This window comes from Lycorma delicatula, chromosome 2, assembly GCF_047948215.1.
Source record: "Lycorma delicatula isolate Av1 chromosome 2, ASM4794821v1, whole genome shotgun sequence".
Taxonomy (NCBI): Eukaryota; Metazoa; Arthropoda; class Insecta; order Hemiptera; family Fulgoridae; genus Lycorma; species Lycorma delicatula.
This window is the reverse complement of record NC_134456.1, coordinates 221,118,060-221,357,965: the sequence shown is the minus strand read 5'-3', so window position 1 is coordinate 221,357,965 and position 239,906 is coordinate 221,118,060. Positions and strand designations below refer to the sequence as shown.

The following is a 239,906-nucleotide window of genomic DNA, read 5'->3' as shown; positions in this document are numbered from 1 at the left end:
CACTACAGATCTTGTAATGAGTTTTTATTCACATAAGTTACACGTGACCTTTCTCTCTTATAAATAACTGAACATCTGTATTTTAATGACCTTACTATACCAATACACATTAATATGTTTGGCTCAGTGAAAAAGGCAACAGGAAACCACTTTATTCTTCAAGTGAGGAGTGTTCTCAATATGATTGGGAATACTTGTGCCTATTTCAAGACTGGCTTATATCTCATACCAGTGATAATACTTACCAGTGAGATAACCTTTTTTGCCATAACCTCTTTTGTTACGGCATTTAAAATTTTATATATTATATATATATATATATATATGTATAACTATACAACTTTATTTATTTTAATTCAGTTTTTACTTAAATTTCAGTACGTTATAATTTAGAATTATAATAAAGCAACACAATACTGATACTAATTGATATTTAAATATTAATTTTATCAAACGTGGCCTGTTGGTATGAGTATACAATTAATAATTAAAAAACCCACTTACCATCAATTCCTTTGTATATACATTCAAGCGCTTTCAGAATAAAATTCCGTCATCAGGAACTTAAAAAATGTATGTTATAATCTTAATAAAACTAAAACTTCTTCATCATGTAAATTTGTTTATGTAATGTAATATAATATAACAGAGGTTGTCAAATGTTTAAAATTATGTCGACCTAACGTCCTGTCATTATGAGTGTCTCCACTGTTATGTTATATACTACGCTTCAACATATATATAAAAGAATTGTTGGTAAGTGGGTTTTTTAATTATTAATTATTTAAATATTACTGACAGAAGTAATACTTTATGATATATAATTTAATATCGCTTTGTTATTTTGACTCTCTTAAATATCTTTATTTACTACAAGAAAAGGAAGAAAAAGGTTAGTAATTAGTAATTCTATGGCTCTACCCATTTTGGATTACTATCGTATAAATGTTGAATATGTCCTTTAGAGTGACAGATAAATAAATTAAATACATATACATTAAATGTAAGATTTTCATTTGACAGATTTTTTATACACTACTTAACATTTGTTTTTACAATTTCTCGACATGCATTTTTCATATAAACATATATTCAAATAAACTCCCCAGTTACTATTAAAGTTTTTCATTTTTAATACATTTTTATTTTCTACAATCCAATTTTATGTAGGTACTGCATATTTACTGTATAAACTAAATAGAATAACTATATTTAAATATAAATCACATCATATAGGTTACTCTTTATAGTTCCTGTATTTTTTTTTTTTGTTTTGTTTGATGATGATGATATCATCATATAAGCTTGAAGCTTGTGAGTGGGATGTGAAAATGGAATTTTGTAACATAAAAAATATCATGTGTGACTGGGATTCGAACCCAGTATTTATTATACATGAAAGTGGACCTCAATAGTTTTTTTTAAGTGGACTTAGTTGTTTTGAAATAAGTCAAATAAACTTATTCAGTTTATCCTCGTAATTATGTATTTAAATTAATCATAATATGTAATATGTGGAAAATAAATGCATATTAAAATTTCATATACACAAGAATACATTTTAAATTGAAAAGCACATTCGCTAAATGAGAATGAGCATTAATCTGTATAAAATATGTTGCCAAAAAAAAGTATAAAAATATTTTTTTTTTAATGTATAAAATATATATTTATACATTAATTTGTAATTTATACGTGTTTTTAATAAACTTAAAACATATAAATACAAAAAAAAAACATAGTTACCACATTTTAAGTAAAACAATTACCGATTTAATGGTTATCTTAGAAGATAGAAAGCATTCAGTAAAATCCAAAAGTAAATATTTTACTTACTTAATTCAGTAAGTACTAACCAACATTAACTAGCAAATTTACATTATATAATTTAATCCATCAGAAATAACTAGTCAATAATTTTTTACTATTACTGGCCTCCTCATGACAATGGACATGAGGAGGCCAGGACTCGTCCTGATCACCTATGTATATCCAAATTATAGATCACATGATGTTTTCTACCAGTGGAGGTATATTTCTCCTCTGAGACTTCTACTGAAAATAGTTGAAAATAGTTTTATATCTTAACTAAAGTTATGTACTTTTTATACAAACTTGAGTAATTTTTAATAAAACTTTAATTAATAATATAGTAGTAATCAATCTAAGAAATTATGAGTCCACAGTATGAAGTAGTAGATGAGTTAGTTTTTGAGATAGTCATTAATAGGTTTTAGGCAGAGCTTACCCAAAAAAAGAAGAAAATGATTCAGATTGTTGATGACAGAAAACATGTTCCTAATATGTTAGATTTTTTAGATTAATAATTGACAAAAATTTAAAGTTTTATATATCATTATCACACAATAAAATTGTTTTATAATGATAATGTAATACGGGAAAACATCTAATAAACTTAAATAATAAGTTAACTATAAGCTTATATAATATTACTTTTTTCCAATAAGCTGGAGATGTAATAAAAATTTTACAATATTGGTAAGTTAAAACAAATCTCACAAAAGCTTATTTAAAAAAAGAAGACATTTATAGTTTATTCTTGGTTTTAGGAGGAACCTTTAGTCTTCAGTGAAAATGTGTTCTCGCAGGATGCACAATTCATTACATTTAAGCAATGGAAAAACTGCTAGTGAAATAAATGCTGGTAGATAGTATATATAATAAGCATAGGCTATTATCCAGATGGCAGGATAGATGGCGAGAGGAGGGACCTGCCAAGAGAACAAAAGAGCTGATATCCCTGACCTGCAGGCCTGGCTTGGAAGGAGGCATGGTGAAATAGATTACTTCTACATGATACAGTATTATATGGGCCATGGTAATTTCAATAATTACCTGCATAAGATTGGGAAAAGATTAGAACCGGCGCTGTTGGTCAGCCGCACATGTCGCCGATTCTGATGGCATGCCATAACTTACGCACAGTTTCACAGTAGGCTTCTGCATTTATAGTTGTCCCACGCGGTATGAAATCAATCAGCAGTATGCCAAACTGATCCCCAAAAGACTGTGGCCATCATTTTGCATCCACACGGCTGGCTTTACCTTTGTCGGTCTGGTTGGTGATTGAGGATGACATCATTCACTAGACTGCCGTTTTCTCTTGAATATAACACAAAACTGTTTCATCGCTAGTAAGGATTGAATAAGGAACTTATAACCTATTTCTGTGTAGCGCATCAAAAATTCCAAAGCAGATCCCATTCCGATTTTTTTGTGACATTCTGTTAAGACCCGACGTGCACAAACCTTTCTGAAGACTAAATGGTCATGAAAAATGCGACCGATAACATCTCCTGAAACATCAGGAAAAGAAGGACCGGGTTAGAAATCGTTGAGTAACAATCTTTTCTCATTTCATCATTGACGCAGTTTAACAAATCCTTGGTGATTATGAAGGCCTCCTCAAACGTTCTTCATCGTGCACATTAATTCTGTTATTTCTAAACCTTTCACACCATTTTCTGATGTTTCTTTCATTCATTACATTGTCACCATACACAGCAACTGCCTATGAATTTCAGCCGGCTTAACGTTTTGATAGTTTAAAAAATGTATGACTGCACGTATTTCACAGTCGGTGGCAACATCTATTTTCCTATTCATTGTATAACGTAATGATTTTTATGTAATAAAAGTTACTACAATGCGACAACTTACAGACAATACAATGTGTATATTACTAGTTCCTTGCTGTATTCTTATTTGTCTGCTGTAAGAATCATAAGAATCATCATACATCTTTATTATGTTGAGAAATCCTTACATAACATTTCCCACACAATATCTCTGTCAATTTTCACAGTTTCAGTTTTCATTTGGTCACTGAGTTAGTGATTTTCTTAAACAATCTGACGAAGTTCTTCTATATTTTCTTCAGTTCTTGAAGTGAAAGATCGTCCAGAACATTTATAATCTTTGATACTGTGATGTACTTTGCTGAATCTTTTGTGGTGCTTAAAAATATGTGCATCAAACATGTAGTCTTCCTGTAAGCCTAAGTAATCATTTCCAAACATTCTGTTGGTGTTTTGTTCATTTTAGTAAATATTTTAACTAGCGAGTGTTGCTTCACTTTTAAATCTGCCATTATTCCAGAATATAACAGAAAGCATAGCAGCACTAAAAAACAAGTAACAATCAACTGAACAGATGAAAGTGTTGATATTTGTAATGAAGTTCAGACACGTCCTAGTCTCTGCCAAAGAGCTCTCAATCAGTTCCACTGTTTTCACTGAGATACAGAAGCACAGCCTCATTATTTATTAGATGACTTTGTATTTCTATGCAAAAATTCAAAAAATCAGTAGAAAACATGATAAAAAATAAAATCTAATCCCACATTCATTACTGCCTTTACTCACACCCGTTAAAAGTTTCTAATACGTTTTTCTGCATAACTATTCTTATAAGACACAATGGTTTCTTACTTTTCCATTTCTTGTAAGTAGATTTGATTTTGGAATCAAAAACGCTTTATAAAATCATATATTTACACGAATAACTCTGATATTCAAAAAAATAACATGTTTGTGAAATTAGCTATAAAATTATTTGATTTTTATAATATTTAATAAAAGTAATAATCTCAGAATAAAAAAAAAAACATATATACAAAATATTTTACTTTCTACAATATGCAAAACATTGTAATATATAACATTTGTTTTTTCTTGAGTTTAATTTGCCAGTTATTACAACAAATAAAAACATTTGTATAAATTTTCAGAAATTTACACTTTACTTTATGTAAAACACATGTAACTTCTGCGAAGATCTAAATGTTAGATCTAAGATCTACATGTTCTCCTTTCCGTATTTCAAAAATACTGATAGTTTATTAATGTTAAAAATTCTTATTTTCTTTGTTATAGTACTGAAGATGATTCCACTGGAATTGAAATAGCTATATAGTGAAACTTTATACAAGTATTTTTATTTATTGTAATATATATTTGATAATATATGTAAAAGAGTGCTAGTCTGTAATAAAGTGAATTTATTTTTTACTTCATTTTTTGAAAATCTCTGTTTTAGAACACTTTTTTAATAGACTACGTGCACTCTACATACTGATCAATGAATGTTATTAAAAATAATATTCTGTATAATGGAACCAAAATTTCACGTAGAGAGAGAAGCCATTTTCTGATTTCTTTTTTTAATAATAGTTCATCTAGCCAAAACAAAAAAAAAAACAAATTATTAAAGTATCTGATAGTAAAAATATCTTGCAATATAAACAAAGTACATATAGATATAAACATACATACCATTAATTCTAGGCTTTGTCGGTGTTCTTCAATTTCAGTATGTTTTTGAATTGCTTTTAAAAGAAGTGAATATTTGGTTAGTCGCTGCATTGGTTTTACAAGAATATCCATTAAACCAAGCCTGTTACAACCTTTTTGAGTTTCACACCACTGTAACATGTTGCAAATTATTACAATAAACATAATCATAACAGAGAGAAGCTTATTTAATTCTAACTCAGAAAATATTGCAGTAAAATTTGTCATAAATAAAACGTTTTGGTAAAAAAAAAATTATCTGTTTAAAGTATTATAAAAATGGATAAGAAAAATCTGTATCGATTACTTTAATATCTAATGTTTAATATTTAAGCATGAAAAAATAATAGAATGAACAATGAATTATTTCTTCTAGAAATAATATTTAAACTGTGGAGAAAAGATCATTTGTTGCAAACAGCTTCAGAAGAGGGCAACAGATAACAGTAGCTGATCTAAATTCTAAAGCTACAGTTCATCCAGTTCCAGTACGATGGTCTCTAGCCAATTTACCATATTTATTCGAGTACCCCACATTTTTTTTCTTGGAACTGGAGGGCGTAATTGAAACAGAGCCTTTGGCCACGATTATTTATGTAAAATAAACTTTTTCTTAGAAATATCTAAATTCAATCACATAATTATAGTTACGTTAGGCTATCGTTTATCAATACCAGATGTCGCTTATACAGAATACATCTTTAATTATTATCATCCTCCTCATTCTATCGTTGGGAACGAAGTTACGGTATTTTAGTAAAACTGACTCATGCTGTGTAACCTGCATCCGGTTCTAATGACACTACAGTTACAGTGTCAGTTACCGATCGTCATCTTGTCTATTCACCATAAGTCATTGTACTTTTTGTATATGTGGACGGTAATGTGCATTTTATCTGTTTAGTTTATCTTGTAAAGTTTAATACGGTGATTTATTTTAATTACGGCATTAAAATGAATACAAAAGAACAGCGTCTACGATCTTTTACAGTAAATGAAAAACTGCGCGTTATAGAAGGGGCTGAAAAACTTGGAAATCATAGGCAGGAAGAAAATTTGACGTAGATGAAAGCTGCATTCCAGACTGGCGTAAGAAGAAAAAACTTCTGGTGAAAGGCACTGGTAATAAAGGGCTTTTCGTGGCTTAAAACCAAAATATACAGACCTAGAAAAAACATTGTATGACTTTGTTATGGAAAAAAAGAAATGCGGTTATGTTGTCATGAAAGAAATGTGTCAATTATATGCTTGTGAAATTGCTAAATCGTTGAATAAAGTTGATTTTAAAGCAAGGCGTGGATGAATAACATGATTTTTTGCACGAAATGATTTGCCAATAAGACGAAAAATAACCATTTCTCAACGACTTCCAGACGCTTATGAACAAAAAGTATTACATTTTCACAAATACATAATAAATCTTAGAAAAGGCTATTAACCTTCTAAAATAGGAAATGCTGATCAAACCCCGTATATTTTGAAATGCCAATTGACAAACCATAAACAATAAAGGTGAAAAAAGTGTTACGATTCGCACTGGTGGTAATGAAAAACAAAGGTGTAGTGTTACGCTTTGCATTACTTCTAATGGATCAAAATTACCGCTGTACATAGTTTTTAAAATAAAAACTGTTCCTACCGTACAGGTAAATGGAGTTATTGTCAGAGCACAGGAATAAGGTTGGATGGACGAAAACTTAATTGTACATTAGATCAGGTGGGTGTGTATGGCAAAAGCGTATGGCAGAAAGTATGGCAAAAGTAAATCAGGAGATTTACTTAATAAAAAAAATACCAGTATACTAGTAATGGATAGTTATCAGCGGCATACGACTGATAAAGTGAAAGACATTTTAAAAAAGGGTATGACAGACCAAGTAATAATTCCAGGCGGATAGACATCTCTATTGCAACCACTAGATGTCTGCAGTAATACACCGTTGAAATCTGCATTAAAACAACGGTACAGTAAATGAATGGCAGATGAAAATTTATATCTCATGCCTACACGAAAAATCAAACTCGCAGATTTTAACCAGATTTGTGTTTGGAAAAAAGACGCTTGAGAAAGTATTTCCACGGAAGTAGGAAGTAAATGTTTTAAAACATGCGAAATATCTAATGAACTTGATGGTAGTAAAGATGATCACCTTTGGCAGAGCGACGTGGAGACTACCGGTAACTCTTCTACAGACATTGACAGTGACAGTGACTAATTAAAAATAAAATCCCATATTAAAAAGTGTATTGAAATGATCCTTTTCAACATGATACTTAGTTTTGGTTTTACTGGACTACTGATTCTGAACTAAACTAGAACATACGGTAATTAATTATTAATATAATATTAATATTGTAATTTAACTTTACATTTAATATTGAATTAAATGCTTTACTTTCTAAATATTTTCATATTTACATATTTTTTTATCATATCTGTTCTTATGTAAAATATCAGTATATACTCTATTTTTTTTTTTTTTTTTTAGATTTTCGGTCCAGAAAATCAAGGTGTGGGGCTTATTCAGTGGCGGGGGGTACTCGAATAAATACGATATATTAATATTGCAATTGTTTTTGCAAGTAATGGTATTGTCTAATAAGAACAATAAAAAATATAATTTGTCTACATAAATAAAATAGAAAAATAATTTAATTTAAAAAAATAATAAACATAAAAAACAAAAGAAACAAAAGAAAACTTATTTTTTTTAAAATTAAAAATAAAGAACACTTAAAGTAATCAAGAATAAATAACAATAAATTAGATCCTACAAGTAACTTCCACCCAAAAAATGAAGTGTGTGTGTGTGTGTGTATATATGTATATATATATATATAATTAATGAATCACTAAAAATGAGAGGCCCAAGCCAGTTTACAATGCGTTCTAAATAATAGTACAGTAAATGATGGAACATATTAAAAACTGTTTAGTAACCAAATATATACAGGCATGCATCCGAGGGAGAGAACTGACCTACTCTCAATAATTTTCTCCATTTTAGCAGCTCAAATAAAAGAAAAAAATGTCTACTTAAAAAAAAAAAAAAATTCTAAAGAAATTCAGGTTAGCGATAACACTTGACTTAATCTGTGTTTCTATTATGTATAGTTACAAGGATAAAATGGTATTACAGACTGAGTAACAGCACATGAAAGTTAAAGACACAGCACTACATCTTTAACCATTAAGGGATAGTAACTATTGGCTTACTCTATAGGCTACCTTATGTAAAAATTTGAGAAAGATTGATATAATAATTATTTAATAGCAAGCAATAAAAATCAAGCTACATGTTACAAGATCCAAAAAATGGTGTATTTTTTTGTTTTCACAGCAAAAACATATCTTAAATAAATACAGAAAAAAATTTTACTTAACCATTAAACATAGAATACAGTATAATACAGAATACTATGTAAATTTTAATGTTTTTTTTTTTTTTTTTTTTTTTTAATTTGGTAGACAGTTTGTTCTTTTATAACCCTTCAAAATGTGTATATATAAATTTCACTTCTGATAGTTCTATATGTATTCCTGTTCTTTTCCAACCTAGGATTCATATCAAAATAAAATCATACTATCCCTTTCAAAAACTGTCTCTAAAATTAACGTCAAAACTTTCTTGCTGTTAAAACAATCTTTTAAATATTGATCTAATTGTTTGATATTTAAGGATGTTCATTAAAGATGATGTGTGCAGTTGAATATGTGTGAATTAAAATATGTCTATGTTGAGTTACAAATATAAGCACATACACACATACACACACACGCGCATGGCTTCTTACATGTATGCACAATCAACAATACAAAAAAAAAAGTGTTACTGCAGGTACTCTTTTGACTGTGACAATTAATTTAACAAATGAAATCTCAAAATTTTAAAAACTATTATAAAAAATAAACTCACCACAAGGTACGTCGTGAACAGTTCATTTTCTTGGTGTTTTTCCCGACAATATTGCTGACATGAACTTTGTTCAGCACAATATTTTGTGTATGGACGAAAAATTTCTTCAAACTAAAAAAAAAAAACATAATTAATTATTTCTGTACATTAAAAAAAATATACAAATTACTAATTTGGACAGTTTAATATTAATTTATATTATTAAGGTATATTAATATTTAGTTCAATTTAGATCATTTAATTTAATTATTATTTATTTTGGTATTATTATTATTATTATTATGCTTTTACGGCCAACATGGGACCACTTAAGTCAATTTTAGTTGGATCTTTTCTGAGAAAAGCGTGTTATTTTACTCTTTCGAGCTGCCCAGTATTTCTTCATCCGTTCAGATCTTGCTTTCTTTTCTTCATCCGTAAACACCCTCTTCGTTGTATTTTGTTGTTTGTCTGTCTTTTGTTTAAATCTAATGCTTTTATCTTTTAGCTTTGTAATTTTTCCAGTTTTATTCTGTAGGTCAGTCAGGAAAATTCCCAATTCTTTCATATCTTCTCTAATTTCTTTGATCCATCCTACTTCTAGCTTTTGGAACCAGAGCTTTTCAATGATATTTCTTGACAGTCTTGTTTCCGGTGTCCTTATGAGATGACCGAAGAAAGAGATTCTTTTTTTCCGCATAGTATCAGTAACAGGCTCTATTTCTCGATACACCACCTCATTTGGCACAATCCACCATTGGCCTTCTTTTTGGTGTTTTTTATTGATACACGTTCTGACAATTCTCCTCTCTATTTTCAGAACTTTTTCAATTCGGTTTTTCTGAGTGATTTTGAAAAGGGTCTCGCTTCCGTATGTGACTTCTGGCTGTACTACAGTTTCATAATGTTTAAGTTTTGTTTTAGCCGAAAGGCATTTTTTGTTATATGTTGACCAAGTTAATTTTTGGGATTCATTTTATTTGTCCTGTTTTGCCATGTCACTTTTTCATTTAAATTATAAGTTATTATTTCCCCTAGATATTTAAATTGTTTTACTATTTTAATTTTCTGATTGTTTACCGTAATGTGCTCTATTACCAGAGGATCTATGGCCATTAGTTCAGTTTATTAATTCAGTGTATTGATATAGAAAGAGTATCTATATAAAAATTAACTTTTAATATTTATATGTGAAATGAAAGATAAGCTCACATAAATAATTATAATAATATGAAATACTATTGACCATCATCTTCATTCTATTTAACTCTGTGCATAATTATTTTTAATTTGCTTTTGTAAGTTAAAATTAAAATTGTTTCATTAACGTTTCAGTGTAATGATGTTGGCCTCTCTACTAATTTATTATAAATGGTAATGACCATAATAGTCAATGCTACATAAAATTTATTTTTTTAAAAAACATCCCATATAATTTTATACATTAGAATTCCTAAAAATATTGCTTACAGGAGATTAAATGAAGAGAATATAAGAAATCTTGGTGCACTGTTCATTCTTGAGTGTATTTTAATTGTCTAACACTCTAATTTATGATTATTATTGCCTTTCTTCTAATTTATGATTATTTATTTTTAGTTGATTTTATTAATTTACTTATAATAATAAAAAATTCAAGCATGCTTCTACACAAAGTACATAACAGAGATGAAATTATTAATAGAAAAAAAAAGGCAGATCCTTGCTAGGAATGAATCAGTTGATGTAGATAACAGCTTGCTAATCACTTCAACAACTGGCCAGCCTGCAACTAGACCTTTGAATTTTTAAAACTTATTAAAGATTCCTATGACACATGGATTGTGAACTAGCAAGCACTCAGTTTATGGTATGAATGATCACACCAAATAAAATAGAATGAATTGGTAAGTTCTGTAACACAGAGAAAATAATAATTTACTGAATATTTGTAATGAAATTATTTTAAGAAACTCTGGAAATGAGTATTAAATGGATGGATAATTGGAAAGTGTAATATAGTTTTTCAATAGTATTATTATATAATGAAGAATGTAAATATTTTGTGATTATAGGATTAGCACAGAATAATAAGAATAGAGAATAAAATCTAATGTAATGTCAAAAAAAAAAAAAAAATCAGCAGAACTAACCATTTAGGCATTTTCTTTGCAGCTGGAATAGTTGACAAATCATCTTTTAACATATATTGTCTTATTCCTCTCATATAAATATTCTTCCCAATTAATATCTTCAACATTAAATGGAAATATTTCTTTATCTTTTTGATCTAATGATTTCCACAGATCTTGAGTATTCTTGTTAGACAAATTCCATTGTCTTATACAGAAATATAATATTGACTATAAAACTTTGTCAATTTTTTCTGATACTTTTAGCAGCCTGTAAACATATCAATAAAAATAAAATGAGTTGAAGATTCATATTTTTAACATATTTTTTGTCATGAAAAATTTGTCAAAACTAATGTAAATATATATAGTTGTTTTATAACTTTATTAATAGAGAGTAATTTATTTGAAATATGAACAAAGTGTAAAGTGAAAGAACATTTGTAAGGGTTTACAGCGAAGTGATGTAATTACTGAAGTTTATTTATTCAGAAAGAAATAATCTTTAATATATTATAGAAATTATTCGTGTAAAGTGAACAATTCTTAAATTTTTGTGGGGAAATTATCATACTTTTATGCAAATAGTTTGTCTTTTTTTTTTAATAGTGTAGGTAATAATAATTAAACTTTCAAATTATAATTTTTAACTCCATCATTTTGTCAATCTTTATGACAAAATGGTAACATCTTGTGTGATGCCTTTTCTTAAGTGGATAATAGTAATATTAAAAAAGTTAATCGAGCAATAAACCCTGGCCATTCTTGGCTTAAATTTCCTGTGGTAAATTATTAGTAAAAACAAAATCTTACCTTTTTCCTTTACCAAAAATTGGTGCAATGGTATCTATGAGTAATGCCAGTAGATAATGTAGAAAGAACTTAAAAATACTCAATTTTATTTTGTCCGTTTCTAAAATGATGATGGAAATGGTGTAGGCAGATATATTAAACCATGTGACTGGATTTTGTGTATTTGAAACTTATAGTATATTAGTGGATATTCAATACTGTCCTTCTCTCTTCTGTAACAAATTTTTTTTTTTATTCTACAACAATACATGAAAATTAATATAAGATTAGCTTATTTGAGATAAAAGAATAGACCTCATTAGTGTTACAATAATTATTGCCCCTCAGGGTTCTTAATTTTTGCAATTGTAAGAAACAGTGAATCTGCAAAACATAATGTTTGTCAAGGAACCACAGCCTTTAGGGATTTCACAAATTGCTGTTCATAATTACATCTACAACACTACACATGAACAACTTGTGAAAGTCTTTGAGAACAAGAAGAAAGGTGTGCAAATTTGCATGGATATTCATTGAAATCATTTTCAACAATTACTATATACTTCATAACAACATAACAAATACACTGCATATAAATTCTTATGCACTTTACAACATAAGTATACTGAGATGAACAAAACAGTTTTTTCCTCAGTAAGCTAAACTTTAATGTCATCTAAATGAAGATCCTAATAAAGTTCTTGTTGATTTTTTTTCTAATTTGCACAGGCAGAATAAGTTGGGTGATTTTAAAATTAACATTTTTTTTTTAAATAGTACATTTCTTTTTAAATTCCTCATTTAATTTTCTGATCAGTCTTTGTTGTCTCCAGTTATTCAGAATTCCAAAATTCACAATTTTATACTGTCATTTACAGTAAAGTTAATGGTTTAAAAAATAACTTTATTGTAGCAAATTGGCAAATATAATATCTGCTACCTTGAGGAAAAAATTATAAAAATAGACCATAATTCACAAGCAACTTGATAATTTGTCTGAGCAAGAATGTTGAGGCACCTTCTCATTGAAATTAGGAAGAAACTGAACTGTTTTAGAAGCATTACAGCTGTTTTTGATTTTGACATTACCTTTATACTACGCTTTTTATTCTCTGAACATTGTCCAATTCTTTAATATAAGGAAATACTAGGAAATCCTACTAGGATTCCTATACTAAGAAATTTTAATACTGCGCACAGACTGTCAAATTTTAACAAGTGATAAGATGTGAATGGAAATAGAATAACAGGCACAGAGCAAGACTAGTAGTGAATAGTAAAATGAATTTTTTTAGGAGATTGCATTCAAAAAGTAACAATACACCAATCACACACTAGAATAACAATATGTAACAGTAGTTGTTGAAAATGATTTCCATGAATATCCAGGAAAATTTGCACACCTTTCTTCTTGTTCTCAAAGACTTTCACAAGTTGTTCATCTGTAGTGTTGTAGATGTAATTATGAACAGCAGTTTTAAGTCCCTGGAGGCTGTGTTTCCTTGACAAACATTATGTTTTGCGTAAAAAAATATGTAAAAATCTGGTGGATCTAAGTCCAATAGTAACTTCATGGACTGCCTGGCAGTAAGTGCCATCTTGTTGAATCCAAGCATTATTAATTTTGTCCTTGGTTAGCGTTCCCATCAACTGGTAAATGATTTCACAATGACAAGCTGAATTTATTGTTTCTCTGAAGAATATTGGGCTAACTATTTTTTCCTGGATACTACAATCCACACCCCAATCTTCTGGACAGGTAGTGAAATTTCATGTATAGTGTAATTTCATGCACATACTCTGATAAATAGAAGCATGTCTCATCGGTATAGAAAAAAATGTTCAAAATATGCATATCATCCACTAGAAATTGTTAAAACCATTCACAGTATTGAAGTAGTTTTTCGCAGTCTGTGATCAGTAACTTTTGAACTGCATTCATTTAATACAGAGTAAGACTGACCTTCTTATGATTTGTCTTGTGTGTAGTTGCTACATTCTTTTTCTGTTGTTCCCATGGACTTGGTGGCATAGCAGTCAATATGTTTGAAATTTTTCAGTGGGTACTGAAGGTCTATTACTTCTCTCATAGTTCTTTACCTATCATATCCCCCACATCCATGATAGAGCTCTTACACAACATGATCTGTTGAACTAATGGAAGACTGGTCTTTCACTGTTAATGTAAATTAATTGTGCTCTCAGAAGTGATATTCAATAAGAAATATTTGCTGCTCTAATGTTAACTCCATTCTGAGTGCACATAGAAAAGCACAGTCTCAACTGATCAACAAAAAACATACAATGAAAAACAAGAACCAAACTGCACACATGCAGAATTACCATCCTTTGGAGAAAAAATATCTTGCAGCACACAGAATACAATCCCTCAACATACGAGGGAAATAATTGTTTTTATGTAGATATATAGTTATTTTTCAAATGCAATGATGTTTTAAATTGTCAGGACATGCATACATATAATTTTCATTATTAAGATATGTAAAATAAAAATCTAAAAATAAAATCTAACCTAAAAAAATATGTTTAATAGTCATTCACTAACAAAATATAGATTACGTAATCTTATTTAGATTATATGAGATGTAAGAGTATAGTTTTATGCAGGTCCAACAATCAGTGGTAATTGGTAGGAATAACATCTAAAATAAGAGTCGCTCCATAACTGAAAAGATAGAAATGCTGCTAAAAGTGATAACTTTTTGTAAGAAATCTTCTTTAAAGTAATTATTCTGATTTGGTAGGCCAAATTATGTGTTTTGCTAAGAACATAAAACAATACTTAAAGATTCAGAAAAATAGGAGTATACAGAAAAACCTTTAGGCTGGATCTGCTTCTTAAATTTAAATGTAAAATAAAATCTATAACTAAGACTTTCAAGGTATTTTGTAACCTTTTGAAGAAAGTTAATTAAATTTAAGGTGCATTTAACTCTTAAACAAAAATTCTTTCATTACACATAGATTTTCATCATCCATGAACACTCTGTTTTAATTAACACAATGGCAAAAAAACTTTTAGGAAATTAAAATTGAAAAAAATATGTACCACTAGTTGATTAGCAGTGTGATAAGTAAAGGTGAAATTAGATCCAAAACACATATAAATATAAAAAATTTTCCATTGTATGTAATTAGCACTAACACTGCTGGATAAAGCATAAAGTTTAACTTTTTTAATTGAACCCAAGAGACTAATAATAATTAATAATTTTAATTATTAATTAATTAATTTTAATAATTTTTATTAAAATTTTAAAACTCATCTGCAATCTAAATTCCATGCTGAAGCAATTACTATGTTAGTTACCATATCAACTGGTATTATATCTGCTATAACATGAGGATCACATTCCATGACCCTTAAAACTCCAGTTGCATTTCCAACTAAAACTCCAGTAAGGCCATATACATTGTCAATCCAACCTGGGACAGGTTCTTTATTTGAAGCTGTGACTGAAAAATATAAAACGTTTTCATTTCGTCTTTATTCATTTGTTTTTTAAGAGTTCTTTACAGACTAATTTAAATTAAGCCACTTCCAATGATAACATTTAAGATATATATATTGGTGGTGTAACCAGTCTTGATGCTTGATGCTATGGCAGTGAAAGCTGCAATTCAAATCATTTTACTATCCTTTTAGCATAACATTTACGTCATTACTTCAATATCTGACCATTTTCTGCAAAAAAAAATTGTTACTATGCTTTTCACAAAATGGTAAACATGACAAGAATTACAGAAGCACTTACATGAGGCTGAGAATTGTAGAATAGTAGCCCAAAAATAAAAAAACATAAAATAACAAAACATGCAAATCTTTAAAATGTATTACCTTCATTGACTGCTGGTGTTACATTAATGTAACAGATATTCAAATGTTAATGCAATACGATTAAATACACTAAATAATAGGATAAAAAATTACAGTAGAAACTAATTATTTTAAATATAAAAACAAAACAAAAACTATTTTAATTAAAGAGAGTGAAGATCATTCACTTTGCAAGAAATATTAGAATTTCCGAGATTACTGTCATCAGAATCACCATCGTAATCATCATTGTCACTTTTACTATCTTATTTTAAAGAAATAATAAATGATTCCATATTATTGCCAATATTGTGCTCTTGTTGCATATATTCAGCTTCTGTTTTGGTAACCTATCACTTTACACCTTTCAACTTTTTTCATTCATTTCAGCCACTTTATTTCCCCATAGCTTTTGAACATCTTTGGTATCAAAAGTTTCAGTGTGATTTGTTATATATCCTTTAACTTCTGAACAAACCATCTTGATAAGATTTAATTCCGGGTGATATGCAGGTAATTGCAGAACGTCTTGCCCTTTTTTTTTAAAAAAATTCATCAAACACATAAACAGTAAACTTTTCCCTGATTGCTTTTATCAATTCATACAACTGTGATTTCAGCATCAAGGAAGAATGAGGAACAGAATGCTTCTGCAACCACTTTATCATATATTCTTTTCTTGAAGTGGAGATTGGTGGTTTTTAACATGGCATTGTGATAGGATGCGTTGTCAGAAATTATCACAGAATTATCAGGGAAATTTGGAATTAATATCCCTTCATTTAAAGTAATTTTCTGCTTTCATCTGATTTCTGTAATTGCCACTTTTTAATCTTGCTTGTGGAGTTAGTAAGGCGTTTGGTATAAAACCCATTTCTCCTTCAACCTGTACTTTGAAATAGGCTGCCTTTTGAAAAAGGAACTTTCAGCCTATCACCTAAATCACTACACCACAATCTATTTATAATGTGAGAAGACAATATATATGACTCGTCGAGGTACACCATCAGCCTATTTTCAGTTCTACATTTTTTTATGGCAGTCAGATATTGAATATTTAAAACTTATGTTGCTCTGTGAGAATCTTTCTGTTATTTTCAGATTTTCCCCATCTAGAGCCTAATTCTTTTAATATTTTTTCAAACTTGTCTTTTTTCCTGAATAACCAATGGCATCTTCAGGCACTAACATCTTTTTCATTGTTTACAAATTTTTGAAATTCGTGTATAGTTCATCTCACCACACACTTGTCGTTCATCTAGTCCCACTGCAGGAATTACATGGGGTTTGTATTTTTTTGGGGTAAGAAAGAAGTCTCTGCCGGATTTTTGGCTAATTTTTCTAACAACTGCTTTTTCTTGCTCTCTGGACTTTTTTCCTGTTTTAGCCTCCAGTAATTACAGTTCAGGTGACAATGTGTCACTAAATATGGCTCCAGTTTTCTATTACTTCACCAATAAAATTCATCGTGCTAATAAAAGCATATATAAACAAACCAGTTGTTTTGTTTCAAGCTAATCATTACACTCAGAAAAATATTACACACACACACACATTCTCATTGCCTTGATTTAGTATAGGAGGAAGGAGAGTTACTGGAAGCTGTGCTCATAAAATTTGTCTTAGAATGAAAGATGTTGATGGTTGCGTAGCCATTTCACTAGTTTGTATATTCCAAGTGACAAAGAGGTACGGAGATGTCGAGTGCAGAATTCAGAATTAATCTGAATTGTAATTGTTTACAAACTGCAAGCTACAACTCTTGACAGGGGAGTGATATATCTCAGCAAGAAAACATTTTTTACCAAGGGGCAGATTTATGTCACTCTTAGTCAAGTTAAAACTTTAGAGGATATCGCCTTGTCTGATTTGGTCTCAAATATATTATTAAATAGACCACATAATGAGAAAGCTGTGACAGAAATGGTTAGGTTGTGTAATCTATCCAATTTATAGGTTTCATTATTGCAATTAGACATTTAGACAAGGTTTGCGAGTACCCAGTTAAAAAAAGTGTTCATAATAACTATAGAATATTATTTATTGTGAAATTATAATATTTAACTCGATTCATACAGGGTGATGTCGGTTGGGAGCTTGTTGTATGACTACTTAATAATATTGCAAAATTAGAATTTATTATTGCGTAACATAAATTTAAATATTTATATTATAATTTTGGTGCTAGTGATAATAAACTTTTTCACCACTTTATATAAATATTAATTGTAGGTTTAATATTTTATATGGAGTTTAGAGGAAAGTATCCAAGAAAAAAAGGAATGATTGTTTAAGGAAGAAAAATAAAGAAAGAAATGCAATGAATATCTCCACAGAGACTAGACAACAATAATGTAGACTGTTATTAATATCCTAGTCATACAGAGAACAGAGGAACATGGTACTGGTGTGAGTGGTCAGCAGCTAAAGGTGTCTGGCCATTCGGTTTTTTTGGTATTTTTCCTGAGATGATCATTGGATTTGATTAAAATTTATATGGGACTGTTATGAAAGTATCTCTTTTGATTAAAATTTTTTTTTTAAAATCTGTTAACTAATGTCATAGTTATTATGTGACATAGATTAAAAAAAATACAAATTGATAATCTACTTTCTTGAAGTTGGTTAAAAAATTTATCAAAAAAATCAAGGATGTTACCATGACTCCACCTAATGAGTTCCTCAATTAACATTATTTTGTTTGCACCATTTTTTAAATATGTCTACCAAACCATAAAAAATTCACGATCAGTAATAAAACCACCTGATGCCCATGAGAACAGCAAAAAGAGTCACAGAAGATAGCTACACTAGTAATTGAATGTATTAAGAAGCAGATTTTTAAAAATTCAGTATTTAATTAATTTAGTTTGGATCAAAATCTTAAAAAAGTAACAATTTAAAAAAATTATTGATTTTGGGCCATCTCTCAAAAAAAAGAAAAAAAATGTTTTTTTGTAAATTTATACATATTAATGTTATCTTAAAGATGTTTTCTAAACACTTCAATGCTTAGGCCACAATAATACTAACCACCTACAACTGATTTTTTTTTTATCAGCATCAGGAGCAATATAAAAAACAGAGCCATGCAATAGCTCCAAAAATCGTTTCTGGAGTACACATTTTAAAAACAAAGTTGTTTTTTAAACCATATTATCTTTCAAAAGTTTAATGATATTTTGTTAGCTTAATCGAAGATGCCAAGGTATTTTTAGTAGTGCACAGGAGCAAGGGGAGGGGGTAAAAAAATCTGCACACTTCAAATACCTCTTACCATGTGTTTATATTAATTAAGAAGTTTAATATTAACAGATTTGTTATAAAGTATGATTTATTTAAAAAAACAAAACAGTTTTCTAGATTATGTGATGAATACTAAATTAAAAATCTTAAAAAAATAATAATGTTCTTTTATCATCAGTAGATTTCAAACATTTTCGCTTAACTATTCGATTACTGAATGCTGGGAAAGTGCTTCCAAAAAAATTTCTCAAGTGATAACATACAAAGGCAAAATGAAAGTAAAGGAATGTGAGGGGATCTTTTACCAAAGTAAAGTCAATGCAGGTGTTAAAAATTCACTGAACCAAAAATCCGATTACGAAAAAGTACATTATGAGCAGATTTAGGAAAAAGAAAAACATTCACAAACTAGACAAAAGTAATAAATACAGAAATTTAAAATATCCTATAGATTCTGCAATCTGTAAAATACCACCAATTCTGCATACTAGTTTAAATTGGTGTTGCAAATATACACACTCTAGGAGAATTTTAAGAAACAACTGTTTGATAATTGAATCTAGAGAGGATATTGAGGCTTTACTGGATGACATGCAAAATCAGTTTATTAATCTAGTTTGTCCCAAGTGCAAATAACAAGGAATGACCTACTTCATCTTGCAATGATTATTTTCTCAGCAATAAAATAATAATAAGAGAAAAATAATAACTTTAAAAAAGTAAATGATAAAAATTGAAGTATTAATGGCTTTTATCCTGCACACTGCAAGGTCATATCATCTCTAAAAAAAACCATTACAACCCATAAAAAAAAATATTGAAAATTCTATCAATCCTGATTGAGATAAAGGCTTTTAATAATAAATTTTTCAAGATATTTATGTTTGTACACTAAAATTAACAAAAAGTATTTCAAAATCTCGTTAATGTGGATTGACCAGTATGCCTAGAAGATATGTGAAGCTACATTTATAGATTTTTGTGGATATATAAATTCATAGGATAACTGAAATCTTACCCCTTAATCATAACAAAGACAACTGCCACTTCTATATACATACTTAAATTGAAAACAAAGTAAATCATTATACAACTGTAAAATGTAAACCATTGTTTTAATCATTTCCACATAATCATTGAATAACATTACTCAACAATTTTTATTCTAATGGAAAAACAATCAGTAAGATCACCATCATCATCCTAAAAGTATAATTTATTAATGTTGAGGCTAAAAAAAAACCACGATATTAATAAATAAAAATAAATTGGAAAAGTTTGCTGAAAAGATAAATGTTCATAAAATTAATTCTGCTAGGAATGCATCATTTTTTTTTTTTTTTTTTAATTATAAAAACAATATTGTTATTTGTTCTTATTGACCTAGCTTTAACTGATTGGTACTTCAGCCATAAAACTTATTAGACAGAAGCAAGGAACACAGTTCCTGTATAATCCACTGATACCCTCCCCTACCAAATACCAAGTCTACCAAATGATCTGGCTCTTTAGGTCCTGACATCCTCAAAATGAAGAACTTAGCATGTCAAACCTGTACCCAGAGAACTGATAATGGCGAAGAAGGAATATGGATAATAATAATAATAATAATGGGTGAGTGGTGAAAAAATACAATCTATCCATCAGGGAAGATTTAGACTTACCCAGAATCTGGAAGAACACTAAGGGGAAATATAAAAATTAAAAGTTACATGTCAGTTTAGTTATAAAAGAATATAAATAAATAAATAATAAATTGAATGCATTTATAAATTATGTATTACAATTATAATACACAATTATATATTATATATATTGTAAACTATATATTAATATATATTAAATTTAATGCACAAGAGTGGAAAAACTTGAGAATAAATAAGTCAACATGATGATGTAGTATGATTGTGCATTCATTGTAATAGCTTTATTAATGTAAAGGGGGTTCTTGCAAGTAGTCAGTGAAATTATATATTAGTTTTCTATACCTGGTACATTTCTTTGGTGAAGGAATTTGGCAAAATCTTTATTGTTTTTTTATTAGAATTCCCTGACTCTTTTATCTAAAATAGAAACAAAAGGCAGTTTAATATTATATAATTATGATAAAATTTTACATACAAACATATTAATGAAACTACTGTACAAAGTCTTAATAAATAAGCACACCAAAACAGAGAAATAATATAATATATGAAAATAAGAAAAGACTAGAAGGAAAAAATGAAAACTAGCCCAAGAAATGAGAAGTTACAGTAAGGGTTCAAAAGAATTTTCTTTTTGGGAATGTTAAAAAATAGATCAAATAAAAATAGACTACTTGTATAACATCATCATGAAATGAATGGTTTAGTTCTTTTACTATGCATTAATTAAAATAGCTATTTTATTAAAATCAGTGTGTATTATTCTATGACATAAAATTAGAAACTGGTAGCGGAGGCATGAAGGAAAATGATGTACAATAAACAATTATCATAGAATACAAAAATAAGTTGTTGTCATAAATAAAATAATAGTTTATAATGAAAATGTAATCAAAAATAATATAGATTGAAACAAACATTGTAAAAATTCCTGTTAATACAGATATATAAATTTGTAAATATATACTGTATATAATGTGTACATTTTGCTTTCTAGGTAAATAGAAATATGCTTCCAGAAGGTCTTTTTAATGAACAACTGTTCTTTACTTTTATTAGTGATGTTACAGATGGTGTTGTTGATTTAGTATATTGTGTTTATTAAATTATGTTTGTAAAATTTTTATTGTTTGGGTTTGCATATCTGAATTTTATGTAAACAATATTTACAAAATTTGTTGTTTTTTGTGTATTCAGTTTTACGAGTTAAATCGTAAAGCTTGATTCTATTGTGTAGTGTGCTTACATGTTCCCTACACCTATGGGATCTGGTCTGTCCAATGTAAAATTGAGTACATTAATTCTGTTAAATTAGTAAAATTTAATTACCAGCCAGTATTTAAAAAAAATACAATGCAAGTATCTTCTTTTTTAGCCCACTTGTGCAAAATTAGGTAAATAGTTAGCACAGCATCCTTTATTTATAGTATCTGGAAGATAACTTACCTGATTCCTTGCTAATTAAAACAAAAATATTTATTTAGGTAATGTGATCAAATTCTATTTTAGACAAAGGAAATTGGTCTTACACCAGAAGACACCACAGATAAGATAAAATTAATCAAGGGAATCAAGAACACACAACATGAACATTTTACACATTAGAAAGGGCTCAAAGATCGCAATATATGAAAAAGTACTGGGAGGACTGCAAGGCCCAAACAGTCCCATTGAAGAGACTTGGTTAATGGACTGACTAAAGTGATTTTATGTGGTCATAAAAGATAATAATTTTCAATAGATAATTTTTTAGGAGGAAAAAAGAACAGAAATGTATTTGCCAAATTATTGACCGGTAATAAAAAAAAAGAAAATGGTTTTCATATGCACAATTTTTGATGAAAAAGATCACAAAATGGTTTAAAATAAATTGACTACTTGCTGAATGGTTCCATAGTTTTCTATGATAATATCTGGAAGTCTTGCTTCAGCATTTTTGGTCAGAGGCACTGGTTATACCTGGTAAAGATAAATCTTGCCTCGCAAGTTATCGTCCTATCTCCTTGACCAGTACCCTATGCAAGGTGATGGAATGAATGGTAAACTGTCATGTAATGTGGTACCCAGAGAAAACTGCCCTAATTGCCCTAGAACAATGTGGTTTCCACCAGGGCATATCGTTTATTGATGATGTAGTTGCCCTGGAAGCTGCTATTCAAAACAGCTTTTTATTTCAACACCTGGTTGCTGTATTTTTTTATTTACAAAAAGCGGCATAAAAGAGAGAAATCCTAAATACACTTCATGAATGGGGTGTACAAGATAATCTCCTCACATTTATCAGGGAGTTTTCTCAGTAGATGGTCCTTCTGAGTTCGACTTTGAATGATGGTATCTGAAAGTTTCACACTGGAGAACAGAGTATCTCAGAATACCTAAGTGTTACTTTGTTTGCCATAGCCATAAATAGTATAATAAATTGCATGCAAAAACCGGTTATGTGTTTCTTTATTTGTAGATGATTTTTCTATTTACATAGTATGTAGAATTAGTTACAGGTGAGAGGCTGGTTCAAAACACAGTAACCCGCTTAGAATCATGGTGTAAATCTACTGGGTTCACATTTTCTCTGGAAAAAATGAACTGCATTTAGTTTTCCCGGTTGAGGGAACATGTTAACCATCAACTGTATTTACATGTGAACCAGTTGAGTCATGCACGCAAGTTAGATCTCTAGGAATGTGGTTAGATCAACGAAAAATGTGGGTAACATATTTGAAGGAGCTGAAGGTAAAATGTCTAAAAAATGTTAGACGTGCTGAGGGTTCTATCTAATACCCAAAGGGGAGCCGATCGTATATGCATGTTGGGCTTCTACTGAGCTTTAGTAAATTCCCAATTAGACTATGGCTGCTTGGTTATTTGTTGGCGCAGGCCATTGTTCTATAGAGTTTGGTGTAGTTCATCATATCATTCATTCATCTGTATTGCCACAGCTGCTTTTCGCTCAAGTCCCATGGTAAGTCTGCTGAACAAACTCATCCAACCTTTTATCTGGTATTCTCAAAGCAGCATGTTAATCGATACTAGGAACATCCTAAATCTACTCCTCTGCTAGGCATCAGAGCTCAGTGCCTTTTCTCAGCTCTAAATATAAAATTACCTCCAGCCCTTACTGTTTCTCCATGTTATTACCCCTCTTGGCAGCCTTCTCTCGTTAATTACTGCCTTGATCTTTGTCAGCATAAAAAAGGAGATAAATCCAGTCATCTTACAAAAAAATTTTATAATATTATAAATAGCATGAATTCTGATGTTACAATTTATATTGATGGGTCTAGAAACATTAATTCTGTTGGTTGTGGCTTTATGGTTAGCAAAAGAACAAACATGCACAGCCTTCCCAGCATCATCAGTATTTTCATTGCAGAACTATATGCCATTAATAAGGCCTTACATTTAATTAGCTCAAAATATTGACATGCTCTTGTCTGTTCAGATTTTATGAGTGCCTGTAAGGCACTCATAGAATCAATTAATGACATTTACTCCAGACATCCTATTGTCTGTGAGATTCATTGTGTCATTTTGCAAATGAATTACTGTAATACAACAGTGAGCTTCTGCTGGATCCCCAGCCTTATAGGAATTTCAGGCAATGTGTGTGCAGGTAGTTCAGCAAAAGAGACTTGATTTCAGCCTACTTTTACCAATCACATTGCTTCTAACAATGTGATTTTTGTCTCTCCCCTGAAGAGAGTAGTTCACGATGAATGGCAATGTGAATGGGAGAATACCATGTACAATAAATTTTGTCCAATTAAGAACACTGTTTCACCATGGATCTCCTCATGCAGAAAAAACTGTTGAGAGGAAGTTATATCTGCCATTTAAGAATAGGGCACACTAAGCTCACTCATGTATATTTGATGACACAAACACATGCACTTTTTGTCCTCACTGGCCTGCCAACTATCAGTGCACCACATCTTTGTGGATTGTATCTGTTATAAGGCATTGCATCACCAGTTCATCTAGGGGCTAACATGTGAACTATTCTAGGAGATAATGAAATGTTACTATCTTTATGTTTTATGATTTCTTAGGGCCGTCCATTTATATTCAAGTATTTAAATTACTGTAGTGTGTTTCAACTATTCATGCCAATTGCTGTAAAGTGGATGGTTTTTTTTACAGTAATTGAGATGTATAATGTGATATATCATTGTTTATTACAAGTATATTGTGCCCAGACAATGATAATATGAAAGTGTTTTTCGTCCAGAAAGCATCCCCTAAAACAATAAAAAATAAATAAAATAAATACAGCTTTATTGTTGACTTTATCCACTGTGTTACTTTCCTGAAATTATTGTCTGTGAAAAGGATTTGTGAACTGTTGAAACTCACAAGTGTGTTTATAAAAGAATGAAAAGTAATTTTGTAGTCATGGATTCACCCATCACTACAAATATAAATGCGTTTTTGCATAATGGCACTTCCTTATGATTCCAGTAAGATTACGTAAAGTAAAGATATTTCTTATATTTTTCATAGTTTATGTCTTAAGGTTTTTCATAAAATGAAGTTTGTATTAATTTTGAAAACAGTACTCATTGAACAGAAGTAAAACAGTTAATGGTTCAGTTAAGAAAAAAAATTTCATTACTAATTTAATTTCATTCTTTTGCACTTGGGAGGCACAACCAGATCTTCAGAGTCAAAATCACTTGACTCTCTAATAATACATTTACAAAAGGTCAGAAATAATACATATGGGTGTACATATCACCCCTAATACAGTAAAACTAGATTCTGTAATAACAAAAATGCTCCCCTTTATACATGCAAAACCAAAAAAACTTTGGATTTTAATATTGTCATTATAAATTAGAAAATAATGCGTATTTTTCATTACATTATTTAAACATTTATTTATTTGTTTTATTGCAGTTTAAATTTGGAGCTGAAAATTGTACCTTCTGATAATAATTTGCCCGCCACTTGCGGATCAGTTGTGACACATTCAAATAGTGAACTATCACTTTTACCTGATCTTTTCTTTAAACCTTCTTCAAACTTGCAAGATGAAAATAATGAAACAGTTTTATTACTTCAAGAACAAAATAATGTACTAGATGAAAGCAAATATTTTTTACAAACATTTTAACTGTTATTTTTAATCATTTCATTTCATTAAATACAAAAATGTGTTCAAAGTATTTTACTTTTTTTACTCAGTCTTTAACTCAAGCTTGTTCTATAACCATTGAAATTTAGTTTTAATGAAAATATGTTTAATTGTTCAAAAAAAAAAGTGTTCCATGGGTAATAAACACATAAATTTTGTTGTACCCAATATCTCTTCATTAATAATTAAACTGAAAGGTTTGCTTCTGAAATAAGAAAACATTTTTGTTAATTGCCTAACAAAATCAAACTTCTTTGAAGATTGTAAATGATAAAATGATCCATCACTGCTAGTGGCTGTCTGTACATGAATAGTTTAACTTGTATGTAATACTAGTATTTATGAATATTTTAATTCAGGTCACTAGTTTTTTTTCTTAATTTTTAAATATCTAATTATTTATCTTTACCTTTATATATATATATATATATATATATATATATATATATATATATATATATATATATATATATATACACATCCATTGTTTATTTATTTAATTAAAATATTAATTAAAAATCTTCCTTAGCTTAGACACCACTTATTTTCATAAAATGTCAGTCTTTTTCATAAGATAAAATGGTCTATCACTAAAAAATATTTCTAACTTTGTCATAATTTTAATGAAAATCAATTAAATATAAAAAAATAAAAAATAAAATGAATAAATATCACAATAATGTTGATAATTAGCAATCGTTATTTGGGTCCAGTTATATAATAAACAAAACACCAGAAGATTAAAATTATCCCAAGGAAGTAATAGTAACATTCTTGAGGCTTGCAAAGGCTTTCCAAAATTAAATTAAATACCATCTAACAAAAAGTGATTGGAATGTATTAAAAAAATAAAACTGCAATTTTGATATAAAATAATACAGTTAATTAGGGTCAGTAATAGAAAATAATTGTATTAAAGTTATATGCAGGAAAGCTTGCAAAATTAAATTGGAACTTTGAAATTAAAAACTTGATTATTCAATTTTAACTTTTTAAAGTTAAATTTAAAATTACCTATCAACTTCAACTAAAAAATTATGTAAAGTTAAATTTAGGCTAAATGTAAACATATTATATAAACCTAAGATATCAATCTAGTCCTTTGTATAATTTGTTCATATGCCTAATTGCAATCTTTTTGTGCTCCTACCCAAAAGAGAATCCACATTTGCTGAATAATTTGTAGTTGACAAAACTTCTGGGAAGTACAAATTACATAAGTATAAGAAAAGAAAAAATAATAGCTTAAAAAAGAATTTGGCTTAAATAAGTGTTAAATTAACTTCTGTTATATATACAGGAGATTAATACCTACAAAAGACCATATAACTCCAATTATGTACTACATCATGGTATTCAGTACCAATTCCAATAAAAATTAAATTTAGCTAAAATTACATAGGTAGTTGCCCTTTGACGTTAGTGAATATATCTATAGCTTATTACATCAATAGAGATGTGTTGATAATTAAAAACAAATTACAGAATGGTGTCTGGGAGATATTACATAAGGGAACAAAAGCTAGAATGTAAATATGATTGAGCCTCACATCAGTTGCATTTTAATCAGTTCACATCCTCCTATTCCAACGTCAAACATTATTAATTTTTATTTTTAGATAGTAACAGCAGGAATATTATTTTAACAAAGTAAATAAATACATAAAAATTACAATACAGTTTACTTCAAAATAAATTCTAGACACATAATATATATATGAATAGTAAAGCTGGCATGTAGTATATATATAAAAATACACTTATAAAAAGAAAAAAAAAACCGTTTTAAACCATATAATATAGGAATGATTAAATAAACAAAATTTATTTTAAAATAAAAGTGAATAATATGAAAGCCCAAGGTTTAATATTACGATTATATACATTACTTTAGTCCATCATGCAATTACGAAAATAAGAAAATCAGATTTATACATTAACATACTATGATAACATTTTTTTACTATAAAGTTTTTCCTCCAAAAATGAGCTCAGTTGGTAGATATACTGGTAATAAAAACAAAATGCCTTATTTATACTTGATCAAGGAATTTGTTCATAATTATGCATTTATTCCAAATAAGATTTAAATTTAATTTATGTTAACAAAGATATTAAATCTAAATTACAATGATGTTTTAACTGTTTAAGAATACAGATAAAAAAATTCTGCCCTGATCTCTGCTCCAAGATTAAAAGTAACACTATTAAGTTACACTGGAATTCTTAAAATTTAGGTAAAGTTGATGAAATTGGTGGTTTCATTCAGTTTTTGATCAGAAAAACTAAATAAAACAAGTTCCAGTAAAACACAAAAAGTTGATGTCATAAAACACAATATGTTATTTTTGATGTTCAATAACTTTGTTAAATTGTCAGTAAACAAATAAAATGTAACAAACATTTATACAGAATCTAATTTTGAAAAAATGTGTGATAGTAACATTAACTTAAGATTTTATGAAATTTTACTTTTATTGTAAACAACGTACAGCAAAATGTGGAGAAAAGCATTTCATTATAGCTTTAAGCCGAAACTAGACTCATTCTAATATTAGAGATTAATTTAACTTAACCTACATACAACCATACAATTATTTTACATTTCACCAAAATTCAAGGAAAGTTATCTATTCTAAAGAATAGATGTAAAAACTTTTGTAGTTGTCAAACTGAATTTCATTACAGCAACTTGACATACGGTACAAGTTTCAGCAGTAGGTTAACTTCAAGATAAAGAATATTTTGATGTTACATATAACATTGTTCAAAGTGAACAATAGTATAGAATTAATATAAAGATAAATAACATAAAGAAATAATAATATTTTATATTAACATTGTTCAAAGTGAACAATAATATAGAATTAACATAAAGATAAATAACATAAAAGATATAATTAGTTTTAACATTGAACTATTGAAATGTGAATTAAAAAATACTTTGAATTGTAAATTTTCTATTCTTTAACGTACTTTGAGAAGATAACTATTGACTGATTGTCAAATATAAGGAACTATAATTATCATTTTTGTTTGAAGTATTAAAAAATACTTATACAGGTACAATCTAAAGAAAATACTCTTATTTATTTTATGTGATTGCATTCTACTGTATTTTACATTTAGCATAAATGATTTTCCAAAACATAAATGGATAAAAATCAAATTCAGAATAATTAAAATTCTAAATATATAAATTATCAGTTGTTTTGGAAACTAATTTTTTCATACAACAACACAGTGTATTAATGTTGAACTGAAATAATACTGGCCAGTTCTGATCATTGTAAACTGGAGACAAACTAAAAATTAAGTTATTATTTTTCTGCCATATATTACCTGATGTTAGTATGACATTTGCACTGTTCTAGAAGTTGTCTTCTAAAATATTTGTGATTAGTTTTTAACCAGCCAACATCAATTATTAGTGTTACATAAATATTACAGAAAGTGTAGATTGTACTTATTTATAGAACACAAAATAAGAAAGAAATAATATAATGTGGTAGGTCCTGGGGAAGGCAGTAAACTTATCTGGTGGTTCTACAACATGGGGATATTTCAATGATCCTTGAAGTTGAAGGTTAAAATTTGAAAAGTAATGATGAAATACGAAGATTCAGAGCTACATTTAAAAATTGGTTCCCATATTTCAGCAAAGTTAAAAAATGGCAGGTAGAGTGTCATTCTATGCTGTTAACATTTTATTGATAGGTAAACAAGTTATATTGAATGTCAATTAATATTTATAAATTTAGAAAATACCTTTAAATTTGTATATAATATGTTGGAAAAAATGTACGATTTATCGCCAATTTAACAACGTTATTGTACGTCAAACGTAAAAAAAAAGTTTTTTGACCCTATTTTTGGCGTTTTACATGGGATATCTTAGAAACTAAGAAAGATACAGTTCTCGGACCTATGTTTATCGATTTCCCAGCTCAAAAACCGTAAGAAACAATTGAATTTGCCCCTAAATTGACCTTCCCAGAATTTCAGAAAGCCTTAATTTACTCGGAGGAACTGAAATTCGGGCGAAATCTTTCACTCTTTATAACTAGTTAACAAAGCGTTTTCAGACCTATGTTTACATGAACATTTTTCTTATTTTTAGCCTCTAGAATGAGCTGTCAAAGTATTGCCCTATCCTCCTGAATTACTCTGTATATACTTATATTTAGTTAATGTAAGTCACACATTCTTATTATTAATGAAATGAAATAAGTCATAATAAATTCATATCGATAACAAAGTATAAGTTCATATTGAATACACTAATATTGACAATACAAAACATTATAATTTACTTTATAAACAAAAATAATTACTAAAAAAATAATGTAAAATGTAAAACTATATGTAGGTTACTCTTATAAGAGAACAACTGATAATAAATAATTTACAAAAAAAAAAGTAAAATGAAATTTAAGATATTAAAATGTCAATGCCTTACGTTGTAAAAATACTTTAAATAAGATGTACAAATGTACATATCCACTGCAAAAAAATTAGCGCACAGTTTTAAATATAATGTCCCTATCATCGATATCAAATTTGAACTACAGATATGTTTTAGTAAAAAATTTCTAACGTTAAATAAATTCTTATTGAAATAAAGAATACAAACTAAAAAAGTAACAAAATATATTGAAAAATAACTTAAAACTTAAACAAATTTTCGTTCTAGGCGTAGTGCAAATCTATATTCTTTAAACATCTTAAAGCCATAGAATTCTTTAATCTTAAATAACGCCATAGAAATTTGCAATTTATAACTTTTCTGTAATTTGGATCACTTGCCGAGAAGTGAATTAAAAAGAAAATACATGTTTCAGTCTCTATTATAAATAATTACGTCCACTGCAATAAATAGAAGGTATACTTACGTTCTGTCATCTACAGATACAGATTCAAACTTAAAAAATTGAGAATTTTAATGTAAATTTTCATCATAAAACAGAATTTTAAAGAATCTATATTATATTAAATTTTAAAAAAATTTGTATTGGCCAAAAGCCAATATTTTTAAATAAATTAATAAAGTTTTTAAAATAAAATTTAATTTAACCCTATATTATTTTGTGAACATATTTTTATAACTGCCGTGGAAAACCAGGAAATAATTTGTTTACAGGTGAAGATATATAAATTTTTATCCTTCATCTTCACCAGTAAACAAATTATCAAAAAAGAATTCAATTTAATTATAAAATTTAATCTTTAAAGATTTGCAAATAGATTTTGACAAAATTTCCTGATCAAAACCGCGCTAAAGAATGGGGAATCCAAGTATAATTACAACTTTTGGTTGATTTATTAAGAAGTATGTATATAAAGATATTTAAGAATTAAAAACCAGAGAGGAATTACTAGAAAAGGAATAAATTCAATCAAGTAGTTTAACAGGTACGACGCTTCAACAATATTATACTATATGTTGTCTGTCATTGTAAAAAAAGAAACTACTATTAGTAATACTGATCTGTAAAGCGGATCGTTTCTAAACTTCTGTTTGCAAATCAAAAAATTATAATTTAAAAAACAAAGGATGAATAATCTTCGCATAAATTAAGTGGATCTGAGAAGGTATACACATGAAGATATCAGAAGAAAAAACCAAAGTTACTCATCTTATAGAACTAATAACTATAATGTTATTATAGTTAGAATGCACAATTAATTCATAACTAGTTTTTTTTGTGATAATACCATTTTAATAAATACATGATATTGCAGTATACGAGAAAGAATCTTATATTCGTTTAATTTATAACAGAGCTATTGCACATACGTGTGTATGTATGCATTGTATTTCATTATTTTAATGAAAATATAGCTTGCAATATGATAGAGTGTGGGGCGAGGTATTTTTATTTATAAAATACTACTAGTATAGCGGCGACAGTGTGATGTTACATCTCATTTTTTTACAGGTATGCCTGCAACTGCTCAGTCTTCAGATCAAAGACCGATCATTTTGATTGAAGAAAAACAGGTAAACTACAACCGCACCTACAGTTTTTCTAATTTACCATTACATATTTATTTAAAGTATAATAATTTTAAAGTTGTATTTAGGTTATCCAATTTAAAGAAGTTACTTATAAATTTTAAGTAGCACCTTTACAATGTCATACAAATTATAAAAATTGAAGTTTAATGTTAATAAATCAGTTGTCTACAATAATGAAGCATAAGTAATGCTGGTAAGATGCGTACTAAACTTAAAGAGTTTTTTCAGATAAAAATCTGTATTCAGTAAAAAAAAAAAAAAACATTAGCAGAGTTTGATACAGTAGTAGTAGTAGTTGTTCATAAAGTAGTTGTAACAGAATCAGGGAATACTGCTGCGGTTATTGAAAATGCAGCCACAAGCACAGCCATTGAACCTAATGATTCTGATATAATATAAATGCATTACGATCATTAGTTGTGCATAAACAAACAAATGAGAAAAATAAAAATTATAAATACGGCTTCTTTTATTCATATCCTTGACAATCTAAACTTAAATATAATAAAAAAATCCCTTTCAGCACGCCGGAAGACTGAGGTAGTTTAACTAGTGCAAAGTAGGGGATAAAAAAATTTCTACCCTAAAGTTACAACAATGATTGCATCTTCTTACAATTCCAGCAACATCCCCTTCATTTTGGCCATCCCTTACCATAAGGGTTGGTCATATCAAAAATTGCTTAAAAGATTTTATGTAACGTTTAGAGGAATAACGACAACTTTAAACAGATTCGATACTGTGCCTTTTAAGGGAGATGATTTTTTGGTCTTTGAAACCCCCATTTTTTCCATCCCCTGGGCCGATGGTCAGGAATATCAAAAAACTTTAGATAAGTTTTAGGCCCTTATCCAAAGAATAGTAGGAACTTTAATGAATTTGATATTTTACTTAATAAGAAAGTTATAGCGATATTGGTTTTTTTTCCGAGAAAGCCCCGCCCATTTTCACCTTCATCTGATTTAGCCCATGTTCACAAAAAGTGAAATACATAGATATAGATATGCTAAAGGCAAAAATATAAACCAACAGAATTCAATAATGCTTCTTACCTTATGATTATTGTTTTTTTGTAATAGTGCTTTCAAGGATTTCCCTCATCTTCTGTTATAAAATTAAAAAAAAATTGTTATGCAACTAGCTACACATATGGTACTGTACTCAATTTTTTTTAAATTTTATAATATTTAATATGACAACATATTTTTACACGTTTACAATTTTATTCTGAATTTAATGTGCGATTGTTTAAAAGAAAAAGTTTAACTGATGATGAGGGGAACCCTTGAAAGCGCTAATATGAAAAAAACAGTAAGCATAAGGTAAGAAGCATTATTGAATTCTGTACTGTTGGTGGTAAACGTTTTTTATACTATTGTCTTTGGTGTAATTAGTACAGGAGAAAATATGGACAAATACAATAACAAAACAATTGGTTTTGCTAATATATATATATATATATACACACACATTTTTTGAACTTTTACCATTACAATAGGTAGCTTTCTTATGAAATATACCTAAAAATAAGTTTTTCAGATAATAAAACTTTTTCCAACTACTTGTCCCGTTTAAACAATATTAGACTATTTTTTAATAGTGTTGTATTCTACATGAATAGTAGACCTTGATCGTTTTGTATTGAACTTAACTGAACTCTTAAACAAAATTTAATTAATAAAGTGAAAATTGAATTTAAAAAAATTGTTTAATTCAATGTTTTTCACTCACTGAAAAAAAATAAAAAAATTATAACTTTTTTAAACCGATATAAACAGACAACCCCTTGTGTCTTTCTGCATAATTTACAGCCAAAAACACCTGGTAAGAATCTTTATTGGTTACTGAGAAAACTAAAAATGTACATTACACATAACGCAAGTTGCATACATTACATGTACGCAAACTAACCGTATTTTTAGATTTAAAGGTAAAAGTTATTTCAAGTGTAAACTCTGTCTTTATAAACCTTTACAAAACCCCTTTACAGAGTTTACACTTGAAATAAACAAAGAAAAATTTCTCTCAATAAAAGTGAAATTTCCCGACTCTACAAAGAAATATTTTTGAACTAAAAAAGTTGCAAAAAACAAAATAATTACAAAAAAAATTGACAAATGCTTCCAATGAAAACATTTCTTCAAAAAATTTTCTAGTCAACACATTTTGTAAGAAATAGGATAATAAACAAAATGACAAAAAAGTAATTAATTTACTCCACCATATAGAAACTAAACTTAAGAGTAATTAAAAATGGAGTTTACTATTGAGATGTAGTAGATGCGACTCCACTCTATACAGTTAGCAATTTATGTAGCCGCTTAAATAAAATTATGATTTACCGCAATATTTTAACAAAACCTTCCAAACCGCTGAAACTTAACGTAACAATGGAAATTAAGAAAACAAAGACATTCATTAGCAGAAATCAGCTAAAATAAAAAATAAGATCATACAACCGATTAAAAATCTATAACAATTGATAACACGAAAAGTGAGAATACAAACTGAAAATCTAGAAATATTTGAAATAACACAAGGTGTAAGGCAAGGATGCACACTTATTTATAATGTGCTTTATAATTCTTTAAGACGTTCAATTATTACAATCTTGATGCGTTTTATATTCAAATTAAATTCAGCCTCAACTATAAGTGTACATTTGTAATTTAAACATTTTCAACGGCTGTCATCAGACAACATATTTTTTCAAGTTTTTACATTTTTGTAAAAGTGTAATAATTTTTAATTGTTTGTTTACAATTCAATTATTTAGTACATCAAACACCATTAATAATTGCAATCTGAACGATTCAAGGAAGGTGTGCTAACAGTTTTTGGTCCTCCAAACCTGATACTAAATGTAAAACCTAATAAGACTAATAGGAGATTGTGTTAATTTTTGTACATGCGAGCATTAGACAATAGCTATGTAATTGGATGTCAGACTCAACGTTGTCGAGTGTCAGCAGTTTAGTTAATGTCGCATAACATCCATATCAACATATCAAAAATTATACACCTCAATAAAGATCAGTGTTCAACTGTATACCTGCAGGGTTCTCCTTGACACTGATACAGTGTCTAATTAAAAAACACTGAGGATAGAATGTACAAAAAAAACTCTGCATGATGTTTTGAAAGCAAATTAAAATACTTTAAAAAAAGATAAATTTCTAGTGCGAGGTGCAGAAAATGAACTCAAATGTATACCGCATAAAATGGTCAAATATATAAAATCCTTTAATTTAAAACTGTGGCATGAGACTAATAAAAAAAAAATTTGGAATTTTTGGAAGAAACTTCTACTTATATAATAAAGAAAGAATAAAATTATATATTAATATTAACATCATGTTTCGATATTTTATTTCTTCTGTACTTTAGAATCCTTATTATAACTACTGAATCAAGTTTCCAAACAACAAAAGTATATTAAATGTAAAACACACCATAAATTATTTTATGTAATCAAATTGTTTTAATTGGAATATACATTTTTTTACATAAATTTTATGTTTTTTTTTTTAAATTTGAGATTCAATTGTCATATTTAGCTTCAGAAAATTTGCTGTCATATGCTTCTTCAGTACTGAAATTAAAAAAAAAAAAAAATTAAATTAAAATAATTAAATTATTTTTCATTTAAAATTTTTATAAGAATATACAAAATAATGAACTGAATACAGATGACTGCACAGCATCGAACATATTAATTTTTGTGTATTCCTAGTTATTAATAACTGTCTTGTTGTTTAAATCATAACAATTCTTGCCGTTGCATTGATTAATTAATTAATTAAAAGGGACACTACCATGTCAGTCACAAAATATTTCAGTACCTGTTTTCCTTAAAAGGAGCTGTGATAGTAGCTAGCTACACTGTGATTGAAATTCTTTATAGAATTTACTACAAAACAATCACAAACCCTAACCCATCATATTACGATATTATTAATATTCAATATATCATATATTACATCATATTCAATAAAAAAAAATCAATAATAGTGTTTGTTATCTTGGCATCCCAACCCTGTAGAGGGAAGACACCAAAAACCTTGTGACGTTACCAGTCGCCACACCAAACCCTCCGTTCCTAGCCCTGAGGGGCTTTACTGGATGTCGTCTTTTTAGACCCTCTGATTACATCATCTCACCGTAATCAGCCAGGCCTCAGTCAGGATGCCACCGATGTAAAAGCCCCAAATCGAATCAAACAATACCAATATAACCGTGGCACGATGCCAATATGCCTACCTCCAACCAATCCATGCCTAGGCCGGAACCCTAGCCACCCGGGATCCTGCTGTGATCAAATACCTCGACTAAACTCCATCTGCAGACCTACAAAACTAACCGTCTGTTGACTATGGTGTCTGAATGTGTGTGAGGATGTATTCCCCTTCCAAAAGTAATACACACCAACTGTATCAAGAAGGGTGGGTAAGCCAGGGGTGGTTTAATCTGTAGTGTGCAGGAACACATACGCATTTAATATCTTGCAAAACCTCAGGTGCTCGTAAATTGGGGTTCTCTTTCACCACTAAAAAAAAACCATACTGAAAAAAAAACTAAGAAAATGGCTCAAAGAAAACTCAGCTACTACAGAACACTCCTCGCGGATCATCCAGTTAATATGGAGATCCAGAAAGGAATGTATTCTCTCAAGTTCCCTAATAGCTCGTGAATGTTCAACCTCGTATTGAGACAAACATACTGGAAGTGCTCCACTGTATCATCAGTCCCAAAATCCAGGCATTGACTCGAATCCACCAAATGAAACCTAGCCAAACTATCCCGAAAGGCACAATGCCCAGAGAGAAATCTTGTGATATACTGATTGGGGGGAAACCCATCTAATCGCACCTACAACAGACACTATAGGAAATATACCATTCGTGTAGCAACCTGTGTGGGATTCGTCCCATCTGACCTGCCAAGACACAAGACCTCAGGTCTTCCATCTCCTACTTTTATTCTGATGTCAATGGGTTATTTACCTTGGAAATGCAGTGTTCCTTACGCTCATTAGCCAAGATATCTTGGTTTGACTCCGGCTATAACAGCCTGCAACAGCCAGAAAGAGGAGTCGCTGGGCCCATAGCAAAATGTCTGCATAATACCTAAAAGCCAAGCGGTGAGCACAAACAGGTGCAGCATATAGGACTTTGCCTCACCGACACCACACCTTTGTAAAGGATACACACAGTATGGTAATTCAACCCCCAATCGGGATGAATGACTTGATTCTATAAAAAGCATAGGCATTTTTTGTTACATACTGTAACATTCCTTGAACCGAAAATTCTTATCAAGGATCACACCCAGGTACTTTTGAGTCTTAACATACTGAACTGGGGAGACGAGTCATCTCAACCCTGTTATCTGAGAGAACAACACCAGTAGTAACCAAAAATGATCAAAAATGGTACTGTTTAGAAATACATTACTATAATTGCACTATTTATAAAATGCTGCCTGGTTTGTTTTAAATTTATAGTAATATTCATTTCTATTGCCACTTGACAAAAAACGCATATTGAAATTACAAATAACATTGTTTTTTCTTTAATTATGTTTTATGCTTGTCAGTGAAATAATTTCATACTTGTTTCTAGTCTTTCCTTGTGCATAACAGATAAAATTACATACCATATTCTGGTTTTCTAATCCTGAAGAGATTTGTATTATTTATGCCCTCTTTTTTTAAATTGATAGATTTGTGTGTGAATTTATAATAATCGATCTAACAAGAGAATAGATAAGTATGAAAGCAAAGAATAGGTATTATTATTAGTACTTTTGTAAATAATAAATTATCATGAGAAAAAGTTGATTACTAATGAAATTTTGTTGATACCGCAAAAAATTATAATGTTCTATCTTGTTATAAAAACAAAATGCAATTTCACTAACCTGATTTTTTTTTCAAATGAAACACTTCATTTTTCACCTCTGAATTTAAATTTTGTTTCACTAAGGAGAATAATAAATAAAGTTTCTTACACCCAAGTTGCTTAAATATTGATACATTTTTATGCCTGTAAACACAAAGAAAAGTTAAATTAGAATGATTGGATATTAAAAATAAAATAACCTTAAATGCTAAATATATTTATCTATTTTAATCAAGCAAATTAATCCCAATGCTGATGTTATTTAACAAAAAATTAAATATGTTGATACAAAATCATATGATTTTATATCAGTAACTTAAGTTTTAAGTTACATTTTATAACAGAATTGAAATCACTTTAAATAAATTTACTTTTAACATCTTTTTAAGAACTGATTTACTTTACATCCAATAAGAAAATGTCCTGGTGAACCTGGTGTCCTAGAGAGCCAGTGGTCTCTATGATCAGTGGAAATAGCAAAAGTAGGGCGAGAATTAAGACAAACCTAAATCTGTATCAACACTGTATAAAATTTCTCTCCATGTTGAAAATTGTTTTTCCTATTACACTACGTATGATATTTGACACTTGACTGCACTTTCCCACAAACCACTAAAATGAGGAGATGGAGGAGGAATAAATGACCAACTAATTCCTGGTGATGTAGAAAAGATTTGAATATTTTGTTTTAAATTTGTCTTGATCTTACAACATAATGAAAGTTAGCAGAGTTATTAGAAAATATATTAGGTATACCTCTTATGTGAAATGAATCTTTTGAAGGTGGAAAAAAATGATTGTAAAGTCAAATCAGAAACTAACTCTTAAATGAATAGCCTTAGTGGCTGCTAAACATATAAAAAGCGGTATGCAAGCCTTATTCAATGTTTTAGATCTTTGCCTACCATGACGAATTATAATTGGGCCACTATAATCTAATGTACAAGAGAATTTTCAGGAAGGAATCACTCTACCAGGCGTTAATTGACAAAGCTGTTGGAATTGAGTTTTGCATCACATCTAAAGCAAATTAAACACATGAAAGATTGACGAAATGATTCTTTTAGCATTATAATCCAGTATCTCTGTCGCAACGAATGATACACTACAGTGTAAGAGTTGACAAGTGTTCAGAGTTGAACACTTAAGTGTTCAAGTGTTGACAATTTCAGAATTTTCACTCAGATGTTAACGATAGGATGTTTAACGTGATTGTAGGAGAGAACGTTAAAGTCTGCCTCATACACAGATTAGACCTAAATCATCCAAAAATGGATCTAGTGAACTAAGCTTTGTTTATCAATGACCTGGTTCGTTATCTCATTGAAATACATGGACTGTGATTGATAACTCCTTAGTAGTTAAAAGTACTAAAATTACATTCTCAGACAGTTTAGAATTAATATGGTGAATGAATCAATCAGAAACTAAATGTTCGTAACAAAGTATGTAAAGATGAAAATCTTTGTGTTCAATCATATAAGATGAGATATACATGAAGTTAATATAGTTTTTACGCCTTTCTAATAAGCATTCAGGATTTAAATTATCATCATTAAACGTAATATTACAATCTGAATAATAATCCTAATAATCATATTATAAAATATATGAGGAATAATAATAACAATAAAAATGATAGATTTGATTTAAGGGGAATGTATATAATGAAATGTAATAAGATTTTTTGGTAAAACTAACAATCTTTTTAAAAATAATTATGGAATGATAAATGCTTAGAGAAACAGAAAGAGAGGTTGTTATTTGGGTTGTACAATACATACATTAAGAAAAACATATAAAACAAGAGAAAGTAAGATCAATTACAAAAGGACACGATATGAGGGAATGTGATGGGAAAAACAAGCTGAGAAAATTAGGGAATTACTAGTATGGAAAAGTTGGAAAAAGAGAATCTGTAGAAGCAAATAATTTGAAGTGATCAAAGAAAATGATAAGACTGTAGGAATAATGGTGGCAAGAATACGAGCAAAAAAAAAACTCTGGAGATGATGGATAATTAAGATGCACAGGATGTATGCAAGAAATGTGAAGTGGTGAGTAACAAGGAGGAATGGAAGCAGGAGACATTAAAATGGGGAGATATGTAATTCAACACCTAATCCATGACCTGGAATAAAGGATTAACATGAAGAAGAAAGTGCATAGTAAAATATTAGTAGCTATTTAATAACACTAATAAATATATGTAGCTTTTTTTTAAATTAAAACAAGTTAAAAAAGTAAGACATAAAAAGTTGTTTTCTATAATCAAAACAACTTCCCAATTAATTGGAAAATCATTTAAACAAAAAAAAAAAAAAATCATTTAGAAAAGTAAATTCCATTAGTCTTCTAAAATATCTTTATGATTAGAGAATTGATAAAATTAAAAATTAAGAGAATTTAAGGAAATTTCAAGAAACAAGCTAACAATATATTTGCGTAAACAGTATATCACAATTCTTGTTTAAATTGATTTCTAACATCATTCATGGAATTACAATGTGTCTTATATTTTCATTATTTTCTTTTTCCTTAAAGTAAAATTATTACAGAATAATAATAGTTTTTATTAAAATAATTCATATCCCCATTATAAAGGTATGATAAAGGAATAAAGAACCTAAAGTTGAAGAGAAAGCATTGAATCCAATTTTAAAATGAAGTGAAGAAAGAAATCAGATACACTAGAATGAAAAAAATATTGGGAAGAAAGAAAAACGAAACATCAGAAAAATAAACTGTTAATTGCAAGCTTATGCGTAGTCAAAAGAGACTAGAATGCATTAAAAACACTTCATTGCAATTAAGGGGCAAAGGTTACAAAAAATGGTTCTGGCATTGTAAAAAATGAATGAAATGTGGAGGTTTGAAAGTTGATCATAATCATATTTCTAAAATTTCCTAACCAAACAACCAACAAGTTGAGAAAATTATTTTGATATTTTCATAATGTTTCAACATGTTTATTAATGTCTATCATTTTGGAGGTCTTACTTTTGTGGCAATCAGTAGTAGCACATGTTCCACATGGTGAGTTATAGGAGGCAAGTAGAGGCAGCTTGTAGGGAGGACCGGACTTTAGATTTTACATACACTATAGTTTTTAATACAGAAGTTTTATATTTTTCGGTTCTTTCTTAATTACTGATGTAGAAATTTTCAAATATTTAGTTAAGAATATATATATATATATATATATATATATATAGGAAATTATCTTTTTAAGGTAAGAAAATATACATATATGAAATTATATTTTTAAATTAAGAACAATTGATGGAAATTATTATTATAGTTGATATAATGTAATCTTTTTGTATTGCTTCAAGAAAATTGATTGAATCATTGTACCTGATGTTTAGATATAACTAAATATACATAAAGAATTGCATATACACACTTATATGCTCAATTAAACATCCACTAACATTTTTGCAGGTTTTATATATCAATTTTGAGCTGGTTTTAAATATGGCAGTCTGTATGTATATATATTAATTATATCCAATAACATACAGTGCCAGAATTAAATAATATACTTCATAAGTACCATATTTAAATATGAAATATATATTTCTAATAAATTACAAATATATTAACATTTTAAAATAAGTATTAAATTGGTACTTTATTTATTTCCAAAATAAATTTTTGTTTAAATTTGTCAAAATCTTTATTAATTCAATATTCATTCCTTAGTAGATTGAAATTCATGACTGAAAAATTTAGAAAAATATAAACTTAATAGTCTTGATCGTGATTCCTAGACTTTATTAACAGTTCAGGAAAAAGAAACACAATGCATTTAAAAATTAACTACACGAACAAGGTGAAATAGACCATATCTATAAAAGTTGAGATAATGAAAAAATAAAAAAAGATATAACTGTGTTGCATTAACATTTAAAATAATATTTTGTTAATTTCTTTTTATTTTTTCAAATTGTCACTTGGTCCTTTAATTATAAAATATCAGATTAGTAAATATTCTCTAATTTGAATTACAATAAAAAATTAACAATTCACAAAAATAGCAATTCATACATATGAATATAACATTTTGTGGTAGAGTATCAGTAATCTGAATGATAAATATCTAAATATGATAAAAAAGTGTGACCTGATTTGAAAATAAACTTTAAAGAAAACCTTAAAAACTTTTAATTTTTATTAATGATAACAGTGAAATTACTTTTTTTAATCCTCAATAATCACACATACTTCCAATTTGAGTAAAAAATAACACTTAATTACACATAGTCAGAAACTGTGTGTTTTTTATGGCATAAAACATTCTCTGAAAGATGAGAGAAGATTGAAAATGAGTGCCATCATCAAGAAGGTGTCTGATAAACGAGAACATTGTTGCAATTTGTTACCATTTGATGACTGACAATTGCTTCATCACTGATGAAATTGCTGCTTAACTTGAGATCATTATGGCAGTATGCAAAAAAATCATTCATGATGAGCTTGGGTACAGCTAAGTGTCAACTTGTTGGGTTCTGCTCCTTCTCTCAAGGAACCAAAGAAATGATGCTTGTCTCTTGACATCTGCCAATGACTACTGAATTAATATGAGATCAAGGAGAACCTTTTTCTAACCATTTATTTATAACCATTTTCGTAACAGTAAAATTCAGATTATGACAATCAGGGAGCAGCTAGTTTTACAGATGCTCAACATAGTCGACTAAGATAAATATGGAAAGCCGTTGCTGAACAAAATATTCCAAATGAACAGGATGTCAAGAAGCATATGTTAGAAGCCATTTCAGTAAGAAATCAACAAAATTGGAAAATTTAATGATGATATGCGCATTGGTATGTAGATACTGCAAATGTTTGGGGATGAACTATAGCACAAATGTAAAACTTATATCTACAATGTGTAATAATGAATTAAAAAGTTTATGTGCTTACCGTACTTTACTAAACATCACTGACAGTGAAATCAGATTTTGGAATAAAAGGACTAGTGCTAATTTTGTACTATAATTTTATTATTTTTGATTACTTAGAAAACTTATATGTACATTAACATTAACAATGAATTTAATTTAATTAGAAGATATTAATTGGGAGAGTAATGCCAATGATACTGACAACACATAAATGATATGTGCATCATTATGAGGCGAGGAGTAGCACTAGTGCACTCACTTTTTTTTATTTGAGGTTAGTATTAAATTTTAACTATATATACATATAAAAACATGCTTTAAAAATTAAAAACAGTTATAATTTGTTATGGTCTGACAGACAGGTTTTCCCTTGTGCACTGTGGCACCAGAACTACTTCCTATACACTAGGCCAGCCAACATATTAAAAAATATAGGTAATATTTGATATGTTCTTAAAATTAATGTGAACCATTTGTTTTCATAATTATTTTAGTTTATCATCAAATATTTTCTGAAAAAGTATTTGTATCTCATAAGATCCACTGTGTAGTACATACTTGAATTTTAGTTGAGGTTATGTTTGATCGCTTACAAAACTGTATGCATTTATATTTACATTTACAGCATGTTTTCTGCTGTCATTCTGAAATTTATTCATAATCTTTGCTTTTTGAATTTTATAAATTTCATTAATTATATTTCTTGAACAGCTTTGTTATAAAATATTAAATTTCTACCAGATGACATTACTGCCATGGTAAACATACCTTTGGCAATATCATTAAATAGTGATGATGAACTGGAAACTGTTTTCTAAAACAGTTTATGCCTGCAAAGCCACATAGATGGGGATACAAAATATTCATTCTTGCTGGAATAAGGGGCTTTGCAAACAAAGTAGAATGAGACTTAGGACCAAGTGCAAATATAATTGTAAGATTCTCGAATGATTTCGAGAACTATCACTATAAGCTATATTTTGATAATTATTACATAACTCTTCCTCTTCTTGTGGAACTGGAAAAGAGGCAGATTCATGGTCCGAGTACCTTCTGCAGAAATCGATTTCTCGGCATTAAACTTTGTAATGAATAGTATATGAGCAAAATGCCTTGTGGGTACTCTGAAAAGTGCACTACTTCAATTGAAGTAGTAGAGATATCAGCAGTAGGAAAAGATAACAGAACTGTTATCTTGGCCTCAAAATTTGTAGAAGAACCTAAAACATCAGTAAAAAGGTATGATAGAAAAGAACGCAAAACAATTAATGTCGAATGTCCCCAAATAGTTACTATATACAATAAACATATGGGAGGAGTTGACTTATCAAACAGCATGATAGGTATAGGAATAGTTTAAGAAGCAAAAAATGGTATTTTAGGTTGTTTTACCATTTACTAGGCTTGGTAATTGTAAATTCCTGGTTGCTGTATAAAAGGGGTTGTTCGGAAGGAGGTGAAAAAACTAAATTAAGGCTTGCTCAGTTTCTCACAGAAATCGGAGTAGCCTTATGCAAGTACGGGGAACCCATCACTCCATCAAAAGGTCAGACACGAAATGAAGTTGAAGAACAGATACGACTAAACAACAAAAAGGTCCAGCTGCTATAGCACCACCAAGATATGTGAGACTGGATCAAACATCATACTGTCTCCTCTTTTGTGATACATGTCCCGCTTAGATCCAAACCAATTTTTGGGACATGGAAGTAAAGCAACGTGGGGAAACATTTGATAAATAATTTTTCTATTATTTAGGATGCATTCTGCGTGTAATATAAATTTTTTCATCACAAATAAAAAAGTTATGCAGTAAGGGTTATTATGTCTGGAAAGTGATAAAATACAAGAATTTTCTTCACAAATAACTCGTTTAAGTAACATTATTTAAGTTTTTTGTTTCATATTACTGACACTCTACGTTACCTTTTAAAAATTTTTCATTTTAATCATACTAAGGTTTTACTACGACAACTATTATTTCTTTCTAATTCTATAATATTAATATATATAAACTTATATAGCACACACTTGATAATTTGTATTTTTGTATACATTATAAATGTATACAGGTTTAGCAGTAATATATTTCTAACTAATAAGTATTATTATACAATTACAACAATGTTTGCATATCAAAAAACAAAATAACATGTATTGCCTTCTTTTTACTTACAGTTAAATAATATAATAATAATATATATTAAAAAATTAACAAATCTATAAAATAAGATTTAAATTATATTTTCTGTATTAACAAAAATGTTTTTCATGTACAAATAAAAATATTATAGGTGAAATATTATTATATGGCCATCAATTAATACATTTTTTTTATTGGAATATATAAAAATTGATTAGCAATCTTTTTTATCATTTGAAATATACTGACAGTATATATTGTCTTGCAAAAATTTTGAAATAATTCAGAATTAGCTTGAAATGCTATAATAATTATAAAACTCATATAGCATTGCCATTCTATTAGATATTTTCTGAATTTATTTTAATTTTTAAATATTAATAAACAAAATTATTGATGTTTTTATTAAAAAAAAATCAAGAATTACTGTTTATAGAATGTGCATATCAGAGCACAATCTGCTAGATAATTGATTAATTGTTATAGAGTATCAATTTTTAAATACTCACCCAATATAAGCATGATTATATTAAATATTACAGAATAACATTTACCTGGTAAAAAATCAATGTGATTTATGACTTTCTTATTTTAAGGATACCTAATTTTTATACACCTCGAGATTTGTTAACTTGTAAGAAATATACAGTTGTCTAAGAAAAAAACATAAAATACCCGTTCATTATTAAAAAATTTCAATTTCTTTTTTCTAAATAATAAAAATAGTTTGATCAATTTCTGATTTATTTTTTATGAATTAAATGAAAATATTCATTCATTTAAATATTTCTATTATTACTGTAATAAAAATAAATTAACAATTTTGATCTTTAAAAAGTAGCTGAATATCAAAGGCTATAGTATTTTTCGGACTATTTTCTGGGGTTTTATTGTTTTCTTTCAGAAAAAGACAGAAAGGTGTGATTTTTAACAATTTATGTTCCTGTTTCTTTCAAAACCAGACATCTACGAGAAGTCTATTTCAAACACGGACATCTGTCCAATGAGTCAATGGCAGATTAGAATTCCTATTGACAAAACTTCATTTCATAAAATCGAAATTATCTTTTTAAAAAAATAATATCCAAAAATTAAGTTTTTAATTTTTATAATTGAAATAGTTTAATTAATGGTCTTTATTCACAAAATTATACAATAGAGAAACTCAAACTTTTTGACTTTCAGGAACAATGTAAAAACACATTTAACAGGTTGACTGCTTTGAGATTTGATTCTGGATCTTAAGTAATATTTGCAGCTGGCTATGAGGCCCATTTTGATGTCTCAGTCCAATAGTGATTTCAAACTGTTGTTTCTAGTGCACGAAAAAACATCATACTGTCATAGAGCAAATCATGATCATTCAAACAGTGGGATGCCGATTTTCATGAGGTCCAACTACTTGAACTGTTTACATATCCATATTAGGTAATTTAAAAAAAATGCTTCTTAAAAAATCTAAAATAATATTATTCTTGTATATTAATTGTTTTATTTTGCTTGACTAACTCACCACATAAGCTTGAAATTGTACATGAGAGGTGGAAATGGGATTTTGTAGCGTATGAAAAATATTATGCCTGACTGAAATTTGAACCCAGACCCTCCAGATTAAAGGCTGAGAATCTACCACTCCAACATCGAGCCTGGCAATATTTCAAATAAATTTTAATAAAGTTTTGCTTCAACAGGAATTGTATTTTTATCAATCTTTGTTCTTTTGAGTTTTAAACTAACTTTTTTTGTAATTTGTTTAGCCACAAAACATATGTAAACTTAGGTCTATATTAAACTAAAAAATCAAAACAAATCAAAACAAAACATCTGAAAATAGTGAAGAAAACACATTTACTGGTAGGCAAGAATATGATATAATGACTTATTGCTAGGATTGTCAAGGTTGCCAAATGAAAAACCTCATTAATGACTACATCATTATGAATGGTTGGAGGAATAAAAAGTATGTAATTCTATACAGATTCTTTGATTAAAACAATTATATGGTCTTGCGCTCATAAACAAAAATCAACATTATAGCAAGTAGAGATTGCAGATCTTTTTTTAAGACGAAATAGTTTTTAAAGGTATATTTCTGATTAATGACTAAGTTTTATTCTATTAAACAAACTGTAATTTTTTCAATTTTTTTATAATTTTTAAGAAAGTATATTTTTATGATGCATAGTAATTTAACTAAATTACTCTTCAATATGTTTTTTTTTTGAAAGCTTTATAGATATGTTTTGCAGGAAAAGAATGTGAAATAAATATTACACATATGCTCACATTAATAAATATGATTTTACAAAAATATTCATGAAATGAAAATTTTAAGCTGTTATAATGTACATGGATGATTCAAATTCCTTTTCTTCATCTCATTATTGGAGCAATGGTGAATTATATTAACCTCCTACATGAAAGTAAATGAGAAAGAATAGGTGTGAAATACTACTTGGTATGCTCCACTATGCAAAACAGCTCGAGCTGATGACAGGCTTTATAATGTACAAGAGGTGATTGATGCTATTTTAGCAAATTATAGAATGATATAGTTCTAGAAATCAGTGTTTATAAATGAAAGCATGGTACTATTTTTAAGTTGAATTTTCTTCAGATAATATTTAAAAAGCAAATGCTATATTTATAGCATAAAAGTTTTTAAATTTTGTGTTAAGGATTTACTTCATTTTACTTCAATATAAAGTATATTGAAGTAAAAAAAAAAATGTCAAAGACAGTTTTGAAAAAGTAATTCTAATACTAGCGGAATCTTATCTTGGTTATGATCAAATTCTACATACCAACAATTGATACTGAAGTGTTCAATTTGCTAAACATCTATTAAATCGTAGAACACATTTAGCTGACACGATAAGAATAAATAAAAAATCTAATCCACCAGATGTCACAGAATGGAAACTGATATTGGATGACTGTGTTGCAGAGAAAAATGAAAACAATGTTATAATTCTCAAGCGGTAAGGTAAAATAGATATCCTCGTAATCATACAGTTCAAGAAATTTCCTCACGTAACCGATAAAATGGTCACAAATCAAATTTGACGAAAATGCTGAAATTTTGGCAGAAACCTTTAATAGACTCCTCAACTGTGACGACCCCCCAGAGCTTTTTGAGATTGACACTGAAACTACAGTTAAAACTTCACCGGTAAATATCAACCCACCAACAATTCAAGAAGTTCTCGCAGCCTTAAATGAAATAAAAAACTACAAAGCAAGCGGAGAAGACCAGCTTTTCGCAGAACTCTGGAAACACTCATCAGTTTATTCAGTCAAAACTTCCCTACATCTATGCCTCGTGAAAATATGGAATGAAGAAAAACTTCCAGAACACTGGACCACAGTCCTCATCCATCCATTACATAAAAAAGGGGATAAAACTAATCCGGAAAACTACAGAGGCGCATATCTCTCCTGGATTGCACATACAAAATCCTGTCGAGAATCATATACAACCGATGCAAAGACCAACTTGAACTGGAACTTGGGGAATACCAAGGGGGATTTAGGCCATGGAGAGGTTGCCCGGAGCAAATAATATCCCTAAAACTTATGATGGACTTATATAAAAGACGGAAAAAACAACTAATAATCACCTTCGTCGACTTTAAAAGGGCCTATGATTGTATACACCGACCATCCATGCTGAATATTCTGAGAAACCTGGGCCTTCACCCTAAACTCGTAAACATGATAAAATTAACTTTAACCAATACCCAGTCCAGAGTGAAATTCAGAGGTGAACTCTCTCAACCCTTCTACATAAAAACTGGATTGAGGCAAGGAGACGGCCTCTCACCACTCCTTTTTAACTGCGCCCTCGAATTTGTCATGAGAAAATGGTATGAAATAAATCCCAAAAATATAAAAATGGGTACTAAGAAAAACTCCATCACACTAAATTGCCTAGGATTTGCAGATGACCTCGCTCTTTTAGCAAATAATATTCAAGAAGCCAAAACACAAATATGAGCCTTCAAAACCTAGCACAAAAGATAGGGCTTCATATCTCTTTCGAAAAAACTGAACTAATGGCCATAGATCCTCTGGTAATAGAGCACATTACGGTAAACAATCAGAAAATTAAAATAGTAAAACAATTTAAATATCTAGGGGAAATAATAACTTATAATTTAAATGAAAAAGTGACATGGCAAAACAGAACAAATAAAATGATTAAATCCCAAAAATTAACTTGGTCAACATATAACAAAAAATGCCTTTCTGCTAAAACAAAACTTAAACATTATAAAACTGTAGTACAGCCAGAAGTCACCTACGGAAGCGAGACCCTTTTCAAAATCACTCAGAAAAACCGAATTGAAAAAATTCTGAAAATAGAGAGGAGAATTGTCAGAACGTGTATCAATAAAAAAACACCAAAAAGAAGGCCAATGGTGGATTGTGCCAAATGAGGTGGTGTATTGAGAAATAGAGCCTGTTACTGATACTATGCAGAAAAAAAGAATCTCTTTCTTCGGTCATCTCATAAGGACACCGGAAACAAGACTGTCAAGAAATCATTGAAAAGCTCTGGTTCCAAAAACTAGAAGTAGGATGGATCAAAGAAATTAGAGAAGATATGAAAGAATTGGGAATTTCCCTGACTGACCTACAGAATAAAACTGGAAAAATTACAAAGCTAAAAGATAAAAGCATTAGATTTAAACAAAAGACAGACAAACGACAAAATACAACGAAGAGGGTGTTTACGGATGAAGAAAAGAAAGCAAGATCTGAACGGATGAAGAAATACTGGGCAGCTCGAAAGAGTAAAATAACACGCTTTTCTCAGAAAAGATCCAACTAAAATTGACTTAAGTGGTCCCATGTTGGCCGTAAAAGCATAATAATAATAAAAATGTTATTTAAAAACTGTTATGGACAACTCCATCTTCAACTCTATGCAAAAAAATTAAATCAATGCACATCCCATCAAGTATTTTTCAAGATTTATTAATTATTTATACTGAACACTGTTCATGGATACAGTGTTTTTCAAAACAGAAATTTTTCTCCATATTTATTTTTAAAATTAGTGATAATTTTTTTTTTTTACAAAGAAAAATTATTTAGGAGCAAGTATGACTATTTACATGAAACTCTACAGATTCCAACTTCAACTCTATGAAAAAAATGAAATCTAAACACATTTTGTCAAGTTTAAACTTTCATTCAATAATCTTCTTACTACATGAGGTTTCTTTTACATTTCAGTATATGACATGTTTTTTGCAAACCATTTATATACACTAGATCTCAACAAAAGAAATGTAATGAAAAACTGTATCACAACTTATTTTTAAATAAGTTGTTTAAATAGTTGTATGAGTGAACATTGTGCAATATATATTTATTTATGCTTGTGTATAAAATGTTGAGGCTCAAAAATCTCCTACTACATCAGTTTCATTAAAATGTAGATATGAACGTTAAAATTTGATGTAAATGGTTGAGTCGTAGGAGTCATTCTTTACTGATCAGTATCATCAGCTGGACCACTTCTGAAGACTGAATATTTTGATAGTAGTTAATAAGAATGCTAACAGAAAAACTGTTTTGCGCATATGATTGCATTTTTATTCAGGACTCTTAAACACAATCTTTCATAAGACATCACTCTTACTTATTTAATAAAATGTATTTGAATGTACGGAAGAAGTCGAAAAACCCTATTTTAAGGATTATAGAGGTAGCATCACCGCCTCTCTGTCAAGAAGAAGGGCTAGCAACACCCTTCTAACTTTTTCTTGCATAACCTATTAAAAATCTGTTTTACAAAAAATTTATCATTCAACCAATCACAGAATTGTGACATTTGGATTAATAAACAATTTTTTTTTGTTTAATTATGGCAATAATATTTTTCAATAATGAATTTTAATAACACAGTAAGAAAAAAAGAAGACGATTAAAACATCTCTGAATTTTTGAAAACCAAAAGGTATTCCACCTTCAACAATGTAATTTACAAAATAACAGAAATGACATTACTGGAATTAAATGAATAATCTCTTGAAAACCAAAAAGTGAATAGTAACTAGAGAATCATATTTTTAATGCGAATTTTAAGCATCGCTGGCTACTATGGTGATTAGCTATGAATAAATGTTAACAGCATACAATGAAACAGTGTCCACGAGCATTTATTACTTTCTATTTACATTTTAAGTGTAATCTTGCAACATGAAAGAACTTAGCAAGTAAAAGGTGCTTGATGTCTTTAATGGTTTGGTTTCATGGAAGCGTGCACGTAGAAAAAAAAAACTAGTATATCTTGTTTGAATTTGTTGTGTTTTATTGAAGTGATTATCATTAAAAAATCTTTCTTTTACACTTTAGCTACATATTTATAAAATAATACACTATTCTGTATAATAGTTCACGTAAGACAAAATTTTGTTACAATATTACAAAAGATTCTATCCTAAATTAGAAGTCTTGAATCGTGAAAAAGTTCTGGAAACTACATGAAAGAATCAATTAAGATATAATAAAACAAAACAACAATTGTCCACATTGGCTTCAATGAAAGATGGTACTCAACCACTGCCTCCTGGTTCATATGGATTTTTTTTCATTTTGGATTGAGTACAGTCCTTCTAATAATTTCTTTACTTCAAAGCTCTCAATAAAATTTATTTTACACAATTAGTAACAGTTTCTCTGAAATGTTATTAAAAATTTTTAAATTTTCATTATATAAGCGCTGAAGAAAAATCCTGTTTTTTAAGTTTAATAGCTGATTGATGGCAAAAATAACATCACATATTAGTTATTTATTCTTTATGAAAAAATGGCTTAAACAGGTAAGAAAGATAATTGTATTTTTCAATACAACTTTCTTTGGTAATTAACTAAAATCTGGCAAATGAAAAGAGGTACCTGTATTTTAAGTAGTTATAACTTCTAAACAAACAGTTAAAAACAGATTATGTCAAATTAAAGCCTGTTCTATTTTAAGTTGTACTTATTTTACTGAGACCTTATTTAACACTCTTAGCGCTACGCCTAAATCAGTAAAACTTCACCCCAGGCCAGACATTTTTTATTTATTTATTAAGACCATTACGTGTGCATCAAAATTATACACATGGCCGTTTTGACATTGCTAAAAATGTATCAGATTGATACACATGGCGCTAAGAGTGTTAAACAGCATGAAAAGAATCATTTACATTTTCCATTATTTTATTGGTATGTGCGATTTCCAAGCTCTGTAACTTTTTTTTTAACTAAACATCTGTAAAATATTTAGTTGACATTACAAAATATGGACTTATTCTTAATGAAATCTTTTTTTCTTTATGAAATCTTTTTTTTCTTTATGAAATCTTTATGACATCTTTTTCCTAATCAAATTTCAAGTTGTTTTGTAATTACTGGGATGGCAGTGTGTTTCGTTTATGTTAAGTGGATTTAAATAAAACAAATACCGATTCGAATTAACAATTGTATATTAACATATTCATGATTTAATTAAATTTGTATTACATTGTTGAAAAATATATATAATTTAATGAATATATACATGTCTACTATATGATGGGTAAATTTTGACTGAAGAAAATGAGTCTTCAAATGACAGATTGAGACTAGACTAGATTGCCAGATTCTAGTGCGGAGCCAACTTATACAGAGTAGATGGAGCCGAGTGAATCGTCAGGAGCTGGGTGAAGCATACGAAGCCGAGTGAATCATCAGGAGAGGAGTGAATGATATGGAACTGTGTCTCAACATATTGCCCACCATAATTTAACAATTATCTTACAATAATATACTATAAGTGAATCCAACAAGCTTGGCGACTAGGCCGTATCATATGGTTGTGTTATGCATTTGATAAACAATTAATGAATACAACCACATGTTAAATAAAATAGAAACAATTATGTTGAAAAGAAAGTAAAACTAATATTTAACATCACATTTGGTGTCAGACAGCACTGCTGCCTGAACATAGTAAACATGTTTAATGAAATTTATTACCATAAATGTTTTTTTTTTCATTTCAGACATAAGACAACTTGAAAACTAACAATGAAAGTGAGATTTTAACATTAGTGAACAAATATTAAGAAATGGATTTAAAATGTCAAAATGGATAATAATTTCCAGGTTAAAGAAAAAATCTTAACATATATTGTAATATTAAAAAGTGTATGCAAGACTGAATACACTGATAGAGAAAAAAACATTTTTAATGTTTCTCTCAGTGTGATACTATTTCTTGAATTGCTTTTTTGTGTGCATTACAGATCTGTAAATACAATTTTTCTATCACCCTTAGTTTTAAATAAATAATGCTTCAAAAAGAATTACGGAAAAATATAGTTCAAATCTGTAAAATTTATCATTTTGTACGGCCATATCTGGGTTAGAATGATTTTGCCGGTGCTTTTATTTTATAAATAGTCTCAGGCACATCCCAAATTAATGTTCAACAGTAATTGGCTAGCACGTTAGTATTCCACTTGCCTTTATAGCGGCTTTCCATCACCAAAATGTCTTGGTAGAAACGTTCACCATGGTTCGTCATTTACATCTCCAAGGTTGTCCGGGAAAAAATCCAGATGTGAGTGGAGGAGATGTATTTTCGAAGACATATTACATCCCATTGCTCTGTATGAAATAGGAAGTTGATTAACAATATCGTGGTAGTTGTCGGATTTTTGTTTGCTGAGAAACATTTTTACAAACGCCTTTAAATGAAGCCCAAGCTTCACTTTCTACATTATTTAACATCGAGTTAAATACATCATCTTTGACCAACTCTATTATTTGAGGACCAACAAATATTCCTTCTTTAATTTTTCCTTCACTTACATTTGGAAATTTCTGCCTGTTGTACAAAAATCCGGGACTCTCCTTCATTGCTTTTACAAAATTTTTCGTTGGTCCTAGCTTGATATTGAGAGGGGGTAAACATATTTTATTGGGTTCAACTAAGTGCTCGTGAATAATATTTTTCGCATTTGGAGTTAAATTGTCTCACTTCTTCCATTCTTTGGTAACATAATGTTTATCCCTAGCTCGGCTGTCCCATTTGCAAACACATATACTTAGTACAGCCTAACTACATGCCTACCAAAATAGCTATAACTTTCAAATCACCACATATGTTTCAGCTATGTTTTTATAATTTATTTTTTCAAGAATGTCTTTCATTACATCATATGTCTCTTTCAAATTAATACCATAAGCGATTGGTATCGAAGGATATTTGTTACCGTTATGTACTAGAACCACTTTTAAACTATACTTGGACGAATCTATGAAAAGGTGCCAGTCCACAGGTTTATGAACTTGTCCTAGGTGCAAAATAACCTCATCAATATTTGTACAATAAACCAAATTATTTTCATCAATAAAGTACTGAGAAAGTTCTTTTTGTCGGCTTCAAAAGCCCAAAATTTCCGAATTATTTGAAGAAATTCCAAACTTGCAGTCTTGATCCTAACGGTTCAGCTTGATTTTTTGATAAATTTAAATCCCTAACCAAGTCATTTAATTCACTTTGTGATATAAGATGTGGCTTATTGGAAGATAATTCAAAATCAAAATCATTACTGTCTTCTTCAGTAGTGCCTGTTTCTTCATCGCTGCTTTCGAAACATACATTCACAGGTGGCTGAAATTATTCAATTTCATGAGGTACAGACCTGATTGCAGATTGCAATGAAGGATATTTTACAGTATGTTTAGATTTTTTAGAAATTCAAAACACACTTGTTAAACAAAAGTAACAATCTGCTACATGATCCTTTGGTTCACGCCAAACCATAGGTACATATGTCATAATATGTAATTATGACATGATTTAATTGTTTGTCTAGTACACATGACAATTTTTATAAATAAAAATAAATTTATAACTTACAAATGATGTTAACAAAGTTAAACATAAAAAATGAGCTAACAAAATAAAATTCAGGAGTTTAAAAGGTTGAAAAATATGTTGAAAATGAAAAAAAATTCTTTAATAAAAATTTAAAGTTTTTCAAAAATGGTGGGCGATAGAAAGATTCTGAGTTCATATTCGTTTTCAGCATTAAAAAACAGATTAAAATAATGCATCACATGTTAGGAAACAAAAATTATATTTATCAGTGATATTTTTGCAATTTCAGTTTTTATCTTGTGAAAAATGTTTTAACATACATTAATCAAAATCACTGGTACTGCACAGATTTCTGTGTACTACCAGTGAATTTAACAAGGTGATACACAACTAGGCACAATACAAAAATACAAAATTTTATACTGTAATACAAAATTATTAGTACAAGAGATATTATTAGCAGTAGTATTTACTTATTATTAATAAAATGTATCAGGGGTGCTCAAACCTTTTTTGATGTATTATAATACAAAAGTATTTCATCATTGTACTTCTTTTCCCCTTAAATTGAGGAAATTATTTATGAATAGCAACAATAAGAATATCAGCTGTTCGAACAGCAAGAACAAACACTGACAGTTCTTACATACCACAGTGCATATGTAACAATTTGTCTGTCCAACATGCATCATGTTGCACATATAAAAAAAATTCTTAATGGCTATTATAAAAGGATTACCATACTTTCCTCCAGCAGTTAAGTGAATTGATCATGATAATCCTACACATGGACGGATGTAGCTGCTTCCATTGTTTTACAAACTCTCTGATTTGAAAATATTGTAATTGTGTTACTTTTTCATTTGATAAAACTAGCGTCCTAGAAGTCCTAGTGTTGGCATACGTATCTTGAAACCACCTTTTTTCTTATATACTTTCTTATTTATGTGCTTTGCTTGAATTAATTTGGTTTAATTTAATTAACATAATTAGTTAAAGTTGATAAAATATAAATCAATATAGAAAAGGGGCTTAATAGAGCAATGACAAACAAAACAACACCAGACAAAAAACTTGTATCAATGAGCTCTACTTCAGAATCAGAATTTGCAGTAAGGCAAGATCATTCTCCTATTAAAATATGAATATTTATAAGAAAATATGATCCTGGGGACATTAATATTGTATTTACTGTGACGGATGTATAAAATGAATCAGCTTTCTTAAAACAGATTCAAAATCTGCTTTCTGACCAAAGTATGAAACCTTCAATATTGAAACACTACCTTACCACTAAACATTCAACATTAGAAACAAAAATGACTTTGTTCAAAAATTGTCAGAGATAAAATGCACAAAGAAAATTATGTCGTCTTTTTACAGGCAGTACTCAAAGAGCAGTTGAGGCACATCTTTCTAACAACTGGTGAAAAACTGTTGTTACCTGCTGCAAAAGATATGGTAACTTGAATGTTAGGTGAATTGTCCACTAAACAACTACATACAGTACCACCGTGCACTAAACTAAACTGAAAGCATTGCATTAAACATAAAAGAAAACATAATAACTCAAGTAAAAAATAGTAATTTTTTTTGCTGTACAATTCAATGAGTGCATATGGAAGAAACTAAGTTCAAAAAACAATGTAAAGCAAGTAATTTTAGCTACATTCAGAGATGCAGATGTTCCTAATGGATACAGACTTTGAATTGTATGATTGATTGACAGATGAGCTGTTGACTTTTCTTTCCTTTTCCTGTTGTAGCCTCCGGTAACTACCGTTTAGATAATACTTCAGGGGATGAATGAGGATGATATGTATGAGTGTAAATGAAGTGTAGTCCTGTACCGTCTCAGTTTGACCATTCCTGAGATGTGTGGTTAATTGAACCCCAACCACCAAAGAACACCGGTATCCACGATCTAGTATTCAAGTCCGTGTAAAAATAGCTGGCTTTACTAGGACTTGAACGCTGTAACTCTCAACTTTCCAAACCAGCTGATTTGGGAAGACGCGTTCACCACTAGACCAACCCGGTGGGTAGATGAGCTGTTGACTAACACTAGTCTACTTAACAGATATTTTCAATTGCTTCAAGACTTAAATTCAAATTTGTAAAGTGAAACAACGATCAATTTTCAGTAGACAAAATAAAGGAATTTATCAAAAAAAATGTCAAATAATGAATAACAGGGTTTCAAATGAAAACCTCCTGCATTTTCCAAATCTGGAAAAATTTGTGACAGTACACAAAATTGAAATAAAAAGGATAATCAAATCAAATAATATAAAATTCCATTGCATAATCCTTACTGAAACTTTTGAAATTTCCAAGTTATGTTAATATTTCAAAAAATACTTTGAATTCCTATGATTAGAAACCCTTTTCATACTGGATATTATTCCTGGAATCCTAACTAGTAACAAAACAAAATCTTTGATGGAATTATTTTGTGATTGAGGCTTAAAAATGGAATTTACTAAATCAGAGTTATGAGAATTTTGGCAAAAGTTTAAAAATAAATATCCATCACTGTTGAGAAAACCACTATTTTTAATTCTATTTTCTAACACATATCTTTGAGAAACTAGATTTTCTGCTGTTGGGACGGTAAAAGTTAAATTTTGTAATACTGGAACTTGAACCAAATATCTACTTATTATTAGGTTCAGCTAAACCAAAGACATCTCTTTACTTTTTCAAATACAGAGTACCACCCCTCCTCAATGAATTTTTAGTCTTCAAGAATATTGTTATCAATAATGTTAATAACTGTATAATGTAACATTTCTTTATAAAGTAAATAAATGTTTTTGTAACAAATGATTAAAAAACTTTTACACAATTTTTAATTTTTACCAGGTTCGAGTCCCAGTCAGACGTCTTTTTTTATATACAACAAAACTTTTGGTTCATATTCCCATGCACAAGCTTCAAACCTTATATCGTGAATTAATCACAAAAAAAATTGTAATAAATGATTATTTTCAAAATAATTGGTTACTTTCAAAAATAATTATAATTTTTTATTGCTTTACCATTCAGAGTTATAACTGTTGTTACCTTAATGACATATTTAATACCTCAGTGGCACACTACTGATCTGTAATTCACGTAAGTATACGTAAAAAAAAAGTTTGTGAACTACTGCTCTAGTACTTAACTTCTCACTAACATAATACAAAATTTTTCAGTTGTGATATATTCAAAATGAACAGGAGGTTTATTAATTATGAATTAATTATAACAAAAAGGATTGTTAATTTTAGGTTAGTTTATTTATTTCATAAAGAAATTTAAACCTTTGGCAAGGAATTTAGCTTAATTAAGTTACAAAGTAAATCCAACCTTACATTACTATATAACTTAACCTTAAATATGTAAAGGTGAGCTTCATAAATATAAAAAACAAAATATAATAAATGAGATAATTAATATTGTTTGTGAAAGATATATTAAAAATAAACATTAAACAGCTGAAAAATATTAACAAACCCCAAAAGTCATTTGTATTTATATTTTAAATGTATCTTTACTTAATTATTTTCACAATTAATTTAAGTTAAAACAATACTGACACTAAAATGAAAGGTAATATGTATATTTTATCTCAATTCATTAAAAGCAATTCATGCAAAACATAATGTAACATTATTTATTTATATAAATAATATATGTTAAAGGAATAATAAAATTGACTTTTACTATAATAATCTGTCTGGAAGTAGATTGCTAACAGAAAGCCTGAATTTGCAAGTATAGAGTAGGTGGAAATTAATTAATTTGAAGAATATATATGAAAACGTGCAAAAATAGAAAAACTAATAAATGTCTTTCTATAAATTCCAATCTCATTTGAAATATTAGAAATTACAAATGCCAAATTAAAAAAAAACTTATATGTTTGTACTTAGTAGGTCATAACTGTAAAATTAGGAGACCTCATGAATTTTTAGTTGATGGGACTGAATGAATAAATTAGACATATCAAAATAGATACAATAAAAAAACCTTTAAAATTAAACTGAAATCAAATACAGTGTACACAAAATAAAATCAGTTTTATTTATGCTAAAGAATAAAATATCCTAATAATTACAAAAGAAAATACTTTTTTAACACGATGTAGTTAATGAAATATTCAGAGTGATGAAGTCAATACAGTATATGGTCTGCTTTTGTTACTGGATAAATTGTTCAATAATCAACAGAACTTTACTTAAATTATGTATTTAATTAACTGAATGCCTTTTATGTATGAAAGTAAGAACTGAGTGGTAAATAATTTGTTGCCAGAATAAAGCCTTAGCAAATACAGAAACAAAGAATGTATAAGTAATAACAAGCTATACTGTATATGATAAAACTTCAATACTTTTAAAAACTTTCATATTCATAAAAAATACAAAAATCAACTCCATATTTTCATGCAATGACTGGTCAAGAAGTCCAGCATGAACTGATAAAACAGAAGTAAAAACCCTACTATATGAACTAACTTGTTTAACTCAATTCAGGTTCTACAACCCATTGCAAAAATAATCGTTTGTTTATTATCAACAGTTGTTAATTGCTAATTATTACTTAGTATTTGTTCTTAATACCTTTGAGAATTCATTAATGTCACACTCAATTACAAAACCTTATAGTATAACATTCAAAGCAAGACAATGAAATAAAAATCAAACTTAAAAAAAATTTCAATCCTATGAGAATAAATGTTGAGTATTTTTAACCCTTTCCAATCCATAAATTTAAAACTTTATTACTTTACTTTCTTCATAAAAAAGTCAACAAATCAAAGAAAACAAACAAACTTAAATAAACAACTGTTAAGATTAATAGTAATGAATAGTACATTTCATGGATATTACTGGTGCCAGGGCCTCCCTTAGTACGTTTTATTATAAGACAACTAGTATTTATGTATTTAAAGTAGCCAAATTTACCAAAACAGTGATCATTTATTGAGAATATCTGGCAGCAAAACATTTTCAACAATTTGTTTCAGCAAGTCTATGAAGAGAATGGGCAAAATGTGCATCGTGTAATTTGAAAAATTGTACTTTCTAATGCATTATCCTGTATATCTTGTTCAAAAACAGAATGTTCTTTTTTTGTTTAACCTCCGAGACCACCATTAGGCATTGCTTCAGAGGATGAGGTGAATGAATTGTAGCGTGTGTAAAAATGCCATGCTTGATCAGAATTCGAACCCAAGACCTACGGATGAAAGGCCGAGACGCTACCACTCACGCCACAGAGGCCAGCAAGCAGAATGTTCTGTAACAATTATAATATTACTGCCTTTGAGTTACAGCACAAATGCTAGGTCAAAATAATACCATGTAACCAATGTAATGAGCAAAATTAGAAGTTCTGAAAATAATACTACTATTAAATTATATCTAAAATACTAAAGTGGATATGACTGAGTAATTGTACAGAATCTCCCCACTAAATACTTAGAAACTGATTTAACAATATTACAAGAAACATGCATGGCATTAAAACATATCAAACTCTATAAACAGCAATGAAGGAAAATATTTTTTCAAGAAATGAACTATAGCAATTGTAATCTATGGGAGAGATTTAATCAACTGAAATCTCCAGGTCATAAAAAATATAAAATCAATAACTTAGCATGCACTTAATACAGTTTCTAACCACTTATTTGTTTTTTTTTATTCAAATACAACAAAGCAACAGTAAAAGGTAAGATGGTAATAGCAATTTAATATACAACAGTAGATTAATAACAGCAACAGAATATTTCATATTTATGTAAAAAGTAAACACAAAAAATACTTATAAAAGGTTAAATTTCTAGAATAAATAATTAAATAAACTTTTGCTACAATAAACTGTAAGTAAATTGCTAATATAAAGTAACTGTATTTGTTATGTATAGAGTAGGTGAAAATTACATAATTGAAGAATACAAATGAAAAATGTTCTCCTATCATCTAAGAACAATAAAAACTGTATTGAGTGCACATCGGTAAAAAGGTTAAAAACACAAAAAGAAAACTCATATAGTATTATGCAATAATCATTCGATGTGAACATAAGCACGACATGGAGAAATGGATAGGCGAATATTTTTTTGGGAACACTAGCACTGTGTGTACTGTTATAGTCATAACACAGGTAAAAGCTACTTGTTCAAACAAATGACCACTGGAACCCCCAAATTAAAAACAATACACGAGATAACAATCATCATACTTCATTAAAATAATTAATAAAAACAAAAATTCGCGTCCTTCCGTAATGCAGAACTTACACCCAAGCAAATCATGCAGTTCGTTCTATCGTTTATGTTAGAATGATGACTAGTCATTCCCAAAATTTACAACTGGAAAGGAAAGGGTTAATACTACATACGTTCCATCTTGCCTGTATGCGAACAACTTGCAACCGTGAGACCAAATCCACATACAGCAAACAGAAATTTAAGCCATACGTAACCAGATTCATAACGTTTACTGTCGTCTTCATAATTGTCATCGATGGCACTGTAAGGAGTTAAACTGATATAACTTCGTTTGTAAACTAGTAATATTCTCGAGGTTTGTAAACAATAATTAAATTTGTGATGTTCATACAAACGAGTACAATACTGACTATAACATAACCTCCTTACACTCGGAAAAGTATTGTTTTCTTTAGATAGAGAAAAACATCGAGAGCGATAAGTACAAATAAATCTTCTAAAACTAACTGCCATTATGAAATAGAAACAATACTACATAATTACTTAATATTTAACAAATTCAGTAACGTCCCAAACACTAGCGAAATCAAACTCATTGCATCATTAAAATTTGCGTTTGCTTCACAGCCTTTTTGATTACAATACACTTAACCTTCCGTTTAAGGACCGCGCAAGATTTGTTCTTTATATACAAACACATAATTTTCATACGCGCTGAATACACCCACTGAAAATTGCACAGTACACCCTAATTATATAAAAACTTGTATTACAAACTTAACGGTATTAATTATAATAGTACATAGGTTGTAGCCTAGCTAGAATAATTATTTTCTACAGTAGGTCTTTTAATTTGAAGTTAGCTAGTACAAAGGCGTGGGTATTTGTTGATTGTACCAAAGGGTCTGCGTATCGGTTGACTATGTACCCGTACTAGATATGGTGTTTGCATTGTCTTGTAATACCACAATTGGATTATTTTTCTCGAAAGGCCATCAACCAGAATAGTTTACGCTATCTTTCAAAAAAATGTCATACAATCTCTCATTTTCAGAAAACGCTTGGTAATGCTTACACAAAAATCTAATTAATCTCTTATAAAAAAAAATTCCGCACAATATTTGTTCTCTGTAAATCTAAATAATTTTTCTTTATTGTGAACAGATGAATATTGTCATAAAACATCTGACAATGTTTGAATCTAACTATGGATTTCAAGATATCACATAAGCTTGGCTTTTTAAGAAGTGTATCTATGTACACTTTAAAAGGTAATGTGCCATTCCTCTGCAACATTTGATTCTCTTTTATCAGTGGTGCTTTTAAAAAGCGCATGGCTTTCCTGTAAGAATTTATTTTGTGCCAGTAAGCATATTTGGTATCATGGTTCTCACCAGCAGTTTTTTCAATTACTATATATCCACAACCAGCCAATTAAATAGTTTGTTGGCTACTAGATCAATTGGTTGCAATTAACAATATATTGCCATTTTTTCATGTAATATTTTTATGGAATTTTTCAAACAAGTTTAAAATTGGAATTTTTTGTACAACACAAAGCTATGCTGTTGATTCTTGCTGTAATTTTATACATTTTGGTTTAGTTGCTGTTTTGACCCGTGTTACTTCAGAATAATTTCAGATATTATAAGCATCTAACCCTTCTTTCTTCATATTTCTAGAGAAAGGTTGTAAAAATCTCTTTAATAAGAGAATAAATACTGTGTAAACTCTGCTGCACACTTAGTACAGGTGGCCAGGAAGTCACTGTACATCCCTAAAGTTAGAACCAAAAATTTATAATGAGTTATAAATAAAAATGCAATATAACAATGAATTATTTAATTTACTCACACATAGTATTAATTTTAATGGTCTAGTGGATCTGTGTTCACCTTCATTTCATATGCACAATTCTACACTTCCTCTGCGACATATAATGGAGCATTTCTGGTGTTATATTACAGAAGACATCCCTCACAGCATCATATAATTCTACATTTGTGGTGTAGCGATGTACAGATACATGTACCTTGGTAATTTCCCCATAATGAATTGTCTGGTATGGTGAGATCAGGATTTTGTGGTGGCTATAATAACACAGCTGGTATACCATGGTCAATTCAACATCTGGGAAATTTTTAATTTAGAAACAAGCAGACTGAAGAGTGAAATGTGCAGGTGTGCTCAATCCTGCTGCAATCATACCATGAGATGGTACACATTCCATGAGATCCTTCTCTTGAAGGTGTGGGATTTGTTTTCTTTGACCTTTAGCTTAATGTAATCATATCCTGTCATCATTTGAATAGCAGAAAGGCTACTAGAATAGATGGAATTACTGCGCAGTGCAGGTGAGGAAGCAATTGATAAATTTACAAACTGGTGTGTAATATTTACGAAAAACAGCAGGTTGCATCAGACTTTTTTAAAGTCTGATGCATTTTATGCATATGCCTGAGGCTTAAGAGAGCACAGAAATAAATAACTACTGGCAGTCAACATAAATTACACAGAATTTAAAAAATTAAAAATAAGTTTGCTTAAATTATATTTATAAAATAAATAAAAATATTTATTAAAATTAATAAAGAGACCGTTTTGAATCTATGTTAAACTCTATATTTATGGCCCATTTTCCAAGGGCCATAAATCAAACGAATGTCCTCTAATAACAAACACTGTGCTACAGTTGAATCAAGCTTGGAAAAATTAATGCAAGTGTTAACATTTTATGACGGTATCTTATACTCCACAACAATCTACAGTAGCTGAGAGAGAAAACAGAATCATTTGTGATGTGGCAAGATACTGGTTGCATTCTGCACTCAACTTACCCAAGTTGCTTAGAGGTGAAGTAATGCTTTCTTTCCTTTCTGCTACACATACAATAAATAGAACAACACCAACAAAAGTGAAAGGAAGGACCTGTGTTTAGTGATTTCTGAAAAGGGAAGTGAATATCAATCATCTCAGAATTTTTTGAACTGAATGTTTTGCTTGGATCCTGGACAACAAAAAATGAATATCTGATGCAAAATCATTAAAGGTTGGATCTGCATAGTGCAGTTACAGATTTTATTTTCCAGACAAGTAAAAAGTTGTCTGCACGGATCTTAAATTCAGACCGGAAACATTACAAGAATCTAAAATTCATAATTTTTCTTACATAGCAAGTAAAGACTTTACTGATATACGTACAAATCAACACATGAAAATTTAATTCCTCATGCATAAGCAACAGAACAATGAGGACAGATACCAAGAGGAAGAATATTTTTTCTTCACCTACCACCTTCAAATTATCAAGAGACTATGCAGAGTGACAAGAGCTTCTGAATGGAAGACGGTGATAGATGAAAAATAAATTTTCTTCATCAGAATCAAATGTGACATCTAGAGAAGAAGCCTCCAGATTGTGGAGTGGTGGATAACTAAGAGGTATGTGCTGTCAAGACTGATTCAGATGACATCATAAAGTGTAAAGCAAGACTAATTGCTATGAGCTACAGTGAACATCCACAGTTAAATTATTTTAACAATTTCAGCCCTGTTTCCCACTTAAAGACAAGTCAGGACAACTTTAGCTATTCACGATGTAGACTGCTTTCTTCAATAGACAACTAAACAAGAATGTGTTCATACGATAACCTCAAGGAAATGATGTGGAACACAAAAAGTGTACAAATTATTAAAACATTTGTATGGCCTTAAACAAGTTTTTAAGAGTTTGTATAAATGTCTAACACACTTCTTATAGCAGTGTGGTCTAGAGGAAGGCAACGTAGATCACATACACCACAGCAAAAAAATTGTGGTGTTTTTTTCATCTGATGGCAGTTCTTTAATGATCATGGGCCTATCACAAAGTTAAATTGTTGATTTAAATTAAAATCAAATTAAGTGGAAAATTTACAAAGATAGACCAGTCACTATATGCAAAGATAATTCTACAAAAATATGGGTTTAGCAACAGTAAACCTTAATCTTTCCAATTGAATTTAGCTGGAAACTCTCTTCTAATCTCCACCGGTGAACATTACAGGTAAATGGTTGGAATCTTAAATTACTTAGTTTGACAAAACATCAGATTTTAAGTTTTTCCTTGAATATTGCATCTGGAGCACAGATTCAACCAATAAAGTCTCGTTTTAATTTGGTAAAAAGAGATTTCAGATATTTGTAATCTATTCCTGATGATTGTATCAGATGCAGTAAAACAACCAGTAGATAAATTGAGCCACACAGTGATGCCAATTATATTGACAAAGTCACTCAAAGATCAACTAGTGTAACTCTCCTTAAATACTGTGGTAGATCAGTTGTGTAGATAAATAAATTGCAGAAATTTGAATCATTCTCTTCTATGGAAGATCCAGGTATAATACTGCTACAATAGAAGCAAGCAAATGGTTGGTTCGGCTTGACATCTACTTAAAGGAAGTTGGTATACTTGATGTCAATCCAAAGCCAACTCTCTTAATAGATAATCAGAGTGCCATTAAACTTAAAAATAAAGCGATGTTCAACAATAAATCAATACTAGATGCCATTATGTGAGGAAGAATGGTGAAAGAAGGAACCATTCAAACTGAAAAACAAGCAACCAATATATTTACAAAAGAAGTTATCATCTACTTAAACACCCATGTGTATGAAAATTCAATGTGAATTATCGACTTCTGAGAGCTTCAATAAGGTTTAGGAATTAGTTTTATTTATTTGTTTCATAAATTATTTAAAATTCTTATTATTGTGAGATGTTAATTTTTGAGACTTTTTAATATAATCGACACTTTGCAAAATTATTAAGTAGGTATATGTACTTAATTGTGAATATGGTTTTCTTCCTTTGTTCAGTGTCGCAATAGTTCTTTTAAACCTATCACCGTTTATTTTTGCAAGTTCTACCTGAGGGTAATAAAACGAATGACATTTGCTAGGAGTTACGATGAAACTGATCTGTTTTCCATTAATTATAATATAATTGAAAGCTTCAACAGTCTATTACAAAACAGTGAACTATCAACTGTTCTTTTTTATTAGTATCTGAGAATAATGGATAAGGGAATAAGTATTATAATTTCCAATAAATAGAAAGAAAATTACGGCACTTATGCAGTTTGTTCCATCCCAACGTTTTTAATATCGTATACGTCATTACTGTTAATGTTTTGAATATTTAAATAATATATCCAGTAATTGCAATAATTTATTTAAATAATATAAGTTTTCTGTTGATTAGTCGAGGTTGGCGAGCGTAGGTTAAGTTTGGTTAATTTATATCTATAATTAAAAGCAGCAAACGTTTGGGTTTTTGTTAATATCCAAACTTTTTTTTGTTAATAATTTAACCAAACTTAACCTATGCTCGCTAACTTTGATTAATTAACACGGTTAATGTTTTAAGAAATGACTATACATTGTAGAGCAAATTTAACATCTTCGTAATCACGTATACTATAAAAAATGTTAGGGGGGAACAAACTGCATAAGTGCCAAAATTACTATTTAAAAACGACAAATAATAATAATAATATGCACACGATATATGAATTTTTTTTAAATGTTGCTTAAATAAACGATTTACAATGAACTCAAATGAATTTTCATATAGGTTAAAACCACACTACCAATTTATCGATAGAAAAAATTCAAATTTAAATTCTATTAATTTATATAAGAATCGTATAAAATTACTTACTTGGTCAGATAAACAAAAGTGAACACGAACAAATAATAATAATAATATCAGAATATAATTCTCTTAAAAACAACACTTTTAGACAAATGGTCACACGATTATTGATCAATGATGCCAATACAAGCAATTGTATACTTCAATACCTATATCTTTTCTTTTTTTTAAACCTCAGGGACCACCGTTATATATTGCTTCGTGTATATATATATATATATATATACACACACGATAATTGTATAACCGACTTATTAAATAATTTTTCATTCAGTTACAGTTAAACTGGTTTAGTATAAAAATTAAATTCTTAAAAGTGATTCATTTCTCTTTCCACTATTGAACACTTTTCTTTATTCTACTCTTCTTTCGCTAGTTTGCACTTTTTGAACATTCATAAAATAGACGGAGCATTCAGGAAAGTTAAAGAAAATTTTGGGGTACATAAATTAAAATCTAATAATGTGTTAAACATTCGAGTCCGACAAGGATGTTCCCTATCCCCGTTACTTTTTAATATTTACATAGAACTAGCAGTTAATGATGTTAAAGAATAATTTAGATCCGGAGTAATAGCGCAAGGTGAAAAGATAAAGACGCTACGATTTGCTGGCGATATAGATCTGGAGTGTCGCTTTATATGGAAGTGAAACTTGGATTAGAAGCTTTTGAAATGTGGTGCTACAGGGGAATGTTAAAAATCAGATGGGTGGATAAAGTGACAAATGAAGAGGTGTTGCGGCAAATAGATGAAGGAAGAAGCATTTTGAAAAGATATAGCTAAAAGAAGAGCCACATACTAAGGCATCCTGGAATAGTCGCTTTAATATTCGAAGGATAGGTAGAAGGACAAAATTGTGTAGCAGGTCACGTTTGGAATATGTAAAACAAATTGTTAGGGATGTAGGATGTAGGGGGTATACCGAAATGACTAGCACTAGATAGGAAATCTTGGAGAGCTGCATCAAACCAGTCAAATGACCGAAGAAAAAAGAAAATGGTAATTCTAGCTGAGAGTAAAAAAGATTTAGAAGGAACAATGAACGGCATGGATGAAGTTATACGCAAGAACTACGGCAAGAAAATACACAAGAACAAAACCAAAGTAATGAAATGCAGTAGAAATAATGAAGATGGACCACTCAATGTAAAAATAGGAAGAGAAAAGATTATGGAGGTAGAAGAATGATTGTACGCGAATATTAGGTTCAGTATAATTTGTACATTGGCGTTTTTTTGCCACTGGAGTTTCAACGTTCTGCCAACTGACATTTTCGTTTTGTATGCGCAATAGTGGTAGAGCTTGGCTAGGAGGGTTTGCATCTAAAATCCGTAATATCACTTTCACTCTGCTCAAGAAAAGTCACTCATGTTACCGATAATGTCGACTCTAATCAACTTACGCCGCGCTGATTTCCGAGGATCCCTGTCAGAACACTTTCGAAGCCCACATTTTCTATTACCTTGTAGGTTAGGGTTTACGTGAGACTGTAGGTTACTGTTAACAAGCGATGATTCGCCGTTGCTAGCGCATATCCTAACGGCGGAGGCCAGGGATGTTTAACAAACATATAAAGGAGTAACAGCTTGTAGCTGGACCATAAGCAACGCGGTATGGAAGGTTATGTCGCTTATTTAAAAACGACACCGAATAAAATATTCCTTCTCTAGACAATACTAAGATAAAATTTGAGAAAAAAATTTATAAGGGTTGAAATTGGACTGAATGAATGAAATATACATTTTATTTTTTTTAAATTAAGATAAAACTATATATTTTTAAAATATGAACTATCAAAACAATTATTAGTGTGCGATTTGTGGATAATCGGGAGTTGGTGATTACATATCGGAAAAATCCCGCCGAAATTGGGACACCTTTCCTTTCTTTTTCCTGTTTAGCCTCCGGTAACTACTGTTTAGATAATTCTTCAGAGGACGATATGTAATGAGTGTAAATGAAGTGTAGTCTTGTACATTCTCAGTTCGACCATTCCTGAGATGTGTGGTTAATTGAAACCCAACCACCAAAGAACACCGGTATCCACGATCTATTATTCAAATCCGTGTAAAAATGACTGGCTTTACTAGGACTTGAACGCTGGAACTCTCGGCTTCCAAATCAGTTGATTTGGGAAGGCGCGTTCACCACTAGACCAACCCGGTGGGTTAAATTGGGACACCTGGTAACATGCTAAGATATGCGAATGTTTCACATAATCTAATGTTATCACTGTAATCACGACTATTACTGTTAATTGTATCTAGAATATAATTTGGATCAGTGTCAAACTGTGATGGGCCTGGAAGATTATTTCCCGACAAAGTGAATTGTCATCTACTTGGTATTCAGGTTTTCTCAGAAAACTGGTTAACGTTGTTTGCCATTTTCGGAATAGATCTCTCTTAGGTCAACCTCTTTTTCTTTTTGCTTCTTCCCTTTTCGAGGCCCAGATTCATAAATTCTCTTAATGTCCCTGTGATATTGATAAAGTCAAATAATGTACAATTAGTCATTTAAATTTTGAATTGCAAGGTGCAAACATATAAGTTACAATATGTAAAAAGTTTAGAGAGAAATTTACAAATACATAACTTTTTTTTATTTGAAAACACCACTTTATTAATTTGACTCTATTCAAAATGTTGTTTCAATTTTGGAACCTGCATAAAAAACAGATAAAATTAGTACTTTTTAATAATTATACATTTTTAATACCAATTGATGCAAGAAAGGTTAGGTATTAAAATCCAAAACAGCTTGACCAACTACTTTGATCACTGTAATAATATTGTAAAAAATGCTCTCCAAATCAAAAAAATTAAATATATTCATTAATTTTTTTTTTAGATAACATTGAGTAAAGAAAATTTAAAATAACTTTTTTTCAACAAAACCAAATTAGTGATTGTATGTGTAACGTCAAACAAATGAAGTGCTTACAACACAGTATTATAATTTTCTCAAATTAGAGTTTGAGTTTTTTTTTTGAGGAATTTTTTTATGAAAAAAAAAAAACATAGAATTTGGATCTTGTTTCGTGTTCAGGGACCAGTTTTGCTTGGGGCCCCAGGCATTTGCTAAAGTTGCCCATAGGATAACGCGCCACAGTGGTTTACCAGTTGGCCAAATTTTCTCCTGAAAACACAGTTGCTGCTGCTACCATGAGACACTTTTTACAAAAATTAATTCAGTTTTATTTGTAATTTGTTTACGTATATGACTTGCATGAAAATTACTATTGTGTGTTGTTTAAATGCAGAAATTCAAATTGTATCATTGAATTCATTGTACAACTCTGAGGCATAGGACAAATTTTACTATACATTAGTATTTCAAAAGCTCTTTTGCCAGTATTGTTACATAAAATAACATTATTAAAAACACAATAAGCAAAACTCCTCTGTTATTTATTATAGTTATATAATGTATAATGTGATAACTGATATGCAGTTGAGATGTAATAAATCTTATTTTAACATACTAATTTCATCATTATTTTTTAAATAATAAAATGTGAGATTTGAACTGATTAAAGTACAAATCATGATATTTTATTTCATATTAAATAAAAAACTAAAAATTTAATAATATCGACGATACCTGCTGATGAACTGGTCTCCTAATATACATAATTGTATTCCTTCCCAATGAAAACGCTGCAAGAGCTTCTTTGTTACAGCTGCAGTGTGCGGCCGAGAGGCATTGCCATGGAGAAAGGTAATGCCTGATGATGACATTCCTCTCCGCTTATTCTGAATTGCCTTTCATAGACGTTGAAGATACCTTTTCAAACTGAAATACAATTAATTTGTTTTTATGAAAAGAATGGTGTACACTTTAAATAAAAATCAACCTGTTTTCTGTGGAACATTGTTTATTAGATTAAAAAAATTAAATAACTTAGACTGAAAATTAACTGATAATACTAATGTTTAAGTGGATGTTACTTAAAATGTCATTTATTAACATCATAATTGGTATTTAACATTTTTCTAAAACTGAAATTCAAATCAATTGCACTTTTTATTACAATAAAATAGTCTATTTCACAAAAAGTTATTTTCTAAAAAATTAAGAAAAGTATTTTTAAATATAACAGTCATATAACTAGAGGTAGTAAAATATTAATAAATTATTTTTTGAGAACTATTAAAACCGCAAAAAACCCAAAGAAAAGCTATACTGTTGGAACCAGTAACTAAACTAGAAAACTCAAGTCCCCCCGATAAATAAGAAGTAAAGAAATCAGATCTCCCATAATAAAGCATACGTTGGGGACTCGATGCAAATTTTAAAATTACGATGAATATTTTTAGGACATTTGGAAGACAGAAAAAATTTCACATGAATGGCAGTCTACCCTAATTCATCCTTTATACAAAAAAGGACACAAAACAGAAGCTGATAATTACAGAGGAATTTCTCTTCTTTTAGTTACCTTTAAAATTTTATAAAAGTTGTAGAGAATATATTAGGGTTGTATAGAAAGGGAAGACCCTTGGCGGAACAAATAGCTTGTGAAAAATTAATAATCAGTTAGAATGGTGAAATAAAAGAATTATACAGATAAATTTTTAAAAAGGTATACGATTCTGTTGGGAAATAGAAATAAATGATAAATTTTTTAAAGTTATATCAATATCCATTGCCTTTTCTAAAGTTAAATTTATTTGGAATTGTCGAAACGATTAAAATCATAAAAGGCATAAGGTTAATGAGACTGTTGACTGATTGCTTTTAATGGTGTTCTAGATAGTCATAAAAGAATGAAGGAAAACATAGAAACAATGCGGTACAAACAAAAAGTTACAAAAAGGACAATCTAGGAATAGGCTGTTTTGTTTTTATGGAAAATCGGGCAATAATTACAAACAATTTTGAAGTAGCAAAAATTCTGATAGAAATGTTAAATGTAATCGCATAAAAAACAGGATTATATATTTCCTATGAAAAAACAAATGTTTGACAAATATTAAAAATAAAACAAAATCTCTAAAAACTGTCATAATAGAATTAAATGAATAAACTCATTAGCCAAAAAAAAATCTTAAATATAAATCTCTTAAAATATACAACAAAATTTCTTAAAGAAATAAAGTTTTTTTTAAATTCTTAATTTTTTGGGAGGTTTTTGCCTTTTAAAGTAAAAACGTTTTGGTAGAATTTACAAACGATTTTTCTCTTTTGTAAGAATTTTAATATGTGACTTTTTAAAGTGTCTATGATTAAATAAATGACTTTTGACAAAAGTTAGAAATAATTTTTTCCTTGGTATATTTACATGTAATGTTAAAGCATAATTTTGTTTAAAAGACTTTTGACAAAAGTTACAAATCTAACTTTTCTCTTTTGTATGAATATTTATTAATATTCATATTTAAATTGTTTTTAAAATGAAATGATTTTTGACAAAAGTTACAAATACAATTTTTCTCTTTTGTATGAATATTTGAAAGTGATTTTAAATTAGAGTGTTGATTGAAAGTCTTCTGACAACAGTTGCAAACATAATTTTTATCTTTTGCATGAGTATTAATATGTATCTTTAAAATCTTTTTATGATTAAATGATTTTTACAAAATTTAATTTTTTTTTCCTTTGAATAAATATGTCTCTTTAAACTGTTTTTAGAATTAAATAACTTCTGACAAAAGTTACAAATATAATTTTTCTCTTTTCTATGAATATTAAGATGTGTCTTTAAACTAGAAGAACAACTGAAAACCTTTTGGCAGAAGTTACAAACATAATTTTTCTCTTTTGTATGAATATAAATATGCGTCTTAAAACTGGTTCTATGATTAAATGACTTTTGACAAAAGTTACAAATATAATTTTTTTTCCTTGGTATGAAATTAAATTTAATTTTGAAGCAGAACTTTGATTAAAAATCTTCTGACAAAAGGTACAAACATATTTTTCTCTTTTGTATGAATGAATATTAAGATGCCTCCTTAAATTATGGTTTTGATTAAATGACTTTTGACAAAAGTGACAAATATGTTTTTCCTTTGTATGAATATTTAAATGTAATTTTAAAGTAGAACTAACATTAAAAGATTTCTGACAAAAGTTACAAATATAATTATTTTCCTTGGTATGAATATTTAAGTGTAATTTTAAAGCAGAACTTTATTAAAAATCTTCTGACAAAAGGTACAAACATAATTTTTCTCTTTTGTATGAATATTAAGATGCCTCCTAAAATTATGGTTTTGATTAAATGACTTTTGACAAAAGTGACAAATATAATGTTTTTCCTTTGTATGAATATTTAAATGTAATTTTAAAGTAGAACTAAGATTAAAAGATTTCTGACAAAAGCTACAAATATAATTTTTCTCTTTTCTATGAATATTAAGATGTATCTTTAAACTAGAAGAACAACTGAAAACCTTTTGGCAGAAGTTACAATTTTTCTCTTTTGTATGAATATTAATATGTCTCTTTAAACTGCTTTTACAATTAAATGACCTTTGACAAAAGTTACAAATATAATTTTTCTCTTCATTATGTGCAATACACTGGTTTTTTAAATCATTATCATGAATAAGAGACTTTTGACAAAAGTTTTTTTTTTTTGTTTTTACCATGAAAGTTAATATGTCTCTTTAAATAAAATTTACAACCGAATCTTTCATCGCAATATTCACAAACAGATTTCTTTCCTTTCTGGATAGGTAATGTGTTTTCACTTTTTTATTCTCCGCCAAATTTGCTTCTGTCGTTACATCACCATATACACACTTACATTCACTGGATTTTTTTTTATAATTCCATCATTCACAGAATTATTTATGTATTTCTTGCAAGTAATACAATGCTTGGTACTTCCCTTGATGGTTCCTTTATTAATAGTAATCTGTAAAATTAAAAATAACTAATAATTACAAACAATCACAAATGAATGGGACAAACCAAAAGTCAATGTCTGATTATGATGGAACAAAAATGGTACATTCAGTCTGTTTTTTCATGAAGCCCACTGTTACAAGACAAACTTACCTCGACTGCTTGAAAACTTTGTTGTTCCTTGGATTTCTGCAGGATATAGTTTCAAACAAGATTGTACTCCACCACACTTTTATCGAGATGTTATGTTCCTGAACAATGGTTCTCCATATGTTGAATCAGAGAAGAGATCCAATTGCATAGACACCTATAGATCTTCCAGATCACACTTTTGGAATTTTATGCTTGGGGTTTATGTAGTTGTAACAGAAAAATTTGAGATTTGTAAAACAAAAAAAAAAAAAAAATTTGCTGAAGGACCATATAAGTAGTACAGAAACCTAGGGTTCAACCGCCATTTTGCTCTCTATGAAAGTAATGATTCTTTGGCGATTGAACCAGATGGTATGTTTTTTAGATGAACATGTGTTTCTAGTTAAATTTACAAGCTGAAAGAGTGGATTTACTGCAAAATATATAGCAAAACACAGACTTGAGATGAATTATTTTTATTCAAATACATTATTGGTTATGTGGATCGATGTTTAAATACAATCTAATTAATTTCAGTTATAATCTGTAAACAATAAACTATCCAGTACTGATAATGTAATTTTGTTCACAAAATTTATTTGTTTTTTCATTGCAAGTTTTTTGTAACATAATTTGTTTTTTTATGTCTTATTTCAACTTTTCTGTGTTTTTTTTTGCAGATTATATTTCCATATTTACATTTATCTGTATCCACTGATTTGTATTTATTAAATTTAAAAAAAAACATGTATAATTGTATAAAAACGCTATTATTTGAATAAAAACGACTAAATTGCACATCTAAAAATTAAATACGATTTACTGTAATACTGTCATATGGAAGACAAACTTTTACGATATCTATGATATACTTCAAGTCTTTCATTCCAAGAATATTCATGTAAAGGAATTTGATTTAACACTAATAAATTGAAAACAATAATACTGTTATCATTTTGATTTTTATATACGACCAATTTAAAATTATTATTTTGCCTTAAATGAAAACATAATTGATATTTTGATGAATAAACATCAATTGTACCTATACAGATTGCTGTCTTTGTAAATAATGAAATATCATTGGGGTTTATACTATCATTTATATTTTATATACATGTATATTTAAAAATTTGTCTAGAAGCAGTTTGTAATCTTTAACAGATTAATTAGAGATAAAAATATTTTTTCTCAGCATATTTCAGAAATTTGCATACAAATTACAGTCAATAAATGTTTTATTACAACACGCTCTGCACTGTTTTCCATTTGGTGTTTAATATGCAAGATTACACTTTCAAGATCTAAACCTAATAAAACATTTAAATATAAAGATGTCATAATTCATAACTGTCTTTTAGTTACGCTTATTGTTTTGATAGATATTCTTTATATAAATTTTCTTTGATAGGTATTATATGGTTAGAACTGTAAATTTCTTTATACAAATTTGGATATATGAATATAATTGTTTATAATCTAATATATAAAGAATATTTATTATAAAAAAGTTTATTATAGGTTTTAAATTTTTATATAATTCAACTACCATTTCATACATACAATCATTTTGATTTACATTAAACATAAACTTCTTTTTAAAAGAGGATTTCTTTCGTTTTCTAAATTTTCTTTCTGATATACCAATTCAAAAGCAATATTATGCAATATATTTGACGCTGTGTTTTTATATTGAAAATTACGTATAGTAAACTTGGACAATTTTTACATATGTTCTATATAATTTATATTTAGTTTTATTTTTACATTTAAGTTTATAATCAATAACATTTACAGTTCCGTGTAATTTTGAATATAACAATTTAAGATATTCAGATATATTGTATCTAGAATCATCATATTTTTCTAAAATATCTGCAATCTGTAAACATGAGATCATTTTAATATATAATTACGGTACTTACGTATTAACGCCACCGCAGCTACAGCTTTATTTAAAAACAAAGTAGTCAATCAGATTTCGGTGGAAAATGGGCTGAAACAGATTCAAAACAGAATATAAATGGTTATTTATATTTATTTATTTTATAAATATAATTTAACCAAACTTAACCTACGCTCGCTAACCTTGACTTAATTAACACCGTAATTTTTTTAATAAATTCAGTAATTACAATTATTTATTATTTAAATAATCAAATTGCAATAATTACTGAATTTATTAAATAAATACTCAAAAAATTACGGTGTTAATTAGTCAAGGTTAGCGAGCGTAGATTAAGTTTGATTAAATTATATTTATAAAATAAATATTTATTTATGTTAAACTCTATTTTCGGCCCATTTTCCACCGAAATCTGATTGACTACTTTGTTTTTAAATAAAGCTATAGCTGTGGTGGTATTAATACTAAGTACCTATAATTACTGTTGTAATAAGTAAATTACAAAATCATTTTTGAACTATAAATGAGGTTTATAAATAATTTATGTTTTACATACAGTTGAAATTACAATAAAATAGTTCATATTAAACAATGAATGGTAATAAATATTTGTTGCATATATCATGACATGAATGGAACTACAACACTGATCTCAGCCGGAATTCCGGCTGCTGTGGAAATGTCTAGTCACTGGTCAAAGTGTGAAATCATAAGAGGAATGTAATAAGAGAATGTCTTATGAATGTCATAAAAGGTTTGTGATAATTTAATACTATCAATAGCTTCCTGGATTTCCCCAAGTTTTATATAAATGTAATAAAATTTAATAGATTTTTTCATCAAAAACTTTAAGTTATATCAAGATGCATATAACCAAGTGTAACACTCGGTTACAAGCAAAATTAAAAGAACTTGAAAATATCGAGGATTGATTACATCAAATTGAAAAAGAAAACAACTGTGCGTGAAAATTCAAATCATATGTTTGAAAATGATAGATTAAACAATAAAGCAGAGACATAAAACTATGGCAGTACCATTTACACACGATAATGAAGATAATTGTATTGTAATTATAGATACAACCGGATGATTGTATATTATTCCATGATTCTTTTAAATTAAAAAAAAAGATCCCGATTATGAAATCCTATATCGAAAAGTAAAAGAGCCAAACAGTATTAAATTTTTCAATTATGCATGCCATGATCTTAAATTTAAAAGGACATTGATAGTTTAAAACAAGAATTAGATGATGTAATATAGTATTATTTTTAGAAGGGAAATGTCCATTAAAGCTGATTTCATTCAAAAGAATTAATTGAATTTTATAATAGAAAAGCCACAATCAGGATTCCGCAATCGATTATTATTCAGAAACTTTGGCTACTCAGAATTCTGATGAGTCAAACACTATATATGAAGTTAGTCTAAAATGTAATAAAAATCAATTAGATTTACTAATTTCTGGTACATATAAAAGTTAGATGTTATATGAAAAAAAAAAAAAGTTTAATAAGTTGCAAATCACAGCAACAGTAAAAGAAGAATGTTAAGGTGAGTCAATCTAAAGAACTATTATTACATTAAATCTCATCGGCCCTTTTTTTAGTGCGACAAAGTTATATCATCATGAAGGGAAACAGTTTGATAATTTGTTACAAAATAAACAATCTAAAGAATTAAATGAATCCTGGATCGGCTTTTTATGAGATTACGGGTGATAATAAAATGAAACTAGCAGCTATTGTTCCAGGAAGTTGGAAAGTACCCAATCAATTAACCCATTCAAAATCGTGTTAGAATTGGCCTAGGACACACCATTTTCGAGATAAGGAACTAACAATGATTTTGAAGTTTAAACTGACATTATAGACATTAAATAATGATTATTGTTTACATTAAATAATAATCAATGATATATTACACAATCGCTGAAAGTAATGATGACCAAATATCATAATAAAATTTTCACTTAATCATGGTGATTGCAGTTAAATTTCACATGAAAGATTGGATTCGATGAGAATATAATAATAATACAGTGGTTCCCTTTATAATTGAGAAATCATTATTAATAGAGACGGGGGAATCCCCATGACAGCATCAAACTATTCAATGAATAAAATAATTGTTTTACTATGAATTTTTTTTCAATAAATTAACTGTTTTAACATGTAAATTTAACGTGAACACACATTCATCAATGTGAGTAGGCGTTCTTTAATGTATCGAATAAACCCGTGAAAAGAGACCCTCAGGTTGAAACTTCATTTAATTGTTGGTTATTTGCTGTAATTTTGGGGGACATCTCAAATCCACGTTTGGCTATATATTATAGAGTAAATCCACTCTTTCAGCTCATAAATTTAACTACAAACACATGTTCATCTAAAAAACATGACATCGGGTTCAATTCCAAATAATCACTACTTTCATAGAAAGCAAAATGACAGTTGAACCCGAGGTTTCTATACTACTCATATGTCTAATAATGCCGCAGATGCTCCTAAACATCTGCCAAGAGTTAGATTATTGTTCTAGACATCTGCCAAGCTACAAAAGGTGCATACATTGAAGTTGAATAACCTACAATAAAACAGGGAGAGTTGTTTGTTCTCTTAATATACGCTGTACACTTTAACACTGTACAATTAGATACTTTTAAACCAGACACAAATGTAAATTCAGCTTAATGAATCTGCAGACAGAATTCACTAGGGATATTCTTATAAATATTATTTAAGTTGGTAATTTATAATGTATGAGGAATTTCATATAAATTAGATAATCAGTACAGTAATATATTAACATAAAATCGCATATTAAAGTAAATTTTAATAACATTTAAATTTTTATTGACTGAACAAAGTTTAACATATGTTACCTATGTGTAAATTCAGTAAACATTACTGAAGACAGGCTTATGCCCGAAACCCACCGGGTTGGTCTAGTGGTTAACGCGTCTTCCCAAATCATCTGATTTTGAAGTCGAGAGTTACAGCGTTCAAGTCCTAGTAAAGCCAGTTTCTTTCACACGGATTTGAATACTAGATCGTGGATACCAGTGTTCTTTGGTGGTTGGGTTTCAATTAACCACACATCTCAGGTATGAGAATGTACAAGACTACACTTCATTTACACTCATACATATCATCCTCATTCATCCTCTGAAGAATTATCTAAACGGTAGTTGCCAGAGGCTAAACAGGAAAAAGAAAAGAAAGAAAAAAAAAGGCTTATGCCCGAAAGTGCTTTAATGTGAAAAAAGTAAGTTCTGTACTTTGTGGAGTGGGTGAATAAGTTGTAATTAATAAAGTTACCACAACAACTGAAGGAAAGCTGAAATCAAACAGTGGCTTTAAGAAAAAGTAGTTGCTTGCAACTGTTTTTACATATTTTTTTTTTAAATTTCAGCATTAAAATAAATTGTACAATGTTTACTGATATGATTTTAATGTCTTTAAATTTGTTATTCTTTTTACACAGATGAGTCTTTGGCAGAAATATTGCGAATAATAATGATGATGATGATGATAACAATAATAATAATGTGATAATGATAATAATAATAATAATGTCAACGAAGTATAAAGTAGTCTGATAAAATTGTATGAAAGGCGTTATTAAACCATGACTGTGTGTCGCTGGTTATTATAACAAACAGGATACATGCAAACTACTAGTTGCGGCTGTACCTTTGGAAGAATATTTTTATAACTTTCTGACCTCAATAAAAAGCTTAATATTAAATACTTTATTTTCAAAATATAATCATCTTGTTCAAATTGTTTTAATGATTACAACGATGTGTTTTCCCAAAAAATATTCCTTTTGTACAAACAGAATTTCCTATGTTAAAACTGATAATTTTATTTCTAAGTCTATTTATGCTAGATGTGGAGTAAGACAAGGCATGCACTTGGGTTCTTTAATTTTCATAGTATTTATAAATGACAGTTTATTCATAAGCTATTCACATCTTTCTTTTTTTAGTTTTTTTTTCTTTTAGTATTTCTTTTAAATTACAAAAAGAAAATTGATTTCATACTCAATTTTGAAGGTTTGCAAATGCCGATATATTGTGCAACTGAATAATACAAAATCATACTGCAATACAAAAGGTATCTTCTATTAAAGACTTAGCTGTATGATTTGATAGAAAGTTACCCTTCAGTGAATACACTGGTTATACTGTACCTAAGTCACTAAACATGGTCAATTTTATGAAGAGATTCTCGACAAATTTTAGAAATATTAACTCTGCAGAATTTTAGGTCATGCATTTATACAGTACTAAATTACGGCTCTGTTGTCTGGCGACCTTTTGCTGACTTGCAATTAAAATACTGGAAATACCACATAAAAACCTTCTTATACTGGCTATAACATCTGTGATTCTATGCACTTCACCAATCATAATTTTATTTATATTTTAAATTTGTTAAAAATATCAAGAATTGAATCATCTCTGATGAGAACAGATTTAATATTTGCTAATAAAATTTTTAGTAGTTATTTTGACTATCCTAATTTATTGCAGCTTCAACTTATTAATGACTAGATTGCGTAGGCATAATTTTCATACTATATAAAGTACACTTAACACCTTATCAAGAGCTATTCTAACTTAAGAATGATAATTTTATGTAATTTCTTTTTAATATGATTTTAAATTTAAGGGTTTACCAAATATGGAACACCCAGCCTTAGTTTTAGGGTAAAAATAGAAAATTAGGCCAGAACAGACAACAGCAAAATTCCAGCAAGTACTTTGAAAAAGTATTAAAATACCAAGAACCTAAGGTAAGATTACAATTCCAAAATCTATAAAACACGAACTAAAAAATCCAAACATAATTAAATGAAAATAGACATTATCATCCAGAAATTAAATTAAAAAGTAGCAGGCGATAGCTTGACTGCAGTAGAATTACAGAATCATGAAAACAACCAAGAAAAATCTGAAGAACTTGCGAGAAGATATATGGAAAACTGAGAGAATACCCATTAAGATTACAAAAAATGAATTAACACATCCACTACATAAATAAGAAGATGAAACAGAAGTAAATAACCATAAACAGATTTCCCTCTTACATTTAACAAACAAAATCCTTTGAAAAGCACTTCAAAATAGAATTGAATAAATCATAGACTTAGCAACTGAAAGAATAAGAAGAAGGATTCAGAAAAGTAAGATCATATGTGCACAACAAATCACAAACCTTAAAACAATAAGGGAAAAATGGCAAGACATAAAAATAAGTAATTGTCTTCATAGATCTAAAAAGGCATACAACTCAATCTATAGAACTTCCTTATTTAATGTTCTAGTATTTAGTAAGGATCTCAACATAATTAACATTACTAAACAGACAGACTATTCTAAACACAAAATCAGATGTAAAATTGTCAGAAGAATTAGAAATTAAAACAGAACTAAGACAAAGGAGTGGTTCAGCATCAATTACTTTTATCTGTGTACTAAAGAAAGTAATAAAAATGGGGAAAGGTGAAAACATTGCAACACACCGTTAAATAAAATTGAGTCTCAAACTGAAAGGAATTGGTAAGTGCTTAGCCCATGCTGACAACATTACAATTTTCTTGGAGAACCTCAAAAAGGCAGCTGAACAAGTAAAATACTTAAAATAATTTGAAGGGAAAATAAGGCGTAAAGATTTCTTTGAAAAAGGCAGAATTCACAACCAACCAAGATACCCCAAGTCCCTAAAAATGAAATATGCAAAAACCAATAAAGTTAACAAATTTAAATATGCGGAAGAAATAATACAAATTAATGATTTAGATAAAAAAACCAATGAAACAAGAAAGAATAAAAGAAAATTAGCTTACCGACTAACAAAAGATATTTTCAACAAAAAGGACATTCTCAGCAGATGCCAAAATCAGGCACTAAAATACAGTAATCAAATCAGAGGACCTGTTTGAATCAGATGTATCTTCAATTTGAAATCAGATTAAATAAATCCAATACAAAAATAGAGTAAAAACTTGAGAAAGATTCTAAAATCAATAAGAATACAAGAAGAAAATGAATGCAAATTTAGAAGTAATAAAGACATTTACAAATACAATGAAACCGATAAAATGTCAATTTCATCAGTAAATGAAGAGTCAAATCTCACAAAACAGATTTTCAACCACATTTACAGAGAAAAGGATGAATATCAATAGATTTCAGTGGTTGTAAATGAAATGAAAATATTTGAAGGAGATAGTACAACGTTCAGAAAACCAGTAAAAATTTCAAAGAAAAGTAAAAAAAAAACAACATTTGGTCAGAGGAGAGAAGGCAAAAATAAAGCAAAATAATGAACTATTGGAAAACCAGGAAAAAATGCACAGAAGAAAGAGAAATGAATGTTAAGTAAAATATTGCCTCAAATGTAAAAAAAAAAATTCCATGTGATGTTATCAGTTTCAGTCATGTGATGTGGTAACAAAAAACATATTTCTGCTAAATTATCCTGTTAAATCTCTAATTTAATATTTTTATTTAAGAGGTAGAACTGCACTACTCAAAGTATTATTTACAGGCCCATTCATCATCTATAAAAATGAAACAAAAAAAATAATAACACACCCATAATAAAAAAAAATATGTATGTATAAAAATATTGTTGTGTGTTTTACTCTTCTCATAAACAGCTCTCTTATAATCCTTAATGATTTGATTTTTGATTATGCTTTATGGTGGCTTGAATGAGGTTATATTTTATACTGATGCAAGCTTTCTCAATGAAAAAGATAAGAACACAATAACAGGCAAATAATATTAATACATAATGCCAATAGTATAGAAACCTCAACTCCTGCATCAGTCCGACCAGTCCTGAGCACGAGCCACTGACGCAAAAGTTAGGTTTATTTTTCGCAAGAGCGACCCCCTCTTTTTCACCACGAAAGCCTGTATTTACTACAAAAAGCACAGCAAAACACAACTAGTAAGCACAATTCTGCATCCTTCATAAAACAATACTCATTAATTACAAAAGAATAAAAAGAACACGTGATGTCATGGGAAATACCCATTTTAATTAGTATATATACATTTATATATATATATATATATATATATATATATATGAGAGAGAGAGAGGAGAGACAAGAGTGAATGTTAACATCAATAACGCATCATTATTAAAATTATTTAAATTGTAATAAGAATACAAAAAACCATGAATTTTGAACGAATTGATGATGCTAGTAAATTAGTATTTTGTTATAAAAATCTGTCTGACAAGAATGATTTAAAAATATTTTTAGATAATATAAATGGTGATATTGAACAATTATATAAAAAAATACACTTCTAATCCATTTACTTATAGAATTAATTTGTGAATATATTAAAGATGTTTTTATTTCACACGGAAAAACTCTTTATAAATCAAACAAATTAGAAAAAATAAAACTTTACGTGGAAAATAAATTGTCTATTGATAGCGCTTTGATGATTTAATTGAATATTATTTTGAATGGAAACAAACTAAATAAAGAAATATCTGTTTCTGAACTGATGTTGCATATTCAAATACCAGATACAAAACAAGCATTGGGTGGTTCTTTAATAAACACTCATGGAATGTTAGTGATATGAAAGATAGGGTATTTAACGCTAAAAGATTACAAGTTGAAAAATAGGAATAGTTGTAAACAAGGAAAGGTTCAGAGAATTAGAATGCCAAATGAATGGATTGGCAAAGGAGAGAATCATAGACGAGGTAATATAGTATCTTTTAAAGACTATTCTTCAACATTACGCGTGCCTTTTGTTATATATGCAGATTTCGTATCGTTTATCATTCCAAATCAAATTGCAAACACTGAACCAGACACTAGTAATACTACAAAAACACATACTCATAAACCATCTGGATACTGTTATGATTTTGAATTACAGAGCTACTATAGATGATGATAAAAGGTAGTTGAAAAGTTTCATTGATTTATAAAAATATTATCGCAAAACAATTTTTGAAAGAAATTGCTTTTAATAATCTAATTTACACGGGAAATGAGATATTACTTATTTTTTTTACGGATACCAAAATGAATATTACTTTATAATACTGAAATAAAAATAAAATAAAAAGTTGTTGTTAAGTGAAAAATAATTTTATATTCAATAACGATATTTTTCTAACGAGTCAAATGAAATGCAAGTCAAATGCATTTTCTAGGTAAACCATTTTAAACCGCATGCAATAAAGAGAACAATTGTTCTGCATTCAGGTTTGATATCTTAATCCACAAACCATCAAAAGTATGAGTGTTAAGTACAGTTTGCAGCTGTTTCAATCGAGAAGAATTTTTAAACTATTTTTCAACAGTTAAAACAGTGAGTTGAGGTAAGGGAATATGCTTTAAAGCAGGCGAACACTGCTCATCAGGAGTAAAGGTGATGGCTACTTATGCCAGAATCCTAATTGACTTTCTGAGAAGAGTAAAATGGCAACTGTGCAATATTATGCATCTTTGATGGATCATATATACGAGTAAAAAAAATACATTTGATGAAAAAGAAGGTTCTTACCAGACTTAGTAATTTAACACTTTCAAACTATTATCCGTTTCCAAATACGAAAAAGTGGCTTGCTGGCAAGAGATTTACAAAAAAATGATGATGTTATTGCCAATATATCTGTCGATTTTGAAGACTGTCATACTATAAGATGGGATCAAAAAACTTACCTTTAATGTAGTAGGTGTGTAGATTATTATTTCAAAGATTGTTAAATAAAATTATTTTCCTAAAAACTGAGTATTGTTGCATGAACTTTATCAATCGCCCCTTGCAATAACCCAAAGTTGTAATATATTTATATACATACTGCTTATAAGAAATAAAACTACTTTGCTTCCTCTAAAAATTATTTTCTTCATTTACTTACCTATTTTAATTTAATTAATTATTACTTTAATTAATGACTCCTTTTATAGAAGTATTTAATAATAATTTTACTTTGTATAAACTTGTACCCAGACAGTAACTACTAATTAACGTGTGGCGTCTGCTAAGTTTTAATTTTCTTTATTACTTAAATATATTTAAATATTAGATTAACATTTTACTTTTTTTTATATTCTGACAAGTTTTGGATAAATAAATGACGGGTGAAAAACAATTATGAACTAATTAAACTCGATTGAAAATAAACAGTAATTAATTGAAATGGCTGTAATCAATCTTGGATCTAAAAAATCAAAATTTTTAAATGCGCTATATATATATATATATATATATATATATATATATATATATATATATTTTTAAGTTACAATCAATAATAAAATTATTAACATACAATAACTTTGATGTTGTGAGATGATTAGCACATGTTCAAGTCAACGTAATTTTTCAAACGATAGTTTGGCGGTTAAAAAAAAAATTCTTAATTTAAAACGCATAAAAACTTTTAAAAAGTGCATTGAAACCTTTCAATACTACACAAGTTTAACTTATGCCTAATTCTTAATGAAATATTACTGTGTTGTTCGCATGTTGTTTCTCTTCTATATTATACTTCAAAGCTTCACGAATAAATAATGACAACTAAAAATAACGATAATAATTTTAAAAAATATATATATATTTAACATAGCAAGACAAACAGAGTTAATTTTTCAGCGTAGAAATGATGCGCAATTAGATTTTTTTTCATTTAATGTTTTGATGAACCGAAGACGCTAATATTCTGGATAAAAAAAGGCAAAATCAATTCCATTTTTAAAACTAACTTTTTTTTAACTAGAAAAATTATTTTATATATAAGCCTAACAAGTACGTAAATGAACTCGTATTCTACAACCTTATTTCTAATAACCGTAATCATTTCAAGACAAGATACTTTGAATGTCTTGGCCTTTCATCCGGAGGTCCTGGGTTTGAATCCTGATCAGGCGCATTTTAAACGCTGAAAAATTTGTTCGTATTCCACACGCACAAACTTTGAGCTTATGGTGATTTAATCGTAAAAACCAAATAAACTTCGTTTTAGCAGATGCGATTATACAAAGTTAGCTCCATTACATATTTTGTAGTACTTAGGGGCAATCCTTTTATAAACAATTTTAAGTATTACTTAATCGACGATTTTATCATTACAACTTCATTATAAGCTTGTTCATTTTTTTAACGTCTAAAATGTTCGTTACCTAATTAAGATCTTTCAGGTACATTCAATCCTATGTTTATGTTGTAGTAAAAAGTTATCTAAATAAGACGGTATAGAAGAATTAAGTTAACAGATTACCAGTTTACATTATTAAGGTGTAAAGATCAACAGTATCTTTAAATAATACACTTTTAATAATAAAAAAATTCTACCGGTTAAAAGTAACAAACTCCTACTTCAATAAAAAAAATTACCTAGTAATAAAAAAAAACCAACATTTTTATATTTCATATATTAAACACACAACACACACACACAAAAGTAGTATAATATTACCGGTTTTGGACCACACCCCCTTATTTCAAATTAAGAGCACTTTTTTGAAAACACTACCCTCTTATTTCAAAATAAGACCCGGTTTAAAAACCATACTTATTTTAAGCATATCTATTTCTAATTAGAAAGTCTTTACATGGAACTAGCAGTTAATGATGTTAAAGAACAATTTAGATTCGGAGTAACAGTACAAGGTGAAAAGATAAAGATGCTACGATTTGCTGATGATATAGTAATTCTAGCCGAGAGTAAAAAGGATTTAGAAGTAACAATGAACGGCATAGATGAAGTCCTACGCAAGAACTATGGCGTGAAAATAAACAAGAACAAAACAAAAGTAATGAAATGTATTAGAAATAACAAAGATGGACCACTGAATGTGAAAATAGGAGGAGAAAAGATTATGGAAGTAGAAGAATTTTGTTATTTGGGAAGTAAAATTACTAAAGATGGACGAAGCAGGAGCGATATAAAATGCCGAATAGCACAAGCTAAACGAGCCCTCAGTAAGAAATATAATTTGTTTACATCAAAAATTAATTTAAATGTCAGGAAAAGATTTTTGAAAGTGTATGTTTGGAGTGTCGCTTTATATGGAAGTGAAACTTGGACAATCGGAGTATCTGAGAAGAAAAGATTAGAAGCTTTTGAAATGCGGTGCTATAGGAGAATGTTAAAAATCAGATGGGTGGATAAAGTGACAAATGAAGAGGTATTGCGGCAAATAGATGAAGAAAGAAGCATTTGGAAAAATATAGTTAAAAGAAGAGACAGACTTATAGGCCACATACTAAGGCATCCTGGAATAGTCGCTTTAATATTGGAAGGACAGGTAGAAGGGAAAAATTGTGTAGGCAGGCCACGTTTGGAGTATGTAAAACAAATTGTTGGGGATGTAGGATGTAGAGGGTATACTGAAATGAAACGACTAGCACTAGATAGGGAATCTTGGAGAGCTGCATCAAACCAGTCAAATGACTGAAGACAAAAAAAAAAATTAGAAACGTACGACCGCCCCCTTATTTCAAAATAAGAGGTAATACCTTATTTCAAAATAAGTAAACACCTGCTGCAAACAATTTTAACGGGCTGAAGCCCATTAAAATCGATTTAGCTTAAACAATACTATAATGACCATAAGGTAAAGCGCTAATACAATCTTCCAGTATAAATCTTTTATCATTAAACGGTGAGAGAGCTTTCTTGTTCGCTTCAATTGTAAACACAACTGTGGTGATAACTTCTATTAAATTTAAATATTAAGTGATAACTTCTGATTAAATTCATGCGCTTAATTTTTTCGACCGTCTTAAATAAACATTCTTTATAATCTTCAAATGAAATACCATTCTCAACTACATTTTTCTTAACACCTTTTGACTTCTTTACGGCCAATTTCTTCTCTCTTTCTTCAGTCGCGTACACTTTTGATCGAAGACCAATAAATTCTGTCGTAATTTCACCGTTCATTTCAAGGGTGCAGAAAAAGCCTATCCTATTTGAGTTCGGCGATGTGAATAATTTTTTACGGGAAACAAGAGAAAATTACAAAATATTTTCGACGAAACGACTATTATTTAGAATTAACAGCGTTATGGATTATTTTATAGTAGCGCAAACATTTTCGGCGAAAAAAATTAAACGGTTGTTAAAAAAATTTTCGTATCTAATAAAAACATGCGGCTTAAAAATATTATTAATGAATCTTTTAGGGAATCGGTGATTCCGGCGATGGAAATTAGAGAGGTTTTACGACAAGAATATTATTTAAAGAAATTTAGAGAAAATAGGAAGAATCCGGGCGCGGTTATTTTGGATCTTTACGAAAAACGAAAATTACGAGAGTATTGCGTAAAAACGGAAAACCAGAGAAAACGGTATACCAAACAACAGTTAAGGATTTACCGGGAAAAACCATCGCAGGTGGTGAGTTGATTTTAAGAACTTTTTGTCTGGAAAATATTGACAGATTAATTACGGACTTCGGCAAAATAAATTACACCGGGAATAGCGGCGTAGGGAAAACCAAAGAAAAATTATTCCGGCCGTTAACAGAAATGTTTTGCGATAATATTATGTTAATAAAAATTTTACCACCAAAGAGCACGGACGAAAATAACGACCGATTAGTGAAGAAAAATTTGTGTGGCGTTAACGATTCTTTATTACGTAGCATTTTCCATAAATATAATTTAGTTAGACGCGGAGTAAAAGCAAAAATGTCGACAAAAATTATAGAAAAAAATATCCAATTTCACCGAGAAAAATACCGGGCGATAATTCCACAGCGATCTTTATCCAAAGAAATTTGTCTCTCTGCCTTATAAGATAGAACTAGCAGACGAAAAATTATCCGATATTTTGAGGGATTTACCAGAGATTTTACAACAGCTGGAAAAAAACGATATTTTTATGACAGACATCGATATTACCCAGGATTTTACAGGAATTTTTAATAAGAGAAACGGAACAATATTTTAACAGAAAATTTCGACTTTTGTTTTCCTTGTACAGACTACAATGACAGACGCTCGAATATTATTGTACAAAACGATAATACTGTTAGATCGGACTGCTTAACTTGGTCGCACAAGAATATAAGAGAAAAAATCTACAATAAATTTGTATGCAGAATGACATCTCCAGGCGTAAACAAGGATATAGGATACCGCATTGCAAATTTTGTTAATCGTCCAGACAAACGATCAAGAGAAACTTTTACAAGCCCAGCCTCACAGAAACACGGGATGACGCGCCTGGAAGCTACGTTTTACGTGTATAACAAAAATAACGAAGAGGGATTTAGCTTAAAAATACCACGACGAATGTACTAGAAAAGTACAAAAAAATATTTACGAATGCACCGTTCTATTCTGCGTCTGTTACGAAACAACGGGGAAAAATCTGTAGAGTGTTAAAATATACCCGCTGCGTTGTTTATAAAGATTTACTGTATTATTGTTTACGGGCAAATTCTCTTACTAAAAAACTAATCGGATACAAGATAAAACTCGATAAAGACAAGCAAAAAAGAAAAAAAATTAATACGCTACATTTTAAACGGATTTAGCTTTAATATGCTGCCGATAAATTTGTTGGAAACGGAAGAGAAAAACAACAAATTAAATATTTTCTACTCCGCTTACGTAAAAATAGGAGAAACTTTTTTTTCCGGTTATAATTTTCTATTTAGCGCAAAATGTGTTAATTTAAATACCGGAAAAACGGGCTTAATACAAGATATTGTAAACCACGATTTCCAGAGAAACAATCGTCCCTTAAAAACAACTTAAATTTCTACAACATCCAGCAAATCGTGCCGACTACAGGTTGTGTTGTTTACGGCGTAAAATTGTTGGAGGAATTATCCAAGAAACAAGAAAGAATTGCGAACAAGCTGAAAAATCTCTAGATATCGCCAGCGCATTAGAAGTATTGAAAATAAAGAATAACGAGCAAAAATATAGCGCTGAATTTTATAAAAATTTACACAAAGGTAACCGGATCGAATTACCTGTAAATTCTAGCGTAGAAGTGTTTGGTTTTATAGTAATAACAACAGAGAAATTCCCTATTGTTGCGATTTACTGTTGAAAGCTAGGAGAAAAAACTTTAGAATTTACTGTTAAGGGACAATTTAAGCGTAGATTAATAGAATTTAATAAAATCGCAAAACAAGAGGGATTTATACAGATGTCTTATAAAAACAATTATTTCCACTACTGGCCTAAAGAAACACCATTTTTCAAAATACAATCTAAAGAACATATGTGTACCACAAAGGTTTTAAGTATGTGGATATTTCTGTTACTAGTCCCTTCGAAAGCTTAACGATCGAGGAAAAAGAAAATATACAGAAAAAAGGAGAGAAAGTAAAAATATCTAAAGAAATAGTAGAAAAAATGCTGTGCAGACATTTTACTTAAGCGCTAATTTTACTGTATCTAAATGTAAAAAATAGAGGATTTAGAAGAGGGCGTTTATACTATTAATTCTATAACAACAGATTTTAGAGAAAAAACACGTTATGCCTTTACTTTAAAAGAGAAAGGGACCGTAGAATACGTTTCCAATTCCTTTATGGAGAAAGAACCAGACTTTAATTTTAGGTTTAAAATAAAAGCAGATATACTAAAACGTGGAGAAAACAGGGAAAAAATCGTGTTATTTTCGTCTTGCGATGAAAATCTAATCGAAAATTATTTTTAAGAGAAGTTCTTTTAAAAATACAAAAAATAAATAAATTTTACATAACTTCTACAGGAAACCACCAGTGGTGTCCTTTGTGCCACTTACATTCGCACAAAACAGTTCATTTTTATCTATTTAAAAACCGATCGGTTAATTACGTGTTTCCACCTTTTGCTTGCATACCTCGCATTTAATCCATCCCCAGAAACAATGTAAAAAAGTAAGGTGATCTAGGTAGCGTCCACTTCATTTATCGGTAAATTTTTTATCTAAGAATTGTCTTGGTGTATCACGAATGAATTAAGACAATTCTTAGATGAAATATTTACCGGTAAACGGATTGAACGTAGCCGTGAATATGTTGTTGTTCCGTCAAGTCGATCGATTTCAGTTCGTTTTATCGATTAGAAATTTTCAAGGGCTTTATGTTTAAAACTTGTTTAAAAATTCCGGATAATTTCTACTTTTTGTTTTAATATGAAAGGGCCTATTAACCGGTTGTCGATCGTGCCGCACCAAACGTTGTCCGAAAGCGGTCGCTGGAAATTTAATTCGACTACAGCATGCGGGTTTTCTTCAGAACACCGATAAGTATTCGGTACGTTGTTTACGCCATTAAGAGGAAAAGTAGCTTCGTCCGAAAATAGAATAAATGGAATTAAGCGGTAATAATTATTAACCCGTTGATAAAATTGCAGTCGTCTGGTATTGTCACCGAGCCGGAAGGGTTGAACTTTTTGTACATAAGGAGTCATAATGCCGTAATGACTTCCATACACGATTTTGAGGAATATTACGTCGTGTAGAAATTCTTGGCGTGCTCGTAGTAGGATTAAGCTGTTAGCCGGTTTTAGCACCTGATGAATGTTTTCTGTTGCATCACTGTTTATCGGTTGACGTTCAGATGAAACATGTGCTCTGGGAAGTGTTATTTTCACGAAGATTATTAAAAATTCCTCAAAAATACTTTACTAACCGTCCAGGATACCTACGTCGGTATTCTTCCGCTGAAGCCGGACCATTTCTATCGCAAAAAGCCGTACACAAAAATCATATCGGCATATTCTACGTGACTGAAGAGACGCCGTATTTTTTCAAAACAAAAAATTCCAAACAGAATTTCACTTGTTTAAATACAATATCAATTGGAAAAATGTAGGTACAGTTTAGAGTACAATAAACAAAAATACTACATAATATGATTTTCAAAAATAATTTAACGTAATCAAAATTTTGTCAAAAACAACTAAATCGCTAGGAATTTATATATATATATATATATATATATATATATATATATGTGTGTGTGTGTGTGTGTGTGTGTGTGTGTGTGTGTGTGTGTGTGTGCATGTCAGAATATCGTATTTAGCGTATGTAAGCACTATTCCGGTTTGTATTACTGGATTAGTTCAGGGAAATGTACCGATTGCTAGGCAGGGGGTCGCAATTATCATTATCAAACAAACAGTTGTGTACAACAATCCTAAATCCAATTTGGAATGGTAAAATCCTGCTGTGAAGTACTACAAGTGAGAGTAACGTTGACGTCGTTCAGCGATATCGGAATAAGTTACTGAGAATTATAACAGAGGCTCCGTGGTTTACAAGAAACTCTAAGATACACGGTTATCTGAGAGTTCGGAGCGTTCGAGAGGAAATAAAACGATTCATTAACAAGCACAAAATGAGACTGAACATCATACGAGCTAATTCGCAGTTCGAGTAATAGCGACAAAATTCGACATTTAAAAAGACTGCATTTATTGGAGTAGTAAGGTTCTTCGAAATTTGGATTAATCTACTACACTTACTTTGTCAAAATATCTCGTTTTGTTTCGCCGTTTCATTTTGTTTTCATCATTTATTATTTTTTTTTTTATTTCCTTGTACGAAGTAAAGGATCGCGAAAAATGTTCGGTTTTCAGATCTCAATAGAAATATGCATTTTGACCATCCGCGAATCCATTTTGACTAGTTTCGGCGTGACGTCTGTGCAAACGTATGTACCTTTTTTTTTAAAGAGGTGGAGGACCCCGTTTACGGGCGCCTAAGCAATGTCGGCCAGTTATAACAAAGGGCGTATGTATACCTGCGCAGTACCGACTAAACCTCCATCCCTGGCTTCCCCCTTCCTGGGACTGCTTACGTATGTACCTCGCATATCTCAAAAGGTTAGCTATAGGATGTTGAAATTTTTAATTTAGGATTGTTGTAACATCTAGTTGTGCAACGTCACTTTTGATTGCGATCGACCGAATCAAAAACGTCCAAAAAAGCACAAAATCCCCAAAACCGCAGGTCTCAGTGAGACCCTTTCAGCGATATATCATAAGCGGTACTTATTTTCACCGGTTCCAGACTTATAGCCAAACAAAATGTTCATCGATGAATTATTGGGATGTTACAAGAGGAAGGCACATCGGTTCGAATCGGACTTCATCTCCTTTTCCATTTTTTAACATGTTTTTTTTTTTAAATTTAATTAAATATATTAATTTATTAATAATTATTAACCCGTGATTGTAAAAAGAATTTTACAATAAATAATTATTCAATAAAAAATAAAATAAAATTCTATGTACTTTTAAAAATGTGTGTATATAATACAGATGGTGAAACATCTGATTATTTAATAATAACTGAAAATTATAATTTATCTTGTATTTTTATAAATCATCTACAGTTATTAAGAAATGGTCCGCAACCGAAAAAAAAAATATTTTAATGAAAAAAACAGAGAAAAGATTAAAGAAATAATTATGTTGATTTTTAAATAATTCAAATGGAGTGAATATATCTTTAAAGAAATGTTATTCTATTTATTAGAAAGAATACGACTGATTTAGTACATTAACAAAAAGCAACTGCAGACTAGAGTAGTATAAAACATTACCGTTAAAAAAAAGCGATACCGCAAGAGAACTAAGACATAAATCATCTCTCTTATAAGATAAAATGACAGCTGTCTAGTAAAAAAAAAACTCAAGGGTGAGGTTTTGTGTCTCATGTACGTGTTCATCCGTTTTAATGTGTGTATATATATATATATATATATACATACTGCAGAGAGAGAGAAAGATATAATAAGTGAGTCAGCATGCTCTGTAATATAAACGATTTATTATAACTAACTAACAAATCTCTTCATATTCTCTCTTTTGGTTTTTGTGACTGTGATGTAAGTGTGCGTCCATTATGTTTCATTACATACACACACACACACTCACGCATAGGCAAAGCAAATAAAATGTTTCGACTGCAGAATTAAAGGAAAGAACTATTATAATATATTAACGTAAAATTATCTGGCTTACATTTTGGAATAAATATTTCATTGTCGTATTTTAAAATAATTACAAGAAAAATATTTTTAAAATTGTATTTTTTATTTAATAAAAGTTTTACAACAAAAAGAGGAATTTCTAACAAAATTTGACGATTCAAAAACAAAATGTTAAATTTTTCCGAACAAAACCTATTCGTATTCGATTTATTCAGTGATAAAAAGATTACTTATTTAACGACCTTCTGGCGGTGTTTAAAATCTGTATACATAGTTATGTATCATAAATATACGTAATTCAAAGCGGTATTTATGATAAAATAAAAATACTTACACAAATGAGTTATGAGGAGGGCTTCTAACAAATAAATTATTATCCACATCTCTTTATGGAATATTCTATTATGTTGAAGTTATAATCACAACTATTCTTCGTACAAGCCTATCTCCCTCTATCTTTCTCTTTTTCTCTCTCTCGATCTCTCTCACTCTCTCTCTCTCTCTGTGCGCGCGCGTGCGCGCGTGTAAAATTCATAAATCTAATGGTTGATAAATTCATTTATATAATGGTATCTCACATGACACGACTCACAAGTCGCTTCTGAAAACAACGCAGCCAACTTAAGAATAACAAGTTCTCATGCTAGGCTTATAAGGAAAAGTGAAGACTGGAAATAAATGGTTTCACTTCCCCTTATTTACCGAACCGACTATACGATTGCAAATCGACATAAGAAGCCCACCAATATGCAGATAATATTCATCCGTGTAAAAGCTTCATATAGTGAACATTATTACTTTCAGAGAAAACAGTTCTGACCGTTACATTTAGTATCTGAGGTATTTTAGATGTATTGCAACTACAGTAAAATCTGGGGCAGATATAACAGCAAATTAATGTGGCCGTTGTAAAACAAGGCGATGTAATATTGCTGTTTTAAACCGATTTTACCTATTTATTTAAAAAAAGCTTGCCAAACTGGGATATATTGTTAATGGAACTCGACAACAGAATAATGCCGGTCACTTTTGAGGAGTCATCGGACGATAAAATGTAACCGATTCAGCAAAATAACATCCGAGTGTTAATATTTTATATTCATAGAAATACACATTTTTGTAATTTTTTCCGAGCTGTTAGTGAATAAATACTGAAGTAAAAAAAATAAATAAATAAACATCCATAGTTGTAATACCGTTTAAATTGTCTCACTCCCCTTTCACTAGTATTGCATACTAATACACTCTCTCTCGCCGCTAGATTATTCTCTCTCCTCTCTCTCACTCTCTCTCTCTCTCTCTCTCTGTCTCTTACATAGCCAAGCACGATTTGTAGTATCAGGTAATAAAAAAAACTATTAGATAATTTAAGTAAAAATAAAAAAAAAAAATATTTATAATCTGTACTTAATAAATTTATATTCATACGAACAATGACCACGCTTTACTCCTAAAAAAATGAATATACGATTACGTTACCGCTCGGATCACCGTGCTACAAAAAATTAAATGATACAATTACTATAACACTTAGTTATTTTACTAATCCGATTCTCAATTACCCGGACTTCCGTGTTTAATTTATCCGTAAAATATGCATAGTTTTATTGTGCAATTCGATTGTTATATGAATTAATTATGAATAAAAGCTAAACAAAAATGTCCTTCGTTGGAAAACGGAAGAAATAAATCTATTCAAAATAAATATATTCTACGATTGACTTATATCAAAATCTCGATTATCCGACCTCTATTCTCAAAAACTTACATCAAGTAATTCAAAATGTATAATTATAGATAGCATATAATCTGCTGAACCCGATGGTAGATAACGAATTTTGAGAATAGCAACCCGCCTTATCTTTCTCTTCCATTACTGAAGAAGAGACTAATTACAATTGAATCGTTGCGACTGTCATTAAGGAAGGAAATATATTTACGGATTCTAACCTGCAACTTTTGGATTAGGCGATAAATGCTCTACTGTTCTACCACTGAGCTATCTTCACAAAATTTCTCCCAATCACTCTCTCTTTCTCTCTCTCTCTCTCGCATATACATATATATATATATATATATATATATATATCACGCACGTAGCTAGCGAGGGGATAAGGAGGCTATAGCCACCGCCGAAATTGTCGGGCGTTGGGGGCTGCAGCTCCCATCGCCCGACAATTATTAAACTTTATCATTCAGGGGTTAAATCTAGTAATTTGGGTACAAAAAAAATGTTTAGCATTTTACATTTAAGTAATGTACAACATCTCAAAAGTATTTTCACAAAATTTGAGATAAATCGACACATAATCATCTATCTGCCTTGTCATTAATCCCCTCCTATATACCTTATTATATTATATCCTATATACCTATTTATTTTTTATACTCGTTCTGAAGATTATTTCGATTGGAATTATTGAAAAGATCGTTGTCAATAACAATTTTTATTGTTAATTACAATATTCGATTTTTTTAAATTTCTGCTTTAAATTAAAATAAAAAATATTTAGTAAAAAAAAAAAAAATATATAAAACCGCGCACCACGAATGTAATTTTATATAAATGTGCAATCGTCACGTTTATGTGCGCGGTTGTAATTATATATATTAATTGAATATTAGGTAAAATTAAATAATTGAAAGCCTCATTCATCATTACCCTTTTATGTACCGTTAGCTATGTTCTTTAGCTAACACGAACAAGTGAATTTGAAAAGTTGTATTCATTTATTACGTTGTTCAATTCACGGTTAATAAAAAATAAAAATGAAAAAAAAAATTAGAACAAAACTTTTGGCTAAATTTTTGTCAAAAAAAGTTAATAATAAGTCTGACCATCTAACATAAAACCGACCTTCTGCTTTGATCTGCAGAACATAATGAAACTTTCAAGAAAAGTGAGAAAATATTTGTAAAGTATTTCATACTAAACAACAAAGGCAATTTATCTTTCTAAAATAGATATTAATCACCAAATGTAGACACAGGCAAAAGGTTTTGTTATTAACAGAAATCTAAACAAAAAAACAGAACTTCAAACAAAAAAACTAGAATATTGATACCCGAAATAATTAATAAGTAAGCACATTTAAATAGAAATACGTAAATAAAACGTTTAGTCTACAAAATATTCAGCAAAATCCCTGTTCTAGTGTATCGGAACTTACTTGAAAGCAAATTATTTTAGTTACATATTTTTATAAAGTAATCTGTACTTAATTTTAATTAAAATAACAAGAAAATATGCAAATTAGTTCATTAAATTCCCATAAGTTAACCAATAATCACATTATTTGTGTACAATTTTTCTTATTACAAAATATTATTATTTGAAAGAACTTACCTAGTTTACACGTAGAATTATTTTCTAAACGGTTTTCTAGCTTCACATAAAATACATCTAATATACTGAATACGATAAATACAAATAATCAAATAAACAAAATTTGATACGATTTTTAAAACAATAACACACTTACAGAAAAGAAATAAAGCATTATTTACTGTATGACAACGTTATTCGTTAACAACTCTTTTAATAGATTAATAAATTATCAGAAAGAAAATGTAAGCTAATATTATTATTATGTAAGATTGTTTATTTTTTCTACATCGCTGAATGTAATGGAAGGAGCTAATATTATAAACAAATAAAATTTTTCATCAACGTATTACACATTTTGACATACGCAGTTTGATGAATTTCGACACGAAGCAAGAGAACGAAGTCATACGAGGGGGGAGAGTCTCTGCACTCTCCCCCTCCCCAACACTCTTAATATACGGAGAATCTTAATAAGAAATAGATCAACATTAGTAATAGACAGGTGCCATGTTGCCAATTAAGCTGATTTTTACTTTCCTCTTGGCCCCTTGCCAGCCAAGATCGGCATCAGCTAATTTACTGTGTTGCGTATTTGACTTATTCACATTTACATAGAATAAACCTTCCTATGTATATGCTATAACCGGTAAGAAATGAAAAAAAAAAAAAAAAATTTTAAGTTTTACGGAAAAATTTTTAATTTATTTTTTTAATTTCATTAACGAATCAGTATATTATAATTTTACTATTATTTATAAAAAAAAAAAAAAAAATTCCTAAAATATTTGAAATCGATGTTATATTCTCCATTTGACAGTACTATTAATGAACTTTATGATATTTCTCGTTTTATGTAATAGTATCAAAACTAAAAAATCATACTTAATAACTTTTTTATTTTTACGTTGTATAATACAGTTAGTAAAATAATCACTGATTTTATACAACCGAACTCTGGTTAACCGGACTTACATATTTTATTTATCCGTAAAATTTACATAAATTATTGCTTGTTATAGTATTCGAATTATTTGAGAGATTTTCGTGTTAGAAGATAGAGATTAAATATAATCTGAGATTACTGTTTATTAAAACGTCGATTATTCGGACCTCCATATCTCAAACATTATGTGACAAAAGCGGTGACAAATCTAAGAGAAAAATAATTATTAAAATGCTGAAAAAAATCGCTTGTTGAACCATTTATAAACAAAATTTACATTAGAAAAATTGAACTTTGTAACGATCAAATCGAGTCTAAATTTACTTATTTTTTTATAAGGACTAGCGTGCAATTAGTAACATCTCTAAGTGTTATTGCGCTTATTTGTATTACAGATGTGCTGGGCTGTACTGTGAAATACGGTAGTCGACTTGATATGAGGTAAATTTGGAAATAATCGTTTTATATCGTAATCCCCATGTATTAAAAAAATATTCATTAATATTTTTTTATCATATGTATTAAAAGAAATGATCCTGTTGTGTTTTTCTGATTGGTTATTCAAGAGGATACGGTCTAATTGTGTTGCAACTATAAAGTATGCGTAAATTAGTGTAAATTATTTAAGTAAATTGAATACTAGTAAAAAGAAATAATTGAAAACCTTACTACCGTTTGGATTCCTTGGTTACGTTCCTTTGTTAACGTGTATATACGATTTAAAATTTGGTTTCAATTATTTTTTATGATTATAAGTTATCAAATGTTTAAAAAAATTAATATTAAACTGTCGGTCGGTGGCTTGTTCTGAGAGAAGTGCATTGTGGGAAGAACAGTTTAGATGGAGTGGTTATTTTCACAATTTAGTTCTGGCGGTTGAAGAAATTAGTTGTTGAGGGGAAGGTTGTAGGGGTGGGGACAGACTTGAATTACGTGCGTGCTGAGAATGAACCGTATGGATCCAGCGGCCATCTTGGGTTGATTGCACAGTCGTTTAGATTCTCATGTCTGTGGTCAGACTTAACTATTAATATTATATCTTATACGTTTATTTTAGATAACCCTCGTTGTTGGTCGAGGTAAGCATTTTTTATATATATTATTTTAATGTAGATTAAAATAAGGGTCATTATTTTTGTTTGGCTATTGTATCCAAACTTATCACGTAGTGAATTTTAAAATACAATTTGCACTCCTATTTTTACAATATAAATTAACTATTTCGTATACGCAACCGTTTCTGACTTTGTTTTCTATTTATAATACCGGCGAAATAATATCTCAAAAATAAACAAATTACGCGACTGGTTATAAATTTTTAGGCTAATCGAGCAATAAAATAATTAACCGAGGAAATAAAATTATTTCACGATCTAAACGTACTGAACTTACTTATTAAAATGAATATGAAGCAGCAAATTTATTATGTACCTTACTGAGGTATTACACCAAAACAGGTTAGATTAATTAACATATTTTGGTCCTCTGACCAGGGATATATTGAAGGTTCTACAATTCAATACTTAATTCATAATTAATACCAGGGAAAGGATAGTGGTAATATTGCAACAATTCATATCAAAAGCAATTGCTATACAAAGAGGGTACTTTCATTAACTTAATTTAATTGTGGAATAATTTCTTCAGCTATCTAAAATTGTTTAAACTGGGATAGTGAGCACAATCATGTTTTTGGTATTTGAAGGTAGTTGAAACAAGTTTTACAAATTCCATTGGTTTCAAGATATTATGGAGATTTGAATGTCTTCTATTCATTAACAATAAACAGAAATTAAATTTACAAATACCTTTTTATGATGAAATATTATTTTTATTATCAAATATTAATGTAAGGTTTTTATTGAATTTACCATTTTGTTTCAATTAATCATTTTCAACCTGTTATGAAGAATGATAGAAACATCAAAGAAAATAATTTCATCAATATTGGTCTGCTTATTTATTTAGAAAACAATAAAGAAAAAACATTCTTTGGAAATTCAATATGGGCAAAGAACAGTTAATAATGAATTAAGTTTATAAGGTCAACAATTAAGTATAAACCTGATCTACTATTCATTTATACACCAGTATGCCAAATAATTTATTAAAAGTTGAATATCATTCATTTTATGGGTTACAGAGCGATGACCTAACAACGAATATTCTAATGCATATAAGAGTTTGGTACTTAAACGTATTAACGCCACCGCAGCTACAGCTGCTGTTTAGGTTATCTTGACTTTGTGTACTGACAAATCGTACGTATATCAAAATAACCTAACTAAATATAACCTTCGCTCGCCAACCTCTTGTAATTAACATTAGATATGCATAATATATACAACTTATTAATAATATAACCTTAATGTTATAGCACCGAAATTCAATTAATGTTAATCCACCGAAATCCAATTGACTACTTTGTTTTTAAATAAAGCTGTGACGTAGGTGGTGTAGGTTATATTTAGTTAGGTTATTTTGATATACGTATGATTTGCCAGTACACGAAGTCAACATAACCTAAAGCAGCTGTAGCTGCGATGGCGTTAATACGTAAGTACCAAGATTTTTGACAGGTTATTTTCAGTGTTCAATAAAGATCTCAAATGACTATGAAAAGGTAAAGTAAAGAGATGTTCACATCAATCTAGGATTTAAAATATGAAATAGGTGCTGTGTTGCAAGACATTGTTGCAACACAGCTTGAATTGAAATTCTATTTCAAATGGAGTATCTTCTATTAGATTAAGTTAAAACAAAGAAAGCAGTTTATTTAAATTTATCAATTATATCTGTTCATCTATTAAGCAGTGTAAATTTAATTGCAGTTTGATCATAAGCAATCTCTTAATGATACATCATTTGCTGTTATTAGAAATTATGATATGCTTCATAGATTTCTTAATGTGGATTCTAGTTATGACATGTATTATAAATTTGACATTATAATTAATAATTTGTGACTAATTATAATTTATAAAATTAATTTATAATTTTTGACATTATTAATGATTAAGTTTTATTAGTATCGTGTCAAAGATTTATTGATTATATTAACAGGACATCACATAATTGTAGATTTTAGATTAGAGTGATCAAACAATCTTTAATAGTACAGAGATGATCTGATTATAATTGAATGTTATTTTGGTAAATTTGGAAGTTTGCTAGGTACTTTCAATAATGAATCTTTTGATTTCTTATTTATAAATAATACTGTGATTCAGTCTGTGAAATTTTGAAATTCTTCTTGGCATGCAGAAAATCAATTGGCATGCATGTTTAAAATCCTGATCAATTCTTGTCATGCTTTTTGTGTTTCACTACTAAGGCTTATCTCAAGCTTTGTCTTTCTAACAAAGCTATCCATCTGGAATTACTATCTGATTTTACTTCAGTTATTTATTGCAACCTTTAAATTGATTCATATCAATTAGCAGTATACCTACTCAAGTCTTTTCTCACAACAGTTCTGACAAAATTTATTGTTCATAATATAATTATTGATCATTATCATTGAAACTGTTTGTATACAGCTATTCCAGCTGCGGTGTAATACGTTGGTTGTGGTAATAGCATACACTAATTGCCAGATAAATTATGGATAATTTACTTAATTGGTCGTTGGTTTGACTGGTTTGATCCAGCTCTCCAAGATTCCCTATCTAGTGCTAGTCGTTTCATTTCAGTAAACCCCCTACATCCTACATCCCTAACAATTTGTTTTACATATTCCAAACGTGGCCTGCCTACACAATTTTTTCCTTCTACCTGTCCTTCCAATATTAAAGCGACTATTCCAGGATGCCTTAGTATGTGGCCTATAAGTCTGTCTCTTCTTTTAACTATATTTTTCCAAATGTTTTTTTCTTCATCTATTTGCCGCAATACCTCCTCATTTGTCACTATCCACCCATCTGATTTTTAACATTGTCCTATAGCACCACATTTCAAAAGCTTCTAATCTTTTCTTTTCAGATACTCCGATTGTCCAAGCTTCACTTCCATATAAAGCGACGCTCCAAACATACACTTTCAAAAATTTTTTCCTGACATTTAAATTAATTTTTGATGTTAACAAATTATATTTCTGACTGAAGGCTTGTTTCGCTTGTGCTATTCGGCATTTTATATCGCTCCTCCTTCGTCCATCTTTAGTAATTCTACTTCCCAAATAACAAAATTCTTTACCTCCATAATCTTTTCTCCTCCTATTTTCACATTCATTGGTCCATCTTAGTTATTTCTAAAACATTTCATTACTTTTGTTTTGTATTTGTTTATTTTCATGCAATAGTTCTTGCGTAGGACTTCATCTATGCCATTCATTGTTTCTTTACATCCTTTTTGCTCTCAGCTAGAATTACTATATCATCAGCAAATCGTAGCATCTTTATCTTTTCACCTTGTACTGTTACTCCGAATCTAAATTGTTCTTTAACATCATTAACTGCTAGTTCCATGTAAAGATTAAAAAGTAACGGGGATAGGGAACATCCTTGTCGGACTCCCTTTCTTATTACAGCTTCTTTCTTGTTCTTCGATTATTACTGTTACTGTTTGGTTCCTGTACATGTTAGCAATTGTTCTTCTATCTCTGAATTTGAACCCTAATTTTTTTTAAATGCTGAACATTTTATTCCAGTCTACGTTATCGAATGCCTTTTCTAGATCTATAAACACCAAGTATGTTGGTTTATTTTTCTTTAATCTTTCTTCTACTATTAATCTGAGGCCTAAAATCACTCTCCTCTCAATTCTTCTGTATAGAATTCTAGTTGATGCATGACTTCAGTTTTTGATGCATGACTAGTTAAACTAATTGTTCTGTATTCTTCACATTTATCTGCCCCTGCTTTCTTTGGTATCTTGACTATAACACTTTTTTTGAAGTTTGACGGAACTTCCCCTTTTTCATAAATATTACACACCAGCATAATCTATCAATCGGTTCCTCACCTGCACTGCGCAGTAATTCTACAGGTATTTCGTCTATTCCAGGAGCCTTTCTGCCATTTAAATCTTTTAATGCTCTCTTAAATTCAGATCTCAGTATTTTTTCTCCCATTTCATCCTCCTCAACTTCCTCTTCTTCCTCTATAACACCATTTTCTAATTCATTTCCGCCATATAACTCTTCAATATATTCCACCCATCTATCGGCTTTACCTTTTATATTACATATTGGAGTACCATCTTTGTTTAACACATTATTAGATTTTAATTTACATACCACAAAATTTTCCTTAACTTTCCTGTATGCTCTGTCTATTTTACCAATGTTCATTTCTCTTTCCACTTCTGAACACTTTTCTTAAATCCACTCTTCTTTTGCTAGTTTGCACTTCCTGTTTATAGCATTTCTTAATTCGGTGGTTCCTTTTACTTTCTTCATCACTAGCATTCTTATATTTTCTACGTTCATCCATCAGCTGCAATATACCTTATCATTTTTACTCAGACCTCTTGCGATGTCCTCCTCAAAAATCTTCTTTACCTCCTCTTCCTCAAGCTTCTCTAAATTCCACCGATTCATCTGACACCTTTTCTTCAGGTTTTTAAATCCCAATTTACATTTCATTATCACCAAATTATGATCGCTATCAATGTCTGCTCCAGGGTAAGTTTTGCAGTCAACAAGTTGATTCCTAAATCTTTGCTTAACCATGATATAATCTGTCTGATACCTTGCAGTATCGCCTGGCTTTTTCCAAGTGTATATTCTTCTATTATGATTTTTAAATTGGGTGTTGGCAATTACTAAATTATACTTTGTGTCAAACTCGAGTCTGTCCTCTCTTTCATTCCTTTTGCCCAGCCCGTATTCACCTACTATATTTTCTTCCTTGCCCTTTCCAATGCTTGCATTCCAATCTCCAATTATTATTAAATTTTCATCTCCTTTTAAGTGTTTAATTGCTTCATCAATCTCTTCGTATACACACTCTACCTCATCATGATCATGGGTGCTTGTAGGCATGATCATGACGTTAACAATCGTCGGTTTAGGTTTTGATTTTATCCTTATTACAATGATTATATTGCTATGCGTTTTGAAATATTCTACTCTCTTCCCTATCTTGTTCATTATGAAACCTACTCCTGCCTGCCTATTATTATTATTTGTATCAACATAAAGTTAATTTTTTATTAAATATCTGCATTGGGATTAATTTGCTTGCAACCTAGGAAAACTTTTAACTCTTTTAATGTTAACTCCTTCCAATCCGTTCGAGATCTTCCCTTTATCCCTGGTTAGCAAAAAACTTACACAGCGTATTCATTTATCTCATGGACAACAGTTTGCAAAAAATTATCGTGAAAGATTAACTCGAAAGAATCTAGGGGTATGCCGTCGCCTGGAAATGGAACCAATAAATTCTGTTATTTCGTACATGTAAATTTTTTCAACATACCTGTATCACTCCATACACTACTTCAATTTACATTGATATCAATTGGTGAAACCATATCGGGTGAGACATCGTTGTAACCTCATGTTCGTTTTCAGTGCTGGAACTTGATAGATCAATGTCACTATCAGGAAAACTATCGTCACTTATATCACTGTTTTCCAAATAATGAATTAGTTGATAATTAGATAACTGATTACGTTTTTTAAAATCACCTGATTTTTTTTATGAACAGTCCTGAAGGTCCTGGTTTATCTGCCATTTTGTATGTTGTTGTCAGAAAAAAAATGCAGAACCGGTACGCGTACCGTATAAAAATACTGTTTTAAAAGGACGCCAAGACAATAACACAAATTTCAATAATGCCGAACTCACAATGAAGCTGTACAATGAACTAAGTACTCCCACACTGATCGGAGTAGGCGGCACTCTCGAAGGAAGCCGAAATACTCCGATCAGAGTGGTCGACAGTCAACATGTTAATGGCTGTGGTTGTTATATTTATATATGTTCATTATACTCCAACCATGTAATTACACTTATACTCTGATTCCATCATAGCATGGACATTGTTGTATTCATGGACATTCTTTGAATTGGAAAGTATTTATAGGTAATAGTTTCTGACATTCAACGAAACACTTCAATTAACAATTGGTATTACATCAAATTCTCTGATAATACAGAATCTTCTGAATTGAATGAGGATTTCAGGATTTTAGGTTGGAATCTTCTGAACACAATTCTGCAGCGTCTATATACATATATTTGTAAAGAGTTTAATTTCCAGCACAAAGTAAAATAAAATTGCATTAAAACAAAAAGTATGTGTAATATCAACCAAACTTTTTCATTACTCTGTGTTCAAAAAACAGTCTTTTAAGTTTTTTATAACTGAAGTCCTGTTGCGTTTTAAACTAGAAATTTTTTGAAATAATTTTATTCTTTTGTTGTGTATTATCGCATAGAATCATCCCCCCTCATGAACTACCTTTTCCTTCATGAAATAATTTAAATTGAGAAAGCTGCTCTCCCCTTCCGTTTTGAGCTGGATACATCCCTCGACTAGAGTTTCATAACTTGGATGAATATTTATTAGAATGCATCCTTTCTGCAGAATATGTAAAATGTTACTTTTTCACTTTTAAACAATTTCGTTGCTATTGTTAAATCTGCTCAAGTATGAGAATATTGTGTGTGTGATCGTGTTATAAACAACTTTTTTTTAATTTATACAAAGGGTCAAATAATTTAAATCATTTTTTCCAAGCATATTATCATTTTAAAATTTTAATTAATTAATCTGTAGTATTTACTTATACTGGGCGATTCAAAATAGACTTCACAACTTTGAGCATATAAAAATTTATTTTGATAAGATTCGGTTGAGGTCTCACACTTCATAGCAAAACACATCAAGTTTTGACTTGAATTCATTAGTACTGAATTTGACCACCAACATTGTCACCAGTGTTGCTAAAAACGGATACATTTACCGGTGCAGAACATGTTTTCTGTGTGTTTTGGTGTTGCGATTTGCAGTGTTCAATGAAATTTTTGTACGGTAGGGAACCTCCATAGTAGGCGTAAAATTTACTTTTGGCACCAAACCTTTGTCGAGACAGGTTCTGTTAAACATAGAAAATCACCAGGATACCCGTGCGTCCCTGAAGCTGCTTAGAACAACTTGAGAAAGCTTTGCATGTAGTCTGAAGAAATCAACTTGACGTGCATCGTGTGAAACTAGCATTCCACAACAACTGTTTGACGCATATTATGCTTGCGCTTTTTTTCCTATTTAGCCTCTGAGAATGTAGCCTCGAGGATGATACGTATTAGTGTAAGTGAAGTGTAGTTTTGTACGGTTTCAGGTCGACCGTTTCTAAGATGAGATGTGTGGTTAATTGAAACCCGACCTCCAAAGAACACCGGTATCCACGATATAGTATTCAAATCCGTATAAAAGTAACTGCCTTTAGTAGGATTTGAATGTTGGAACTCTCGACTTCAAAATCAGCTGACTTGCAAAGATGCGTTCACCACTAGAACAAGTCGATGGGTTATTATTATTAGTTCAACGCATTACAGATGACTACAAAGTTGCTCGGCTGCAGCATTGTTTGGAATCGATAGATAGAATTGCAGGTGATACATTCTTTGATCGTGTAATTTTTTGCGATCGGTGTTTCACATCGCGCGGCAAGTTTAACACCGATAACTGCCAAATATGGGGTTGCGAAAACCCTCGTGTAACTGTGCAGCACATTTGTGATGGCCCTAACGTTAATGGTTTGTTTTTTTGCCTTTCTAGGAGGCGACTGTAAACGGTACAGTTTATCTGAACGTGCTTCAAAATTTTCTAATTCCTCAGTTAGATGATGATGATCAGAATGGACACCATTACTATCGGCAAGACTGGGCACCGCCTCACTACCGTCTGAGATTTTCTAGATTCCTAGGTCGGTGTGGTCATGAAGGTTGAATTGCATGGCCGCCTTGCTTCCCAGATTTGACCCCGCTAGATTTTTTGTTGTAGGGTTTTATTAAAGATGGATTAATGTACCGCATTTGCTTGCTGATCTTGAGCTAAGATTAAACTAACACTGCAGCCGCATAGGTAACACTGATTACAGTCTGGAATGAAATCGACTTAAGATGGGATGTATGTCGCATACAAACAGGAGCCATATAGAACCAAAGTAAATATTAGGCGACTTGGTGTGTTTTTGTATGAAATTATACTCGATTGAATCTGTAAGTTATCTCAATTTTTATATGCTTTTATATGTGAAGTCCTTTTTGAATCGTTCGGTATTGGATAAATGAAAGAAAAGAATGCTCTACTAATTTAGAAAAACAGCCTGGTCAGGTTTAATAAAAATATGATTGATTCATACTTATTTACTCTATTTTTCTCCCCTCTCATATCCACAAAAAAGAAATAGTACAGGATTATGGAAAATTAGTGATATTAAATTTCATCTCTGTCCTAACTATGACATAATAATAATGAATGAAAGTTATTATGAGGTTTGGTTTCGTTTTTCAAATGTAGGAAGTTAGTTTTAGCATTTATATAATGTATACTTTTTTCTGCAATTTACTTTTCCAGCTGTATTCTTTAATATATCATATATTCATGAAAATATTATTTGATGTATCTTTGGAGCTAATAGAAATCATTCTAAAATTTGAAATATGTTATTCCCAAATCTACAGTAAAATTTTTTTAAATTTACATCATTAAGTTTTTACTCATCTTTGTAACCTTTGTCAGCGATTGGCATTCTTCTTACTGGTGTCAGGTGATTTTATTGCAGCTGGTGTTTTTAGAATTAGGTAGATAGTATGATCAAAAAGTAGTATGTTGCAATTGAATTGTCTATTTCATTTAATTAATATGTGGAATTTTTATAAGTTTATATATTTTATAATATTCAGTCTATTAAAATTGGTTCTTTTTTGAGATTTTTTTGACAAAGTTGTTCCCAGTATTGGTGGTTTGATTTGGGATTTGTATTTATGAAATTGTTGACTGTTACTACGGAGAGCTTTTTAAGTGTTCATTTACACAGTGTGCCAAATAAGTAATGAGACTGATTCTGGAATACTTTAAAGAAACGCACCAAATGTGGTAACCATCTTACCCGCTAGATGGTGCTGAACACACAGATGCTTTGATTGTGTCGTGTCGATGACAGCCAGTGTGTGCACAGCAGTCGTGAATATAATGTGTAAGTAGCGGTGGTCAAACATAGCATTATGGATCAAAAGAGTTGTGATAAAATTTTATTGTAAATTAGAAAATTGTACATCAGAAGTTAACAAAGTTTACAAAGGTGTCAGATGGAACAGTGTCACCGAGGCAGAAGAAATTCAGGTTGTAGAAATCACAAATCAAAACATGTTGATTGTTTTTTTGATTCTTCTGGAGTGATCCATTGTGAATTTCTCCCTGAGGGCACATCTGTGACCAAACAGTATTACTTAAGAGTCATGCAACATCTCTTTGCTTGCATGTGTCGTGTCAGGACGCATCTGTTCCAAAGCAAGAGTTGGGTTCTTCTGCATGACAGTGCACCAGCTCACTGCACACTACCCATGAAACAGTTTTTAGTATCAAAACAGATCCGTATGCTTGAACACACCCACCCTGTTCGCCTGATTTGGCACCTGCAGACATTTTTCTATTTCTGAAAATTAAATGCTCTTTAAAAGAAGAATGTTTCAGTGACATTGAGGACGTCCAAGGTGCTGTGACAGACAGACTGAAGGAGGTATACAATCAGGATTTCCAGCATTCTTTCAACAACTTGTATGATCGATGTAATCTAGTGTGGAGGTGCAAGGGGATTATTTTGAATCCTTGTAACTGCAAAATTAAAAAGTTCTTAGTTTCAATGTGATGGTAGTTGCCTCATTACTTATTTGACACGCTGTGTATGTTTGTTTGAAACTGTTCCTTTCTGTTCATTGTTAAACATTTGTAGTCAGAACAGTTTTGTTACATGTTCTAGGGGTGTAAGATTTTTGTTTGTTTGCTGATTGTGTTGTGTGTAATGAAACGATTTCTGTATCCACTGATGTTTTGAAGGCTACATACGTAAAATTTTTTTTAATTTGCAACTTCTCACAGTCTTTTTATGTTAGTGTTGTAATTTTCTTTCGCGTTATATTTGTTTTTGGTTTTTTCTTAATGTTGTGGAATGTGTGGTGTTATATCCATTTACGTACGGTAGATATTTTACAGTGTAAAGACCTATGATGTGGTATTTACATGAGTAAATTTGTTGGGAGTGGTACATATTTCTGAAAGTATTGGCGTTGTTAGTTTTCTATGTACTTTTTAGAAGAATGTTTTTTTTTTAGAAAGAACTTTTTTTATTGTTCAGTCCAATCTAATTTCTAGGTTGTAGTGAAGCTTCCAGCCCAATCCTTTTCTTTTTGTCTTATTAAATTTTATTGCATTACAAGTACATTATCTTTTTAACTTAAAATTTCTTAGAACTAAATATTTTTGGACTCAAAATTATACAGAGTATTAAATGGAGTCAGAAAGTTAATGAATAAGGTATGATAACTAATAATTTCTTTTTTATGTTGCTTGCAGGCAGGTTTCTCCTTTTTTTGTCACTGGATGTCTGAGGTGTTGTGTACTTGTACTGATAAGCCTGTTTAAGAATGTCTAAACTGTTTTCTTGTGAACGTGTATTATGTTTCCAGAAAAGAACTGTTTCAGTATTTTAATTCGTTTAAATTTATAGTATGTCTGTTTATAGATATGTCTAGTAAAAGTGTTTTATTTACTGTAAACATATATTATTTTTGGTTTTAATATATTGAAGAATAATAGAGCTGTTGGATCTTTTCATTTTAAGCAGGTGTCACGTGGAGTAATCTAGAACTGTGTATTATGAGAAAATTGTGATTTTAAAGTATTCCAAACTGATTGTAATAAGTTATCATAACAAAATCAATATGAATTATTTAATTTCAGTTATCAAGTTCATTGGTTGTGTATCCTGTGATAACAATTTTCTTTTTGTATTTTGTTATAGATCATGTGTGGCATTCAGCGACAGAAATTGAATATTAGGTGTTGCAGCCAAAAATCAGATGGTAACCAATATTGACAACACAATTCATGGATTTAAAAGGTTGTTAGGTCGTAGTTACAATGATCTGGCTGTTCAACAGGAGTTAAGAGATCTACCTTATAAAGTGGTCAAACAAAACAATGGTTCTATTGGAATTAAGGTATAGTGTAATATTCGTGTTTTACTATTGTCTTCAGTTTTGCCATTTGGTAGATTGATAATGTGTGATATTGTGATTGATAACTCTTTTTCTTCACATGAGGCATACTTTGTTTATAAATAATTTTTTGAATTGTTTTTTAACAATCTGAAATTATGTTTTTTTTTGTCAAAGTGTAATTTGTTCACTCTCAATGTGTTGTACTTTCTAGTCAAATTATCAGTTAACTCTTTATAAGCTAATCTGAACTTATGAATAATCAGATATTTGTATTGTTTTGTGTAAAACAATATATATTCTAAAACATTTGAACAGTGCAAAATTAATCTAAATTTGTTAATAGAGTATAGTGTTTTCAGCTTATTATCTGTTGGTGCACTTCCTATACCAGGTAATTCAAAAAGGACTTCACAACTTTAAAAGCATATAAAGATTTATCGAGATAACTTACAGAGTTGATTAAGTTTGTCACCCGACATTCACTTTAGGTCAATACGGCTTCCATTAGTTATGCCACTTCACCTGAAATCTGTATCATTCCAGAGACTGTAGCCAGAAAATCGGCATTATGTCTGCAGCTGCGATGTTAATTCAAAGTTTTAGCTCAAAAAGAGCAGCAAAGGTTGTACGTAAACCTGATGTGTAATGAAACTCTACAAAAAGAAATGTAGCAGGATCAAATCTGGGGAGCAAGGTGACCAATGCAGTTGGACCTACACAGCCAATCCACTGACCTGGGAATAGAGTATCAAGAGATCTCACTTCTAGGTAGTAGTGAAGTGATGCGCCCTGTCTTATTGATACTAATGGCGTCCATCTTGATCATCATCATCTAATTGAGTAAATAGAAAATTTTGAAGCACGTCCAGATAAACAATACCATTTACAATTGCCTCCTGGAAGAAGAACTGGTTGTACAGTCTTTGTTTGCTTAGGGCACATAAAACATTGATCCTAGGGCTATCACGAATATGCTGTAAGCTTTCATGAGGGTTTTTGCCTAAACCCTATATTCGGCAGATTTCAGTGTTCACCTTGCCAGTGATGTGAAATGTCTCTTCATTAAAAATTACATTGTGTGCAATTCTATCCTTCATTTCCCACACAAAACTACAGCTGAGCGACTTTGTAGTCATCTGTATCGAGTTCCACAGTTAGTTGGTTTGGCTTCGAGAGCAGTTGTTTACATACGTGCCAAACAATTGTTGTGGAATGCCAGTCTAACATGACACACATTGAGTTGATTTCTTTGGACTATGTGAAAAGCTTTCTCTGAGTTGTTCCACAGCAGCTTCAGGAATGCATGGGTGTCCTGGTAATTTTGTGTTTAACAGAACACACTTTTGTGTTGACAGAATCTGTCTCAACAAAGACAGGTTATCCCTACCTGTGCTTTATGAAAATTATGTTGAACTGCAGTTGCTGACTGCAAATTGCGAAACCATAATGCACAGGGAGTATGTTCCTTGCCAATAAATGTATCCATTTTTAATAATATTGGTGATAGTGCTGGTGGCCGAATTCAGTACTGATGAAATTCATAAGTCAAAACTAGACTGTGAAATGAGATATCTACTGATTCTGTAAGTTATCTGAATAAATTTTTATACGCTTTTAAACTTGTGAAGTCTCTTTTTGAATAATCCGTTATTTGCTAGTAAGTAAGTTCATGTAATGCTTGTATCGCTTTTTGTGAGTTGCTGTTTCAAAGTGAATTTAAAATCTTTTTGTTTGTGTAGGTCAACTTTTTGGGCGAGACGCATATATTTTCTCCAGAACAGATAACAGCAATGTTTTTTACCAAACTTAAAGAAACATCAGAAATCGCATTGAAAACAAAAGTCAATGATTGTGTCATCTCTGTAAGTGTTATGTTAAATACTTGACTGTGTATGTGTTATCACTTTGTATTAAGGTTTTAATATGCGTTAAAGAAAAGTGAATTTTTTTCTCATTTTATGATTACAACTGTTTTTATGGTAATAAAACATATCGGTACCAGGAAATAAAAATTAGATTCTTAACACAAATAATATCGGTAGGGGAAAGTGTTCTTTGTTTGTTACTATGGTGTTTAATGAATCTGAAATATTGATTTTCAGTACATTGATACAGTAGCAGTAAAATTTATATTGAAATTGATAATTTAAAATATTTTATTCTACAAAAGTTTTTCAACACTTCTAAAATACTTGTTAAATTTGTTAAAACAACTTGCAACTATCAGCTTTAAGATTAACTGCCAAATATTGCCCTGGGGTATTAATGAATAATTACTGAATATCACAGTACCCAAAAGTGCACTAAAGCTAATGTCCACTTTTGGAAAGTAATTATAATTTGATGGCAGTCATTATTCACAGATGTCCCTCTACTTCTCTGGTAGTTTTTACATGCATTTAAAATATTTAATATTTAAACAATTTAATTTAATAATTTTAATTAAGGAAAAAAGTTTTTCATAGCTGTAAACCCAAACATTGGGAATTAAAACTTATTTTATACTAATAAGTTTTAAGTTTTAAAAATTTAACTTTCATTGCAGCATAAATCACTAAAGAAAAAACATGCCTTGGAAGAGTTGATCATACAACTCATTAAATGTTAACTGTGTAATGAAAAAATAAAGTTTTACAGTTTTTTTATTTGCTCTTTTGTATTATTTTTTATTTAGGAATTAACAGGAAAATGCCGATACATAAAGTACCCTGTTTTTTTTTTTTGCCTTTTTCACTCATAGTGAAAAAGTTGTACTTATTTATTTTTAAATGATGAATTACACAAAAGCTTTAAAGCTTGTATTTGGAATATGGAAAGGAATTTTGTAGTAGCGTATGAAAAATATTGTCATGCCTGATCTGGATTTGAAACTGAAATCTCTGGATGAAAGGCAGAAATGCTACCACTCCACCATGGAGATTGGCGATGCATTTGTAATTAAATTTATCAGTGTTCCATAATATATAAAAAATGGTGTTATAATTATGTTGAAGAAGAAAATTTTATTTGTTTTAAGTCATTTTTTATGTTTTTGCCGATTCAGTTTTCTGAAATATTGTTTTTTTTTTTGGACCAAACTATGTTATAATATTATATGGTTATATAATTCAAATTTAAAATAGGTTGGAGAAATGATTAGAAAAATATATTGTTGTATTCATTAAGTAGAATTTTTTGATCAGGTTTTAAAGTCAATTCATTATTAGAAATATTTAACACACTCACACTCATTAAAAAAAATCACATTATTATATTTAAATAGTTAAAAACTATAACACTACTCTACTATAACTAACAACAGACAGTGAAATAAAGAAAAATGATAAATACAAAATTGAATAAAAATCTTTATTAATTTAATGGGAGATTGTATTCTACTATTTTTTTTATTATGGATTTGTTTTCTTTAAATCTAAAAAAAAAAAATAATAGTAAAACTTGATAGTAATGATTTTACTTTTTATATAATTTATATTTGTGAGATGCATCTTCAGTGTCTGTATTCCTTTCAAGATTTTCTTGTTAGTGGGTGTGCCTTTACAACACTACTTTATTTTGTGCACAAGTAAGAATTTCTTTGATAAAGATAGAATTTCTTTTTTGTAGTAGAATTTTGAAACTACCTCTGGTGTTTTCTCTTGCTAACCCTTCTGATAGTCTGAATAATCGTTAAGTACTGGTTTTCTTATTTTCAAATGTAAACTGCATTTGTATAAAATTGTACCGCTGATGGTGTATACAAAAGTTTGGCAAAACGAAAACTCAGAACAATAAATATTTTCAATTCCATTGAAAACAAATATCAATTACAAAAAGAAATTTTTAACAAATCGTTTGGATTAGAAATAAACATGATTTTTTAGCAAATCTTGTTAATCAAACCATCATATCTATTAAAAGTGTCTGATGATTTATAGGTATATAAGTAGTAATAGGTATTATTATTTTTTTGCAATATTACTATTAATAAAAAATTGGTGAAAATCCCCTCCATCAATATTTCTTGAAAAGTATAAATTGCAATCAGAAATAAGGTAGAGTATATTTTTAAAGTCCATGTAAATTATTCAGTCGTTACTTTTGCTTGTGACTAATCAAGATAGTCATGTAATAGCCTTAGATTTTAGTGAAATTTAAGTTGACAGAGGTATTTTGAAAGATTCCTTTGCAAAGAAGTGTTTCACCCGTTCCACTGCCTATGAAAAGTTTTGGATGATTACAATTGTTTTTAAATGTAGTAAGTATAATCGGTAGTATTTATGATGTATTCACATAGTAAAACAAGTTATTCAAATTTAATTACTAATTTCTTTACTATTTTTTAGTAATGTTGTCTTATTTATGTTTGTGCAGGTTTAGAATTAACCGTAGGTTTAGTAGCGCCAAAAAAAAAAATTAATAAATTGGTGTAGTACCCAGAGATTTTTATACTTAAAAAAGGTTGATTTTGATTGATTGACTGATGTCACCTTGTTGTAGGTACCATCATTCTTTACAAATGGAGAAAGGAAAGCTTTATTGGATGCAGCAGCAATTGCAGGTTTGAATGTATTACGATTAATGAATGAAACAACAGCTACTACACTGGCATATGGTATCTATAAGGAAGATCTTCCAACACCTGAGGAAAAACCTCGCAATGTTATATTTGTTGATTGTGGTCATTCATCATTGCAGGTGTCTGCTTGTGCCTTTCATAAAGGCAAATTAAAGGTAACTTTAATAGTATTGTCTATCGTTTGAAGCCGGTTAAGTAATGTAGTCAGAAAAAAGTAGGAATGTAGTATCATTCTTTGATAGAATATGTAATGTTATATCTGTTGTGATGTTTTATGTTTAACTAAAACTTATCTTTATAGATAATTTAAATATGATTAATTAAGAAAGATTTCCTCCTGACTTCAGGTCCTTTATGCCATTGCGCTGTCTGCATTAATTTCTGCCCCAAGCCTTCTCTATTGTCCCTTGGTATTTTTTGCTTCACCTCATCTATTAACATAATCCTTTTTCTTCCTTGTTTCCTTTCTCCTTCCGATGCAGTTGTCAAGATTCGATTTCCTCTAACCGCATGTCTGTTTTCCTTCTTTTGCTTACTTCCCGCAAGTGTTGATTCCTTTTTAATCCTGTTCATTATGTCTTCATTTCTAGCATTATCCATCCATCTTCTTTTCTTTATCCTTTTACAGATCCACATCTCAAAAGCCTCAATCCAGTCCTTCCTCTTCGTCTACGCTTCATTCCCATACAAGACCCTCCATACGTAGGATTTGGCTACCTTCTTCTTTATTGTTAAAGGCAAGACTTTTACTACACAGTAATTCCCTTTTCTTACTGAAGATTTCCTCTGCCATTGCTATCCTTCCTTTTATTTCCATTGCACTCTTCCAGTCCTATCACCGTAATGCCCAAATACCTGTAAATTTTTATTTTTCTATTCTCTCTTCATTTGGTCTTATCACTAAATACTCTGCTTACTTCCATTACTTAATTTTTCCTATATTTTCATTCAATATTCTTTCATTCCTTTCTCCAGAACTGTTAAGCTTTGAGTGTGTGTGTGTGTGTTTCACTTTTTAATATTGGTCTTTTATCCTCCTTAGCTACTTCACATTACTCTTGTCTATTTCTCTCTTGTCATACACAGGTCCTCCATGAATTCCTTCCACTTGTTCTTTATCTTTCTCCTTGTGTAGTATTTTAGTGTGCTTATCATTATTCTTATCACTCTTCTTCTATTTTTCATGTAACACTCTTCACCTTTTGCTATACATCATATTGTACTGCACTTTCTTCACTAGATCCTCCATGTCAATGTGCATTCTTCCTTCAACTGTCTTTCCGTAGCTGTTTGTGTTTCCCACCTTAACTTATTTAATCTGTGATCCATCTCTCTTTAATTTTTTCCTGTCGTAATTCTTATGTCTTCTTCTTCCATTTTTTAAGCATTTCTGTTGTTACCCGTGGTTTTTTGTATCTGTTTTCCTCATAATAGCCTACTTCTTCCTCTGCTGTTTTTACTAGGCCTTTTTTATTTTCTTCCATGCCCCACTGTTTTCATTTCCTTTTTTACTTTCTTTAATTACCTTAACTAGTTTTTCTCGTACTTTTTCTTCATCCAGTGTTTTAACCATTCTCTTAACTATCTTTTATTTCTCTACATTCTTTAAGCTATTCTCATCAAAATAACACAGTAACATAAGAACATCATTGACTTGTAATCCATTGGCTTTAACAGCATTTCTATATCTTTCATCTACTAAGATATGATCTGTCTGATAGCACGGTTTGCTACCAGGGATTACTCACATTTCCTCCTTTTATGGTTTTTTGAATCAAATGTTCGTTATAAATAATTGTTATTAATAATAATTATTCTCTGACAGAGAATTCCTTTTGAATTTTATTACATCCTCAGTATGCTGCATATTGATGTTGGCATATGTACTGTACTTCTACTATGGTACAAGTAAACTCTTTTGGTAACATCCCAATCCTTAACAACATGAGTTTTTTATACTGGGAATAACTCATTAGCTACTTCTATTTACTAGAGTAATTGTTAATATATTGCATACTCTCTTTATCGTGGTGAGAGAATCAGGATTTTCTTGTCAGATTCTGAATTACTACTTTTAGAGAACTAGTACAAGGATGTTTTAGTTCATTTTACAATAGTTAATTTTTTTTTTCTATGAATCTTTATGATTTTAGAGTTCTTTTGAGAAAAGTGTAGTTTTTTCTGACATTTTATTTAATTTTAATGTTTATTAATAATATAAGATTGATTTTTGTATTTTCTGTACAACTTTTTACTGAAATTTATTAAAATCATTTCTCGCTTTTTTCATTATCACACTCTTTTGCTGTCTGTTGTACTGTATTCACTGTAATGTGGGTTAAAATCATCGCAGTTATTACTGATTTTTTTATTGTTATATAAGTAAATTAGTTTCCCTAAATCTGCAATAATTTCAGTTTTACATTTTTATAGTAATGTATAGTATTGTATTATTTTTCTAAAATTAAAAAAAAATTAATAATGTTATGCAACTTTTATTTTAACAAATATTTTCAGATCTGATATTTTCGATGTTAAGATATTTCAGTAATTTGTTAGTTATTATTGATTTTACACACACATTCACAAAAAAAAATTGTTTTATGTAATGAATCTTTAAGAATTTTTATTATTTCTCTATACTGGTAAATTATATTTAAATTCTGTTTTAAAAAAAAGTACAAACAAGTATTTTCTTGAGATCTCATATCCTCAGAATGATTGAAATAATTCTGTTATTGCGTAATAAAAAAAAAATAAATATATAACATATTTATACTACTGTATTTTTTTGCATGTAAGTGAAAATAATGTAGTTTATAAGCATTTTGATGTAGTTTACAGGCCATTGAGGAAAATATAGATGATAAAGGTTTTTTTTCATGAATAGATGACACGCATACAATTCTCATGATCTCTTTTTTTAGAAGTTGAAAAAATAAGTTTTAGGTTGGTGGATTAAATTAATAGAAAAATCACTGTAATAAGTGTATCGATATGCTAATATGGAATACTGTCTTTTCAGATGCTGGCAAGTGCTTCAGATCCTAATTTTGGAGGACGTGATATAGATTTGATTCTTTGTGATGAATTCAATAAGGAATTTCAGAAGAAGTACAATGTAGATGCTAGATCAAACCCACGCGCCTTCTTACGGCTGATAAATAAAATAGAAAAATTTTAAAAACAAATGTCAGCTAATTCTACTAGATTATCATTGTTTATCGATTATTTTATTGATGATAAAGATGTTACTGGAGATATGAAACGTTCTGAAATGGAAGAATTATGCCAACATTTGTTACAGCGTGTGGAGAAAACACTTAGAAAATGTCTTGAAGAATCTAAATTACGATTAGATGAGGTATATGCTGTAGAAGTTGTTGGGGGATCAACTCGTATTCCAGCTCTTAAACCAGGATGAAGCAGTAGCACGTGGATGTGCTCTTCAGTGTGCCATGTTGTCACCTGCGGTTAGAGTGAGAGAGTTCAGTGTTACTGATATCCAAAACTATCCTGTAAAGCTTGTTTGGGATGCAACTATGGGAGAAGATGGGTATGTTGTAATTTATTTTATTTATACATCTATTTTCCAGTTAATCATTCATTTTTATATTAAATGAACATTTGAAATTCTTTGTTTTATAAAAATAAAAATGTTAATTTTATTTTATAAAAGTATTCTTATTGAAATGAGAAATAATTCCAAATTTAGATACTACGCATACTGTAATAGCAGTTTCTCTTGCTATTGCATGTACAGCATATAGTAAAATCTGTGCAGTTCATCACCTACAGAACGGGGGGGGGGGGTGGTAATGTAACTGGAAAAATAATAAACTGCGTATTATAGTTGTAACATATTATACAATTATAGCAATTGGGGAAACGCACTATTAATTACCTAAATAATGTAATATTAATGTAACCTAACTATAAATTTACAAATATAGAATTTTCTGTAATGTTTTTTGTTTATATAAAAGGAAGTTATTAATATGTAAACATATTAATGAAAGAAACTAAAAATATATATCCATCCACACAATGCAGTAAAAAAGTCTATTAATTTAATTCTTTTTTATCAGTTATATTTGTGAGATTTTTGTGATGGTAAAAAGAGAGCTAGCTCGATGGTAAGCTGATAAAAATATACAAATACTAAATCACCAGTTTGCTTCCTTCTATCTTGATCATCAGTTCATTCCATGGGAGCATTTCATTTACTTGCCTATATATTCAGTAAAAACTTTCTCTTTCTCTGCAGTTACATCAGTAAGTGAAGTATTTGTTTAAAAACTGGTGACTAATCCTTATTCACTTAAAAATTATAAGGCTGAAGTGCCCATCATTTCTCATGTGATAAATCTTCATGCGTTTTCAGTCCCATTAATATTCTAACATAAGTTGCGTTGTAAAATGTATCAATTGGAGTTGTGATCTCTGTTACACTGATATGGGGAAAACAGTTTTTTCTTTGTAAGAAGCTTCTATTTTAGTAGTTCAATACTGAATTTACTAGTTAGTTTTATTCTTATTGTTATTTCTTTCTTCAACAGTTAATTCTTATTGACTTGTTATGATGAGTAGATTAGTTTTGAATGACTTCAGATGTGTTGACATTACAAGTTTTGTATCCAAAGCTTCGTGTTAAGAATTTTGATTTTAATATTTAGTTAGTATTGTTAATTGTGATAAATGAAAGCAGTATTTTAAAGGTTATACTGATTTAGTATGTTTGAAGATTATCAAAATTTAATTAGTGTGTCATTCATTTATTGTTACTTTAATTAATGTTGTTCAGATTTTTTTGTAGTCCACAAAAAAATTGTATTTTTGCAGAGAAATGGAAGTATTTACAAAGCATCATCTTGTGCCATTCAGTAAAATGTTGACATTCTACTGCAAAGAGCCATTCTCTATTAAAGCATTCTATTCTGGACCAATACCATATCCAGACAATTACATAGGTAAGTTATCATGATGCCATGGTGTTACACTTGTCATATAGCAATATAAAATTGAATTGAAAAGTTTCCTTTTCTTATTAGCCTGTTAAGGACCAAATATTTTTTAACAACTTTAGCATCCTGTTAAAAAATAATTTTAAATAAATTACACACGTTTTATTAATTTTTTTTTACACCAGCTTAGGTCTATTTTCACAAACATAGTAATAAAGGGAAAGTATAGTAATTGGCAAATATTTCGGGTATCGGGATTATACAAATGTTAACTTAGTCCAAAAAAAAAAATTGCTGCCCTGTAAAAAATAAAATAAATTAGTGTTGCCTCCATGTAAAAAAAGTTTCTATGTGGACCATTGGTGGTATTAAATTTTTGGCAGATTAAAAAAGTGGGAGGGGTAGTTTTCACAAAAACGTTTTGGTACTTACCTGTCCGCCATGTACAATCATAGTTTAAATCAATTTCTTAATCAAACTGGCTGCTAGTTTACTACTATAATCCATTGGAACTTACCTCACATATTTTTTTGCAGGCAGCTAAGTGAGCATTAACTTTCCCTCATTGACTAGCAAGCGTAGGTTAAGTTTGGTTAGACTATATTTATAAATTTATCTATAATAATATTTATATATTATCTTATTTCAATATAGCGTTTCAGTGGCGCCATCTGCTAACTACTGTGTGAACCTGTAGGAACAGAAAAATATGTGCAGACAGATAAACTGATAAGCACAAACTTTTTTTTTTATAGTGGTTGTAGAAAATCGAGTTTTAATAAGCTGAAAGTACTTAATTAAAATATTAAGTTTTAAGTTAGATTTAGAGGTGGGGTGAATAAGTGTTATTTCTAAACTGTTTACTTCATGTCTCAGAATCTCAATGACCAAAAAGTTGAAATTTGAATAAATATATATTTAAATTGTTTTAAATCGCTTATTGAGAAGGCATATTTTACTTTAATTTTTCATGTGGAATGGATCCCGCATCCTCAGTCATTGAAATAATTTCATTTTTGCGTAATAAAAATAAAAAATTGAATTCTATTCATGAAAAATTAGGTAAGATGTCTTATCTCAATAATTTGTACTAGATGGTTTCTTCTAGTACATATAATTTTGCTGTTCAGAGAAATAACATGAATCTTAAAAAAATAATTTCAGTAAAGTAAATATATATAATTAGCTTTGACCTTATTTTCCATGCTATTGGTCAAGGGGCATATGGTACTTGTATTTTTTCCCAGGACAATAGCTACACAGATGTTCCTGGCGAGGTTGGTCAAACTTGTGACAGATTCAGGAAGCTAAAATAAAGTTCACGGGACAAGTGTCTATTTCACTTAACTTTTCGGCTGTTATTTCAAATAAAATTTACATCTCATGAATTGAGATATTTAAATGAAATTACATGTATATATGTACCCAGTAACTTATTCAAAATAAGTAATTTTGAAAATGTTACCTTTAAAAGTTTCAAAATGGCTGCCAGTGATATTTATTCATTAGTAACTCTGTAAATGTTAGTTTTCGTAATGTTTTATTTGATGAAATGTTAAGCTTTTTGTTTTGAAAAAATAACACTTCATTTATTCAAATAATAAAAGCTCATATATGTATGGCTGGAGTTAAAGTAGACAATTAAAATTAAACAGGCACTATTTCAAACTCTTTCAACTCTTCTTCCTCTATAGCACCAGTTTCTAAATCCATTTCCTCTGTGTAACTCAATATATTTCACCCACCTGTCAATGTTTTTTCAAATTATAAATCTGTACCATTTTTATTTAACTTTCCTGTATATTCATTCTATTTTACCAACGATCATTTCTCTTTCCACTTCTGAAAACTTTTTTTTAATCCACTCATCTTTTGCTAATTTGCGTTTCCTGTTTATAGTGTTTCTTAATTGTTGATAGTTCCTTTTATCTTCATCACTAGCATTCTTACACTTCCTACATTCATCCATCAGCTGCAATATATGTCTGGTTTCTATCAATCTTTTTTGTTCCGCCTAAGTTCGCTTCTGCTGATTTAAGAATTTCCTTTTTAACATTCTCCCATTCTTCTATATTTTCTACCTTAGTTTTTACTCAGACCTCTTGCATATCCTCCCCAAAACTCTTGCTTACCTCTTCACTTCTCTAAATTCCACAGTTTCATCTGACACCCTTTCTTCAGGTTTATAAACTTCAATGTACAGTTCATTATCACAATTATGGTCGCTACCAATGTCTGCTCCAGGATATGCTTTGCAGTCGAGAAGTTTATTTCTAAATCTTTGTTTAAACATTATATAATCTACCTGATATCTTGCAGTATCACAGGCTTTTTCCATGTGTTTATTCTTCTGTTATGATTTTTAAACTGAGTTTGTCCACTCTTTCATTCCATTTGTCCAGCCTGTATTCATCCACAATATTTTTTCCTTACCTTTTCTGATGCTTGCATTCCAATCTCCAACTATTATTAAATTTTCATTCCCTTTTAAGTGTTTGTTTGATCAGTTTCTTTGTACACACACTACCTCATCATCATCATCATGGGCACTTGTAGGCATATAAACATTATGTTATCCTTATTACAATGATTCTATCGCTAAGCTTTTTAAAATACTTTATTACTCTCTTCCCTATTTTCTTGTTCATTATGAAACCTACTCTTTTTTTCTGTTTAGCCTCTGGGAATCACAGTCAGGTATTACTTAAGAGGATGATATGTATGAGTGTAAGTTTAGTGTAGTCTCTTGTACAGTCTCAGGTTGACCATTTCTGAGATATGTGGTTAATTGAAACCCAACCACTGAAGAACACCGGTATCCACAATCTAGTATTCAAATCTGTATAAAAGTAACTGTCTTTTTTAGGATTTGAAAGTTAGAACTCTTGACTTTGAAATCAGATGATTTGTGAAGATTCATTCACCACTAGACCAACTTGGTGGTTTATGAAACCTGTTTCTGCCTGTCCTTTATTTGATGCTGAGTTAATTATTTTAAAATCACCTGACCAGAAGTTGTTTTCCTCTTCCCACCAAATCTCTTTAATTCCTACTATGTCTTTATTTAACCTGTCTATTTCCCTCTTTAAATTTTCTAACCTACCAACTTTTGTTAGACGTCCTCTTTACCAACAGACACCTCTCCAGTATGGTTGCACCTTCGGTCCAGCTACTCTGTAACTGTGAACTCTATATGTATAAAATTTACTATAATGAGCATATAAAATCAATTAACTGAAAATCGATATTGATGAATAAATGAAAACTAAACTATTTTTTAGAAAAGATTTGCTTTTTTTTTTAATTAAACTACATACTCTGTATTGTACAGTTTAAATTATAAGCATGAAACAAAAATATTATTACTGCATTGTAGTTCTAGGAATTTCACTTCCCACTGAATTAGTAAATATGATATTTCTCCATTACCTACCTATCTATCCTCTTGTGTTAGGCCACAAAGCAGCAAAATAATTATATACTCCTTGCATACTTCTGTCCAGTATTTTGAAATTTCAGTGGTCTTTTTCTAATTTTACAAAAACTTTACGATATCTGATTTTCTTAACAATAAACCAGCAATTTAATATTCTTAATGTGAAGTAATAAATTATGATTAGTAGGAATAAGATTTAGCATCAAAGCTTTATTAAACTTTCGATTAACAATGAAATCAAAATGATAAAAATTTCTGATGAAATTAAGGAATTCTTGATATCACCAGGAATAAGCCTGATGAAGGCTTTTTTCTTAATTTAACATAAGTTTTGTGGATTTATTATTTCCATTGATGAGAAAATTTAATGAAGAGCTAAAAAATGAAGAGATCTTTATTAATTTCAAGACAAAAGATGATGTTAATGGAAAGTCAAGTGGCAGAACTACCTTAAATTAAGATTTAAAACAAAACGAAGAAGACTAAAATTAGAAGAACTAAAAAACAAGTTACTTAAGGTTACTTACTACAAACCAAAAATGGGGTTTTTCCCATTGAATTGTTAAGAGATAGATGTCTTCTCTTCTTGCCTTTAGGAATTGCAGTTTATATTAACTGCTTGTCAATCATTTGGAAGATTGTGAACTGTCTGTTAATATTTAAATGAAATATATGTAGTCACAAGCATGGTGATAATTCAGTGATCAATCGATTTGTATTTGTACTCCCTCACAACAATGATATCTTTTAAATTAAAATGCATGTTTGATTGATATTTGGAATATTAGTAACAGAGAATTTCAGAACAAGTTAATTATGTAATTTATCATTTACAGGACAGTTTGTAGTGAAGGATGTGAAGCCAAATGCAGATGGTGAAAGTGCTAAGGTCAAGGTTAAGGTACGAATAAATCTTCATGGCATTCTGTCTGTAACAAGTGCACGAAGAGAAGCATTGGTAGAAAATGATCAACAGCAGACACCATCTGAGGAACAGAATGCCCATCAACCAGAACCAATGGAAGCAAGTCCCAACCCGGCACAAGATAATGAAACCACAGCAGAGAATGCAGCAATAAATGCTGAGGTATGAATACCGTTTCTAAGTTTGAAGTGTGTGATAGAATTTACAGTTGGTTCTTAAAACATTTTGCGTTTCATAGGATTAATCCTGGAGTCCTTGTAAGGTCAAATACCTTAAGGTATTTTTGTACTTTAAGGTATTTACACATGAGAAACTATATTTAAGAATATAATGATGTAATATATTAGTTTAACTTGAAAACATAGCAACTTAAATAAAACTGACATTTTTACTTGTGTACCTAAAGGTGACATGTACACAAGCAGAGAATCGATTTAAAAACATGCTAAAAAAGTTATGATAAAACTGTTTTAACAAAATAGCTTTCTCAGCAAAAGTACAGTTATACCTTCTGCCAGCATAAAAATAAAGGAATTTCCATGAAATGAATTTTAATGATTTTCCCCTCCATTTGAATTTGCTGTATTCATTTTGACTTGTAAGTTGATTTTGTTCATTTTTTTAATCCACTTTAGGCAACAAAGAGATTCACTCAACTGTTAATTATTAATAACACTGGCTTTTTAATAGATTGTTTATTAACTTGATTAAATTTATATAATGAATTTATATAATTGAATTATCATATAATGATAATTCAGTTCTGTGAAACAATGTTATAAATATATTAAAAATTCTGAATATATCGGTAACTTTAAAAAAATTCTTTTTGGAGTAATATTTTTTATCTAATAAAAGAGTAAAAATTACTGTCTGAAGATTTGATTAAAAAAGTTTGGTTAATTATATACCACATTAACAAATTTTAATGATGCTAATGTATTGTAGGTGGAATAAAATAAATTTTCTTGGCATCTACTATATCATAGTTTAGGTATTGAACTATAAGTTTGGATTTGATTCAATAAAAATTATCAAATGTGGTTGGTAGGTATAATGCATTCTTACAACCAGTAATGCAGTTTTATTTTTTTTTAAAATAATGGCTAGCAAAGGTTCTTAAAAAGATTATAGTTATACCATTATAAAATGCATATGTATTGTAGCCTCCTACCACTATCTTCCTATGTAAAATATGATTTAGTTTAGAGGTTAGTCTTTTACACAGCTAGCTCAGTTGTGTGTTATTTATCTTACATCAGTTGGACTAAGAAGGTTGTTAAAGTTTATTATGCTGTCAGTAAACTGACTTAATAGGATGTATTAATTTTACAATTAATAGATAATAATAAATGCACATTGATGAATTGTTTCAACATTCAGTAATAACTCTATTTTAAACTACTCCTTTACCTTTTAATCAATTATTGAAGCAGTGGCCTGCAGACACAATAACAAAAAATATTATTTACTGTATTGTCCTAAATAATTAATTAGCCTTAACTTGAATTTTAATTCTCAAAAAAATATAATAGAGTAAAAATAGAATTGTTTGAAAATACAAATTACAACTGAACTTAAAATTTAAAATTATTAAGTCAACATGTACACTGCAATTATTGTCAGTTGGCAAACACTGTAAACACATGCTGTCTGTTAAGTCAGCAGGTATTGAAATGCCAACTTTTAACTATTTGATAATTTGCTGCTAATTAACAAATTTAACTGCAATAAATTTATTTTTAAAAATTGGATCATCCTTTAATTTGATATGGTGTTTAGTTGATGACAAAAAAAAACAGTTTTATTAAATGACAAAGATATTTTAGACAATAACTATAATAAGCCATTTTTTTATCCTGCCATAGATGTCACTAGATCTGTCAAGTTATTAGGAGATGCTTTTAAAAATTGTTTTTACAGCTAACTCAAAATTTTAACTTTGGTCATAATAATATAATTTTTATAGTAATTATTTTTTATGTAGGACTAATTTTACAGGACTAATTAAAAAAAAAGTTGAATGTTGTTTGCATCTACTAAAAAATTGTGAACATATTGTGCAGTTTAAGGCAAATAAGTATTTTAGCTGTCTAATTTATTTAATCGTTTTATTATTTTGCTGTAAATTAATCTTGTTTTAAAAAGCTATTGCTGTAACTGCTGCTGCAGCAAGTTAGCAAATGATGTAAAGTTTTAAAGAAAGAACAATTTCTATTCAGACAACTGAAGTGGGAATTAAAGGAGCAGTGTTCACAGACGTTCACATGAGGGTTTTATGTGGGAATTGTTAATATTTTATACGTAGCACATGTATGTAAAATGGTTAATAATCAATAAATATGTGTATTTGAATCCAATTAATTGAACCTACGTTAGTTCACAATGCATTTTCCTTTGTAAGACCCGAATAAGTAGAGTAGTATTATTCATCAATGGAGTCAACTAATATTTACTTTGAAGAGTAAAAAGGAAGAACATATAAAAGATAATGCACTTTTAAGGAATCTGAATTTTATGTAATAATTAAACTGCAAATGCTCATCCTATTTTATTAATATGGGTTAAGGAATAGTAAAATTTTGATCGCATCAAATATGATTATGAATAAATTAAGAAGATTAACTGTTAGAGTAATATCATCAGCATCATCATCATCATATGGATAAATAGCAGTTTTAAGTTACTGCTCAATAGTATAATTTTTTTATTATAATTATGATATTAAAATTATTCTAAAGCAAAACAATTATATAAAAAATCTCAGAATGAAAAATAAACCAAATGAGATCAGCTTGTTAAAAATTTAAAATTAAAATCAGAAGAATGTAATCTACTAGAGAAGCACAAGGTGTTTCAATACCCCACACCCCATGGTAACTGTTCTACTGGAAGAAAAGCATTTTGGAAATCAAGATATCTTTCATAGCTCACTGGTAATGTTAAATAAATAGATCAATGAATTACTTTCTTCATATGTGTTACTAAAATATCCTTTAATATTTCCTTTTGGAGATTATGGATATTCAAAAGATATCCATCAAGATATTAATTTCTAATGGTGTTCTGTGTCATGTTATATTCTTACAGATTGAGATGACTCCTTCCTTCAATCAGATACAAAATTTCAGAAATCTTATAAATCTGTTCATTTTTTATGAAATGGAGTTTATATTAAACTACACTAAAAATAAAATAAGACTGAACTATATGAAATTTAATCAGATGAAGTTAATAATAAATAGTTATACCATCCAAAAGACTGGTAATTCTCAAAATTTCAGAGGATACAGGGTAAAAGGTAATTTTACCAGACTACATTTGTTAGGGATCCAAAAAAAACATACGCATGAAAAAACTTTTGTTGCTGCTATCTGTTATGTTCAGAAGTGTGGTTTGCCATACTTTATTACATTTATGTGCAATCCTAATTGGCAGAGATAAAAAATTATTTAAAAATCTGACTACCTGAGATTGGCATAGTCAAGCACTTTGTACATGGTCTGTTCAAACTTTTCTGTTGAAAATAGTTATCTGCTTTATTGTAGAAAATCTGAAAAAGATGTGGTTTTTTAATTAAGTAAAAGGTTGGGAAATTACTCGTGTAAGAGTTTTTGAAAAAAAGAAAGGAAAAAAGTACATGAAGGAAGAAAGGAAGAGTTTCTGTAAAGTTTACTGCACAAGGGTGCTACTATACAGGAAGTCTTTGTTATTCTTCCTGACAACTCTTGGTTTAAAAACAGTTACTAGTGTTTAAAAACATGGTGACCTGGTTTTGCTACAATATTGTTATGACGGATATTTGCCTCTGTGAGTAAACAGTTCATAGATCCCCTTACTATCAACTGAAATTTCCTATCAAAAAATAAATGGCCTCAATATGAAGACGATCTATCAGAACTATCAAAGAAAATTAGTAAAACTGTCGCAGAAATAAAGAATTTTTCTGTTTAACCTCATATAGTATTGCTGAGCTTAATGATTATGTTAAAACTTATGAATCAGTCTTAACCAAAAAGCATTTAATACACGACATATTTATCTGTTAAGCAAGATTTATCTGTTATGTGCCAAGATTTAATTAATGTCCTCTTTTCAAAAGTTTGATCTAAAAAATATTGGAAGTGTCATTTCTAATGTTCATCGATGAATATACGGTGCCCCACAAAAAGTTTTGAAACTCTTGACTGTATGTTGTGGGATATGCGCTACCAGGTAATGGGAAGAGGGATAACCAAATTGTGTTATCCCATGATTTGGTTATCCCGCATCTTCATCAACATCCTACCAGTCATTCCAAGAAGAACAAAACCTGATGAGATTGAAGCTTCCTGTGTCTGGCCTCTCTTAGATTAAAATATTTTCCTTTAAAACAAATATGAGGATAATAAAATCTTATTTTGAAGATAAATAAAATTTTCCTTAATTTCTGCTCTCTGAAAAGTTATAAAAATTAACTAGTTGAGCAAAATTAACTGCAGTGAGCAGAAGATAGTTAAAAAACAGTTATAATAAATTATTGATTGTTATTTGAAGGATTTTTTAGTCAATGTATTTTCAGTGCTCTCCCCCCCCCCCCCTTTAACTCTTACCAGTTTTGAATAAATAACTTGTCATTAACTAACTTGATAAAATTGCCTTTGATGAAATAACTAATCCACATTTTTGCTGAAAAATGTCTGGTTACATTTTTACTGTAATTTAATGGTGAAGTGCTACTAGCATATCTGTTCTCTATTCTGTATGTCATGTTTTGAACAGCTGTTAACCATCATTTGTTTTTGTTGTGATCGTTCCTTAAGTTGCGTATGTGTTTATCATTTTCATAATTTTACTGTCTTCATGTAATTTTCAGTCGTGTTTTTATTTCCAACTGTTTGTCTGTGGATGTTTTATGTAACCTAATTTTAGTAATTTTTTTATGCGAGTTTAAATTTATTTTAATTAAAAATTATAAGAGATATTTATTAGTACAAAAAAGCATGAACATCACGTGTAAATGATAGCAATATAATTTAACTTTTAAATAATATTTTTTACATTGCACAATAAGAAGAATATATAAATAGTTCCTTATATTAGTTTTTCTGTCATATTTAATTGCATAAATCAAAAATATAATTAAATTTGGTGAAAAAAAGGGCATAATATGATTTTTCACTATAAAGAACAGTGTTATAAAAAAAGTAAAAAAAAAAAAAAAAAAAAAAAATGAGTCCAGAAAATCTTTGATGTTTGTGTAAAAGTCTTTTTGCCTCTTGTTTGTGCTATAGTGTTTCACCCCATTTTGAACTTTGTCTGCTGCAATGAATAACTACATTAACTGTATTCTTTGTAGTATATCATATTACGTTAGTCCTTGAAACCTAAGTTCTAAGTCCTGGTAGTGTGTATAGGTTTTCAAATATTATCTGCTTATATTTTATTTTATTTCCATATTTATTGATTGAAATTCATATTTCTTAACTTGAAATGACTTAAAATCTAATTTTGTATATTGGATTATATCTTAAATGAATCGTTTCTCAGATACTTATATTATATACTGTTAATGAATATATTTGAACAATAATTAAAACTTTCCATGATTTGATGTGGCGTTGATGAAATTTTCGGTGCAGTGGAGTGAATCGCAGGGAAAAATGAGGGATGAAAATAATGATGAAATTGAATCTACATCTTTGTTTGACACCTTCCTCCAGTGCTGTCGATCTGACCGTTCCGCTGCCAGTTCTAGAAAGAAGATGAGACGTGAATATTGTATTATGCAACAACAGCATCAACACAATCTCCAAATCATGCTAGAGGAAGATGTAAGCAATATGATGACGGATTGCTAAATATGCAGTGCTAATTAACAGTTCTTAACAGCTCGCTACAATCATACCATCAAACCGTATTGCTGCATTCTGACAAATTCATTTTATACTTAATGATGTGTGACAATAATGTTCCCAAGAATTTTAATATCTGTAACATTTTCATTGTAACATCTGATTGTTGATCTAGTAAGATTGTGATTTATGTTGTATTATTTGTTTACAATTCTTTGTTTATCGATTAAAGATTTTTTAATAATTTCTATTAACATAATACTTTTAATGAAAATAATTTTGGGTATTGATGTTAGACAGAATAGTATGGGCTACTGTATTGTCAAGGAAAGCCTTTTAAGTGGGCATTTTGTCTCTGTGGTTTTATGAAGTAGTTGGTCCAATTGTATTTTATAAAAATGAAAAGAATCATGTTGTAGAAAGTCAAGAATAGTTAATATATTATATTTTGAGCATTTCATATATAAGATGTTAATGGTTAATGGTAATGATTACTTATATCCTTTTTTTTTAACAAACAAATCCGAGAAAGGTATTTTATCTGTGGATGGCTTATGATTAGAAGAGTACTTTTGAATTGATCTTTTTTTTCAAAGGTATTGATTGGCTTGTCAATTCATACAAATATTTTTTGTAAAATTGGTTATTTAATAATAGTGCAGTCTGTTCTCATAATGATTTCAAATTAATTATTATTGATTTATATAATTTTGCATATAAATCTTTCTCCCAGTTTTGGACAGTCTCTTTGCTAAAAATCAACCTTATAGTGTTTGTGTATAATGCTTTGTATTTCAGATACCATTGCAGTTTAAATTTAGCTTTCATAATATTGTTGATTGAACCCATTGATCATATATGATCAGTAATGTGGACATCATCATACATTTACAGTCTACAAATGTTGAATAGTTGTAATTGGGTATTTCTGATAATAAATCGGAGATTGATTGATAGCCAACTCATCTGTTTGTGTCAACTGAAGCAAAAAATCAAATGATTTTTAATGATACATAACTTACTGTAACAGATATAACAAGGAGGTGCTACTCATAGTAAAGATAAAAAATACCTTTCCTCATAGTGAGATCTCATTCTGTTAGCTATTGATCCAGTCAGTAAAATAATTAAACTTTTTAAAAACCTTTATCTATATTTTTTTAATGTTTTGATCGCTAAAGTAATAATTTTTAATTTCTGTTATCGATTGAGTTTTGGGTTATTTAATAATGTTTAAGTTAATCAGCAAGAGTTAGATTTCCCCTTTATTTAAGATGAATTTTAGGAGACAAGTATTCTTTTACTCTTGCTATTAGTTAAACATTACTTAAAAAACATTTTGTTACAGTGCTGGCTATGAAAATGAGAGTTTGTTTTAGTAGTTGGACTGCAAGTGGAAAAAAGGAATTTTTGCAAATTTCAATTTTTTTTATTTTGACAACTGAGCTGTTCGCAGTTATTTATAAAATAAGAAATCTTGTGAACTCAAGTGAAGATTAAGGATATTTTAAATATATATTACAATGTATTAATAAAGTAATAATTCATGTAATAAAGTAATAAAAGATTCATGCATACAAATCAGATTTGAGAAAGAGTTTGAAAAAAAAATAGTGGCAAGGTGTTTATTGGGTAAAACTGGGCCTCCTAAAATCTAAAATTTAAAAATTTATTTTGATTGTGTCGGCTAGTTAAACTGTTACAAAGAAATATAATTTCATGTAGCTATTTTAATGCTTAAAATGTTAATTTATCACATACCTTGATTTACATCAGTAAAATCCTGTTAGTGTCAGATGACAGGAAATAAAATAAGACAAAAATCAAGCCTGAGAATTAAGAATTTACAGCCATTTTGAAGTAAAATAACATACCATTCTAGCCTTGCCAAGGACTGTGAGAATTTGAGTGGTTTTCTATTGACTTCATCAAACACACATTATTGCAGATCACTATGTTGTAAAATACCTGATACCTTACCATAATATGAAAAGTAATGTTTTCTAGGAACTTATTGTCACACGTGTTGTATATAATAGTTTTAACATTACGTATTTGCAATAGGATGTAGGTTAACAGTGACAAATTTATTGTATCCAAACTAGTGAGAATGAACTTTATAACAGTATGTGAATATTTAATCTGGTGAGTGTTCCAATAATTACTACAAGCTTTTTCCATATGGAACTAACAAGACATTAAGACTATCTAACTATATTTTTTAGTGTATCATGTTGATGTTTAATTATACTATTCATTTTTTTCTAATTTGTTTTTTTTTTGAAAGATCAATGGATGTATCAATTTGTTCAGTTTTTTTGTCTTTAATTTATTCTAGTTTCTCGTATTGCAAAAAAGCATATTTATTAGAGTAAGGATGATGTGTATCCAAAAATAGAACTCTAGTAAATTGAATCTAAACATTGATTTATCAGTGTTGCAACAGTCAATCAGATTTATTGGACTTTTTCATTTGTTTACAATAACCTTAGTTTTTGTTATTTGTCTACAGGAAGAAGCGGAGAAAAAGGAAGCCAAAAAAGCTGGAAAGAAGATAACTGTGACAGAACTTCCAATTGAGGCCTTTACACATGGATATTCACAAGTTGAACTTAACAACTACATTGAACAAGAAGTAAGTATCAGCATTTTCATAGTTGTAATTTTCTTATATTTATACTGGATTATGTGAAGGCTTTTTTCTAGACAATGTGCTGGATTAAACCGATCAATATGTTAAATAGGTTAGGGCTTATAATGTGAACGGTGTGGTCAGGTTTGTTGTTGGGTTCTTCTGTACCACTCATAAGTTGTGTGTACAACATATTACACCATTAAGGCTGTAGAAAAATAAAGAATTGGAGGTTTTTAGCTTCTGTAGCTTTTTTCCTACAACATTTTTTTAGAGATCTTTTATTTTCTAAAATGATGTATTTCTATTGTATTCAGATTTTAATTTATAAGATGCTAGGTATGTTTTTCAGTAACATATAAAAAATAAAATTTTAAATGTGTTAATATTGGACAAAATTCCTTCATCTTATAAAAACTTATAAATTCAGATCTTGTAAGATCTTCACCATCAGAAATCCTATTAATGCTCTTATTGAACCCATTCTTTCTTCTGCCAGTCAATCAATTCAAGTGTTACTGGGTTATAAATAAACAGCAGAAAATATTACAACAACTCTGCATGGCTGGGAGATACCCCCTACAGTAAGCAGATCTTTGTTATTGATACTCAACAAACTGTATAGAGCAAGGCTCTGTTAGTTTAAAACTAGCCTTCTTTCACAAAAATAGATTTGTCTTTTTTCAGTGTTTTTACTATATATTTTTTCTTTTATGTATTTCAGGATTAATAACTCTGTGCATAAACTTGGAACGTTACATGGAAATATGTTGTAGAAACTTATAATTTGTTTCATGAAAGCGTGCAGAAAACCAAAACATAACAGTATGATGATCCTAATTTAATTTAGCGCAATTTTTCTGGGGAAAAAACACTTCTCTTTACTTTTAATATTAAAATGAAGTAAAAAAAAACTTATAATAAAAAAAAATAGAAAATTGTCATGAAAGTACATTACCGCTATATTAAAGTAAATCGGAAAAAATATTTTTTACTGCGCTGTATTTATTCAGTATCTGATAAGCTGCTGTCTGTTAAACTTGGTCATAATTTCCCAAATTTATCACTATCTTCTATAATATTTTCATACAAACTGTGTGCTTTTATTTTTTTAGTTAAAATGTTGAATACAGTTTTTTCAAGCATTTGAATCTATTATTAATCTGTCAAAAGATTTTTTTATTTTATTATAATTAATATTAATTTTTAGAAAAAAATTAGTTCCGATTGTTAAATATTTATAAATTTACTTGTGTTACAGTGCAAGATGATTGCTAGTGATAGGCAGGAAAAGGAAAGAGTCGATACTAGAAATGCTTTGGAAGAGTACATTTATGAATTACGTGGAGAATTAAGTACAGAGCCTTGTACAGAACTGAGTGGAAGACCAGCTTTATGTCAGTTTGTTAAAGAGCCCGACCATAAATCTCTAATACAACAATTAGATCAGTTAGAAAATTGGTTGTATGAGGATGGTGACAACTGTAATAGACATACTTATGCTGAAAAACTAGCCGCTTTGAAGAATGTGGGTGAACCTATTAAAATGAGGCAACAAGAGTTTGAACAACGACCTACAGCATTTAATGAACTGGCACAAAGCATTCAACAGGCACAAACTGTTGTTGAACAATATAAGGCTGGGTCTAAATTTTACAGTCACCTCGCCGATTCGGATATTGCGAAAGTGCAACAGTCTGTAGATTTAGCCCTGAAATGGCTTGAAGATAAAAGACAAGAACTTGCTGCTTGTCCATTAACTGAAAATCCTCCAGTTGTTGCAGCACAGATTCGTCAGGAGAAAATTGTAAGTAGTTTGTATATGTTTTTATTTATGATGTAGAATCTGTTTTAAATAGCTGTTTAAAATATGATAGTTTTATATCATAATACTTTAACTATGGTAATATTATTATAGTTCAAAAATATTTTTATATTCTTTTTTGATGTTATAATTTTGTTGAAAATTTTCTGGTCTAGTTTCTATTTTGGTACATTTTTTTATGGCAAAAAACAATTCTGCGAACACAGGTAATGATGTTTATGTGCCAGATATTACAAGTGGCACTAAAGTAAGATGGTGGTGCCATTCATTTTGAGAAGGGTGAATGAATGATGAATGTAGCTCCTGGCCATTGAATGCTAACTGGCATACACAAGGAAAAACATCTTGCAGTGCATGAATATTTGCAGCGTTAAGAAAATGAACATGTTGAAGTACATTGTTAACCCCAGATGAGACCTGGATTTCTTATTTGATGAACATTGAGACAAAGCAGTGGTTGACGTGATGATCGCTTCATTTATCTCCTACATTGAAGAAGTTCAAACAAGAACATTTAGTATAAAAAGCTTCTGTGAATGCTGATGTGTATTGTGAAACATTAAAATTTTTAGAAGAGCTATAAAAAATGACATGAGGATGCACTGTCATGGATTTTGTTTTTGCATGACAATGCCTGACCAGCAAATCAAGGTAGTGAGACGATTGGAAAATATTCAGTCATTCATCATATAGGTCTTGTCTTCCCAGCAATTATTTTCTTTTTCTTCACCAGTGGCTTGCATTCCAAATGTTTGACGATGATGACGAATTGAAAAATGACAGTTTTGGTTTAAGTTACCGGCAGTGGAAATTCTTGAGGGAATGAAGAGGCTTGTGAAATGCTATGAAAATGTGTTGAAGTTGAAAGCAGCTATGTAGGAAAGTAGTGTATAAATGTAGTTTTTATGCATAAGTAATAAAGTTGGTACATAGAGTTCAGTTTATTTCAGAACTGACCTTAATTTAAAAAACAGGCTTCATAGTTAGTTTTAAAAATAGATTTTTCTGAAAAAAGAAGATAAGTATCTAGAATACAGAATTTTATATTTCTGGTAGTTATTCAAACATGTTGAATGTTAGAAATACATTTTTGGAATCAAATTTTATTTTGAAAACTGTAGTTAATAAAATTGCAAAATATAACACTAAAATGAAAGTAACACTTTAGAAGAGTTCGTGTGTGACATTAAATATTATAATATATGTATATATATATATATATATATATATATTACAATAATTAATCACGAAGTTCTCCTTGGACTTTCATAACCTATTCTGCTTATGAAAATAATGGAAAAGGTTTATAATAAACATTCATCCTAAAATGCTTCGTTAGAGAGTTATAGCTAGTGATATATTTTGCTAGGATTTCAGTTATCCTGGTGAAACGAGGTAATAAAATTTTTAGGATGTTAACCTAAGGGCCAGTGATTTCTTATGGTTTTTGACCTGAAATATTGAATGAAATAGGACCCAGAATCGTATCTGGAAAGTCGTATCGGGAAATTGGGAGTGAAAACTAATAAATTAGGTTAAAAAAACCCTGTTTTTTGTGTTAAATGAATAATAAACACATAAAACTTTAAACAAAACTTGTAGAGAATTTAATCCTAAACAAAGTTGTGTAAGATAAGCTGAATGAAACAAAGAAAAGTTAGAAAAAATTTGAAACGAAAACCAAATACTTTTTTGTGATGTGAAAAATTTGTAAAAAGAAAATTTACTGTTAAAGATGAAAAAAACTGGAAATTACACAATTGTAAAATAAAAATAAATAATAAAAGATTGCTTAGATAATTTTTTTTATTAAGGTCAGAAATACAATAAATGAATTTGAAAAATTATTATTTCAAAGTTGTCAATAACAGCTGATCAGCAGTGCGCAATACTATATTAATGTACCTTACAGAATGATTTAAACACTAAGTATTCAAAATAAGTTTTTCGAATCGCAAGATTTCACAACACGCTTGAAGTTTTACAATCTTTGGGAAACAAGTTCTACATAGTATTCATATCAGCTATAAACGGTCTGTCCAACACGACACTGTTATTGATGAAATTATTATTGATGCAGTTCAGCCGCAGTCCAAGTGTTGGAACACCTGGTGTGTTCCAACACCTGGACTGAGTTTTGCATTTGATGGTTTGGAGGACGCTTAAAAAACAAGATTTATCCTTGTCATAAACAGCTAGTTGCAGAACTCCACTTCGCAAGAAGCAGTGGAATGCAAATTGACAATTCTACAACAAGTATGTTTTGTTTATTGTCAAGGCGCTTGTGCAATGAGCATACATGCACAGAAGTAAGTCCTAATGAAACTGTGGAAGGTAATTTTCCATACAGATTTAGCATCAATGTATAGGTGTGGCCTTCTTTACAATCAGCTGTTTGGATCGTTAATTTTACGTGGCTGCTTAAATGCTGAGGTATATATACACTTCCTTTAAGAATTACTACAGCTTCTTGAAGTTTCTCTAGTGATGAATGTGAAATATACTTCCAGCACAACGGTGCATCTCCTCACTTGTGCTGTTTCTACTCACTTAAATCATCATCATTTCCCTGAAAAATGTTTGGGTTGTGGAGGTCCATATTCCTGGCCACCAAGATAACCTGATCTAATGACTTTAGATTTGTGTGTGTGTGGTTGGATGAAAAATATTGTATAAAAAACAAAAATATATTCTTGTGAGTGAATTAATTGTCCACATTATGGATGCACTGAGCAACTTGAGCCCTAAAGAACTAAAAAGAGCGACAAAAGCAGTACCAAAGGGTGCCAAGAAAGTTATTGAGAAATAGCAGGTTGATTATTGAATATTTTATTATAAACTGGTATATATAATACACTTAGGTCTCGTCTACTTGTAAATAAAATTTGTATTGTTCTGACTTTCTGCGTTTTATTTAACTTTTCTTACACAATTTCATTTTGTTTAGGATTAAATTCTACAAGTTTTGTTTAAAAGTTTTATCTGTTTATTATACCCATTTAACAAAATTATTGTACGTCAAACATAAAAAACAGGGGTTTTTTATCCCAATTTATTGGTTCCCCCCAGATTTCTCAAAAATGCTGCATATACGGTTTTATCTTATTTGAACCTATTTATACAGGCCCTATTTTATTTGCAATTTTAAGATGATAAACCATAAGAAATCACTAATTCAGCCCCTTAATTATTTTCCTAAAAATTTCATTAACTCATTTCACTGGGGTAGCTGAAATCAGAGTGAAATCTTTCATTAGCCATAACTTAGCATTTTAGGATATATGTTTACATGAACTTTTTCCATTATTTTCATGAGTAGAAAGATTCTGAAAGTCCCAGGAGAGAGCTTCATGGTATATTCTGTATATATGGGGTATTTGAATCATAATGGTGTCAGTCCACTGCCATTTGTCATAAAATAGTATTTTGCATTTGCTGCCCTAAAAAACTCAACACAACTTGAGCCCATGTTATAAAAAATTACATTAATTTTTTTTTTAATTTCTAAAAGCGATTAAATTAATTTTGACAGTTACAACAGTATATTTCTAAATATTTACTTGAGAAAATAAATAGTACATTCAGATTTTTAGAAACTTAAATTTTTTATTAATTACTATTATATTACATTCAGTTAAAGAAGTTAATTTTTGTTTAAATATATAGTAGATTAATTTACAAAATATATATAAAAATATATAGTAAACTATTGTTTAATTAAAAAAATATGTAGTAAAAAATATAAAAATCATTTCAATATTAAGCAAAAAAGTAACATAATTGTTGACCAGTTTCAAACTTCCTTTACAAGCTTCTGATCCCCTTGAAGAAGAGTGGTTGAATGGTGGAATATATTTCAATTAATATTTCTTTCTGGTAGTTTATCACGCATGGACCATTGTAATGATTTTCTTGTTTAATGTTTGCCAAACTTTTTGATTGACCATCTTTGTTGAATTTAATATTGAACTTGCTCGAAGGGTTGGGAGTGTCTTCATCTAATGTCTATTTATAGAAGATTGAGAGAGCGGGTTCTCTTGTTTATAACTGTCATTTTATTTTTAACCAATTTACAGCTTTTATGAAGTTGTCTTCCTGCATTTTCAAAGAAGTGTGTTTGTTGTCTCCTGGGGATCTGAATTATGTTATACTAACAATTTGGAATATAGATAATTTTATGTCGAGAAGCTTCCTCATTTAGGCCAAAGTCTGAATCATTCAAAAGATAAGTGGCCAGTTACCATAAACTTATGGTCAATTATTTCTATTGTAGTTGACTTTTTTTTGTTATTAGTGTTGCAAAGAAATGCCATTTACATACCCCCCACAAGTGGGGGAGTGTCGGACTTGCACGCGTTCGGCTAGATGTTATTTAGAGCCTATGTGTCCCTGCATCCTACAGATTATAACACTGTTTCTCCCCACCTGAGGTCCGGTTAAGCATAGCACAACCTCGGGGGTGCCTTCGAGCTTGGGAGGCAAGAGTCCCAGTACCTCATTACCATCACCCATCTGCAGAAGTGCAGATGAACGATGGCTCTGCAGAGGGCTGTCTTTCAACCCTTTGCTGTCTGGTCCAAATCTTCACCTGGTCCCAGGATGTTTTTCATGTCTTATCTCATCCTAATTCTCCCTTGGGGTCTTCGGTCACTCATAAGAACATTCCACCTCAGTGAGCTGTCCCCTCCCTATCGATGCTACCTGTGATGTTCCCTCCTACCTGCCGCTATCCTTGTGCTGAAATATTTTATCACTAATAATCATGTCGCCGCCCCTCCTTGTTCTTAGCTTGTAGCAATAGTTTTTTTAATGCCTTCCAGTTATTTTCAGTGGCCAGAATAAATGACACTAGGCCTTCCAGACTTAACGTCTATACCAGATTGCATACGCCAGGGGTGCCATTCTTTGAACATGGAAATTGTGTGCTCAGTGTCCACCCGCTGCAAAACATACAGCAGGGGGAATCACACCTGCCAAATCTGTGGAGATAAAATTCAAAGGTGCCATGTCCAGTGAGCATCTGTGTAACAAAGTAGTTAATCTCTCTATGCTTAATCTTAATCTCTCGTTAATCTCTTCCTCCAGGTATCTCTAACAATTGCATCAACCTCAGACTTTTCCATGCCCTTGAAGTGAAGTGTTCACTCTTGGATTTGTAAATCGACAGGCAAAACAGAGGTCAGCACACATGCTGCCTCATGTGATAATGTGCAGTAACTAGAAACAACACCCAACAACATTTGCTGCCACATCCCAAACTGGGGCGGTGAAAAGTAGGGCAGACATGACCATTGACATAATCGGTCTGCACTTGGATGCCCTTAAGGCTGTCCGGGTCGACATCAGCATATTTAGCATCTTCAGTTTTTCTCTGAGCTTTGGTATCTGTCCACAACAGGCTAAACTTACAGGCCATGTTTATCTGCACACCCAGATTATGTCTTTACCCTGAAGAGGCTGTCCACCGACCCTAACATTAATTCTACTAGCTTTCTGTCTACTAGTGAGAATAATGTACACACACTTCTGTGGTGCTAATTCTAGACAATAATCTTGCATCCATGTTGCAATCGCAGCTAAGGCAGTATTGTTGTCTCCTCCAAATCAGCCTTTGTTCTGCTGCTCACCAGTACAGCAAGATCGTCTGCAAAAGCCACAGTTTGTTTCTGGTGGTAACTGAAGGCTAGGACACAGTCATAGACCAGTAACCATAACAAAGGTCCCAGGACTGATCCTTGGGAGGGACGCCTCTGAAAACCTGGAACTTAGTACTCTGCCCTGTGTTTCTGCCGCTATCCATCTCTCTGACAAGTATTCTGCTATTTGCCTCCGGAGATAAGCACTTATGCCCTTAGTCATCAATGCTGACATAATCGCATCTCAAGTACAAATGTCCAGCAATATCATCATGGGCATTCTCCTTGTCTGCTGCGTCCCTTGCTTAGCAGAGATGGCCCAAGTCACAACTTTCTGCAAAGTTTGCAGCGTTGACCTGCCTTGCTAAAACCCATATTCCACCACCCGCTTCTTCTACAGTTATAAGTTGTTATATAATAGGGGATGCAAACATTCTTTTGATCGCCTTACCCATATTATTTATGTGATAAAGTGGCCGGTAATCGATGTTGGCTTCATTTTCTGTATGTTTTGGTAAAAATACCTATCTCTAGTCTTTCCAACATCTTGGAATACATTTATGCTCTAGCTCGTAGTTAGTGATGTCAGTCATTTCCCACGGAACTTTCTTAACAAGACTTTCCTAAGGAAAGTGTCTTGATACCCTGGCAAGCGCCTGACAAGCCTTTTTGTGATTATTTGATAAGCCTGTTCCCATGGATCAATGTCTAACTTGCTACATAACTCCTTCCATTTATTGATCTTGGCCTGTTTTATCTTGTAGTTGAGCTTTTGTCGAGCAGCGATGTATCTACTTGCAGCTTTGTCTTACTCGGCGCTGTTGGCTCTTCTCATTCTCACTCTGGAGGTTCTGCTTCATCTGTGCTATTGCATCTGACCACCAGTAAACCAAATAAAACCTACCAGCAGGTCTTGGCAACAATGCTATCTATCTCCTGGAGTATAAGGTCTTGTAGAGTTCCGGCAATGTCTGCCTTCCATCACTAATTTTTCTGACCACATTTGAAACAACTGCTGACACCTGCTTTTGAGTCAGTCGCAGCGATTTAATACAGCCGGCCATCTTGAGCAAGGATGAATCATCTACCTCAAGCAGAGTTACCAGGTGATCACTAGCGATTCCCTCCTATACGACCCTCCAGCTGCACCTGGAGCGATCCCACTTGTTGCCCAAGATTGTTAGTTCAAGCACTGACCTGAGCCCTCTGGCTTCATACATTGGCGTGTTGTTGTTTAAACAGAAAAGACCTGCTGTCATCATAAATTCCACGAGGCTGTCACAGCATCTATTAGTATATGAGCTGCCCGCTACGATGACCTTACTATTTATGTTGCCCACCAAGATAACCTTCTTGTCCGACCTGGCAACAATGCCATGAAGTCTTCCCATATAAGCCTCAAACTCCGGCAAATTACAATTGGAGCTAACATATGCCCCTGTCAAAAGAAACCCAGACAACTCGACTGCTAGTATTCCTTCACCTATGTAGAACAACTGCCATCCCCACATGCCACTAACGTTCTGGATGGCCACATTTCCTATAGCATCTGCACACCACTCGCTCTTAGGAGTGGTGTATCTATTGGGCTCAATGGTGACCAAAATATCAACAAGACCCTCAACAAGACCCCCTTGACAGCTCCCCCATTAAATCATGGGAGAGTATACTACGGTTTGCGTTTGACAGGATTATCCTAATCATGTCTGCCTTTGCCGCACATCATGCCTCCGGTGCGGTGTTTGAAACTGTTGCAATCTTAGCATTTATTCCCTCTTGACATTCTCTTATGTGATGATCTTTGCTGTCACAGTCGTAGCATAAATCTAATCTGTTTGGACCCCGGCACTCGAAGCTCCTGTGGCTCCAGTCCCAACATATATAACATTTGTTGCTATCTACTGTGATATAGGCTCGACAATGGACCCACCCATTCTTTAGAGAATTCAAGAGTAGTTTACTTTCTCTTTTTTTTAACAGATAGCATATTCATAAATATAAACACAGGGATAAGTTGACATATTCAATTTTATAAATATCAGTCAACGTGATTCATACATATGGGCACAAGACAACGATATGACAACCCATATTTGTATCTTGAAAACTCGTTCTGTTTTTGAGGGAATGGGAATATATATATGAGCACAATAAATACAGGATGTACAAAAAAGAATATTGGGATTTTAAACCTATTTAATATCTGTTAACTTTGACTTACAGTAATGAGTCGCAAATAAAATGAAAGAGTAACTCAAACAGTTTTTCCTACCAGTCTTCAATGTGAGATCTTTCACCACATGGGCCATACCTAACCAGTTGGAGAGTTTGTCCCATTCTTTGACCAACATGTATGGAGTATGGAGTAATGAAATTAATAGCTGCTTCATTCCTCTGCTTCAAGTCGAATAGATCAGAAGGTAGACATTAGACCTTTATAAAGCCACAAAGGAAAAAATCACATAGGGGTCAGATTAAGTTTAAATTGCTGTCAGGACATTGCACAGAAAACATTTAATTTTGGGGAGTCCCTTTTGCATTGTAAGAATTCATGGGGATTTGAACCCCCCCAGATAAGGACATTATGAGTGTTAAGTTTTCACTGAACATAAAACAATGAGGAAAAAATGTCATCATTTCAATTGTAAAGTCGGTACAGCCAGTTTAGTCTATTGACCTCAAAGCCTGTTACAGCTGTAAATAGTATGGACACACATGTAAGAGATTCCTTAAAACATTCCACACTGTCATCATCAGCATTGCTAGTTCATGGCTGGGCTTTATAACAGATGTTTTAAGACCATGCAAAAATAACCCTGACACATGGAACATTTTTTTTCAGACACCTTTGGTCATCCTATACTCTTCCATTTATACAGATATCTGGTCATTCCAAACTGATTATGCCATCAATGAATGTTATTGTCACTTGGAGAATCAATTAGACTTTCTTGGGAGTACATGTTGAACTGTAACCGTAGATTCACATTTAGTAAACTGTAAAACGCCAAAGGCTTTCTGTTCATTAGTTGCCATCTTTGCTTGTAGTGCTGTCAAGCAGAAAGGTGGGGAATCAATTTTTGGCCAAGCACACAACTATAACTGTCCATTTTGCTCTTTAATTCTAGCCTTAATCAACATACTACACCTTATCCAAGAGATACTATTACAAATTAAAAACTCAATATTATTTTTTTCTATATTCAGTATTTATTTGAGAATTCTACCCATGTGAATAGCAATGTTACATCTACCTGAGAAGCAGAATGCAATGATTTTATTCATATTTAAATTTATATGATTACAATCCATCCAGTGAATAATTTTTTGGAGTGCTGTCTTACAATTTTCAATTCCTTTTATATAATTATCCTCATATATGATCGTGTCATCTGTGAAAATGAAGTGAATGAATATAATAATAGAAGATTTTGAGCCAAATAATTAATAAAGAACAAGGAAATCAAGGGACATGGGCACTTCCTGTGGCACTCAGTTCTAAATCTTGAAGTGAGAACCTAAATTCTATATGTGTATTCTTTACAAAAAATGAAATTTCAACTATCTTGAATTTACAGTTGGTAAGGAATGACTGTGACTAACCAATTTTAAGCAGCTTCTCTGATACCTTACCTACTAAGTTATCATCAGTAAGAAATGTGAAACTAAATTAAATGCTTTTCTGATCACAAAAAATTGAAAATGGGATCTTTTTGTTGCCTAACCAATTTAAAATATTTTCCAAAAACCATAAAATGACTATGTTAGTCTACTTTTTTTTTTTTTCAAAAAACCATTCTGAAATCTTATCAAAAGTTTCACATTTTAATAAATATTAAAAGTCTTTTTTTTTTAATTTTTCGTAATTCTTTAGAAAATGTGGACAGTAACAAAATTGATCCATAATTTTGTAAGTTAAGTATCGAACCTTTTTTTTTAAAGAAGGAAATAATACAGAAATCTTAAGACAGCTGGAAAATACACCGATCTGTAAATATTTAGTAATGATATATTTGTAAGTGGGACAATAATAATATCTACAACTTCTTTTAAAATATTGGGAGTATTTATAATTATATTTCCAGCTGAAATATAACATTATGTCTTGGGCCTACTTTTAAAAAATGTAGAAATAAGTTTGCAGAATATAAAAATTGACTGTCAGATCTTTATTTGGTGTTGATAAATGTGAATATTAAGTTTTTAGTAAATTAAAAATTCTGCCACTGTTTATATTTTAATCATAATCAATTTATTCTCAAAAAAGTAAATAAGAATATTTTTTACCTGTATATCAAACCAGACAACTATTTTTGTATTAATACTTTCCATTCAAGAAAGGACCCTATTTTAGTTCAGTTAAATTACCTAACTTAACTGCTGTTAGTTATTTTTTCGCATTCCTTTCACCAAGTTTGGGAATCCTTACTAATTTGTTTTTTAGTTTTTCTTTGATTTAATTCTCATAGAATGTGTAGGCTATTTGAAATTTTATGTAATTTTTTTTCTTTTTTTACAGTTTATTGGCTGGAAAACAAAATTCATTGTTTCATTATGTTCAATTGGATAAATTAGAAGGTGTTATGCTTTGTCCACCAGTTGGTCGGGAGACAAATCAGCCATTATTAAATCTGGTTCTAGAGAAATTTCGTTCTTCAGCTCAAACTATACACTCACTGCTACAAAATACTGTACAGTTTAAGGTACGTGACCTACTTTAATATTATATTTTTGTATAATAATTATATAGATTTTATTCTCTAGTGAGAAGAAGCTGTGTATGCATGTTTGTGTGTGTTTTCTCTAAAATGAGTGTATTATGATTTCTTGATGTACACAGTCTGTTCTACTCATTCTCATGTCTCTTGTACATTTGATTCACTTCAGATACAAAAAGGCATCAGTCAGAGTTGCTTTATTCGTTATAGTCAGTCTCTATTGTAAATAGTGTGAATACTCATTTGCAGAGTATATAATCTGCATTTCATACCAATGTGAAAACAATGTACATTGTGTACTAATGTACTGCACTTGATTCTGTGAAAAGGTAACAGAAAACCATCTTTTACTGCTCACTTTCTCTTGGAAGGCTGGCATGGAATGCTTGTTATCTTAAGAATACGTTTGGCATTTTTTTAGTGTGATATATCTATGTTAGAGCACCTTCAATCATGCACCTAGCAAGACTGGTGGATCTTTTTCATTTTTATAAATTTTGCATCAATTTGATTTCTTTATAATAACACTAACGCAACAGTTTACGTAACTTTTATTTTATTGCTTTTTGTTATTCTCTGTAGTTTTTTTTTATTACAATATTTGTAAAAGACAAAATCTTTTATCTATTTGTTAATCCTTTGTTAATGACCCTATTCCCATATGTTCATAAATATTATAGGTTAATAATTTTTATAATCAACTAAAAAAAATCAGCAGATGTGAGATTCATATAGTTTTTTTTTTTTAGATTCCTGTAAATATTATTATAAATACATTTTTTTTAAAATGTCTCCTTTATTGAGTCTATGTAAAAAAAAATAAAAGCCAAAAAAAATGAACACTTATAAAAAAGTAGTTTATAAAAACTAAGACCTCTCAATGATAAGATTTAAATGATCACTACAATGGTTTGTCACAACTGTTGTGATGGCACATAATACAATAAATTACTTGAACCATTCAAAAATCTTTAAATGGAGTTTTTTTTTTCAGAAATTTGAGGCAAGTTGGAAGCTACCATTCTTGAATTAAAGTAGGGACTCTCCTTCAAGCATCCTGATGAGGACATCAATATACTCTGTTATAAACTGCCCTTGTGAAAAGAAAGCTTACTTTAAACATCTCAGAAATTGTAGTATATATTTTTATATAACAATTTACAGCCTGATGATGGTTGTATAATTCCTCATGAGGTAGCATTTTGTAATGTTGTGAAAGAAAAAGAAAATTCCAATGCAAGAATAAAATTCCAATGTCCTGTTTAATAAATCAGTGCCCATAGGTTACTATTGAAATTAATCATTGTGGGTGCAGTTTTATTCCATAATTTACATATATATTAGTGACTAATAAATGTAACAGGTTTATACCATTTAAATGTAAAAAAGTAAGTTCTTGAAATAAAAATAATACATAGCATTTATCTATGTATTTTATGTATTAATTCTAATAATTTTCAATTATTTTTTTAATTTCTTTTAGAAGTTAAATGCTCAAGAAGTTCATGAATCCCTAATTAATAAGTCATTAGTTGCAATTAAAGAATATGGAGTATTATTTGAAGCAGAATTAGAACAAGGCAAGAAATCATCTGTGGTTTCATTAAATTTTTGGGTTGTTGGGTAAGTTATGTTAAAATTAGCTAAAAAGTAAATGTACATGTGATTGCTGTTAGATTGTATTACGTATTCATAAGAATTTATATATAAAATTATAATAAAGAAATAAATATGAATTCTCATAAAAGAATACATAAAAATTAATTGTTTGCATCAGTATGTAACTCTACACATTTTATGATAATGAATACCTGGTGTAAATTAGTTATATCAGGGATGGCAACTCTTTGCTGTGGTTCTAACGTCCTGTAATTCAGGACAAATCGAAATACAGGGTTGTCATAGACGCTTGTTGACACAGTGGGCATACTGCTGATTCAGTGACTCTAATGCAGTGGAGGTGGCTCTGGAGATAGTCGTGCCCTGTCTTCATTCGAAACTGAGTAACTGCTTCACCCCTTGGAAGATCTACTGGCACTCATACCTTTTCGTCAAGTAATGATGCCCATTGCTTTTCCTTTAACTCTAGCCACCATTTCTGCTCTAACTCTCCCATGATTGATGATTTGATTAATTTGCTTGCCGTCACAAAAGGTGTTAGCTTATCAGGCTTTTACTTTCTGGCACAGCCAGAAGAGTTCCCAAAGGAACTCTTCTGGAATATTCTCTTTATTAATATTTAGAAGTTAATTAATATTCTCTTTTATTCACATTATGCTCAATATCTGCAAGTTGAAAAATCATTTTCAACTTGAACAAAGCAACATCAAAAAATTACCTAATTAATTATAAAAAAAGATGTGATAGAATCTGTTTACTTATTAAGATGCAATATGTTAAGTGTTATGATATACTTATAAAAAATAATTAAAAAACAAATCATAATTCTGAAGGCACTGATAAAAATTATATTTATGAACACTTTGAATAGAGATGTAGAAAATTCAGCCTTTTTAAATGTTTTTTAAGTTATTATTAAAAAAAAAATTAACAGTAAATTGCTTTTAGAAAATCTTTTAATTTTACTTTAATAAACTGGTGGGAAGATTTTTTTTAAATGGTTTAGTAACTTCTTATTTATTTATTTATCATACTATATATAGAAGTGCTGTGTCTAAAATATTATAACTAAATATTTAAACAGTTATAATAGCAGAGTATTTATATATTTATGTAGATATGATTACAAATTTAGTGTAGCAGATTGACATCCAATTTTTAAAATTGGTTACAGAAACATAATCGACCATTTTCTCATAAACCAAAGTATCTTGAGTTACATGAAAGCAGTTCTATACTTTTGTTTTAGAGATATGTAATTTTTTTTAAGTATAAGTGGCTTTCTTTTAAACAAAGAATGCGTTTTTATAAATTTAACTGCGTAGATAAGTTAATATGTTTAATTTTCTAAATGTTGGACTACATAAGTATAAATTATTATACTTATGTCAACCAAATAGTGATTTGAACAGCCCAATTTTATATCTTGAATGACCTAAGTGAATAAGCTGGCTTTTCTAATTATAAAAATCAAATTTTTAACCAGAAACTGTCTCTTGCTGAGCAAACTTGGTATATTGCTGTAATGGATTATCCACATGTCAAGTCATACTTCATATATTTTCCTCTCAACAGACCCTCTTTATCTTTTCATTACCCTCTAATTACATACTTGTCTAGATGTTATGAAATTTCACACTTAGTTCAAATTTGTATACAATGTGGGGTTTTTTGGCTTCTGGGGGTCTTTTTTCATATCCTTTGCCCATTTTTGAATTTCTGTGCTACTCAAAGACAATTGACTTATCAGACAATCTGCACCATATCCCATTTTGACCAGAATAACAATGTTTCAGCTGATCTTCACACAAAATTTTATGTTACCTCCACTACTGTAAATTTTAATTACTCATTTTTATACCAAAGTCTACATGCAAAGCCTTATTGTTTTTACAATAGCCAATTAATAGCTACATAATTCACAGTAGCTACACTACATTCATCAAAAACTACATACAGTAGTAATCTATTATAACAACATTAGCTACATTAATAACCAATCTATAGGCTTTATTAGTTTAGATCTATGGACATATTAATTAAAACATATGCAAACACCATTGTTCAAGTGTTTCCAATCAAATCACTGCAAAAATAACACTACTTAGCTGTTTCAAAAATTAAATAATTATACCTTTGTACAACATGCTCACCAAAGGTAATATATTTTCTAAAGTTGGTAAAACATGGTGTACATAAATTTTTACTAACCATTCATTCTTTATTAAATACCTTTTAGCTTCTAGTACTCTTCAGGCAAAGAAGAATACTAGAAGTTTGCTCCATACAATAAAAGGGCTTAATCTTTTTCTTTCATCGAGTTAAGCATAGAATTAAAAAAAAAGATGTTCTTGTAGACTTATGTGTTGATAGTAATTTAAAAAAATATCAAATCAATGATACACAACCAGATATAGCTCAACTTGTAACTTTTTCATCTAAGAGTGACAGTTACTGTACAAAATGAGATTTCTTCACTGTTTTGTATACATCTTTTACAAACTTACATTTTTAAAGAAATAAGGCAATCTCTCATTGCTCATAATATACTGGAATCAGTCTAATAGCCCTGTACAATGTGACTTAAGACTTGATTTAGTAATTTATTTACTTTTGTTATTTAATCGCCTCATTTACTTGTACAACCTGTAGATCATAGGCCTTGAAATGTAGACTCCTTAGAACATATCAGTATTGATTCTGATGATGTACACCTCTAACAATTAACATGTGTATTCCTTTGAAATTTGTGTGTTTTTTGGCTAAAGATCTTAGTATTTTCCAGTATGTAAACTAAACTGCAGGAGGTATATGCTTTAGGTTATGTGTAAAACTTCTAAAATACCATTAGCTCTCTGGTTATGATGGTTTATCCCCCAATGGTTTTAATTTTTATTATTGAATCTGCTATCATATATACTTACATTTTCATGTCATTTTTTTCTGTCAATTATTATCATCTTCATGGTGCAGTACAGCACTGTTCATTGAACAGTGTTCAGTGAACGGATTCAGTTCAATCCGTTAAGTGAGGATGATGAGAAGTATAAGAAATCCTGATCAGAAAAAGTTGACTAAAGAAAGATAACTCGCCAAGAGGGAGACATTAATAGTATTTCATTTATTACATTCCAAGTTATCAGAATATCACAGTGACACATGCAAACATGAGATTGATACTTTTTCATGTGCCACTCTGTGTTACCTCTGCCCATTGTGAGTAGATTGTTATGGTTGCTTTTAACTTTTTAGCTGTTACAAAACTCATTCTGACATAATGCACATTATTGATTTATCTTTATCTTTACATAAAATATTTGTCCTAATATTAATAATTTATATTTCAGGCGTCTGTTCTTCATGCCTAATGCAAAAGAAGTTTATGTTTGTTATGAAGAGTCAGCTCCACAAAATATGGTTGAAATTGCATTCAGGCTTGCTCTAAGTGCTTCGGGTTAATTGTTTTATTGTATTTTAACTAATTTCTGCTGCTTTATAATTGAAGTGTAAGGTGTATTAAGAAATTTGTTATTTTTTTATTATCATAATTTCCTTGCTTTATTGCTTTAAACTATTCTTCATTACTGAAATTAAGATTTTAAGTAATCTTTTATTATTTAATTTTAATTTCAAGATTTGAGATCTCATAATATACTTCAAGACCATTTATAGTTAGTTGGTCTTTTACATAAGATAACAGCCCCTTACTGAATAGATGCAATATATTAGCGATTATATATAAGGGATGCAGTATATAATGTACCGTTTCACAACTGAAAAGTTACATTAGCTTGGTGGCTATGTATCCATTTTTCTTAATGGCGGTGATAAATGTAAAGCACCTGAGGAACTACAGTCAGAAGCTTTCTCTGTGAGTATTACAGTTGGTCACTGCAATGAACAGATTATCTGAACCGCTTGTAAAACTGAATTTCAACCAATTTTCAGTTTGCTTGATATATTTATGCAGAAAACTACTTTTGTCTCATTGAAGAAGATATTTGAAAACACTTCACACTTTCCCTTCTATGTATGGTGTGGGATGCTTGTTATTCTTTAATATGAGTAGGCCACCTTCAGTTGCATTTTCAATCTTGGGTCACCCCTCCTGTTCACATTGTCACCTCAACTGTGAAAACACCTGAAAGATTGACAGTTATCTTGACAAGTCTCATCTCAGACAATCAGTTCCGTTATAGTAGCCTTTCCATTTTTCTAGGTTTAGTCTAGAATTGAAGATTCTTGAAATTGTGCCTTATAAAGATTGTAAGAGTATGTTTCTTTTTTTATCCTACTTATATTCAAGTATAAAATGTATATTCCTATGTACATTTTAGTAAGTGCCTCAGTTTACAAATAAATAAAAATTATTTGTGTTATTTAAATTAAGACCGATCAAAACGGATAAATATCTGATATCCCTGTTGAATAATTCCAGCTTTAATGATTGTCTCGTTGTTAAAGATTAGAAATTGTTTTTTTTGTTACTTTTTTGGGGGTCTTACATGAGCACCATTTTTAATGTTTTTGTTATTTAATAACAAATGATTTTACTTACCTCTTTAGCTGTATTTGAAAGTCAGGACTGTATTTTACAATGTTATTGAAGATGGCATTAAACAGATCATCATCTCTGATGGCTTATTCCTTAATTAACTGAGACAAATAACTTATAACATACCTAGTATCCTGCAGTGCAATTTATTGTGACATTTCAATGATTCCTAAAAGCTTCCCATCATCTTCCAGATCTACAAAATGGTAAGTACCATACACCTTAAAATGTTTGAAATCATTTGCCTCCAAAAATATAGTTTGATATGTGTGCCAAGAGCTGGTATATAATGTAGCGCCCAGTGTTTCTCAACCTGAGGGCATGAGCATATCGAAAAGAAAATATTGTTAAAAAAATTTATTAATTTTCCTGAAAGGAAAGCAAAACAAAACACATTCTGTCATAATAAATAAAAATACACATTTACACTGATATAATACACTTATAAATAGGATTGTATCAGAACTACACAATGTATTAATAATTAACTTAATGATTCCCTTCGGCTTGTCTTGCAGAGCAAAGTTTTTTGAAGGAACAAAGGAAGGAAGGAAGGACACTCTGACTTCTTTTTCTACATTTAGCTTAAATCTATATTATGTCTTCAAAGCAGCCATCACAGAAAATCTGATTTTGCAAAGGAAGGATGTTGAAAATGGTAATAGTATTCGAAATGCTCTTGTTTTCAATACAGAAAACTGATCATCCACCTCTGCCCAAAATTCAAAGGATGATTTATTACTGTCTTTTGATTTCACCACCTGCTGTGAACTCTATGAAGATTTCTTCTTTGGTAATTGAGAACCCTTTGGGAGTATTTTGAAATGGATCCCTAACCCACTCATAACTTGCTACCAAGTTGTCAGCAAAAACCTTTTTAAAATTCTTTGCCAGCATGGCTAATTGATTTTCAGTGGTTACAAAAACAACTTTCACTTGTTCTTCAACCTTGTAATTTTTAAAATACTCATCCACGTTTGCAAACATTTCTAGGTTTTTTTGCTTTAAATTTCTGCTCCATAATTCCAATTTTCTACAAAAAGCATTAACTTTACCACTCGTATCGAACACATGTCTATTTGCTTGTTGGAGTTGAAGATGTAAAGTATTTAATTTCTTGAATATGTCCTCCAAGTCCTATTTCATCACAAATAAACCACCTTGAAACTTCTCAGCTTCCAGTCTGTTTTCCTCTTAATTCATTATCACTTAATAATTCATAAACCATTGCAAAGATTTCCCACGTGATAACCATCTTGCCTCACAATAAAATAGTAACGGTGAATGTATTGCACCCATGTCTTTACAAAGTGCAAAAAAGATTTTTGATTTTTGATTTTAGGGGTCTCATTTTTGTATAATTTACTATGGTTACAACCATCGTTAGCACAATATTCAGACCGGGACTCATTTCTTTAGAAGCCATAGCTTCTCTGTGGATCATGCAATTTGTCCTTACATACTGTATTTATTTTTGTTTCATAAATGCTTGTATACTTAGGAATCTTCCAGACATTAAATGAGCACCATTTGTGCATATTCCAACACAATTTTTCCATTCTGTTTGCCTCATTTATAAAATTATTTAAGATAGAAAATAATGCAAATGCTGTTGCTTTGAGTTCTTTAGATTTCCTCAAAACTACTTCTTCTACTATTGACATACAAACATAAGCAAAATCCAAACATAAGCAATGAAATAAACATCTTTATTGCTATCTGTTGCCTCATAAAGCTGAATTGAAAACAATTTGTTATGCAACTACCCGAAAAACTGATGCTGAACATCTTCAGCTACATTACCAGTTCAACAAGTAACAGTATCATTTGTTAGAGGTATGGACTGCAATTGTTTGGTAAAATTATCTCCAATCATAGTTTCTACAATCTCATTTGCAGCTGGTAAATAAAATAAGCTCTTCACCAATGGTGAGGCTTTTTACATCTGACTATTTTATATGAAACTTTGTAAGAGGCAATTAAAGCTTTTTCATTCACCGACAAAGTTTTTTTTATAAAAATTATGTTTGCTTTTCATATGATTTTAATTTTAATTCAAAGAATTCGTAGGGTTTGTGATGTATTTACTATGATACGTTTACAAATGTCATTAAGTTTATTAGGTTCCATAATATCTGCTGCCAAAATTTTTGAGCAAATGACACACAGGAGCCTTTCTTCTTTATTTACTTCAAGTATTCTTGACAATATTTTTTTGATTTAGTTTTCGGACCATGCTCATCTGTGTACTTGTTGATGACACACTATCATCTAGTGCTTACTTATGCCCACTTAAAAATTTATCCATGATTCTGTGTAAATCTACCACCATTAATATTTTATACCATGAATTGCAATTATCACGCAAATTACAATATACGCATTCATGATAGATTCGATAGTAATAGAAGGGTCGACTCGACTGAGACTGCCTGGAATTGAACTAGGTGCAGCGTTTATACACGTTTGCACAGACATTCTAGAATGTTTGAGACAAATCAGAACTTCTCACAAAGCCGTAAGTATGTCCAATATGGTGGACATAAGACAGAGAGCAATAGAGAGGCATCAATTCTGGTTTTGTCAATGCAGCAGATCGGTGTTGCGAAGTATCAATAAATTTACTTATACTTGGTAATTTTTAAGCTTTTAATTAAGGCCATAGTGTTGTTTTAGCATAAAAATTCATACATTGTTATTGTATGATAAAAATTAGGTCACAAGTACTGAAAGGTTGAGAAACGCTGATGTAGTCCCTTTTACATGCTTTATGATTTCTGACCTTAAAGGTTCAAATGATCAGTCAGGGACTTCAACAAGAATTCATTCACCAGTTTGCCAACAAAAACAGCCGAACAACTAGTACGGCAGGTAAATGTGACCGCAATGATTTTTGCTTTATGAAAATAGTGTCTCACAAATTTCCACACCGCTAATTTCATTTTTCAATTATTTGCATATTCAACTTGATCAGTGCAAATTTCCGTGTATAATTGCTGTAGTCAATTACAATGTTGAACAACATAGGTAGCTATAATTATATCTTGCAAACCCATGAATAAATAAAATTATTATGGTCATGAAAGAAATTAGGAACTGGTCAGACAATTACTGACTCACATATCCTCTTTCATCAGGATGTCGTCCATTTGTTGCAATATCATACAACTCCTTTGTTGTAATATAATGAAATTATGTGGTTATCTTTACTAAAATCATTCCAAAGGGAAAATACCTTTATTCTGAAGAAATACAACTGCTTCTTCCTCATTCCCTGTCAAGCTTCTGATTTTCATTGTACCATTGGTGTAAACCATTCAGTAGCTCAAGCACAAATAAAATCATTTTACAGGACTCAAACGCTAACGTGATACACAATCATCAGTGTAAAACATTAGAGTGGCAGCCATACACAATGTAAGACTTTTTTGCCATAAATTCAGGCAAATGTGTGCATTTCGTTCTCTTCAGAGTCTGTTCACTTTGTTTATGTTTACTCAGATTCAGGAATATAATCTGACTAGATTTTTTAAAAAAATTATATTTTCTTTTTTGTTAGATCACTCTCGTATTTGCCCACCTCTATGTGGGTGGAATGAATTCCATGTGGATGGCAATCTGGCATATATCGATTTCCATCATCCTTGGAAAGAGTCAAAAGATTTGGAAAGCTGTTGTCGTAATATAGCATTTAGAATGACTTTTAGCATATTGACTCAAAATTACTATAACAGGAGTCAGAATTATATCTTTGTTAATATTTTCTGAGATATTCAAGAAAGATTGAGAAAAATGTTTCAAAATGAAAATTTCAGATTAGATGCATATGGTAAGTGTAATCTAATATCTTAAAAATAGTAAAAATTGAGCTCCTTAAAGTTAAAACTATTTCAAACTGCTGAAGTCTGATATTATATAATATTATATTATATTATTTTTATATTGTTAATTTTAAAGTATTTTAGTTAAATAAAAAATTATGTTTTCTATTTTTTTTAGCTTTCAGTTCTGATCCTAGAACTATGTTTGTCATTCTTGTTTTGTAAATTTTATTTATACAAACTCATAATTTCAGAATTATGTTCACACTGAATTTCTTATTAAAAATATTGCTTTGAGACTTTCAATTAAAAATTACAAAAATAGTCTTTAAAAAAGTGTTTATAAAAAGTATTTTAATTCTTCCAAATTAACTTAAAAATCATTAATTACATTTGTAACCTATTGTTTAATACTTAACAACTGGAATATGTATCGAATAATAATAACATTAAAATTAATTTTAATTATAATGTATGGTAATTTATATTACAATATCTAACTGAGAAAAAATTATACAATAATAAATAGGGTTTTTTTTGCTTATTGCTTGAATTTTTTTTAGGATGTCATTTTTATATAGTTTTTAATGAATGTAAAAAATGTATTTTTCTTTGTTTCATGGAAGAATTCCTTAAATTGTATCACTGTAGATAACTTAAAATGTTAAATTCCAAAGTAAGTATGTCTGAGGATATACAAAATATTATGAATTAAAAATTTAATTTTTTTATCATTGTATATGTAGTCCATGAAATTTAATTGAGCTGAGTTCATATTTTTAAAGAGGTAAGCTTAATAACACAGTTAATACTCAACAATTTGCATAAATTTAGGCTTTATGACATTGAATTTTATTTTGAATTATTCAATAGTGACAATATATATATATATATATTATATATATATATATAGTTATACCTGTTATAATTTGCTTGTTCCTGACTTTACTTTGTTTTCTATTATATCTCCTGTAACAAAGTCTGTTAGATCATGTTTTCTTAGGTGGTCTTACATAATGATGGATAAAACCCCGCAAGATAACTATTTTAATATATTGAATATTATTGATTCTTCAGCTCAAATTAGTTCCATTTATGGATATATAACTCTGTTTTTAAACTTAAAAGTTTTGTTAATTGATTGGTAATATCACTTTCTTTAAGTTGTTTATAAGAACAGTTGTGTAATGTATGTATTATATAGTACATTTTTTTTTAGAGAAGGGATAAACTTATGTTACTATATAAAATGGGAATTGTTATCTACTTAACCTTATTTTTTAAATTTGTAATTGTTATAAAGAAAATATTTTGATAGGTTTTGTAATATTTATGTTTATTGTGTTAAGAGTAATTGTATGTTATCTACTTACGGTTTAGATGTCATGTAAAACCACAAAGTTATATTTTATTGGCTAATTTGTAAGTTTTAAAGTACAAGGGGTAGTTGATAAGTAATGCACAGTCATACTTTATAGGAGAACAAATAATGTAGAGCGGTACATCCTCCATCTTACAGCTGTATTCTCTACTACAAATTACAGTTTCATTGAATTCCATTCTCTTGTTCTTTAACAGGAATTCATTCTGTTATCAAAAAATATGAATGTCCCTCCAATGTATAAAAAAACATGCAGTGATTGACTTTTAACAGTCGTAAAAAAGTATATATGATATTTATTGTTATTTACAAGTTGTTGTAAACAAAAATGGATAAAATACGTAATAAAAGTGCTGGTCAAACAACTATGAATACATGGAAAGTAAAGTTTTGTCCCTCAGAAGCTGATAAAGTGAAGAAACTTCTCTTAACAGTTTTATGGGATGCAAAAACATGTTTATGTGGTAGAGTACCAGAAAGCTGGGACAATTGTGAATTCTGAGCAGTACATAAACGTTAAAATATTTCAGAAAATGCGTGTATTAAATTCAAAAGTTTATTGAGTCATCTTGATTTATTTCTACAGAACATAATAATATGATTTTTATCGAGATATTTTTATTTTATTTTCTTGAATTTATTTTTTTTTTAATTCATAACCTGTTAGTAATTTATAATACATTTTTCAAACATGGCATCGTCAGTAAAATATTATAAATATAATATTAAAAACAGGTTACCAATATATATAATAAAGTATTTTCAGCTATTCTGACATCTTCAACAGGAATTTATAATAATTTAGAATTAAAAAATATAAAATTCGCTCGACAGAATTAGAGACAACAATTTATCATTATAAGAAAAAAATTTTCAAAATGTTAAAGTCGTAAGTTAAATTAATTATGCCCGTTTTGTAAGATTGTCGCAATTATTATAATGCAATGTATCTGATACATAATGTATTATACTTGTCACAGATAATAATAAAAATAAATAAAATGTGTTATGATTCTGAATATGTTCATTAACCATGACATCAAATAAGCTGCTGGTATATAACATGTTTGAAAATGTTATCATTAAAATTACTACCATTTAAAATTTTCTTTTATTCATTTTAGTACTGGTATATTTCAGTATTGGTAACTTCAGTATATTATATTAACCCTTTTAACCAAATGCAAGTGCTAAAACATATCCGAAAATTTTATTTTGTTTTTATAAACATACAGCGAAAATTTTTAGTTCTGATTATATTATGTGTAAAAATGTTGAATGGATGAAATATGTCACAAAAAATTCTAGAATTTAAAAAAAAAATTATCATATTTATCTACTTGATACAAATATATTCTAAGATTTAAACAATTACATTAATTTCAATGTTTACATTGTATTAAATATTATTGTTTTATTTATTTTTAACGTTTTTTTTTTTACATATGATAGGTGTTTTGATTAGTCTCTACAAAAATGAAAAAAAATATATAAATTTTTGGGAAAAATTTTTTTATTCTATAATATAATCTTTCAAGTCTATATACTTAGTCCAATGATGCTCTCATTGTTTACTCTATCCTTATAGAACAATTTATCTAACTCTTCAAAACAAATGTTTCTGCAAAACTTAATATAACTTAAAAATCTTTCCATTTAGCCGCTTCATATTTGGAAACTGTTAGTAATTCTAAGGTGCTAAGTCTGATAAGTAGGCAGATATAGAAGAATTTTGCAGCATAATTATAACAATTTTGCTATCAAAGTTGCAGAAGAGAGGCTGCATTATGGGTGCTCTCTCTTGCACACTCTCTCCCTCCCTCCCTCCATCCCTCTCTCGCCACCCCTAGAAGAGAGGCTGCAATCATATGGATGAATTGTAAAAACTGCTTCACTTTTGTGAAATTTGGTAGCTTTCTCGTTATGTTCTTATTTAAATTAATCAACAAAGATGCATAATGTTCTTATTTAGATCAATCAATAAAGATGCATAATATTGCCCATTTATCATTTTACCCTTTTCCCAGAGTCAGTGAAGATTGTGCCACAAGAATCCCAAAAGACAGTGGGATGTTCCATATCATTTTCTACTGGTGGAACAATCTTCACCTACTTTGGTACTGCGCAACCCACTGTTTTGACTGACTTTTCTAGTTTGTATACAGTAATTATCAAATGTTATAAAAGATTACGTTTTTTAAAAAAAGCTACAAACTGCGCTTAGAAATGGTTACTTGTTCCCACTTTCGGTCAACCATGAGCAAACATGGCACTCGTCTTACAAATAATTTTCACTTATAGAAATGTTTGTGTAAAATATAATGCACCCTTATATTTGTGATGCCTATAATCTTACCAATTTCACACTCTTTCAGTTTTCTAATCTCCATCAGTATAACAAGGATTTTTTTCAATATTTTCTAGTTGTAAACTTAGCTGACCATCAAGAATGTTCAACATTCTTTGTGCTCATGTGATCACTCTGAAAATAACCAAAACATTCTAATGAATTGAGCTGACTCGCCATAATATTTATTCAGCTCAGCTTTAGTTTCCTGTGCCATTCTGCATTTAAAAAAGTAATCTTTAATTACCACATGTAATTCTATTTCATCCATTTTTCACAAACCAAAATACTTAATTGACTGAAACGTTTGTCAACAACAGAACTATGCATTTATGTTTGATTGAAACTTGGTGTATGCTCCTACTGGAAACTAAGAATGACCTCAATTGTGTACTATGAGTGCTATCTTTTACTTTAATTTCAACAAATAATTTAAACAGATTAAAATAAAATTCTGATGAATATAATTTATCTACAAGCTTGTAATTTGTACTTTTTTGTTTTATAATTTGATTTTTGTTTTAACAGAAACTGATACTATAAATATTATTATAGTTTCAAATAAGTAATAAATAGTTAAATAAATTTGTATTGAATATTTAGTGATGTCGTCCAATAATAAATAAGTTAATATGTAAAAATAGGCAGGATTGTATAGTCCTTTCAGGTGACTTGGTAGACATTTTATTTTTTATAGTTTGCTTTGAGCAGTTATCCAGTGATTAATAAAAAATTTATGCCAGATGATTTTATATATTTATTAGTATTATAATCAGTATTATTATTTTATGAGCTGGTATATTTTAAGTTTTTCTATATAGATTTAAGAGGTTTTTTTCTTCTATATATTTTATTAAAAAAAAGTTTATTTATTTCTTATTAATTTGCAACAGTATTATTTTATTAACAAAAGTAATAAATTTTTTCTTTATGTTGATGTTGATTTTTTATATTAAAATTATTTTGTATATTAATTTTATAAACACTATTTATCTTGTTTTTTGTTTCTACACAATACTTTTATATTTTACTGCAGTTTAACACTTAAACAATATACCAATCATCATGTATTCTGCCCATTACCAGGTTCCTGACACCACTGACACCTCCAGTTTTTTTTATTCCTAGCCAGCTCTTTGGTATCTTTGTGACTTCCATTCTTGATATCATCTTCAATCTTTTCTTTCTCTTCTCCTTTTCCCATTCAAAATACCTTCAATCATGGTTGTTAATATAACCTTTTCCTCTTAATATATAAGACCAGTATATTAAGGGCAATATATAAATATGATATGATACATATGTAATGTGATAATATATATCATATAATATGGTGTATATATATATATATATATATATATATATAAAAGGGCAATATATTGCCCTTTTTTTTAATTGTTTCCAACAGTGTTTTTTCTTACCCTTTTCAATACATTCTCGTTACTAACTCTTTCTAGCCACTTAATCTTCTCCATTCTCCTTTACACCCGCATCTCCATGCTTGTATCTTATCCTTATCTCTCTTACCCACAGTCCACGCTTCCCATCCATATAAAAGCACGCTTCCATACATAATCTAAGTCTATTTTGCTACAAAGCAGTTTCTTCTTCTCATTAAAGGCCTCCTTTACCATGGCTATTCTTGACTTAACTTCTGTATACAGAAGAAGTTATACAGAAGTTATATACAGAAGAAGTTATGGAGAAGTTATAACTTCTCCAATTATCATTTAACATGCTTCCCAAATATCTGTATTACAATTTACTGTAAGGAAAAATGATTGTAAAGGTCTGCAAATTTAATTAAAAATAATAATAATCATAATTATTATTATATGATGCAATAGCCCTTAATTTGTATAAGTTGTGACAGATATGTAGAGAGAACACTGGTTACATTCTCATCTGTCCTCCAATTATGCATATCCTCACCTGCACTTCTTTTGAAGTAAGATTCATCAGTAACCAATAAACGACTAAGGAAATTGGGATTGTTTATAAAATAACTGACCAGAAATTTATCTGTGTATTTGCAATATGAAGGTAATATGTCTTGTACATTTCCATTATGACAATGGTATAATTAATTGTTGCTCCCATAATGTTCACCAAATGCTTGGTTATAAAACATTTAAATGACATGACAACTTTCTGGTATTTGTAGTAGTAGGTAATTTTGCTTTTTTTTTTGTCTTCAGTCATTTGACTGGTTTGATGTAGCTCTCCAAGATTCCCTATCTAGTGCTAGTCGTTTCATTTCAGTATACCCTCTACATCCTACATCCCTAACAATTTGTTTTACATATTACAAATGTGGCCTGCCTACACAATTTTTCCCTTCTACCTGTCCTTCCAATATTAAAGCGACTATTCCAGGATGCCTTAGTATGTGGCCTATAAGTCTGTCTTTTCTTTTAACTATATTTTTCCAAATGCTTCTTTCTTCATCTATTTGCCGCAATGCCAAATACCAATATCCACCCATCTGATTTTTAACATTCTCCTATAGCACCGCATTTCAAAAGCTTCTAATCTTTTCTTCTCAGATACTCTGATCGTCCAAGTTTCACTTCCATATAAAGCGACACTCCAAACATACACTTTCAAAAATCTTTTCCTGACATTTTAATTAATTTTTGATGTAAACAAATTATATTTCTTACTGAAGGCTCGTTTAGCTTGTGCTATTCGGCATTTTATATCGATTCTGCTTCATCCATCTTTAATAATTCTACTTTCCAAATAACAAAATTCTTCTACCTCCATAATCTTTTCTCCTCCTATTTTCACATTCAGTGGTCCATCTTTGTTATTTGTACTACATTTCATTACTTTTGTTTTGTTCTTGTTTATTTTCACGCGATAGTTCTTGCGTAGGACTTCATCTATGCCGTTCATTGTTTCTTCTAAATCCTTTTTACTCTCGGCTAGAATTACTATATCATCAGCAAATCGTAGCATCTTTATCTTTTCACCTTGTACTGTTACTCCGAATCTAAATTGTTCTTTAACATCATTAACTGCTAGTTCCATGTAAAGATTAAAAAGTAATGGAGATAGGGAACATCCTTGTCGGACTCCCTTTCTTATTACGGCTTCATTCTTATGCTCTTCAATTGTTACTGTTGCTGTTTGGTTCCTGTACATGTTAGCAATTGTTCTTCTATCTCTGTATTTGAACCCTAATTTTTTTAAAATGCTGAACATTTTATTCTAGTCTACATTATTGAATGCCTTTTCTAGGTCTATAAACGCCAAGTATGTTGGTTTGTTTTTCTTTAATCTTCCTTCTACTATTAATCTGAGGCCTAAAATTGCTTCCCTTGTCCCTATACTTTTCCTGAAATCAAATTGGTCTTCTCCTAACACTTCCTCCACTGTCCTCTCAATTCTTCTGTATAGTAATTATGCAACATAATTAAATGGTAATTTAATAAAAATGGTTTTTTTTTAATATAAATGGTAATTTTGCAACAGTGAATATTTACAATTCTTATGAATCACTGGTGAACGTAAACAGTATCTATTACTTTTGATTTCAGCAAAACTGTATATCTTAGAAGTATCTCTACAGCTTCAAATGTTTTATGTTATGGCATTCTTTGATTTAGATGTTGTCACAGTATTCTTGAATGCCACACGGTTATTACTTATTTTACAATAAATTAATAATATATTTGTTAATTTTCCCAAAAATACAAATTTTTGTTATCTCATGTTATGAATAATAGTAGTTAAAACTACTTTTAAAATTTTTAACAGCATTACAATATTATTTATACAAAAACCTTTGCATCTTCCAAACTATCCTTGGTTTTGTAAAATATTTTTCGGGTGAAAGCATGCTGTTGACTACTCCACTTCTCCATTTGACTGATCACCTTGTTCAATACACAAGATTTTATTGTTAATCAGCTTTTATGTAAGATATTTAATTTGTTTTAGAAGTTATTTTTACTTATTTATTTTAGATCACAAAGATTTTTGTTCTGTTTAAAGTTATGTTTTTTCTAACATAATTTAAATCAAATTTTTTTTAATTTAAAAATTGACAACTTTTATAATCATAGGATATGATGACACCATGTAGTGACCATGCATTCAATTTCACCAGTTATTATTGGTGTAGTGAATGCCATGAAAGTTGATTCATGTGCTTATTAAGAAATATAAAACTTCAGTAGATATATTCCTGTAAATTTTGTTTAAAACTTTAAAGTAATCTTAATATATCATTCTTACTTGAATTATTTCTTGTGTGGAAAGTAGGTTTTTAAGAGTATTTTGAAAATGTTAACTTTCGTCATTTACTAAATAAAAATGGTTCAGTTAAGAATGTATGATTTGTGCATACATTAATGCACAATTTTCTATAGTATTCTCCTTAAATGATAGTTAGGGTGCAGCAACTTGCAGCGTCACCACTTAATTGCTGGGGTTTAACTGACAAACTTACATGAATCCAACTGACTGGACAAAGGCCCATGAAACTGGAAGACTAGTGAAAAATATGAATATGAATTTGAAAAAGAATTACATTGTACTGTTCAGAAAATAACTGAACTTTATTTTTTAATTTCTATTATTAAATTTACCGATTATTGGTCCTTGTCACCTTCGAAGTACTACCATCCCCTACTCACACACTTTTTCCAGCAGTGTTTCCACTTCGCAAAGCAGTCCTGAATAGCCTCATTTGAAATGGTCTTTTAGGTCTGTGATGAATTTGCTTTAATGGCGTCCTTTCATCACAGATTTTAATTTTAGGAGTCAGGTCTGGCGAATAGTGAGGCTGAGGGAGGACAGTCATCTGCTTTTTGGTACAAAACTGAAGAATTGACAAAGCTGAGTGTGCAGGCGCATTGTAATGAAGGAACTATGAGTTGTCTCGCCACATCTCTGGTCTCTTTTTGCAGATTTTTTCACATAACTACCTGATAACAAATGCCTTCATATTAGGCACAGTTCACTGTTCCACCTTGAGGCAAGAATTCAAAATCCACAATTCCATTAAAATCAAAAAAAACAGAGACCATCACTTTCACATTTGATCGAGGCAGATGTGCTTTCTTAGGGCATAAACCCAGCTTTCATCTCCTATTATGATCCTTTGCATGAATGTTCCAACATCATTGGCTTGTTAAAAAAGTTGCTAACAAACATCCACTCGAAGATCTTTCTGCTGTTCGGTCATCAAACAAAGAACAAACTTTGCTTCAACTCTATGTATGTTCAATTTTTCAGTCAAGATGTCATGGTAGATCCAATTAAGATGCTAAACCTCTTCTGCAAGTTCCCTGACAGTCAATCAGCGATTTGCACACACCAGATTGTTCATTTTCTGAACACTGGTGTCATCAGTTAAAGTCAAAGGCCTTCCTGGTCGAAGGTCATCTTTAATTGACTGACGACCACTTTTAAATCATGAAAACCATTTGTAACATTGCATACCACCCAGAGCATCATCTCCATAAGCTTGTTTCAAGCGTTTAAATGTTTTTGTGTAAGTTTTCCCGTTTCACGCAAAATTTTAAATTGTATCGTTGCTCCTGATAATCGCACATTATAAAAATTGTTACTAACACTTAAACATGTTACACTCAAATAACAATAACACGAAAACTAAATGAGATATCAACAACCAAAGAACATGTGGTTACAAATGAGGTTATGCGAAACACAATGCTGCCAATCCCATGTCACTAAACATCTCCGTTGATGTGTAATTAAAAATGTTTAGTTATTTTCTGAACAAACGTAGTATATTTAGTAGTAGGGAAGAAATAAATGTACTAAACTTTTAGGGAAATTGTTCTTTTTTATAGTGTAATATGTTTAATAGTGGTGGATCAAGATTAAATTTAATAATAATAATAGTAAGTATAAAATATAATTCTTATTGATGATTCAGAAACCCAGCATATAGGACTTTATGGATGCTGTCCTCCAGTAATGATCTAAATATTGATATGAAAATAAGAATACACAAATTAAAAAGGTTAAAATTACATTTTAAAAACTGTACCAGAAATTTCTAAAAACAATAAAATTTGAATGATGAAAATGACCCAGAATTTACTGAAACATTTGGATTTGAAAATTATAATTAAATTTTAATTACAAGAAAAGGATATAAACTCATATAAAGAAACATATTTATAGCAAGGAAAGTTAGCAGTTAAATGAATCATTATTTCTTTATTTCTAAACAAAAAATGAAAAGCCCAAAAAAATGACAAAATTATACATTTTACTGCATAATGAGCAATTACTTAAACACCTCCTTGTTAGCTACAGCAAACTTGAATTTGAAAATCAGTCCAAGGGTTCAGCAGTTATTAACATTTAAACTTTTAATAGAAACAACGAAGTATTTGATCTAATAAGTTCTTCATTATAAAAAAAAATATTTTAAAATTATCAATTTTAAGTCATAATACAAATAGTTATTTATGTTTAGAGTAAGAATTTTGAATGTATAGACCTCATACAGCTAAAAAATCATAAAAAAATGTGTTAGCTTTCCTTCTTTATGCTCTCCTGTAAAATAAGCTAACGAATTATGTTCTGAGCCAACAATACCCTCTTTTGTTAGCTAATTAGTGTTAATCATCTTTATCAATCTTCCATACCAAAATAAAAAATAATTTATTATTATTTAAGTCAATACTCATTGATTGACAAAGTAAGAAAAAAGGATTACAAAATTACAATATCTTAGAAAAAAAAACAATATAGTAATATAATAAAACAAATATTAGTTTTCATGACTGCTTCAAAATAAAATTTTCCAGTTTGAAAATGGTCAATTATTTTATCTATAAAGCTGTATTTAAAAACACATTTGATCACAATTTCAAACGGCCTGTACAAAATTTGAATTTTTTGCAACTTCCTCTTTTATTTAATATTAGAACGATAGGGAAAATGATCAATACTTATTAGTTGAAGACACCATTTCGTTTCGTTACGGGTATCAACAAATTTTTGTCATTATAATAAAATTATCTATTTCTTAATACTCATTCATTAAAACTATATAAATCAAAATTGTCTGTTTTTATAGTTTGACTAGATTCTTACAAAATTTTTGTTGGAGACAGTTATTCTATCTCATGGTATTGCTTTAAGAGGAAGTTCTGCAGAAAGTAAAAGTGTTTTAAAGTCAGAAAAAGTAAAGGGACATTCTTATTTGCCTCACAGTAGTTACTGGTCTGCTATAATTCATACCTCATAACATCTGTTCACCAAAGGTAAAATTGTTTCATTATTAGCTGTTTGTGGTTGTATTTAAAAGTCAATTTAAAATGATCGTTCTATTAAATTGCATAAAGGATAAAATGCAAGCAATGATAAATTTTCTCAATATCAAATTATACGAAATCAATATTATTTACAAAATGCAGCAAAAATACTGAAAGAGTTGTTCGAGTGAGTACAAGAACTACAAAAAAACTTATCGCTTTAAAAAAGGTAAGTTTTTTGTCTGTAATGAATAATGGAAAGTGTGCACATTCCACTTCATCTCTGAAGCACCTAATAACCACTGATGAACACAGTACCATAACTGAACCTGAGAGCAACAGATAAGTTCAGTCTAGATACACTCATCTCTGATAAAAAAGATTCAAAATCACACCTGCAAGAAAGTAGATAATATTCTGGGATACATAAGGACCAGTTTCTATTCACCTGACTTTCTTTGAATGCTGAGAATAATAAGAATCAAGGGAAAAATTAAATCGTAAAAGCACGGTAAGCTTTCAAAAGGTATGATTTTGCTTCAGGATAACAACTGGCCTCATTGATATCGATTTTGAGCTGCTGGACCAACCACCATATAATCTTGACTTACTCCAAGCAATTTTTTTTTTTTGCTCACTGAAAGAAAAGCTATGAGGAAGTTTTCTTCATTCTGGTGATATTATGTAAATAACACAAAATTGCCTAAATTAGATAAAAAAGCTTTTTTCTATAAGGTGGTCAAAAAGCTTGTTAAAAGTTGGAACAAGTGAAATTGTACACAGAAGTAGGGGCAAAATATTTAATTTATGTAAATAAAAACAATGGGTTTTAAATCTAACTTTCCTTCTTGACGTATTCTTATACAATATATAATTTGTAATAAAATTATTAAAACTGCAGTTTTTATTTTTATCAAGTTTTTCATGATATTTTTGTTTCAATGCATTATGATTTTAATAGTTTATTGTGCAAGAGATAAATAAATAAGGAGAAAATACAGATTGTTAATCATGAAGTTCTTATTTTAAGAATATGTCATTTCAAAACAGGCTCTATGCTCAGTTACAAGTTAGCAATATATCTTCATGTTGAGTGAACCAGTTTTGAACAGTGCATGGTCATTCAAATATGATTAAAGGACTTAAGAAGATAAGCTATCTTATAACAAGACAAAGCTAAGATGACAATGGTACCTAGTATACATTTATTTCACTGAATTTTTTTACAAAAATCTTAATTTTTTGTTTCAATTTATTCAGTGTTGGTGTTGTACATAATTATGTTATCAGTAAAGCCAAAGTATATAAATAAAAAAATTAAATTACAGATTTTAGTGAGAAAAAGATTATACAAAAAAAAGTTAAAACAATAAATTATTAGAAATAATTGCTACATTTCTAAATATGTTTTGCTAGTGAAAGATCTCTTAATTTTCCACAGATTAAAAAATATATTTTTTTTTTTTTTTTTTACCACCAGAGGATTCATCTGCCAGCTCCGTATTTTCAGGTAATTAGGAACAATTTTTTAAAATAAAAAGTTATTCAGATGACGTTTTTGTCATCATTACTTAATATTGGATTGTCAAAGTATGATACTAAAATATCCTGATGTACAGTGTTTATTATTGAATGAAAATCAAGAAAGTTAACTGAAAACAGCATAAAACAAGTAAAACATATATGGCAATCCAGAGAGCTTTAGCTCTTGCAAGGTATACTAGGCCAGCCAATCTATGAGCTTGTGACACCACAAGCAGACTGCATATATTATACTCTGCCTGAAAACATCAACTCCGCGTATAAAATCAAAATATTACTTATTATCATATTGTACATGGTAATAACTATCATATTTACATTTACTAATTATAAATAATACGTAATTAATTCTTTTATAGCTTTTATTTGTACTAAATTATTAATATTTAATAATAAACAAAAGCTTACTTGAATTTTCTTCATGCATCTAATTCAAGCGTCCAGCAAGTTCTTCATCCTCGCTATACAAATCACTATTACTGTTATTTTCACTATCTAAGTCTACACAAATAATATAATGTTTTGTCATTTCATCTATCAGTTTTTCATATTTTTTCAAATTTTTTTCTTTTTCACTATAGGGGTTCCAGTCATCTTTATTCGTGAAATTACTTTTCTCTGCAGTTAATTTTTCAACATTTGAGAAGGAAAATGTTGTTATGACTCGCCACATGTATTTTTACAGCTCACCATACCATCTTGATCAGATTCAAATCAGGATGGTACGGTGGGAGTCTAAGAACATGATGTCCATGGTTTTTAAAAAATTTAAAGTGATATTTTTGTACTTTTGTTTTATGTAACAACTATTTCATATAACTATGGTTTCAGCATTTTTGAACTATACAGTATATGAGTTTTCTCCAGCCAATCGGTGATATCTTTTCTTCTGAAATTAGAATTTGGTACTTTATCAATACTTGTATTGTGATAAGGGGCATTATCAACAACTACTACTGACACTGATGAAAGATCAGTTTTTTACACCAATTTCATGAATTTGTCTGTATTCATGTTGTCATGGTAGTCGCCACTTTTCAAGCTGGCATTTCCAAGTTAGTAATGCATTCGGAATAACTTGTAATTACGCTTACAAACTGATAAACTGTAATTATATAAACATTCTAAATTGCTGAATGTCCTGAGTGAATTGCGAACACACTACAATATTTTAATCAAATAGTACATCATAACCGTAATGTCTGGAGATGACCTGAAATGAATTAAGTAACCCCTGGCTATCGCAAAGGCATCATTATGAATAACAAGCGTACCATACCGGGCTTAAAAATGAAGATGAAGAGCAGTCTGTCGTTACCTTCTTCGTGGAGCCAAATATATGATTGTATATTGATATGCCTAACCGCTGGAATGCTAATAATATTCAACCCTTTGAGTAGCACTTTCGTTCTACATCGACACACGAGATTGTCCGAAAAACGAACGGCATTACTTTCAGAGAAAGCGACTCATATCGGTGCCCATTTTACCTCAAGTCCTTTATTATGTATCACTGTAATTAGAAAGATCGAAACGAGTAATGTAAATTTAAAATTTCATGTATACCTTTCTGTAAACGTAACATTATTTAATTAAAATTATTTTAACTTTAGTTTAACAGAACTAATGATTCCATGCGGTCATTTAGGATCGATTAATAGAATATAAAAATTTTATTAGAACTATCGACTCGAGGTGATTTCTTTAAAAATTTGAGTTATTCTAAAATTGGCCTAATTACTGTTAATAATTTAATTTATTATAAGTATATAGATATTATTTAAATGCTGTATATACTCGTATATATAAAAATGAATTATTTGTTTGTGTTCCTGTACGATTGCGATGATACTTGAGTTGTGCGCATGCCCGCGAAAATTTCTGAATTAGTTTAGACCTGCTAAGTGGCGCTGGGATCGTGATGTTTAGAAAAAATGTATTTATGGACCGATTTGGCTCATATTCAGGATGTACATTAGTTACGTGAAAAGAAACATTTTTGCAAAAACTATCCCGCTAGCTGGCGCCGGTGTCGAGATATTTACAGAACAAACAAATATACAGACTTTCTTCTTCTACATATATATATATATATATATATATAAAAGGCAACGTTCGTATGTGTTCGCTATAGACTTAAAAACTACTGGACCGATTTTTGCAAATGGTCCGCGGAGAAGGTTTAGAGCTATTGAAATACTCGATCTGACCACGAACTAATTGGAGACAGTCATCGGCGAAAGCCTGGGCCGTGACCCCTTCTGGGAATGTCAAACCCAGAAATCCTTCAAAAACCAGGTTCCAGAGCAGAGGGCCGATTACGGAACCCTGCGGGCTTCCTCTGGTGGCGGACCTTGTTACAACTAGGTGCGCATCTTTATACAGAGCCGAAAGATTAGATTGTCACTTACTACGGCCTGCAGGGCTACGGGAAAATTGCGGCGTTCCCTCATAGAGGACAGAACTCCAACACAAGGAACGAAATGCTGCCTCTATGTCAATAAAAATTAAATTGATCGATGACAATGTCGTTAAATTTTCTTCTTTAATTATTATAGTCCCGCTGTTAGTATGTGACGGCACACCTACCGTCCAATATTTATATATATATATATTTGAATGTCAATGTGCGAGTGTATGTGAATAAAAATTTAGACGTACGTCGAGAATGTTCCTGGTCGTCGTGACGTATACACCGGGAGGCGCTACCCGCCACTCCAGGATCCCGACTTGGGTCGTGCACCAGGAGACGGCGTATGCGCATGTGTTGGCGTGCGTGCGTTGACGGAGTGGCACGGAGATGTTTAGCGTTCGAAGAAGATCTGAAGATCGACCGACCGTCGCGGAGGTACCTCGAGGATGACCCTGGTCGTCGTGGCGTTTGCACCGGGAGGCGACGATTGCGAAATTTTTTTTTAAAGATTCCACCATTTTGTCAACCAGAGTGTGCGATGACTGGGTGTGATTGCGCGCGCACCCTCATCCATTCTGTAAAAGAAAGAAAACCGTTAAATTTTACGCGCAAAAACTACCGCACCCAAATAAATGCATATATGTGTTAAACACTCTCCTCACCGTTCACGAGTGTAATTTGATAACAGATGGTGAATCTGACGTCGGATTACACCGCAGTCCTTGGAACCTTCATCCAGTAATGCCGATCGACAAAATTTTATTTCTAAAAAAATAGTCTTACACTACTGTATGGGGTTTAGACTGTTGTTGCATTTCCATACCACCCAAGAGGTAGCAACCGGAACGGCGCGTTGAGATTTTTTTTCGAGTGAAATCTCACCTCAGTAGGCCTACAAAACACTCGTACGAAGAACAAATGATTTAAAATATAAGCTTAAAATTAAGTATTTTAAGATTATTAAATTATTATTTATCGTACACATTTTTTTTACAATCGGAGGTTAATAATTATTATTAATAAATCAATATATTTCAATAAAAAAAAGGAAGAAAATGAAATCGGATTCGAACCGATGTGCCTTCTTCCTGTAAGATACAAAAATTTCATTGCCTATAACTGTGGAACCGATGAAAATAAGTACCACTTATGATATATCGTTAAAAAGCTCTCGATGAGGGCTTATTTCTGCAGTTAAGGGAAAGTCTAAATGTTTTGGATTTTGGGCTTTTTTGAACATTTTTGATCGAGTCGATCGCAATCAAAAAGAAAGGTGCACAACTAGATGTTACAGCACTCCTAAATCCAAAATTTCAACATTCTACGGGTAATCGTTTTTGATCACTGGCGGCTGGTGTATAGGAACTGTGTAACTGCAGCACTCCCATTTCCACTTGATATTATCGATTACATTTGATATAATGCGTCCTTGTTTCTTTAATTGTTTTTTGTACTTGAACAACATAATCCTTAAGTTTAATGTCAGTAGCCATCCCCCAGTTTATGAAAAAGATATAGAAATATTTGTATAGAAGTGTGCGCTTCACAGTTCCAGCGACGTGACAACAGTTATATTTTTTGAAAGCGAAAACAGTCACCCCAATAAAAGGTAAGTTAGGCTATTTTTCGTAGGTCTGCAGGAAAAGGAAAAACCTTTTGCACAGGAGCTGCCAAGTTTAATTGCGATCGAATAAGCTTTAATGTCAAATACCGCAGCGGAGACCCAAGTGAGATGAAAACAAAAAAAAAATATTATAAAAGATCGAATTGACAGTGAACAAGACAAAGTCAGTACCTCTAAAGGAAACGCCAAAATATGCAAGGGGCGTACATTATTTCATCAACTGTTTTGCAAAAAAAAACCCCAAAAAAACGATTTTTTTATGCCAAATTATTTTAACATTTAAGCAAATAAATCAAGAAAACCAGACCACAATTTGACTAGAAAGAATATTCAATTCCTCAAGAAATCATGTGGTGTCCATATCAGATATTTTCAGTATTGAGGCAAGTACATCAAGGAGGTTTCATGAAAGACAATGGAAAGAGTATCGTAACTTAGAGGAATACAAGAAAACTACTTTGAAGTTAAAAAAATATTTAATTAAATCTCTAAACTGGGGGAGTTGGGGGATCGCCGTCCATCTATTTGGGTCGCCAACTTCTTTGGTCCATCTATTCAGGCTTATAACCTTCTTTTTCTTTTTCACTGGAAACTTAGATTTTCATATCGGTTTTCGAAATTTATCTCTGTCTTTACATAAATCGTTAGAAATGTTTAATATTTTTAGATCTGTTTCTATTTCTTTAAATCGGGTCGTGTTTGAGGCTCTTTAGTTCAGTGGGGCTCGTAACTAAAATTAGTGGGGATTCCGTTCCAGACATTTTTTCAGGGCTTTTTCATTGCCAAGGTTTTTAAGTTTTCTGTAAAATAAAAGAACCGAAAAAATGAATCAAATAGAATAGCTGGAAGCAGGAAAATAATCTAATTCTACACTTTATCGCATTCAAGAATATAGTACACGGTTTTCAAGCGTATTGTCCTTAAAACCCGTATTCGGATTAACCGAATAAATAATAAAACGTCAATTCAAATAATATTTTTTAGTATTATTAGATAATAACTTAATAAAATGTCCTCTTAAAAACACCACAGTCCAACGGTGCTTAATTTAAATTTCTATGTACACAGAAACAAATACATAATTAGTTTTTTCTAATAACCTTCTATTTCGCCCTTCCAGCGCGTTTTCGGACAGATTTGGAGATCAAAGAGCCCTTGCTTTTCGCCATCTTTTGATCGCTACTGAAAAAACAGTTAAACCGCTTTCATATTCCTTCCACTAAAAATAGAAATAGGAACGTTCCACACGCACGCAAAGTAAAAAAAAAAACCTTCTCCTAGTACGCCGGAATCGTCACTGCGGGAACAACAGTGCTATCTCATTCTCGTAGCCTCACATTCGTAAGTGCGCATGCGCACAACGACCAAACACCACGCCGCTGGAACTGTGAATTGCACAGTTCCATACAAAGATTTCATAAGCTGGGGGATGGCTACTGTCATTAAACTTGAGGATTGTATACTGTACAAGTATAAAAAAAGAATTTAAAAAAAGACTCATTGTATTATGTTATCGATAATATCAAGCGGAAATACGAGGTGCTGCAGTTCCACAATGCTTATACGCGAGCCGCCACTGAGCGCGTTGTTAATGAATATTTTGGTCGCGTAGTTTTCATTTATATCCATCAGGATTTACAAGAGATGTTTTTTGTGAATCGGTCACCTGAACACTCATATTCGCAGTTTTTTTGCTTGAACTCTATAAGCTAACTGAATAAGACCTAGATGAAAAGAACTTGTAACATCGAAATAAATTAACGACGAAAATTTACTTCATTTTTAACGTAATTCAATATAATTGGGTCAAGAATGCATAATTGTTGGGAAAATTGAAATAAAACCTCTTTTTAGAAGTTAAAATTATTTTATCGTATCACAAGGCATTTACTTTTCGCTGTACAAAAATAATAACAAAACAAACTGTAGTAAATCAAAAGTATGCCCTGTTGCCGTAGAAATAATAATAATATGATTCGACCCCCCTCAATTTATTTTGTATATATTCGTATAATTGAGGGTAAAAATTAAAATAAAGGCTTTTATAAATTTTCTAACCGATTCGAAATATACAAGAAATTTTACAGTGAAATAAATTCATTAAATGAAAAGTTGAACCTTAAATTCACGTCTTTAATTTTTTCTTTCGTTATTGGTATTTTTATTAAAATATTCCTTTGTTGATTGCCCTTTGCTTAAATTGTTTGTATTACAGACCTATCATTACAGTGCACATAGTGATATAAAATTGACGTTGTATGTACCTAAAATTTATTTAAGTAAAGTTTTTTGATATCACCAACCACTGACCCAGGGGATGGAAGGAATGGAGTTCGAAGACAAAAATCATTCCTTCCGTAATAGGCACAGTATCGAATCGGTTTAAAGTGGTCGTTAGTTCTCCAAACGTTACGTAAAACGTTTTGATATGACCAACCCTTACGGCAAGGGATGACCAAAATATTGCTGAAATTGTAAGAAGATGGGGCTTGTCGTATGCTCAACACGTGAAACTTTTTTCACATGCAACCATTGTCGTATTGAGCAAATTTGAAGTTTTTCTTAAGTTTAAGGGGGAAATCTTATTATCTCCTACTTAGCACCGGTAAAATCTACTTCGGGATTGCCGAAAGGGAATTTTTTGGTTATGTTGACGGCTTTAACCGTTATCAAGTACTGTGATCTCTGTTCAAACAATCTATAATCGAGCTTATCTAGGTCGATGTTTTAGATAAATGAAAGTTTTTTAAATCGTTATTATATGTATTCAATTTCGAAACCGAGTATCTTTAATCGATTAAAGATCGAGCAGTAACATTTATTGTTTACTCTATGCTGTCGTAGTAAAGAGCATTTGTATGTGGGTTTATGTGTCCCGCTTATCTGACCGAAAATACCGATCACTAGCGGAAAACCCCGATTCGTTAGTACTTGTCTCGTGGTGGTCAGGTGTATACTTGCTATATTATATATATGTCGATATATGCGGTATATCGATGTATGCGGTATATCGATATACCGCATATATCGACGTTTTGGAAAAATTTAGTACTTTTTAACCGGATCCGAATTTTCGGACGAAAATCGCAAATATCTCAAAAACGGTCGGTCCTAGCGCTCTGAAAAATTTTCTCAACCCCCCTGGACGCCAACCCCATCGGCTTCCAGTGGTTCCCGACAGACGATAATATTTTCAAGTGCCCCTGGGGCGCCGTTCGGAAATTGGGGAGGGGGTGCATGGGGTGCCATCGTAATATCTCGGCAACCGCTAGTCCGATTTTTATGATTCAAACGGCGTAAATATCAGTAGATCGAGCGCTAACTGTTTAACTCATCGGGTACACTCTTGATCGACCGGATCTTGGTTATCCGGAAATTAATTCGTATAGCCCTATGTTTTGATTGCACTCACCCGACGTAAAACGTACTGATCCGATGTTTCGCTAAATACGCTCAAACATGTGCGCTAGCGAAGCTGTAAAGTATAAACTTATAAAGACTAAAAATTAGAAAATAAAAAAAATATTTTTAACCAACATTTTAGATTAAACGCACTAAAAGGACGCTATCTCAGAATGGATTTGACAACAAGGTTTGATGGTGATATGCAAGATTATGTGAAAGTCATAGCTTCAGATTCAAAATTTGATGTTTTTGACAATTTTTTTCTTATGCGTGATAAATGGCCTAAAGAGTGGGGTTGAAACACGCATAAGAAAAGATTGGCAAAAACATCAAATTTTTAATTGGAAGCTATGATTTCACATAATCTTAGATATCAGCATCAAGTCTTGTAGTCAAATTCATTCTGAGATACCGTCTTTTTAGTGCGTTTAATTTAAGAGTGGTGTTTTTTTAACATTTTTTTTTACATACTTTTTATTTATTTATTTATGTGATTATTTATGTTCATAAAGTAATGAACTCTAACCAAAATGTAGGCACCAGAATGTACCGATCACTAGCGGAAAATCCTGATTCGTTAGTATCAATTTCTAGAGTTAAATTTCTTATTTAACTTTCATTATATCAATATTCATCATTCAAAAAAAATGTTTTTACACAAGAGGTAATCAATTTTGGACACCTAATAATCCAGTTCCGAGACGCCGTCCGCCAGGGCAACCCGTTTGGAGGGTCTAAATATGTAGGGCGTGCCGTAGGCACGCCTCTGCATCTAGTATATTCGCTGAATTGGGGCGACGGAAGCGAAGAAGAAATATAAACACCGAATCCTTATTAAAAAAACATGTGTAAATATATTATAGTTCGAAAAAAAGCGTGTGCGCACGCACGCACACACGTATAGATTAATATACGTTTCCTGTACAAGATTGAAAGAGCATTTGAAATGCAGTTATAATTGTTATATACAGAGTTATATTTAAGTATGGAAATAGCTTTATACTGCATACCTGAGAGGTCTTTGGAGAAAGAAAGAAATGGGTTCATCACAGTTAAAAAAATCGGCATTATGGTGGGTTTTTGATTTTTTCCGCCGTATTGAATCAAACTAATTTTTGCAATAGGAAGGTTGATGTATGATATATGATTTCGGTTTAAAATTTTACAAGAAAAACGCCGTTTTTCTGTTAACGCCTTCATTATCGAGTTTAAGGCACTCAAATTTGGAAAATGGAAAAATGGCACTCATGATGGAAAAATGGCGTTAATAAAACGCCATAAAATTTTATTGCATTTTCCATTCATAAGTCAAGGTGCAATGCTATAATATTGGTAATAATAAACAATAAATAATAATCAACAATGAAACAAAAAATTATATCAACTGATATCATTTTCTCATTAAATTTTTTCATTATTTAAATAATAAATAATTGTCATAATTACTGAATTTATTATTTAAATACTCAAAACATTACTGTGTTAATTAGACAAGTTTAGCGAGCGAAGCGAGCGTAGGTTAAGTTTGATTAAATTATATTTATAAAATAAATAAATTAATATAAATTGTTATATTGAGTGAGTTACTAGATGTTCAAACTTGATTAGCGAGGAAAAATAATTTTTTTTCATTTTAAAATTATTTTTATGCTCAAAATCAAGGAAATATAATGATTGTTCAGGAGGGTTTGGGAGGGGGAGGGCATAGCCACTCCGATTGTTACAATATACGATCTAAATGTAAAATTATAATTTTACGTTCCGATAATTTAAAAAAAATATATAGAAAAAATCGAAAAAATTTGTTGAAAAAATTGTTTCCATTTTTTTTCGACTTAAAATTGGTTTTTAACATGATAATTATTTTTGAGTGATTTGGGAAAGAATTTTTGGGTGGCATATAACGAAAGTACCGAACATAATCGCCAGGTATAAATGCAATGTTCATCATTTTAAAAAAGTTTACGGTTGAAGTGTAGAGATAAAAGAACAATTGCTGACATTTACAGGAACCAAACTGCAACAATAATAATTGAAGAACATAAGAAAGAAGCCGTAATAAAAAAGGGAGTCCGACAAGGATGTTCCCTATCCCCGTTACTTTTTAATCTTTACATGGAACTAGCACTTAATGATGTTAAAGAACGATTTAGATCCGGAGTAACAGTGCAAAAGAAAAAGATAAAGAAAAAGATGCTACGATTTGCTGATGATATAGTAATTCTAGCCGAGAGTAACAAATATTAGAAGAAACAATGAACAGCGTGGATGAAGTCCTACGCAAGAAAATAAAAAAGAACAAAGCGAAAATAATGAAATGTAGTAGAAATAACGAAGATGGGACCACTGAATTTAAAAAATAGGAAGAGAAAAGATTACGGAGGTAGAAGAATTCTGTTATTTGGGAAGTAGAATTACTAAAGATGGATGAAGCAGGAGCGATATAAAATACCGAATAGCGCAGACGAAACGAGCTTTCAGTCAGAAACGACAGTCATTTCAGAATCTGTCGTTAGTAAAACGCTGAAGGTCAAGGTGCATCAGAAATGTACAAGGAGGCCTCGAGTCATTGTCTGTGATAAGGTATTGACCTAACTTCCAAATACGGATCAGAGCAAAGAGAGAAGGGTATGTTTTTATCAGACGCTTACTAAGCGTCTTTACTTTGTAAGTCTGTTTCGAGGACTCTGAGTAAATTAAACTGTAGGACAAAACCGAGGTTGTTGCAGGCAACACTTGTTTTGTTGGCATGAGGATAGTATTTTTGGCGTTTAAAGACACAATCAAAAATGATTTGAGTGCATCGTCTAATTGAAGTTAGGTATAGGAATAATTTTTGTGTGAAACCTTTGCTGTTAGCAAAGGCGGGACCAAATATATCCCATTTAATAAAAAATATTATGTCTGGAAATTATAACAAAATTCATTTTATATTTAGCAATTTTCGCTGATAGTAATTAACAAATTAACAGCTTATTCTGTCTTGGAGAACATAATATTACCAATTTTTTTCTTAACTGAAAAAAATATATCGGTGCAAAAAACAAAAGTTCAGTTCTGTTGTAAATTACTATTGAAAAAAAATGTCTGTTAATTTTCGACTACATCGGCAATTGTGATGACGTAATTTGTTTTTATTAAGTAATATTTTAATACAGGTAAAAGTAAAAAAAAAAACGTTTTGAAATTGCTTCCTTCTTTTATTTTAAATTCAAATATATATTTTAAAGCGATTATATATATATTGAAGATTACTAAGTTACGTCAGGAGGGATACATTAGAACAATTAAACAACTGTAATACAATTGACCAATCAGAGACACAGAAAAGTAATTAACTTGTTTTTCAATTCTTATAACAAACAAAGTTGTTTGTCAAAATGTTAACGTTGGACGGATAAGATATGTCACGAGGGAGTCGCTCGGGTCTGTAACGAAACACTCCGATATGATTGACCAATCAGAGACGCAGAACATAATTTAGTTGTTTTTCAATATCTTGTAACCTCATACGAAGTAAAAGGCAGTATCGCCGAAATCGTTGGACTGTGTACATCTGTGGTAAATTGAACAATCTTCTAGACTAGATAACCACATAATTTAGGACATTATTTTAAAGTGAGGGACATTTATTTTATTGCATACAACATAGTTTTATTTTTTTTTAATATATCGGTTTTAAATTAAATTTTTTTTCTTAATTACAGTTTAATGAAAATTAAAATTTAACGTAGATTTTTTTAAAGCACGTTGCTACTGTAGCAACGTGCTACATCGATGCAAGATCATCATTTAAACTGTTTAAATGATGATCTTTTTTACGAAAAAAGATTTTCTTTTTTTATGAAATTTTTTTAAAAAATTTAAAATCTATTCTAGATAAATAATAATCTTCCATTTTACAAAATTTGTTTTATTCAAAAAAAAAGAGGGGTGATGTAATCTTTTTTTGAAATGGATTCATCAACATGGCAAAATTTTTATAAAATTAATTACCGATGAATTTTGTGTAGGAACTAAAATGAATTTTATTCAAGAAAATGCTATAAAATGTATGAATATTTTCAATAATTTTATAGAAATTGCCTAATTTTTATATTACATCTGGATACATTACTTGTATAAATAATTAAGTGTAATTTATATGTACTGAATAGGCATGTTTTTTCTTGCGCTTGGCTACCTTTAATGTCTACTGAAAAGAAGTACAATACCTTAGTACGATGAATATCTTGCAGGAACTATCAAATTTTATTGTTTGATGTATCGAACACTTTAATTATTAGGAAATATTTTTTAGAAACTGTATTAAGATAAGATTGTAGTTTGAATTAAAAAACAATAATGTGCAGTTATGTATCATATTTAAAATACTCTTATTCTTTTTTAGTTTTTTCAGATCATAATAATTGTGTTATTTCCCCACTTGAACAATCTTAATTTTCTTTCATACAAAATCATTGAACCAAATCTTATTGGACATCCTCACATTTTCACATCTATGTTGTTCAATTTCTTTTTTCTGTAATTCTCTAGAAAATTCTAGAAATAAAAGCCAATTATCACTTGTACAAATATTTCCCATTATTGCAGAGGTATTCTTCCTTTATTTATCAAGAGTTTATAATAATAAGAAATTATCTTTTATCTTGATTAAAGATAATTTAAAATTTATTTTTGTTTCCCATATTTCTAAATTTTTCCTGGACGTCAGTTGTAGTTAACTGCATTCATTCCTGGGTCTCTTGATTGTAACCTGAAAAAGAAATCTTTTGTAAAGCTGTTTTATTGCGTAATCAACCAAACCTGTTTAAGCTAAATTTATTTTAATTTTTTTCAGCTCACTAATAAATAAAAACAGAATATTCAAATCCAAGTAATACTTATTCTAATCCATTTTCAATATTTTCATTTGATCCATTATCATTTGTAGTGAATTGCCAACCAGCACACAAATTTCTGAATACTGTAATACAATCAAAAAGGTTTTATCGTATTTTTTAATTATTTTCAAGCAGGTGCAATTTTTTTATTTATTCTGATTATACAGATGACTAGGTAGAAAAAAAAAAAAAGGACATAATTTTTTTAATTACTCATTTTTCTTCTAAATGAATGTTAGTCTACGCTTTAATATATTTTTTATGTAATTAACTTTGTTTGATTAGGTACTTTGGTGGTTAATCCTATACCTCCTTTGTCACTACATTCATATCAAAAAGTTAGCCAATTATTTCAAATAATTTCTTCATTGAAATCATTTACAATTTTTTACTCTGCTTTTTCTTTTCAGTTACAATTACTTTACTGAATTTAATTATATATAGCCGTTTGTAAAACTTCATACAGGAAGAAAAATGCAATCCCAGTTTATATGCATACCTTTAAGAAAATAGTGAAATGACCATGTACTGTAAAGGTTCCATTTATTTTCATAATAACAAGTAGTACACTATAATCTTGTTCTTTATGTGAATTCTCTGTTTTTTAATGTAATGCAAACAATACAATTTTTTCAAAAATATTAATAAGCATTAGTTTCCTAACCTTTTAATTAAATATTTAAATTTAACCTCTTTGGAGAGAGATAAATGTTTTTACTATGTATATTTTGTAATATACAAATTATGTTTACACGGTTTTGTTGGCTCAAATACAGTAATTTTAATAATATACATAAAATAATTAGGTAGCTTGTAATTGCATGTACTTGTTATGTAGCTAGTAATTTCATGTGGCTTGTAATTGCAGGTTCTTTTTATGTAGCTTAGAAATATAACTGTTTTATCATAAAAAATTGTTTTACTAACATTGAATAACTTACTAACATTAATCACACTAATTTAAGTTTAGTTTATGGGTATTTTATGTATATCATTCATTCTGCTGCATTTGAGTTGAATATCTAAATTTAAATGTAATATAAATCGATTATCAATTATTAAATTATAACTGTGTCTTCAAAGAGGTTAAATTATAATATAATTGATTTTAAGGAATAGGATACATAAACCACTTAAAGGCTGTTTATACAATTTCTCCAGTTTTGTTTAAATTTATTATTTTTAAATAAGGAGAAATTTGTGATTTACTAATTCATAGTATTGGCTTTTTTCAATCATATTTGATCTGTTTGTGTAAAATAGCCTCGCATCTTATTTTCTTAAATAAGTAATTTCTTAAATAAATACCCATATTTAACAAAAAAATTAATTCTAAAATGTCCCTTTGATTATCTATATGTAAACAAATTTAAGAATACAACACATCAGTTTTTTGGCATTAATTTAAAAAAACTTTTCACCCTAACCATCTAACATTTCATAAATCTATTTTTGACACCATCAAACAGTATTTGAAAGTATACTGACTGGACTTCTGCAGAGAACCATCAAGGAACTATTACAGTATATCCATTAGGAATCAGTCAGTGTTACCTTTGATAATTTTTACAACCTAAAAATACACTATATTAAACCTTTCGTATGAGCAAACTATATATATAAACCCCCTGGTTTTAGTCTTCTAGAGTAGTATATGCCATATGCTGCCTGGTGGTTATCCACTGAAATTATTAGTTTATTTCTATAAATGTATATTTTTTATAAACCATTTTCCAAAACCATGTAACACTGAAATTGAGCACATTCTCTTTCTTATACGAGATTAGAATTTGTAATTTAATCGGTACCTGTCGCCTGCTATTAATCATTATGCACCTCCCACTGTTCACATATAGAATTTCTTTGTAATTATATTTCATATTTTTGATGAAAAAAGACCTCCTTATGGATTACTGAATAATAAAATTTAATTTTTTTCTTTCATCCGACAGATAAAGGTAGCTTCAATATTACATTTAGTATTTGCATTATATGATACCCCCTTTTCACTTGCATTGTCATCAATCACAACTTGATTCCATTTGCTATCATTAGCAACTTACCTTTTTTTCAATAATATAAATTATAGACTTTTTTTAATTCCAGCCAGGATTGGCCATATTATGCTGTGAAAATGCAATCTTAAGAGAATCTAAAAAGGGGTAATTAAGAGGTCTGGATAGTAATGCATACACCTGCCAAGTACAAAAGGGAAAAAAAGAAATGTGTAAAATACAAGTAAATTCATTATTATTAAATACTCTCTAACTGATTTCTTTGAAAATTCTTCTATTTTTAATATTGAAAAAATAGAAAAATCCCTTAAGTTATGTTTCTTCAAATCCATAACATTTTTCTATTAAAATTATAAAACAAACATCTTCTGATTAATATTTCCCTAGTTCAATCTTCTAATTCGGTTTCATTTTTAGAAATACAGCTTCAAATAATGTAACTGTAAAACACATATATTAGACTGTATTATACAGACAGAAAATTTTATATTCTCTGACACAGTTCAAGGTGTATCATTTTAGATTTTTTATCAACACAGCAAATCTGATATGCTCTGAAACAGTTCAGGGTGTATTATTTTAGATTTTTATCAACACAGCAAATCTGATATGCTCTGAAACAGTTCAGGGTGTATTATTTTAGATTTTTGCTCAACAGATAGCAAATCTGATATGCTCTGAAACAGTTCAGGGTGTATTATTTTAGATTTTTTATCAACACATAGCAAGTCTGATATGCTCTGAAACAGTTCAGGGTGTATCATTTTAGATTTTTTATCAACACATAGCAAGTCTGATATGCTCTGAAACAGTTCAGGGTGTATTATTTTAGACTTTTGCTCCACAGATGGCAAATCTTATATGCTCTGAAACAGTTCAGGGTGTATTATTTTAGATTTTTGCTCAACAGATAGCAAATCTGATATGCTCTGAAACAGTTCAGGGTGTATTATTTTAGATTTTTTATCAACACATAGCAAGTCTGATATGCTCTGAAACAGTTCAGGGTGTATTATTTTAGACTTTTGCTCCACAGATGGCAAATCTTATATGCTCTGAAACAGTTCAGGGTGTATTATTTTAGATTTTTTATCAACACATAGCAAGTCTGATATGCTCTGAAACAGTTCAGGGTGTATCATTTTAGATTTTTTATCAACACATAGCAAGTCTGATATGCTCTGAAACAGTTCAGGGTGTATTATTTTAGACTTTTGCTCCACAGATGGCAAATCTTATATGCTCTGAAACAGTTCAGGGTGTATTATTTTAGATTTTTTAAAATAATATAGTTTCAGAGCATATCATAGCAAGTCTGATATGCTCTGAAACAGTTCAGGGTGTATCATTTTAGATTTTTTATCAACACATAGCAAGTCTGATATGCTCTGAAACAGTTCAGGGTGTATTATTTTAGACTTTTGCTCAACATATAGCAAATCTGATATGCTCTGAAACAGTTCAGGGTGTATCATTTTAGATTTTTTATCAACACATGGCAAGTCTGATATGCTCTGAAACAGTTCAGGGTGTATTATTTTAGACTTTTGCTCAACATATAGCAAATCTGATATGCTCTGAAACAGTTCAGGGTGTATTATTTTAGACTTTTGCTCCACAGATGGCAAATCTTATATGCTCTGAAACAGTTCAGGGTGTATTATTTTAGATTTTTTATCAACACATAGCAAGTCTGATATGCTCTGAAACAGTAGGGTGTATTATTTTAGACTTTTGCTCAACAGATGGCAAATCTGATATGCTCTGAAAAAGTTCAGGGTGTATTATTTTAGATTTTTTATCAACACAGCAAATCTGATATGCTCTGAAACAGTTCAGGGTGTATTATTTTAGACTTTTGCTCAACATATAGCAAATCTTATATGCTCTGAAACAGTTCAGGGTGTATTATTTTAGATTTTTGCTCAACATATAGCAAATCTTATATGCTCTGAAACAGTTCAGGGTGTATTATTTTAGATTTTTGCTCCACAGATGGCAAATCTGATATGCTCTGAAACAGTTCAGGGTGTATTATTTTAGACTTTTGCTCAACATATAGCAAATCTGATATGCTCTGAAACAGTTCAGGGTGTATTATTTTAGACTTTTGCTCAACATATAGCAAATCTGATATGCTCTGAAACAGTTCAGGGTGTATTATTTTAGACTTTTGCTCAACAGATGGCAAATCTGATATGCTCTGAAACAGTTCAGGGTTTATTATTTTAGATTTTTGCTTCACAAAATGCAAATTGCTGTGACACAGTTCACGGTATATTACAACTTTTTCCTTAACGGATAGTAAATTCGATGTGCTCACAGATCAGGGTGTATTATTCACATCTTAGCTTATTAGGTACCAAACATGATGCACAATTATTTTTAATATAGTTCTTGATTACATATTGAAATTGTAAATATCTATGTTGTATGCAATGAATAGTTTTCGCGATGCTTTGTACATAAAGCATTCGTACCGCGTCAACCGCGTCGCGACCGTATTTCATCAACCCGATATCGTTGATCGGGTTCCGGTTGGGGGTTGCTGTGTATATAAATGTGTCTATATATTGTGGGGGTGTGATATATAGATATATTAATGTTAGAAATATTTTTTTCATAATATTTATAATTATTGTATGTTTATTATGTTTCTTTGTCTTTTCAGCTCATCACTTCGCTACCAGTGGCTGAAGTCCTCCTTCTAAATCAATTTAAAGTCATAAAAAATTAAATTTTATAATTTAAATTTATATTTTAATTTTAAATTTAATCACATAAAAATTCCTTTGTGTAGTTTAAATTGCTTTATAAAATTTTATTTGAAATATTAATGAGTGAGTTTTTAAATTCCCTTTCTTATAAATTATTTAAATTTTATTCATTTAATTGACAAAATTAATCATTTAAATAAGTTCATGAAATTAAAAAAATAAGTAAATATGTAGAGACCATTTCTTAATTAAATTCAGCTTTTAAATCTGTTTCATGTAGGATATAATATGTTTATTTTTAAAAATATATTTTTTTTATTTGATATTTATTATTTTACATAAGCTTTTTCTTAAATTTTTTTTGGTAGGTGTTTAATTGAAGGTTAGAGCATTTTTATATATATCTCCAGTTTTAAAAATTTTATTTTTTTCTTTTATTTGAAATATTTTAAATTTTGAATACCCCTTTGCTTTTCCCAATCAGCGTTCAGCCACCTGCTTCAAAGAAGATGCATGCTTGCATGGTAGTTTAATTTTTTCAAACCAGGGTCAGCTGATTTTAGAGGTGCCATAATAAATTATTTCATTTTATTCGCTAATTTTTTACTTACTTGCAAAATTAACCATTTTTTGTGGTAAAATCCTAAGTAGAATGTGAAAAAATCCATCTAGCATAACACAGAAATCCAAATTACTTCAAAATTTAATAATTTTTATATGTAATATATTTGCCTTGCATATTAAAAAGACATGGAACTGACCCTGGTTTTTAGTGTGTAATTATTTTATCTTTTTACATATTTTTGAAATTGTGGGGGAAATAAGTGATTGGTGTAAATAAAGTGTGAAATTGAAGTGCGATCAAGATCAAAGTGTAAAATTAACATTATCTTCCTCACTACACAAATTTACAAACTATAAATATAAAAATGAGACTAGAAATAATACAGATTACCAGATTACATTCCACATCTCATCAACTCTTCACTTCATCCAGCATCCTATTTCTTCAGACTACCAGATCGACCGATCCTTTCAGCTGCTCGATGGATTTGATCTTTGGATTAGCTGTGGCGATAAATGTAAAGCTGTGTTGCCAAATGGTAAAATATTAAGGTACTACTAATTCTTTACTACATCATATAATTTCATGATAATACTAGTATTTATTAAGACTATAGTCTAGTGGTTAACTCATAATTGCAAGTCAAGAGTTCTAAGGTACAAATCCTATTAAAGACGTTTAAATGGATTTGAATACTAGATTGTGGATATTAGTTTTCTTTCATGGTAGGGTTGTTTCGATTAACCACACACTTCAGGAATGGTCGACGTGAGACTGAACAAAACTACACTTAATTTGCATTCATACATACCATCCTCTGAAGTAATACCTCATGGTGGTTCCAGAGGCTAAACAGAAAAAGAGAGGGTCAGGGCCATTAGTTTAGACTCCAGTTTACATCATTGATAGGTAACTTTCTCTTTTGATACTGCAGTTACTTTTATTTCTAAATTTTTTAAAAATTTTAGGTAGATCTGGCATTAAATGTCATGCGAAACAAAGAAATTTTGTGTGGCAAATTAAGGATAAATGCAATAAAGGAAACAACAGTATAATAAAGAAAAGAAACTTAATTGCGTTACATATCAAGAAATGCCAGTGTCTGGTCAATGCCTAATTTGTCTCTGATAAATATTTTATTTGAAATATAAACCACCAAAACACAGAAATTAGATAAGTTAAACTTGCCATATTAATTTCCACCGACTGTTTTTTGCAGTACCCTGCATCTCCAGTATGTATTAAATTCTATTTTTATTACATTAAAACTTATTCTTTTTAATGATATCTCTTTTTTTATGATAAATTATAATGTTATCTATTGTGAAATTTTAAATGATATGAACATAAATAGGTACAACGTATACCGAAATGAAACGACTAGCACTAGATAGGGAATCTTTGAGAGCTGCATTAAACTAGTCAAATGACCGAAGACAAAAAAATGAACATAAATGCACTTGTGAAAAAATTTATAATTTACACAAAAATAATAAAAATAAATTATAAAGAATAAGATAGAATTTAATAGCAACTGAAGGTGTAAGATACTGCACAAACCGGTTATTGGAAATAAATAAGGTAAGTATAAATAATCTAATTACTATGTTTAGGTGGTTTATATTTCATATATACAAATTTTTATGAATTTTGTTACTTACAGCAATGAAACTTCATAATATTATTATGTGCATTTCTTGGCTTATATTTCAATGCAACATGTACTTATTATTTAACTCAATTATTCTTTTATAATGTAAAGAATAGCCATGAAAGGCAAATGATTTTGTTTGATTTCATTGTGTAAAATAAATTAAATAAGAATCAAATTATTGTAGTGATAGTCATCTTTTCATTTAGATACCCCCAAACGTTTAATGATAATAAAAATGAATTTTGTGTATGTTTACAGATAGAGATGGGTTTTGATAGATGAAACAAAGCAATATCTTCATTTAACGTATTATTTTAATAGAAGATATACTGTGTGAAAATTTAGAAGTGGTTTCACAAGTTTTTTCTTTTTTGACATGTAAATTTTGTTTGGTCCTTTATTGTTTTGCTTGCTTTGGCAATGAATCTCTTGCCAGACAGTTTGAAAATTTAATGAAACCATGCTTGCACCTCTTTGTCAAAATTTGTAGAATATACTTACAAAGTAGATTGTACATAAATATTTCAAGAATTTTAAATACCAGAGCAATCAAAGCAAGTGGAAACCTATATAAAATTGTAAAAAATAATAAGAAAATAAATGATGCATTTCATTCTATAAAAATATTAAGTATGATTTTAAAAAAAAGAATTATAAAAATTAGTAAAAGCATCAGGTGGTATACAGATATCCTGTATCGATTTTTGTTACAATTATTCTTAGCTGAAAATTTTAGCTCGGCCAAGTAAGTTCACATAACACACATTCCTGGATGCAATATAGATCTGTTACCATCTATATCAGTGAACCTTATTTCAAAATAATTTTTTGCTTCTATTCTTGGTAAAGCACTCTGATCTTGTATGAGAGGAATCCTTGCTGCCTTAAAAGGGGCTTAGAATTTTTTTGAGCGAGTTGTCTTGTTTAGCAATCTTCTGTGGATTACTCCTTTCTAACCTCCACTTTTTTCCTTTATTTTCTTCCACCTTGATCTGCTAAATGGGTGTTTTTCAATGATATCTTGCTGGATATCTAATGATGTGGGGGACGTAAAAAATTCAGTGTTCTTGGTATCTATCTAGTCTGGAGGAGGGTATAGCTTTTCTTATGTACCTACCTAGCCAGCGACTCTATTTCTGTAAAAAATGTCTATATAAATAGTTCGTCAGGTTAATATTTACAGACCACCTAATGATTCCTAATAAATATTTTTGTTAGAAAAAGTTCAATGCTATCATAAATGAAATGAATTTAATAACTAAAACAAAACAAACTATATTAATTTCACAACCGTTAATTGAATCTGTCTTATTTTCTTTTGTTTCAGGTAACTCAACGGTTCATTTAATATTCTAAGGGAGAGCTGCCATGTAAGTGGCCCTCCTTACATTGTGGTACTCCCTTTTATTGTAGGATAATTTTCTACTAAAGGTACTTACTTTTGTTATTATTGTTTAATATTATAAATTTGCATGTTAAAAATAAGTTGTGTAGTTTTTAAGTTGATAATATAATATTCTGATAAAATCGCGGTAGGTCCCTAGTCCCAGTAGGGTCCCCTGATAGGAACTTTCCTGTAGGAAATTTTTTATGTCTACTTTTGTGTATGTTTCTGTTTCAGGTTCAACATAAATTTTATATTAAAATTACTTAGATAAGCAGTGTAAATTAAGTTTTATGAAAATAGATTTAAATTTTGTATATGCTGTGTATGTTTTTTCAGGTACAACGTAGATATTATTATTAGTTAAGTCGCGTCTGCGATCCCAATGCCTAGTCCCACTAGGGTCCCCTGATAGGAACTTTCCTGTAGGGAATTTTTATGTCTATTTTTGTGTATGTTTCTGTTTCAGGTTAAATGTAAATTTTACATTAAAATTACTTAGATAAGCAGTGTAAATTAAGTTTTATGAAAATAGATTTAAATTTTGTATATGCTGTGTATTTTTTTTTTCAGGTACAACGTAGATATTATTTTATTATTAGCTAGTTAAGTCGCGTCCGCGATCCCAATCCCTAATAGGGTTCTCCTCCCTAAGGGGGAGGTTTTTAGTCGGTGAGAGCCCGACACTACCGTCTGTTGCGGGCGCAGACGGTGGCTGGTAGAGCTTTTCCTCCTCCTACGCAAAACAAAAAAAAAAAAAAAAAAAAAAAAATTAACAGTTCATATTAAGTGCATTACTAATCTTTTTGCCAAGTGATTTTGAGTTGTAGGTGCTGTACCGGGAGAGTACGTTTAAATTCATGGAAGCTGTGACAAAAAAAAATGGTTACTGATTCTCAAATGTAATATTGAAAGCGGAAAATGATTATGGAAGATAAAGAAAATTTTAGTTAAAGTGACTATAAACTGTAGTTTCAAATCTGGATTGAATAAAAAGTAAGTATTGTAAATGTCTAATAGAATTTTTAAAACGCAGCAAAATATAAAAAAACACATCTAGAATTGGGCATGATGATTTTAACAAATATTGGGTGCTGAATTAAAAACTTACAAAATTTTGTGTAATACATTGCATTTTTAGATACATACGATTTATTTACCAATAAATGGATAATCAGTGTCATACCAATATTTCAAAAAAAATATTATTTATGTGTATTCATTTATAATTTGTTTAAATCAGCTAAGTTTTCGTTATTCAAATACAGATGAATTGAAATACATTCAATACAGTTTTTAAACTATTAAATCATTGGAATTAAATTTTTAAAATAAGCTGACAAATGTTTTCTCGCTTGTATGATGTTTTATCAGTTTCTCTAAATAAAAATCAACAACAGCCATCGGTGGGACCAGATTACAGTGAGGAAAGTTGTGTAACATGTTAGATACAAATTTTGCATTGACAGTGTTATTTCAACATTTGACAATATGTTTAAATTTAAACAATGTTTTATTTAAATTTTATAAAACATTTAATTATTTAAAACAAATAATTATAATTAACTATTTTACATCTGCAGTGATAGTAGATCATAAGAATTAATTACATTGTTAGTAAGTAGAAGCAAAGTATATAATGTGCTAACACCAATCGGCTACGCATAATCTAATTACATGTTCATTCACTTCATTCGATTTAATGCTGGTAAAAGAGTAATCGATGCTACTGTTCCCATCTGTGAGGAATGTTTAGCGATTCATTCTCTGTGACCTAGCAGAAGTTGTATCTTAAGTGGTTTAATTACATAATCTGTCGCAATCATAATGCGTAGATGCAAATAAGCACAACAGATGCAAGAGATAACAATTGCTTTCGCTTTCATTAAGAATATTGATTTACATACGCGACCAGTCCCAGTGTTGAACAGAGTGAAGATGTCGCTTGAACAGGTGAAAGATTTCCTGTGTTTTAGTGGGCTTGGCCTACTCTGGGTAGAAGACAATGGGTAATTGCTTCAGCCCTCGTTTTCCTTATTAAGCCCGGCATGAAATGCTTTTTTCTTGAGAACGGCAGTGCTGTTTTGTGGGACTTGTGTCTCATATCTTGTCGCATTCAATACTTTGTTTATCGCAAATGACATATATAAATGTCATAATTATTTTATTGACTTTTTTCAAACTACAATTTCTTCCTAGGTAAGTAGAAATAAAAAAAAATTACCGTAATAGCTGTGGTGCCTCTATCATGTTCTAAAATAAATATCTAAACTTCAATCAGATTTAATTTCTTAATTACAAAAAATTGTTCAGATCTCCTTATGCAATGTTAGGACAAATGGACAAAAACTGGCAAGTTTTACATTAGTAAAAATCTAAAGCTATTGTGAAAAGTGCATTCTCCACAATGTATAGACAAATATGGCTTTTACATGAATTCTGGTAAGAAAAAAAAACAGTGTAAATATTTTGTTATTTGTATCGCTGTATCTTAAAAACATATCTGCACTAGAGTTGCTCTAGTCGATTTCCACTCTCGGGCACTTGCACCAAAATACCAACTTTTGTAGAAATGATTTTTAAAATCCACCACCCATCCATTTCTGAGCCCCTTATTAGTTTCATTATACCGATTAACAGACAAATCTATCTTAATAAAGAGAAGGTATTCAAGCAGTATCCAAACAATAGGAGTAACAATAAAAATCTCCATCGTGAACCAACAACTAAAGCCTTTGAGTGGCTTAAAGTGTAAGGTTATGCATTTTCATTCAGAAGAGTAACAGCCATTGAGAGCAGCCTGCACAGTTTGAGTTGTCTAACATACTTCAGTTCATAATAAGACTGATATGGCTGCAGTCCCAAGCTCCATCAATTCTGCTAGTAGATTCTTTTGTTCCCAAAATGTTGTGACAATCATTTTTCAGTTCAATAATATCATCCGAATCTGTATGGCTCACTTCTCTCTGATTTTCTGGCATCATGACTATGTCGCTCGTAATATTAGTATAAACATGAGATTATCATCTACAGATTTTAGTTTCACTGTACGCTTGCTCACAAAAAGTGAATTACAAAACACAGAATTACAAGTTGGAAACAGCAATATCATCATGTCTTTCATCAATTGCTGCTTTACCAGCACTAAACCGAATGAAGAAGTGGTTGAACAAGTGATTACATTATAAATTCCTGATCTGTGACTTCTGTGTTATACAAGTCACACAAGATACAAGTGATACCATATAAAGTTGATTTCTTTACATTTATTATGACACAATATAACCATTCAATGTGATGAACAGAGTAAAAGGACCAATTTCAGGGCTGAATATCGGCTACAGTTTAGTCAACATTGTTCTGGTATGCAATAATTTTGAGGCAACAGCATCAGAAAAACAATTGAAATATCCATTTTCCTCAGCAAGCCTAACTCGTGATGTTGAGTTTTTATTAAGACTGGCTCAGCGTTTTTTTGGGAATAGATATGTGTCATGTCAGGTTATCTGTTAAGTTGTGATACCTTCAGAGACATACAAATATTAATTATTATTATTGTGAATTAGACTTCTTGAGTCGATTGGAATCCCTTCTCCTCAAATAGATTCCGTGAATATCAATTACATTTTTGAGCTTTGTCCTTGATATAATTCTGGATTTATCTCTTAGACTGAGGCAATAGCTACTTTCTTAATTTCCCCTTAACAGAGTGATATCTGTCTGCTTATGAAACTTATTTCCCAGGAAAATTATTATACTGAAAGCACAACATACTAGACTTTGATATCTTGATGAATTAATTTACATTTCTTATAATTTAATTCACCGAATTTCTTCATAACAGAAAGCATAAAGATAAATTTTATATAATTTATTTGTGGATTGACTTATGCGTGAACTGTATGTCATTAAACAAATAATTATACTAGTACAACTTGTAGATTTGTTTGTTAATTATTTGCAATAATTCAATAATAACTAAACAGGTAAGTTTTCTTTTTCAGCAATGTCAGAAGTAGTACTGATATGGAGGACTTTTATCCCAGAATTTAATCAGAAATAGAATCTTCATTTTCACTAAATTAGATTGGTGAAGAAACAGCAAATCTGTGAGTTTTTAATTTAATTATTATAATATATAAAATGTGCAATGCAAAAAGTAAAAACCTTTAAAAAGTTTATGTAGAAAAGTGGTAACATCAACGTACATTAAGTGTCTGGAAAGACAGTTGTAACAAAAGATTAGATGGGCTCTTAAGAAAAACAAATATTCCACAGGTTTTTTAAGTTCAGAGGAAACATTTAAAAGGATTACGAAAACTTGAGATTAACTCATCGCTTCTTGATTCTATAAATCTTTGTTTATTTTATTATAATATTTAAAGGTTTTGCTCTATATTGAAGCTTATGAATGTAATTAAATTACAATATATGAAAAATAATTTGTCTTGAAGATCAATACAATATTAGTAATGAAGCGATTAATTTGGATAACATCGAAAGTTCAAAGTCTTTTAGATTAGTTCATATAAGAGATGAAGCATATCCTGGCGGGTTTCAATGTATCTACCAAAGAGAGAAACAAACGATCTGCTTAATTTTAAAGGGAAAATTTTTAAGTTTTTTGGGATAAGAGTGACATTTACACTTTCACTGTTGGGAAATTATATTTATAACCACCGATATTCTTTAACAGAATTTACAAAATTTGCTGGAATATTATAATTTTCAAACTAAAACTAAAAAATCACTTATATTTTTTTGAATAAGTGTTAAGAGAATAAAGCTTGTCAAATGAAAACACCTTTAAATCATTAATTCACTTTCAGGCATGAATTTTATTTGTAACCTGTAAATTATGGTAGTAAATAATTTGCATTGTTATCCACTAAAAATTTCTGTACCTGCCTTAATTAAAAATTTTTTTTTTTTTTTTTGTCTTCAGTCATTTGACTGGTTTGATGCAGCTCTCCAAGATTCCCTATCTAGTGCTAGTCGTTTCATTTCAGTATACCCTCTACATCCTACATCCCCAACAATTTGTTTTACATACTCCAAACGTGGCCTGCCTACACAATTTTTCCCTTCTACCTGTCCTTCCAATATTAAAGCGACTATTCCAGGATGCCTTAGTATGTGGCCTATAAGTCTGTCTCTTCTTTTAACTATATTTTTCCAAATGCTTCTTTCTTCATCTATTTGCCGCAATACCTCTTCATTTGTCACTTTATCCACCCATCTGATTTTTAACATTCTCCTATAGCACCACATTTCAAAAGCTTCTAATCTTTTCTTCTCAGATACTCCGATTGTCCAAGTTTCACTTCCATATAAAGCGACACTCCAAACATACACTTTCAAAAATCTTTTCCTGACATTTAAATTAATTTTTGATGTAAACAAATTATATTTCTTACTGAAGGCTCGTTTAGCTTGTGCTATTCGGCATTTTATATCGCTCCTGCTTCGTCCATCTTTAGTAATTTTACTTCCCAAATAACAAAATTCTTCTACCTCCATAATCTTTTCTCCTCCTATTTTCACATTCAGTGGTCCATCTTTGTTATTTCTACTACATTTCATTACTTTTGTTTTGTTCTTGTTTATTTTCATGCGATAGTTCTTGCGTAGGACTTCATCTATGCCATTCATTGTTTCTTCTAAATCCTTTTTACTCTCGGCTAGAATTACTATATCATCAGCAAATCGTAGCATCTTTATCTTTTCACCTTGTACTGTTACTTCGAATCTAAATTGTTCTTTAACATCATTAACTGCTAGTTCCATGTAAAGATTAAAAAGTAACGGAGATAGGGAACATCCTTGTCGGACTCCCTTTCTTATTAGGGCTTCTTTCTTATGTTCTTCAATTGTTATTGTTGCTGTTTGGTTCCTGTACATGTTAGCAATTGTTCTTCTATCTCTGTATTTGAACCCTAATTTTTTTAAAATGCTGAACATTTTATTCCAATCTACGTTATCGAAAGCCTTTTCTAGGTCTATAAACGCCAAGTATGTTGGTTTATTTTTCTTTAATCTTCCTTCTACTATTAATCTGAGGCCTAAAATTGCTTCCCTTGTCCCTATACTTTTCCTGAAACCAAATTGGTCTTCTCCTAACACTTCTTCCACTCTCCTCTCAATTCTTCTGTATAAAATTCTAGTTAAGATTTTTGATGCATGACTAGTTAAACTAATTGTTCTATATTCTTCACATTTATCTGCCCCTGCTTTCTTTGGTATCATAACTATAACACTTTTTTTGAAGTCTGACGGAAATTCCCCTTTTTCATAAATATTACACACCAGTTTGTATAATCTATCAATCGCTTCCTCACCTGCACTGCGCAGTAATTCTATAGGTATTCCGTCTATTCCAGGAGCCTTTCTGCCATTTAAATCTTTTAATGCTCTCTTAAATTCAGATCTCAGTATTGTTTCTCCCATTTCATCCTCCTCAACTTCCTCTTCTTCCTCTATAAAACCATTTTCTAATTCATTTCCTCTGTATAACTCTTCAATATATTCCACCCATCTGTCGACTTTACCTTTCGTATTATATATTGGTGTACCATCTTTGTTTAACACATTATTAGATTTTAATTTATGTACCCCAAAATTTTCCTTAACTTTCCTGTATGCTCCGTCTATTTTACCAATGTTCATTTCTCTTTCCACTTCTGAACACTTTTCTTTAATCCACTCTTCTTTCGCCAGTTTGCACTTCCTATTTATAGCATTTCTTAATTGCCGATAGTTCCTTTTACTTTCTTCATCATTAGCATTCTTATATTTTCTACGTTCATCCATCAGCTGCAATATATCGTCTGAAACCCAAGGTTTTCTACCAGTTCTCTTTATTCTGCCTAAGTTTGCTTCTGCTGATTTAAGAATTTCCTTTTTAACATTCTCCCATTCTTCTTCTACATTTTCTACCTTATCTTTTTTACTCAGACCTCTTGCGATGTCCTCCTCAAAAATCTTCTTTACCTCCTCTTCCTCAAGCTTCGCTAAATTCCACTGATTCATCCGACAACTTTTCTTCAGGTTTTTAAACCCCAATCTACATTTCATTATCACCAAATTATGGTCGCTATCAATGTCTGCTCCAGGGTAAGTTTTGCAGTCAACGAGTTGATTTCTAAATCTTTGCTTAACCATGATATAATCTATCTGATACCTTGCAGTATCGCCTGGCTTTTTCCAAGTGTATATTCTTCTATTAAGATTTTTAAATTGGGTGTTGGCAATTACTAAATTATACTTCGTGCAAAACTCTATAAGTCGGTCCCCTCTTTCATTCCTTCTGCCCAGCCCGTATTCACCCACTATATTTCCTTCCTTGCCTTTTCCAATGCTTGCATTCCAATCTCCAACTATTATTAAATTTTCATCTTCTTGTACGTGTTTAATTGCTTCATCAATCTCTTCGTATACACACTCTACCTCATCATCATCATGGGCGCTTGTAGGCATATAAACGTTAACAATCGTTGTCGGTTTAGGTTTTGATTTTATCCTTATTACAATGATTCTATCGCTATGCATTTTGAAATACTCCACTCTCCTCCCTATCTTCTTGTTCATCACGAAACCTACTCCTGCCTGCCCATTATTTGACGCTGAGTTAATTACTCTAAAATCACCTGACCAAAAGTCACCTTCCTCTTCCCACCTAACCTCACTAATTCCTACTATATCCACATTCACCCTATCCATTTCCCTTTTTAAATTTTCTAGCCTACCAACCTTTTTTAAGCTTCTAACATTCCACGCTCCGACTCGTAGAATGTTATTTTTTAATTTTCTGGTGACCCCTTCCTTAGTAGTCCCCACCCGGAGATCCGAACGGGGGACTATTTTACCTCCGGAATATTTTACCAAGGAAGGCGCCTCCATTATTGCTATGTGAAAACGCAGAGAGCCACATTTTCTTGGAAAAAAGCAGCTGTAGTTTTCCATTGCTTTCAGCTGCGCAGTACTCAGAGGACTGAGTGATGTTGATACGGCCGTTTAAGTCATTGTGACTCACGCCCCTAACAACTACTGAAAGAGCTGCTGCCCTCTTTCAGGAATCATTCCTTAGTCTGGCTCTCAACAGATACCTCTCCGATATGGTTGCACCTTCGGTCCAGCTACTCTGTATCCCTGAGCACTCAAGCCCCCTCACCAACGGCAAGGTCTCATGATTCATAGAGGAGGAATTTAAAATTATATTTTAATAAATGATGTCATTCTGTCATTAGAGAATTTTTAACAGTTAAGCCCAAAAATATAATTTTAATAGAACATATGAGATGAAGAGGTAATAATGATTTGAAAATTAACGTAATCATCACAGTTTACTTATTAACTAGTAAAGAAAAATTCAATTTTAAACCAAACATTTGGCATTTTGTAATGTTGTTCAGGAGAGGTACAGTGGTGGGAAAGTTTCTGTTATTATACCATAATTTCTAAAAAAAAATAAACTCGCCTTACAGCAGCTGTTGATGTAGCCTACCATCGACATGTCACTGCCAATCTATTATCAGCAATATTTAGAAAATACACTTTCATGATTTGTTACACCTTCAAATGTAACATTTGTCTTTGAGATCATTCTGTTATAATACAGCATTACATTGTTCTTAGTACTACATTAAATCCCTAATCTTATAAATTTATTATTTTTCATACCTATAAATATCTTTTGTGAACAAAACCAAAAAAATGGGGATATAGTGGTTGTTATTTTTAAAATATTGTTACTATAAATTTATATGTAAATTATAATACTATCGCAAACTATAATCCCATTTTACACTTTATAATTTTCATTGTACTTATTCTATCTCTTTTTAGAGCTTATTTATTTTTAAATTTACTACAAAATGAAGCTGTATTTGTCATAGATCTACTAGTTCATCAAATGTAACAAGTACATCACATATTATCAAGATACCTCAGAACTTACTAATGAGAAATAAATTTTTAAAAATCAAAAAAAAGAAGAGAAAAAATTCATTGATAGATAGAGCAGTTGATTGTAATAAATGGACTTTTACTCTGTTTTTCATACACAGAATCTGTTCTTACAGTGTTCTGCATTACCTATCCAAATGCTACTTGATCAGAGTAAGATGTGTATTATAACGTATTTAAAATATCATACTCAAATCCATGATAATTAAAAGAAAGTGTATACTTATATTACTATGTTTATTCTGGATAGATATTACTGTGCAGTGTACTGACAGGACAGCTTAACAGCAAGTGTACTATTATATTTATAAGGTAATTTAATTTTTATATTAGCAAACACGTCTAACAAGACGTCGCCATTTCCCAGTTTCTGGAAAATGTTTTAAATTCTTTAAGATAAAAAATTTCATTTTCTATTTTCTAGAATATTTCTAAAACATTTAGTTATACCGATAAAACAACTTAGTAGCTGTGGTATCAATCAGTATCTGAAAAGAAACTTGCTTTTCAAGCCGTACTTCACAAATTGTAGAAATTTTATCATTTGCCAAGAATACACGTGTAAATTTAGGTCCTCGCTTCAAGATGTAGAGTATGCTGGTGCGCCTCGGGGAAAATTTTTTGCTTTCTTTATTGTTTATTAATGATCTGAGCAAAATCTTGATCTTCATTACAACTCTTTTCACAGATGATACCGCTGTAATCATTTCTAAAGATAATTACAAAAATGGATAGAAACTTTCACAATTGCAGCTTTAAAAATTTTTCACTAAACTCATAATTAATTTATTTACCTTAATGTGATTTCATGTGTTTGATTAAATAATTAATATGAACTTTAAATACATCTATTTCGTTTTACAAATTTTATACTCTGTTCCGATCAGAAAAACCATTTATTTATAAAGTAGGAAGTTAGGTTAAATAATCTGTTACAAAAATCTACCTTACCAACAGTTTATATTAAATCCCAAACGCTTTGGATCATTTGACTATCCACAGTAGAGAGATTGTTTTGTAATCTAAAACTTAAAACGTAAATAAGAAATTATATATTAACACAACAGGTCTTCTTGGCAGTACAGAATTTAATTGAGTTAGACAACTTGAAAATGATTAATTTAAATAGAAAATCATTTTATATATAAATTTTTTTTGTTGAGATTCCTGGTTTTATAAAAATTGTTGGAAAATCTAATATTTAAATGAAATTATCCGGGCTGTAATTATGTTTATTTTATAAAATGTGTTTAGCATAATTAGATTTATCGAAACAGCCTTTCTTTATACTATTATTATGTTGTTTAGCTCTAATAGAAACAGAACGGTTGGTCATAACAATATATTTTAGACGGCAGTTTTCGCGTTTTAAACTATACCCATCTTGTCTATCTATGATATTTATTTCATTATTTTAGTAGAATCGCTATTGTGTATAAAATTTATATGTTTTTAAAAAGTTAACTTAAAAAGTAACACAACTTTAAATACAACTATTTATGTTATTTTTTTTCTTTAAATTGAGATTATACCAACCGGGTTGGTAGTATTGAACGTGTCTGCAAATCAGCTGATTTCGTAGTCGCGAGTTACAACTTTCAGAGCCTATTAGTATGATTTGTATTAGTTTGTATTGATATTATTTCAGAAGTAATACCCTCGGTGATTCACGGAGACTACAGAAAAAAAAAATAGAAATTGAGATCACGTTATATAGATTGTATATATCAAAGTTTTTTCCGTGATTTGCTTAACCTATTCTGCTTCGTTTGTAACTAACGGTTAATTATAGATTTCGCTCGGGTTCAGCAACCCCGGTGAAAGAGGTGGTACTGAAAATTTATAGGACAATAATTAAGGGGCAAAATTGTGATTTCTGTGGGTTTTTTACCTTTAAAATTGAATAAAATAGCTACCAAAACAGTATCTGCAGTAGTTTTTAAGAAATCTGGGATGAAAATCAATAATTTAGATTAAAAAACCCGTTATTATGTTTGATCTACAATAACTTTGTTAAATGGGTAATAAACATGTAAAACCTTTAAATAAGACTTTTAGAGAATATAATTCTGAACATAATTGTGCAAGATAAGTCGAATAAACCAAAGAAAGTTTAGAAAAATTAGAATTCAGTTTAGAAACAATACAGTAAATTGTACCTACCAGTTTATAATAAATATTCAAAACCAAGCCCACTAGTTTCATAACTTCCCTTCTGTACTGCTTTTGTAGCTCTTTATACTACTTCAGGGCTATCCTTAAGTTTCTCAGCAGCATCCGTAATGCAAACAATTAATTTCTCATGAGAATGTATTTTTGTCTTATATACAATATTTTTCACGCGTCCCAGTTGGAAAAATCTAAAGGTATTCTTGGTGGCCAGAAAGGTGGACCTCCACGACTGATCCATTTCTCAGGGAAATGATGGTAAATGTGAGCCAAAAAAATACAGTAACAGTAATTTCATTGGTTTGTTAAACAATGTCAGTAGTATTTAATCAGGTTTATGTCAGTGTGTGCAGGTTATAATAAATAACAAACCAGTAAACAATTTTATACTACTACAGTGGTCGGCCTAGCCTTGTGACTCATGAACTGACGATGAAAATCAACGATAAAATTTGTGAAAATCGCCGCATTACAGTTACAGAACTCTTGCTGCATTTCCCCCAGACTTGCATGAAATTGTATCAGGGAAGCTTGGTTATCACAAGTTACGTGCAAGGTGGGTGCCAAAAATCTAAGGCGGCAGATTTCTACAGAGAAGGAATTGAAAAGCTTGTGCTTTTCAAAACATAAGTTACTTTCTGGACAGCCCTCGTATATATATATATAATATCTACCACCTGCCAAAATAGTGGTAGTATAGTACAAGTTCCTATTTCTACAAGCATGTAATCCACTGACAATAATTTCTCATAAATAATAACCAAAAAATGCCTTGGAAGATAAAAAAAGGATATATATATTGTATTTTTTATAATCAAAAACCAACTTGAACAAGTCGAGTACAGAATTACAAAGTAAATTAAATGACACTTACCTTATTTTTCTTTTCTTTATTTCAATAGCTCTTTCACAGGATCCTGCATATCAGTTGTATATAAAATTATAATCAAAACAACAATTTTTTTAGAAAAAATCAATATTAAAATTATTATCATATACAGAAAACATTAAGTCAATAAAATAAATATTACATACATTTAAATATGACATTAATTAAGAATAAAAATTTTAAATTAACTTTAAAAATAAAATAATTATAAGATTCATACCATGTAACCTAAGACTACATAAGGTAACATTGACTGGTCAGGTTACATGGTATAAATCTTGTAATTATTCTATTGACTTCATGTTTTCTATATATGATAGTAATTTCAATTTTAATTTTTTCTAAAAAAATTGTTATGTTTTGATATGTAATTTTATATAATTTATAAATACAACTGATGTTGCAGGATCCCACAAAAGTGCTATTGGAATAAGGAAAAGAAAAATAAGGTAAATGTCATTTTGTTTACTTTGTAATTTTGTACTTGGGTTGTTCAAATTGGTTTTTGATTATAAAAAATACAATATATTGGTACAGAGGAATATGGGTCTTGTAAGTATTGACTTTATAAAAATTATATATATATCTGTGTGTGTGTGTGTGTGTGTGTGTGTGTGAGTGCACACACACACACACACAGAGTGAGAGAGGGACAGACAGACAGAGAGCGAGAGGAAAAACTATTTTATTAAGCATTAGACAAAATTTAAATCAAATTAATAAAATGGAATTGAAAAAAAACAATTATATAGATCAAAATATTAATTTAATATTACAATATTTTAGATAAAATGTATCTATCCATCCATAACATAATGCATTAACCATAAAATATAAAACAAATAGTAATATTATAAATAAGTTATACAGCATTCTGTGGTTGACTTAAATTATTTTAATTACACTACTGCACTACACCTTTCAACAAAATAACTTCTGCCCACAAAATTTTTTTAAATCACTATTTTTTTAAACTTTTTGCATCACAAATTTTATTTATTTTTTTGTATTTATTAATAACTAATAAGTATTACATTTCATAATTTGTTTTCTTCTTTAATTTTTAATGACCTCTGATATCTGTAATAAAAAATTATATTAATTTTATAAAAAAGTAAATAAATAGTTTTATCTAAGTATTTTTCAACACAATACTAATCACTAAGCAAATGTTTTTCTCTGAAGGTTACATCTGTAAAACATTATGAATTCTATATATTTCATACCGAAATGAAAGTTGTTCCTACTGTTATTGTTATTAAGTATTAAAATTTACTGAAGAAAATCTCCACAAAATGCAGAAATTATACAAAAGGGTACCTTGCTTTTCTTCATTATTATAATTGAAATGTTCTATAACTTTCTTTAGAGGTTTTAATACAAGAAGTAACACTTCAGAATTAAAATTATTATAATAAAAACAAAAATTATTATAATAAAACAATCTATGATCAATTTCAACATGAGAACTATCTGCTTAATGCTATTTCAGCTCTCATTAAAGTAATTATTTTTGTTGCAGGATACGTTTAAAAATACTATCATGATATACAGTATGAAAATAGTTTTAAAGAATTAAGCAAGAATTATATCATAGGAATTGATGAAATACATCTGAATTACCTGTTGGTATATGAAGAAGTAAAACTGGAATTTATAGATTTTAATAAGAATGCAATAGCAAAATAAAAAACAGGAGCAAATACAGGTGAGAACTATCACACAATCACTTTAATGTGCTTATAAATCATGTGAAGGTGTATTAGTTGAGGCCAGATCAATCTCAGGAACAGTATAGAGGTACAAGAGAGGTGGTCATTCTAGTCCTTAGACCAGGGGTCTCAAAATATTCTAGCCTAAGGGCCATACTGACTCGTCCACAACCTTGGAACCTTGAGAGCCTAGAGCTAACTAGCTCATGATACCATCCTACCGTAGTTTAGAAATACGTGCAAATTTTCATTTCAGGACTAGCTGGCGAGTGAGATATCTATGGCACAGGGACCGAGGGTGGACTCCACTCCGTTCATAATTTCAATTGGTACTTATGAGCAAGGACATTTCATTGCGGCAGAGGTAGCCGATGAGTGTGCTGTGCATTACGTATTGTTACGACTACTTACGACCATGCTAAATGTATAGTAGTGAAATTTTGTGGAGTAGAGAAATAAGTGCAGGATGTCGAAAAACTACAGTAGTGCAGCGATCTGAAAAGTTATACGTAGTGCGACTAGTGTGTTTTGTGACTATGGTTTTTCAGTGAAAATACAGTGTGTTTAATTGTGGGAGTTTAATTTAATTAATTAATTAAAAGTGTAATTTAATAGTATTAATTGGCATTATTTTGATTTGAAGTTACGTCTCTTTTGTGTGGATTTGCATAAATATGGAAAAGAAACGAAAGATATAGAGAGTGAGTGCAGAACATTTAAAGAGCAATGGGGATATCAATATTTGTGATCGAGTCAAGTAATAAGGCAATGTGTATAATTTGCAAAAAAACAATATCAGTTCTCAAAGAATACAATATAAAATGTCATTATGAGACTAAACATTCTCAGAATTACTCCAGATTTACAGGAAGCCTACGGTTAGAAAAACATGAATCTTTGAAATGCAAGTTGAAATCTCAGTAATTGTTGTTTAAGAAAGTAAATGCTGAACCAAAAGCAGCAACTTGGTCAATCCATTTGAAGTGACCCAAGAGTCAAAAAAAATTAAAACTTAATTTAAACAGTACTAAGATTTTTCAGAACTTCAATTGGAAATGACTGATTTGCAGTGCAGCGATATTTTTAAAGAAAAATATTTAAATCATCATTGCTGGAATTTTATAAGCGCCTTCCACTCACACAGTTTGATCAGGTGCATAAATTTGCTTGTGTCTTTTTTTCTGCTTTCGGCACTACTCATATACGTGAAAAAATATTCTCCAAAATGAAATATATAAAAGATATTTATAGACCCAAATTAACCGATTATCATTTGAAGTCACCGTTGACAATTTCCATGAATAAACTCCACAACTGCAAACAATTGTCAGTGGAAAGTTACAGCTACTTAAATCTCAATAATCATAATTGTAATGTTTAATTTCATTACGGGAATTACCTATGTACGTCACTTACTGTTGTTTTGGAGATAAATTTCATATCATTAATTACTTAAAATATTCAATTTCATTATGTATGTTAGTTATTGTATTTCTTAATCGGTCGTTAAATAAAAACATCTGATTATTTTGTATGATTTACATACTTTTTAAATAATTTTACAATGTAATCAAAATAAACTGTAGCCGGTTATTGGGCATGTCGATGGGCTGGATTGGTGGTGCTCACAGGCTGTAGTTTGGAGACGCCTACCTTAGACTAAAAGGGAAGGTTTAAGAGTTATACCTAAAGACATTCAGAGATCAGAGAGGGGGTTTTATAATGTAGAACAAAATAGTTTTGTTGATGTACTCATCATGAAATGTAGCTTAATTTCTGAAAATAAAAACTCGTTTAAAAATTCCCTATCATGATAAAACCTATCCTGTCAGTAGAAAATTCAAATCGTTTAAATTTTTGTCCTTTGGATAACCTTTCATAACATCTGAATTTTATAATCAATTAAACATAGTTGTTTTTTAAATGTAAGTGAATAGTTGTTTTTGGAACACTCAACTCTACAGAACACTTATGCGCTGATTTTTTTCAGGCTATGCAAATATTGTTTATATCTAAGTGTAGCTAACTTAAACTTAACAAATCACAAAACACACCAAATATTCTGAATCGTAATCATGGTGACTAACAAGCTGCATACAGCTACTGAGCTTGTAACAAAGCACATATGTGCTGGTATAGAACTTGTTTACGAATCGAAAACTTTGCCATTTCTCTTTACTTTGGCATACAATTCAAGTCATGCTTGTTCCAAAACTGTAACTGGCTGCAACTTCACCATTATTTTACTGACACTGTACAAACCATGATGATAATATTTTTCCCAAAATAATTTAGAACTACATTTTTATTTTATGAATTTTTTTTAAGAACGTTTATACAGATGTAGCAAAATAATGAACAGGAGAAAACAGTAGCACTTAAAATAGTTCCATTTGCTTCACTCTGTTCAAAAGAACAGCCTAATAGTCGCACGTTTTGAGAAAATGTATTAAAAGGTGGAATCGACTGCAACTTATATCTACTAAAAGCAATAAAAGAAGATTCATACTTGCATACCTAAAAAACATCCACAATTGTTTTCCAAAAATATATGGACTAAAATCTAAAATTAATTTTACATAAAATTTGTCTTAATTAGTAATTATTACCTTACGGCTCTTGTAAGTTGATAAAAATTAGTAATAGCAACAAAAACATTCACACTGAACAAACTCCAGTTCTTTGGTATAATGACAAGAGAGTATCTTGACCATACAACACCAGTTGCAGCTAATGCAGATGACTGTGAAACACTCAATTTTTCAGCTGGACGTTGAATGTCACCAAGACCAGCTATTACAAGGCCCTGACAAATAAAATAAAATCTTTTATAAAAATTTACAGTTTTGTGCGTGTTTGTATGTGTGTGTGTGTGTGTGTGTGTGTGTGTGTGTGTGTGTGTGTGTGTATAGATATATATATATAAACACGAGGTTTGTTTAAAAATAGACCAATCTTTTTTATTTACGCACCAACAAAGATATTTAATTTAGTAACATTTAGTTGACAGCAATGTCTTCTACATAATCTCCTCTGTAACCACCTGTTTTTGGATTGTTGATATCTCGTTTAGTGTTCATGTTATTGTTATTTGGGTGCAATATGTTTAAGTGTTAATAGTGATTTTTTTAACGTGCAATTTATTGATGATTGAACTTTTGTCTCAATGTCATAGCCGTAACCCCAGCTTTCGTCTCCCATTACGATCCTTTGCATGAATGTTTCATCATCGGCTTGTTCAAGGAGTTGCCAGCATTTGTTCACTTAATGTTCTTTCTGCTGTTAGGTCATCAAACAAGGAACAAACTTTTGTAACTCTATGCATGTTCAATTTTTCAGTCAAAATGTCATGGCATGATCCAATTGAGATGCTAACCCTTTCTGAAGTTCTCTGACAGTCAATCGGCAATTTGTACACAAGAGACCATTAATTTCTTGAACATGTGTCATCAGTTGAAGATCTTCTTGGTCGAGGGTTATCTTCAATTGACTGACAACCAGTTTTAAATTACGAAAATCATTCGTAGCATTGCATATGACCCAGAGCATCATCTCTGTAAGCTTCTTTCAAAACTTAAAGGGTTTCTGTGAGTTTTGTCCAGTTTCACGCAAAATTTTACGTTGTATAGTTCCTCCTGAAAAACGCACATTACAAAAATCACTACTAACATTTAAACATGTTGCACTCTAATAATAATAACAATAACATGAAAACTAAATGCGATATCAACAATCCAAGAACATGTAGTTACAGGGGAGGTCATGGGGAACACAATGCTGCCAGCCACACGTCACTAAATACCTCTGTTGGTACATAATTTAAAACATTCTTGTCTTAAACATATTTATATATATATATATATATCTATAGAATACATAGACAAATATGGTTTTATATACATTAATTTATTTACATTAAATATTTTATAGTCCATTTCTTTTTCTCTGTACATAACTATATATAATATAATATTTTTTCAACCTCCACAAAGTACAGAATTACAGAACTAGTTTTTTAAATTCATCAAAACGTTTTCAGGCCCAAGCCCTTCTTCGATGATATTTTTTATTTTAATAAATTCTTCTTTGTTTTCATTTAGACATTAATTTTAGCTTTTTACATCTTAAAAATTTCAGAACAATTGTTTTGAAATTTTTTAAATGTTTTAAATTTTATTAACAAGCAATTTTTACAAAATAAAATGTAAAAAGTTAAAATTAATGCGTAAATGTAAACAAAGAAGAATTTATTAAAATAAGAAATATCATCGAAGATGGGCTTTGGCTTGAAAACGTTTTGATGAACATAAAAAAGTAAAGGTAGGAGTGTTCTCTAATTCTGTACTTTGCGGAGGCTATAAAAATAATATTGTATTATATTTTTACTTTTTCAAACATTACATTCCTCTTTATCAAATAATTATTAAAAATACTTACTTTTAAAAAAATACTTTTAAAAATAACTTTAAAAGTTATTTTAAAAGTATTTAAAAAATACTTTTATTAAAAATAAATACTTAAATCCACTAGGTACAATAAAAGCAGTGGCAGCTCATAGCTAAAATTAGTGGCGATGTTGCTCCAGAAAATTTTTAGCTTTTGTTTCATAATTTTCTAAGAGGAAACAAACATCTATAAAATGTTAAAGTTTTCTATAAAAAAAAGAATCGATCAGAGTAACTAGAAGCAGGATAATAATTTAATTCTACACTATATCACATTCAAGAATAAGGTACATGGTTTTAAGCACAACAGATGCAGAAAAAAAAATACCTTCCACCAGCATGCAAGGGTCAGCACTGCAGGAGCGTCAGTGCTCTCTCTCCCTTATAGCCTTGTGTGCAACTTCCTATGTGTGCACATGCAGAACAACCAAACACCACACTGCTGGAACTGTGAAAAGCACAGTTTCATACAAAGATTTTTGTATCTTTTTCATAAGTTGTGAAATGGCTACTAACATTAAGCTCGGGGATTATATATTGTACAAGTACATAAAAAGAATTAAAGAAAAAAGGAATTAATATCTAGTGGAAATAGGAGTGCTGCAGTTCCTAAGTGCCTATATGCAAGCCGTCACTGAATAAAAGGTACGAACACTCATCTATCTATAGTGATTTCAGAGCTTTAACTCAATCATCAGCAGACCAATTTTTTGTAAAATTCACAATTATAAATAAAATATAGTTATTTAAAAAAAAAAATAGTTAAAATTTTAGAATCATTAGTAAAAATTTCCTATATCCCATGGTAACATAGGAGTTTTCATGGTATGAGGTATTTAAAAAAAAACTTTATTTATAACTATGTACAGGTGGTCAGGAAGTCACCGTACCCTTAAAGTTAATGAAAAGTATGAGTTAGGAGATTTGTTTAGAACATATGGTATTTTCATTGGATCAGTTGGCAACAGTTTTTTACGTCACACACTCTGAGCAAAAGACAGTTGTGCAAAAATGGTTGACATGAGTAGTTACAGCATCGAGGAGTAGTTAATGATAAGTGTAAGAGGTTCATGAACAACATATGAATCAAACAATGAAGCTAATTAGCGATATGTTTCGGTAATAAGCCGCCATCACAAAACAACAATGTTGGCTTGGGTAAATGTGCATTTGAAATAGGCAGTGTTAAAGATAGACCACAGAGTGGATAAAAGTTAATGCAGTTGGAAACACGCATTGCTGTTGCAGTTTCCATTGAACAATTCCTAATGAAATCAACTTGTAAACGGTCAGCTAAACTTCATATACCACAGACAACAACGCAAGATCATATGAAAAAGGACTTGAAAGTTAGGCCATTTCGTCCAATGTTCATCACTGGACTGTCAGACTGCAAACATGGAACGTCGTGCTGCATCCTGTTGAGCTTTATTAAAATAATTCCCTGCTGCAGTGCACCGTGGAAAGGTGCTTTTTACAGACAAATTTGCAATTTATTGCAGTTCATATGCCAGAAATGTGTTATTTTGGGCGAAAGAAAATCCTATTATGCAACAGAGATGGAAAGAAATCCACCGCATGTCATGATATGAGCTGGAATGACAACTCGTCATTTGCTTGGTTCATATTTTTTTGATGGGCCAATGAATGCACAAACTTAAGATGTTGAAGGCACGATTAATACCACAACTTCAAGAGAAGGATCTCATGGAACAAGTACAGTTGCAGCAGGATGGAATACCTGCACATGTTGCTAAATCAGTCCACGTGTTCCAGGATGTTGGTTTGGCTGCGGTATTCCAGTGTCACCAGCTCCATTATCATGACCACCATGAAGTCCTGATTTTAACACACCATTATTTTTAGAAATTCTAAAACACCAATAGAAGATGACTTTTCACATTCGTTTTTACTTTCAATCTCAACTAACATACTTATACGGATAGAACATATTTGCATTTGAGTGGAGGTTACTTTTTGAATACATAAAGATTGACGGTAAATACAAACCCTATTAATTTTGTGTGAAAAGTTGTCTTTTGTATTCTGCATCTTATAGATAATGGTTCACTTTTTTTTCATAAAAAGATGTGATGAATGGTTCTATAGTCACCACACTCCACAGCATTATTCTTTTTTGGCAATGCAATAAGCATTGATTTCAGCCAATGTGTTGGAATTTCCCCTGAGCATAATATGAGTTGAAAAACTGGCCAAAACACAATAGACAATTGATCGTCCTTCAGTAGTTTTAATAGTGTGCCGTGCATTTTTTCAGGTCCGACAGCTTTACTATTTTTCATATTTTTAATTGCTTATATCATGTCTTCTTTCATTTCATCTTCATCTAGACTTTCTTCTTGACCAAAATTGACATTATCCAGCATACGCTGTGCAGGCCTTGCATCACCAAATAATTCTTTGATGTATTTTTTTCCATTTAGCATTTTTGTCATTCTCCTCTAGTATCATATTATCATGTTTGTCTTTCAAGTTATTTAGTACCACTTTACAGTACAAACCAGTGAATACTTTCATTTTCTTATGGACATTGAAAAAATCGTGTTTAGTCTACACCTCTTTGATTTTTTGACACTTCATCTTCAGCTATTCATCTTATGGATCTTTCTGCAAATAATTCTGCCCAGTCTCATGCACTCATTTCCATTACCTTTCGTCATTCTTTATCACTCGTAAATTCTAATATTTCAGTGGTCATCTATGCATTCCTTCTACTACACTGCAAGGCAAGGTGCCTCATTCTGAATTCTAGACTGCCCTTCCTTCTACTTTTCCCAGATGACATTTGGGTCTGCTACAGACTGCAATTCCACCATTAAATCTTTCATTTCTTTCGTAGCATGCATATGAATATCTGATTCTAGCAGCTTGCGATCATTGATCAGTTGTGGTGACGGTGATTTGCCCATCTGTGGAAAATGTGATTTTAACATAATAACAACTAGGTTGTAATCAGAATTCACATCAGCGCTAGGATATGTCTGCTCACATTTAACATATTTCTTCATGCTGACCTCTATTGAATTTTGCATTCCAATCGCCCACCCAAAACTATGGTGATTTCACCTCTTAGTGAGTTTTAATAATGTTGCAATCTGTTCATAGAACCACTCGATTTCCTTGCCATCCTTGTCTGCAGTAAGTGCATAAACTTGAATAATATTCAGAAGACAAATTAGTTAACTTGATTCTTTACAAAAACAGAACGTAATCCAAAACCCCATTGCCAATGTGTTCAACCATCAAAATAGGAGCACCCACTCTGTGACTAGGATCATTCAAACCGGAATAGAAAATCACTGCTTTGTCCAGCTTCACACTTCCGCAGCCAATGCCCTCACTAAGTCCAAGAATGTCTGTTATATAATTGCTTCCTCTCTACATCAGTGTTATGCAGTTTACCAGCTTGGAACAGACTGTGAATGTTCCATGTGGCTAATTTTACGTTCCTATTGTTACTGCAGCTTTCATTTGTCAAGGAGTCGGTGCAGCCCCATCTGGAAATCCGATTGGGGGCTGTTTTACTTCCAGCTGATGATTTTACAATAACTCATGCCATGTTGACTGTTGTCAATACTCCACTGGTTTCCCCGATGTCTTTTGGGGGATTTTCTATCAGGGTTTACTCCTCTATAGCATGGTCTCATTTTGAGACCTTGGAGACTCTTCTACACATCCAACACAGCATATACTTGGCTGGGGTACATAAACGTGCCACAGGTTCTGATTGCCATTTCATTTCTCCTTCTGTGGGACTAGCACCATATGATGGTTGAATTCAAATAAGTTTTCTCAAATCTAACTTCAACTTCATTTATGTAAGCTATTTTTAAAGATTGAAGAAGTATGTTTCATAATATTTGATACAAACATCTCATCATGTAGTTCATGATAATTACTGATCTTAGATTGATTTTTAATTTTTGTATAACTAGTGTTGTTTTTTTTTTTTAACAAAAAATAATTTCTGAACAAACTGAAAACAGTAATACAAGTATCATCCTACTTGTACCTTTGCCAGCCTGAGAGTTGAGATAAGATATTGCAGTTCAGCCAAAGTAATCATTACGGTATCACATCCTTAGATGGCTCAGCAGTTTATAAAGAAATTCACCCCTCATTTGAAATGATATCAATAGGAAGATGACACCCAGCTATGTACAGAGTTTGTATGTATCTAAACAAAAAAATATTCATTTTTGACTACATGTTCAAATAAAACGAAAATGACAATTTCCCTTTTGTTTTCCTTCTGTCCCCTATTTTGTGTTTTTCTACAGAAATACTTATATCAAGATTAGATTTTATTCTCAATACAATGAAAGGCTTATCATGTTTGCTAATAAAACATACTTTTATAAAGCTATGATTATCAAGATATTGAAGATTAAAAAATTGACATCACCACCATTTTAGAATTAGTAAATATGATTACAAAATAGATGATAATTTTTTATTTATTAATTAGAGAAAGTTGCTTAAACATATCTACCCTGTACAAATGTTTACATATTTTTGTCCAAAGAAGAGATGGGATGGACAAAAAGTGGTAGATCCAGAAATTAATGAATTAGATACAGCAGAAAGATGACCATTATGAAAGAAATAGAAGAAAAATAATACAAATGGTTTGGTTATGACTAAAAAGAGACAGAAAGAGAAAGAATAAACCAAGGTCAGAATGGAAAAGAGACATTTCAAGGTAGAGTCAGAAAAGAGCATAGTGGCCATGATGAAAATAAAGATTGAAAATTAGATAAATATTAAAATGATTCCTCAATCCAATCTTTAGATAAAATTTTTTTTTAGCAAACACAAAATGGATAGCAGAAGAAAAACGAAGGGGAAATTACCATTTTTTTATAGAACTTTTTTTGTTCATTTTGAAATGTAGAGGCAAAAAAATGAATAGCCAGATACACGTTTTTGTTACACATTCCACATTTTAAGTGGGCATTTTCAGTGAAATATTACCTTCAGATAAAAAGCAGCATCAAAAAAACTTCCTTATTATTGTGTCATAATACTCAGCATAACTGTTGTTTTATGGGTGGAGCAAAATGTTATTAGTTCTTATCTCTAATTTTGTTAATGCATTATAAATTTTAGATACCACACTTATAGTCTTTCATCATATAGTATGTAATCAGATTTAGAAAATGTAATATATTTTGTATTGTAATTTTGCATGACCTGGTACATTTTTTAGGTTATATTTGTTTATTAGATTTTATCATTTATTCTCATCGGTTCATATTTTAATTTATTACTTTTTCTTTAGTGTTTTTATTTTATGCACTGCTTGCTCGGTACTGATTTTTCATGTATGTACGTCTTGTGTATGTGTTATGTAGTGACCCAAGCATCAGTACAGAATAAGGAAAATTTGAATGCGGCTGCTTCCAGATCAAGTACAGAAGCGACTGGCACTAGTCATTCTGAATCTACCTATAATAAAACATCTGGTACATCTAATATTATCAGTAATGATATCGTTAATAGCAGTGTAACTAATATTAGTGATGGTAAAGTGCCTGATAGCCCTTTACATGAATTTATTTCTGATACTTTTACGGCAAGTAAACAAGATTTATTAGAAGTTGAAAAGAATATGAAGAAACTTGGAATAACTGATGATGCTCAATCAAGATCAGCTAAAAATGGTTTGTATACGGTTAGCTTTTTTAATATTTTTTTTTATTTATTTATTTTCAGTCATTTATTTACTGAAAAATCATTTTTAAGTATCATTTTAAGTTTTCCTCTGAACATATTAACTATTTTACAGGTCGTAAATATCCATTTATTTTATCTTAACAATTTGCAATACTAAGAAAAATTAGCGAAGTCCAAGTATAGCGCAGGCTACACTTTGTATTTAAATCCTTTTGCAGTATTCTTTTTATTTCAATGAATGAATCAATCAGTCAATATTTACTCCCTCAAAATAATATATTTACAGTGGTAGTACATAAATATATTTAAAGTATACATATCAATCGCTTTACAAACTGAATTATGCAAGTATAATAATTTCAATTAGGGATCACTAGCAGAAGAGAACTTGAATGCTAGTGATGGTGCTATTGAGTGAATATAATTACAATCATTTTATAGTTACCACTAACAGTAAAACAATTGTAAATTAAACATAATATTGATTGTAAATTTAGACAACATAAAAATTTTCACACAACAATAAAATCATGAGTTCAAAATAGATATAGATTGAATAACTGCAGCGCTATCAAGACAAATTTACAAAATTTATTTTGAAATAAATTTTATCCAATATCTATTCAGTTATTTTCCTAAGTTTAAAGTTACTTAACCTCAAAAATGTAAATTCAATTTGTATCCGGTGTACTAGTTTGTGACATGCACAATGAAACTGGTCTCCTACATGTAATCATGTAAACCCTCAAAACATTGAAATACACATCACATCATAAATAATATGTTAAATTTTTGTATAAAATTCTTTTTTGTTTAGATTAATATAGTTAGTTAAATTCTTTACATAAGTTAGTCTTATTATTAGGACACCCATTTCCTTAAAAATTTACTTGCTAGACTATTGATTACACTTAACTAAGGCTGCTTTAAGAATATATTTTTGTATAGTAAAAAGTTTATTTAGCGAGTATCAAATGCCCCATTCCAAATTTCTATGGAATAATTTAGCAAAGAATGAGCATATGCATAGTACATTTATTTATTTAGCATATGGCACTAAAACATAACACTAATTACAGTCAAAATTACAAACAAAGATTTAACAAACTAATATATGCTACTGATTCTGGAGTCGCCATCAGGAAATCTTCAGGATTCCCTTTATACGCTGTCCTAAGGCAAACTTCTGTGATGTGTCTGACAGTTTGATTTTCACCACACTCACAAAGGGGCTTCTGTGTTTTACCCCATTTATACATAGTACATTGATTTAATGATACAAAAAGATCTGATTTTATTGTTCAAAACTGATAAAATAAGTGTCTTTTTTGTTACTTAAAAATTTGACACGAGTTTGCTATTTCAGACATGGCATCCAGATATTTTACTGTTGTAGCTTTTATTATTAATTCAGAACTGCAATTACTTATAGTATCATGAACCACCTCACAAGATGTGTAAATTCTGATCTAACTGTTATCTAATATTCATACTGGCCAGCAGCATTTGTAGAAAACTTTATATATTTGGTTTTATCCTGGTTTAAAATACATTATGTTTGAACTAACTTCCAGTTTATCTCTTTATAATCGTTTGTTCATTTTGATTAATTTTATTTTAATTTTCAGTGTAATGTAAATTTTTTTTATTTAAGTGAAGGTATAGTGAATTTCTTTTTTTGAAGAAGTACTATCATTGTAATAAACATCGCTATTGTTTGTATTTATAGGTTATTTTATTTTATGATATCTTTTACTTTTTACTGTCTGTTTTTATCATTATATCATCGCAGTTCAGCATTGGTGTATCAAAGGCTTCACTTTCTTTCCATTCTGGAGTAAATTCTTTATTTTCATCATGGTCACTGTTCTTTTCTTAATCTACCTGAAATGTCATTTTTCTGTCATATTTTTGGTTTTCTCTTTCTTTTTCACTTTCCTTTTTTTATAATAAGAGCAACTCTAAAAGAAAAAGAAACTACCTGCCAACTATGATCTGCCATCATTACGATGTAAATATTTTATATAAACATTAGGTTTTTATGTTCGAATACATCACATTAATATAGAGATATTATTCATTAGTTACTGAATTGCTAAGATAATGTTAAATTACTAGCATATATCAATAATATATATATATATATATATTTATGGATAAAATTAAACTAAATTAAAAATGCAGGTCTGTACACAAATCATTTAAATATCTTTATATTTAGTTACAGAATTCATTAAGTAATAATAGCAAAACTTTGAATCATAAACTTTATTTTTCTTTGTAATGTGTTCTATTAAAGTTTATTAGCGATTGAAATTATAAAATGAGAAAACTGCTGAAGGGTTTGGTTTAAAAGAATATAGCCAGTTTTGTATATAAACGAAACTGTAGGATAAAACAGGAGTTGCTATGAAGCTGTGTGATAAAAAATTTTGTGTAGCTTGCTGGTGATTAATTGATTAGTAATTAATTGATTAGTAATTAATTGATTAGTAATTAGTAATTAACTAGATATTCTGCATTCTTCCAGAGCTTGCAAGCTTTGAAACATGTACTATGTACTAACAGCAAATAACATAATGTTATTGAACTCAATTTTTCTATACTTTTTTTATATGGTTTTTAAAGTATTTGCTATAAACATGAATAAAAAACTATTTTCCCATCGATATCTGTAACCCTGTACGTTGCAAAACTTTTGGTCTATCATGAATGATAGTTCTATTAAGAGCAAGGTGCGATTGCAATAACTAATTTGTTAAGAGTTAAGATGTCATTGAACTGTGATCTTAAAAATTGTCAGTTCTTCAAACTGATGTGAGGTCGTGCTTAATTTTTTATTATTGTTTTGATGTTAATAATTTTATTTTATTTTATTTATATAAATGTGAAGTATATCCATTATAATTAATTCCATTTATGTTTGGATTTTTCATGTATTAAAAAAAAAGTCATCCATCATTAAGTAGCTGAAAATAATCATCATCTCACGTTTGCGGAAGAAATTAAATTGAGTTTGAATGAATGTTTTTGAGTATGTCAAAAATATAAGTTTTTGACACCTAATTTTTTAGGTTTTATGCCCAAATGGTTTTTTTCTTTTACTGGTACCTTACTGTCATAAATATGAATGATTGAGTGTATGTGAATACATATTAACAAGGATACATAAATTCAAAAATTTAATTTAATTAAATGGAATTGAAATTATGAAGTACAGTTATTAAAATCTCATTTTACATCTTGCTAGTTTTTTATATTAATGTCATTTATGTAGTATAATTTATTTTTTGTTAGAATCAGTTTTTTTTTTTATAATATTCATCACGTATTTTTCTTATTGCATGTTAAAATACCACAGTCCTTTTTATAAACCCATTTTCAGGTCTGCTACCTATTGCTTTTTTTCTCTTTATTATTATTATTAAAACAGTTATTTTTTTCTTTATTTATTTTTTTATTTAAAATATTTATTTATTTATTTTTCTGACCCGACCACCCTTATGATCCCCAGAAGAAGAATGGGAGAAATAATTGGAGGCTGAGCTACAAGATTATGAGGTTGTCGCTGACGATGATAATTCAGGAAGCGGTGCCAGAGTACATCGCAGTAACAAGTCTAAACATGTTGAAGATATACCCGATGTCGAAGATGATCTTAAATAATAAATTAAAATAAAGGAAAAGACTTACTTATTTTATTATTATTATCGATATACTAGTGCGTTATTGTTATTAATATTATATATATATATATATATATATAGTTAATTTAGTTATGTACATTAATTATTATTTTTTATTGATATTTTTATCGAAAGAATCACTTACACAAACATACACAATTGCATCTATACAGTAACAAACTGATTGTGGAATATTTCTTTATTGCCCTTGTTGATTTTAAGTTTGAGGTGAGTATAGGTAATTAATGACAAGTCCATTATTAAAAATGTTAATCTTCTTTGTTCTATTTTTTGTTGTCATTTAAATCAATAAATATTAATAAAGCGGTTACTTTTAAGTTTTATAAATAAAGCATTGTTAATTATTTGGTGATTCTTTAATATTATTTATTTGATTGTAATTCTATTTTTTTGTTTGTAGTAAGTTATACAGCAGTTTAGTTTATAGATTATATTATTGTTATTATAATTTATTTATATATGTAGTACTTATGTAGAAGACTGATGCTGCATCATGTTTTTCTTTTAATATTAAATATTATTAATTATATGAAAGTCTTTTTTTTCTCTGTGGTGTTAGAGAGAGAGAGAGAGGGGGGTTATGTAAGCAAGGAGTCCAGAGTAATATTCCCTCATCTCATGGAGTGAACAGCTGTCATACTCTTAAACATTACAGTGTTCATGCACAGATCCAATGATATAAGGAGGACAAGTAAATTTTGCATTAAAGGAGAATCCTGAAGCGCCTGGCTGATATTATAAGGTCAATTCACTGATCAAAACAAAACTATTCTATTAAAATTTATAAATCCATTTACATAGTGTTTTTGCTGTATATTTATATACTCTGATAAAGCCAATAATGGTTAGGAACAGAGGAGGTGGTGTAGCAACCGAAAATGTCACAAGGCGGTTGTTCTTCTCCCTCGGGGGGGAATTGAGATGTATATTTACATGTTCTTGCTGGAGTTTTATAATATCTTTGTTTTATCCTAGACGTTCTGTGTTCAAAACCTTATCTGCCTTATTTTTTTTTTTTAATACATAACGTGTATCATAAGTAGAGTAACTAATTACGTGTAAATCTATAGTTACATAGAAAGCAACCTTTAGAAAACATTGTTTCCTAGATACGTTCACAAGTGTTTTATTCCCACTATATTTCAAGGAAAAAGTAAATTAGTCATAAGATAATAGAAAATTTTAATAAGATTTTTACCTACAAAGTTGTAAGGTAAAAGCCACTTATCTTCCAGAAGTACACGCTTTATAAAGCAGGATTGAACCTATCTGATCATATCCATTGACATTTAAAGAAATCAAAAGTATTTCAAAATATAAAGGGTGGGTGCAGTATGTTACTTTTTAGCTGTGTTAACTGTCTAACAAACATATTACTTTATTCTAGAAATAAACAGTATAAATTAGGTTTACGTTTCCTCGAGGATATCTCCACTTCTGCTCTGTGCAATGTAGACATCTACTGAAGAAAATACAACATTCAGTGCAGTTCACGACTAGTTTATTATCAGTGATATAAAACGTTATATCATGATCTTTTAATTTCTTGTAAATATGCTGTATTTCTTTTTGTTCGTGTGAATTTTTCTTAATCTTAATTTTTGCTTTTAAATTCAAAATAAATTATTCATATTTAATTGATATATACAAATGCATAGACATATTCAGTACCAATAAATAAAATTGTACTGTAATGTTTATTACTATATATATTATATATATATATATATATAAAATAAAAGATTTAATATACCATTAGCGAACTGTAGATTTAGTTCTCGAATTGCTTTGAAATTTTATTCAGTTATGATTCCTTTTCCTTTCTTTTTGGTTATGAAAAAATATATATTTTCATTTTCACATGGAAAGGTCCAACCTTTTTATCTGTGCATTTATTTTAAACAAAATTTTTATATCCTTTATTTGATATTATTATTCTTCATATAAATTTAATTAGTGTGATCTTTTCCAGTTTGAATATTTATCAAACTGGAATTCCAAGTATGCTCAATATTATGTGCTGAACTCGCTATGAAAATTAGTTTCAAATATTTGTAGTAGTTTGTAGTGTGAAGTTCTGTTTTTATATATGACACACAAATTGTTGTACATTGTAGTAAAATAAACTGTTACTAATTTTAAAATGTCTAAAACTGATCTTTTGTCCTCAGAATATGATAAAAATATTTTTTAACAATAATATAAATATAAACTTTAAAAACCAAAAAATAATGTCCCTCACCTATACAGTATTGGTAATTTTGTTTTTGTTCATAAACAAAGTAGTATCATTAGGTGGCATGTGAATTGGACCACATCCATAATTTAAAACAGGCATATAATTGTAGAATGCATCGAAGATGTTAAGTAGTCATAAGCAGCAAATGAATTATGATCAAACTGTTATTCTGAAGTTTATTAATTCATTCCCTTAACTGCTTGAGGAATAGGCAATGAAAAATGACTACTTTTGTTGGCAATTTGTTATATTTTATCAGTTATTCTTATCGGCTAAAAAGCTAGTAGGTTTACAATACTAATAAAATCTTATAAGTTGATTTTGACAAATAATAATGTAATATAATGCCCTCACTCTCTGATACCAGAAAATTTACAAAAAAAAATAATTTTTTTCATTAATATCTAAAAAAAAACATATTACAGTTGTTCAAGAAGCGTGTATCTTCCCCAAGAAATGTGTTCCCTCTTTGGAAACCATACTATTTTCTGTATTTAAAAGAATCCATTATCAATATTTAAAACAAATATAATAATTGATATAACGCCTGTTTTTTAAATATAAACTGTTTTTTAATTTTTGTCTTTTTATAAAATTATTATTAGCGAAGTAAGTAATTTGATGTTTTTTTTGTTTTTTTTTTGTAGGATGTTGTTAAATAGTAAATAAATACATAACCAGGTTGAATGTTTTTTTTTTTTTTTTTTTCATATTATATGCTTTATTTGAAATATTATTTTTTTAAAAGCAGTTAAACAGAATCAATGTAAATGTGTTTGTTTATAATTATATTTGTGTTTGTAAATGTGCATAACAGTCACAAAATTTAGACTAGCTAAATTCATATCAAATGTTTCTTATCATTAATAAAATCATTTTATTTTCTACACACTTTTTTTTAATTCACTTTTCTATTCATGATAAAATTTACTGAACAAATTATAAAAACAATTGAAGTAGTTTAAAATTAAAATATGCTTCTTTTTTCATCCTATGTCATAGAATCGGGCATTTATGATTTTTCATTAATTTTAAAAGCAGCTCATTTTCTTTCTCAACATATGTATTAGTTGAATGGTTCCAAGCGTGCCTGTTTTCTTTTAATATGATAATAAATTCTTAAGTTAGAAGTAAAAACTGTATCATTTTTTACTGAGAAAATTTTCTTTTAACTATAGCTTCTATAATAGTATTTTTCTTGTGAACAGAAAAAATCAAATAGATAAAATTTATTTCAGTTTTTTCCCCAGATATATTGAAACGGAATGAAGAGTATTAAAAAAATGAGAAATAGATACTCTTGTGATAACTTTTTCTTTAAGTAAACCCCAAAAAGTAATAAGCGGAACGTGTAGGAAATAATTTTTCACAAAATATATTTTTAATGTTCTTTTCCACAGTCTACTGGCTGTTTATAGCGTCATATATATTCTGCTCGACTGTTGATTATCAAAAGTGATTTATTATGAATTTTTTTTTTTTAATTGCTTTTTGTAAGGATTTGTTCTTCACATACATCAAATTTAGGAAATTCATGACCGTGTTATAAGCTAAAAATAGAAATTGCAAATACAAAATGACCAAATTCAATCATTTTCTATGGAAAGAACCCTTTTTTCTTTTAACCACTATTTTTCCTCGATTAAAGTTTTTTTTTAAATTACTTTGCTAGTAATTTTAAATTGTATTACCCCTTTTAAAGTTGTCTGAAAATGAAAAGGTGCAGAAAGAACTATTGTTTTAAATTGAAACTGAAAAACACGCAATAAAAGATTTATTACAAAAAGAAAATTATATATTTTTTCTTTACTACCGTAGATTCTATTATGACTGGATTGTTAACGAAGAAAATAAGCATAATTTTAATTATAAAAAAATAAATTTTAGGTAATTATGAGTAAAACAAACAAAAATTTGAATTAATATATATTTTTTCATTATATTTTAATTTTATATTATGTATTTCTACTCGTAAACAAAGTAAAAGATTGAAAAATTTTATTTAATTACTAAACTGAAAAAAATATCCATGTAGATAAAAATAAAATCAAACGTGTGTATTTGATAAGGTTGTAATATACATAATCGTTAATGTTGTTTTATTTTATTTTTTAATTTACATGTAGATAATGATTTTCAAAGTTGTTATCGGTTGCATTTGTTATTATTATTAATTATATTGTACTGCATTAATGCTACATAAATAATATATATATTTTTTAAATCATATTAATTATTAACAGATGTATTATTGATTATTGTTTGTTTTTATTATACATATTCTTGCAGTAGTTAGATTTGCCCGTTATCCATATTGTTTATTCATAGTATGTTACAGACCTTTTAACCGATTACTGAATGTCCATTTTATGTATCAGGTAATATGAACCGGTTACTATCAAATTACTATCAAATTATAGTAACCCGCATTTAAGTAACCCCTACCTATAAAATACATAAATAATTTGGTCGTTGTAGGATTGCTTCTATAACATAGAATTTTTTTTTTAATTTTTGTTACTTATGTATACTAAATAAAACCAAAAAATGCAGAACATGAAGTAATTAAATGCTTTTAAAATTGCGTATGCCTTTAATTAATTATGAAATTAATATTCTTAATACATGTGATTTTACTTTTTATTGCTACTGGTTTAAAAGAATGTATTCATCTCGTAGGTGTAGATTTACTGACTATTTGCATTATGAAATGAATTAATAATCTTCTGTTTCATGTAAATATCACTTATGATTTAAAATAAAAATTACATGCATCTCATTTAAATTAAATTTCTGCTATAACCTGATTACAGACAATCTGTTAAATTACAACGATCCTATTCTATTTCTTTATGTAGAATATTCAATTAATATTTATTTACAGATTCAGAGGTATTACTCAAAATCTTTACAGTTGAAATTATAATCGAGTAGAATTAATTATTTATACAATTAATTATTCATTCTCTACTTTTTCACCCGTCCCACGCTTTGAATTACGGTCAATTTCTTATACTAAAAGTAACCATAGATGTTGGTAATAGCTGTTGTTAATTTCATGGTATGCTTAGTTTTTTTTTTATTAGTTTTTTTCTAATGAGAAAGAATGGATGGATTTGTTAATATTTTATTTTTTAAGGTTGTTATATATTATGATGGAAATTGATTGATATGACTTTAATTTACTGTTTTATATATAATTAGATTATTGTTTACGCATTTTAACTAAAGTAGAAAGTTAATGTGAAAGTACTTATAAAAAAAAGGGGTATATTGGTAGAATAAGGGTCGGTAAAGTTACAATAAGAATAAAGTATAGGTGGTGGTATGTTTTGTCCTGCCACAAAAGCAGAGAGTGTTGATGAATAATCTTTGGGCAAGTCTACCAGACCTGCCCTGATGTATTTAGTAAAATATTACAATCATTTTCACTTCTAGATTAACACATTTAGTGGCAAATTTTACTCTAGATGCATCGTAAAGAGCAGACCAGCATTCAAAATCATAGCGAAGCGATCGTAAAATTGGCAACCGACATGTTAATGAAGGTAATATAATGTATAATTAGTACATTAATACATTAATTCCAGCACCTGTCTGATATTATATCCTTATTGTCCATTGTATCTGTTTTTTTGTCATCCATGTTAAATTATTAGTAAATGGTTAACCTTTTTAAATCATTTTATGGCATTAATAAAGGGATGTATACATTATGGATGATTTATTACCAAATATTACAGTTGGTAATTCATATATAATAGTAATATGTAACAATTTGACAAATAATCGCATAATACAATAGAAAAAACTATTTAAATGTTTATTCAAACTTAGAGTATCTATCTATCTCCAACCTAATCTACATAATATAACCTCTGCTGTGGAGCAGTAGTACCTTTCATTTAGAAGATTCTGTTGCATTAGTCATTCTTAATATTTTTCATACACTACAAAATTAATTTTTTAACATTGACAAAAAAACTGCAGATAGATTTTGCAAGTAGTACTATACAAAATATTAGTATAATTAATTATTGATTTTCTTTTATTTATTTGTAAACCGGGTTTGATAACAAATAAATTAATAATGGAGTATTCTCATCGATTTATAAAACTCACAGTACAGACATATGCTGTTCATGTTATTCTTTTAAAGCTTGTCATCGCTCATTCAAGGATAAATTTAAAACATGTTTCCACATTTAAATAGTTTGTAACCGTATATTTATCTGTTATTTATGTTTTGAAATATCAAAATCATTATTAGTATTATTATTATACAAAGAGTAATTATCCATTAAGTTGATAGTTTATCTTTGCTGTTTGCATGTTTGTCTCTGTGTAGTAAATTTCAGTCATACTATATTAATATTTGAACAAAATTTACTGTCACAAAATTTGGCACTAATGAATAATATGTAAAATTTCTTGAGTTTTTCTGTAACAGTAGAATAATGTAATAATACTATTACTTGTTTATAATTTATTTTTATTTCCCTTTTTTTGTATTAATTTTAATGTAAGTTGTTAAATTCTTTAAATTTAGAGAATTCTTTAAATTTCTTGAATTTTAAATAAATTCTTACATCAACCATCTTATTAGCCGCCCAATGCGCAGTGACGACTGTTACATTCTGTGTATCCCTGTATTCCTTCCTTATTAATGTAATTTGAAAATCTTCCTGCTTTCCAGTGACATTCACAATAGCGTCACAAATCTCTTGTTCAGTTGTGTCCATGTCATTATCTTTGAAGTGGACAACCGCTTGCCGGTCTCCTCAAGATCATAAATCCACTTGCAACTCTGCCCCCTTATCTCGCAAGGTTGCAATGAACTGCTCTGCCTTCTCAATGCCCTTAATTCTGACCTGAAATTCTTCATTACAACCTTTTCTCAATGATAGGATTTCCCCCGCTTCATCCTTCTAACAGAGGATTTCATTGTTTTTAGTAGGTCTGCGTATGACTTTCTCTGTCCTTGTAATACTACAACACGACTAAGTCGCTCGTCTAACTGATGCTGATCTTGATCGTGAATGTTCACCAGTCTCTATGGATCTTGGTAACATCACAGATACACTGGTCTTTCACTCTTTTTGAATAAATAACTTCCATACTGCAAAACCAATAGGACCAGCCGGTAGTATAAACACTGGGGACGCAGACTTAACCAGTAATCACTTGATTGACTTAGTCTGCCAGCAGTACTATAATGTAAATTGTAAAATTTGCTACATTAAACTGTCCAGTCATCATCCCCAATAACAGACGAGATTTCGCACACCACATCATTTGGTTTCATGCTGTCTTCCCAGGCCTGCATCTATTGGTCCTCGTGGAGCATGAGATGTTCACAAAGCAAGTATCTCCACTCCTTACAGTCAGGTCTTTCGCTTGATGCGCACCCTATTAATATCTTCCAAATCCGGCTCCTTAACTGGATCAGTCTGCAACACCTGCGTTGTAACTTTTAATGGCACAGGATACTCTGTAAACAACTTCAGTTCCTTAAATATAGCTGTAAGCTCCTTTTCATGCTGAATCACATGTTTGTCTGATTTCAGTATTTTGTACTACGCTTGATTCCATGTATTTTTGACACCCCCACACTCCAGTTTTGGGGGGTCCAGGGTTGGGAAAATGTATCTCACAAAAATGGGTTCAAAAATTTTGGCGGGGAGGGGTCAAGGGATCAGAAAGGACCCAGTTCGTGAAGATGTTGGGGGGGGGGGATTGGAGGTCTGCGAAAGGAGATGTAGGGAAAAAGGTGTGTAATCCCCTTTTTAATGTGCGTCAGCATTTAATTTCACTTGAGTGAAATAACAGAAGTTTTTGTAAGTCCTTGTTTACTTGTAAACAACCTACATCACAAGCTCAATTAAACTTGTCTGTAGGACTTGGAAAATTTTTTTCTATTATATTGGCTATATGTGTATAACCTCACAGGTTTATAAAACACTATACCTACTCATACCTTGATTGTAGCCCAGTATCTTCAGCACTGATCACAACCCCAATTGATCAATCAAAAAACTCACTATAATCACACAAACTTTGCTTCAAGTATAGCAGCAGCCTAAAATGTACTGTTCTCAAGAAAATCGCATTAAAAAATGTATTCTGTGTCTGATCAACTCAAAATTTTGTATACGTGTCCATAAAACCTTAGCCAACAATATACAATATCCATTTGGTTTAAAATTCCAAAAAACCTGATCAAAACTATGTTAAAACGTGGAGTGATAGACAGCACGTGCACACACTGTGAAGTCAGTGACATTGCAACCTTTGTTCCTATTTTGTCCAGTGCCAGAATCAATGTAAATAATTGCACGGTTTATTTGGTTAAGCTGAATATGTTGTGTAAGACAATGAGACTTCTTGTGAATCAATGTGATCGTCCTTATCCAAAACATACATTTACCCCGAATAACGGTACATATAGCACTACAATAGCAGAGTCGTAAGTTATAGCAGTACATATCCCTTCTGCAGTATGTCTCAAAAACAGTTTTAATGTTTTGCTTCATCGGATTTTAGACTCTACTGGGCTTTTTCTGCATGTTCCAAGTGATTTTTTTTTCTTTATCATCTTCTGTATTAACTAATTGGTTACATTTATCGCACTGCTTACAGGTGTCCTTTCTGGAGACATGAAAACATAAACTAAATTGTGTTTAGACAAGTCTATCTAAAAATACTCTTTTAATGGGATTCATTAGTTTTTTCTCACACCATTCCAGATAAAATTTGTACATTTTTTCTAATGTAACTCTGGACTAAGAAGATATTTCCTGTGTGGATTATCCGTTCTTGTGTAGTTAGTGACTGGAAGGCAGGAAAAATGTTAATATGATCTTTCACTAATTGTTTCTGCTCGGGATAGTTATCTTCTGCGCTGATATATGCTTACCTCTTAAATCTTCTGGTGACTTTCCACTTATATTTGTATGGCTCTGGTCAATCTTTCATCACTTATAACAAAAGTATCATTTAAAAAGAACTTTATACACTACCTTCTTTCTGGATGTTAAAATTAGTACATCGCTTTACCTTGTTTACTTCCATCCCAGGGCTGCCTTTGCTTAATGGGTATTTGATGTATGTCCGTATGAATTGTTCAAAGCCCATATGCGTTCTACATGCTGAAGTGTCTGATTTTTTGGAAATATTTACATCGTGTTCCAGTCTCATGTTTAGTAAACAATTCAATACATTTTTTTAGAACATCCACAAACAGTGTTTTGTAATTTCTTGGATTCTACCAGTTCTACCAGGTTCCTCTTTATATTTAAGTAATTTTGTCCTGAGGTATGAAGTTTTTTGTCAGTTGTTTTGTATTTATTCCTCTAATGTTGTCAAGGTTTAAAAGGTAAAACATTTTGCTGCCTTAAAGCCTGGCTAGGCTCCTTGACTTCAGGAGATAGATTGGACTGTTCAAGATTCATCTTCTGCAGTAGTTGAATCTGAAATGAGCAGATTGCAAAATGAGCACAACATTCTAAAAAAAAAAAAAAAAAAAAAATGGTTATTATTATAACAATTAATATACAAAATTAGTATGGGAATTAACTGTTTATTAGGGTACATATAATAAGGTTTAACATATATATTGTATTTGAGTTAAAATAAAAAAAATATTTAAAAAATTTTAAATGTATTTGTTTAGAATACAATTTTGGAAGCGAATAAATCTGCCACATTTAAAGCCCTGATGCTAATAATTATTATTTACTATAATTATTAATGTTAATTATTAATTACACTGCCCGGCAGTGAAAAGTTTTTGGGCTCAAAAATAGTTACTTTTATGTATATCCATCTGCTGAATTAAAAAATCAACATAAAATGATAGATTAGCTCTTGCTCTGGAGATACAATGACATGTCATTTTTTTATCCGATCTACATTTTTAGTTTGGTGGTAATGTTGTTTTTGGAGTGTCACACCTGTTAAATGACAACACAACATTCTCCAGCTGCTTGTAGGTTATAAACATTACTGTTGCTGTGACTGTGTTTCATATTGTTTATGTTGTAATTAGTCTAGAATTTCTAGTTTTGAAGTGAAAAATTTGTTAAATCAGAATACCATGAAAATGTTCAAATTCAGTGAATAATTTTTGTTATGACGCCTCTTTTGAAGACTGTCTATCAGCATTATTTTGGTATGAAGGAAGGGGACCAGTATAAGTCTTGGATTCCACATATGTGTTGTAACTCTTGTTCAGTTATGCTATGAGAATGGCTGAAAAATAAAACAGATCTGTGGCTTTTGCTGTGCCTATGGTTTGGCAAGAGCCCATAAACTCGAGTCGAGTTCACCTGGAAAGTTAAGCAAACATAGCAATCTTCCTAGACTCAATCGAATGTGCTGAACGCAAGTGGAAAATCTGTGGTGATCTATAAGTCATCGGTGTACTCTTAGGAGTGCAACTGTACATTAAAGGAGCCTGGCGTACAAGAAATCTTAACTCTAGAAAAGGGAGAAAAATTTCGTTGTCAAGCCTCTCATGGACCCAAAAGATGTTCTTCTTCCACCCCTTCGTATAAAGCTGGGTTTGATGAAAACATTTGTCAAAGTATGAACCAAGAAGGACAGGCCTTTAAGTACATGAGACAAATTTCCTATATTAAGTTATGCAAAAGTTAAGGAAGGTATTTTTGTTGGGCCACAAATTTGACAGCTTATAAAGGATACTGTGTTTGACCGAATTTTTGAGGGGGAAAGAAAAGGAAGCTTGGGTAAAGCGAGTCATTCATGAATTTTTAGGCAATAAAAGAGATGAAAACTACGGTCAGTTGATGACAGTACTTCTGCAAAAACACCATTAACTCAGATGCAACATGTTCTTTAAAATCTATTTTAACACTAGAAAAGGGAGAAAAATGTCGTCGAGCCTCTCGTAGACCCAAAAGATGTTCTTCGATAATGGAGCAAATATATCAGGGCTGTTGGAATGAAACAATGTTTGTGGATTTGCTGCTTGTCTGTGGGTAGGGATGCTTCTGAACTCGATTAAAAGAGGAAAGCTAAAAGACAACGATCTCATGAAGCCACCACATGATTTTCTTCAGACCCAACCAACTGCCAGGTATTCTCCCATCGACTTAATCGATGGGAGAATAACTGGCAGAATAACTCATTGAATGTAACTGTCATTAAAAATATGTCAAATTGACTCTATGTTGCTGGTCTGTGTAATTAAAATGTATAGTTTTCTCTTAATCCATAATAAAATACTTTCACCTATTGTATATCACAGAAACTAGAACTATTGAAAAATTTGTTTGTCATATTCATTTTTCTCAACCAAAAATTAGTTAAGATTTGATTCATGAAGTGAAGGAAACATTCAAAAAAAAATTTTTGTTGGGCAGTGTTACTAATGTTTAAATATTTCATTATTTAACTGTTAATTTTTAATTCAAACATAACAGGTTATTCATGATTTAAAATAATATGTAAGAAGTTGTAAATAACAAACTTACCCGATATATTTTCATTTTCTGAAGGAATACAATCTCTTTGTCAATGTCACTGTCATCACTATTTATTAAATACCCCAGCAATTCCACTATCTGTTAGCTTTGAAGACTGCATCTTGTAGTATAACCTGAACTTACATATATATATAGGTTTTCATTGGACGAAATGATTCCGGAACCGATTTAAACTTTCTCCATACTTAAAATCTCAATTAAGAAAATCGGTTTGCGCCTCCACGTTGGTTCGTCTGGATAACCAGTTAGAAACGTGGAGATTTCTACTGGTGAACTAAATCGGAATCACCTCTCTGGATCACATCCAGAGTTGTAACTCGGGAATTTATTCCCACCCAAGGCTGACCTGCCTTTGAAAGTCAAATATGGAAGGTCTTTTAAGAAAAAATCCACCGTCTGGTAAATACCAGAGAAGGCTGCACTCGGATCCGGTGGGCAGCTGCTTAAAAGATAACAATGAATCGGAGCGTTTGGAAACTCCCAAAAACAACACAACTTCAAAATTGAGGATAAAACACAAGCAAATAAACTACATTGCCACTCACAACAACAATTCTCTAACTCAACCCGGCAAACTAAAAACTCTTAACAGACATAATGGACAAACAAAAAATCCTAATCGCAGGACTTCAATAAATGAGAAACACCGATCGAGAGCCGTTTGAATCTCAGGGTTACAGAATCTACAAAGGAATCCCCAGGAAACGTGTGATGAAGAATTGCCTACAGTTCAGAACAGGATTTGCAATCAATCTTAAAATAATTGACTCAGTTGTAGAATTTATGTCTTACTCCCCCAGGATTTCAACCTTAACCCTAAAATCGACCAATAAATTCTACACCATAATATATGTCCATGCTCCCACCAATGACAAAAAAAAACCTTAAAAAAGATAGAGAAGAGATGGACAAATTCTGGGAACTTCTTGACCAAACTGCAAACAACATAAATAAGACCCACACCAAGATTTTAATAGGGTACTTTAATGCCCAACTTGGTAAAGAACGAAGATATCGTGGTATTATCGGAAAATGGCCTGCCCAGAAGAAAACTAACATGAACGGCCAAAGACTTGTCGAATTTTGCAGAAACCATAATATGATCTCAAAATCCACCTATTTTATGAGAAAACCAAACAAATTGAAGACTTGGAAACACCCAGATTGGAAAAAAGGGGAATGGCAACTCGATCATGTTTGCATGGACCGAAATTATCACAAGGAGATTTATAATGTAAAAGTCTTGAGAGGAACAGATACTGGATCGGACCATTACTTAATTAAAGTTAAAATAAAATTCACCCCGCATAAAAAGAAAAAATCCCAACCAAAAAACAAAAGAGCTTATGATCCACATAAATTAATAAACAATGCCATCTTTGAAGAAACAAAAAAAAAATCAAATTAACTAATAATTTAAAAGAACTGACATCCCAACTGAAAGAAATAGCTGAAGAACTAGCCCCTATAAACCCAAGAAAAAAACACCAATGGTGAAATGAAGAATGTGACAAAGCATTCAAAGACCGACACCGGGCTTGGATCAACCACCAAACCCAGAAAACTGAAGAATCTAACCATGAATTCACCAAACAAAGGAAAATAACTCAGAAAATTATAAGAGGAACCAAACGACAAGCCCAAAAAAACTTGATTCAGCAAATAGAAGAAAGTTCCAAGAAAACTAACTCCCGAGACTATTATAAAATTTTTGGTCAGCCTCTTATTAAGATATGAACCACCCACCCTTATGCTGAGAGGAAAAAAGGAAATATGGCCCACACCAATAAAGAAAATGCTGAAATTTTGGCAGAAACCTTCAATAGACTCCTCAAGTGTGACGACTCCCCAGAGCTTTTTGAGATTGACACTGAAACAACAGTTAAAACTTCACCAGTAAATATATCAACCCGCCAACAATTCAAGAAGTTCTCGCAGCCTTAAATGAAATAAAAAACTACAAAGCAAACGGAGAAGACCAGCTTTTCGCAGAACTCTGGAAACACTCATCAGTTTATTCAGTCAAAACTTCCCTACATCTATGCCTCGTGAAAATATGGAACGAAGAAAAACTTCCAGAACACTGGACCACAGTCCTCATCCATCCACTACATAAAAAAGGGGATAAAACTAATCCGGAAAACTACAGAGGCATATCTCTCCTGGATTGCACATACAAAATCCTGTCTAGAATCATATACAACCGATGCAAAGACCAACTTGAACTGGAACTTGGGGAATACCAAGGGGGATTTAGGCCATGGAGAGGTTGCCCGGAGCAAATAATATCCCTAAAACTTATGATGGACTTATATAAAAGACGGAAAAAACAACTAATAATCACCTTCGTCGACTTTAAACGGGCCTGTGATTGTATACACCGACCATCCATGCTGAATATTCTGAGAAACTTGGGCCTTCACCCTAAACTCGTAAACATGATAAAATTAACTTTAACCAATATCCAGTCCAGAGTGAAATTCAGAGGTGAACTCTCTCAACCCTTCTACATAAAAACTGGATTGAGGCAAGGAGACGGCCTCTCACCACTCCTTTTTAACTGCGCCCTCGAATTTGTCATGAGAAAATGGTATGAAATAAATCCCAAAAATATAAAAATGGGTACTAAGAAAAACTCCATCACACTAAATTGCCTAGGATTTGCAGATGACCTCGCTCTTTTAGCAAATAATATTCAAGAAGCCAGAACACAAATCATGAGCCTTCAAAACCTAGCACAAAAGATAGGGCTTCATATCTCGTTTGAAAAACTGAACAAATGGCCATAGATCCTCTGGTAATAGAGCGCATTACGGTAAACAATCAGAAAATTAAAATAGTAAAACAATTTAAATATCTAGGGGAAATAATTTCTTATAATTTAAATGAAAAAGTGACATGGCAAAACAGGACAAATAAAATGATTAAATCCCAAAAATTAACTCCGTCAACATATAACAAAAAATGCCTTTCTGCTAAAACAAAACTTAAACATTATAAAACTGTAGTACAGCCAGAAGTCACCTACGGAAGCGAGACCCTTTTCAAAATCACTCAGAAAAACCGAATTGAAAAAATTCTGAAAATAGAGAGGAGAATTGTCAGAACGTGTATCAATAAAAAATACCAAAAAGAAGGCCGATGGTGGATTGTGCCAAACGAGGTGGTGTATCGAGAAATAGAGCCTGTTACTGATACTATGCGGAAAAAAAGAATCTCTTTCTTCGGTCATCTCATAAGGACACCGGAAACAAGACCATCAAGAAATATCATTGAAAATCTCTGGTTCCAAAAGCTAGAAGTAGGACGGATCAAAGAAATTAGAGAATTTATGAAAGAATTGGGAATTTCCCTGACCGACCTACAGAATAAAACTGGAAAAATTACAAAGCTGAAAGACAAAAGCATTAGATTTAAACAAAAGACAGACAAACGACAAAATACAACGAAGAGGGTGTTTACGGATGAAGAAATACTGGGCAGCTCGGAAGAGTAAAATAACACGCTTTTCTCAGAAAAGATCCAACTAAAATTGACTTAAGTGGTCCCATGTTGGCCGTAAAAGCATAATAATAATAATAATAGGTTTTCATTTTAATCACCCCCATTTGATTTTCTCATAAACTCCGCACAATACAAAAAAAAAGATCTAAACAAAAGTTATTCAGGTTGGAGGGCAACACCTCATGGTTACCTTGGATTTGACATTGACTGTCATTTCAGTGTTAACATAATTTTTTTTCAAATGGAATGACCTATTTTTGACCCCATCAATGAAAAGAGCAAATAATTTTACACTTAAATATGTGGTCACAATATGACCTTGGACCTTTTTTCAGGATGTTTAATTTTAATCACCCCATGCGATTTTCTTGTAAAATACACACAATACAAAAAGATTACCTCAACAAAAGTTACTCCTGGAAAGGGACCTCATGGTGACCTTGGGTTTGACCTTGTATAGTGTTATATAGGTGATAATTTTAGTTACACTTCATATATATATATTGTACACACACACACCTAAATTTAAATTATATTTCATGAAAGTTAGATAAAATATAGAACAGTAAAAAGGTGATAAATATAAAAGCTGTGGGTAAGCGTAAAATAAACAGTGCAACATGCATTATCTTAATTTTTTAATCTCTTCTTTCCCTTTCATAATGTTCATATTTATTATTTACTGGATCTTAAAGAAATAAGATTGTATTTTTGAATAACTGAATTTTATCATTCATAATTTAATTTCTTGCCTACAAACCATTTCTGTTATCATTTAAATTTAAATAGTCTGAAATGAGGTACAAGGAAATTTAAGCCTAATCTCTATAACCTTTTTTGGTTAGCAACTGTTTGTACAGTTCAGTTGTAATGATTCTAGTACATTGACTAATATTAAATATTAAGGTTATAAGATAAATATCCACTAAAATAAGTCATTAATTAAAGATAATTTTACAGAGCCCATTACACGGTTCCCATTGAAATTTAAGATTACAAGAAACATTAATAAATAGAACCATTTAAAGACAAGTTAAACAAATATATGGATGAACAAGGTGAAATACTAGATCGGTAAAAATGATGAGGGTTAATCTTTTCTGTATTTTCTTTTTCAGAATTTTGATCAAACTGTTAGTCCATTAATTAATAAGCCTAAACCAAAACCTACACCGTCACAACATGGTGATAATCAGAATCAACAAAATGGCCAAACATCAACAGAAACACCTACTGGAGACCATAAGAATCAGGTGCCTCCGCACGGTGATCAGAACTCAACAGAAAAAATGGACGTTGAATAAATATTTAAATATAATATTGTAATTAAATAATAATAAATACTAATTATTTAATTAAATCTAGGTTTAAATGTTGTTGCTGTCAATGGCACTTCAACGTGGAATTTTTGTCTGTATTTATTTATTTAAAAAAATCACATTTTGAAATATGAATATCATCAGCCGGTATTAAACTGTGTAACCATCTGTTTTCTTAAAACTGTCCAATAAAGAGTTAATAGAATTTTATTTTCTGTTACTTTTTTTTTATACGAAACATAATTTATTATGCATTTATGTTTGTTGTTTTTTAATGAGTGCTTCTTATTTTAATGGAAATTTCCTTCCTTTAATATTGTAAAAGAAAATATTTACAGAAAAAAACTGTTTCGTTTTATGGAATTAGTTTTTTAGTTTTTTTTTGTAGTTTATGTGAATAAAATTATAAATACTGAATTTTAGATCTTTTTTTTTTAATTTTGTTGTGAGTTTGTTTAAAATTGATTGACCATTGCTATTCAAAAAGAATATTTTTTCTAATTAATTAAATAAATACATATTGCATATATTTGTAGATTTGTGACAGTGTTTCCCAATATATTTGAAATATATATATATATTTTGCCATGTAAATTTCTGTTGAAAGATCTGAATGTGTTCTGTTTATTGAAGAAAAAAGTGCTGTAATTTGTAACAAAACCATTTGATAACATTCTTAAAAATTTGTATATAAAAATGCATAATTTTGTGTTTTTTCTCTATATAGTGTGTGAAATTAGTTTCTAGAGGTACTCATGGTATGGTAACATTGTAGAGGTAGCGATTAGTATTTAATCGCAAGATTTTTGCTGATGCAGTATAAGAAGAAAAATTTTATAACGATACACAGAACCTTTGTTGTGAAGGAAGGAAGATTAGAAGCTAAAAAACTTTTGCTGTATGAAAAAAATTATTTCTACAATCTCCAAAATTATTTTATTACAGTTTTGTAATGAAATCTTTATTTCACCAATCTTTATGCATTCAGAAATGAATGCCAAGAAAGAGATCAGAATATTTAGAAGAACTATGTAAAAAGCATTAATTTAAAAGGAATGTGTAATTTACTAAAAAGTTACTGTATTATTAAGTTAGTATGTGTGTTGTAAGAGGATTATTTTTGTGAATCAAACTTACTCATTATTCACAGAGAATAAGGTATTTTCTGAAAATAAAGCTCATGCTTCATGAATTTTTTAGATGTACTCTGTGCATTTGTAATTATTTTTTGATTTGTAATAACTGACATTTTTAGAGGAAATAAATAATTATAGAAGATAAATTTTGTTAAATAAAGATTTATTTATATTATAATTCCGTAATATTAATGCAAATATTAAAAATGTTTATTTAAATGCATTTTTTTCATTTTCGACCACCTGATGTCATTTTTCCTTCTTTCAATTCCTGTTAGAAGTGTAGGTAATTAAAAAGATATATGTATTTAAATGTAATAAAACTTGTTCCAAATTAATTTCATTATACTGTGAAGAATAGTTCAGATTGCTATATATCTTTTGTGGTTTAAAATATTAAATATTTTTCAAAAAAAGTAATAATAAAAATATTGTTTGACTATATATAAATTATTTAAATCAAAATTGTCATGTTAGGTTTGATTCATCCAGGATATACCAGTATTTATTTAATGAGAACTCTTAATAATGTTCATTGAAAATATATATCCATTTGAACAGTCATTGCATCATATATTTGAAATAGCTGTTCATTTTTTACTTTCTTGCTATTTTATAATAATGTACAGTTGAAACTGCTGAATTTTCAAATAATTATTTTTTTAATTGCTTAATATTAAACGGTTTTATGGAATTTATATTTAATATATAAATCAGGATATAAATCATGATATTTTCACTATTAACTTTTTAGTGTATTAAATTTCTCTGTTTTACCATCAATCATTTCATTTTGGTTCAAGATATATTAATAATTTATTTGTCTTTAATACAATTGATATTGTAACGAGAATAGAATAAAAATAGGCTCAGTGGTAGGAATAAAAGTTTTTTTGCTGTTAAGTTATTAATTAGGGAAAAATAAAATTGTTATGTTGTGGTATTATTTAATAATTTATATGAACTTTCTACGGTTTAGAAAGGGAGTTGTAGTTTGAGATACAGGAAGCGCCAGACATAATTGAGGTTTAAAAAAGAGTGAATCATTTTTCCAGACTGTTAGAAAGGCTCTGCTGATTGTTTTCAGAGCCCTGCCCAACAAGTACTATCGAGTGTTTATTTAGTTCCTTGTAAACAATCCTTCCCCCATGAAAGAAGTTAAACCCACAAAGCTGCTACCCCCTTCTGTTTCAAACTGGATATGTCCATGACTCTTATGGTCTACTCTTTAGTCAATCGTATCTTAAGATAATATTGACTAGTTTATACCAAGCCTCTTGTCATTGATATTTATGTATCGATGATGATTCAACATAGCAACCTGTTCAAGGAGATTCCTAAACAGGGAGCTGACAGTTTAACTCTTGCTGCAGCTCCTTGTCTTCAGCGACAGTACTTGTGTAAGATCCAGGATAATCTGGCGCCATACAATAGGACTACTTTATGTTCTAAAATTTTAATAAAAATATTCAATTCTAGCTCAAGGTACCATTCCTCTACAGACTAGTTTCAAATCAACAAGTGATGTAAATCTGCATGCAACAGAAGGAATTAGGAAAGGCAGCTCAATTACATGCTGCAACAAACTATTTTTTGTTCTGTCTGGGTGTAGAGCGATCTGAAAAAAATTGAGCTTTTTTAAGAAAACACATTGCCTGATCCTAAAATAGAGTAGAATGTGGAAGAAAGTATAAATGTGAAATGAAATACTATGGAACAAGTATCGACCAGAAAATTTTCAGACCCATTTATTTTTTTAGGTTCTGCGATGAAAGAAATTCACAGTATCAAAAATTTAAAGCAAATTTTTTTTGTAGTTTTCTTCACTTATATCTTAACTATACATTATGTCCGACTTAGAATATGGTATTTTGCATGATTCAATATACAGTACACAACTAATTAACAACCCAATATAATTTTCTCTGTACTTGATTACCATCGCTATCAAAAATCAACTGAAATTAAATACTGAAAAACATGTTAATGAACTTATATATTGCAACTGATTATTGGATTAGTTGCTATAGTGTTAATGATCTTCACTAAATGTCTCTGGCAAAAAATAAAGGACTGAACATTGAAGATTGTATTTAAACTAATGTAAACAGTTACAAGTAGAACTAAAAAATATATATATAAATAAATTTTATAAACAGATACATTTTTAAACAAAGAGGTAGCAGAGCCAAGTAACATTGATATTTATTTCATGAAATTGTAAATTATTTATAATGTTTAAAACTTTAAGTGTTGAAAAGTATAAAATATTAATTGACAAAATTATCAATAGGTTATTGATAATTAATTGCAGAATGAGTATTGATAAATAATTAAAATTATCTGTATTAATAATTCATTAATTTGTCCATTCTGGATTTATCCATTATCTGTTACATTACAATAATCTCTCTCTATTAATACATTATTTATTGTCTGTATTAATATTAATGAATACATTATTTTTACAACCTGTGAACTGTTGGTTTGCTCAGTATTGCAATTGTGGACATCAGTACGTGATTTTAAGCCTGGGTATTGAACAGACATGAATATTTTTGTAAACAAAAATGAACTTTAACCTGCTTACAGAATTACACATTTCTTTCTGAAGTGTACACCTGACAGCAGTTTTAAAATTTTAAATATAAATCCACAAAACATCTTGACTAAAATTTATTAAATAATTTGAAACTTATTCATTTACTTTTTAAAGTTTGTTTTATTATACTTATTTTTAATGTTAAACAGTTGTTTTTTGTTTTTTTTTTTAATATGGTGTGACCTACAAAAAACACCACTCATATTAATGAAGCCAGTTACAAGAAATCTGGATCTGATTTAAAATGAGAAAAATAATGCAGAGAAATGACAAGAAGACCTGAGTGAAGCTTGAGTTAAGGGTCTCTGGAACATGAAAATAGTATAATTTTTTATTTTAAGTTTTCCTATTAATATTCAAAGACTGTAAATAACAGAATGACGTCAATAATTATGCTATTAAGCATTAATTATAGTGAACATATAAAAAAATTTTCCAATCATTTTATAATCAATGTAATTTTTTGCTTAAGAAATCTTAGCGATTTCTTAAAATCCAAACTTATTTTTTAGCTTGGAGTTTTTATTTATATGAATATTTTTAAATAGCTTCTAAGTAACATGATAGCATCCTCTGGGTTGGTCTAGTGGTGAACGCATCTTCCCAGAACAGCTGATTTGGAAGTCGAGTTCCAGCGTTCAAGTCCTCCTAGTTAAATCAGGTTATTTCTATACGGACTTGAATACTAGATTGCGGATACAGTGTTCTTGGTGGTTGGGTTTCAATTAACCACACATCTCAGAAATGATTGAACTGAGACTGTGCAAGACTACACTTCATTTACACTCATACATATCATCATCCTCTGAAGTAATATATGAACGGTAGTTGCCAGAGGCTAAACAGGAAAAAGAAAAAAGTAACATGATAGCAAAAATGTTATTCTTTTTAAGTGTAATTTATCTTTCATGAAACCCAAACAATATGCTAAAAATCTTAGTTAACATACAAAAAGAAAATTGATTTGTTCTGTGTACAGTTTGTGTTGCTCTTTATATTTTAAAATAAATATTAATGCACGTTTCATAAATATTAATTTATGATTTCTGTTTTCAATTTTATAAACATATGGAACGAATAGTATGAAAAAACAAGTTGGTAAAAAGTGATAATTATAATTAGGTTGATTTTTGTATGTTGTGATCACCTTAGTTTCAATTTCTGTAAGCTTTCTTTTCTAAATTTCTAGGGTTCTCTTATAACAATGTAGACTTTCTCCTAGTACAACACTTCTTTCTTTTCTGTTTACCCTCCAGAACCATTAGCCTCAGGTCAACCTTTCCCGAGATGTGTATTTAATTGAAACCCACCACCAAAGAACCAGTCTCCACCATTTAGTATTCAAATCCATATAAAAAGTAACTGCCTTTACTAGGATCTGAACCTTATAACTCTTTTGACTTCAAAAAAGAATTCTGTGGTTTCAGTTTATTTGATTTGAGGCTAATAATTAATTATTAGGAAAATAATTCTTTGACTATAATATTGTTTGTAAGTGAAAAATATTTGATACCAAAAAAGCTGAATAAACAAATATTTTATATTTGTTTATTAGTACATATATAGTACTAATATAGATATAGTACATATATAGATATCATTTCAGGATGCATATTTAACATAATAGTGGCAAATGTCTAAAAAGTACAAATAAAAACTTAAATTTTTTTTTTTTTCATTATATATGACAAAAAATAAACACAATTTTTATAAATAGAAATTGAATACAGCTAATTGAGCTTCTCAATAGTATTCAATTATCAAAATTGGTTATTACCTGGATTGCTTGTGTCCCAAAAAAATAAATTAATCTAATATTCAAAACGACAGTATAAAAATGTTAAAACATCAAGATAGCAGTCAAAAAATTTGAAAGAACAATCTGAATTTTTAAATTTCAAAATGTAATCTTAGTATCATAAAATTAGAAGATTATTCATTGTAAATTTCTGGATCGGTTTTTTTTGATGTTTACAGTTTTATCTTTGTGTAATGTTCTATAATTTTTTTTTTCAATTGTAAAAACAATAACTTCTGAAAATATAAATTGTTGTCAAAGCATTGGGTGAAGAATTTGATACTAATCAGATTTCAGCAAATTGAGTAATCGTTCAGTCATAATTTCAGGTAATTGTTTTAAGTAGTAATTTTTCTTGGTAGTTCTGATTAAAGCATATGCCAGTATATAATTGCTATCCAAAATTATCTGCTGCGGAAATCAAGAATTAACAGCCGGTGGTACATATTTACAAATGATAACTGTTAGATGTAGATTTCTTGCATCTGTACAGAAAGCTCACCAGCCAGCTAAAAAGGAGTTTGCACACCACCAATGTGCAAAAAACGTCTTTTGTGGGTCAGAGCACATAACTGGATTAAAGACTGGAAAAACGTTATGTTTTAGGGTTTATGAACGAATAACATCAAATGAAAATACATCACTGGCTCATATCCAACAATAATTAGTTAACGTTCCCATAAAAAAAGGCTTTCAGGTTGTTTCACATTTAAAGGTCCTTGTTCATTACTTCTAGTAGTGCTATGTTCAAAATTGATGGATGTACAAAGTTTCTGAAGGATGAGGTTGTAATATTTCAGCACAAACAAAAACAACTCTCAAAAATGAAATTTATCACAAATGAAATTTATCACTTTGTAAAGCAATAATATCGGAATGGTTTCATGATGAAGTAAAAAAAAAAGTGTAGTACACTTGTTGAATTGATGCCAAATCATGTACTTGGAGAAGTGATTAAGAATAAAGGAGGACATATTAATTACTAGATATTCAAATTGTACAAGTATTTTTTTTTTTTTTTTTACTAAATAAAGTTACTTTTTATTAAACATCTGTGTAGGGATTAATTTGTATGCTACTGTTTATCAAGAAGGTGTGTATTCTAATTAAAATGAGTCTTTTTGTTAACATAATTTATTAATGAAACTATAAAAAATTACCTGTTTTAATACAATCATTTTATGCTTCAACAAAACTGTACATAATTTGCAACATTTTATTTATTATTAGATTCAATACATCAAACTAATATTAATAACAACAGCAGCACTGCTGTACAATAGCCATCATTAAAAAACTATATTATAATAACAATAATAATATCAATTTTTCAATGTTAAAAAATTAGTTATATACATATTAATAGTGAATTAAAGCTAAACAAACATATTTATTGACAATTATCTTATTTCTTAATACAAACAAAATATCCAGTTTTTAAAATTGCCATAACATCATTATTGTTTTAATAATTTAATTTAAGAGATATGAGTTTCTTTAGAGGTGACAATAAAACCTAACTGTAATAATGAGATTTATAAAAACACATTTGCAGTCAGATCTGGTGGACAATTACAATTATTATTCAATGATGTAAACAAAACAGGAAGACATTATATAACAAGATTTTGTCATCCAAATTTATAAGAGATGTTTTTGTGAATGCTGTGAAACAGTACCCGCTAAATTAATGTGCAAATGACCTGCCAATCGTTCAGTTTGGCCGATGATATTAAAATTATTTATCAGAGTAAAAATAAATTTACAAGTTATTGTATGAGAAGTCCATCCAGAATATATGAGTACAACTAGAAATCTAATATTATTCAAAGAAATAAAAGAAAAGTCATATTAACACTTACCTTTAATAAAACGGGTTAAAAAATTGTTATAACAATTTTAAAATAGGTAATTATTTAAACACTACAAAAATTAAATACTATTTAATAAATTTATAATAACATCACAATAATTAAATGCCTAAAAATAATTACAATAAAATTAAGATACTTTTTACCAAACAATGTGCCTAAATATATATATATATATATATATATATATATATACATATATTTCATACAAAAATTGAGTCTGAAAGTACCCAACTAGAAAATATGACTTGCACATTTTTATACAAATACATATCATATCTCAACATGTATTCTCAATCCAAAAAAATTTCACTTTCAATGCATGTAAACAGGGCTCTAAAACATTCATTCTTTATTACCTGCATATACTTTATGAGGTTATTTGATAAAAATGGAAAAAGATCATTTAAATGTTAGTATATACAAAATTCCATTTTCAAAGAAAAAAAAACTGCTTATATAACTTTTAAACATAATCAGTTTTTATATGGGAAACTGTCCATGCCAATACTCTCATAAAAATATCTCATTAACAATATAAATTAATGTTATTTTCTTGTTTGTTTTCTCCAACCAGTTTTCCAGCTACTGCCAGGTCTGGGTGTATGTGCGTATAGGCAAATGCAA

At 30.0% G+C, this 239,906-nt stretch overlaps 3 protein-coding genes, 3 long non-coding RNA genes and 1 pseudogene across 8 annotated transcripts; 3 read left to right on the top strand and 4 right to left on the bottom strand.

Annotated features, from left to right (window-relative positions):
- Positions 1-5,047: 5,047 nt before the first annotated feature.
- Positions 5,048-11,581, bottom strand: LOC142320377 (pleckstrin homology domain-containing family G member 5-like). Its single transcript, XM_075358085.1, has 4 exons — positions 11,341-11,581; positions 9,230-9,340; positions 5,295-5,444; positions 5,048-5,197 (listed from the first exon to the last, which is right to left on the bottom strand). The coding sequence occupies exons 1-4, from the start codon at positions 11,341-11,343 to the stop codon at positions 5,183-5,185; spliced, it is 279 nt and encodes a 92-aa protein (XP_075214200.1). The 5' UTR covers positions 11,344-11,581; the 3' UTR covers positions 5,048-5,182.
- A 23,878-nt stretch (positions 11,582-35,459) lies between these two features.
- On the bottom strand, positions 35,460-66,911 carry LOC142319671 (uncharacterized). Of its 3 annotated transcripts, none has more exons than XR_012755249.1 (4): positions 66,737-66,911; positions 59,762-60,095; positions 37,911-38,035; positions 35,460-35,583 (listed from the first exon to the last, which is right to left on the bottom strand). It is a non-coding gene; the product is annotated as an uncharacterized LOC142319671 (long non-coding RNA). The 3 variants fall into 3 exon arrangements; XR_012755247.1 differs by lacking the exon at positions 59,762-60,095 and adding an exon at positions 45,499-45,597; XR_012755248.1 differs by lacking the exon at positions 59,762-60,095.
- A 3,685-nt stretch (positions 66,912-70,596) lies between these two features.
- On the bottom strand, positions 70,597-97,382 carry LOC142319670 (uncharacterized). The gene is made up of 3 exons (XR_012755246.1): positions 96,926-97,382; positions 75,644-75,714; positions 70,597-73,596 (listed from the first exon to the last, which is right to left on the bottom strand). It is a non-coding gene; the product is annotated as an uncharacterized LOC142319670 (long non-coding RNA).
- A 12,447-nt stretch (positions 97,383-109,829) lies between these two features.
- LOC142319669 (heat shock 70 kDa protein 4-like) lies at positions 109,830-233,120 on the top strand (annotated as a pseudogene).
- On the top strand, positions 136,487-154,279 carry LOC142319820 (protein inturned-like). The gene is made up of 4 exons (XM_075357493.1): positions 136,487-136,506; positions 144,353-144,536; positions 146,035-146,174; positions 149,519-154,279. The coding sequence occupies exons 1-4, from the start codon at positions 136,487-136,489 to the stop codon at positions 149,628-149,630; spliced, it is 456 nt and encodes a 151-aa protein (XP_075213608.1). The 3' UTR covers positions 149,631-154,279.
- LOC142319668 (uncharacterized) lies at positions 198,253-216,829 on the top strand. Its single transcript, XR_012755245.1, has 4 exons — positions 198,253-199,112; positions 201,266-201,451; positions 211,276-211,584; positions 215,112-216,829. It is a non-coding gene; the product is annotated as an uncharacterized LOC142319668 (long non-coding RNA).
- Positions 200,617-210,060, bottom strand: LOC142319667 (mitochondrial pyruvate carrier 2-like). The gene is made up of 3 exons (XM_075357220.1): positions 209,934-210,060; positions 204,065-204,261; positions 200,617-200,823 (listed from the first exon to the last, which is right to left on the bottom strand). The coding sequence occupies exons 1-3, from the start codon at positions 209,985-209,987 to the stop codon at positions 200,781-200,783; spliced, it is 294 nt and encodes a 97-aa protein (XP_075213335.1). The 5' UTR covers positions 209,988-210,060; the 3' UTR covers positions 200,617-200,780.
- Positions 233,121-239,906: the final 6,786 nt, after the last annotated feature.

Coding starts and splice junctions, on each gene's coding strand:
- LOC142320377 (XM_075358085.1), bottom strand. Junction 5,445..9,229: donor TGTTCACGACGTACCTTGTG/GTGAGTTTATTT, acceptor AACATGTTACAG/TGGTGTGAAACTCAAAAAGG.
- LOC142319820 (XM_075357493.1), top strand. CDS start 136,487: ATGAGCATACATGCACAGAA. Junction 136,507..144,352: donor ATGAGCATACATGCACAGAA/GTAAGTCCTAAT, acceptor CTTTTTTTACAG/TTTATTGGCTGGAAAACAAA. Junction 146,175..149,518: donor TTAAATTTTTGGGTTGTTGG/GTAAGTTATGTT, acceptor TTTATATTTCAG/GCGTCTGTTCTTCATGCCTA.
- LOC142319667 (XM_075357220.1), bottom strand. CDS start 209,987: ATGATTACTTTGGCTGAACTGCAATATCTTATCTCAACTCTCAGGCTG. Junction 204,262..209,933: donor CAACTCTCAGGCTGGCAAAG/GTACAAGTAGGA, acceptor TTTATTTGTCAG/GGCCTTGTAATAGCTGGTCT. Junction 200,824..204,064: donor CAACTTACAAGAGCCGTAAG/GTAATAATTACT, acceptor TTTTTATTACAG/ATATCAGAGGTCATTAAAAA.